General features: G+C 40.2%; 2 protein-coding genes and 1 long non-coding RNA gene across 12 annotated transcripts; 1 reads left to right on the plus strand and 2 right to left on the minus strand.

Moving 5' to 3' along the window:
• Positions 1-63,375: 63,375 nt before the first annotated feature.
• On the minus strand, positions 63,376-71,490 carry PTGS2 (prostaglandin-endoperoxide synthase 2). The gene is made up of 10 exons (XM_080603576.1): positions 71,346-71,490; positions 70,481-70,597; positions 70,229-70,372; positions 69,600-69,743; positions 69,113-69,294; positions 68,238-68,321; positions 67,816-68,062; positions 66,516-66,802; positions 66,234-66,381; positions 63,376-66,080 (listed from the first exon to the last, which is right to left on the minus strand). The coding sequence occupies exons 1-10, from the start codon at positions 71,395-71,397 to the stop codon at positions 65,674-65,676; spliced, it is 1,812 nt and encodes a 603-aa protein (XP_080459702.1). The 5' UTR covers positions 71,398-71,490; the 3' UTR covers positions 63,376-65,673.
• A 365-nt stretch (positions 71,491-71,855) lies between these two features.
• PLA2G4A (phospholipase A2 group IVA) lies at positions 71,856-188,372 on the plus strand. Of its 10 annotated transcripts, none has more exons than XM_080603563.1 (21): positions 71,856-71,997; positions 89,729-89,853; positions 120,740-120,838; positions 121,000-121,135; positions 127,829-127,910; positions 129,760-129,879; positions 142,116-142,264; positions 145,331-145,444; positions 148,306-148,343; positions 150,734-150,875; positions 158,370-158,506; positions 162,860-163,082; positions 164,517-164,631; positions 169,667-169,804; positions 170,140-170,232; positions 173,424-173,495; positions 175,700-175,942; positions 180,964-181,148; positions 183,575-183,770; positions 183,961-184,118; positions 185,702-188,372. In XM_080603563.1, exons 4-21 carry the CDS (start codon positions 121,103-121,105, stop codon positions 185,831-185,833), a joined length of 2,370 nt encoding a protein of 789 aa, XP_080459689.1. In that variant the 5' UTR covers positions 71,856-71,997; positions 89,729-89,853; positions 120,740-120,838; positions 121,000-121,102; the 3' UTR covers positions 185,834-188,372. The 10 variants fall into 10 exon arrangements, with proteins under 10 accessions (XP_080459689.1, XP_080459690.1, XP_080459692.1 ...); XM_080603565.1 differs by lacking the exons at positions 71,856-71,997; positions 89,729-89,853 and adding exons at positions 106,107-106,213; positions 111,010-111,151; XM_080603564.1 differs by lacking the exon at positions 89,729-89,853 and having other exon boundaries at positions 71,858-71,997.
• LOC308199438 lies at positions 185,999-194,588 on the minus strand. Its single transcript, XR_013954651.1, has 2 exons — positions 194,185-194,588; positions 185,999-192,662 (listed from the first exon to the last, which is right to left on the minus strand). It is a non-coding gene; the product is annotated as an uncharacterized lncRNA (long non-coding RNA).
• Between the last annotated feature and the right edge of the window lie 93,770 nt (positions 194,589-288,358).

Genomic DNA, 288,358 nt, shown 5'->3' on the forward strand with positions numbered 1-288,358 from the left:
GTCACGTTTCCAGGAATAATGGGAAGAATGAAGTCTGTCCACCAAAAGAACCTCAAATGTGTATTGTAGGGATACGGTAAGAGGGGAAACTTTGGAAAAATGCTTCACCTGTATCTATAAATTTTGGGATGTAGTGTTTGTGCCTCATGTGTAGAAACACAGAAGTAATTATACACAGAAGTAATTATAGTTGCTGAGTACATGTATTCTTTTCTATACCTTTCCTGTGTGAATTTTGTGTTATGAATGGACTTTAAATTTTTCTATTTTATTATGCTTAGTTTGAAGGTAATTCTGTAGCATCTTTCACACAAAATTGTTGTTTTATAATACCAACCCTAACTCCATTTTAACCTAATTTTTCATCCGAGGTTAAAAATTTTATATTTTATGACTTACTTCATTTGTGTAGTTCCATTTCTGTGATGTCTTTCTAAGTAGTAACTGCAGCTGGAAACAGATTATTTGTAACTATGTATTGGTATATTGTAAGGCCAGTAATAGTAAAATAATTCCTTAATAAAAAGGAAAAGAAAAAACAAATCTTTATGGGAAAAGGCTGTGATTTTTAGAAGATTTCCAAGAAAAATAAAAGATAATCAACTGAAAAAGCAATTGTTTAATTGCCACTTAAAGTAAATGGATTAGGAAAAAAAAGAAACTCTTCAGAAGTATGAAAAAATTAGATACTTTATTATTTGTGTGGGCACCTTAATTCTCCACTCATGAAACAATCCTCAGCGTATAATTTTGGAAATGGTAGGAAGAGCTAAATGCGCATAGAAGAATTAAAAGACACGGTGATAAAACTTGAACAGTGGTATCTTTGTGCTAACTCAACATCTAGAAAATTATATTAGCAAATGGCTTGGCTACATGGATTCCAAGGACTGTAATTACAAATCTATTTTCTGTTGGCTCCTTGAATATAAGGAGAGGGGATTTAGAACAGAGAAATTTTGTGTTCTGAATAAAAATCTTAAGCTGTTTATACTTCAGAGGCAATACTTGCCCCAAAGGTATAATAGTGTTTCACTTAACTGTTTTTAGTTGATTGCAGCTTGTTTCAGTGGATAGATGCTACATTAAAAAAACAGTGTAAATGGAAGTATTCCTTTATTCCTTCATTTCTTAATTTATGTGTGGTTTGAGCTAACACCAATTACAACAATTTGATGAGTTTTTCTCATGAAACACAAGTAATTGAAATAGAGAAAGATTAAATCTTTGGCAGGTCATTTTGCAAATGAGAAGTTATTTTCAGGAGCTTCCCCTGAAGAACTTTCAAGTTCCACGGGAATAAACTTGTATTTAAAAAAAATACAACTCAGAAATTGCTTTATGACGACGAAATGAAGTCAGTAAGTCAGTCCTGTTTTGTAACAGAAATCTTATCATAACTACGTAAACAGAGTGGGAGTGGAGGGTCAGTTGAGTGCTCAACATTCCTCTCATTCTCCCACTCAAATTAAATATACATATACATAAATAGTGGGAAAAAAAAGTTTTTAGTCTTTGCTAGTACCTTTCTAGCCTATAAGTTCAAGGGTCAGTACAGAGGATTGACTGGGTTCATGATTTTTTTTTCTTTTTTCTGAATTTAGCTGGAAATCAAAACCTAGAAGCATATGTCCAATTTTCTAACCTCATAGCCAAATAAAACATGGTTTCCCTAGGGCTGCCTCGAGGAGGATATTTGGAGTGTAAATAAAATTTAAGACCTTACAAAGGCCAAATTGATTTTAAGGGGAATAGAATCATAGAGTCAGAATCATAGTATCATAGAATTGCTTGGGTCAGAAGGGACCTCAAGGATCATCGAGTTCCAACCCCCCTGCCATAGGCAGGGACACCACCCACTAGATCAGTTTGGCCAGGGCCTCATCTAACCTGGTCTTGAACACCTCCAGGGATGGGGCAACCACAACTTCTATGGGCAGCCCCTGCCAGTGCCTCACCACCCTCTGAGTGACGAATTTCCTCCTAACACTTCACCTAAATCTCTCCTCTTCCACTTTAAAATCATTCCCCCTTGTCCTGTCATCATCTGCCTGAGCAAAGAGTTACTCTCCATCTTTTTTATAAGCCCACTTCAAGTAGTGAAAAGCTGCAATGAGGTCACCCCAGAGTCTTCTCTTCTCCAGGCCGAACATCCCCAGCTCTCTCAGCCTTTCTTTGTAGGAGAGCTGCTCCGTCCTCTGAGCATCCTTGTGGCCTCCTTCGGACCCACTTTAACAGCCCCACATCCTTCTTGTGCTGGGGGCCCCAGACCTGGATGCAGGACTCCAGGTGGGGCCTCACAAAGGCAGAGAAGAGGGGAACAGTCACCTCCCTTGACCTGCTGGTCACACCTCTGTTGGTGCAGCCCAGGATGCAGTTGCCCTTGCAGGCTCATGTTGAGCTTTTCACCCACCAGAACCCCCAAGTCCTTCTCTGCAGGGCTGCTCTCAGTGAGTTCTTTTCACAGCCTGTGCTCGTGTCTGGGATTGCCCATATGATGCAAGGGGCAAGATACAAGTGTCATGTATGTAACTGGGTATTCTAGAAAAAGATTAAGAAATGCTGTATGAAGCCTGGATGCAATTTTCATTTCCATGCACTCTTACCAGTCTCTAGGCAGGGCTTCCTTTTTATTTCAAGTCATTTAGTTTATCTGGTATAACAGCAAAACAGTCTCTAGACTATCATTTTGTAAGGTAGCCAATTTTATTATTAGAACTGGAAACCATATTGAAAATTAATGTGGTCAGCACCATCACTAGCCATTGGATTTCATAACTGAGATGCAACTGGTAGATATCCTGACTTTACTTGACTATTTTTTTTTGTAATAATAAACAATAATGCAGCTTTAATCCATAAAATACAACCTTAGTGATTTTTTTTCTTTTAAAACAGCCTGTAATAAATAGTCTATGACTGCATCAGTCTGAATGTTTCCTGGTGCCCCGAGACCAATCCTGCTGTTTTCTTAGAAAGGACAGGGAAGTTACCACTGGTTACTCTGTGAAGCTGTCTTGTGTTCACATCTGCTGTTCCATTCCAAGGACATGGCAATTTTTTCATTTTGAAAAATGTCTTAGGGATAAAGACATTTATTTCTCAGAATTTTTCCAAAGCTTAATGTGAGTTGATTGTGGTCACTGGACAGAATGGTCTGCTGAAGTGCTCAGATTATCAAATAGTTTAGTATGGTGGCACCGGACTTGACTTTTTCTACCTTGTGGTATTGGCTTTTTTGTTTTGTCACTTTGGGGTGAACAAATCTTAAAATACCTTTTATGCCTCTGATCCCAACCTTAAAAAAAATAGAAGCAAAATATTGGCCAGGGAGAGACTTTTGGAATTTCCAGTTGTCAAAAGTGTAGGGGCACCTTTCCAGAAAGTTTATTTATTTATTTATTTATTTTTAGTAAAGATCCATTAAAGTTTGTTTCATCTGGAAAAAAAAATAAATCCAAGTTAACAAGCAGAACTTGAAGCTAACTTAGTTTTTCTTGTAGTTTCTTTAAAATACTTCAAATAAACCTGATGTCACCATATGAAGAAGAACCAGAAAGAAAGGCTATATTTTCCCCTAATTATTTTTGGGGGGCACTTCTGCTCAGCACAGTGCCTACCTTCTCCTTTTTCTACACTGTGAATGTCTTTGGTTCTATTCATGTAATTCTGTGATCCCTTTGTGTATGAAGTACAGAGATGCACAAATATTTACTTGTTGGGACCAAATCACCAAAACCTTCCTATAAATGTTTGCTTGGAAGCATCATTGTTGGCCTTAAATCCTCAATCAAAAGCCACCCTTTCCTCTCTCTTCTCCTCAGACCAAGCCACTATTCTCATAATTTTGTATGACAGTAAAAGTTTGGATCGATTTGAAGAATCAGAGGCAGTCACTGAGATTATCACATATTTTTGACTGTAAGTTCTTCCATTCTTGGCATTTATGATGGCTCTTAAATTTTGTTTAAATATTCTCTCTTACACCAATAGATGGGGCAGCTCATTGTGCTTTGCTAAAACAAATATTTGCGTGCATGTTAAATACAGCCTGATTCATATTTCATACCATATGCTCTGTGCCAATACATGATTAAAGGTAAAAGTTTACGGTAAAAGAAAGATCATAAGGAAACTATTGATCATATATGATAATGAATCATATGGGAAAGGCTATAATGGGGGAGCAAGTCCCTGGGTCCAAACATATATTTTCTTAGCAAAATGAGCTATGATCCTAGAGTGGAGATGCCATGCTTTTGTTCTCTCAAGTTTGTCCTGTTTGTGTGTGTTGCTTTTCAGGTGCAGGCTATGACTGTTTCTATGTAGTTGTCTGTCTGGTTATAAGCAACGGACAGGTAGCCATTTTCCCATCTCTTCAAAATATGTGTATTTGAAATTTTTCATCTTCTACATAGGGATGCAACCAAACTTTTGGGGATTTTACTGTGTTATGTTTCAGCTGTTAAAAAATTTCCATATCCTAAACATGTGCTCTAATTTTTGGGTCTTTTCTATGCTTGTATGGCTCTGGTTTCTGTGAAATGGTTGTATTAGAGAAAAGCTGAATGTACAGTGTATCAGTTATGGTCCTTAGGAGGAATACAGAAACTATAAAATCAGGGTATTAAAGGTATATATTCTTGCTTCACCAAATGCTTATTTAAACATTTTGGAACAGCTCCAGTAGAAAGCTTGGGGTAGACTGACAGCAGAATTCCTAAGAGCTGGATACAACCAGGAGCAATAACCCTGGCAAGGGAAGAAGATATTTTGGCCATAAATGCTAACTTAGAACTGATTTATTTATTTATTTATCCTGAAGATTGGTACATTTTGGTGAGAAGACTGCTTTTGGTAAGTTGTTTTTCTATTGGAGGTGCTGGGAAATTTTTGACTTGTTCTTATTACTTGTATATTCACATTTATCAATTTTTGTAGAACATTTTGTCTTGCAAAAGCTTATGGTTGAAGATGAAGTTGTACATGTTAGCAAGAGTGTCAGAAGTTGTAATCAGTCCTCTTTCAGATTTTGAACGAAATCTGAAAAGTTTAAAATGTTGTGGTACAGACAAACTAATTATAGACTAAACAGGGAGAAGAAGAGAGCAAAACCTGTCATTATTTGGTGATTCTGAAATGGAAATTAATGCCTGCCTAGTCAGTGGGTTGTCAGCAAGTTGTAGTGGCAAGATGTTCAAAGAGAGAACAATTATAGTAATGAAAAACAAAGTTTTGTTGAAGAAGACATGGAATAAATTCTCTTAGCTAATAGATGGAGTCACTCTCCAAGGTGACCAGCTCTGGGGGACATGTTCTGCAGCACCGCAAGGGTCCACAGCCTACAGGGGGGTTTCCTGAGCTGGGGCTGCCCCAGGGCAGCGCAGAGACTGCCCAGGGTTACAGCAGCTCGCTCAAAAGCGGGGTGCTGCCATCACTTCTGGACGGGGCCAGAAGTTATGGCAGCCACCCCTCAGTGCCCCACAAGCAGCCCCTGGGGAGTGTGAGTGACCAGGAGCATGGCCGTTTGCATGGCAGTGCGAGCAGGGAGGACGCCCTGTGAAGAGGCCACCCCTTGAGGGAAGGCTCCCTGTGAAGAGGGCACCCCATGAGGGAGGGCACCCTGTGATGAGGGTACCCCACGAGGGAGGGCACCCTGTGAGGAGGACCATCCCACAGGCCAAATGGGAGGCACCAGGTATACCTTAACCCCACACCCAGATCTGTACAGGCCAATGGCACACACCTTTCCTGATCCTTAAGGCAGAACGGTGGGCACTCGTCTCAGGGCAGAGGCTGCAGCTCTGGCTGGCCAGTCTGCACCATCTGCCCCAGTGGTGGCCGATGCCTCTACCCAGACAGAACTGCTGAGGGGTGAGGCTGCCATGCAGACTGCAGGCTGCTGAAAGTGCCCAGCGAGCTGCAGGAGGCAAGACAGTCAGAAGGCCACATAGCATTAGGGAGGCTGAGGAGGAATTGGGCATCTGGATCCTACGCAGTCTGCAGGGGACCAACAGCCCATGGCCAAACACCCCAGAACTCCCTCACCACCACCCACAGAAGGGTGAGGGGCTGATAACGCTGGAGTATGGAAGCTGGCAACAACAGGGACCAGCAGGAGGAAGAGATTTCCCCAAAGCCTGAGGTGCCCTTGCATAACCGCCTCACCCCCCTGCAGACTGAAAAGGAAAGACCCATGGCAGGGATGTGGAGCTGGGTAAGACAGCCCGGTCTGCTCCCTGCATAACAACCAGTCCCACTAAGAAAAGGCGATGGTCGGTAGTAGGAGAAGACTCCCTTCTGAGAGACACAGGTGCACCCATCTGCCGACCCAATCTGCTCTTGAGGGAAGTCTGCTGCTTGCTGGGGGCTCGTATCAGGGCTGTCACCAAGAGACTGCCAAGCCTCGTACAGCCTAAGGGTGGTGGGGGATTGGCACAGGCTGCCCAGAGAAGCTGTGGATGCCCCATCCCTAGAGGTGTTCAAGACCAGGTTGGATGAGGTTTTGAGCAACCTGGTCTGGTGGGTGGCATCCCTGCCCACTGCATGGGGGGTGGAACCAGGTGATCTTTAATGTTCCTTCCAATCCAAACCATTCTATGATTCTGTGGTTAACAGAGAGGTTTACTGGGTGCTTCAGGCAAAATAAGCACAGCCGAGTATGAACGACTTGCCAGGGTTGAAGCAAAAATAAGTATTTAGTTCTGAGTGGGGAGATGGTGGGATGCTATGCCAATATCCAGCCTCCTTGCCTCACTTCCTGCTTAGTGGTCAATATATTGAAATACAAAGGGAACTTGGATTGAACTTGAACTTTCAGACTGAGGGAAGGAACTTCCAAAGGCAGAAGAGAAGCCAGAGAGGAGAGGTGTGTTTTGAAGATCTGTTCACAAATTTCACAAGAAATCTTGTTGAGGTGGTGGCTGTGGCCTGGCTCATTGCACTGCTCTGTCAGGTCCTGCCTGCCCTTGAAGTGGCACCAAATATCTCTTCCGAATTTTGGGGGCCCATTCCCTGCTGCAGGTAAAAAGCTCTGGAAATGCCTCTGAACAGAAAACATTTTTATATAACCACCAAAAGAAAAGGTGGGCAACTTCTCCCCCAGCCACTTTATCTAGCATGATTGTCCACAGCATGATAAGTCAGCCAGCAAAGAGGAAGCGAGTTAGGATTATATTTTCCGTGTTACCACATCTAATACTTATTTAATCTCAAATAATATCTGTTTAATAGCTATTTAATCTCCTGGGATATTTTCTGTCCTGAAAATTTTGTTGACACAGGTTGCATGCTGGAGGAGAACTGGTAAAAATGACTCCACATTTGCACAGCTGCATTTTGAAAGTCTGGAGTCTAACATTATGTATGTATGTATGTATGTATTTATTTATTTATTTCCCTAAAAACCTTTTCTTGTCTTTAAGTGAAATAGAAAGCTTGGAAATTTCCAAAACTTTTTATGTTGTGACTTTGGTGCATTGTCAAAAAATGCGAGTTTGGTGAAGATCCCTGCCTCTTGTATAAGGAAACCTTCTCTCATCAAACTCTCATCACATAATTAAAGTGATTTTCCAGAGGAGTTAAAGAGACAACAAAGCAGCTGACTTCATTAGAAACGGTGAGTTGGGATCCCTTCTCCTCTCCTGACCTTGTTGTTCAAGTGAAAATGCCAGGGGCTGGAAAACCTCTGTACTGAATACAAAAGAGGCTCTCTAAACAAGATGCAATAGGAGATGACCATTCTTCCAAGGGTGGTTTCAAGGCCCAGCGCAGAGGGCTTCGGTGGGCAGGATTCTGAAGGAGTTAGGGGATATTTGGGAAACTTGCTTAGACAGACGGTGTCACTTCTGCCCCCAGAAAAGCTCAGGAATGGGAAGCAGAGCTGAATCACCATCCCAAGAAGCCATGGATTTTGTCAGAAGTGTGATGGGGTCTCACTACTGTTTCCACTACCTAGTCCAAAGCTGGTTTTCATTCGATCTATGGGCAGTAAAACATGGTCTGTGGTAGATCTTCACTTCCATGCATTTCAGTGGCTTGGACCAAAGATTTTAGTGGGTTAGTTGGCCTGGGGGACTCTATGTCTTAACTTGCTACAGTCTTTAGAGAAACATTTAATATGATGATGATGATGCACATTTTGTGCATATTTGTGCAATATCCAAATAATATCTCTATTCACAGTGAAAGGGAAATTAGACTTTCTGAATTGCAGTTTTGAATTGGTCTAGCAAATTACTGTTGGAAGTTTCAGCACTTTAAATTCAAGATTTTGAATATTTAAATATCAAATGTCAGACGTGTTCAGCCAGCTTTTGAGGCCATGCACACAACCTGCAGTCCATGAGTTTGTAGCTGTGGTGGTATAGGTCTTAAGGTATCAAGGAAGGCTATTTTCCTCTTCAGTCATGCTAGAAGTTTTGCTATTCATGTACCTATTTTTAGTAAATTCATTGCAAAGGCTTTATTTGACTCTTGTTATGAGTTGCAGGCTTCAGTAGGTGGTTGGGTTGTAGAGGGAGATCTAGAGGATTTCTCCAATGATTGTTTAATGTGAGAAGAAGAAAATTCATAGCTTTAGGGAAGGCTGTGTGCATTACAGAAATCCAGTTCTTTCACCTTTGCAAGAAGCAAAAAGCAGAGCACTTTTTCAGGGCTTTCTGCATAAAAAGTTCTTTTTTTTTAGTGATTTTCTCACATCCTATTTGGATACACAGGCCCACACTGTGTAGCACATATTACAGTGCTGCAGAGTAGCCAGTGACCTTTTTTGAGGGAAACTATAAATACTACCTTTGGCATAATAGATGGGTGGGCTGTGTTTCAAGGGTGGTGTGCCAGACTGTGTTTTTCCTTTCTCAATTTAGAAGCTAAGCATGCTGCTGGAAGCTCGTCCAAGACAGGGAGATGCTCCATCTCAGGCAGGTAAGATGCTTCCAGGCACTTCCCAGGTGGCGCCTTGCACCACAGCCCTGCTTCTCATGGATCCCATATCAGGAGAAAAAATGCAACACTTCTGCTTTTCACCCAGCGCTGCCAAACGGTACTCAAAAGTGCATGCAGTCTATTTTTTGGGGTGTGCATTGGGGGTGTTGCCTCTGCTGCAGTGCTCAATGAGCAGTGCCTGCAGGCGTGTGAAAAACCCAGTGCATGGACATGGGCTGAGTGGCTTTAAATGAGAGTTTAGTTCCTCATGCTTGATGCAGTGATTCTATCTTTGGAAGTTTATTTGCTCAAATGGCTTGCTGAGATGTGTGCAAGCAATATATCCCACTTATAAAAAAAAAAAAAAGAAAAAAAAAGAAAAAAAGAAAAAAATAGTTTTTCAGGGAGGAAAAAGAGAAGGGTGTTAAGATGTTGACACATTCAAATCGATGTTGACACGGCTGTATGTGATCGAGGACTGTGTGTGCAGCAAGTGTCTCCTTTCATGCAGAGAACTGGTCTGAGAGCTGCTTTGCAAGTCAAAGTGGTCTGTGTCAGTGATCAGCTGTACCCGGCGCTTGTGTAGCTGGGGAGTAAATGTTCAACAGTAAATAAGATCATTCTGCATCAGTTGTTTTAGCTTTAATTCTTGAGGTTTTCTTGAAAACATTAGGCAAGATGAATTGCATAACAAGGAAGTTTACTTTCTACTCATGCTAGCTTTCCCTCTGGACTTTCTTATTTTATGTAAGAAGTTGTTTATTTTGCCTCAACTCCAACATGATTCAGGAGTGACATTCTTGTTTTTAACATTTAAAGTCTTGGAAGGCTTTATAAAAAAGGCTTCCTGCCTGCCTAGGAAAGGATACCGGATTCTGCAACTGTAATACTCAAATGCACGTTATTTTACATGTTTCTGTTCATATTGGGAGAACTAATATTCACAGTTGTTCAGAAACAGTGAAATCGAGAAAGTCCTCACCCTCTTCAGTGTACAAAGCATATAGAAAGGTGGGCATGAAGCCAAGAGACATTTTGGAGCAAGGAGGGAAAGTGGAGAAACAATGCACCTTACTGTGTCTCCAAATAGGCAGCATTCATATCTGCCTTCCCGTTTGGAAAAGAGAACATTGGTGTAGGGAGGGGTGAGCTGTTGGCTGAGGCACGTGTGCCTTCTGCATACGCCTATGGTGCACACAGGCCTTCTTTCAGCTGCAGCCGTTGCCCAGGTGGACCTCTACACCTGCCTGGAACTGGTCCCAGAAATCTGTTCATACCCTATGCATAGGAGGAGCAAATGCAGAGTTAAGTGGTGTTAGCGGCAAGTTCACTCTTTTGCTACAGATTCTTGACTAGTCATCTAGAAATAGGGATGTCTGAAGCCTCCTAGTCTGCTCCAGGACTGATTTTCTTGAATCAACGGATGCATTTGCAGGCTGCCCTGGGGGGAAGCATCAGGAGATGAGTTGGTTCAAGAGCTGATGTGCTCCAAGTGAGAGAAGGAAAGAGAATGAGGTGAAGATGATAGTTGCTGAAGAATGAAAGAAAAATGAGAAGAGGGTCAGAATGAGACATGGCAGCCAGAAATGCTGGTGTCTGGGGAAAAAGTCCACCTTGCTGAGGAGTGTGGTGGTTCCTCTACAGCACAGTCTCCGTCCTAAAACTTGTGAGCCTTGCATTTTCTGAGCCATTTCTTTCCTTAAAACGCTGTCCAAATGAATTATCTTCTGAGGCACAGGTGATACCACTGTAGAGAAAGGGAGCTGCTCTTTCACTTAATTTCTAGGAAACTGGCTTTTTGGCATCCTGAAGTTTCTGTTCTCTCTGACCAGTTTGTGCTACTTGGTAGAGAGTGTGATCCTCCAGATAAGTCAAACAAACAAACAAAAAATTGAAATGTTCTCAATTCATTAGCAGCCTTTACAGGTCTCTGAACTGCATGGCTACTGCTCGTTTGTGTACTTGCCTTGGTCTCCCAGGATGGCTGTGTCCTGCAGGCAGCCTGGTGGGTGGGATGAGACAAGCTGTCGTGGGTGTTGTTCACTCTGAGCCCCGACTGCTAGGGGAAGCGGGCTGTCTTGAAAACAGAGCCCCACTGCTAACAATGAAAAAATGTTATTGGTGATTTTTTTCAGCACCCGCTTTAAATTCTGTAATGCAGGCTATTCCCAGCCTTGGGCAAAGCTGGAGATGACAAAACGTTTTCACAATCGTCCCCTTGGACTTGAGTCTGTGGTTTGAGGGAAGTGCTGCTGCCCCATGCAGAGAAGACCAACCAAGAAGAGCAGAGACACCACTGTGCATCTGGCCGTCACACCAGTGCCATTCTTTCTAAATAGTGCGGTGTGGCTGCAGGGATAGAGGAGAAAGTACCAAAATGGTGAGGTGATGAAGTGCTGCATGCATGGTGTGCGTCAAAGTTGTTGCAGATCACATGGTGCAGAGAGGCACAGCATTTGTGGCCAAGCCTTCAAAAGTTATGTTGAGTTGTCCAGTTGCCTTTACCCTCTGAGGCCACCAGGTACTTAGACTGTTACTTTGACTGTCTCAGTCTAGAAAAAAAAAAATTGATATGGAAGTGTTTTTTTTTTGTGTGTGTGCACATCTTCTTGATGCACGTTTCTGTCTGTGTTGTTTAATCACAGAATCACAGAATGTTTGAGGTTGGAAGGGACCTCTGGAGGCCATCGGGTCCAACACTCCCCAGCAGAACCACCTAGAGTAGTTTGTCCAGGACCATATTCAGATGGCAAATCATTGTATTATTACAATATTTAAAAATTACAATATGTAAATTAGTAATTTACCTTACTGAAAAGCACATTCTTTGCCTGGTATTTCATCTCCTTTACAAATGATAGCACGTTATATCTTTCCACATTTCAGTGGGCTAACACCTTCAAGAGGAATAAATTAGACATAAGCTTCACCCAAAACATGATTGGCAGATAAAATGTCTTTCCTGATGTTCACATAGCCTGACTTTTGTTTTTCTTAAACAAAGTGATTTGCATGTTCATGGGCTTCTCATTGCTTGGACTGGGAAGGGAGATAGTGTGAGAAGTACTGGGGCAGGCTGATGTTTGTCCAGCATAAAATGGGAAATTCTGAGACCTTTCAGGCAATGGGTATTTTTTGACAAGACTTCCTGGTTGATTGTTATTCCAGAAAGAACTGCATAGGCTTGAAGAAGCAGTAGAAATGGATCAAAGTAGAGCAGTGAATAAAATGTGTTTAAAATGTGGAAGAAAGTGAAGTAACTGACACACATGTACTTGTTTTCATGAACCTGTTTCCCCTCTCTGTCATCCCTCTCTAGAAAAGAGCCATTTAGGAGTGAAAAATGATGACAAATGCCTTTTCTTTTCCTCTTCTAGTCCTTGTGGCAAGCATCAGAAACGCCAAGACCCAGCTCTGACATTTATTTATATCCCCCAAAGTTTGGCATTTTCCTTGTGCATGCAACAAGCTGCACCCACCTGCCCACCTAGGCTCTGCCACAAAGCCATCCAACACACCAAAAAAAACAACCAACCAAACAAACAAAAAAACAAATAGCCATGGGGAATGCAAATGTAAATACAAGTATGAGGGGCCTTGCACATCTCTATAAACCATTCTGAGACATATCCTGAGGTAAATTAGGTTGGCCGTCCTCCCTCACTCCATGCTCGCAAACCCAACCCCGTATTTCCGTCAAGACTCATGCTCTCCATTTAGAAATGAATTAAAAAGATAAATAACTGAAGCAACCCCCCTGCAGCACTGCTGCCCCTGACCTTCCAGCCTCAGCACGTAATCGCAGGGGTTTGCTGGCAGCCGCGCACGTCAGCGGGGCTCCCCACGCGCTGGGGGAGGGAGGCACCGTGAGGCCTCGTCCCATCCAGAGGCTCCGTCGGAAATACCCGGCCTCATAAAAAATGACTTCAGCCTCTCCAAATCACAGGGCCCGTGGTGGCGTTCCTGTTGCACATGCTTGGAAAGTGGTGTCATGGGGCTCTGAAGTCTAATTAGAGCCACTGATGCTAATCCTGCCCTCCTGCAGATTTCTGGCAGAGCTTCCATCGCGGGCAGGGATGTGGTCAGCGGAGGGGGGTGGCTGAGATCAGGGTGGTCTGAAGCTGAAAATCCAACTTGGAACCTAGCGAAGAAGTTTGTTACTGCACTGATTGGTTTGTTAAAAGCTCTCTTGGTTAGTTTATTCTTGGGGGTGTGGGGGGGCGAGGGGCGGCATGAAATTACATTTTTTTTGCATTTGTCTTCTGCAGAAAATTTTGGAAAAATAATTACTAATATATAAGATGAAAAATGTGGAGTTCAATGTTATTCATTCTTCATGTTTATATTTTTTATGATGTGTTGGTGGCAGCAGTGAATCTTTTTTAATCACTTTGAACACATGCTCATGTTCATGTCTTACCCCAAACACTTTCCCTTTTCATCTAATCTGGTTTTACAAATGAAGTCAGCCAGCAGCACAAACTGGAACAGCTCCACTATTCAAAGACTTTCTGTTTGTTTCTTTGGCTGATCCAGTGCCTCATGTACTACTCTGGATGCAGCACTGAGATATAAATAATAAAACACTAAAACACAACGAAGATCATAACGTCTGTACTTGTTCCATCTCTTTGTTATTCTGAATTGGAAAGGAGAACACCCAGATGTGTTTCCTCTGAGAGAGGAACGCTGAGGAGCTTCAGTTAGTCCAGATGCCGTCTGTCGGAGCCTGAGTGCCTGCAGCCAGGGCTGTGGTGGGCAGAGCCCGGTGGAGGACAGCTGGGCTGGAGGCGAGGAGGTGAGGAGGGAGCTGCGCTGGCACCATGTGAAGTGGCTGAGCAAGTGGAAGAAGCCTGGTTCCTGGGGTCTTATAACGTCTCCTGTGTCTGCTGGGGTCAGTACGAGGGGCACATATGTCAAAGTCTCCTGCTGTGCTCTTGGTGTATTTAATCTGGATGAGAAAGTTCTCTGTTTGCAAACAAGACGATTATGGGCACGTGTAGCAGAGCAAGGAAGGCAGCAAAACAGCCATGGCCTGCCTGCACTGTGGGACCTAGTAAAGCAAAAGCAGTGTTTTAACTGCTAAAGCTATGATCTTCTTCCAGGATTCATACCTGTCTTTCATGGAAAAGACTTTCACAAGTTAATGTAACATAAATGTTCATTTTAATGCACTTCAGTACACAGTGAAGTGTTAGGGAGGAGCTGAATGCTGGTCCTCGCTCCAAGGCAAGTGCAGCCCCCAGCCATTGAGACAGCCAGCTTCTGCAGCAGTTGGTGACTCCTGAAGACCTTCTTTCTGTAAGTGTTGGCTGTGGGACTAATAATAATAATAAAAAATAAAGTTACAGTATTATAAAGGAAAGAAATTTATAAACATTTATGCATTTAATTAGCAGTAGTACAAGTTAATATTCCATCCACCGTATCACCAAGCATGCAATAAAATGAACAAAGTAGTGGAGCCAGCTGTCAAGATGTTTTTGATAAACTCTTTTTTCCTTTGGACCCTTAACTATAGAATTGGGTAGTGAGTCTGGGAGGGAATTTTTAATTGGCAGTTCCCTGCAAGAGCTTTTCTGCTCCTGTGAGCTCTGGTAGCCCAGTAAGTGCATGGTTGCCACCACTCGTGAGCAGCTTTGTGCAAAGCCACCAGCACTGATGGACCTGTCAACCTCACCTGGGCCTCCATGGAGCTTTCTTGGGGCGTTTGGTTACAAAAGCAATTTCCCACTGCCCAGGTGGCTGCTTTCTGCTTTGTTGCAGCTTTGGCTCAGCTGTGGTGTTACATGGGCGTATTTCTTGGCCAACAGTTGGCAATGACAAGGGGCTCTGGTGCAGAATGAACTGAACATGACGCAACTGGGGCAGGAGAAGAAGAAGCTATCGGTGACAGCATCGTTGTAACAGGATGAGCAATATTTCTGCCATTAAGTAGAAAAAATCCTTGGCTTTGTGTAAAAGGTGTGTTCCTGTGGATGATGTGAGTGGTGTAAGTCATAGTCCTGCAGGTTGATGGAGAGCTAGGGCAGTGCTGGAGCCTACAGCTTGGAGCTCTGATAATTCACTTCTCCCCAGTGCTGGTCCAAGTACCTGCCAGCAAGGAGGGCAAGAGGAGGGTTACCAAATTTTTATTCTTTGTGCTATGTAAATTATACACCAGCCTTTGGCCTCTGGACCATTTTTGCCAAAATTCTCAGATCAAGAGGGTGTCTGGCTGCAAAGTTGTGATTTCACAGTGGCTTGCTAGGTTAGGTAAAATCAGGTAGAGCCTGTTTAAAAGCAGAATTAAGTTAAATAAATCTGTTAAATAGCTAGCTAGAAGGCTGAAAGTGTAACTTTTAGTTATAACCCTTAGTGTCTAACTATGGGTTAATCATGGATTTAATCAGCAACAGCCTGCTCTGTCCTTCTGGGAGAAGAGGCTGACAAAGCATAAAGCTGGTGCAGATCTACTGTTGTGTAGATGGAAGATTTTGAGGTAATAAAACACACACACACACACACACACACACAAATATGATGATCTTCCCAAACAGCTCTGATTTTGGAGTTTGCTTTGGGTTCTCCTGCAGTTGATTCTGCCTGTGGCATTTTGAACGGTCTGTGATACAAAATCAACAACTCTGAAGGAGGTTTTGGGTGCGATGCTGATTAGTTGAGTTTTATCTCTCACCAAAAGTCTTCTGAATTCTGTAAGTCATCATGGTCTACAGAAAATAAGTGCTTTGGAGAATGAATGCAATAGGTGTTTCCATCCACCTTGGGGTACCACCAGTGCATAGGTTCTCTGGGTTTACCAGGAAGTCCAGTGTCCTTCCATGTTATAATTTGGAAGCTGAGGAATGAACGGGGAGTGATTCTGGGGGGTTTGCATTGCAGAGCAGCACTATGGCCAGGAAGGCAATCCCGGTGGATTCTCTCCTTTGTGTCAGTGCAATGCTTTACCCAGTAAACTGTATTGTATTTATGAAAAAAAGCAGATTAAGGATATCTCTTTAGAAATTCAATTGGGAGTGAGAAGTCTCATTGAGGGGCGGTATTTTGGAAGCCAAGGCAGATGATCTCCCATGCATTAGCAGCATAATTAATGTACTTGAGTCTGAAGTGGAACTCAAGCATATAGCCGAAGACAGTGAACTCAGCTTCATAGGTGGACACAATGTTAATCAAATGGAAGCTTAAGGAAGTTTTTGGAGCATCCCAAAGCCGTCACATACCCCTGAAATCCACCCTAGTTTTTCCAGAATGCAATACTGCTCTGGAAATCTTTTTCAGAAAGCTTTTCTTCATAATCACTTTTCAGAATTTGGGAATAGGAAGCTTTTTCATTATTCAATAAATTCATATTTTTCATAATAATCACTGTGCTAAATTTGAGCAAGCTGGAAAAATTCCTCTTTCTCTCTCCTCAGCGTTTTCTGTCCACATGTTGGCAAGCAGATGTTTATGGAGTGGAGCTACTCAGGCATATCACTTCTGCAGAAAGCTTTGGGAATTTTTCAGTGATGCTCGTTTCCTGTAAATGTCCTCTTTGTAGCCCCCTCAGGAATTTTCTCAAAAAGGGGACAAAGTCTGTAGCTATGCTGCAGGGAGACCGTAACTCTGCCTGCTCCCTGGGGACAGGTGCACTTCAGCCTTGCTCTGCAGATGTGCACGGTGGTGGGCTGGGATTTTGGGAAACGCGTGGTATTTCTCTGTGAGCAGCCTGAGGGGAACAGAAAACCCTTCAAGAGGAAACGTGTGTACAGGCATGGGTTTCCTGGAAGGCCCTCCAGGCTGGAGGGTAAGGCAAGGTCATAGAGGAATAGAAAAAAAATTGAACATGGGGTGGTTTATTTTGAACATATCAGTGAAACATAATGCTTTCTCAGAGAAGATTTATTTTAATTGGCAGAGATTTTGAAAAAGATCCCTAGGCTTACAGCCTTGGAGTTTGAACTGCAATACTTTGTCTTTACCTAAAGAAAGCATTTTCAAGAGAGGTATCTTCCAAAATTCTTCAATGAGTACAAGTTTTTGAAAAATAATACCTAAGGTCAGCTCAAAACAAAATCATTTTTCAAAACAAACAAAAAAAGATTGCCAGCAACCGGTAGGTACTGGGCACATAAAAGAGATGAGATAGTGCTTTTTACCTCCCATGTGAGGTCCGTACCCTACCGTGAGCAGCCTCATACCCGCTGCCTCTGGGGGCTGCTGCTCTCGCTGTGTGCCCTGACACCTGCTGTACGTTGGGGAAGAACCCCAAGATCTTGCATTGCTTTCACAAAACAAGATTTCTTTGGCCAGTTCTTTGGCCAGCTTTGCTTCTAATCAAGCAGCTATTTCACTGGGGGCTATTCAGAGTCTCTGCCTGGTCTCCAAGCCTGCTTTCTTTTGCATGCCTTTCAGCATGCAGTGCTATATTACGTTTATGACTGACATGGACTAATTTATATGTAGATTTCATTGTAGGTAATATTTTCCCTTTACTTTCTGAAGCCTACCTAGTCCAAGTGTTGGATCATGGTGGTTTCAAAAGACTTTTTTTTTTGGCCATTGTCTTCTGCACACATCTAGCTTCCCATATTTCAGTATCACGTTTATTTTCCTGACTGATTTTCAGGGTCATTGTGATGTTTGTCTCAAATTCAGCTGAATCTCACACTCAAGTAAAGAATAAGTAAAACATTTAGAGAATAAGTAAAACATGCATTAAATCACTAAAGAATTATTTGATATTCCAGTTTGCCCATTCTGGGTTCTCCTTGTGAAGCATAAGTTTAATCCATTTTTGAAGTAAATCAAGTTTTTATATGACAAAGTATTTAAACATTTAAAGATGAATATTCTGCCCATCCCTGCCTTGCAGATTTAATAATGATTTTTTTTTGTTTTGTTAGCTGTTTAATCAAGCTAACCAAACCCAGAGTCTCAGGGGATTTATTGCATTTGGTTTTAAAAGTAAAGGGAAAAAGCTGCTGAAATAATGACAGGATAAGAAAAAATATATATTTCTTTGCTTTATGCGCTTAAGAGAGCAAAAGAGATTTAATTTTTCTGCTGTTGTCATCTTCATGACCTTGAAGGAGCCTGATATGGGCTCAAGCCCATGCACTGTCTGGCTGGCCTTGCACTGAACAATGTATCTGTTTGAGCAGAGTCTTGTAATTGCCATTTTGTTTTGTGCCTGTTCGAACTTCGTTAGTAGAAGATGAAAAGTTGTCTCTGAGTTGCATTTCCATTCATGTGTGGACATTCATCTGTTCACTCTAGCTGAATCACCAGTTTCCAGAAAAATCTCTCTCTGTGTGGCACAGTTTAGCTCATGTGAAGCTGCCTCTATAAATGCAGTATTAAACAAATGATTCAGTCTGTCTCATATACACAGCTCTGAAAAAGACATACACATCAAATGGAGAAAGTCAAAAGCTAAAAGTAGATGCAGGGAGATTGTGGTGTATGAAGGGAGCCCTGATGCCCATGGGAAGCATTAGCTGATCCATTGCTTGTTTCCAGATGTAGGATGCAGCCACTTTTGTTTTGTTAAATATAACTTCATTTCATATTTCAGTAAAACTTCTTATAAAGCAGGGTTTAAACATGCCTTTAAGACACCAGGTGGTATGTAATGGAACTACAGGGGCATGTAGCCTCCCAGGCTATGTCTGGACTCTGCACCTATGCTATGCCTGCCGCTAGAGTCCAGTTAATGCAGGTAATTGGGCTGCTCTCTCCTTTGTTACCAGTTCAGTCTCCCCAGATCTGTTCAGTCTCCTGAGTACATAAAATAAGATAGATTAGAAATGTACTGTCAGCAATGTAAGCCCAAACCTGGATTCAGACGGGCGACGGACTTCTTGAATAAGTCTGGAGCCTTCCTTGTGTGGTTGTGTCTTACAGCAAAGCCACACGAGTGGACCTGCACGTTTTTGCAGGCTTCTTTATGCTTCAGAGAGATTTCCTGGGTGAAGGCCAGAGAAAGTCCAGGAAAGCAAAAAAAAAAAAAATAAAAAAAATGTGAAGACCTGAGAAGGATGTAGCCAGAGTAAGCCATGTGGTAAAGTGAAACCAGAGACATCAAGCTAGTAGGTGGTGCAGAAGAGTAGGAAAATGTGTTTGCTGTCTGAGAGAGAAAGACGACACACAGAGAAGCATTTTGGAAATATTTTGGAAATTACTGCTTCATTGTCTTGGCATCGTAGTAGCAGCTGCTGGTGTCTCTTCCAGTGCAGCTCAGCACATTCCTTGTCCCATTCATTTTATTCCCAGACATTCACTGTGGCTGGAGCCCTTGGCCAAGAGAAAGCTGAAGGCATCTCAGGTACGGGCGCCAGCCATGAGGTCTGCACCACTCGCAGAGGCCTGTGTGCAAGGGGACTTGTGGAGAAATGTCACGCTCTTTGGCAGGGTTTTTCAGCATGATGGCAAAAGGCAATGGCTACACGTTGCGCTAGAGGAAAGCTGGACATAAGGGAAAAGTTTTTCATAAAGAAAATAGCTTAGCATGGAACAGACGCACAGAGTGGCTGTGCAATCTCCATGTGTGCAAAAGTTAAAAGCTTGACAGGGAAGGCTCCAAGGAACCTGATCTAACTGATGGTTGTGTTCAGAAAAGTCTAAGTGGGGCCCACCAAGGTCTCCTTCTCATTAAGGGTCTCCCCCAGCCTTGATGTTTCCCCCCGTGTCACTTCTGTGCACTACATGCCCAAACATTTGTGGAGAATGGCCATGATTACTGCTTTGGATTATTTCCTCCAAGGAAAACCACTACCTGCATGTGATTTATTGTTGTTCGTGCTAAAGCTGCAGATCTCCATTTATCACACAGAGTTTTTAACTACCTGTTCAAACAGGATGCTCAGGATGGATGCTGCCAGCTTGGGACACAAGCAGGTGAAGGATAAAGACATGCTCCTACCGTGCTTCAAAGACACTTTGATTTTTATGGAATATGAACCTGCTGGCTTGAAGTTTTATGAGCCCATTAGAAGCACAGGGTGAGTTCAGACTAGCTCAGACTGAAAACAAGTCGGCCAGTAAAACTGCCTGTGAGACTAAATCACAGTAAATAATAATGCAGCACAGCATATTATTAAGTTTTCTGTTCCTGGTGCACTATTTTTTTTTTTTTGGAACATTTCTTAAATGGAAGCACTTTGTTTCCTGAAAGCTTCACTTCAACTTAAGTGCAGCTCTTCATCTGTGACTGTTATTTTATAATGTAAATATTAACATTGATGCATGCTAATAGACAGGCCAAATAAAATGTTAACCATGTTTGTGGGTGCTACAAATGCTTTAAGGAAAGGAAAGATTTTATAGGGTGCTATAACAAGTAATACAGCTGAGATATTCAAGTCAATAAAACCCAGACACTGAGAAGGATGGAAATACCTGTAGCAGCTGAACTTCACAGCCAGTAATAAACATGTTCGCAAGCGACACGTGTTGAGGCCTACTGGGGCCTCCCCCTCCCCGGCCCTGCCCATGGCCTTGGGGCTCCTCTTGAGCTCAGCCCTGAAGCCTCCATCCTGGCTTGAGTTCGGTGTGCCAGCCAGTGGAGACCTGAAAGTCAGGTGTATTGGGGTCAAGAATGGGGAAGGAAAAAGGAAGGTGACGCCCTGTTGTAGGGGGACAAGTCCTTCACTCCGGTGGTCCTGTCAGACCGTGTCCCTGTCCCCAGTGGCAGATCTCCTTAGTTGTGTCCGAGATTGGCTTCTTGGCCACTCCTCATGCTGTGCAAGGTGTTAGATCGCGCATGGGACACTTTGAGTTTCGGGTGCTTTGAATATTTTAGCTGAGCGATCCTAAGAAGGTCTGGTTCAGTTAAAGCAGAAAGGATGTTGGCAAGAATGAGTGATGTCTGGAAAGCGTTGATCACCAAAGAAAATTGGAGCATTTAGATTAGTTTAAACCCTCATTTTATATTATTATTATTATTATTGAATGAAAGAGATTTTCAACGTATATTGGGGATCCTGAATCCTGTAGCTGTAGTCCTGCTTTTCTAAGCTTTATTTTATGTGCTCTGTTCTGTAGATTTATTTTCTAGTTGTGTTTTATGGTAGACAGACTTCTGGAGTCCAGTGGAAAGAAGGACGTCCCCTGGTCTCAAAAAGGCTCTTTCAGGGATTAAGGGAATGAGCTGTTTCTTCCTGGCCACAGGCAATAGAGCAAGAAGCTGTGGGTTTAATTTTTGGTAGGAAACTCCATTTCTCTGATGAAGGCAAAGCACTAGTCTGAGGGTGTGGTATCACCACCGCTGAGATTTTTAAGAATAGGTTGGACCCACATCTGTCAAATTATTTGGGTCAAATTGATCATGGCTTGGGGCAGCAGGAGGGACTGTGTCTAGCCTTCTTGGAGCTTCACTTTGCTTGAGGCATGAGCACCATTCCCTTTCCTTCTGCATCTGGTTCCTCACTTACAACAAGGGCAGCTCCTGCCAGATCCTTGCTCTCCTCCATGCATAAAACTCTGGCAGAACTCTGGCAGTGTCAATCTGTTTTGGGTGTCATGCTATATTTCATTTAGGTTGGCCCCTCATCAGAAATAGGTTTATAAGCATCCATGGGACTCTACAATATGAAATTTCCCTATGAGTACGGCTGTAAAACAATAGAAACTCTGGCTTCTATATGCTGTTTTTTTTTTTTTTTGTTTGTTTGTTTGTTTGTTTTTTAATCAAAGTATACAATGGCTTTTTAAGCATTTGAAGCAATTCATGGGCGTTCATGACTTCAGTTTTATCCAGAAGGATGGATACACTTCTCTGCCTGTAGCACTCTTTGTCCATGTTTGAAGCCTGTAAGAGACTGCAGTGTGCAGTTATCGCCAGCTGGTGGACCATAACCAATGCAGGTACGGATGCTGTTACAGAAATGGTGCAAGTGATTTGTACTTGAGAATGATGATTCCAAATCCAGGTACCTGTGGCAGCCTGGGGGACACATCCTGAAAAAGTAGTATGTAGCCTGCCATTCACTGTTTCTTCCTAAATTTCTCATGGGACATGACATAGGCTTCTCATATCTTTCAGTCTTCACTTGGTCAGGCAAACTGTGCTGTGCCTGCTGGCATGGGACCCCAAAAGTAAGCATTTAATGATGCACAGTGTGTTTTTTGTTCACAGTGAAATGAACTGTCTCTCCTGTTGCTTGTATTTCTGTATTATTTGAAAACAGGTGCTTGCTTTCCTACTCACTGTAAGAGACCAAGATGAATACTCTTACTGGTAGTCACCCATGACTGTGGGAACCTGCTCAGTTCAACACTTCTTTAAGAAGCCTTGCATTGCCACAAAATGTGGAATATAAATAAATCCATGTGAAGGAAATCAAAAAGTGTGGTGTTTTGATATGGGAAACCTACCTTCCCTGCCCCTTAGATCTGCTGTAATGAGTCTTTTTGAGAACAAAAGGCACAGTGAACCCAGAGCCTCCAGCCTGGGTTGAGCATCTGTGTGGGGAACAAGCAAATATTTGGATGCTTGTGTGAGCTTTACAGACATGAGAGCCTTTGTCTTAGCAAAAAACTGTTTCCTCAAGGGGATATTTACACAAGAGAAACTTGTCATTCCTTTGCCCTTTTTTCCTTGTCTTTCCTTGCTGTGGTAACCAGAGTGTAAATTTTTATGAATTAAAACGTGAGATGCCTGGAGACCCTTGAGAAGCTCTGGTGTGGTGTGTGAGTTCAGGGAGGGGATATGTTTATTTGACTGTACCACTGGGGAGGGTACTCCAGAAAAATCACTCCTTGGCACACAGAAATGTGTGCTGCAGGAGAAACTTGGGGTTTCCTTAATTCATTGCTCACACTGGACAGGCGAGAGCCTGCACGCCCAGGGAGGGGGGATGATGTGGCTGTGGGAAGGCAGAGCAGGCAGGCATAACATACGTGCGCTGCTGTCTGCACAGAAACCCGATGACTGCAACAGCACTGGTCCCATGGGGGAAGCAAGCTGGGGCTGGCCAGTTTTAACCTACAACTCAGTGATGTGTGTGTGTGTGTTTGTTTGTTTTAATGAAGGAGATGATAAAAGAGGGGTTCTCCCCTTGACTCTTTCATCTGCGGGTGTTTAGGTCATCGGGTTACTCGCGGTCCAGCTGGTGGGAAACTGAGCAAAGTCCTCTGAAGCTGGCAACATCCAGTCCCTGGCAGGGAGGCTGAGTTCCGTAAAACTTATCTGAGAGAGTAGATTCCTCAGCCTGCCTATGTTCTTTTAAGGGGGAAGGGAAATAAAAAGGGAAGGGAGCAAAATGAAGCTGAAATAAAAAAGATGAAATAAAAAATGCTGAAATAAACAGACTGTCCTTTGGAGCTTGAGGTCAATGGTCAGAAAGGAAAAATGATGGTCAGACAGGGCGAAAAAATACTTCGAAGGAGAACAGTTGGAAACTGACACGAGCATGCTCTGGTTTTGAGAGGGTTGTAATTTGAGCAACCAACAAAGCTGGGAAAGTTAGAGTAACTTGGCAGTACAGCAGTGCAGCGCTTTCCTTTTATTGTTTATTCTTATTGTCAAAGTTAACCCCGGATAAGTTTTCCTCAGATTATTTCCCTCAAAACCAGTTCCAGAACCCAGAACCAAGTTTTTTTTTGGCAGTAGGTGTTTTTTTTTTTTTTTGTATCATATTTAATTGTTTGTATTTTAGTCTCCAGAAGGCAGAGAGGGAAGCAATGAAATGATGTGAAGTACAATATATCTTGTAGCTGGCATTCCCAGTGTGGATTTTAATGATTCAAGCTCTGGTAATCAATCTCATGCAAGTAATCAATTTCCATAATTGCTCTGAACAAAATTTGAATAAGGTTCTGTTGTTAGCTGAAGCAGTTTCCCAGCTACCAGCCAGACACTTGTACATGCCCACACTGGAGACGACGGTCATTGCCACTGGCTGGGGTTTCACTGAGGCATACTCCGTGTCTGAGTCAGCAGGCCCTCTGAGCATTGGTGTGCTAAGTAGATGTGATAACCTATCAACAAGGATTTGATCTTTGTGTGATATTGTGCATTCTTCCCAGACGTGCCCCAGAGATGGGTGTGAGCAGCCATGCGCCGTTCGCTTTGCAGCAGAATCCATTGCAGATTCAATGCATGCCTCTGGTTCTCACTGTGTTTGACATTGTAGCCAGGACTTGGCTTTCAACTTCAAGGGGAAAAGTTTCTTTCTAGTGGCACAGGAGCCCCCACCTCCAAAAACACTGCCAGACAGCGTGGGGGTCGGGGTCGGGGGGGGAGAAGGGTGGGCTTAAGCAAAATCAGGAAGAGCAGAGAAGGCTGCTTTAATTCTGGTTTTCTGCGTATGGCACAGGATGTGACACCACTGCACTTCCCCACACCGCTTGAGAATCGGCTTTTATCGGGGGGGGGGTTGCTTTGTGTCAGTGTGCTGAGCCTCCCCGCTTCCCAGCTGCGTTTCTTACCACTTCACTTCTTACCGTGCACCACGGTGGAGGCTCCCAAAGGAGCAGGAAGAAGAAACGATCTGTTGCTTCTTCACTCAAGACTTGCTTTCATCTCACAGGAGGCCTCCTATAAAGTAGTCATTAGCTAAAGTAAATGCTTACGTTTCTTAGTGTTATATTAAGGCAATTGCACTAAAGCAACCTCATTTTTAATGAAACTAAGTTTTGTTATAAAACCTTAGGCCCTTTGAAAAATGTTATTCTGAATCAGTTTTACCGACTGGAAAATGACAACTTCTCTTGCAAGGCTGTTCCTCCCCTTTTCTCTTTCAAAGAGGATAAGGTCTGTGATGGGTCATGGGGATTCAAAGCTCTGAAGGTGCCTTTGCAGAGCTTCTGTTTTGGGAGCAGTTCACTAAAATCAGTCATTTTCATGAAATAGTTGAGATCAATAAAATATTATATATATGTATTTAAATTTTTTTTCAGAAAACCAGTTCATGCTAGTTTTTGTTGGTGGTGGTGGTGGTGTTTTCTTTTTTTTCTTTAACTGAGATGAGAAGATTATTGTACCCTTGTCACTGACTGGGCCAGAAATCGAGATGAAAACACTGACAAAGCCTTTGACTTGGAAATGGCCTGTTCCTCCAGCAACTGGTTTTGTCAGAAGGCAGCAATGGTGGGTCCCAGGTGATTTCAGCTGGTAGTTATTAGCATGAGTGCTGATTGCAGAATTCAACAAATTATATGCTTTCTAAAGATTTTAATCTGGAGTCATTAAGATGGTTCAGCTGGTGTGTGTTGGTATAGAAAAGGGGAATTTGGTAATTTCCTCATAAATCTGTAGGAGAACTAGTTCACAGAACGTAGACGGTGTGTGGCATGACTGGAATTAAGATGTGATACAACAGTGAATTTTGAACAGATCACTGAGTGATGATGAAATCACAGAATGTTAGAAATTAGAAGAGACCTTGAAAGATCATCTAGTCCAATCCCCCTGCCAGAGCAGGAGTACCTAGATCAGGTCACACAGGAATGCATCCAGGCGGGTTTTGAATGTCTCCAGAGAAGGAGACTCCACAACCCCCCTGGGCAGCCTGAGCAGATCTCCTGCAATATTAATGTAAGTAGGGCAAGACTTCACAGGTCTGAGGTAAGATAATGGTTGGTTTAGAATTAATTGATTCTAAATTTAGCCATCTTTAAGAAAGTCTTGTCTAAACGAGGTTCATACCACACATCTTGAACATACGACTTTGAGTGGGATGACTTACCCTCTGAACAGTTTAATCTCTTATCTATTGGCCATAGATGGAACCTAGATGACCAAGTTGCTCAACTTTTACATTGATAAAGTGAAGAGAACTGAATCCCACCAAAATGTTTACTAACAATGTATTTCTTCTAATCGTTTGGGTATTTTCCAGCACCAAACAATGCAGCCACTTCTGCTTACCAGAGATCTGCTTTCAGCTCTTTGCAAAGTGACCGTCTTTAAACTGTGTTTACAGAACTGTGCTTTTCTTACAGTTAAGGGCAGCCTGTAATAACCAAATGCAGATCACTGGAAAAAAAATACCTGTTTTACATCAGGGCCTCAACTGCACATCTTTGCATGGAAGTCCATCTTGCTGTCCAGGCCCCTTCTGGCGAGAAGCTCAGTGCTTTTAGTCCAAGACTGGTGAGAAACCTGTGTTCCTGTGACTTCTTTCCCTCTCCTCTCTGGCCAGAAGACTTTTAGGAAAGTAGCAGGCTTGATATGTTTGTTTGAAACCATGTGGCAAATGGGGGAAGAGAGGAGCGATAAATAGGTGGAGTGCCTGACGAATGTCTGTCCTCTGGGGCGATGCTAGCCCTGTGGCTGGGAACTGGGGACATGAGCTTTTCTCACCATTTTAGTTGGGGGCTGAAACACTGGAGTCAGACATGGTGAAGTTTAACCTCTCATTGTCTGGGCTCTTCCTCTTTTGTGGGTTGAAAGCTGATTTTGTGGTGAATTAAACTAGCTGTCCCCATTCCCATCACTTAAATTGCTTTCTAATTAACTTACTTTCTCTCAGAAAAAGGTAGTGTTGAGGCAAAGAGGAAACTGAAGTCTCTGTGTGTGAAATAGTTTTTAGTATAGATAAAATATCAGAGGTGCCTCCAACCTTAAAAAAGCTTGCTTTTTTACCATATATGTTAAATGTGATGTACCATAAGCACCTGAATGTAATAAGGCAGTGCATATAGCTTAATTAAATCTCAATAGAACTAAGACACATGGTCCTTGATCAGCCACCTTCCTCGCCCTGCCCCAAAGCCAAAACCTTCCCATGCATCTGAGTGGAGAGTAGCCCTTCGTCAGTTTGGGATGACACCACTGTAGGGCTCCACAGGGAGCTGGGGAAGGCCCAGTGGCCTCCCCATGCCTCCAGCTCCATCCCATCCCCTGCTGCTGCCCCAGCCTGTCCTCTGCCTCGTGCACCTTGACGGGCTCCTGCCCTGGGTACAGCCTGCAGCCACAGGCAGAAAAAATGCGATGGATCTTGGTGGGGGGGGAGATGATATCTGAGCTCTGTTTTCGGAGGGTCTGTGGGTGTAGGGGAAGGTCCACCTGTAACCTGACAGCAATGCATGGTGCATCCCATCTGCCTGCAAGTTGTGTGTTGCCCAGATAGCTGAGAAATAGTGACCTGGTTAGTGTTCTTAGTTAAGTTTGAGCACTGTAAGGTTCTTAGTTGTATCTGTTTGGTGACTGGATCTGTTGCATTCAGATGGACTCTCCAGCAATATCAACCTTGCAAGCCCATCTGGATATGTAGGATCCCCCAAGTACTTCTGTACATGTTGCCCATCTACAAGAAGGGCCGGAAAGCAGACCTGGGAAACTATAGGCCTGTTAGTTTGACCTCAGTGCCAGGGAAGCTCATGGAACAGATTATCTTGAGTGTCATCAGGCGGCACTTGCAGGGCAACCAGGTGATCAGGCCCAGCCAGCATGGGTTTATGAAAGGCAGGTCCTGCTTGACAAACCTGATCTCCTTCTATGACAAATTGATATGTTTAGTGGATGAGGGAAAGGCTGTGGATGTGATCTACCTTGACTTCAGTAAGGCTTTTGACACCGTTTCCCACAGCATTCTCCTCAAGAAACTGGCTGCTCTTGGCTTGGACTGGCGTACGCTTCACTGGGTTAGAAACTGGCTGGGTAGCCGGGCCCAAAGAGTCGTGGTGAATGGAGTGAAATCCAGCTGGAGGCCGGTCACTAGTGGAGTCCCCCAGGGCTCAGTACTAGGGCCAGTTCTCTTCAATATCTTTATCGATGATCTGGATGAGGAGATCGAGTGCACCCTCAGTAAGTTTGCAGATGACACCAAGTTAGGTGTGTGAGTCGATCTGCTTGAGGGTAGGAAGGCTCTGCAGGAGGATCTGGATAGGCTGGACCCATGGGCTGAGGCCAACTGTATGAACTTCAACAAAGTTAAGTGCCGGGTCCTGCACCTGGGGCACAACAACCCCAAGCAGCGCTACAGGCTGGGAGATGAGTGGTTGGAAAGCTGCCTGGCAGAGAAGGACCTGGGATTATTGGTTGATGGCTGAATATAAGCCAGCAGTGTGCTCAGGTGGCCAAGAAGGCCAACAGCATCCTGGCTTGTATAAGAAACAGTGTGGCCAGCAGGGCTAGGGAAGCGATTGTCCCCCTTTACTCGGCTCTGGTGAGGCCGCACCTCGAGTACTGTGCTCAGTTTTGGGCCCCTCGCTACAAGCAGGACATCGAGGTGCTCGAGCGAGTCCAGAGAAGGGCAACAAAGCTGGTGAGGGGTCTAGAGAACGTCTTACGGGGAGAGGCTGAGGGATCTGGGATTGTTCAGCCTGGAGAAGAGAAGGCTCAGGGGTGACCTTATTGCACTCTACAGGTACCTTAAAGGAGGCTGTAGCGAGGTGGGGGTTGGTCTGTTCTCCCATGTGCCTGGTGACAGGACGAGGGGGAATGGGCTAAAGTTGCGCCAGGGGAGGTTTAGGTTGGATATTAGGAAGAACTTTTTTACTGAAAGGGTTGTTAGGCATTGGAATGGGCTGCCCAGGGAAGTAGTTGGTTCACCATCCCCGGAGGTCTTAATAGACGTTTAGATTTAGAGCTTAGTGGTATGGTTTAGCAGAGGACTTGTTAGTGTTAGGTCAGAGGTTGGACTAGGTGATCTTGGAGGTCTCTTCCAACCTAGATGATACTGTGATTCTGTGTCAAAGGGAAACTGCCCAGTTCTACAGCTGCAGTCTAGGTTGCAGCTTGTTGAAGCTTTGCTATTAGTGAGTTTTGTAAAGTAGGGTTGCTTTTTTTGTATGTATTTCAGTGTCCTAGCAGCCACACAAAATTCATCTGCTTCTGGATCTACCAAAATCCATTTGATTTGTGACAAGATGTTTTGCTCCATAAATGTATTTAAATATTCACTTTAGAAGAAACCCGAGCCCACAAAAGAAGCAAACTCCATAGCTTCTACCTTTACTTTTTGGGGGGGAGGCTGGGAGGTTGGCAATATCCCAGTCTGAAATAAAGTGCAATTTCAGCTCTGAAATTTCCTTCCTCTGTGTATTTTAAGACTAATACTTGATTTGATGAACATTCAGAAACAGTTCCCTCTTTCTGTATGCTTCATATTTTGTTGAATTTCCCCCTTTTCTCCTTGAACTCTTATATAAGGAGGTTAATGTTGTCAGGATACAGTGAAGTGACAAATGATAGCTTGACTTCAGATTTTGAAAGGAGAGGAAACAGTTATTTATTTGAAGTTATTATCAGACAAACTGGACTTGTTTAAGGTGGAACTGTGGAAGCAGATGATTTAAAAAAACAAACAAACAAACAAACAAACAAAACCAAAAACTTTTCCAAGTATGTTAAATAATTGAAAACTTTTTGTTCCTTATGTGTTTTAGTTTCTTTTCCACCTCTTTCCTGTATCATTTCATTCCTTAGTTTAATTGGAAAAATCAATTTCAGGAAGCAGAAAACATCAGAAAAATGGTAGAAAAGGCGGATTTCTTTTAGAATAAAATAAAATAAATCTTTTCAAAGGTGCCTTTCCTTTTGTAGCTTGTAATCCTAAAATGATTAAGTGTTATGGAAGCTTTCTAGAAAGCTTTGACCTTTTATTTGTTTTTCTGATAGAGGCCAACAGTGCTGTTCCTAGAAGACCTGAAAGTAAAACTAGTATAACATGCATTTTTATTAGCACTCTGAATTTAAATAAGACATCTGAAATTGTTTTTTTCCTAATTTTGTAATTACCTGTTTCCAGAGCACCCCAAAATCCCATGAGGAGAATAAAATTTCCTCCATCCAGATACAGCACTGACCAGGCTGTGAATTTTGGTTTTGAAGTTGGCTTCTTGTCCTGATGCATGGTTTGGTTCTACTGGATTGAAGTCTTGCTTGTAGATGCGAAATGTAAATTCATCCATCACTACACAATTTTTATTTTACCTCAGTTAAATCAGATTATTAGTCATGTTCATATTCACGCTGTATATTAAGTATGTACAGATGGGATGCTTAACTCTGCACTGAATCGAATAAAGAAAAGTAACAGGTAGTAAATGAGATCATGGTTCATACCGGTTTGCTCCTTTCCCATGGGAAATTTAAGCTAATGCTAGTCAGAAAACATTTTAACATCTGCACTGTTGTTTCACTGTTGCTATGATTTTAATCAGTCGTGAACACTGAACTAGAATTCTCTGTTTCACTTTCTCAGGACAGGCATATCTTAATCTTGAGAAAGCTAAGTGCCTCTGAGTCAGATGTAGTCAGGGAGAGATACGGCGGAAGCATTGCATACAAGTTGCTAATCAAATATCTCATTAAGAAAAATTTCTTTTTCATGTTTCCTTGGGGTTTTCCTTAGGTTTTAGGGGATTTTTTGATGTTTTCCTTAGCATAAGAGTTCTGGGTTTTGTTATACAAAGTTTATATCTTCTGAAAGGAGGCGGAGAAAGAAACCACATCCTGCCCAATTTTATCTTGTTTCTTGTCAGTCAGAAATACATGCTGGGCTGTCACAAGCTGCTTTTCAGGCTTCACAAAGCTATACAATGCAGTTTTCCCACTGCAGGTCATGCTTTTTACTCTTCTCTGATTTTGGTTCTTATTCTGCACAAGCCAGTACTGGAAATGATCCCTTTTAGTAGGGATATCTTCAGAAATGGTATGTCAATTTTCAGGGAAATTTTTGGAGGAAAAACCTTTTGAAGAGTTCTGTTGAAGACAAAAAGAAGGCATCCACAGTGCATCCTGAGAAGTCCCCAGTGGAGAAGGGAGACATGATGCTAAGCTCTTGACAACAGAAATAATTGAGGGAAAGACGTAATTTCTGAGGGACTCATAGCCAAAGCAGCCAGGGTTTCAGTATAAACCTGCCTGGTTACCTGCCCTTGGGCTGAGAGTTACTGGGAATCCCAGTGACCAGAGCTTGTGGCTTTAGGAAAGCTGTCATGGAGATGACTAGGAGCCTGGGAACCATTCTGCTTTCCAGTCTGACCAGTTAGGGTTTCCAATTCTCGGAAGGGCTAATGTTGGTGGTTGAAAATGACTGAGTCTTCTTGTAAAGGAAGTCCATGGCACTGCTGGTGAAATTCCAGAGCCCCAGGACCTGGGAGTTTGGAGCCCCTGTAAAGGTTGGTGCAAGAGCCTTTGGATCAGTTCGGACAGTGAGGGCTTGTGACAAGTCAATGGGTGATTTGTTTTTACATGCTCTGTCTGCCCAAACTACTCTCCCAAACTACCCTCCTGTTTTGAAGCTCTGCCAGGTTTAGCCACCCCCAGCCTGATAAGAGCACACGGTGTAGGATTGCTTGACTTCTCCACCCATTTGCAGGTTTTCAGCATCTAAGAAGTCACCATCCATATCTTGAGTCGCTGTTTAAATCTGGCACAAGTTGAGCAATTTAGGACCAAGGAAGCACAGTAGGCATAGCTTGACAGTCCTGTTTGGATTAAGAGGCAGATGATGGATCGATGTCTCAGAAGTGCTGAAGTTTTTCCCTCTGCACACACTGCCCATGTAGGATATGAATCAAATCACATAATTAAAGACGTCTTCGGATTTTCATTACTCTTCCACTTGCCTATGCCAGCTGTTAGGAAATTGGGTCATGACATTTATTGTATTCTCTTTTAGCATGGCTGGAAACTGTGTCTGCAAGAAGGCCAACTGCCTGCAGGATGGAGACTGCAGGATAAATACAGAGCTGTGTATGTGTGTGCGACCACTATGTCTGAGTATTTTACCCCCAAACCAACACTCAAGTTCAAGACTTCAGGCCTTCAGTCTCGTTCCAAAAAAATGACTGGCCATAAATTCTACACTGTTTGGCTTTGGTCTGCAAAATGTTCGTTTTTGTTTTCGTTTTTTTTTTTGTTTTTGTTTTTGTTTTTGTTTTTGTTTTTTTTTGTTTTTGTTTCTATATCTGGTTATCTCATTTCTTTTTTCTTTTTTCTTTTTTTCTTCTTTTTTCTTTTTCTTTCCTGTTGCTTCAGAGTCACTACATATATCCATGCCTCTCAAGTCTGAGATTTAGGATGAAAGACTGAAAGATTCAAAACAAAAAACAAAGCAAAATGTGAAATAATCAGCAAGGCCTGCAGCTCCACAGACACAGGGTAGGATAAGCTCATTTGCAGCTGGCACACAAAGGAGCAGAGATGTAAGGAGACTTTGCCTCTTGTCTGAGAGAGCAAAAATGAGTAGAAATGAGTTTGACCTGTCAGAGCTGAGGTCATTTCAGGTGTATGATGTTAGACGAAGACAATCAAGATTGCTGGTAGTACTGGAAGGTAAAAGTCATTAAAAATGATTTTTCTTCCTCTCCTGCTTCTAATCCTGGAAGAGGAAGATATTATGAATCTAAATGGAATCATTGTGCTTGCCATTTTTTTCCTCTGATCTAGTCTGGGGACAGGTGAAACTGCAGCACTCGTCATAGGTAATTGGCAATGCAGTGGTCTTATTCTACAGTTATGATGTTATGTGGTAACGTATTTCTTAATGTATAGTGCTCCATGTATATATAAAATAAAACATAAACTTTTTTGATTTGGTTGGTTCAGAATCCATAACTCTGAAAAAAACTGCAATAAGGAGCCTGAAAGGAAACTGATAAGGAAACCCCAAATGCTTTTTTTTTTTTTTTTTATTTTAATAACTTCCTTCCCGAGCTGACGTAGTTGTCATCAGCAACAGGGGGCTCTTGTTGGTTGAAATCCACATTTGGCTGCAAACTTTTGAGTCAAACTCTTTCCTAATGTGCTTAATGTGTTGTCACTTGTTGATAAGCATGTCTATTTGTGTGTGGTCTAAACTCAGATTCAAGCAAAAGTGCTATTAATTAGAAAACACAGTGAGCCTCTTCTCTTCAACAAAAACATGCATTGACGCATCACATCTTTATTTGTTTTAAACATGTTGAGAATTTTTCTAAAGTAACTATTTTTACTCTGATTTTTACTCACCCCTCTCTTAACCGGAAAGCCAGCAGCCTGGATAAATGGTCATCGTTGTGTATTTTAATGCTCACTAATCATTATTTTTACACACATCATTTTTACTTAAAGTTGACAGTGGGATGGCTTGCTTTTTGCATATGAAAAACAGCTTTTATGCCAGAGGGAGCTCCAGGGAGAATGGGCTGATGGGAGGATCCAGATGTACAGGAACTGCGGGGTGTCCTGCCTGTGCCAGAGCAAGACCGATGGATGTGGAAAGCTGTTGTGTACTTGCCAACCTTGAAGCCTGTCCCCGTTTGAAGGCGACTAAGGAAAAAAAGCTCTTCTTGGGACTGAAATATTGGATGATATTGGATGTTTTCTGCTGGGACCACGAGGAATAACTTCTACTTCAGAATTAGGTCTTGATGGATGTATTATAAAACTTTTCCTTCAAAGGGGAATTTTCTCTATTGGAAGCATTTCCATGAATGTCAGGAGTTCCTGACAATTAGCTTCTGATTGCTAACAGTGTTTGTCCCGTTCTTCTTGGCAACGTGTCAGTTAAGGTGTATCCGCTTGCCCCACTCCCCTGTATTTGCAGTAAACTTCAAGGAGCTTTGGGTTAAGCTCATCATCATCTTATACAAAGTTTTGTGGTGACAGTCACATTGCAAAATTTTTCTCCCATTAAAAATATTTGCCAATTGGAAGAAAAAAAATGGTGACACTTCTAGCCCTCGATGAGGGCTGTTCCTGCAGTGAACAGAGGCTGTTTGGACTCTCCCATTCCCCGTGGGAGAGAAGGGGACTCGGCACGTCCCTTCTGATGGCTTTTCTACTGAACTGATGTGAAAGGCTTCTTGCTGATTGACTAACAAAAAACACCAGCATCATCTGCCTTCAGGACAAAATTCTCCAGCACGGAAAATTTCTGAAGAGCGCATGTGGGACCTCAGCACAGCAGTTTCTGGTTGCAGCTGAAGGCCTTTATGGTGAGTGAGTTGGAGAAAAGATCAGTAGTGCTGGAGGTGTCCAATTTGCTGGCTAGCTCTTCCCCCTCCTGGTTCCCAGCCATGCTTTATCTTGGTGGCCTCTAAAAAAGCCTTGAATAAAAGGCATTTACTAGTGTCTTTTGGGAAAGGATCAAGCACTAAATAACCTTTGCAGCATGGCTTAGGGTTCACTTTCCAAGGAAACATGCAGTGATTTCAACATTGTGTCCTGTAAGAGGCACTGGCTCAGAGGGGCTGTGCCCAAAACGGCCTCTCCCCTTGAGTCTCCTAATGCATGAAGTTAGTCTGAGGGTTTTTTTTAGCCAAGATTGGTCCACATTATGCCTTTTTAGAGATCTTTTTGTCTTTCAGGCAGGGATATGTGCATGTGATAGTTGTGGTAAGGCCAGCCCTGCAAAGCCCAACAGTTCCTACTTGCTTCACCCGCTGCTGCCCCATATCACTACATGTGAGCAGGTTAATGGGTGAATGAAAGTAGCTATTTCCTGCTTGCCGGGAATAAGGAGGGTTTACAAAAAAATCCTCCAGAAGTGCATGGGCATGTAGCAATGCTTTACAGAGCAGAGAAATAGTGCACTGGCAATATGTGTATGATTCAGGCATCTTGCATCAGCACCTCAACTGGTTAAAAAAAAAACCTTCCGCCTTGTAGGTCAAAGAAATTCAGGGGTTCCCCTTTTTCTAGTCATTGTTCACATGCTCTCAAAAGGGCAGGGCCAGGGGGTGTTTACATTTCCTTGAGACTGTAAAATATTGCCTCCAACTCCTGCTTGATGAAAGTGGAGATAGTAAAGATTCAGCTCACCTAAAGTCTGCATTAGCCAATTGATTTCAGCAAGCTTTTACCCCTCTTTTGATCATAATCCAGCAGTCACAGAGAGTGAAAACGGTCAGGTATTTGCCTTTACTTCCCATAACCTGCTGAATACAGAGAATAAATTTATGCTATATATTATCAAGCTACAACAAGTAATGTATGGAGAGGGCTGGGGGGTGTTCAGACCCAGTTAAATTATTCAGTGGTTCCATAATGGTTGGCTCCTTTATATCCAGATTCACAATGGAGTGTATTTAATAGCTGACCCTAACTAGTTTAAGAGACAGGGAAGCTTTTTATAATACAATCAGCTTTTTGTGAGTCTTTCTATGTATTACATTAGGAAGATAGAAGTGGCAAAGCCTTGGTCATACAGTAATCTGCCTGACTGTTGAGCACCAGCAAACACATGGGTACAAAGTGGCCCAAATAACTTGCAATGTTCTATACTGTCTGCTTTGGTTAAAACAGAGATACAGGAAATAGTTTACTGCACTTCTACTAATGTGCAGAACTTGCTGTGCAAGTTTAATATTTAATGATATGAATAATTTGATAAAAATACAGATACTATGGAAGGAGAGCCTTTAATGTCTCATGTCTTGCCTTTAGGAACAAACTTATCCACTAACTGTACTGAATAACATGAAGGACTTACTGAAAGATTTGAGTTTTATGAAATGCTTCTGTACCTTATCAGAAACTCTACAAGCAAAGTGCAACGGTAACATTTAGAACAGTGTGTCCATCAACAACGCCTCTACAATTTTATTAAAAACAATCTGAGAGGAAGAGCAGAATGAGAGTTATGCAAACCCGAACAGTTAAATAGCTTGATTTCTTGAGTAACTTTGGCCTGATAACAACACTGTGTGAGCTTGATACGACTGCTGGTGGGTGATGGGAAGCCTTGGTGGGGCTGGAATCCCGTTCTGCTGAGTTCTGCAGATCCAGTTGGTCTGTTTTAAGCCTATACCCTATAACTACGGGATCTTTTCATAGCAAAGAGAAGGGATGCAAGCATTTCTTGGCCTCAGAGTGATGGGATGAATTGGTGGGGGAAATGCAACTGCAGCTGGTGGCAGAGGTCAGTGGAGCAAGCACTTAAATCAGCTCAGGCTGTGAATAGCTGTGCACCAATTTGCATGTTGGCGCTATTCCTCTGTTTCCCACAGACTACAGTACACCTGACCTGACCCACACCTGTGGGTTTTCATAGGTGTTAGCCAAAAATACCTCTGGTGTTGGCTGCTGAGGTGGATTGCATGAACACACATGATTTCTACATGGACGTTGGCTGCAGGAACACGGAGACTGCAATTCCTCTCCTCTTTGGTGCAATGCTGCTGTTGGGGATCTACATATACTGCAACAAGTCTTGGTTTCCCAAGTATTGAACCAAAGCTTTTTTTTTAATTTTTTTTTATTTTTTTTTTCTATCCACGGATTTAGCTATTACAAAGCCAATTTCTTCTATCAGATCCTGAGAGCTACAGGACTAGAACATCCTTGTGGTTATAACAGGATTTAGTGAGAGGAGGAAACCCCTAAGCTGTAAAATGTAGCAGATCATAAAACCAGAGCAATTAAATGGAGAAACCCTCAGCCAAAGCAGAGGTGCTATTGTAATACTGACATATCTAATCTTTCTGCAGGGTGTATGCATAAATTCAACAAGTGCACATGGGAGGCAGTAGCTGCTGTCCCCCTGTTTCGGTGCTATTCCCCTTAAGACATGCCATTATTCTTTCTTCTCTGCTCATCTCTATCATGGAGAATGAGTTTGCTATTTGCAGTGAAACAGTGATCCTCAGAGAGACAGAATTTAATAATTTTGCAAAAATACCCACTGGTGCTAACAAAAATATTGAACACTGAGCATTTCTGCCATGGGTTTAGGGCTGAGTGCTCACTGTGCTGGACTGCGGTGGGTGAAGGACCACTTACAGGAGTCGCAGCAGGGCTGCACACAGCATGGTCGTGTCTCTGTCAAGACAGACTGCCAAGTTCTGTTTCACCATGGTCAACATGGGATGCTCCTTCTGCTCTCAGAGACCAGGATTCTTTGGGTTGCATTTTCAGGATTTCTTTTTCTCTGTGCTTTTTGAAGGCTTCCCCAGATCACACTTCTGCATCAAGCTAGTTAAATCAATGGAAACAAGCATCTCTACTTGGATCACAGCTGTGGCCTGCTGCAAAACAGGATTTGACCTTTATACAGCTATTTGTTTTCCCCAGTTGCAATGAAAATGGACACACAACTAACACAATACTAATGGCTGCATGACCAACAGCAGTGCACATGGCATTACAGCATAGGTTAACAAATTTAAACAGTGACTGTTTTGTCATGGGAAAAATAGAGGAATACTGGTATTTCATTCATGGAGATGAATTTATGGTGCGCAAGTCTTTGCTAAGTCACCAGTTGTGTAAGTATGAGGAAACCATTCATGTGGTCAGTGTGATGATAGTAATAGATTTCACGGATCGTATCTCCGGCAGTGAAATATATTTGCATAGGTTCAGTAAGTCTTTGAACCGTTTCAAAGATTGATGACATACCATGCTTGCTTCCTGATGTCTGCAGAGAGTACTGTTTCTACAACATAGGATCACAGAACATCTCAGGTTGGAGGGGACCTCAGGAGGAGTCTGGTCCAGCCTTCTGCTCAAAGCAGGCCCCCCTCTGGGGGAACACCAGGATGTCAAGGGCACCGGCCAGCTGGGGATTGAAAACTCCTCTGGAAGGAGGTGGCACAGCCTCCCTGGGCAATGTGAGCGCACCTGGTGTGCTGTACCCTCCTCCCGCCCAGTATGAACAGTGGTGCTGTGTCACTTCTATCCAAATTGCTATTGTAATATCTGTTTCTAAAATCAATCCCTTTCCTGATAAAGGTTGCTCTGGTTGGGGCTATAACATATTTTGGCCTCAAATCCATTGTCATTGTTCTGCTGATCTCTTAAGTAAGCTAAGTAGATTTTTAGGGAACTAAAATTATGTGCTGAAATGTTCTGCCATGTCTTTTGTACAGGAATATTAAGAAAAAATAAATACATAAAAATCAATTAGATAAGCCCCCAGCCAGCTCTGGTGAGTACAGAGGTGGTAGCATAAGAGGTGACTGGAATCTGCTTTGTGGTGTGGACATTCCTCTGTGTCAGGAAATAGGATGCACAGGCTGAACTCCATTCAAGACAATAAAGACAATATTATTTATTTATTTATTTATTTATTTTTTCCAGAGCTGCTTTTCAAGTTCAAGTTCTGCAGTCTATGAGTAAAAAATGAAGATACTCCTTCTGCTTCATGCTGACACGTATTTCCAGGTTTTCTTGGACATGCCTGTCAAAACTCCTGCCTTGATGTTTTTGCCTCGCAAAACAGAGCAAAAATATCCTTTTCCTACCCAGGCTTTGCCTTGTGTACGTATGCGGCAAGCTATTCATAGCAAGGATTTCTCATTACTTGCAAAACAAACCCTCCTTGCTGAGAATGGCTGTGGTGAAGAGCAGTTCCCTGAGAGCCAGCAAGCTGTCTGCTGCTGCATCAGGACCCAAGTAAAAACTGTCCCAGTTTGAAGCTGGTGAGAACAAGAAGGTTATGGTGCTCCATAAGATTTAGATGTTTTTTTCTCATCTCTAAAAAATAATAAAAAAAATATTTAAGGAGTCCTGGTCACAGCATCTTTAGAAACCACTTCTCTGTACAGATCTTAATTTAAGGAGGCTGCAGATGTAGCAGCCGCCACTGGACTCAGTTATGCCTGTTGTTCCTACTAAAGTCTTCAAGAATAACTGCTTGAATTAAATATTTTTTCCCTAGGCATGATGTAAAAGAAATGACTTCCTAAGACCATGGAGATGACCAAGCTATTCTTATTTTGTCTTTTTTATGAGTCAGTTTTATTGCCTTTAGTTCAAGAAATAAACTGAAATCCACCTGTTTTCAATCCCATTTGTAGAATTGTTTTGTATGAAGAATGTTGATTGTGCACAGTATAAACAAAATGAGGGTGATTTATACTAGCTACTCTAACAGGAAGTATTACTGAATTAAACATTACAACATATTGCTCAAGGAAATGAAATTCAAGTCAAAATCATTCTTCTGATTGCAGCTTTTCTATGATGCTGACATATTGCTTAAAAAATTGTGAAAGAGTTGAACTTTCTGGTTCTGTTTTAAACTTTCTGGTTCTGTTTTAAGCCATTATTTTTAAATCATCTAATACACTTGAACTATGTATTTAAAATTGCACAGCCAGGAATGGGATTGTATTTCCTTTCAATTAGCTAGTCTAAGCTGTAATTTAGCTTGGATTGGCACAGCATTTAGGAAAGGACTGCCGTGCAGCCATGCTAACGCAGGTGTTCCAAACACAATCCACAAGATGTTGCCACTGAAAGCATGCTTATTAGTATCGCTGAAAGAATAATGGATTTCTTACAAATTGGAAGAAGTTTCAGGTCAACCTGAAAAACATTTTTCAGGTTCATGTCAGCATGACTGAATTTGGTTAAACACTTGAAATGTTAGGATTTCCTAACTTCCATGCTTGGACTTTTTTTGCGCTTCAGACAGGAGAGTGTTTCGCAGGGACACGCTTCAAATGAAGTGCAGGCACATGGCCCTGGACCAGACTGCTGTGATGTGTTCAAGGAAAGCTGCTTGTATGGGGGTTCCTCCACCTCTGCTCGGGAGCTTGACTTCCGCTCAGGCCCTCACCCTTGGTCCTTCACCTGTGCTGGACCATGCGCTGCCCTGCTCCCCACTACAGGCTCGTCCCAGACTTCCCTATCTCTATGGGCTCATCTGGGAAGCTCCAGGCTGTGGGTGACCCTGGCTGCTCTGCTCAGCCCACTCAGGCCTGGTGGGATGGTGCCCCAGTTGGTGGGGATGCCCCATCACCCTTGAATGGATTTTATTGTTTGTCTAGGTCTCCTGAGGTTGTCCCCAGATCTGGCTAGATCTTATATGTCAGACAATTTTAGATAGCTGAGGTAGTCAGGCTTACTCCTTGGTTTTAAACTTTTTAAAATAAACTCAAGTAAAGAAGATATCTTAGCTGATACCATTCATTCACCCAAAATAATTTCATTTCGGGACTGCAACTCAGCTAAAATAGAACACTTTTACAAAAGCAGCATAATAAACAACTTGGTCTCAAGTCAAGCTCTCAATGATGCATCAATGCCATTTTAAGCTTTTTTCAATGTCCCTCTAGCAAATGGTTCTTCTGCAAAGATTTCTGTGGGTGCCATATGACTGTTAGAAAGATGGATATACTGGCAATGACGTACTAAATCTTTTGTGCCTGATCAGAGCATGTGTAAGCAAACAACAAATCTGTTGAACAAGTGGAACTTCTGCTGGTCCAAGGCTTGGTAGGGCAGATCCACAGAGCTGAAATACTTTTTTGCATTGTGTTTAACTGTACATATTTCTTCAGCTTTGTATCATCAGAGTTTTGGCCAGGGCTAATTTGTTCAATGGCTGCTGTGCACTGTGTAATGTTTGCATTTTTTCTTTTTCTCCTTTTATTCCTCTTCATTTTTAGTGCCAGTTGGCAGAACAGTCAAACCTTCTGCACTTTTTTGAAAATAAAATTTCACTAAAAAGAAATGGTTAATTTGGTATGTCTAACATATTTCCTTTTGCTAACTTTCCAAAGCCTAGGGATGTTTCTCTTCTACCTGAACGCATGAATACATTCACACACTCTGAACTGATAACAAAAAATATATATATTTTTTTGCTTTTGCAGCTGGAACTTTATGAAAAATACATTTTCCTTAAGTATATTTAACTGAAATTTTCTGGAACCAGAATTAAAATTGACTTTCAAAGAGTTGAGTAGTTTCTCTGTGAAAATAAAGTCTGGAATTTCTTCTTTGGTAGTCACAGTAGATTTTCTGCCACAATAGTAGTTTAAGAACTGGAAAATTTTTCAGGTAAAATCCATTACTTTTGCCTGCTTTGGTCATAAATTATGTTGAATGCCAGTAAATCATAGAACTGCTCCAGGTGTAAGGGACTTGGGAGATCTCTCTGGCTCACAGCAGGGTCAGCACTAAATTCAGACCAGGTTTCATGGGGGTTTATCTTTTTGGGTCTTCAAAACCTGCAAGGGCGAAGACGAGGCAACCACTCTATACAACTCGCTCCCCTGCTTGACTGATCTTGTGATCAAAAAATTTCTCCTTAAATATAGTCTGGATATCTCTTGTTTCGATTTATGCTGGTTGTCTTTATTCTCCCTGCCATGCACCACTGAGAAGGGCCTGGTTCCGTCTTCTCACCCACATATTCAGACAGCTGAGTACTTTGCCTGCTCTCCCAGGTCACTGATACAGATATTAAAGACTATGACAGACCCTGTGGTACCGCACCACAGAAACCTTTGAGACAGGAATGGATCCTTTAAGACAGGAGAACATCCCTGCCCTCCTTCCATTCACAAATGTAAGCATTTTAGCACAGGAGGCAATCAGTTTGGTCAGGGCATGCTGTTCCCGGTCTCCTTGGTTTCCCTCCTTTCCATTCCCAGAAATGTGCTACAAGAGGGCCCACTCCATGGCTTTCCAGGGACTGAAGTGAGGATGATTGACCTGTACTTTTCCCATTCTACTCGTCCTTTTTGCAGGTGGATAAACCATTTACTGGGAGTAACATTTGCCTTTTCAGTTGTCTGGGTCCTCCTCTGACCTCCATGACCTGTTAAAGATGATAGACTGGCCTTGCAGGGACACCAGCCAGCGCTCTCAGCACCAGTGGATGCAACCTATCGTGTCCCATGGATTTGTATAGACCAAGCTTTCTCAAGAAACCTTGACTTGATCCTCTTGCACCATTGGTAGATTTGAGCCCTGTTTCTAAGCCCGGAGGCCTGTGAGACCTTCCTGGTGAGTTGTGAGACAAGACATTGAGTACCTCATTCCCATCTACATCAACTACCCTTACATTTTCCTTGTTCAGCCTTTTACTGCTCATGTAGTTGTTGAAATTCTGGTTGCGGCCCTTGACATCCCTTACAAGTATCAGCCCAAAGTGAGCTGCAGCCTTCCTGGCACCATCCCTGCAGCAGGGGTCATGGTTCCAAGTCTCCCTCCCTTGTAGCCTGTCCCTGCTCCCAGCTCTTTTTTGGTGTGGAGCTCAGTATAGCTGAGGCTGAAGCGGTCATATATCTCCAAAGGGGTGCTTCTTTTTTTTTTTTTTTTTTTTTTTGTGTGTGTGTGTGTGTGTGTGTGTGAGGATTTACTTTCAGTTTGAAGAAGAAATTCAAAGGCAGATATTTCCTTCTGTGTTTAGATCTAAGAGCAAATCCTGACTCTTTAATTTCTGTTTTCTTGTACTGGGGAAGCACAGTATCTTCAGGCTCTTACCTGACTGTTAACCCTGGTCAAATATTCAAGATAATGTTTGGATAAGTAGTGCTTCTGAATCATGAGTTGCCAGGAGTATTTATAGCTGCCATTAATGTTTATAGAAAAGAAGAAACATAGGAAACTTTGCTTACATTTGAAAAAAAGTTTTTAAAAGTGTTTATTCTAGAAGGCAGAGTTTAACTCTGATATGATTACATGATGCTCATGATATTCCACAGGCCTGGGCAGATCTCTGGATGTTTTTTCTAGGGCCATAGTGACCTTTACATGCTGTGTTTAATAGCAACTTAGAGAAAAAGAAACACTATTTGCATACACTCTGATATAATAGATTAATACATGTTTACATGTATAATCAGTGAGTCACCAGGTAAGTGCCAAAACACTGAGGAGAACAGAAGATAATAGTTCACAGCTTTGCAAAGTTCTCTTTCAAGGTAAACAGTCCTGTGTTGCTACTGGTGTGTGATAATTTTATCTCCATTATATTTAAAGTAGGTGTATTCAAGCAGGATATGCTCAAGCATTGAACAAATTAAAGAATTAAAGGATTTTCCCTGCTCTGGTTACCTTCCACATGTTGGTGGAATGAGTCCCTATAAGCATTTTATTTAGTTCCTAGCGTTTTATAAATATGTATGTGGTGCTCAGAAGGTTAATTCATTTTTTTCATATACTTCGAGGTGCTTATTTCTGTTAGCTTCACAGACAAGGGAATTAATTTCCGTGTGCAAGTTAACCATGCAACTACTGAAAAGTGGATAATTTTGTCAGCCCATTTATATCTGTTAAGACTGGGGGAATGTTGTTAGAAGGTGGTTCAGTATCTTTGTAAAGGGGTATATGAAATGTATTTTAATCAGGAAACCTGTGATATATAGATACTGTGTAACATTAAATTGTATGTGAAAACATACAATTTCTCGATCTATATTACAAAAGATCTAACTTTGTGAGATGTAGATGGACACATGAATGTGAACAGGAAAGTTAATTTACTACTTTTTCTGTAGCAAGTCTTGTTATGAGAGAGTGTAGAGTTGCATCATTACTGCATGGCCATAGCAACAAAATGATGAAACCAATATTTCAAGAGCTGCTGATCCCGGTCACTATTTTTTTTTTTTATTTATTCCTGATGTTGATATTTCTGAATCTTTTTCAACAGAACTTGTAGTCTATGGGAAATTGAAAGTCTATTTTTACTTGAATCACAACAAAACCAAACTGAATGCAAATTGAAAGCATCAAAATTCTCTGAAAATCAGAAATGCCAAGTTTTGACATGCTGTATATAGCGGTCTTTTCTCTCATCAATACAGCCAGCCTGAGTCAATAATCAATGTGGTTCTGTGACAATGACAGGAAAACAATAGCGAGTGATGGGAAAGACTTTGGTTGTTGGGGTGTGTGTTTGTGTTTGTGTGTGTGTGTGGCGGGTGTTGGTTACTTCTGCCGTCCCAGAAACTGGTAATTCATTTCAAAGGCTTTCTCCATTTCATGACCTCGATGCAGATGACTCAGAATATTTCTGAAATTTCCCTTGGCAGGTTATTGCACAGTTTTATAAGCAGACATCATAAATAATACTTTTGCAAACACACTAAGCCCTTAAAAATATATATTTGTTAAAGCTTTGTATGAGCTAATGTGTGAGCTAATGCAAGTTCTGTAATAACTTGGAGAGATAAAATGGACTTTCCCTCGGGTATGGTCCTGGGGTCTGTTCTCATCCAAGCAGGGTTTGTCTGCTAACAAGCAGAGAAGTATCCTTGCAACCAAACCCCTTCAAAACACAAGTATTGTGATGGTGTTAGCTATTGCATTTCTGCCTTGAAAGCGGCTTTTAGTTCAGAACAGAAGATGTTGCAGGTACTTGAATTTGTAGCTTCTTTCTGCCAGCAATTCTTATCAGGATTTTTCTTTTGTTCACATCGCAGGGTTCATGTTTTATTGTCACTTGGGCTGATTTTGCTGGCACATTAGGAGATACACTACCAGATAATATGGTACTGTAGAATAATGACGACCGTATTGACTTGCCTTTATTTATAGTTTGTAATCAGTGAATAACCTTTCTTCCATTAATATGACTAATCAATAAATATTTCATATTTTACAATTCCCCAGTATATTGTTGCAAATTATTCTGTATTTTATAGGTTCTATGAAAAACTCGTCCTTTTGCTTTAAAATTGCATCAGATGATTTGAATAGCTCTCAAGCTGTGTGAAACAGTGACTACTCCAGAACTAGTCACCTTCCAAATGCCATCTGGTCATACCTGCGTCATATGGGACTGGATCAAGCCCTTTGCAACCTGGTCTGACTCCACAGCTGACCTGCTTTTCACTGGAGCTTGGAAAGGGACCTCCTGAGGTCCCCTCTAGCCCAAGTTTTCTTATGAGTCTGTCCCACCAGCCCAGTTTCCTCCAAATTAACTAACTGCTCTTACATTGCATCATCTCTCAGCTTCTGTAGAAACTATTCTGTGTTTTTATCATCCTCATGTTTTTGTCTTTATTTTTTTTCCAAGCAGATCTTCTTCCTTCTGCTGCAGACTGGATAGTAGGCTATGCTGAGATTGGATCAATTTAGGTGATATGCTGAGTTTTGCTGTCACATCAAAAGCAATGCAAAACTGTGCCTATGGAAAGAAATTCAACAGTCAAATCTTTGCTCTAAAGAAAGAACAGTCCAGTCAATAGCACCTGTTCACATAGCTAACCTGGAGAACCAAACCAAGAGAAAATATAATGGAATTAAATTACTTTAGGTCTCTAATGACTTCTCCTGCTTTTAAACCAGTGAGCTACCAAAGGATTTCTTATTACTCTATCATCAGTTTTAAAATGTAGCCAGTCTTTGGTATTTCATTTGGGGATTTAAGTTTATGAAACAGCAAATAGGGATTACATTTTTATTTTTTTTTTGGTGTGTGTGTGTGTGGAATGACTGCATACATACCAAAAAATAGGGTTTCCCATTAGGAGTGAGACTAGGAATTTCTGATGAATAGGTTTCAGGCTTTAGATTCAGACTGTGCTGCTAAACTTACTTATGCACACCTAAGCTGTCTATTGGACAGAACCCAATGTCTATTTCTGGTAAAAGAAAGAAATTCAGGATTCATGTTTCACAGAAGACAGACGAATCAACTGTGAAAGTTAAAGTTTCTTTAAATTCAGACTATTAATGTATGCAGTGCATAGAAATGAAGTGAGTCAGGAGTACTGAATTATATAACATATGTAATCTACTACGCTATAGTCTTCAAAACCATTTCAAGTTTCATCATTAGAAACCCTTTGGTGCTTATTTGGATTTTAGTTTACAATGCATACATACTCTTTACAATACATATTGTGTTATAGTACTTCTCATTTAGGAAATGCAGGGGATGGTGGTGTGAAAATTTATGATAGACAAATAACATGAAGCCAGACAGCTAGAATTAGTGCAGGCTACTAAAGGGTTTTGTTTTAATGTACTCGAAGGAAAAAAAACTCATTTGTCCTATGCTAGTGCTTGCAGTCTCTGCCACGTCTAGGTGCTATTGTGCTAGCATTGTGTCTCAACCAGAAGAGAAGCAAATGGAAAAACAGTTAGTCTGCACAGCTGCAGTTTTTTGGAAGTCATTTTTTTTCCCTTAGTAACTGTGAGGCAATGTCAGAGTCCAGGAATTCAAAAAGAAATGAGATTGTTGCTGCTGTTCCAAAAATGCTGAAACAAGTGTGGCAAGCAACTATTCAAGAGCTAGATGAACGAAGACATGGCTATGAAAAGCTTTTCAAGCATCATAATGTAGCTTCTTGCTGTCTAAGCTTGCATACCTTTCATAAAGTTCTCCTAGTCTCCCCTTTGCATGTTTTTGGCTGCAAACCAAAGGCATTTTGTTTTATTAGCATTCTCACAATTCTGGCCTATTATGATGTGATTACACTCTTCATTATAAAATGCTTTACTCTGGACAGTTTCTTTCTGATTGAATGACAGCATTGATATCTGAGAGGACAGAAATAGTTTCTGCTTTTACAAATTGGTTAACCAAATTTTTGGTTAACCAAATTTTCAGGTTTTCTGTACATTCAAAACCCTCTAAAAGCCAGACAAATTGCTATTTTAGGTTATTTAAGGTGTAGTCCTGAAATTTTCATCTTATTCCAATGCTACCAAGTGACTCAGTCCTTATTTCTCCCCACTGTCCTCTAGTTAAAGCCATAGATAGTTTAGGCAGCTACAGCAAGCTTTACTATTACAGGCAACTTGGGAAGATTTTCCAAAAATCGAAGTGCTTTAGACATCTGAGATTCTCTGAATCATCCTCTGTAGGTGCACAGCTCTGTCTGCTGAGTATGTTGGGGAAAAATGGTTCCTTTTTGGGTCTTCTGAGTCACAGCTAGGTTGGATTCCTAAAGTAGTAGTAGTTGGATCAGACAGGAGGTAGACCACAGGCTTGCCTCCTTCCCTTAGGAAGAAAATTTCTGGGGGTTGTCAAAGTGAGTGCTGCTGGCCCTTACATGATGTAGGAACTCAGTGGCCAGCAGCGCAAAGCAGCCCTTAACCAGGCTCATAACAGAAAACCTTTCTCTTAGTGCAAGTGGTCTGCAACAATCACAGAGTTGTGCCCTCTTGTACCTGACCTGTATGGTTCAAGGCTGGCCACGCTCTTTCAGACCAAGGGTCCTTCTAGCCCTGTTCCCGTCTTCTGCGGGGCTGCCTGGGGAAGAAGCCATTTCTCCCCAGCCTGATGTGGTTTCCCGCCAGTAACACATAATGATTTTTTTCCACCTACTTATGGAGCCCCCCATGTAATTCTTCCAGCTTCTTCTAGAGCCCAGAAGGTGACAATTACCTTCTAACAATGCACCACACTCACCACAAATCTCATTTAAACCTCAGTGTCCCCTTATGCCCTAGGTTAGAGCACAGGGACTCCAAAAACATGGGATTTCTTACAGCACTCTTTAGCAAGTCTCTTTCAGCTGGTTTGCAAATGAGCTGAAAAGAGGTCAGACTTGTGGATTCCAGTGGTTTTGCTGCCCACGTGCCTCAGTAACATAGGAGATGACAAAAGCATGGGGCTCACTTACAGATGTCACCTGCTGACGCAGTGCTCCTGAAGACTCTGAGCAGTGCCTCAGCCTGGAAGCTCCACGTAGGGACTTGCATGGTTATCTTGGCTGGTGGTGCTGAAAGGTCTGCTCTGCGAGATGGGGAGCTCTTCCAGATGTTCCCAGCAGCTGGAACATCTGTTGTTCTCATAGGAAAATGTCTACAATGCTCAGGGCCCCTCATGTGGATTTTATCAAAAACACATTTAGTTAATCTCTGACAGAAATGCATCTGTAAAAAGCTAAACAGGCCTTTTCCTTCAAACCCCTTGGCAACTTTGGTCATGAGCTTGGAGCAGAGCGAGTCGCCTAAGCTCAGCATTGCAGGAACTGAACACCTAACTACAGGCACCCTCAGGTGGAGAGAAGTCACCCACAATTTAAAACACATCATCTGCTTTTTTTCCCTGTTGCTGGGAGTGACACTTCTAAATTGTTTCCTTGAGGTTGTTGAGGTCTAACTTTCCTGGTCAGAACTGAGCTGGCACCATTCTGGGGGGAAAACTCTTTGATAAAGTGATCAAAACTCAGTTGGGCTCTTCTGCTGCCAGGGGGAAGGGAAAGGGCAGGGAAAAAAGGCTGAAAAATAAAAGACAAGAAAAGTGGGGGATTAGAAACAGGGCTGGAAGGAAATAGGGAATGGTAGTGAAAAACAAAGAAAATGAAAAGTAGGGGAAAGAGATGGAAAGCAGAGAAGGGGGAGGGTGGGCGGGAAGCGGAGACATGAGGTGTCCCTGCCAACCTGTCCCGGGGCCCAGCCGGGGCAGCCAGGGTTGCATCCCCCCTCTGTGCTCCCTGCCTGGCTGCCCTCAGCCTTGGCCGAGCACAGCCAGGAGTCTGGGCACCGTCTGCTGTCCTCTGATGGCTGCTCACGCTCAGGGGTTGTTTGCCCAAATGTGCCTTCTCTGTTTCTCCCTGTTCCTGGACAGTCTTTTTGTTGCCATCCTTCCTTTACTCTGTTTCCTTTTTTCTCCTTTTCCTACGCTGCCTCCTTACTTCCTCACTCTGTTACTTCTCTTCCTCATATTTCTCCTTTTGCTCCATCCTCGACTCTGCCTGCTTGTCATTTTTTTCCCTCTGCACAATGCCGTGCCACTGATGCTTTGCTTCTCTTCTGTGTTTTACCTTTTATCTAACAGGAAACCCTTCACGTGAAGGTCTGTGTTTTTCTTAGCTTCTAGGCCACAAAACTTGCTCCCCGCAGAAGCCTCCGGTCACCATGACAATATAAATAGCAATAATTAATGAAGCACTGCATGAACAGAAGAGGTGGGAGAGCTGACGACATGGAGCTGCCATTTGGGAGTGTGTTCAGCCATTAGCACAAGGCTGACGAGATATTTCTCCTGCAATTGCGGAAGCACTTACAGCTTCAGACTACTCTTGACTTCAGGCAGTTACCCATTAACACACAAGCAAGGGACAGAGCTGTGGGTATTTAAATATGGAAGAAATCTATGCATAAGTGCGTTTAATGAACAATAGCCCCAGGTGGAAGTAAACACATTGGCCTGGTCCTTGCGAGGCCTGCCCGGCTGCCACTGGCCAGTCAACACCTTACAGACTCAAGATACGGCTTTTCCATATGGCAATGTCTAACAACATATATCCACTGGCAGTACAGGACAAACAAACTCGCAATGCAATACCCTTTCCTGTAACTTCCTCCCAAAACATCCCCACCTGAAAAGAGGGATTTCTGGGTTTCCTCTGCCACTTGCAGTGATGTGCATCGATGCCACTGCCAAGAGTGGTTGTGGCACTCTTTGAAAGGCGGTGAGCTGAGGCGTGAAAGCTGGCTGTGAAGATTGTGTCTGCTCTGCACAGCATTTCTAGGAAACGTTTTGGGTTTTTGTGCCTGCTGAAAGCTCCGGGGGAGGAGAGGGGAGTGAGGAGAAGCAGGGGAAGAGGAGCAGGCAGCAGAGAATTCGGCTCTTCTGCCCACGTCTGGGAGCTGCCTGCCGTCTCCAGGCACCTGGAATAGCTGTCAGAAACCAATGTATGTGATTCAAATTTAATTTAAATCCACACATGTTCTGTGGTTAGGCTGTCAGGTGCACTGTGAGCTGCTAATGGCTGCTGAGATCAGCTGCACTGCTATGAGGTGGCATGCTGCAGGTCTCTTTTCTGGTTCTCACTGTGTTCCCTGGACCACACGTGCCTGTTGCCTGACCCTTGGGCAGGTAGGCTCAACTTGCTGTCCGGTACTGGATGTCCTATGAGATGTGTATAGAAGGTGGTGCAGATCCCCTTATACCGTGGGTTTGCTGGGGCGATCGTCATGCGCATTGTGATGCTGCTGTGACCTCTGACTGTGGCCTCCCACCATGACACTGTGGCATCACTGTCACTCCATGGTGGCAGTGCCAAGGACCACGGCCTCATGTAGAAGGGCTTTTTTGGTTTGTATTCCCAAGTTTCTCATACCTCTGAAATCATTTCCTCCTGAGGCAGCCTCCACTTGCTGTTGAACAAATATTATCAGGTCCCCTTCGTTGCTGCTGCACGGCAGGGGAGCTTTGCTCTGTGTTTGGACAGTGTCGGCACAGGACGGGTCTGACCTCGTGGCACTTCAGTTCTTTGTTTTCCACCAGGATCCTGGGGACAAGGGGAGGAGGAGGACGTGGTGACCTGCGTAAGCTTGTGCTGCTCGGATCCTGATCTTGTGCCCTAAACTGTGTCAGATGTGCTGCATATGGCTAAACTGGGTTTGGTATAAACAGCTGACAGGTCACTTAACTGTATCTTTCATAACTCTGTGTAAGAAAGGCTACCATAATTGTCTAGAAAAAACAAATGCCTTTTCTTTTCTTTTTTTTTTTCTTTTTTTAACCTAGTTAATTTAAATATATTTGTTTTTCTTCCCAGAAGCACTTTTACTCTGCTTTCAGCATAGCTTTTTGTGCTTGGCCATGACTATTTTGCCTGTATAATGAATTTTAAGAGCTTTCCCCTTATACCAGTTCACCTGAAGGCAGTATAAAATGTCTCTAGCCTTTGCTTAGGCTTCCATACCCCTAATAACTTACACATACTGTTTTAAACATCTTTTTTCTATGATAATTTAAGAAACGTTATTCAAGTGGTGCAGTCTGATTTTGGCCAGAGCGCTTCTTTTTAGAGCATAATGGGTCTGGGAGTACGCTGTCCTGTCCAGACAATGCTGTCTCAGCCAATTGGCCCTAATAACTGTATTACAGGCTTTCCTTCTATGACATTCATAGCCTTTTTTTTTTTTTTTTTCCAAAAATTTCCCTGACCTCTTACAAAACTGACGTGAGTGTCACTTAGCTCCAGACATGGCTCTCGGCTCTTCTGTTCAAGGGCACGTCTCCCCTCGGGAGGTGGGTGAGCCGGGCTTGGCAGCCTGCCGTGTTTCCCTGCCCCCCAACACTCCTAGAGCCATTTGTAGCTGGTCACAAAGGGTAGGGAAGGGGGGGGGGGGGGAAAGCTGAGATGAACCAGGTGGGTCTTGAAGACCTCCACAGTGCGGTGGTTTGCTCTCAGAAAGAAAGGCTCCAGGTGCTCTTAGTATTTATTGATGTTAAATAGCAGCATGAGAAGGTAAGTCTGTTCATCGGAAGAATAAAAGCAATGTTTGTCCACTTGCCTGCTATCTTCCTGAGCCAGTTAGCAACTAAATGAAAAACAAGGAAGGAATTAGTGATCCTGTGACAGCGATCATACTGGTAGTTAATGCCTTCACCAGGAAGATGAAGGCATTACAAAAACATATCCTGAACACTTGTCTGAGAGCACCCATAAAAGAGGAAATGTCTACATTATCCAAAAGATAGGGCAAAGAGGGGAGGTCTCAGCTGTGTTTTGACCAGAAATTTCTTGCTAGACCTGAGAAATATTTCCCAAGGACAGTTTAGTTGAAATTGGCTTGATTCCATGAAAATATAAAGTTCTAACAAAAGACAGATTTGTCCAAAAATTTCCATCCGGAAACATTTCCTCTCTTCCCAGAATACGAAGAAATGAGATGAAAACAACCTCATATTTTCTAGGGAAGGGGAGGAGTGTCTCCCATTTCTGAATGAATGTGGCTTCACAAGTCCAATTCTTACTCAGGAGTCCACTCAACACACTTAATATTATTAAGCAAAATAAACTTCCAGTTAAAGGTGGTTTTGTATGAGATCAAGAAAAGGCCAGGAAAAGTTTGAAAAAAAATGTAAGTGAATTTCTGTAGCATTGGCTGCGGCCTACCATGTCTGAAAAGAATGGCTTGATTATTTTTTCTGCAAATAGTTCTTCTTCATTTAAGGGCTATGTTAATGGTGTGGCAGGGAATTAAAACTTGGCTAATGATTTAAGTGTTTTATATAGATTGAAAATATTTTTTAAAAAGTGATTGAGAGTTAAATGCTGTGTTGCTTATCTAAGTGTTAAGTTCAACTGAGGAAACCTTAGCTCTACCCTTTCACAGACTTTTTCTCATTATGGATCTCAGTTAATATTAATATATATTTTAAAAATAGATTTCATTTTACCTGTTTTGACTTCTGATATCATAGTGGAGCAGAGTCAAAGCCATATATTTCCATAATATTAATTTCTTTATCTTAACAGGTTTATATTTCTTTTAAACATAAACTTTACTTTATTCCTTACAACATTCCCTAGTCATACCCTATTCCAAATTACCAAGACTAAAACTTGAAGATGTTTATTATAGCTTCTACAATTAGATTCAATGATGCACACCAGTTTTTACCTCACAATGCAATAAATAGAAGATAATTAAACTGGTTTTGCAACTGATATTGTTTTACCAGGGCAGTAAAGAACACTATATAGCTTAAGAATCAGACATCAGTTTTGCCCCACCACTTGTGCCACCTCCGATCCTTTGTGTGTTGCTGCATTTGCCACACATGAATGCACACTCCTGCTTGTGGGATAACGTCTATACCATGCAGGTATGTATGCAAAAATGCACATATACATGAGATCTTGCATAATGTCTGCTGAGGATCTCTGGTTCAATGGCCAGATTTCACTGAAGTCATTTCTGATTGTAATCTTTGTTTAAACCTAAATTTCTCACCTGTGGTTCATTTGCCTTCTCCCCTTCTATTAGGAGTGGTCATCATATCCCATGTTAAAAATAGATTTGAAGACTGGAACAACCTTTACGGCAGGGTAATATTTTTTATGGTAGAAATAAAGGCACACACAGTCCTGAGAAATAGGTGCACCTTAGTCAAACCTGACATGGACTGAGACTCTCGGTCTGACCCCAGAGCTGCCCTTGCTTTGAGTTGGAGGTGGGACCAGCAGGCTCTGGAGGTCCCTTCCAACCCAAGTAATCCTGTGATCCCACAACTGCTAATTGAGTTCATTGTTTTTTGCATCTCAATTTATGCACAAAGCATTTGCCCAAGTCACTGCTAGTTGCAATACCAACATACCTCAAAAATAATCTGACAACATCTGCTGGTCTATTAAATTTAAGCAGTTATTCTGTTAAGTGAGCATTAACATAAGGGTTTTAATTCCAGCCAAGCACATACAAAATGCCTATCCTCTAAATAATAATATGACATATGTAAAGGAGGTGCTCCGTGGCTATAAGTACTTCAAACAAAAGCTGAGTTCCTAGATAACTTTCTATTACTCATGAAGGATGTCTTTCCATTTCACTAAAAAGAAAAGAGTCTTCATTATTCTAATGTACAAAGTGTGTCATGGTCACTCTGTGCAGCTGACACCAAAGTCTTCTGCAGTGTGCTGTGAGACTTGCAGGTAAGAGTGCCAGCAGTCAAGATAGCAAGCCTGACCCCTGAACCCCTGTAGAAGACTCCAGGTGGTCATCTTCACCACCTGATAACAAACATGACTTTGACATGGTTAGACCAGTCTGGATTATATCAGCTTTCTCTGGAAAATAGAAAACAAAAGTGGAAAAAACACAAATTTCCACACTGCTTACATCAAGGACTGGTTTACCAGCAGGCCAGTGCTGAACAAAAAACTACATTCACCTTTGGCTTCAATCCTTACTGGGTTGTTAAATTTATGTGAATTTTCTCCTCTCTGTAAAGGAGAACAAAAGCTGGGACAGTTACTCACTGCAGGTAAAAGAAGAAACTGCAGGATTTTAGCTAAATTTAAACTGTTAAAAATGGCTGAATAAAGTAAGCTAGAAAGCAAAATGTTCAGAAAAGATTACTTATGCAACTCATTTTTCAAGTAGGTGCACTTTACTATTTCTTATCACGTTAGAATCTGTGCCCTAAGGCTTACAAGAAACAGGGATTGTGGTCGGGAAATGAGAAGGGGATATTGTGAAGGAACCAAAAGCTTTCATTTAATAATTAAGTTCTTTTCGATTTGACAGCAACAGTGGAGTAAGGAGAAGTTGACCTGATTTGAGAAGAATTGAGAATGGTTGTGAACTTGAAGGTGGGGCTGGCTTTATGCAAGTCATGCAAATCTAGACTAGTCTAAAATCTGATGACGGATTGCTCTTTCAAAGCCTTATTCAAGTGGGTGCATTTATGACCATTTAATAATATGGAATCTTATTCATAATCTCCCATGCTGCCTACCCATTCATGCACTGAATCATAAAGTAATGTAACTTATTTTCTGAAGGAAGGGACTTCCTGTGGAAATGGAGCTAGAGGCAAATAAATAAAAATTATTAGACACTTAAGAAAATTTACATCTTTTTTTCTGGCTTCCAGTTGTCCCAGTAAATTTTGTAGTTATTGAGAATGAGCAAACATTTTTTATGTGCTTGGGGATAGTATATCTTTTCTCTCAAAATCTAATCTTTTCTCAAACCAACACTTATGAAGGTGCTGAAGCAAATACTTCCTCAGTCTATCCTCCAGTGCCTGGTCTGTAAGGGGGAGAGGAGTAAAAAATCTGTGTTATGGGCTGCTCTTTAGTATCTTACTATGACTGAAAGCAGAAGTGATAGAAATGTCATGGGAACTTTTTCTAGTAAGCTTCCCTGTCCATTTTTGTAAAGTCAGGAGATGCAGATAAGACTTTCTGTTTTTCAAAATTAATTTCTAAATCTGATATTGAGTTATAGAAAAGTGTTTCAAATTGTTTCATTGTACTGAGAGTCCCAAGGTGCTGTTTTACATTTAATAACTTGTGTTGACTTTTCAGTTGCCTAACAAATTAAGGATAGCAATGGCTTTGTATCTATCTTTCCATTGCACCATACTGAAGATGGAGACTGGAAGTACTGCTAAAATAGCTGTCCCTTCTTCTAGTAAAGGACATAAACTTTGCATATGATATTTGCAGCAGAAATTTATGCAAAGCATGTGCAATTTCACCAATGTCAAATCTGATGCAATAGCTGGTGTTGTGGAGCCAGCTGTTGAATAAGGAAATTTTTAAGAGGATCGTGGTAAATGCTTGCTGTTTGCATAAAAGGTTTAAAGAGAGTTCTAAGAAATATTTGCAACTGAGTATGACTGAGGGAGTCACTTTCAAGATGAAATCATCTTCCCCAAAGAGGAATCTGGGGGATTTTAATTCTCTATTCACAAAACTTTCTTTTAAGAAATGGAAGGTTTGATTATTTTTGTTCTGTTGTTGCTTTTAAAATTTAGTCTGAGAGATCATTTATCTTGGCTGATGAGCCATTATCTGCTCTTACTTCTTCTGTATCTTGTTTGAAGTGATATTTTGATCTGAAAAGCCTTATGTGTTTGGTACCTACTTACTATGTGATACAAAGCTCTTGCTGGCTCTGTGGGGGAGCCCTGAATGATTGCTGTCAACATCACTATCAAAATATCTCCAGAGATGCTTTCAGAAGTACCAAAATATTGTAGATACAGAAATCCCTGGCTCTGCTAAGCCATAGTTGCTTTTTGAAGTCCCATTTTTAGTTAAATGCTTTGACATTAGTTTTGTAGTTATGGGAGATATTAACTTGGCACTCGTGGTGGGGTGCTCACATGCTCCATAGATTTTCCTCTAAACAAGGAAAAATTCCATTTTCTTTCTTCAGATTGTGGAAGAACTAGTTGAAACTTCAGTACAGTATTTTACCCATTCCCTCATTTGTCTTTCATTTGTGTGAAAAGCAAATGGAGCACGTGCCTCGCAGAGGGATGATAATGTGAACGTCCTGGATCCTCCTGGCCTGAGAACATGAGCTGGAGACCAGGCCAGCAGGAAAGCTTCTGATCCCCAGCTAGCTTGGGATGAAGCTGGTGTTTCCCCTGCATCTCATGGAAAATAGTGATGGATAAGAACAACCATATATGACTGAAGGAGGAAATGCAGATTAAAGCACAAGTATATATAAAATTGAGGTTGTCACTTATCTTCAGTGTTTTACTGGGGTCATTGCAGGAGATGTGCTTATGGCCAGGGCTTGCCAAGCCTGTTCTGGAAGTTACTTCTGCTGGGGGGAAAGAGTTTTTCTGTGGGATTTTTGCATGGTATTTAACTAGGCCTAGGTAAGCATAGGGTCTTCAGTGGTATAAATGATCACAGTACTGATGTGGAAAAAAAGACCTGTTTTTTCCTCTACTGACAACATTATATAAATCAGATGGCCATCCATAAATGCAGCCTCACAGATTCTCACTTCCTAAGGTTGCTGATTGCAAATTCAGTTAGTGGATTTCCAGCATTTTTTTTCCAGTGAGGTGAGCGTAGAGAAGTCTTGAGAGATCTTGTAATCACTACAGAATTTCTGCACACCTTTCATGCTTCTTCTGCTCCTTAAAGGACCTACCCTAAGTAAATAGGTTTTGTTTTCTATTTTGTCTCTGATGGTTTCCAGGATAACATCTTTTTGTGCTAAAAGGCTCAAAGCATCAGTCAACAGTGTATTCTAAAAGAATATGCTGGAAATAGATGTTTCCCTCCTCCACGCCTGTCCCGTCCCCCAGGAGAAAACAAAAATCTGCCCCCCGGGGAGGCAGCAGACTAGTCAGACCAGATGGAGGGTAGGGCATGGCAAGGAAATATTGAGGAGGAATGGTAATTGGAGTACTTCAACGTGTTTCAAAATAATCACTATTAATAAATAAATAAATAAATAAAGTTAGTGTGTCAGAGTGCGATGCTGCATGTCCGAACCAGCTGCTTTAGGAAGGAGTGCAGGTCTGGTGATACAGGCGACGAACTGCTGCAGAAGGCTGCAGTCCCGGGGTGTGCTCCAAAAGGAGAGGGGCTTATGAACTTCAGTCCAGAAGGAAATTTGGAAAGTAAATAAAGCAGCAGCACCTTGAAGTGTTGTGCCATTTGAACAGTTGAGCCATGCTGGGCTTTGTACTGGCATTGGTGGTTCCTGTCTCCGTTCCCAAGGACCAATGCCTACGGACTGAAGCCCTTGCAACTTGTTCAAGTGCAATCAGAATCTGTTACAACAATGCAACTTAAAAGAAAAAAAAAAAAAAAAAAAAAAAAAAGGAAAGCACTAAACTCCTCCCACAGGACCCTCAAAAAAGCATAATGGTGAGATCTGCCATACTATGTAGCAACCTCATTAACAGGCACTGAGGAAGTCCTGACTCTTGATTACTCTGCAAATCCAAAAATAACTGTATTGAAGACACCAAGCCTGTTGGAGTTTAAGAAGCATTTGGACTGTGCTCTCAGTCACATGGTCTGAATTTTTGGGTAGACCTGTGTGGTGCCAGGAGTTGGACTCGATGATCCTTATGGGTTCCTGCCAGCTTGGGATATTCTGTGATTCTATGATTCTGTGAAGAAGAGGTGGCCTAGGTGGCCTAGGAACTCTTCACTTGTGATCTCAGTTTCAAATATTGTGGCAGTCTGAAAAGGTATCAAACTAAGGTGACTGTAGCTATAACATGTAGAAAGGGATGACCACTGTGTGTAGAGGCATTTAGTAGAAAGCAGGGTTACAGAGTTTTGTTTCTCAGAGGTTAAACAGTACAAACAGCAGATATTAGGGGAAAAATCTTCATGCTCTGTTTCCTGATTTTGAAAGCAAACTCAGATAGCTCTTCCGCTTCTGAATTACATAAAGACTGAAATTATCTGCATATTTCAAAATCCTCCCAAAACAACCCAACAGCTGTGTTGGAAATAAAGACAAAAAGTTCACACTAAACAACTGTTGGTTATGGGATAATTTTAAAATAGTATTTAATTCAGATTTATTTTCTGCTAGAGAATTAAGTGCTCATATAAATAATTTGAGCAAACTCTTATAAATCCAAATTTAAGCAGCTGACCCATGGGCCCACTTTCCAAAAATAGCTACTGCTGTTCCTTTGCAGGTTCCTGCCCTTAGTTTCGTGCTGGCAGCTCCCTGGTTGCCCGATGCTGCTGGTTGCCCTCAAGTCTCTGATTTGACGTAGCAGGGCTGGGTAGGTACACTTGCAAGGGCTGAGGTGGCCCAGTGCGGTGACTCTTCAGTTTCCCTATGGGCCTGTAGAAGCCTGGAATTCTCCTACTGAGTGTCAGAGACCCTTTATAGTTTAATGAAAAATTAAAATCTGATATAGACTGAAGATTATTGAGAATATCCAAGATCATTTACTGTACAGTAATGTCAGGTTACATTTTGGATTATTTTATATCTTTTGTCTGATCTGTAAAAGAACCTACTAATTTGTTGTCACATTAGGAAATCTGTTGCATTTATTGTCACAATTTATTGTCACGTTAGGAAATCTGTTGCTTACCAGTTAAAATGGGTCAGTTATAATGACGAACACTGAAAAGTTTCAACAAAAAAACAGTGAAAAGAAGCTGGTTTTATTGTTCCGTGGCAAAAAAAAAAAAAAAAAAGTGCTGAATTTGTCAGAAATTCTACTGAATTTTTGTCTGAAATTCTATCCATTTATTTGACACTGAGAAAATTAAGTCCATTTCCAATTTGGAAATGCATTTTTTCTGCTTCCACTGAAATTCTCTGCATTATAAGATCTGAGCCTGATTTACATGGAATGGACTCTATTTCCCTGCCTCAGAGGAAATAATACCTTTTTAACTGCTCCTCTAAGATATGATCAGATCATCAAAGTTACATCATAATCTTATGTAAGAAATAGTATTTCACAGCTGAACAAGCTCAACACATTTTTATTTTAGCTATTACCTGTGACTGCCACTTAGCAACTCTGCCATTATTTGTTAAGCAGGATTAATTAATATTGTCTAGGCAACAGGCTTCATAGCCACAACTGAAAGGGTATCAAGTTGTGTCAATTCTCAGGGTAAGGTTTTGATGCTGCTCGAGAACATACCTGGAATTGAAGTTGCTGCTTTTAGCCATGTTTTTTTTCCTCTGTCACAGCTCACTGAAGCTTTTCAAGGCTTAAAATCATTCAGAACAAATGCTTGGCTGGGTTTTTACACAAGCCGTTTGACTTCTTGGGGTCTTGGTCTCACCTATTTTTGAAGACCTGCCAGCATAAATTCAGAAATATCCTCATTAGTAGTCATGCATTACAGTGTTACACTAGGCAAAATGTATACAATGTCTCCTTGATGAATGCTTATGAAAATATTTTCTTTGGGTAGACCTTCATGCTATAGTGGAAAGCAAGACAAGGCAATGTGCTGATTGGGGAACATGCCTTCTCCCACTGACAACCATCTGCCCACGATGCTCAGTGTGATGGACACTGCTTTCAGTTGGTTCTGTCCCTTTGCCCACTTTTAGGGCAAGAAAAGGGTAAAAAGTTTCACGTGCTCTCATAGAAAGGTCTACTACAAATGCAGTCATTTTGCAGAAAATGAATGGGTGTTAAAATTGCTTGTCAGCAGGGCAGGTTTGAACAAGGATGCTTGCACACACCTATATCCACTACTGTGTAAGCCTAAAGTAATGAGCTACACCTGGTTACCATGAAAAAATAGAGTGCAAAGCAAGAATGCATTTTCCACAGGATCCTCCTTTACTTTTTGAGTACATTGTTTTTATCCTTAGACAGAAGCATGAACTAATACTTTGCTAGTGTATTAAGTAAAGAACAGAGGCTCTTGAAAGCAGCATGCTCATAGTTATGTGACACATTTTCAGTGTTTTTCTTGAAACAGCTATTAATTAATATAAAAAAGATACTAGGATTACAGTTGGTTAGAAGATGTGATATATTTCCAATTTTGAAAAAATTGTTAAGTCCCCTTATTTTTCATTAACAAGTGGATTTTTTTTCTTCTTTAAAAATCTTTCAAACTCTATTTTCTTTTTTTGTGACCAAAACTAAAAAGTAAAGGAAAACAGATACTTTCCTTATATTTTAATCTTTCTGAGATCTCTGTTTCCTATTTTTTTTGAAGTGAAAACATTTAATCACCCCCAGTTTTGATAGATGGCATAAAAATCTACAGGCACCCCAGTGCAATTCTGATTGAAGCCCTTATGTAAAAAAAAATTGCCCAGTATTTTCATTATGTGCTTGAATAGCATACAGACAATGGCGACAGAGTGAGGTGGCCTGAAAAATTAGATATGAAAGTCAGAGCGAGTTTCTGTAGATGTACCCTGCTACAGACCAGATACTGAAGTGGTATGCAACAGATTGGTTTCAAAGTATATGTTTTGGACATTATTTGCCTCCTTCCCACAAATTAGGAGTTTTATGTTTTGTTTTTTTGTCTGATGACTAATACGTACTGGATAAAGTGTCTTAGCTTGCCCAGCACTGAGGAACCAGCATGGGGCAAGCCCAATGATAAACCAGTGAGATCTCATGATCTGTAGTAATTGTCCCTGTTCTGATGGTGGTCAGCTCTTGACTTGCCCAGGCCACATCCAACTGTTTGGTTTCTCAAGACAGGTAAAGATCTTAATAGTGGCTATAAGGGAATGCTGAGACTTTCACTGTAGTCTCGTGTTTTACAGCCAGAAAAAAATCCCAGGAAGGTAAATTTGAAAACTCCTTGTGCTACCCCTTCCCTTCTTCTCTTTCTTGACATCTAGTTTCTTGTTAGTCTCATTCCTGAACTGCAGATGTGGAATGTAGTGACTTTTTTTGATTGTCAATATTAATTTAAATGTCTGGACCAATCATGCTACATCAAAGTATAACATTATTTCCAAACTGGAGCTCCAATGAAAGGAAGATGAGCACTCAGCTCTTGCCAAGGAGTGTTTTTTTCTCAGTGCAATGTTTCCTGTGATGCTACTGCATTTCTGCCTTGCATGCTTTTAGGCTCTTTGTGTGTCTTTTAGCAAAAAAGTTAGGATTTTTCTACTCACCTCTGTTTCCATATTTATTGCACAGAGCTATGGCTTTTCTGCCCAGTATATATCCTTGCATCATGCAGATTATTATTTTTTTTTCTGGTCTTCCAAATAAAACAGCATGTCTTTGCAAAATGCTTTTCCAGCGCTGCTCACCAAAGTCAGTAGAACATGCAAAGAAAAAGAAAGGATATCAGTCCCCCTATCAGAACTGGCTCCTCTGCCTGCGTCTACTCTCTCGTTCACATCCTTCCTACGGGTTGGACAAACTACCTGATGATTTTTTTAATGGATTGTGCTGAAACCAAAAGGTTATTTTTTAGTAAAGCAGAAGTCACTTGTGCTACAAATGTCTCTTGAAATGCAGGTAATGTGTGGCAGGGTGTAAAGCAGCTGCCTTGGGAGAATTCATGCTCCAGCGTGAAGGTCAGTGCACCTCCAGCGAGTGTATCAGAAGTAATAAACCTGGTCAGATGCCCAAGGGGCTCAGACTCAGCGCCCATAAAGAGCTCTTACGCAGCTGGCAAGCGAGCAAATGACGTATGGCCAAAGCCCTCAGTGAAGGCGATCACATATGGTGACCTGCTCACAAAAGCATTCCTCTCTAGTGCTCCTTGAGGGAGCCGTACCTCCAAGGGTACAGTTCAGATATTGACCCTTTCGCTTCCTCTCTCCTCTTCAGCGTTGCCTTGGGTGAAACAGTTACCTTAAGCCAGTCTGGAGAGCAAGTATTTCTGAGGGCAGGTTTCCTTTGGGGAACATTCTTGTCTCTTGTATCATTGGGACATGCCTCTGCTCAGAGGAAAGGAGGAGCTCCTCCATGATTGAGCTGTCTCATCCATCATGTACCGAATCCATCTGGACAGGCCCTTCCCTAACTAGGACAGCAGTCACAGAAACACCTTATCTGTGGAAAACTTTGCTGGCATGCTCTTGCTGCTGCACCTCCCCACAGAGTGTCCCACCGCCCCAACTGTAGTTGTGGCCTGTCGTTGCCCTCCGAAGGGACAGGCATCGTCCATGCTCACTTGGTCCCATGAGGTGCCATGTCATGCCACTCCCTTCAGAGCATGCTTGTTGCATTGTGGGTGACAGCGTTAGCAGGGCTGGTGGGCAATTTTCTCACCTCTGGGTCTCAGGAATCACTCTTTTGAGTATTTTGCTTGGGGAGACACACAATAATTTAATTATTTTTCCTCACCAACACAATTGAACTAACACCCCAGAAATGTTTAGGATTGACTAAATGCATTTTTTGAGCCCCAAACAAATGCCATTTCTGTATTTTTTTACCCAAGATGCCAATAGTTTTGCCTTTGCTTCCCTTCTATCACATGCTTTATTTTTTGGAGTGCTCAACTGAAGCCATGGGACTGGCTTGAAACCCTGCCTTGCGCTGAGTCAGAGCAGCCGCCTTCCAGGAGCCTGCCCGCGAGACATGGCCGCGGGCCCTTCTGGGACGGGGTGTGCTCACTCTCACCAGCTGCACCAAAGCGCTTCAGTGTTTAATTGAGCTAGAGCAAACACTTGCGTGAGAGGGACCATGGGTTACCCGCAGGAGCAGTCAGAGCTGGCCTCTCCCTGAGGTGACTGGCAGCAACCACATCCCCCTTGGGCAGGGGGGTAAAGTATTTTCTCCCCTCACATCAGAAAGCCCAAATAAATGTGCCGGAAATGAATAAAATCACAGAGTTAACTGGCTATTAAAGAAAAATAAACCACATTCCTCATACAAGGTCTGTATATGTCTACATTCACACAGCCTCCATGTGTGGCCAGGAGAGAGACTGGAGTGATGTTTTTGGAGGGGCCCTCAAGACATTGTGGTTTTGGGGCTGAAGTGATTAGGACTGAGTTTTAAGTTGGAGAGGGTTAACAGAGGTTTTTAGATGCCTGGGTACGGTAGGAGTATAAGGGAACTACACACCAGTGGAGATGAAAAACTACAGAGTAAAGGCAGGAGGACTGTCATATGGGCATATGGACCTGTGGGTCTTTGGGCTAAACCTTGAACCAAAAAGATTTTGAGTGACTGGAAGGAAGGTGACTGGATGAAGGACATTTGGTCCCTAGAAAGTGGCCATGAGAGGACACTGACACTATTGGGATGGGAGAGATGGTCAACAGCGGGATGATAGTTGGTGCTGGAGGTAGCATTTGGTCAGTGGCTGGGCAGAGGTGGTAGGAGTTAACTGAGGCAGTACAAGGTACTCAGTCTCCTTAGTTATCTCTTTCACAGCTTTCCCCTTTCCTTTCTGGAGATGAAAATCCAAGGGAGAGGTTGGGTGGCACCTGGATATTCTTTGAAGGGTAGAAACACGTTACACCAACTCATGGGAATCCCGTCTCTGGGTTTTTATTAATGGAAACACTCCTTTTGTCCCAGCCCCACAGCCCACCTTTTCACCTTGCATCATTCTTTGCAAAGTTAGTCAAGATAGTCAAAGATAACTTTGCTAGGAAAAAAAAAAAAAGAGCGAATCTGGGCCCTTGTAGAGAGGGAAGACAAATGGTCAATACTGTCCATGAAGTGGCTGTCACAGTTGATTTAGCCTCATCTGTTTGCAGACAGAAATTGCTGTCTCACAACAGTGGCAAAATACCATAGATGAAAATATGCACAACTGCAAAGAGCCTGTCTAATTGCTGCTAGTATTCCAAAGTAGTTTCCACTTTCAAGCTAAGCTTGAAGGGAAACACATATGAACTATTCTTGCTTCGAACATTTTAGTACTCAATAGCAGTAAAGGGAGGTTGGTTAAACCAGCACGGTGTTATTTGACGTCAACAATGTACCTTCCCTCCAAAATGCTCAGGCACTCAAGAGAGCATTGCTGGCATGCAGCATGGTGAGTTCTCCATGGATTTCATAATGAAGTCCCTTTTCAGCAGTGGCAGAAGAGAAAAATAACTATATTTGGATGATTTGAGTTATAGGCACCTTGATTTGGGGATAAGAGAGAGAATTCAGGATTTAGAATTTAAAAGCTATCTTTGCCCATTTTTGGTAAATCCCTAAGATTACTCATTTAATCATGAATGGAAAATAAAACGAGAAAATTGTTTAATACAAAGTTGCAATCACAGGAGCCTACTGAGGTAACGTTTTCAATTTATTTATATAAGCAACTGCATTTTAAAAACATTCTTGTCCTACAAAAATAAAGTGAAAAATAATTCACAGAATTTTAAATAAATAATTTCAAACACATATTTATCATGTGCAACTTGAACCCAGCCAAACCCAGCAGGCTGGGTCACAGACAAGTGAAATGTGGCTTCAGAGTACAAAATGCACAGTGAACATGATTCCTTTCCAAAGCAGCTTAGAGCAACTCAGCTGACATAAACTTTTTCTCACAAATTCCATTTTACCTACCCCAAAATAACTAAATCTGTCCAGACTTGTCCCTCTTTGACTTTAAGCCAAGCAGTTTTCTTTGTTAATGGTAGAAAGGTGCTCTGACGTGTTCCAAAGATAATCTGAATGACTGCATGTTTAGCCGATGACCAAATAGTTCTCTCGTATTAGAATATACGGTCCTGACAACATTTTTGTACAAGGTTATTGAAGTTTCTCCCTTCTTTGTGCCTCAAATGGAGAAACAAAACAAAATGCCCTTCCTTCTCCGAAGCGTTTATACCAAAGACCATCTCAAATCAGTCATTGGTTGATTGTTATAGGAGATCTGGAGTCAGCTAATTGCACTAATGGTTACAAATTTACTCTGCAGAAGGTAATCAGTGTTTTCAAACAAATCCATAGAAACAAAGAAGTCACAAGTCAAGCTATTCTACTACCATAGCCATTACAACACAAGCCTCTACAAATGTTTGAGAGATTCAGATGTAACATAAACTCAAGTCCTTTTCCACAAGTAGTCAAGGAATTTTGTGTGGGGGCACAGAATACCAGGTTGCTGCTCTACTCCAGTCTGAAGTGACATTCTTTTTACCTATAGTTCCCCAGCTGTTTTTATGGGAAGATCATCTTCTATATTTCCTCTCTAGAAATTAAAAAAAGATACCCTTACATGCAAAGGTTTAAGTGCTGGTACAAGATCCTGTGTAACTTTTTATGTGCCCATATGAGGCTAGAAATTTTAGTGCTGGATCAGGAGACATGTTTAGGACATTTTGTGCTAACTAGCCAGTTTTTGTTAAGCTTAAGCTACTCATTTAAAATGCCTCTGTTTATAATCTATAAATAAAACATTAGCATCCCCCCCAATCAAACAAATAGAGCTCTAATTCATGACTATGGATTGTGTATATATGACCTAAGCTAACAAAGTCTTGTTTCCTTGAGGTTTTGCTCAATCAGTGCTGCATATGTTTACATAGCTTCCCAGTTTTTATTATTCCCCAATAATCTCAATTTGGGTAACAAACCTATACTATAGTCATGTTCTTAACTAAAACTGTACTGTCCATTTGTCCTTAAAGTGACAGATTAAAATTTATATTATCAAGTAGACCAGAGAACAACAGCTATGAAAAAAAAAAAATCAAACAACAACAACAACAAAAAAACACTAATACTTTGGACTAAGTTTAAGACCTCCCCAAACTTGCAAAATAAGATGCATTGGCTGCTGCCAAGCAGCCTTGTATTTCAGCCTGATAGTCATTTCTAAGCTCAGTACGATTACTGTCATCTTCTTACATAAATAATACTTCTGTTATATATGCTTCAAAAACAAGAAGCATCTCAGACTAGTTCTATTTTCTTTAAATAATTAAATTAAAAAAAAAACACGAAAAAAACAAAAAACAGTATAATGCCCTAATGCCCTAAGCAAGGACAGATTTACAAAAAAAACAATGAAAAAACCAAACACCCACAAACATGCAAGTTACTGTGCAAAGTGCCTTATTTGCAATGAGGGAGAGGTAGTATCATTGATCAATGCAACGCATTTTCTGACTTTACAAAAATAAGAAAGTCTTATAAACATGTATTTGTTAATTTTGGAGTGCTCATATGGAATTCAGAATCTTTTCTGGCAGTTTTCATTAAGTCAAATTTTCTTGTATTTTTAGTTTGATGACCTGTTTTCAAGCTTAAGCAACAACTTGCTTTTGTAGTGTTCTGTGACCTACACAAGACAAAACACAACACCTGTTGTCACATATTAAAACAAATACAAAACACAAAATAAAAATTGGAACCTTCATCCACTTTGGAATACGTAGTTCTGTTACAGAAGATTTTAAACAAGGGATTCACTGCTGTAGAGCTGAAACACAGAAAATCCCTTTTGTAAGTGGAAGCCTTACCTGAGTAAGGAATCTAGGGTAACCCCCAAAGTGAAGATGCAAAAGTTTTTTTTTTTTTTAACTTTAAGCTATAAATAAAATAATTTATATAAATAAATAAATAGATGAATATTTTATAACTCAGCAGATCGCTCTTTCAGTAGTAGTGTGGGGTTGATATCTTCCATTGCTGTGTTTGAGGTACTAACATTAATAGTTGCCTCCGTGGGTTCAGGATTTAAGACGTGGAAAGCAGTGAAAGGACAGCCTTTCACATTGTTGCAGATGAGCTTCTGTAAGGAGGCAGTATTGATTATTTCAAATCCCACTTTTCCACCAAAGGTGCTCGGCTTCCAGTACTCTGGGGAACAGATAGCATTTCCCATCAGTCCTTTCAGAGAGAATGGTGCGCCAATTTCTACCATTGTTTCGCCAAAGATGGCACCTGGTCGTGGCTTTTCTACAAGGAGGCCTGGATACAGCTCCATAGCATCTATGTCTCCATAAAGTTCTTCCAGTTCAGCAGCCATTTCTTTTTCTCCTGTAATTATTGATGAATAAACACAGTAAGTGGAAAAATCCTGTTTTCATGGCAACACCATCCTGCTGAAGTTCAGAAACAGGATTGAAGGCTTCTGTTAGCCACTTTAAAGACAAGGGCACTCGTTTATGAAGAAGGATTAAAAACTGTTACCTGTAAGTTCTTCAAACGATTTAAATGGTTTCAACATGAAGCGTTTCCTGTACTCATTCAAGGACTGGTATCTCATTTGTCTGCTTTGGTCAATTGAAGCCTTTGCTACTTTCTGTACTGCAGCAGGAACATTTTTTCCACCAGCAACCTATTCAGTAAAGATGAAAAGTAATAAGATCTCCAGATAAAAGTTATGAGGAAGTTGTGCCTTTATATAGTTTTGGATAGATTTACTGCACCCCTGGTGCAACCCCCAAATTGTTAACTTGAGAAAGTACCTACCCTGCCAGCACTTTGCTTGGAGAAAGATTTCACCATATGGGAAAGGCCATGTTCCAGCATTATAGAGTTGTTGTAGAGGAACTGCTGGAAAGTGTACTCCTGGTCATGTATTTGAAAAGTGTCAGGCAGAAGTGGGTGCCAATGGTACAGGGTATTGAATTCAGCTGCAATTCGGTTCTGGTATTGGAATCGCTGGTTGAACAGAAGCTCAGGATCGAACTTGAGTTTGAAGTGGTAGCCACTCAAGTGTTGCACGTAATCTTCAATAACAATCTTGATTGTCTCTCCTGTTGGAGAAGGAAAAAGGACACAATATTGGTACTGATTCCCTGAGAAACACTGGGGAACCCTATCTCTGAGATAACATGCCATTTCTAAACTTTTCTGGAAAAAATACTATAGGGATCAGGATAGCAAACACTCCTCAGCATTCTCTAATAGTACAGAGAAAGATTCATGTATTTTATGTGACCAAAAGTAGGGGGTAGAACAGTACTTAAGAGCCCAAGTTTTTGGCTGCGGCAGACAAACTTTTTTTCACCTTATAGCTTCCTTCACTCTGGTCCCCTCAAGCTACACTTACATTTATTTTCCACAGAATTTGCAGAAAAGCATACATTAGCATCAACATGGTGCTTGGTTATAATATACTATCTAGGACAGAGGTAGGGGATAATAAAGAAAGCTAGTATCTGAAAGCAACCTCTCAGCTTCTGAGCTGCTTAAAACAATATTCTTTTCTTGGTTTACTGTTTCATCCACGATTTGGGCACAGTCTTTCTAAACTTGGTATGTGTCAACATTAACAGATGAAATACCACTTAGCAGACAATTAGACAGGAGAAGTATGTAGAATAACATTTTATGTAGCTTTCTGAACTTTAGACTTAACCACAGCCCATCTTAAAGCATACCTGAACTGACCCAACCCCAGAAGAGGAAAAAAAGAAAAAAATCTCTGGGAGCAACTGAGGTCATCTAGCCTCACAGGCCTCCTCTCTGAGAAACAAATCTTGGCTTCCCATCTTTTCACTGCTTTCAGTTCTGTTTCCCTTAAATAACGGAATTAAGTATCTCTTGACTCAATTTTCTTCAGTTTTGGTATTTAACATAGCAGGAGGCAGCTGTATTTTAATGTAATTCCAGTGACAGGTCATGAAGGCTCAGACTTACGCCCTCATACACCAATTAAGTAACAGTTTTTCCTCTTACTAGATCTACTGCAGCTGCAGTACATCACAGGTAGAAGCATCAAGCTCAACGGAACATTTGAATTGCACGTAGTAGAAGTGACACTCACCTATCAATATGAGTCTAGTAGTTTGGAATAACTGCTCATCATCCCACTCTGGATGCTCCTGTTTCAGGATGTCACAGACCCGATTGTGTTCTCTCAGCCATATTGTAGCATACATCATTAAACCTGGGACCAAACCAAACACCTCCTGCCCGACAGAAAACTGCAAGTGTTCAGGAACATGAGGAGGGTAGATCATCTCTGCCTGAGTGTCCTTCACTGTGGGTGGATACATTTCCCCATCGATCATCTGCCAAGGAGGGACACAGGAGGAAGGGAGAAAGAAGAGAGTCATAAGCTATGATGCTTATGAGTTACGATGTATTGACTCTGTTAGCGCTAACTTAAAGCAAGCAACACTGCAAGCAGAGCACTAATTTTAAGAAATATGTCACCTAATAAAAAGGCGGGAAGATAAGACATACCTGGTATTTTAGCTTTCCATCCTTGAGAAGTCTCAGTTTAAGCTGTCTCTCCAGAGTCTCTCCATAAATGTGATTCAAGTCAACCTGTAAAATAAAAGCATTTGGAACATGAAGACAAGCTACATTTTTTGCTATTTTAGGATAGGTCCTACTTCTGTGGATGCCAATACGAGTTCATCCCTTAAATGTTTACCTTTTAATTATGATATTGTTACCATATAAGTATCACACAATGATATTTAAGATGAAGCCAAATTATTTCCTGGCAACTGGAGCAATCACTGTGTAAGTTTTTAAATTGGACTGGCAATTTAAGAGGACTCTGTTTAGAGTGTCAGCAGCTTTTTATTATGCAGGCAGCTCTTTATATACACAAACATTTTACAGCTTTCTGTTTTAGACATACACACAACATTCATATTGAAAAATTCTTTATCCAAAGGCTGTCTGCTTTGTAGATAAAGATCTTAAAATTCAAATTTGCTTTTGAAGTTCTTTTTAATTAAGTCTCTTCAATTAGCAGCACACATGAGATACCGTAAAGTATCTCTGCAACTGATGGAAAGAGTCCAACAGGGTAGTTCTAGATACTCATTAGACCTAACATATTTAGCAAAAGCAGATTCCTGGGGGGGGGGGAAAAAAAGTCATAGCCCTCACTGTACAGAGCTTTTAAAGAGAATTATGTGAGATGCTATTCAGTCACCAGAGTTTTGCCTTCCCCCTTCCATGACTTCCTGATTTGTTGCAGGGCATGTTGAATGGTATATGTACTAGTCTTTGTGCACTCTGACTACCTGTAAGGTATCATTCTAGCTGGTTAGTAGCTCCTAAGAGCTAAATGCTGTGTTCGAGTTACAGAGCTATGATCTTACCCCATGGCCAAGAGCTTTAGTGAAACCAGGTCCTTTCTTGTGGTCTGTCTTAAAGAATTGATGAGTGAAGTGTTGGGCAAAGAATGTGAACATCACATTTGTGCCTTGTGGGTCAGGAATAAATTTTTTCCGCAGCAAAAACTTCTCCACAATCAGCTTTGAATCTGGGAGCTCTTTCTTACCTACGAGGAAAAGAAAATCTGCTTATAGTAAAGTGAGATGTTCAAGACTGCTATGGTTAATACTTAATTTTGTTCCTAACAACAAAACAGACTTACTATTTTCAACTTATTAATGCAAGATTCAACAACGAACACCAGAATGGTTATCTTTAAGGTCATTACACAATATGCTATACATGGTTATTCTCAAAGTCAATTACACTGTTAAAAGGTTGTAGACAAGCTTGCCTGTTGGTGTTTTCTAAGACAAAAAGATAAATAGGAATTCCTAGAAAAGAAAGTTATGCATCTGTTTTATTCCTTACCTTTAACACCCATTGGTGTCGGACAGTCACGTCCTACTGGGGGAAGGCTTCTTGTGTAATAGGAAAGATTGGAATAAGCTTCCCAGTTTTTGTAATTATAGTCACTATTGTAAGTTGGTGGGCTGTCAATCAAATGTGATCTTGCTGGAAGAGACAAAAAAGAAAAATATATGTATTTGTTTTTATTTTAAAACTATACCTCTTAGTCTCATGAAGTAAGTCACATGGCCAGATTGTTTCCATATATTTTGCCAGCAGTTGCATCGACAAATTCCATACATATAATCCCATTTAACTTCAGTAACTGGCGGTTGCTGAATAACAGGAATAGGTTCTGAATTAGCAATTGGATCCAACTATTGAAATTCGCACAAAATGGCTCAATTTATGCTATATGCTAGCAAAAACCTAGATTTTATCAGTGATGAGAGCAAAATGCATTTCTGTCTGAAAGCACATTTCACATCAAGTGTGCAATACGCTGAAATCTTAAGTTTTGTTTAGAGTGTTTTTATCTTAGTACATTTTAGCTTGCTACTTCATGAATAAACTGATCAAGTAGAGTATTCTGGAGTCCTACAAGTAGCTCCTGCCAGTTAAGGGTATGAGAAGGGTGAACTTATACTTACACGTCAATACATATCTCATAATAGTATCTCGTAAGAAGGGGATGTTGTTGATGATGTTCCAGACTCCTTTGAAGTGGGTGAGAATGTAGTGGACAGTATTTGGCGTAGGTTTCAATGTCAGTTTCAGCCATGTGAAGAATTCCGCTGTGAGCACAGATGGAAAGATCGTAAGTTAGCTATTAAGAATAGCCTACAATTCTGCAATTGAATTCTCAAAGTTCATTTCCATGAGAATGGATCCAAGATACTTACGTGTTGTACAATTTTCCCCATAATATCCTGTCCTTGTGCAGTCACATTCATACTGGTCAAATCCTGTTGTCATGCATACTCCTCTGTTCTGACATGGGTTTGAGCAGCAAGGATTGGCTAGAACAAAATCAAATACTCCGATTAAAATAGTGTCTTTTATACCTAGATCACTGTTCTCACCACACTGAGTGAAGTTTCTGGATGTAGGTTGAGAGTGCCCTGAAGTTTAATATTCACTGGGATGTCAACAGAATGAGTACGCACTCACACTAGACTTTAGACAGCTATGGGTAACAGCTAACGACAAAAACTAGGAATTCGACAGTGTGGACTGCGACGAGCTTCTCAAGAGCATTTGTGCTACCTCACACAGGTCAGTGGAGGCCTGACATCCTTCCTACCATACTAAAGTATTCTAGAAACCAACAAAAAGTACAAGATAAAAAAAAATAATAATGAAAACCGTTCCGGATTTCCACCTGGAAACCTACACCCCGTGACCACCCCTAGGCCTCAAGCGCAGCGGAGCCCCTCGGAAGCTCCTTAGACGCCCAGGACAGCGGGGCCAGGATGCGGGCCCCTGCCGGCCGCCCGCCGCCCGCCGCCGGCCCCTCACGGCCGCCCCCTGCCCGGCCCCGCTGCCGCCGCCGCGCCCCTCGGGGCCCGCTGCGCGCCGCTTTCACCCGCGCCACCGCAGCCGCCTCCCCGGCTGCTGCCGGCCCGGCGGGGACGGGTCGGGACGGGACGGGACGGGTCGGGTCGGGTCGGGTTGGGTCGGTACGGGACGGGACGGGACGGGACGGGTCAGTACGGGACGGGTCGGGTTGGGTCGGGACGGGTCGGGACGGCACGGGTCGGGTCTCACCTGCGTGGCCGGCAGCCAGGAGAGCGAGGACCAGTGCGCAGGGCAGGATCATATCCCGGCGGGGCTCCGTGGTGCTGGTGCTGGTGCTGGTCGGGCTCTGCGGATGCTCAGCGCCGAGGACCCAGTGCTGCTCCCAGGTGAGCACCCGCCTATTTATCCCGGGCGCCGTGAGTCACCCCTCCTTCACTCCCCGCGGGCTGCCGCAAAGTCACGAAATTGGGAATTTTTCGGCCCCGCCCCGCCGCCTGCCGCTGGGCCGACCCCGGGCTGAGGGCCGGCAGGGGAGGGGACGGCCGGGTCGGGCCGGGCCCGGCTGGGAGGAGCCGTCCTGCTGCCCGGCAGGGACCGTCCTGCTGCCCGACGGGAGCCTCCAGCTGCCCGGCAGGGGCCTCTTGCCCGACGGGAGCCTGCTCCTGGCCGTCAGGGGCCTCCCGCTGCCCGTGGGCCCCGCCTCCCTCCTGCGGCCCGCGGTCCCGAGGCCCCCAGCGCACCCATTTCCAAGCCCGGTTTCCAAAACGCCTCCTGCACCTGGCCGGGCCCAGGCGTGTCGCGGTTAGTGAAAAATTTGTGTGCACAGTAATAGGCCATCCTGGATGTTCTGGAGAGGGGCACGAAAATCCATAATTGCATGATTCTTCTGGCATAGCAAAAGGTGTGTATTTTGATTTTAACTTTAATTTCTGTGCTCACAGACACACATACATGCGTGTATATATATATGCAGATAGCACACTACTGGTCTTGGTCACACTCCTGGCTGCCAGCAGCACGTATGTGCATCTGTGGTAGCTGGGTGCAAGTCACGACTTCGTACAGGTTGTGCAAGGGCGGTTCAGCTTCTCAGGTGTGAGACGGGGATCTTCTGCTCCCGCATCAGGAGCCAGACTGACCAGCTGCAAAGCACGGGTGATGTTCAGGGTGTACAAAGGGGCAACTCCGTAGATCGAGGGTCTGGCTTTGTAGATTTTGTTTCCGTTTTACACTGTTCCTATTGTGTCTTACAAGGCTTTGTAAGAAAATGTCAGATGAGAGAGGTGTTACTTTTTAATAAATGTGTAGGAAGCTGTAAATGCAGAAAGTATGTCTAAGGTGTAGAACCAGCAATGTTTAGGGGAAAACTGAATGAGTTGTGTGCTAGAGAATTCTCTCTGAAATGATAAAACATTACTCCAGGGATCTGGAGAACCCTGGGGATAAGGGCAACTTATGTTGAGTAAAGTTTTGATTTATTAGAAGTAAACGACGTGCAAACGGAGTAGAACTTCAGTTTCAGGAGAGGACACTTGTCCTTGGCAAGGGGCGTTTGTCGCAGCTGCCAAACCGATGAGCACTTCTTCGCCTTCCACCCTACCCCCTGCAGATGTAGGCTGGAGGGAGGAGGGCAGCCTGGGCTGCAGGCATGGTGTTGATGCTTCTTGGACAGGGCACGTGGTGAAGCATGGGCTGTCGTTAGGTCTGATTTCCGCTGGGAAAGGTCATTTGTGCAGCTGGTGGCTGTGGTGCAATTGAAAGGATCCTTCAGCTCCTCTCACGCATTGAAGCAAGATGATGGAAAATCAGGGGGATTGGATATTGCTGTTTTTCCGAAGGCTGCCCTTCACCCTCACGTATTGTTTTAGGATTGCCTGTAATCAAGGTCATGTGCTGGAATGGGATTTATCCTTAAAAATAGGTTATGTTGCTGTGTCAAGACTCACCACCAGGTGGAGATTTTCTGCCCCAACTAACAAATTCTCTATTTTTTTTTAACATTCAAACTCTCATTGAAAAAAAAAACACAAAAAACACCATTATTTTTACTTTAACGATAGTTGTTTTAAATATCCTCTGCTCCAGATGAAAGCAATCACTGGAACGTACTAGCTTCCTCAACCTCAACATTTTCTTCCTCAACATTTTTACTTCAGCCGAAACATCTGGAGGCTGTGATTCCCTTGTTTCTGTTTCCATTCCAAGTTGCATATGAAAGGTTGAGGAATGCATATAGAATATGTATTGAATTCACTCCTCTTTGCTGAGGTCAGTTTATTGGTTCTTTTAGGCCAGGTCTCAGGAAAACACTGGAAGAGACACAGCCATCTGTAGTAACCTTAGTAATGCCACCAGAAGGGTGGCAAAGGGGAAAACGTATCCCTGCCTTGGTGCTGTTCCATTTTTTGCCCTGGCTCCTGAAAATCTAGAGCAAGTTCCATTGATCCGGGAAGAATGATTTTCCCAGCATGGCGTTTCTGTGTCAGGGAGGCGGATCGGGAGATTTTGCCCATTGTGTGTCTTCCTTGCAAGTTTTCAAAGCATCATTTCCCCCTCCAGTTATTTTCATTCATTTTATCTGTAGCTATGGTTCAGTGGGAAAAATTAGGAAAGGCTTTGTTTCTCATTGGGGATATTTGCACCCATGAAGTGAATTTCAGCTTTGCCATTCTGAGGTGTTTCTTAACAACTACCCATGGAAATTACGTCATAATTATATACATAGTGGAGTATAAGATAATGTAGATTTTTGCCCCATATTGGTAGGTAGAACCCCACCTGACCTATTTTTGACAGCTCTATTTAAAGAAGAAGGTGTCTGAATGCAGTAGGATTCACTGAATAGTACTGCCCCCTTCTGCTGGATGTTTGTTTCCTATTGCATGACATGATAAATGATGACCCACAGCTAGTTCTTGTTCTTTCTGCCATTTAGATGGTACCTTATTTTCAGATTAAGCTCTAGCAAGTCAATCATTTACAATCCAAGCCATATACAGTGCTGTTTTGTAACCAAACTTCATAAGGTGAAGCTGTCATTAGAAAATTAAATAAAAGACAGAAAAAAATAAGTAACTTCACTATAAAAATAGAGATGCATAATTTGAATTTTTGTTCTTCCAAAATTTCAAACTGTAGCTATTCAAAATGGCTACAAATACAAATACCTGCACTAGCAGATTATATTGTGCTGTCAAAAGAGATGTTAGAAGATGACTTTGCCATAAGATGCATGGGAATGACAAGGCCCTGTGGGCTTCCACGGTGAGGAACTAACTACACGGCCGTGTGTGTCACAGAAATGAGCTCAACCAATTTGCTGGAAAAAAAAATAGAAGTAGTAAACATTGGGTGTTTATAATATTGCCACATACGATCATAAATCACCTCCCTAAATTGGGTTAGGAATCAAATATTAAGAATAGTTTTTTAATGCCTTTTTGCTTGTCTGTTTTCTATCTGCCCTCTCATTCCATACGGTCTAAGAACTTAAGCTTTTTAAGGAGGGGGCGATAGTTTATTCTTATTTTGCATTGTATTTAGTGAAAATAATGAAAAGCAATCTGCCTCTGAGTTACAGACCTATTAACATTGTAGTGACTGAAAGGATTTTGGTGCATATCCTATAGAATCCTTGGGAAAACTGCATTTTACAGGCAAAACGCACACTCCCATTTCATTGATCGGAACGCCGTCAAGTGGAGGTGAACTAGAGCACGAGTAGCTGTCTGGATGCCAGGATGATTTTGACTTCTGCCATTTTTACCTGCGTGGTGGGTTTGGTGGATTTTCTGGTCACTTCCAAGATGTGATGGGTAGCAGAAAGGCTCTGCCCAGTTGGGAATGTTCTGGAGAGAGAGCATTAAACTCCAAAGACTGCGCATGTTCCCTAGTGAGGTGCTGATAAAGTGAGCTGGTCATCTCCACTTCAATGAACATGCATTATTTTTACAAAAGAATAAGTAGACAGTCAAGTAAAGCTACGTTTCTGTCCATAATTACAAAGATCCATGTCAGAACATTAACAGCTTTGTGTTCATCATGAGCTCAAAGTGTAGCTTAAATGTATCTGCTGCTCCAAATGAAACACAGTGTTTATGACACATGCACAGAAACGTGAATCAAATATTTATAGGCACTTGGCAAACTGTAATGAAACAAAATGTATTTTTTTCCTAACCATTGTTTGCTGTTACAGGTTTCTATTAAAGTAGGAAAGCAGGCCAACCAATAGGTCATGTGGATCCATGCAATACATGGTAAGAACATAGCTTAAAACAAAGACCTGTTGTATCAGCTGGTTCCAAGGAGTAATCTGTATTAAAGTCAGAGGGGCTGTTTGCACTTAAGCCGGCAGTGAATTTATCCTCAAGCCTTTTTAATATGTTTCAAATGTTTTCCCTTCCCTTGTGATTGTGGGAATCTCATCATCATGTTTAATAGCACAGTAATTTCCTGGCAAGCGGGCCAATTTTATTTCTTCAGTCTGTACTTTTCTGCTCTTCTATTGCAAAACGTGCCCAATCTGAAGCTCGCTATCACCAACAGTTTGAATATGTTGTAGCCGAAGCAAAGACACACTCTGGAGATGGTGGGTACAAAGATACGATAACAAATCTGAATGTTCTGAAAATGTTCTTGAAAATAGAAGGACACGAGAAGGAAGTCTATGTCTTTAAGCTTCTTTTGCTGCCTCCTGCTAATCGAGAACGTGTTCACAGAAATCTTTAGTTATGTATTTGCTTGAAACTTTCATGTAATCACCCTTGGGTTTGCCTGACCAGCGTTGCTAGTTCTTTGTCTCATCTTCTGTGTTCTCCTGGAGTGCCCTGGTCATTTGGGTCCCGGTTTCATTAGGACCCTTAGGCTCTGCTGGAAAACAGAAATACTCAGTTACCTGGATTTAAAACAAGGGAGGTTTATTTATTTTTCCAGGAAAATCATGGTAAAAGCACACTTAATTTGTGGGGCTTCTAGACTACAAATTTTGCTGTTGTCATCTGGAACTCCAAAACAATTTGTGCCAGTGAAAACAATGCGTGAATGGAAGGTATGTGTGGTCTGGGATCTGGGTGGCTGTGCTCCAAAGCAAAATACCATGGACAGTGATTGGGAAGAGCGGCTCACGCGGGCTCTGCCTGCTGACAGACCTGTGCTGGGGAGAGAAGGAACACGAGGTTGAGGTGGGAGGCCATTAGATGGGGTGAGCATGGGCATTGGGATTGCTTGGGAAAGTGGGAGTATGCCTTAAATCCAAATCAGTTGTTTTCTTCTGGAATTATCCACAAAAATGTGGTAGAAATGATGGGTAGGTGGCACAAAAAGCTACTGCAGATTTAGGCAAGATCTGAGCAAGTTTGGGCCCTAATCTACTTTTGTTTTGTCTTCACGGAAGCTTACTTCTGCACTTCAGCTACCGAAGAAGAAACATAAATCCACTGCTTGTGTTTTATTTGGAAGCCAAGAGGAGTTTGAGGGGATGCTTTCCAATATGGGAAAGTTGCAGTTTCTTTCATCAACATCTTCTCATATAACTCTTTCCTTGCTTCTTTTTTATCAATTGTTCTTGTTTTAGTCCTCTGATATTCTGGACAGAATAGTTAGTTTTACTTAGTAAAACTTAGTAAAACTAAGGTGAAATGACTTAATGTCAAATTTAACTAGTGAGATGAGGAGTGGAATGAGACACCTGTGCTCTTCAGCTTCATCATGCTGCATCCTGGCCATTTTTTTCCCAGTGCTGTCTGCTTGCTTTGTAATTTATTTGCCATTTATCCATAGTATAACACATCTATAGGGCATCTGCATGCTTCTTGGTGCTTGATAAACAGCAATTTGTCCCAAAACTAGACAGAAAATAAACAAGAATTGGTCATTAATAACTGCTAAAATTTGAATCTCAGCCTTATCCAAAGCAAGGGTGAGCTCTCTACTTCAGGAGGTTACTAGACATTAAATTCATGTTGCTTTAAATGAAAGTCAATCCACAAAGCCTCAGCAAAAATGGCTTCCAGAATCACGTGTTTTGTTTTTGAGCTGAAATGTATTAGACAATATTGCTCTTTTCCTCATTTGCAAACTCAGTAGTCACAAATTCAGTCCTGCCTGACTAGTTCCTGAAAAACAAGCCCTAAATGACTTAAACTCAGCTCGAAGCACTCTCAGACGAACTTTTTCCAGGGAGTGTAGGTGAATGGCATACGGAACAGAACATTTTTATCCTATGGGATAGTTTGAGTTTGCGGCAGAGGTTGACCCTGGATATTTCACCCTCACTGCTATCTGTCCTATTTTCTTTAGGTGGCAAGACTTTTAATTTCTTTTATAGTTGATTTTAAAGGAAAAGGCCATAAGCATAAGCCATCAGTTTTTGGCAGCCACAATACATCAGATCTATGGATATTTTTTAAATTCCAAATAACTTTTCAGAAGCCTTGTTTGGATGCACTTGAATGTGGGATTTTCTTCCTATTTGAACTGCATCTATTAAACAGACAATATTTTTCATTGTTCCTTGAATGAAGGAAAACAAGTTTTCCTTATTGACAATCAGCTACCAAAGCACTGAACTTCTCTGCTATTGTGATTTGGTTCTCTGGTGCTTTTTTAGCAGTCTCCGTTTTTTCTCCATCTAGCCTCAATATGTTTTGTATTTCCTATGTAGACATTTGATCACAGTTAGCTGCAACAAATATGTCATGAGATTTTGTAACTCTCTTACATAAAGAAGCATCAGCTGACATTTTGTCTGCTTTTTGTCATCTCACAAGAAGGCTGTAACTCATATTAGGGTAATTGCTTGTGTTATGCCATTTATAATAAGCATTTTAGATCAAAACAATCAGAAGGTTATCTTTCCGTGGAAAATCCATCCATAAAGAGTAGATTTGCAAATACTACCTTCCTCATTGCAGATGCTGAAATTTGCTTTTAGCTACTTCCTGCTTAACTTTTAGTAAATCCTTTCATTCAGTCTCACGCTCTTTTGTTGTCCATCTGAAAGCTGATCTGCTGTCACACAGCGAATACCATACTTTGTAATTTTCCACTGCTTTCCAGCACACTGACATTAAACTGGATAAAGGAAGCTGTAGTAGGCTTTATTGAGTAGAAAATCGTTTCAGCATAATGCTTTTATACATAAAACCTCTTTAGGTAATAAAGGTTGTTTAGGTTTATTCACAAATGCCTTTTCTCATTCACTTTTGAGAAAGTAAACATTATTTCTGCAAAGAAACATTTTTTTTTCTACCAGAGCATTTAGTAGATCTGTTTATAACAGTGCATAAACTCTTGTTCTGTCTAGTAACTATTATTCTGCGGGGTTTTGTAAGGTTTCCAGAGACTTAATGGCTTCATAAGGTGAGCTGCCTTTAGTCACTAAAAGAAGCCCACAGATCTTGTAGATACAATGTTCTCAGGTGTGTTCATCAAATGCTTACATATAAGAGCTAAACGCAGAATATGATACAAATGCTCTTTTTGTCCTGTTGCTGAAAGCTATGCGTTTGTTACAGAGCTGAGTATTAGATCTGGGAATTTTGCATCGTTTACCAAAGGGAAAAAAAAGGGGAATAAAGCAGCACTTCAGCATAGGCTACGTAAAATGAACCCTGGTAGGGTTTCCTGAATAGAAGATTGAATCTAACTCCACGTAAAACATTTATCCACATATGTAGCTATATATGCTACACACACCATATATATAACTGTATGTAACTATAAATCATCTGTAATTCGCAGACTAATATGGCCAGTCTCTCAAAACCCTAAGTTCGCAGTGCCTTAGTGCAGCACATGTACCTCTGAGTGGGGCACGTGCCTGGGGATGCGGGGCTGCCTCACTCGCAGGCTGGGGGCTGCACAGTGCTGCACTTTTGTGGGCACCAGGAGCCTCTACAGATGGATGGGCTCATTAGCCCCACTGCTTCGTTGTGAAGCTCTTTCCCTAAGGCCGTGCTTATTGGAAGCACTGGGATGTTTTTTATAGTATTAAAGGCTGAAGTGTAATGTCTCATCGCGGCTTGCCTTTCTGTTAGCCATGGAGCAGTTTTCATCATGGTCTGATATATCATAGAATCACAGAATCATTAAGGTTGGAAAAGACCTTCAAGATCATCTGGTCCAACCATCACCCAGCTACCAATATCACTCGCTAAACCATGTCCCTTAGCACCACGTCCAACCTTTCCTTGAATGCCCCCAGGGATGGTGACTCCACCACCTCCCTGGGCAACCCATCCCAATGCCTGACCGCTCTTTCTGAGAAGAAATGTCTCCTCATTTCCAACCTAAACCTCCCCTGGTGCAACTTGAGGCCATTCCCTCTAGTCCTATCACTGGTTACCTGTGAGAAGAGGCCACCCCCAGCTCCCCACACCTTCCTTTCAGGGAGTTACAGAGAGCAGTAATGTCTCCCCCGAGCCTCCTCTTCCCCAGACCAAACAACCCCAGTTCCCTCAGCCGCTCCTCACAGGACTTGTGTTCCAGGCCCCTCACCAGCTTCGTAGCCCTCTGTGTGAAGCTCACAGGTGAACAGCCATTGTGACAACTTACACATACAGTGCAGTAAGGCAGACTTCTCATTAGGGTTCTTGCATTTTTAATACAGGATGGGACTTTGTTGATCAGCAGCAGAATCCCTCGAGATGGATACAGCTACAGTCTGTCTAATAGTTTTCTACAGAGATTTACTCGCAACTTCATGGAAGTGCGAGCTATCCTCAGCTTGTCCTCCACTTTTCAAATACCACTTTGCAAATATTGCAGATGCTTGCCTTGACACTGCTGTACTTACTGTGACCTGCAAATTGATTTTAATGTAACTCCGTTGGGGGATGCATTATGCTCTGAGAGCCTTGCTAAGTAAGCACACGCCGTGCTGTGAGGAGGCAGCTCAGCTCTGCAGGCTCTTGTTGTCAGCCTTCACTCAGTGCCCGCACAGGAAGGAGCCATCAGGGTGTACATCTCATTAAGGACTGAACGTGGATTAAGCTGCCGATGTTAAGATGTTGAGTTGATTAAAACTGACTAGCTTCTCACAATGAAGTGGCTGGAGGAGTCACTTGGTGTCAGCCAAAAAAAATGTTCCATGACATGGACCTTGTGGCAGCGCGCTGTGATGGGCAGCGGGCCGTGCGGTCACAAATTACAGTAGTAGCTGTCAGCGGGCAGGTTCCTGGAGCAAGCTGGGTGCCCAGTGCCGGCTCCCCAGACTCCCAAGTCTCCCTTCTGGTTACCTCCACCTCCAGACTTAAATTGGGAGTGTTTTCCAATATCCTTGCTGCCTTGCCTCCCTCTGACATGTTCTTAGGGTTGAAAAAAGGAAAGAGAAATTAAGGAAGTAAAGGTCTGTAAAAGAACTCAGAGACCAGAGAAAACTGTTCCCCATGATCCTTTTCCTTAAAAGGCCTTTGGAAACGCCAGCTGGGTGGGTAGATTGCTGTAATTATTCGTACTTACCAGTGGGAACTGAAGGCACGCAGGAGAATATCGCAAGTTGAACTGCGCAGATCAGAACAAGAATTATAACGCAGGTCAATTCTGCCAGCAAAATGTAGGGCTCAGGAGAGAAAATCTGGAGAAACTACTGCTTTTTTCAAAGTGAAATTAGATGATCATGAAGGAGACATCACATCATGTTATATCTTGCCAGACATATGACTCTAAGCAAAGGCAAATAATTTAGAAATTGTTCAAATGCTTTTATGCTTTTTAAGACGGCCAATTATGTAATGGCACCAACAACTGCCTGGCTCAGTAGGCTCAAAAGCAAGCCTCCAAGGGAAATAATGCCACGGCGATATTCATCAGGAAATAAAAACTCAATGCTTACTCTCTGAAGGTTTTTAATTTCTTTTCCCTAGAATTTTCAATTAAGGAAAATGTGTAACAATCAAAATTATATAAAAATAGAAAATAATTAAGGAGGTGTAAACACTACAGTGGCTGTACTAGATGAGACCCATAGTCTATCTAGTCTAGTATCTGCAAGGGAAAATATCTGACATTGTTGGAATTGCATTATAGGTTTCAGCCTGTATAGTGCGAAAGGAATGTCATCCACTTATAATTTCTATTTATGTTTATTAGTGAACCTGAACACAGCAAATTCCACAGCTGAGATGCACCTTTTGCCTGTAGGACAGCACCTTTACAAAGAACAAAAGACGAAGGTCTATCTCCTGAAAGGATATTTTCTCAGAAAAGAGAAATATGTTCGGATAGAGCCAGCTTCCAGATGCTGAACTGACAGCATACAGTTTAAAGGACTAGCTCAGGTCTAGCTGAAAATGTCATTACTGTTAGTAAGAGGAATGCATATGATCCTGTGATCAGTTCTGATTATTGCACTCCACACATTATATCCTATATCATGAATTTTAATGGCATTTCTTTGTGGACCTGAAGCAACCATTAATTTGGTATAATGTCGATGTGACTCTGTTCCGCTATTTTTCTATTTATCCAGTGGCTGTCACTAAAATATTTTTGGATTTATTTCTCTTCCCAAGCCTCGAGGAAGAGAAGGTAAATCACATAAAGCCAGCTGAAAGCTTTTCGTCTTGTCTTCTTCAGTTGTTTCTACCAGCTGTGGAAATGCTGTGCTGGTAGCGCTCTGTGCCTTGCTGTGGGCCAGGTGCTATCACTTACTGCTTCTCCTTATAGGTAGTTAATTAAGCAGATGAGGGCTTTACAACATGTTATGGCAATGCATGTTATTTTGGGTCTCTGCTTTGCATGGCATTTTTCCTGGGGCTGTTTTGGAGAGAGTTGCCAGAGACCTCAGGCCAGGCAGCATTGGCTTGAGGCCAGGTTTGGAAGGAGCAGCCAAGTGCTGCTTTGATGCCACCAGAGAGCTGCTTCCTGGGGCTGCCACCAGCTCCCTGAAGTGACTGGCTCTGACTGCTGCCTTGTGGTGCGGGCTCTGGGTCAGCGGGTGGTGCCAGGGCTGCCGTCCTGCTGACTGCCTGCGAGGCTTTCTTCTTCGCCTGCAGCTCCTTGGAGTCGGGAGAGGAACTGTGTTTTGCAACAGTCTGCAATTAAAGAGTTTTAGCTCTTGCTAGGAGAAGAATGCCTGGCAGCGTGCAGTGTGTGTCTTTCCTCTTGACTTGATTTTTGCAGGGAAAGGCTGTAGCTCCCATGCAAATAGCTTGCCATTGCCCTTGCTAACCACTGAGCACCTCCCGACGGGCTCCTCCACCCTCTCTCCTGCACTCGGTGAACTCGGGCGATTCTGGGTTAGGCCCGTGGGCACCTCAGGGAGCTGTTAATAGATGCATGGATTCGGTGAGCAAGACCTTGTGAACTTCCTCTTGGTGAACTCATTTGAGACAGCACTCCTGTCTGTACCAGTTATTACACAGTTTCACACAAAGTGGTTCTTAGGTGCTGTAACTTATCTCCTGGGGATTTGAAATGTTTATAGACTTTCCAGAGGGAATGAAAGAGGAGAAATATTTATGTGTAGAACAATTTCTCATTTCACTTGGCCAGCAAGAGTGATCACCCTCTTACCCAAGGCTCCTTGTCCTCTGCTCTTTAACACTGATGAATGTAAATGACATATTGGCAGTACTGTGAAAAGTCAAATATTGTCACACTATGAGCAATACTGAATGGGGAAAAAATCCCCTTCAAGTGCAAAGCACTTTGCACAGCAGGAGTTTCTAAGTAATCTGGTAACATTCTTTTTCTCCTGCGCTGTGTATACCGTACTGTGGTATCAGTTGATGGTTACCCACTCCCAAACAAGTCCGTGCAGCTTCACGGGGATTTACATGGGAATGCTCTGGATACTCTGCCAGCACTGTCCTGGGATGGAATATTTCAGCATTTGCCAGTTACCTGGAAGTCCTCCTCAACGCTAGCCCACATGAGATTAATTTGTGATAAAGAACTTATGCCCAACATTGACATTTGGACAGTTGAACTGCTGGGCCGACCAGGAATGAAGGTCCTGCCCATATGCAGAGCTCCGTCTCCAGATTGAGGCTGAAGGGTTTCTTATGCTGCAACTGGCTTGTCAGCTTGTCACCTTTACCTGGGGAACCAGTTCCTCTGTAAAAGCTGTGCCTTTGGGTGTGCAGTCATCAAAAATAATGTTGATTGAAATAGAGGTGTTTCATTTTATACCCTAAACCTGCTTGGATTTCATCCAGGTGAAATCTCAAAATCTGCCCTTTGTGAGCTGTTCTGATGCCAGTTGAATTAGGAGGTTAATTTTAGTCTTCCTTTTGCTAAGCTATTCCTTGTTGCTCAGAAGCTTTACTGAAATATTAATGAATTGTTAAGTACTGTGGATTAAAAAAAGCCTATTTCACTCAGTATAGCCATGTCCTTATCTTAAGGTAAATCTTCTTCTCTGACCCTGACCTTCCCATTTCATATAGCCACTTTTTAACCGTCTTTTTAACTACAGGACCTGGGATCGATCAGTTGTGATGAGGAGGTGCTCGGTCCTGGGCTCTGATGCCCAAGGTCAGGCATTCTTGAACAGGAGCACTGCTAGGACAGGTACAGAATATGTCTTTGAATATATTGATCCCCACCACATTCGTATTCATATCCAGGTCTGAAAGGCAACCTTCAAGCTTGCCGCAAACAATGTGTTCCACATTTGCATGTTTTTTGTTTAAAATGCATCGCAATGGTCTTTCCTGAGTATATGCTAAGGGCTTCCTTTTGACAGGAGCTGACCTTTGTAGTCCGGCCTGGCAGACAGACATGCCCCTCCGCTCATTCAGCACATCTGTTGTAGATCAGAATTACGGCCCCTGGAGAGGTTTTTATGAGTATGGCTTATGTTTTTTTTAGTTGTTTGAATCGATGATGGAAGACAATGGGCTATTACAAAAATATGAAAAGCAGAAGCTGGACAGACAGTTTTGGAAGAAAACTTGTTTTATTTCCAAAAGCACATACAGAGCAGGAGAACTACCATGGTATGGTCACATCACTCAGTTTCTCAGATACAACATGAACTGTGGCTGCAGAGCTTCCCAGCTGTTTGCATCAATTTCCATAAGGACCCCCCGAAAACATTTCATTATGTCTTGTAGGGAGGGTTTGAAGCTCCTCTTAGGCTGACAAAAGTCATGGAATAAGAACTGCCAATGTGTTTGATGTTATTTTGTGCCCAATTCAGTTGATGGATTTCATTGGCCAAGGGCTGATTTATTTGCTGAATTAAATGTGTAAAATAACTGAAATATCTAAAACAATTTCTAAAATAACTCTCTGTCCCTGCTAATTTGGGAACATGAGGCATCATTTTGTTGACTTCTGTACAAAACCAAAATCTCCTTTTCTTCCTTGTTCTAGTTTTTGCTCTCATCTTTTTCCAGTTCTTCTTCAGTGAGAAGAAAAACTGAAAATGCCTGTTTTGAGAGTTAGTGTGCGTGCTTGGTGCAGCGGGCAAAGGGAAAACCTCTTAAAAAAAAACAACAAAACCACAGAATTTTGCTAACCTCAAAAATAAAAGATAATAATTAACAAGGTAAATGATACTAAACAGCAATAAATGTTCTGTTCAGTTACTGAACAAAGTATCATTATGCAAATTAGATTGCAAATTTGACTGGATGCGCAAATCACACAGGGAATGCATCCCAAAGTAATCCACACAAATTTTGCGGTAGTGATAGCCACCTTTCTTGTTCTCTGAATTCACACCTCCTTTTGTCTCTATGACGTGACATGGTATGGGAGTTGGGTGAGACGGTTGTTTGCCTTCTCCAGTTACAAGAACTTCCCAGCTCGTAGAGGTTGTCAAAAACCTCACCTCTTGAAAAGCTTGGGGATTATGGTGAGCTGCAAGCTCTGAAGCACCAGGTTATTCCCGTGTGGCTGGGATAATGCCTTCAGTTCAGAAACTGGACTTAATAAATAAAGGGTATGGCCAATTCATTGGTGTTTCACCCAGAGAATGTGGGTGAAAGCTTAGCAAGACTGAACGAGATCATCATTTCCCAGGTTCTTCTTCTGTTTTCTTCCCACTTCCTTTTCGAAAAGGAAAAATGTTGGTTTTGAAAACATTTCCCAACTGAAAATGCACAGCAAGTTGCTCTTGGTTGGGTGTGTACACATATATGATTCAGATCCCCTTTTGCTGAAATTCATGAGAGCGTACAGGTAGTACAATAAGTCATGAATGGCAATGTACACATATGCCTGCTTTTGTCTCTTCCCTCGGGTTCTGAACCCAATATTTTCCTTGCTGGGTTTCTAGGTGTTTTTTTTTAATATATATTTTCCTAACTCAACTAGGTAAATATACAGAAAGCTGAATACGGTATATCTAAGCATAGAAAATTAAAATAAATTGTAAAAAAAAAAAGAAGTAACAGAAAAATAATATCAAATAAATTATCATTTCTAGGAGGGGACCCAAAGATTAGCTGATAGCCCCCACAGAGATTGCTGATCTGCTTGCTAGGGAATATAGTTACAGAGGGCTGATTAGAGTAGGATCAAACTACGTGCAGGTCAACACAGGCCACCCTGGTTTCACTCTAGGAACCAGTGCAGTGAAATTTTAAATAAGATAGCTTTTTACATTTTTCATACTCATTTTAGATGTAATAAATAATAAATTCATTGGTAAATAAAAATAATAAATAAGGCTTTCCTTTGGCATATTTACTTTTTCAGGTGATGATGATACTTGACAAAGGATGAGGTTTGGGTATCTGGGGATCCACCATACAGGCATGGTATGTGCTGTTGGGTCTAGCCAAGCATATTTCTGCATGTGCTTCTGTCCATATCTGCTCGAGTTTAAGAATGGTGACACCTAGACTAACAGGTCAAGAGCCCAACACATCTGTGTAGCTTTTCAGGCAGCCAGATGGAGAGAGAAGTGTTTGAGCAAATCATACAGACTCACAGATGTTTGGCAGGACAGGGGCTAACCGTTGTCAGCTCCCGAAGGTACAGAAGGCACAGCCAGAAACCCCTGTCTGCAGCAGATGAACAGAGGACCTACAGTGAAGAGCCAGTAGCCAGTGTCTCTTGTGCTCTGTGTCATTCAAGGAAATCCAGCCACACGACCTAGACACACGTTTCTTGGTGCATGAAAGCTGGTCACATACATCCTAGTGCTTGTGATGCTGTGGGCATAAGGGTGTGAATGTGAGCAAATGACATCGGCTTTACTTTAGAACAAAATGACCTTCCCTGTCTGTAAGATCTTACATCGAGCTTTGATCTATTGTTACTGTGATGCTATTTCTTACACACTTCGTTTTCCAAGGACAGCAGCAGTTTTTCACACGTTATTTTGGTGACTGGTGCTTTATAAGACTTCAAATTTGAACGAAATAAATGTTTTATGTACTAATTATTCAGTGACATTTATTATTTTCTTTACTTCACCAAATCTTTAAATGCCTTTCAAAAAGCTTCTGTGAAATAGTAGTTCTCATTGTAGTGTCTCATGACAGCTTAAAAATGAGAAAGCTGGGCACAAAATGAGATTGATCTTGTGAAGTACTTTGATTTAAAAATACCTTGTGAATATCTGCATTGAGAGTGGTATGACCTTGTTGCCAGGCTTTATGCACAGGATTGTGATAAGGAAAAGTGGACAGTGATTAATTTACCATTGTGATGGTGTGTACAATTTATAAAGTCCATGCATTTAACACGGCTTTGCTGATTGATTAATTAATACTGACTTTGACTGGTGTTGCTCTAAGGAGCCACAAATCCCTGTAAGGATAACATAGGAGTTAATGCAAGTGAGATCCTGCTGGAAAAGCTTTGAAATAGAGAAAAAAATAAGTGGGAGATTGTTAAGTGGGAGCTACTAACATAAAACCTAGAAAAAACATTATGCAGGTGTATGTGTTATGGTACAGGTTTTTGTGATGCTTGTGCTGCTGTTCCAAGTTGTGACCATTCAGTTTAGAGGAAGGTGAAGATCCATCTATCCATTTCCGTAAATCAACTGTAGACATTTATGTTCTGCATTTAGGATTAGAGAGAGTTACTTACAGAGATGTGTGTTCTTAGGAGCAAAATCATTGCTACCGGCTATACAGATAGCATAAGAACATATGGGTCCTATGAATGTCCTCAGATCTTGATCTTATCACAGTCTCAATGCTTCTGTTGTTTGTGACCAAGCATCTCACTTATTCTAACAAACCATGGAAAAAGTAAGGGGGGTTATTTAAAAAAGCATAATAATGGGAAGTGAAGATTTTTTTTTAAGCTTATTTCTTCTTTATCTCAAATTTTCATGCTTGCCTTCTTTTGGCAAGGCACTGGGTTATTGTGTTAAACTTTATCAAAGATATCCTTGAAGAAATGTAACAACTTGGTTAAATGAACTAGTTCTTACAGGGCTGGAAGAAGAAGAGTGACTTCGAAATTGAAATTAAGTCTTTGCCATAAGCTGCATGTGTAACCTGGGGAGAATTGTTCAGACTTCTGTGCCAAATTTCTGAATGGAACAGTAGAAGAACAGGACTTGTCATCTTTGTCCTGTCCGCTGGGCAGGGGCATCCATCTGAGTTCCTGCAACAGGTAACACATCTGCACTGCAGTGCCAGAGGGAGTCTCTGGTGGCATAAATTGCAAATCTCTGTAACAAGAAGGACTGAAGGTTTAGGATTGCAAAGGCTGAACATCAACATGATTTATGCTCTTTATACATTTTCAATTAAGATACATTTTCAAATCCTTCTCATGCGTACCGAGAAGGGATCTGCAAACATAGTCGTGTTTGGACAAAAATATATGGGAAGTACTCAAGTAGCTTAAACTAAAATGTAGATGAATACTATGCCTGATATACAGCTTTATACAGGCATATCTACCTTTGACAAGTATGGGGGTGATTTCATGACTCAGCCTGCTGCCCAATATGGGGTATTTGTTTTCTAAGAGCAGCACTAGGTGGCACACAAGGTCAGGGCAGAGCACCTCATGTCAGGAGTAGGTGCTGAGCTGCTCCCTTGGGTCAACAATGGGGATAGCTGCCCTGAGCCTGTAGCTCACGCCCAATGCCCCTTGCCATCTATTTCTGCACGCTTGAAATCCAAGAGGAGGCTGAAACTCTTCATAATGACAGCTGAGCTTAGGAGCAACAGACATTTGCCACACTTGGATGTGTTAGGCCTGCAAGCACAGTTAACCTTGCTCCAGCTTTGAGAAGGAAAATCACCTGAGAGTAAAGTGCAAACAACCAACAAGGACAGCCTCAGTGTGAGTTAATCCAGTCTTATCTCTCACAGCTTAGAAGGACGATGGAGGTTTGTTGGTCTATGAGGTTGTTTGGATACTAGATGGCTCTTGCTAAGAAGAAGAGGGCTCTTCACAAAGTCTGGGTGGTGAATCCCTGCTCTGCACTACCTAGGTGAGATCCTGATGGGGAAGAGCATCAGCAAGGAACCGTAGCTTACCACCACCACTGTAATGGGAGCTGTTTTCCAATTCTCTTTATGGGCTGTTATCTTTATCTACATGTACTTAAGTTTAGTAGTACCAGTTTTGTAGTGTACTTGAAAGGAAGCAGATTTCAACATTCCTCTCAAGTACCAAGCTTAAGTATAGAGACTTCTTTGACCTGGTTAGCTTTGAGCAAATGTATATATTTTTGTCTTATACTGGTTGGTGCTGAGGAACTCGCAAACAAACTCCCTAAAAATGTCAGTGTGAAAGGGCAGTGGGCATGCATGCAACAACTGTCAGCCGAATTTACCGAGAGCTCCATGCTTAAGTACTCATGAACAACAGAATGGGCCTAAAGTGGTGAAGAGCCAAAGGCTGCAGGTATCTCGAATACTCTGGATTGAAAGCTGAATGTAAAGTTGCAAAAGGATTTCGCATTATTTGGTAAAACCTGGTGTATGAAATTGAAAGTAATTCATCTAAGGAGAAACATTCTGTACATAGTCGAGGGTGGATACTAAAGCAGGTCCCCCATGCAAGACACTGCGGAGCTCCCACATTATGTTTGAATATTTGAAGCCGTAGGAAGAATTTGAAAATGTTTTCCAGAATAAAGTGAGTTCTCAACATATGAATGTATGCTGGTGTTCGTTTAGGTATATCTGTGCTTAGCCCAGCTTGATGGTTTTCCAGACACCAATGCGCATGACCTCCCTTCTTCCAGGATGACTCCGTTTGCTTGCCCGTGTGCTCCCCGCCGCCTGATATGTTGCTGACTGAATATGATCTCTGTTTTTCCAGTTCTGGCTCATAGCCAGCATATTTCCTTCCAAAGTTTTATGCTCCTGACAATGGTACCTATCCATCTGTCCTTGGATCTGTCTCACTTCCAGCAGGTGTTTTAGCAGTACCTTTTGTCCCTTGTATAATTGCAGCGCAGTGACATTTATGTCTCATGTACATGCCTGTCACTCACTGTCTGAAAGATTGGATTTCAGCAATCCTTCAGGCAGACCCAGAGGAGTGGCTGAGCAGCTCCATGGCTAGGAAGCTATGAGATGCTAAGTCATACGCCAGCAAATAGATCATCTGGGGGAAGAGCGAATGAATAAACCCAGTTTTGCACCAGATTTGCAGTATTTGGTGAACATTAGCAAGGTGAAAATTAAATCCAGAATCAACGAAGACTCACAGAATGATGAATCAGCTGAACATAGGCACCTCTTATTACACAGCAAGCGTCTCGCTGCCAGAGAGTGATGAACGTCTGATGGAGAGCGGTGATCTGAATCCTCCAGCTTCATTAGCACCAGTCTGCTAAATCTGAGTGGATGCAGTTGTATGGAGAAAGCCTCAGCTGGTAAGGATTTCTCTTTTGGTTTCTTTTTATCTTTCTTGGTGTTGATATTACATGCAATGATGGAGATTGTTTGCATTGCTTTTTGTGGGTGTTACTGGATTCTACCATACTGGGCAGATGTACTTACATCAATACAGAGTATCTGTGTGCACATGTATGTGGCACAGCCAGCCACATCAACACGTCCTCAGAGGATTTTCTGAGAGCCCAGTGTGAAACACAACTTGGTGTGTTTGAAACTAGACCTTTCAATCTGGGTCAGAAATCTAGAGTATGTGATTTATGAAAGGTCTGGCTGTGGATAAAATGTCTTTAAATTAATGATTTTTGGAACTTGGAGCCATCTCAGTGTAGATGTAAATTATTTCAAGCTAATACAAGTGATTCACATGGATGAAGAGGCTTTGTGTGGTGCTGGTGGTTTCGGAGTGTCACCATGGATGCCTGCTGCAGTCTCTTTTGTACCAGAGGCTTGTTGCACTCAAAAAAGGTAAAATTAACGATGGCAGATTGGTTCTCTGGCCTTACTTCACATCCTTTCCTCCTGCATTTCTATCCAATTACTTGAATCTACATCTGAGAAAACGGCACAGATATTTATTTAATTTGGGAAGGAAGTTCAATACTATATGCATGTGCACTGGGTAGCATAATCAAAGGCATTGCATAACTCCAGTAAAAAACATACAGAGCTGTTCTGGCATCAAAGGTTGGCATCGAAGAGAAGCAGTGTGCTTGGCTGGAACAAACAGTTCCGTATTAAGACACATTGCAAATGCAGGGGTGTCCTCCTTGAGATTCCTCTAATTCTGTAGCCCTTTTACCACTGTGCTAAATTTAAACTGGAAATGTCATTTCCATGTAATAATTAGCAAAGGAACACTTTGTTTTTTCTACCTAATCTTTCCTTACTAATGACCCCCCATGTCTGCTGGGCAACTAAGCACTTTGACTCATTATACCCATCTAGCAGATGATTAAAGGTTCATTAAGATGATTACTTTGTATATGTAAATCTTATAAATCTACTGATAACAGTTATTCCCAGTGGGAAATAAGAATGCTGTGTGGAGAGTAGGAGTTGGTTATTTCTACTCAAGATTTTCCTAAATTTCAGTAAGCATGTCAGCAAGGATGGGTTCACTTTGGCAACTGGTGTTTTCAGAGAAGAAAAGCAAGGACTGTTAGTTAACCTGGATTTATAAACTGTGCTGTTTTACCTGTAACAACCTGGAGCTTCAGAGATCTTTGAGTTATTACTCAGTTCTTAGAAGTGGTTAAACATCTGGATGTTGAATGCTGAAGGATAAAAATTGAAAAAAAAAAGTTTAGGGCAAAAGTATCTGGATCCAAGATGTGCATAAAACTTTAAAAACTTTAGATGTTGTGGTTCAAGCTCCAGTTGAAAAATGCCACTTTAGACCCAGGAAGAGTAATCTGCATGTTATTGCAGAGCACCCCCTTCCCTCTCTGCCTCTCCAAAATTCTAACATTCCTTCTTAAGGGAGCTTTGTAAAGCTACTGGCTGAAGAGATGGTGGCACATCATAAAACAAAGCTTAAGTAAAACATTGTCAAGAAGAATACAAATGAAATCCTGCAATTTCAAGTACAAAATTACTTGAAATTTCCTGTGGACTGATAATGGGCTAATGTACAGTAAATCCAAGATAAGAAATGATAATGATTTACTTACAAAAGTAAGTATCCAGTTAGTTATTAATGAGTAAGTTGATTATCGGAAGTGAATGCTAACCAAATTTCAGATATTTGCAAAAAAAAAATTGTAATGTTTTGATGAAGATTTTGATTATTTTTAAACTAAGAAACTAATTACTAGTGGTCACATCAACAAGGTGATACTGTACTCTTTTAAATTTGTGGCAATACAAAAGATGTCATAAACTTAAAAGATACAGTAATAACTTCATTGTGTGTTACTTCTACTGCTGGTTTTAAGCTTGCAATGGATGAAGTGTTACAAACATGTCTGTGTATGGAGAAACCTGAAATTACACTAAATGGCAGGGAGTTGTGAGGACAGGAAGGCACAGAAGTAAACATAGGGTAACCAGTAGCATAAGAAATTGGGACAAAAATACAGGAACTGCAAAAATGTGTAGCCAAAAGGAAATTGTCTGAAAAAGATAGAAAGTGAAAGATAGAAATAGTGAAAGAATTATACCGTTCTGGTATAACCATTCACAACATGTTAGTCTCAAATGCCCAGATCAACCCCAGTATGTTTTTGAGATTGATCCCATCACATAACCAGAGTGGGACATAGTTAGTGCAATCACACCCAGATCGTGGCATTCCCTTCTGAGCAGAAGGCAGCTGGAAGAAGTTCAGAGGGGACCAAGAAATAAAAAAAGATAAGTGGCTGGAACGTTTGGGTTATGAGAGGATATTAAAATAGGTAAATACGCTGCATAACTTGGCAAAGTGACAACTCTCTGCGCAGCTAACTATCTACAGACATTGGAAGAGTATATACAGGAGGATGAGAGAAGAGTTTCAGGTGTCTTTAAAAATAGCAGGCAAAGTAATGGAGGAAACATCTCATCTGGATAAAGGAAGGGGATCCTTTGACAATGACATCTTGCAGGCCATCACGTTCTCTCAGGGAGGTGGTGGAAACAATCATGAGAGTGCTGAATGAAGTACGAGGAATGGGGAGGAGGTGGCCTAGTAGCAAGAAGCAAAGCAGGCACAAACAAGAGTCAGGAGAGGGAGAAGAGAAATGTCTTGTTCTCTCCTCTTCCTAACCATGCTTGGCCAATCTTCCTGTTACTGCGCTGGAACTAAATTCTGGGGACAACCTCCAGCAGCGGTGGCTTGATCCATGAGAGCCTTTCCAGATCCAGCATATTTGAATGTTTGATCTCAGCGACTGAGTATTCATTCAGTCCAGCTTAGAACATACATTCCATAGGAATGACAGTGGTTTTTTAGTTAGCAGCACACACGTTAATTGACTTTTTTTCAAGTGATTGGTAGCAAGGATCCAGTGGGGAGCTCTGGTGTTGAGAGACCAGAGGGGGATGCATACCAGTCCAAAGTAGTCAGAGCAAGAAATGGTTGTTGTCTGCAGTGACACCAACTACCCAGGTAGTCAATTCCAAAGTGATAATCTTCTGCGTATGTTCTTTAGCAATGTGTTATATTCCTAATGGGCCAACAGAAAAGAAATCAAAAGTTTGAGAACAAAACTGGAAAGATGGAGAATTAGAGGAAAAGCTTATGGCAGACAGATTTGTTTGGTGACCTTTACCTGTTGGTACTATTAAAATAAATTCTAAGGAAATATACCTAGGAAATAGGTTATTTGAAACAATTAATGGCCTGAAAGAGCAGTTTGCAGCCTTAGGCAAAGCTTAACACCAAAGACATAGCAAATTAATAATTAACCATAGTAATGTTTATTATAAGAAAAGTAGTATTTTAATGTCATGTCTGAGAATTATTATTCAAGCTTTAGAAATTTCTCCTGGTTAGGCTCAGGATGGTTTACACATACAGAGTGATAAAAGTTTTTTCTTGAAAAAGCTAATGTGTGAACACAAGAATTAATTCGCCTGAGGGAAATGCAAGACCCCATAGGATTTTTAATGAATGTAGTGGCCATCTATGACCCGTTTCAGACCAGCCTTCAAGTGTGCAATTAAAGTAAAGCATATGCTTAAATTTCTTTGACGTCAATGGGACTTCAACAGGGCTTAAGTGATGTCCTGATTAGAGAAGCTTCCATCACCTCATACTTCCGCTTGTTTAAAACTGGACCCAAACAGAAGTCCTTAAAGCCTATGTGCCCTTTCATGTGGTATTAAAGTTCCACTCTTCCAAATATGTGCACAATGGAATAAAAATGCATCAACGAGTCATAGTCAGAACCAGAGCTAGCTGGAGTATTTATTGCACGTTTTTATGTAGCTTTTGCACAATTTTATATGCAGGAAGCTTGGTTGGGACACACAGAAGGATATTTCTGTACGGGTAATGGCAGCAGGAAAGATTTTTCCATTCATTGAATTAGATGTAGTCCTGCCACATGAGAAGGGAGAGAAGAGATAGCCGGCCAGGAAACAGAGTTTTATTCTGATAAGGATAATGCTGGAACAAGCTCTTTGTTCTTGGCATCAAATTAGAGGGAATACTGATGTAAACTGTGCTGAAGTTGCTGTTGAGTGCAGTCTGCTGTTTAGCAAAAAGAGTTCTGCTTGCTAAGATTTGTGTATTGACTGCTTGCTGAAGGCTGGTGATGAATTATGTTACTTATGTAGTTAAAAAAAAAAAAGAAAAAAAAGAAAAAAAAAAGAGCAGAACAAAAGAAGAAAGGTCAGGGTCTGTAAGCACCAAAGTGAAGAGCACAGCCATAGCTGAGGTACCCGGTTTCTATACAGTGTTTTCCCTTGTGCTATCCTCAAAAGTGCTGCTGTGCAGTGCTACACCAAATGAAAAGTAGAACAATAAAAAGACAAATTCTGCAAACATCTCATGCAAAAGTACTGGTTTGGTCTATTTTAGTTTATGCTTCTATTTCTAATAACTTGCATGCTTGATTTCCGTGTTGCCCAAATCATTCTTCAATGAGTCTTCATGACAGTAGAAATTGTCTGTCTACTGTTCATCTCATGTGTCTCACTCACTTGACTCCCTCTCCAAGTACCCTGACACAAGACTGTGTCCTCCTGTCAGTAACGGGCTGGCTTGTCTCGAAGAAACATCTCAGTGTCCCATATCAACAAAAACATTTTTTATACATCAACCTGTAATTATTTGTTCTTTAGCTGCTTTACTTGGCAGCTTTTCAGGAGTAAGCCCTGTTGTGCTGATGGTAAGTATAGGGCTATCTCCCTTAAGATAATTTAATTTGGGAATATCCAGGACTGTAAAGAAGCACATTCACTGAGGACTAAGCTGTTTCACCCGCTTAGACATTAGTGAAAGGGGATATTCTCCGTGAAGTAATATTAACATCCTTTACTAATTCCAGTATAAAGTTTGTTTTATTTGGCAGATTAGTGTCAATTATTTCCCAATAGATAGCAAGACTATAAGGGGCAAGTAGCTGAAACATGAAGCTAAGGGGTGTTTCAAAAATTGCAACACTATTCTCCACTGCATCACTGCATTGTGGCTGTATTTACTGAAATGGGAGGGGGGTGGGGTGGGGGGTAGGCTGCAGCCTGTTCTTTTCCAGGCAAGAAAGCTGTGTTTCTGATCTTCTGGAGTCTGATTTTTGGTTCTCTGCTGTGGCGATGAGGGAGTCTGATTTCCAGTGTGACAGAAGGGAAATGGCAAGTGAGGGGCCTAGTCTGATGAAGGGCAGACAGTCACTGTATGCGATGAGATGGTCACACCTGTGGTCTCTGCTGCCTCTCTGGTGCACGCCTCAGGAAAGAATATAAGGAGAGTCAAATGCTTGTTCCAGCATTCACGAAGCAGTGTCTGACAACATGCTGAGGCCACTGAGATGGTGGCTGTGGCACTGCATATAATGGCCGCATGTGGATGTATCCTTCATGCATTGCTCTAACTTCTGATTTCACTTGGTATTCGGACCTTTACAGCATCTTCTGGTGGAGACCTCCACAATTTCCTTATGTGACAAAAACTACCTGGTTCTTGGAGGGTACAGTTCAATACACCGAGAGATCAGAATGCAAAGCATAGGGCACAAGCAATGTTTATTTAGGAATCACCCAGCGCCAAGACATTAATCCTTCATTAGTTTTGGCTGCGCCGGATGCTCCTGGGCCAAGTGCAGCTCTTTCCAGCTGCAGGACAGGGTGCGGAGGGCAGAAGGGCTCGCTGCACCTCGTGCGGCCTGCAGCCCGTGCAGGGGGAGCCGGAGCAGGGCGCACGGAGGAGAGGCGAGCGTCTCCATGCCCATACTGATGGCTATGGGTGGTCGGCCCGGCACTGGCACCCCTCGGCGCTCCCCCGCGCCTCCTCGGTCCCAGCTCTGCCATCTGGAGCCTATGGCTGGCTGCGCTTTCTGAGGTCGGTCACACCGGGCCGGAGGCTTGGCGGAAGGCTAACAGTTCAAGTAGCGAGAAGACAGGCAATAATTAAAAGAACAGAAATGACAGCACTTGGATGAACCAAGCACAAATCTGATCCCAGGCAACTTCAGTCTGTGTAGGGCTGAACCGGTGGCACAAAGCACATTGTGGGGCAGACTGCCTGCAGGCTGACATAGCCTCCACCATCAAGGTTCTGGCTTTTGAGAGTCTCTCTACGATGAAAGGTAACTGATAGTGTAAGAGAATGAGGGCAGGCGTAGGAAAATTACCTGGAATGTGTTTGTAACTCAAAGTTGTGCAAGGAAAGCAAACCAAGAGGTATTCCTAAGCCCCAGGTTCTGAGACATGAAATGCATTTTTTTCTTGCTGTATTGTGTTGCCCAGGTTTGTCTGCAGAAAAGTAAAAAAATATTTCTGATTGCGTCGTGTGTTTGTCAGCATTTCCATGTCGATCTCTGTGTTGGTCACGTCAGCTGTTTCTGGGTTTTATTTTAATTTCTTGGCTTCTACTTGCAAAGCTGACTGTCAGTTTGTTATTTGGAGGAAAGTTACAGATTGCTGCTCTGTGGGGCGGTGGTGGTAAAGTTTGTTTGGTCTTAAAGCTTTCCAGCTATTTCTGGGAGCAGATGTCTTTCATCATTAGAATACTTTACTTTAGAAATAAATAACGGAAGTATTTGTAACAATAGAGATACTCAAACTCATGGAGCAATTTCATAAGTAGCAATCCACTAAGGATCATTTTAATAAGTAACAGCAACTCAAGAACTCAGCTTTCAGATAGTAGGAAGTCTTCAGGTTTACTGTTATTCTTGAATGCCTGTATCCATTTGTAACATAAACGATTTCATGGTTCATCTGTGAGAGATGTGTACATCTATAATCTCTGAGGAACAGCTATTTTTTTTTTAATTTTATTTTTATATTGCAGCAAACATTTGAGACCGCAGGGTGACAACTTTAACTTCTAGATGATCTATTCCTTATGCTGCAAAACAAAAAAGCAAGAACAAAAATGTAGTTTTCTCATTCCACAAATGTAGAAATTGTTCATTGTTAAGTGTGGGAAATTTCATCTTAATTCTTTCCAAACTTTCGAAACTGCTGGTTGAGAGACTATTCAATAGGAGACTGATATTTGATTATTAGATACTTGGAACCTGATAGCATTTGTACATTGAAGTTCAGCTATTGTAGAAATATTTTGCAAATTCAAGTTCAGCCTCAGTACACTAAACTGTCTTCGTTTCCTCATAATGGCTAAAGGACAATGAGTCCATAACTTTTGCTGGTACAACAAATTCCTAGTTGAGTTTAACTTGTTTTACAAAGTGTTTCTTGTGGTTAGAGAGTATTTCATGTGTGTTGCTTTTGTCATAATAATATAGTAGATTTAGGACATCGTGGAATAATGTTTTCTGATAGTCTCAAAGACTCTGTAAAGATATCCAGGAACTTTACTGAATCTGAGAACATGTACAAACGAAGCTGTTTCTCTGCCTAGTGTAGTTTCTTATATGGTCTTTGATGCAGGTTTAGGTCTAACTGTGTTTATGGACATGAGAACAAAGAAGCAATATTCAGGAGAAGGAAGCCAAAATAACCCGAAGAGATTAAAACAGAATTTATTGTCAGAATAACCTTCAATAACCTGCAAAGAAAAGTCTCAAAGGGTTCCTCACATTGGTCTGTCACACCTAAATTCCTGGTTGGTGAGCATTCCCTGGAAAACTCTCTGCTCTCTAGAAGCAGAAGAGTAATGGACGTTGTGAAAAAGAAAACAAAATATTCTTCAGGCATACAAGACAAACTGGAAGTCTGGTTTTCAAATTTTTTGGATTTTTTTTCTCAATTTTTTTGAAATTTCCAAAGTCTCATTTAAGTAACAGAGGCAGCAGAGAAAGCTGAAGGTCAAATGTTCATTAAAGGGATGCAGCTGAAAAAATGTTTATGCTTCTTATCGCCATGCATTGTCATTTGCTTAACTGCCTGAGCAGTTATTTTAGAGCAACAGCACTACAGACAGAATTGTGTTAATCTGAATGAGAAAGACATTTCTGGTGTGTTTTAAATGTTTAATTGAAACAGACATTTTAACCACAAGAGGACAGACTTAAAAAACAACAAACAAACAAACTTCAAAAGGAAAATTTATGCAAAATTGAAATGTTGGAGATTTGCTTACAGTGCTGTTTTACAGTAGTGGATATTTTGTTGTAAACAATACAATGAAAATCTTTGCGATCACAAAAACAATAAAAAAAACCAAAACATTATAACAGAAAGGCACTCATTTAGAAGAGGAAATGTGCAGGTTACCCTTTAACTGGAGTGTTACTTTTGAAGAAACTGAATGAAGTGTGCAGAAAACCAGTGACCCATGATGTAAATAAGAGTGTGTTAAAAGAATGGTTGTTATGCAGTACTTTCCAAAAGGGCAAACAAGGTTGTCCAAACAGTACAATGAGCTTTTTAACAGAAATATTTTATCTCCTGAAAAGTGTCTCTCAAACAGAGACTATGTTATGGGTACCTTTTAATTTTCCGGTGATACTCATGTGAGTTTTTTGCTGAAACTTTGTTTGCTTGACTGAAGCCCTAGCCCTCTCCAGGACTACACAATCCAGAACAGAGTTTGAGCTTCTCCATAATGTCAATGTCAAAAACTTATTTCTAAAAAATCTGTTTGGTTTTTTTTTTTTTGGTGTTGTGCAAGGGTTTTCCATAAGTCCCTATGCATGTAAAACATTTGCAAAAACAGAATAAGCAGTGAGTCCTTCAAATACTTATTCCTGTGAATAGCACCATTTACTTTATTTGGACAACTTCCATGAAGAAAGGTTTGCTGGAGAGAACACGCCTGTAAAGGGCAGACACGATGAAGTCCCTGAATGCACTATATTTACGTTCTTGTTAGTGCTGTGATGATCAGAGTACAGCCCCAGTGTGTGTTCCTGTACTTTTCACTGATGTTGCCTTCCAAGTTCTGGGTATTCTGCTTTGAATATTTTGAACCACTCTAATGTTTACTAGTGGAGTTAACTTAAGTTCTTGTGATTTCTGTTTTAATACAGTTTTTTTTTTCAGATCAAAGTCTTCCTGAGTTACTTATATTTTAGTTTAAATTTCAAACAGAAAGGTATTTTATGTAGTTTTCTACTTACACTTTCTATTCCTTTCAATGAGTGTAAGGTGTGATAGGAGCACTCAAGGATAACGGCAAATTGTAGGAAACCTAAATAAATTCAGTGCATCTGTCCTTCATACAGCAGAAGTCAATGAGATTCCTACAGTGGAGCTATTCTTCAAGGGATGGGGTTAGAGGGAAGATCTTAGCAAAAGAATTTGGGGACAGGCTGCTAGCACAAATTTAGGAGTAGCTCAAGTAGAAAAATTTTGTTGTGTGCAGCCTATCATTTGATTCAATGTCACTGTGAGGCCAGTAGCTGGTATACTACTGATTTTTTTTCGAAGACGGTTGCAGCACAGAGCTAAGACTTCCAGATCAGTGTGTTCTTACTCCTTACGAGGCAATATTAAATTATGGCTATAAAATGCAGTAACAACATTTTTCTTCCGGAGGAAGTCACGCCTCAGAAATCTGCTTTGAAGATGTCAACCATTCTTTAGATGAAGGTGATCCAAACTAGTAAACTAGGATTTTTGAAAATGAAGTTAAAATATCCAGAGCCCTCTCAAGAATTAATAAAAGGTTAAAATGGTTAAAGGCGGGGGGGCGGGGGGGGGGGGAAGGTAGGAACAAGTGTTCAGTTTTCATAACTGAGAGCAATAATAAGTTCAGTTTTTATAACAGAGCAATAACCTGTGGAATCTCTCGCTGGAAGCTGTGCTATTTGATATATTCATAAATGATCAGGAAAATAAAAGGTTGAATAATGGAAGAGCCAGCTTTGCAGCTAGCAGAATTATTCCATGTAGTTGCAACTACAGCGCATACACACAGCCATAGATCCAAAGCTGGCATTCCTGTTTAGGAAGGAGAGCTAGTCATTCCTGTGGCTAGCTCAGCAGTAAGCAAAAGGAATGTAAGAAGTTAAAAATAGTTAGGAAAGAATTAGAAAACAAGCAAAACCATTGTTACCGTACGAACTCAGCGCTAGCCCATGTTTTGGATGACACATATCACGCTAGACACCCATCTTACGAAGAATATACAAGACAGAAAACGTAAATGAAAGAGTGGTGAATTGCATGCCCCCCCCCCCCCCCCCCCCAAACAACTAAATAAACAAGGACTCTCCAGCCTGGAAAAGAGTTGAGTGACAGAAGTCTGTAAGTGATCAGCGATTTGGAAAAGGTCCACAGGAAATTACTCGCTATTACTTGCAACACGAAAAGTCATCTGCATCCAGTAAAATGACCAACCTGTAGACAAACAAAAGGAAGTAAATTTTTATTGACTAAAATTGTGGAACTTCTAGCCACAGGGAGGTACAGAAATTGTGGGTATTCCTTCAATAAGATACAGCAGAGATGACAAAAGTTATGTCCAAAGACAGCTAGTTAAAAATCGTGGTCCTGGTGCTACCCCCAGGGGAGGAAGTCCCCAGTCTGTGCGTTGCTGCCAGAGAGAGGAGCACATTGTGGCCTTTCTATTCCTCCCTCTTCTCTTTGGGCATCTGCTGGTGGTCACGGATAGAGACAAGATGCAGACAGGCAGGAAGGTGTGGAATTATGGTCAGAACAGCAGTTCTTCAGAATAATGAACTCTGTACCACTCAGATGTCAAATGTTGACCAAATGATTTTTTTTTGCCTACTGCTTTTTATTTGTTTGTTTGTTTATTTTTTTTTAATGACTGATTTTTGTTCATACTGAGGCAGCTTTGCTAACTTCTGTAATATAAATAGTACTCCAGGGTATACTTTAATTCCATATTCAGTTCTGTATTCATCTCTTTTAAAAGTGAATGCTCTTATGTGGCCCTATTATAAATAAGACCAGCCTTAGTGTATAATTATTCTTCGTTGGGAAGTCACGCGATTTTTCTGTCAAGCATGTGGCAAAGAAGCTGTTAATACCATATAGGAGTTCTAAATACTGTAAAACTTCCTTGAAATGCTGACTGCTGTGACATTACTTAAATTGATGTAGTTGTTCACAAAGTGGCTGTCGGGGGCGCTCAGCCAGCCCTTCAGTTTGTACTAATTTGCGGGAAATCCATGGGGGCGCTCAGCCAGCCCTTCAGTTTGTACTAATTTGCGGGAAATCCAAGTGATTTGTACTGTTGTGACAGACCTGGGTGCTTGCCAGCTCAGGACTGCACGTGAAGTAGTTGTGCGTGCCGGGAGGGGATCGAGAAGATGGAGGCAGCTCCTGCCCAGTGGTGGTGCAGGGCAGGAGGACCTGAGATGATGGGTATGAGTTGAAGCAGGAGAGTCATAGGATCATTTAGGTTGGACAAGACTTCTAAGATCATCAAGTCCAACTGTTAACCTAGCAAGAAGTACACAGAGGTATGGAGTGGATTTACAGAGGAAAATTTCCCCTATGAGGACAGTCCGGCAGCAGCACAGCTTGCCCAGAGAGCTTGTGCTGTCTCCATCCTTGGAGGTTTTCAAGTCCTGACTGGCCCAAGCCCTGGGAAAGCTGGCCTGCACCCAGAGCTACCCTGGCTTTGAGCAGGAGGCTGGACCAGAAACCTCCTGAGATCCCTGTCCAGCCTGAGTTACCCTACGATCCTATCATTTTATGAGGTCAGACGTTACAGATATAATAGCAGACAATTATGGAGACTAACTTCTTCCTTAATATGAAGGTTTCACACAACATGCTGCACTTCAAGCTCTCAGAAGATATTTCAGGATCACAGCATTGTGTCTCAGGCCTGCTGTTATTTTAGCCCTTCATGTTTGTTTCCATAACTGCCATGGGTGACTTGGCCACAACCCGAGACAACCACCATGTAGGTGGGAGGAAGGACAGAAAGAAGGGGTCTGCCAAAGAACTGGACACCTGAGCAGAATTCACTGCGAGTACAATTTTTCCTCATTCACAGTGGAAAGTCCTCCAGAGCAATTAGTTATTTTTTAATTGATGGGGGGAAGCGGTTGTGTGCGGATGTGAGAGAGTGAGTGCAGAGAGAAATGCGCATAGAAGAAATTTCAGTTTTCCCCTGTGCTGATGAGTCTGGTAAATTGCCTCAGAGGAGCAAACTGGAAAATCGGAGTGCGTTTATTCTGCCAAATATCAACGATAAGAGGCACTTGCATGGCTGCTGAAAGCTGAGAGTCCAGCATTAGCCAGGGACCCACTTCAGATTATGCAGCTGATAAGCACATGGTTATTTTTCACTAGAGACCATCTTAAAAGCAAAAGCTACTTTTTTTTTTTTTTTCCTATGGTGTTATATACAATGGATGAAATTATTTTTACCACAGAAAGAGAGATACTTTATCTTGGCAAGAGCAAATGTCTCAGGTTATGCTCTTCATGGAGGCCTCAGGGAGGTGGAACAGGAGGTGATCCTCTGTTGAATAACTGGAGTTTGTGAACCTGATCAGAGTGATTTTTTTATTTTTTTCCCCGATGCACTGTGAGCTGTTTGTGACTAAAAGAAAATTCCGTGTTTGTGTTAAGCATCTGACAAAATATCCCTTTTTGTTTCCTTCGTTGATTGTTTGTCCTGATATGTCCAGTCTTGCTCTCAGTGGTTTTGCCTAAAGTTTTGTCTGAGCCTTGACGCTCGAGAGCAGCACACTAAAACGGCCTCTGTAATTTGTCATAGCTTCCCTTACAAGTCTGCTTCAGAAAAGCCCTTTGTCTGCTTCGTACTTCACAATGCCATTTTCCACAGCCTCTAATTGCCTCACCGCAGGTCATGGCTTGTTTCCATTGCGGACCATGCCAAGGACTGATCTGCCACCGTCGCGGAAAGGAGCTAAGGGGGTGGCTCTCGGTCTGAGGGCTTTGGCCGAAACACCTCCTGCCCGAGACAGGAACGCGGTGACATCCTCACCCTGCGGGGTATCGTGGAACCAACGGCAACACAGGTAGTTGTTAGTGGGTTGATGGTCTGAAATGAAACATAATCAAAAAGCCTTTCACATAAAAGAGAGTGGAAGGAGGTTTCCTAACTCAGGTCATTCAGACATTGGTTGACGAGGCACCCACCAACAGATTACATGGACACAGTGGGGTGAGTAATGGGCTGCAATGTGGGGGGTAGAGCAAGGGATCGGGGAAGGCATCTGTTCAGTTGGTTTGGTCACAGGAAGAAAAAATCATGAAATCCTACCCGTAATTTTCTTGAAGAAATAGGATGAAGACCAAAAATAACTTTCATAATATCATAAGAAATAACAGGAACGTCATCATGTAAATGAAAGCTTTTCATTTTTTCTGTGTGCGTCAAAAAGAGCAAAGATGAATTTTTTCTCCCCTCATTAGTCAGCTCCTTATCAAGAGTCTGCGTTGCTTTTGTGGGCAGTGAAAAATCAGTTTTGCTACTCAGAACTAAAGCAGGGATTTTTGATGGAAATACTGCAGTTCCCCTATTTGTTGTTTTTGTGTGCATGTGCGTGTGTGTTTGCATTTGATATGTGTAGAAAAAAAAAAGGAGGAAAAAAAAAAAAAAGAATATATCCAGAGACATACCCTGGCAGTAGTGTTTTACAGTAATTTAAAATGCCAGGAAGGAGAGTTGGAGATTGAGTCTGTTTGCAGACAACTCTTCCTTGGCACAGCTCAGGGACGGGTAATCAAGCCTGCGAGCAACATGTGGCTTTACTGCAGTTTGTGTGTGAGCGGAGCAGGACACGTATCTGAGGTGATGGGTGCTTATGATCACCTCTGAGACATGCACACCTTCTGGAAACCCTGCATTTCTGTCGCTCTGCAGCGTGTGGTACGTGTCTTCAGCAATTCAGAATCAGAAAATTTGGGCATTTAGATAACAGGAAAGCTGCTCATACCGTCAGCCTTGCCAACCAGGCAAAGGGAAGAAAGTAAATGCCTTGCTAAGAGGAATCACATGCACGCTGTCCTAATTTCCACACATGTTAAGACCGTTACTGAGCTCTACTGACAGATTTTGAAGTGTCCTTTCATACCAAAGGATGAGTTGACAGTGATCTTCAGAGAGTAGTTGACGTGAAAGTCAAAAGGACTCGAATAATGACACCATAGTGGTTTTGCTGCCTTTTTCTAGCTAGTGTTCCCTCAAATAGGCACGATGAGGAAATGGGTGAAGAGGCTGTCCACATCAAATAAGTGCTTTCTGAGCTGGCAGCCCTAGGTTTGCTTTCTAAACATAAACTTACCCTTCTTTGTGACAGCACTTACAGGACAGCACTTTCCTACCGTAATGCCTTTTTTCCCTACAAGGTGAGACAGAAAACAAGGTTAAAAGGAATGGCCAGAGTTGCTCAGCTCTTGCAGTGCATCATAGCAGGAGACCAGTAAGATTATGGAGAAAATGAGGTTTCTGGCTTGCGTTGCTTTGTACCAAGGAGTGGCTCGCTTTCCTCTAATTGTGGCTACCAACTTACTACACATTTAGGAGCCTTGTTAACAGAATGTGAATGTGAATATTTACCTCTCACTTGTGGGAGCCTACCCTTTGGTTTTCTGTGCTTTGAATAATCTAAGGCATTTTTCTTTGCCTTTTTTTTTTTCTTTATGGCCATGTGAGTGACCATGTGGCTATTTAGTTAAGTATGTGCAAAGCCCCAGCAAATTCCAGTAAATTCCATCATAAAGCTTAAAACTGGAAAGAGCTTGACATCAACATCAAAGAAAAATTCAAACTTATTTTTTGGTGCCTAAAGAAGGACTAGCTTGTTTGACATCTGTTATGTTGAGAGAGCTAGTTAAGGGAGAGCAGCAGCTGAGGCTGATGCCTGTCAGGTTTTCCCATTGACTTACTATGGAATCCACGTCCCAAGCGGGATTTTTTTTTTTGGATGGCAATAATGCAGCAAATAATATAACACTTCAGTTTACAAATATACCCTAGTATGCTTCAAAATACATCAATTTAAAAACCTTTAAAGAAAAAGAGAACAAATGTGGAAGGGAAATTTAAAGTCATCTTATCTTCACAAAAGTGATAGAATTAATAAAAACAAGTGTGTTGCCATTAAAAGTAACCAAAACCAGCCACTTGCTTCCCTGAATCTCCTGCTTCCTGCTTGCCCTTCCTCCAGAAAGGACCATTGTGCATACCCAAAATGTACAAATTTTAACTTCATGTGCACCAGATGAGGAGCTAGTTTGAATAAGGCACGATGGGGGTGTGTTTCAGACTAAAAATTTTAATAATGCTGAAGCGTGCGGAGGAGCAGTAGTCTGATGATGAGAGACAGCAATAGGAATGACTTCCGTGTGTGTGTGAGCTCAGAGGCTTTGTCTTCGTAAGCTTTAGACTGGTAAAGCAGTAACTTGAAACTCCAACTCTCCACTCCAGAGACTTCCTTCTCTCAGAGCTGGAGGATTTCGGTGAGGGCCAAGACACAGAGACCTTGCAGACAGACAGCAAGCCCAGGTAGATGGCCACACAGGTTCGACAGGCAGGGGGGCCTGCTGGTGCAGCCATAAGCGTGTGTCCCCGACTGCTACTGCAGGCTGGTAGCAGAGAGCTTTGGGATCCTAGCTGCCTGTTCCCCGCGCTACCCAGCTCAGTATCTGCACTGAAAATGTGGGCATGCTCCCATTCTGGCAGCCTCCCACTGTGATGTCTTTTAATCTGATTCGGGCAGATGGAAGGGAGAGGAAGCATAGCTTGGCCGCTGGTTGATCTGAGAGGAGATTGTGGTGGACGTCATGTGGAACGAAGAGCGGCCATGTGGTTACCTGTGGGTCCGAGCGGCCCCTGGGTGTCCCACTGTGCTGGGCACCACGACCAGGGACGTGAGGGGAGCACAGTGCCCGCGTGTGCCACCATGAGCACCCACAGGCCGCGAGTTTCCATTTAGCCGCTGTTAGTAACTGAAATCTATTTTGCTTTTAAATTTGCTTTTAGTTATGGACGTTGTCACCGTCGCAGCCCTCTCCCCACGGCCTCAGCCCGGCGCCCCCTCACGGCTGCCCGCGGCCCCGGCCCAGCCGCGCTCCCCTCCGGGCAGCCTCCCCGCCGCCTCCCCGCCCGCCTTTCCAGCGGTCGCAGCGGGACGGCGGTGCCAAAAGGGCGCTTTTTCCCCCCAAAACTACCGCGGCCGGCGCCGGACGCCTCCTTTTGGAGGCGGCGGTCAGCTGACGGCTGGCGCCTCCCCCGTCGCCCGGCTGAAAAGTGCCGCATGCCCGCCGCGGGCAACCGGGCCGGGCCGAGCCGAGCCGAGCCGGGCAGCCGAGACCGCGGGACCGCGCGCAGCTGTAAGCCCCCGGCCGCCCGCCGCGGGGCCGGGCCGGGCCGGGCCGGGCGGGGGGTGCGCGGCGGCAGCGCCGGGCCGCGGGCGGCCGGGGGCTGCTGAGGGGAGCGGCCGCGGGCGCCGGTCGGGGACGAAGGGGCGGCCCGCGCGGGAGGAGCGGGGCCGGGCGGGAGGGGAGGGGGATGGCGTGAGGCGGGGATGGCGTGAGGTGCCGGCGGCGTGAGGTGCTGGGCGGCGCCGGGCGCGGCAGGGGCTCGGGCTGGGGCTCGGGCCGGAGCAGGGGCTCGGGCCGAGGTGGGGCGCGGGCACCCACTTCGGCAAAGATCGCGGCGGACGCCCTGGCTTGTGCCAGTGCATGAAGCAATCCGTTTTGAAACGTATAGGGAAGTAAAACAATATGTCTGTTAGGGAGAAATGTCACAAAATGTCTGCGACAGCAGCTCTGGTCTTGTGTCAGGTACGGGACGAAGCGCACCGAGGCGTCCTGCTGGCGGCTGGGGCGCGCACCGGGAGGCCGCCGTCGCCGCTCTGACGGGACCGCGCTGTGCCCGTCGGGGCCAGGCTCGTGCCCGGGGCGGTGCCGGCGGAGGGACGTGCGGGCGGGACGGGGCCTCCTGCGCCTCGGTGCGAGCCGGTTCGTGCTGCGCGGGTTGGTCGCTGGGTCAGCTCCGCTCTGGTTGCGGAGCGTCACTCAGCCTCAGGCCTTCGGAGAGAAAACGTGAACCTGAAACTGGTGTGCTTGCTTTTTCCTCCTGTTAGGGGGACAGTTTTGAACGTACGATGGGAAGTGCTCGTAGGCCGTTGTTGTCTTCCAAAATCTACTTCTTGTCCCTTTACGACCACCTTTGGGCATTCTCTTGCCCTCCTATAGCAGGGATATGTAAAAAAAGAGACATCAAAATACCTGGGCCACATAATTTAATCTCCTATTGCACGGCCAGTTAATCTGCACTGGAAAAATACCATTTTTGGCTCTCGGCAGTAGGTGCTATTCATGGTCTACTTTTTGCTTAAGTAGACAAAAAGGAAAAATTTCCAATCCCGTTGCTTCACTAAAGTCATGTACTTAATTTCACCTTGACGTGAATTAATTTTATTTAGCAGAGTTACCATAAGGTGCCCCTCTTGTATTTGCATGATATTTTGAGTAGACTTTGCCCACTGTCCTAAAATAGCCAGCGTAGGAAGTGCTGCAACCAATCTGGGCTTCAGTGTACTTTAGTTTATAACACTTAGTGATCGAGGGGAAAAATGATGTCTATGGAGCGAGCCCTGACCATTGCCTTCAGAGAGATCCCTGATGAGCTGCCGAGTGCACTTCGCAGGCCTTCCACGTGAGCTCCGCTTGCTTCCTTGACGCATCTTCCTGACAGTACCCAGGGCTGGATCCAGTGTGGCACAGCACTGGCTCTCCAGGCGCACGTCACTTCAGGAGTAGTTGGAAGTGGCTCTGTTTGAAGACACTTGAATGGTACGCAGGTGTGTGGCAACCTGTGTGACTCTGTGCAGATTGGACATGGACAGCCATGGCAGTAGAGCTGGAGCTGTTCTGGATGTTTAGGATCTATGGGTTAACTGAATGAAGCCCATTGACTGGCTTGGGCTGGAAGACATGAGGATAGACTTGTGTAGCAGCCAGAGAAGGAGGTATCTCCCGCTTGTATCTAGAAGTTCAAGCAGATGAAAGCTGGCTACAAAATATGAGAAAATACTTAGTTTCCCTCTTAGGCAGTAAGGAGCTGGAATCCACTTCCAGAGCAGGTGTCGTGCCACCATGTCTCTGGCCATGCCGTAGTGTGCACTGCTGATGCTTCCCAGCGCAGCAGGTTGGAGACATCTCAGAGCATGGCGCAGCTGAGGGTTAGTGCACGGAGTTGAGAGATGGGAGATCATGCTCAGATGTATTCCTTCCATGATACAAAGCACCGATACGGATCAGAATCTTTGTATCCTTCAGGACAGTATCCAAACTTAAGGAGTGACCTTGAGGGAGCAAAACGTAATATTTGATTAAGTGTTCACTTCACATTGATGGGAAAGCCCACAGTTTAGTGGTTATGCCAAACACAGATGTCAAAAATATCTCTAGCTTATAGTCCAGAGATGGTTTAAACAACACAGTCAAGCATTTTCCTACAGTTCTGGTTCAGCTGGTGTTTAAGCTCCCAGTTAAAGCCTGGGGGACCAGTCATGAGACATATATTTAAAGTGAGTTTACAGACTGGCCAGTTGTTATTGCATTCTCCTCTTTCTGACTGGGAACTTGTTGTAATCTTTGGAAGGGTTTCTTTTTGATTTCCGGGGCAGTGGCAGCAGAATGGGCTATCATCGTGCTGAGAGGTGATGAACTCTGCCTCATGTGTGTTTCCCATTCCTCAGTGATATAACTGTGTCTTTCTCACTAGTCTGAAAAACAAATTCCAGAACCTGGCTTAGTAATGGAAATTATCTCATCGTGCCCTAGGTTATAATAATGTGATGTAATAAGAGAATGCTTTCAAAAGAACTCTTTTTATTTTTTTTTCCTTAAAACTGGTATTCAGACTTTCCTGAGGGCTTTCGTTTGCTGTTTTACCTCAGAGAAATGATATGAATTTCCTGACCGTACCAATTTCCAGTAGCCTGTGTGTCAACGTCTGGAGCAGCATTACTCAGCCCATGGTGCACGGACAGGAGGTGGTCCTGAGGACATGAGACATTGGTCCATGAAACAGGAGCAAACAAAGCACCAAGAAGCAATAAACCTTTCTTTTTTTTCTTTCCTGTAAACAAATCGTGGGGAAAGTAAAAGTTATTAATGACCATTTAAACTTGATCCTAATTTTTATGACTGGAAAGATGAAGACATCTGTTAGCTAAGTGGGGTGAATGCTGCCTCTAGTCTCTGAGCACAGTAGTCTCCTGTGCAGACTGCGCAGCTCGCACACAAGCAATTGTCTCTTAGTTTGAGGAACAAGCTCCTTTCGAGTGAGCGGTGGCATTGGCAGTGGTGCATGCTGGGGCTGAGGAAAAGGAATGCAGCGCTTCTTTCGCTCTTCTGAGAACAAAACTAGTTTGGCAGACATTTGTATGCTTAGCTACTAAATTAAACGTTGCTCATTGTTAATTTTCACCCCTTGTGTGCTGAGAGCACATTTTCCAAAATATATGGTAGTCTGTTTGCAAACAAGAATCCTTGTTTCTCCACTGCCCCAGCTTCCACGCCTAAATAAACAGATTTGTGAAGGAGAAGCATAACTCCCATATACACAAGTTCGGAGCTACACATGATTTGACTCTGTCATATTAGTGTTTTTTTGTGGTTATCTGATAATAAAGCCATCTAATTTAATCTTCTTTGATAATTATCTTGCTTTCCTTAAATGATCTCAGCAAAAAACAGTGAAACTTGTATTTCTTTTCCTATTAGTAATATCTAACAGTGCTTAGTCTTAGCTGAGATCTGTAGAAGTACGAACCCATTGCAGAAAAAACAAAACCACTATCCTTGTATATAAAACTCTGTAGTCATTGTAAATTATATGCATGCACACAGGCACAGATTATGAGAAGATCTGCATGAACGTGCACTTATTGCAGTAAGTAACAGTGACAGCCTCCAGAAGATTGCATTTCAGAAGCCATGGGTGATGAACAAGGCTGATAAGCGGGATGGCGGGTGAGGTGGAGATGGAGGCGAGGAATGGTGAATGCATTTGTAGGGGCTGTCCCGTCCCGTACGGTTTGCTGCATTGGCCAAACTGCTGAAGAGAAAGATCTGGCTTTGGGAAAGCCTCGTCAGTAGGTGTGTGTTTGGTGGGGGTGTTTCTTCTTCTTTTTTTTACCTGTGACCATGTCTGTCTCCAGGATATAGAATGTAAACGGTGATTAATTACTAGAACTGTATTTCTAATGCATTTAGCTTACTGCTCTGTCAGTTGGACAGTAAAAGTAAATGCCTCCAGGTAGAATATTTGTTTTGTCCTGTTCCAAAACCCATTAACGTCAGCGGGAAGCGAAAGCAAATAACACTCACGGGCAAATGTACCAGACACAGAGACACTCTTGCTGCAGCCCAAGCCATTGCTTTGCATGCTCTGTCAGAGACTGCTGTTGTATTCAGCATGCAAAAGTTTATCTGTATGCAAAATCAGCAGCTGCTACATCACATTGCAGTCCTGTTAGAAAAAAACACACAGTACATAAAATAGTTGTGGGGAGAAGGTGACTGTGTAGACCCTTGGAACTAATTAGAAATTTCCTGGATGTTACTCCTGGGTGCCATCTCTTAAAAATAGTCTGTAACAGAATTGTAAAGGAAAATGGCTTTTGAGGCACTTCTGCTCTTCAGTTTCATAAATAGGGATGCCTGCGTAAACGAACATCTGGAATAACGATGCAATCTGGACCTAGACAATTTCAATAAAGTATGAAGCAAGTTATTCTTATGTTGCTGTTTTCTTTGGATCATTTTTCCCTCCTAATCCAGAGAGAATTGATAATGAGTTTCTAACCATTAGACTAAGCACAGCACCTCTTTATCTTCTGATAAAGGCATGAATCTGCTGAGGTTTCGCAAGCAGAGTGTGTTTCCATCGTCTTGTTATGTGAAGGAAATGCATTTCTTCTCATAAGCAAACACCTGCAATGGTCAGTGAAGGACAGTGCTAGTAGAAGGACTTGTAGACAAATGGGAGCAGTAGCTGGTTCAGCATTTAAGGGGAAGATTAAAGGAAGCAAATCCTCACTTTACTTCCCGTTTATTTTTATGGGTTTGCGCCAGTTCAGAGATAACACTTGCAGACGTGTTTTTTTTACCAGGTGGTGTGAGGTTCCTGTACGAAGCTGGCAGTGCCAGCAGCACTGAAAAGCAGTTCTCTTCTAACTGCAAGCACCTCCTTACACCTTGCATTTCTCTGGCATTTTCCACTTTGAAAAGTGCGTGCTCACACAGACCTGCCTGGTAAGTTACTGATTACATTTGACTATGACATACTTCCAAGAATTATTTTGGCTTTTCTACTTGAATTCCTTTTTTGTCCAAGGATCCCAAACTTACGAACTTAGTGAGCTCTTCAGCTCTTGTGTGGGCTAATAAATACAGGTTTAATTTTGATAAGGCTATTTTTGATATAGGAAAAATAAAATAGCTTCATAATGATCATTAAGTCAAATCTGAATAAGAATTATATATTAAAAAAAAAAAAACACGAAAGCCACGACTCAGTTTTACCTTGTTAGATATTCCTCTCTCACTAATCTGCAGTGCTGTGGAAAAAAAAATTCCCATTGTAACTATGGTGAATTTTACTACGTGGTGTCTCAAAATGTGGTGTGTTTTTTTTTTTTATTTTGTTTTTGTTCCTTTTTGCTTATCTTCTGTGTGTTCCTGAGATTGTCTTGTAATTTACGAACTGAAATAGTACAAGCATGAAAAATGTTTGATATGGCTAAAGGGAAAGGAAAACAGGTCTTGCTGCTTGTAAAGCTTGCTTCACGTTTGCTGGTGGAAGAAAGGAGGCTCATGTGAAGCAAGCTTGGCTTCTCCCTCCAGTTCCTTCTTCTCTTTAAAATTTCTGTTTTGCATAGGTCTGTCTGTGATCAGTGCTGACACTGGAAAGATCCTGCTGAAAGAGCAGGATAGGGCTAGCTAACATGGTGGTGTGCGGAGCGGAGCAGTGCCCAGCCCGTGTTCCTCGCAGTGCAGATGGAAAGCTTGCCCCGAATGTCTCCTGTGCTAGAGCAGAGCAGAGTTCACTAGTGTTGGGGCCATCCCTCTTGTTGGCACTATTCGGTGCGTTAACTGATGGCCGGCGGAGGACTGACATATGATAATCCCTTTCCAAAAGGAGTGTTACCAGAACTGGTCTGGTTTGCCAGTGAAAGCTTCTTGCTTTGGCAAATTGACATTTCCTGACCAAAAACTATTGCTGAAAAGTACTTGAACATCTCTGTTGTGTGAATTCCCCTGTCATGTAGTATGTATAAGTCATTTCCCTTTCAGCACAGCATGAGCCCATCAGGCAGTGTCTTAATGTGCTGAGCAAGAGTTTGAGCTGCTGAGGGAGGTACCAAGTCCTTGCTGGCTTAAGGAAAAGTTAAATTAAAAACTTAGGCAAGTTTGTAAGAGAGTAGTCATAGTTCATTCAAATTCTGCTGAACTTTCTCCTACTGACCAATTCTTGATGCATCAAGGAGAAACTTGAAAGTCCCTCTTGTGTCCCTGACTTTGCAAAGCTGTTTTAACAAGAGAATATGTAAATTTGGGGTTTCTTCGTGAATTTGATTGCTCTCCATTTACTTTTTGAGTCATCCTTTGTGGCTTCTTAGTGAATTAGGCTGTATCACATTCCTGAAGGCCACATTTAAAGTCTGGTTAGCTAGTAGTTAGTGCTTTTTTGTTGGCTTTGTGTTTCTTGTTTGTTTTGTGAAACCATTGCAGTAGCTAACCACTTAGTACTGCTAGAATCAAGACACAGTACAGATCGACATATCTTATGGTGGCTTATGATAGAAAAATGTCCAATAGCTGTGTTAAATCAAAATATTATTATTTTTTTTTGTTTTTACTTGTCTGCAGAGCCTTAGTTGATAATGTTGTGCATCCATTAAGGGTACCTTATAACCTTACATCACAGAATGGTTTGGGTTGGGAGGGACCTTAAGGATGATCTGGGTACAAGCCTCCTGCCATGGGCAGGGACACCTCCCACTACATCAGGTTGCCCAAAGCCCCATCCAGCCTGGCCTTGTACACTCCCAGGGATGGGGCATCCATGGCTTCTCTGGGCAACCTGTGCCGGTGCCTCAGCACCCTCCTAGCAAAGAATGTCTTCTGAATAGCTAATCTAAACCTACGTGCTTTTAGTTTAAAGCCATTACTCCTTGTCCTATCACTCCACTCCCTGAGAAAGAGTCCCTCCTCAGCTTTGCTGCAGCCCCTTTAGGTGCTGGCAGGCCACTCTAAGGTCTCTCTGGAGCCTTCTCTTCTCCAGGCTGAACAACCCCAGCTCCCTCAGCCTGACTTCATAGGAGAGGTGAACTTTCTCCTCATCCTCTCAGGGTTTGGCTGTGTTGTTAATGGTAGCACTTGAGACAGGTGTCTAAAAGTGAAGCAAGCAAGGCCCTGTTGAAAGTGTTCTTCGTAAATCAGCAGCAGGTTTGCACTGAGCGCTGGTGGCAGTGGGGTGTCCTTGCTGTTCCTCCGAATGCGGTGGAAGTGGTGGAGCAGAAAAGCCAAGCCATTCTGAGCAGACGAGTGGCAGAGATGGTAAGTGTCCAGGGAACGGGTGCAACTTCAGAGACTATGGGAGGCACCGTAGAGGAAGAGGAAGCTCGAGAAGGGGCAGAAGAAGCTGCCGTTCCCTCTCGCAGTCAGCTGCGAGGAAGACACGCAGCTCCTCCAGCCGGCTGGGGGAGCAGGGCTGCAGAGGAGTCTCCTTTCAATTCGCACAGAAATTCAGAAGCCTGGAGTAAACACTTTCTTTGCACTCCTGGTATAACTTTGGCTTCAAACAAGTTGGTAACTCAGGAGATTTTTTGGCAACTGCTCAGATTTTGGTCTGAAGGTCTCTGCAGCTGTAGGCTTGACTGCATGGGGTTGGGCAGGCTTTGCCCCATGCTGTTTGGCTTCAGGTTACAGCCGTGCACCACATGCAGATAAATAAAGAGGCGTTGGTACATTTCTGTTTCAATCGTTTCCTTATAAAATTACTAATGTCTGAAAAAAGTGGAGAAATTTTTCATAGTATAAATTCACAACCTTGTCTCTTCCCTTTAGAGAGCATCATACGCAGTAGGGATGACTGTATCTGCCTTTTGTCTGTGCTCATGTATGAGACCTACATTTTATTACGTACTCAAACTCAAGCTTGGCAACAATCATAAAGTATTTCCGTATAAATTTTACTCGCATTGTTTAAAAGATGCTGAAAAATCTCAGCGTCAGAAGTTTTATTTATGACTACTTTTACTAGAAAGTCCTGATGAATTTCCACAAGGGCACACTCATCAGGCACTCTAACTACTTTGTCATGCTTTTAATATTATCACCAGCAAGACCAGAGGAAGTGCAGCACTATTGTCCCCTTTATTGTGGACAGTGGCCAGAGCTCATATTTTGAATAAATAGTCCAAAACCAGAGCATGGAAGTTGTAACACTGAGTCACGTTGCAGAGACGTGCTGAGCATCGGGTGGGGAAAGGCACCTTTGTAAGCAATTCTGTCTCCGTCCCCATGGTGCAAGCGGGGCAGCGGCTTAAAAGATATGTAAAGGAAATGTTCACCCAACTTTCAGCTAAATTTGTTTTATTGCTGACATGTCTTACCTGAACAGAAGCCAGCTGTTAATTTCCCCATCTTTTTGCATTTTTTAGCTATTATTGTGGTTGTCCTGTTGTGTGAAACCACTGCATAACTGTAACACAGAGGCATTTTCCTTTGCAGTTGAAGCCTGAGAGCATTGGACAGCTGTGCATGCATTGCAGTAGCTTGCCTCATCCCCCCGAAAGCAAAACATAAATACTTAGCGAAAACATGAGGATAACTTCTTTTAGTTCTTTTTTTTTTTTTTTTTGCTTCCCTGCTGGTAAACAGGGATGGTTGAAAACAAAGAGGGAACAAAGGTGCAAAGATATGTAAGAACCAATCTGTCATTATTAATTTTTTTTTAAGACATTGGCCTGAAACATTTAGAAGTTGGATGACATCCCTGTTGTCACCAAGGCAGAGTGAAGGTTGAAGTATTTGGAGCCTAAATCTACTGCCCTAACTCTAAAATATTCAGTAATAGTTAATGCCACAGTTCTAGAAAGACTTCCTTAAAGGGGGTCATGGAGACTTTTGCAAACAGTTCTCAGCCAACCCACTGAAAGCAGAAAGGTAGGGTAGTTTAGTGGTGTTTTTTCTTTTTTACTTCTACCTAAGTTTTAAAAAAATACAGTCTACAAACACTGTCCTTTTTTTTTTTTTAAGTGTTGCACTTCATATACATCAATTAATTTTAGAACTTTTATATAAATGTTTGCATTTTTGGCAACACTTTCAAAACTGACCGGTATTGAATTTTCCCATTTCAGACAGCTGAAACATGCTAGGTAGTTGGAGCACCCACTATCTTGAAGCTGAAGAGAGAATGAATGTTTTCTGTTGCCTTAAGTTGGGCTTCCAAAAGTGAGAACACCCCTAAGTGAACAGCTGTTGTATATTTAAAAATAAATAAATAAATTGTAGAGTAACTAAATCTCCAAATACTAATGTACAGAAATGTTGTGCATTTTAAATCCTACTTGCTTAAACTGAAATGTGCATATAACAAATGGTCTGCATAGACAATCTTCTTAAAATGATTTAAGCAATAGGTGGATTTGACTAGTGTATTGTAATTGTTTTTACTGGGAATATACCCAAATAATTCCTCTTTTTTGGAACTTGTGATTTCTCACATTCTTCTCTGTTTTTTGGCCTTCTTGCAGGAAAAACAAGCTAGCTGGTTCTGGCATAAGGTTGTAGGGAGTCTAACCTGTGCAGCGGTGGTTACTGATTTTCTGTTTGCTTGAGGGTTTTTGATGAATTTTGAAACCCTACCATCTACATTATCTGTTTTGTGGCTTGGATTTCTGTAGAAAAAGACAGTCAGTGATCTCTGCCGTTTTTAAAGAATATTCTTGGCATCCTTTAGCTGAACTTTTTAAATATTCACGGCTGATTTTTGTTGTTGTTATTACTAGCACAATTTCAAGTAAAATATGAAGCAGTGGTGAAAAGTTACATAAAGATAGTAAGGCAATCTTTCAGAATCTGAATTCATTCCTTAAGTATTTTTAGGAAGATAGAGTTCTGTACCATCTTCTAACTTCTCTAAGATGGATATGCAGTGAAATTATGTATGATGACATGGGTTTTTTTGTAACCTCTTGTGAACCGTTGCAGTGAGTGTTTCTTGTTAACCCTTCCTTGCGTAAGCAATATAATTGTAGGATAAACCATTATGCACTGAATCAGTCGCCTCTTCCTTCAGGCCTGTAGTTAGTGTCCACGGTGAAAATGCAATACTTGGATAGAAAGCAAATGTACTGGGGCCTCCCATGGTCAACGTGTAATAGGTGCCAGGTATGCAGGCAGAAATGCTTCCTGAATATTTGTTGGTAAGGTATTTGCCTGCAGAATGTAACAGAGTTCTTCTGTTGGACTAAGCCCAGCTTAATTAAACTTATTACGGCAGCATGTCTGAATTCCCCCTGACTCACCAAGCCTCGTCTCCTATGGCAGGAGGCTGCTGTAACATGGAGATTCCCAGGAGATGCTGGGCAGCTTGTACACAGAGTACTGGCCTGGTAGCAGTGCAGTCTTCCTCACTTTTGTCCTCTGAAGTCCTCCAGCACTTGAAAAGGTGTAAATTTACCTCACTAATGTCTTCTGAAATGTTTTTGGAGTTTCAGTCCTGCTGGTGTGCTTTGAATCTTTCTTCTTCCATTGAGAGGAAACCTCACTGCTCTCAGCTCCACCTATAGCTTCAGCAATTGCTCACCGGCCAGCAGGTCATCTTTGCAAAAGAGATTCGTGATCCTTTCATATGTTATGCTCTCTTTAGCAGGAAGTCAGATATGGTTTCCCAATATTAAAATCTCCTCTCCAGTAATTTATACAGTGACAACTTACTTACCAGACTTCGCCCTACAGCATCCTCTAAAAATGTGGCACAAAGGTCAAGCTTCTTGCTTTTCTGCTCAGAATCCTTCCCTCTACCCATGCTGTCTTAACAAGGCATGGGAAGAACAGTCATTATACATCAAAGCATATGATTTTTCACTTGTGGTGAAAAATGAGTGATGGAGGCCCTACACAGAGGAAGAGGTAATCCTTGTTTCTTGTGTGGGAAGACCTAAATTAAGAAATAACATTACAGTGATTTTCCAGGATGCTTGGCAAAATCATGTAGAAACAGTATTTGTTATTTCTATTGTACAATCATAGGATTGATCTGTAACCAAATAAAATTCTGTAATCTGATTTGATAAAAGTGGACGGTGACATTCATACCAAAACCTTGAGGCAGTACTTAGGTTATTTTGTACCCTCTACTTTTATCGTATCAACTTGAGCATTAATGACTACGAGTGAGTCACACTTACTATCTTTTAATTGTCGTTGATTTTTAAAAGGAATTGGTGAACTTGATATAAACAGTCTCCCTTTTATGATTTTCTTAACATCTCGAGGATTTAGTCTGGTGGTGATATTTATAGTGTCTTGCGCTTTACTCATTTTTGGAGTTTTTCCTGCTCAGTGACACTAACTATGGAGTAACCTCATACTTGGCATGGAACAAGAAAGCCTCATTATTCTTCATGTCTTTCATCCTTAACATATCCTGTGAAACCGTAAGGTATCTGTAAGCAATGTTACTGGATCGACACAGAGAATTAAAACTTTTCCAGTAATAATCCATGTGTGCATCAACTTCTTTTTGGGAATTGCTCTGTTTATTGTTTGTCTCTATAGTGGTTTCCCTTATGCTTTTCAGTTTGTCACCTCATGTGAGCGTGGGCTAAGATCAAAAAGTCTTGATTTAAACAGACAAATGCCTGTCCACTAACAGCTTGTTACTTTTGATGTCTGAAATTGTACCTAACAATTAGATGCTTTGGGCTGACAAAGATAGTTAATTTCTGGGTGCAAGTGAGATTAGGAGCTTAGTAAAAAGCTCTCTCTGTGTTACATGACCAAACTAAACTGTGCTCTGTTCAAGATGCTATGTTTTATGTGATGTTTTATAAATGTAATAATTTGGAAATGGGCAGTTGTTGGTAAAACATCAAGAAATACGTGTTTAATCAGTCAGACTAGCTTGTTTAATTTTGGTGCTACTGTATGAACTGACAGCTTTTAGGCGTGTGCTCTTGTAGAGCTGCAGCGTGGCGGCTGTTGGGCAGCCCTTTAGGAAGGAATTCTGTTGGCCCTGGGGATGACACTTTTCAGGGGCAATGCGGCACCCACCCTTCAGGTCTGGTTAGAGGCACGGCTTTTTCTCAGTCCACCAAGGGCTGGCCTGCCACCAGCGTTACCTCGTGCTCTGCTCTTTGTATTTGCTTATGATAAAGTCTTCAATTAGCTGATGATTTTTCCATTAGGCTTCTGTAGGATGGATGGTGCATAGGGGCAGTGTAATGTGAGATCATAGTGGGATCACAGCTTTATTTACTACAGATGTCTGAAGTAAACATTCTTTGGGACTTTCCTTGAGGTTTTTGATGAGCTTAATAGGTAGCTTCTGTTAGTGCTGCATTTTGGCTCTTCTGTCACAGGAAGATTTTAAATAGAGAAATACATGAGTGTGATTAGCCCAGATGCATCCTGACAGACCTTCGGGCCAAGAGCAGCATCATGACCAGGGCTGGGATCCATTGTGCCATGAGCTTGGGGTGTGTGGAGAACCAGAATGTTCGCGCTGTGGATCACATCAGGCTCTGCTTGCTCCATGGCTGCTTTTTTTCCTCTTATTTAAAGCTTCTGCCTGTTTATCCCGAAATGTTGCATGTGTGTTTTTGATAGTCGCTAATTATGCCGTTGCGTATTTGTCTGCCAGCACGCCACTTGCTTCATGCAGCATGGAGGACAGATGTTGCTCGGGGATTCATTACAGATCAGTAGTCAAAGAGGCTGTTGTTTGCAGGATCACAAATGTATTTCCTGCAGATGTTGAAATAAATGAGGCAGGGGGTTATAGGAAGAGCATGGATGATCTCAGTCGACCAGGGGAGTGACCGGCTGGAGACCTCGACGCCTGCCTCCAGGCTGCTGGGCACGTAACTTGGCCCAGCCTTCTGCCTGGGCCCGGCCCGCTCTCTGCTTCCCTCAGGCAGTTAGCGCCGCACTCGGGGCGGCGGGCTGGTAGCGTGGCCGTGTGCTTACAGCGGCACACACCTGTTCTCGTTCCGCTCCCGGGTTGTTTCCTCCGCGCTGCAGTGACTGGATAGGCCTCACTGTTCCCTTTGCTTGGTGGCCTTCGAAGTTTGCAACATGTCCTAACTACCGGTATGGCCGGGCTTGTTTACCAACACTTCCCAGTGTCCTTCTTTAAACAGGATGAAAGGCAAAATAAAGGTGTATGTAGCAAATCAACTATACAACACCTATGCAAACACAGCACTGCTTCCCTCCCACCTGCCTGTTAATAGCACTGCTGAATTTGGTTGATGAGATTTTAATAAAAATAAGTCTTTGCAATTGTTATTAGAATAGGGTTAATAAAGGCATGTTGTGTGTTAGCATCCTTTAGGTCTGAAAAGCTGCTTGCTTTCTGTAACAAAGCTGACCTGTTCCTGGTACCCTGACACTGAGCTGCTTTAGATGAAAACTATGAACTGAATGTGTGTTGCAGTGTTTCTTATTCAGACTTCCTTAGATTAAATAAGTAAATAAAATCAGGGTAGTTTCTAGCCTCAAGCTATTGTTAGGGCTGACAGGATCAAAGAAAGGATGCAGTGTGTTCTAGTGAGCATGGTGATAAGAATCTTTTATGGGAAGGTGTGCATGTAGTTGCTTGAGTGAGTTTTTTGGAAATAACATAAATCACCATTCAGGGCTTATTCTGTCCTTCAAAAATGGGTGATGAGGCAACATTTGCCTCACATAGTGCTTTTTGCTTTTCCGCCTGAGGCTTGTGCTGATGGTGCAGGTGTGACCGTGGTCTACTTGAATCTGAGAACCAGTCCTGGCCAGCAGTTATTATCATTATTATTATTATTTTTAAGAGATGCAGAAAGGAAAAACATAATGTATTTTACTTTGACGGTTGAAAAAAATTCTGAAGCTTAAGGCCTTGGGTAGCCCAATTTCAATAGAAATCCTCACAAAATCTTCAGAAAATTGTGGCCTATGGAGAACCTGTTTAAATCCTGCAAGATGGTGAGCAGTTTGCCCAGCAAAACCTCCTGTGGATCTCTGTAGGCAGCTGGGATGCCCTGGGGGGTTGTCTACAGCTCCAGCTGGAGTTTCCTCTCCAGGTTTACAGAGGGCACTGTTGCTGCTAGTTTATCGATTAATGGAAAGCTGGCTAATAACTCCCCTGTGCTGGTGCTGCTGAGATAGTAGAGTTTGTTTTCCATTACTTTTTTCGGTGCAGTTAGGTGCAACTTTGTGAATTCGTCATTTGAGGAAAAAGCTTGAAAAGCAAAGGTGGTGTTAAAAGCTGCATTAAGAAAGCTTAACAGACCCTTGCCATAGAGGGCTGCAGTTGTCCAATGCAAGTTGCCGACTCTCATGCTTGAGCCTTTCAGTTCTAAATTTCACAGCTCCTGGTGTGAATGTAGGATGTATCCTAGTGTAGTGAGGAAGACGCAAAAAGAGGAGCTTCATCTCTGGTCAGTCTTGACCATGTGAGCACCTTCATGTAGAGGCAAGCTCCAGGAATCAAGAATTTGTCACTACAGTAAAAAGTCTATTACCTAAGCAGTGATTTTAGTTAGTTCCATGCATTACAATGAACATGTACATATGAATGCACCTACTGTATACATAAAATTGCTTTATTCTTTTCTTTATCTGTAGAGGTGCTGGAAGCACTTGGATGATTGGAATTGAAGATATTTTGTTTGTTCTGTTACACTGAGTCAGAAGAAATAAGCACAAGAAATTTCTGTAGTTCAGGCAAGTAAATATCTGTACCTCAGTAGCTTATATGAAATAAAATTTTTGCTTAACAAATGCATAGTGTGAACATTTTAAATGGATGAACTTGTTTGTTCTGTTACAAAATACAGTTTAAAAGGAACACGGGGGTTTTACATTTTTTTTTCATTATTTAATAGTTAAAGGATCTGTCATACTGAACTCTGAATAACTGAGAAGCCTCTTCAGTGTGGAATTGAACTAGACATTTGACAGTTGTCTTGAATAAAAATTGAGACAAAAATGTCCTTCATAGATCCTTATCAACACATCGTGGTAAGTAGCTATATGTCTTCTACTTATAGTTTCTCATGTATTGTCTTGTATCATGTGTTCTTTTATAAGTTATTCTAATAAGCACACAGCACTAGAGTTATTGTGAATTCCTTTAAGTAAAGTGTGGTTAGAGCAAATTTATGAAGAAATTTATTCGAATGAGATTTGAAAGAAACTCAACTTTTCAAAAACAGGTAATGACTATGAGTTGTTCATGTATAAGTCACAGCAGAATACAGGCTTCTAACTTAACATGATGAGGGTATTGTTTTAAGGGAATTGCCTGTTTGAAGTATTTTATTAAAGTGTCTGTATTTGACAAGTTTTTCATACAAGTTTATTGCACACTGATTATTAGTCAGTAGCCTACAAAAGTAACATCATGCTACTAACTTTCTCCCTTCCAATACAGTGTTTCTATACAATTTTATGAACTTACACTTTTCCCTTCTCGTTAGTATGGGTGGAGGGATGAATTGGCAAATTTGGATACACTGATCTTAAACCAGTGTCTATCAATGATGTTGATTCAAAGAGAATCTTCAACATACAGCCTGTGAACTCATGTAAGGGTCAGTGAGAGGATCTGTGCCACTCAACAACACATTGGTGCCACAGTGCTCCCTCCTTCCCACTGCCTTGCGGTGGTCCTCCTGCATCCTCTCTACCAGCTCTGAAGTGCAGCTGCTCTGAGTGAGCACGCTGACTTTGCTGAACTGGGAGAAAACCAGTTTGAGGCAGAAGATGAGATAGGTGCTGTCATAGCTGGCCCAAGGGAAGGGCAGAAGCATGTGAGCACAAGCTGTATGAGTGGAGAAGTAGGGGGCAAGGGAAGGAGATGGGAAATGGGAACACAACTGCCTGTTGTGTGGTGGCAAGTCAGCAGAATGGGTCAGCAGCTTGCTGAACACAGTGGCTGCAGTGTGCTCTCACATATCTCTGCTTGAATGACTTTCTGAAGTAAACACTGAAATCACCATTTCTATCAAAACTGAAATCTCAAAACAAGCTGAGTGTGTTCATATCAGCTACTTTTCGTAACTGTCCCAGAATCTCATGGCAGGAAAAGCGATACATACTCAAAGATAGTTACCATATACTTGTCATAATGTTGAACATTGCTAAAAATATAGTGCGTGCTTCCTTGAAATGACCTCTTATCAATGATGTGGTTTCCACCCAACGCAGTCACATCCTTTATGTGAGTTTGCAGCCAACAGATGTCAAACTTGTGTTTTACTCTGTATGCAGTTCTGTGAATGCTGCTGTAAAGACAAGTTTTAGGTTGACGTCTCTATTTACAAGTGTTTAAAACAATATGCTAACATATTCCTTTCGCTATCAGTGCCCTCTCCTGGATGGAATATTTGGTTTGCTGTGTACCTTTATGAAAGCAGTCTCAGATGCATTCACTCATTTCATTGACTCATTCACACGAAATACCTCTTTTGACACCAGTATGTGCACCATAGTGAACAAGATACAGTTTCAGAAGAATAAGTGATTGCAGTCCTCTGGCAGTGCTGAATTCTGATGCAGCAATGTTGTAATTGCAGGCAGGAATATTGTTAATGCAAGAGCTGACTCTGTAATTGCTTGAAAAAATGCATAGAAGTCTGAGTTTTTTTCATTCAAATTTAAATTGCAAGGAAAGTTTTACTGAAATTTGAACACTTGGGGCAGCAGGCTTATATCAGTGCAAAACCAGTGCATTTTTACAACACTTGGCATTAAAAGTCTCAAAAGAATTCTGCATTTTCCAAAAGTCCTTCTGCTAACCACTGTGCATTTTCTGATCTCTTTTATTTTTCTTCTTTCCTCTTTTTATGAAAGACTAGAAGGAATAAAAGAAGGCATTCACAAAGTTGCTGCAGAGTTGCTTCACAAAATGCTTTTGGGTTCAGAGACTAGAGTTGAGACATAATATACCTTGTTACATTGGTATTAGGGTTAAATATTACAATAACAAATGAAATAACTTCAAAATGTATGTGTATACACAAATATTTCCATTTATTTGTAATATCCATGTAGAAGAATGGACTTCATGAAAATCTGTTATTTAACAAAATGAGCAAACATTTTCATTTGTCCAGCTCAATCGTCAGCTTGAGTGTCCTGCTTAAAGTTAAGGAAGTAGAAGTAGTAAGTCCTTATTACGCAAGGTATAGCAGACCTTCCTGATTTGTATTTGGTTTATATCTCCTGATCTCCTGATTATATTTTGTGACTCAGCGTTCTGGGGGATGAAAAATACTGTATTCAACACATGCAAATTCCTTGCTTTCCTGGTAAGTGTGGAAAGTTCACAGGCAAAACCTGATAGTGTTACAGCAGATTTTTAGAGCATTGTTTTGTTTCCCAGACTTGTAGTGCAGCAGTATGTATAAAAGTATAAATGAAGGGAATTAGATAATAAGGGAAATTTTAGTGGGAGAAAAAAAGAGTTCAAGGTGGAAAAGACAGGAAGGAGGCAGGAGGAGGAGTTAAAGATGGAGATGTATGAAGGAAGGAGACAGGAGGAGGAGTTAAAGATGAAGATGTGTGAGGGCAGGAGACACTGAACAGTTACTGTTCTGCATACTTGGAAAACCTAGTGCTTATGCCTAAAAGGGGTGGACTGAACGAGGAGAGCAAATGCTGTCATAACTCAGAAAGCCCATCTTTGGAGAAGGCATATTGAAGGTGGTGTTTCTGTGTTTTTCCCCCTCTTCTGCCTCTCTCCTTCCTTCTCTAAACTTATGGAGAAAGAAGAAGTAAAGCGAAAGAAATATGTAAAACCAGGTAACCTTTGAAGAGAGGATTTAGGCTTTTCAGTTTTGTGAGCTTCTGCAATTTTTAACCTGTCTTAGATTTAAAGATATGCAGATGTTGCTCCACTCAGTGTTGCAACGTTTAAATGATTTATACTGTCTTGTTTTCCTCTGAAGTAATTGAGGAGTTGGCAATGTACAGATTTTTATCAAGACATAAGGTGAACCTAAGTCACATCAGAAAACACAGCTTTGTCATCTAAATTAGTAAGGATTTATATAGGTGTTTAGAGTCAATATACTGTATTCTCAGGGGGCTTTTAACTTCTGTAGAAGTTAGTCTTTCCAAAAACTAACATCTAGCATGTCTTTTGGGATCATTTCTTTGGTAAAGTGGATATTTAGGTCTCTTAGTACCCTTAGAAACTGGATTCTAAGAGGAAAATTGCCTTAATTTCCGTTTGCGCTTCAGTTGCATGAAAAACGTTTATTTTAGGATAAGAAAAGATCTAGGCTTTCAAGCTTCCTGTGTATCTGTGTACATTTTTACTAAGAGGGAGATCATTTATTTTAGTACTGTGCAAATTTCTTCTAAGCATGTGATTATGTCCAGATATTAATAACTCTATAATTATGAGCCTCAGTTTGTTATTTTGGGTGAGGCATGGGGAAAGAAGATAATGGTTTTCTGTTGTTTTACCAGGCCTCTGCATATTCACATTCCTTTTGGAGGATACCAAATCTTGCGCCACAGTTAACTTTCTTGGCACAGCAGCAGCTGGAATTAAGATGTTTGCTGCTTACATCAATAAAAAGCAGTTCTCATGGTAGCATTAGGAAACTTGCAATAGAAAGTAATGACAATCTCCATACTGCTGTAATGAGAAAATTCCAGTGAGTGGTGTTTTATCCTTGTTTTGACAGTGGGCATTTTATTTAGGCACATGAGTTGTATGGATAGGACTGAGATGCAGGCAAACTACTTTCCAGAAGTGCTTTCTGTAGGTGAACATCTTGCAGTATCACCGTTTTACAGCCAGGACTCTGGGGACCAAAATTGTACTTGAGCTTCACATAGCAGCTGAGAACTAAATCCAGCACGCCCTTGTCCTGTACTCGTAACTTAATTATAACTTCAGCCTCCTCCTTGTTGCTAAATATTCAGTGATCTCTGATTTGTGGTCTCAAGCGAGGACAGGAGCTTTCCTAACAGCTAAGAATAAGGGGAAGGGTGGTGTCTTTGTACTTCAGGCTGTTTCTTTTTAATTATAAGGTTGTATATGACAAAGCAATGATATAACAACATCAGTCTGGGTGAACAAATGCTGGGGCCAGCACTGCATTGTGAAACCAGCACTTCAGTGATCTGACATGTATGAATGTGGCACACACTGATAAAACAGCTTTGAGCACGTTCAAAAAGCAAGCTGGAAACAAGGGATGGAGAGAGAGCCTGTTTTCTGGAGATTGACACCTTGTAAAAAGTTTTGAAACCATGTAAATGCAGAGCTGGGGTAGCTTTATGTAGCTGTGTGAGAAGTCCTGACCTCCTTCCTGTTCTTCCATCCTCTCCTGGAAGCTGCAGCGCAAAAGATGGATACCATGAAATTATTGGGATGTCTTCCTGTCAGGACATGGCAGGCTGTTAAATAGGTGATTTAAATTAAATAGGCAATAGATGTGAAGTCACACGTCTAACACCTTCCTGTTCAGCTTGATACTTCTGACTGGGTTAACAGTCCTGGCTGGAAGACTTGGCCAGAGGCTGGATCCCATTTTTGCTGTGGTTGGTGAGCCGCTTGCTGCGAAATGACAGCTTCAGTATACCGCTTGTAAGCTAATAGTTTGCATTGCCACAGTTTTCCCACTGCTTGCTTACTTGTTCTCTGAACCAGACAACTCCTACAGCTTTACAAAGGAAAAATTACAGAGTTGGTATTTCCTGCTGGGCAGACTGTCATGAAACGAGCCTCCAGACGTCCCCCTACCTGCGAGTGAGTACAGCTTGAATGAAGATGCAGCAAGTCATTGTCTGGGTCAGCCAGTGTCTGCAGTGAAGTCATACCCTTAGCATCACTGGGGGCATTTTCCCCTAGGTATTTGCCACTGTGATGTGGCTGTGCCTTTGCAAACTTCTAGACTGCAGACTTGTGGAGGAGTTTGTGTTTCTGCTGTTCGTGTTGTTTTTTCAATGAGCCTTGACTCAGCTCTTACTTAAGAATTCACAAACCACTTTTGCTATCTATAGATGATGATTGACTTTTTGTTTTTTTATTTTTGAGCAGATGATATGTAACTTACAAGAGATTGTTGTTTCTTATCTTATTTGTATTGAAGAGGGATCCAGTTTGGTTGTGGTGTAAGGATGTCATGTATGTGAAATAGTGAGGCTTGTCTGAAACAACCAGTTCCGCAATAGCTGTGAGAACCTCTTGAAGGCCCTTATAAGTCTAGCAGCTGAAGCAAGCTGTAGCTTAAATGGAGGTACAAGCCACTGTTAAAACTAAACCATGAATAATGCATTGTAGTTTTTTTTTTGGCTTGTCTGTTTGTTCCTTTAAAAAAGGTGTTTTGAAACAAAACATACACACACACACAAAAAAGCACCGGGTGCAGCCTGAATAAACATGTCCCACTCCAAAGGTACTGTTTGTTATTTTAAGTAAACTTCAAGGAATTTCCTGATTCTGGTAGTTCCGTTTCTCTTCTGATTGGGATACATTGCAAGATCTTCAGTATGTAGTTAGCTGTCCTAATGATTCTAATGGGTGAGTAAGAAAAGACAGCAAGAATGTCAAGATGGAGACCTGAGGCGCAGGTGTGTGTGTGAGCTGTAGGTGACTGCCTGAGCTGCCCTGGGAGCTGGAGAGCAGCTTGGACCTGGTGCCCAGCGCAGGGGCAGAGCTCAGGGGCGAGGGGGTGCCCGAATTTCCATCCCTGGAGGGCTTGTGGGCTGGTGCCAGGAGTGAACCAGCATCCAGGCAGTGTGGGCAGCCAAAGGGCTAGGGTCAGGCCGGGCGTTAAGGTAGCAGCATAGGCGTGAGCACAGAGAGACAGTTGTGTGGGGTCTGTGCCTGGCCGTAATACTGAGTGCTTACAGCTTACCCACGCTCTGCTCTTTCCCTGTGGAAGGCCGATGGTGTCTGCACACAGTGATGCTTCTCCTGATGGCTTTCAGTAGGCTGGTCAAACTTGTGACTATGTAGGCAAAATAGAAGTAGATGTGAACCACTGGCCTCTTTCCATTGAGGTTTTTGCTTTCATTTCTTAATCTCACTGCTTCCATTCAGGCCATATATTCTGGCTGCTTTTAAAAGGCAGCTCTTGCATAGTGCTTGGTCTTTGCAGGAAACATGAAGCTCCAAAAAGTGTGTGAAATTTGCTTGTGGATGTTTTAACAGCTTGCTTTTTACCCTCACTACATTGTCTTAGGGACACTTACACTTTGAATAATGATGTGTACTAAAAAGTATACTCTGTGCTTTACTAATTTTATCCTTTGCATGTGCAGTATGCATATATCTGTTCCAGAACTTGTACTCAGAAATAATTGCACCTGTTCTTTTTACTGGGGGAAGGTAATTACAAAGATGAGCACATGGTAAAATAGCCCCCTTCGTATTTTTTTTTTCTTACCATACCAAGTTGTCCTTGACTGACTAAATGCCTTAAAGCAGGTTCTGTAGAGAGGAGGAGAGTTATTTATTGAGATTAGTAGGTGTGGCTGCAAGAAAATCAAGCAACCCTAGTGTAAGGCTTGACCTTTCAGTAAAGCTGCAGGGTGCAGTTCAGCTTTAAGATGCTTTATCCAGTATGCATTTCATTTGCACTTTGGCTCGGGGATTTCTCTCTCAGTTCTTGGATGAAATGAAACCTGTTTTAATAGAATAGCTGCTTTTTGATTCTGGAACTTAATCACCTCTAACTCTCTGACTTCCAGGTGGAACACCAGTATTCACATATATTCACTGTGACAGTAAGGAAAGCCACAAATGTCACAAAAGGAGCCATTGGTGACATGCGTGAGTATTTCTCTTTCTGTTTTGCTTCTTTTTCTAGGAGGCTGTTTCTGTAGGCAGGGGAAGGGGACACAACAAGCTTGTCATGCATTAAAAGATTGGTTGTGTAGTGGTTTTTGTTTTTTTTGTCTTGCTTTTTAAAGCTAGAATGGTGTAACCATTTCAGTGCTTGTTCACTTCGACTCAGAAAGCTGATTTACCACTCCTTCTTTCCATCGATCCAGAACAGATGAGTGAGTTGTAAACAATTTGCCTACAAGCAGACACCACCTACGTTTAGTTTTTTGGCGTAGTCGGAAGTGCAGTTCTGAGTATAGTGAAACTGGCAACTGCTGTGTGTTCAAAAGGCTGTGGTTTGGTGGCGCGAACGCTTGGAAAGAAAGAAGCCCAGAGCTCTGCTGAGTCAGTACAACAAAAAATGAGGGGAGGGGGGAGGGGGGAAATAAGCAGATCTTACGATGGGGAGCTATGTAAGACTCCAGCACTTCTTCCCCTTTCAGTTGCTCTTCTGAGTCTCCAGACTTAGCAGCTGAACAGGAAACAACTAGGAAGAGACACCCATGAAAACTCTTGTCTGTTCTTAAGGAGGGAAGAGAGAGAGAATAATATATTGGCTCAATCTATAAAAAGAATACTCTTGCTTCCTTCCTGATGAGTGTTTTGCTGTCAGGTCATGTCTCACTTTCCCTGGCACTTGATCCATAGCGTTACATAGCTTGAGACTGCAGGCTGTGTGGTACCTTGCTCCTGTTCTTTGATCAGGCTGGTTTGAGATGCAGTTGTTTCCCTCCCAGCACATTCCTGGGGTTTTGAACTGCTTTCAGGTCAAACTACAGCAGCTGCTCTAACACACAGCTTTGCTTCAGCAGGTGAATGTTTCTTTTATGTTTAGTATCCAGCATTGATATTAAACAAGGTGGGTAGCTAGGGAGAAATAGCAGGGAGTGTTGGCAGGTGAAGAAATGGAAATCTATTTAGCGTCTACTGTCGGGTGAAGAGAAGAGCACAAGCAGAAGGTGCTGTGGGACATTGTTCTGGCAGCCTCTGAAAGGGTGTTCACGTAAGAAAACCTTGGGAGAAGTGTTCTGGCCCAGGGACCCCACAGGTTTGTGTGAAGAAGACAGGTGAAATGGAAGGACACAGGATCCTGGCATGAGAGTGTGGGGAGCACGGGAAGGGAAGAAGGGGGGTTGAATTATTATGATATTAAATGGAGTATGGAATGGGTTAAAAAGAAAGCCAGAAGACCATCAGGGCAGGTATGGTCCTATAGCATGAATTCCAAATATTATGCATCAATAATACTGAATATTCTTCCAGTAAAAGAAGAAAACTTTTTGTAAAACTGACTGAATCATCGAAACTGAATAGTTACTCAGGAAGAACTCTGATAAAACCTGGCAGAACTGTGCTCAAGGGCTACTGAAACCTGCTTGGTTTCCTGTCTGAGGCAGCTTCTAGCGCTCTGTAGCCTGAGGCACCTCGGGCATCTCACAGTGAGCTTCCAAGTTCCCAGGGCTTGTTCTTGGAGTCCTGGCAAATCCCTGAAGTGTGTGTGTGGGGGGGGAGGAACAACAGAAAAACCCAACTCAGATGACTTTTCATTTTTCCAAAACAGAAACAGAAGCAATGTTTTTATTTCCCATGTACACACAAATCTCAGTGTATTGGAGCCTGGAAGCTATTTGATCAAATCAGTAATCTTGTTAACACTGAAGAAAGATGCGTGAAGCTGTGAGCAGCACAGGGCCTTTACTGGTCATGCCAGCCAGTATTTTTTTCGTTTGATTTGTGAAAACTGCAACTTGTTAAAGGAATTTCTGAAATCTTACACTTGGTTTCTGTTCTCAAGCACAGGACTTGCTAACAGGGGGAGTGGCTGTGATACATAACATCAGATTCCCTGGTCAGGGTGGAGGCCTGATTGTTGCTGTCCTGTGTGAGAGGCACTACGAAGTTCTTGACTCTTCTGGTGGGTTTATCTCAGCCTCTTCTGTTAGGGTTGCTCCACTTTCTATAGATAGTGAACAGCTCTGTGGGCAAGAGAGGTAACTTTTCAACGTGGTGGTGATGGAGGTCCTGGGGAACGTGAGAGATTAATGGTTTGTTTTTTCCATGTCACAAGTGAATGCCTCAGGTGCTAAAAAGTCTACTAGAAAATTTTCAATTCGTTTACATTTATTTATGTATTTTTTTTGCCCAGGGTGTGAACAGGAACTCTCTCCTCTTTGGAAAATCCTTCTTAGGTGCAGGAAAGTTTTGTATCTCTACAGGTTGCCAAATGTTGCCTTCTGAGGAGATTCTTGTCCTCTGGCTTATGGGGCATGGGTGGCCAACAGCTTTTGATCACTTTATATTTTGAAGTACCACTGTACTTTGCAGCCACATTTTACAGCTTTGCCATTTTTTCTGAGACTGATAGCTTTCAGGAATAGCTTTGAAGGGTCAAAGTAGACCCAAGTTATTAAATGTATGGAAGTGCTTATAATTTTGCTGTATTTCCAATGTAAGGATCTGCAGTTAACCTCTGTTCAAGGGATCTTGGGTCTGGTGTACATGGTGCTCTGACTTGGCTGGGCATGGAGGCCTGGCCGCTGTGGCAGAGTTATCCACACCTCTTTCTCCCCAGGCCTAGGCTGTGGAATTCCAGGCAAATTTTTAAAGATGTTCTGCACTCTTTGTTAATGAAGAGCATACCTGGTTGTATCAGCCTTAAAACTCAGTTATAGGCAAACATACTGCCACTTCCACAGGCTATGAGTTTCCTTGTGTGAACAGTTCGTGAACAGCACTGCTGATTCAAGAAGTTTTCTTCATTTCCTAGCCAATCTGGGTGACTGGAACAACAAAGAAAATTGGAGGTAGGATAGCTTCCAGCTGTTTTTCCAGCTTCTATTTTTATTTTTGGCTGAGGTTTCCTATTGTCTCTGTGAGCTTTAAAATCTTTATTAGAGTGATCTGATGGAGATTAGCAATCAAATCTGAATCTGGGTCATACCAGTGTCTGAGTAGCTAAGCTGCGGTAGCTTGGATTTGGTTTTTCAGTGGTAAAGAACATCAATATACAAAGAAAAGAATACTTGCATCATAAATTTTTCCATGCAAATAATTTTCATTTATCTTAGATTTCGATCAGTTCTTCAGAAGACATACTTCACTAGGAGGGTGCTGAGGCACCGGCACAGGTTGCCCAGAGAAGCTGTGGATGCCCCATCCCTGGGAGTGTACAAGGCCAGGCTGGATGGGGCTTTGGGCAACCTGATGTAGTGGGAGGTGTCCCTGCCCATGGCAGGAGGCTTGTACCCAGATCATCCTTAAGGTCCCTTCCAACCCAAACCATTCTGTGATCCATATATAAAATTACGTCTTTCTCTGCAGTTCAGCCTAGTACCTTCTGATTTCAAATATCTACCCGTTTTCTGTTGTCTTCATAGAAGAGTACTTCTAAGGATTTCACTTATTTTAATTTCATGGTCCCTCTTTCATGGTGTCTCTCACACTCTGGATGTTGTCCTAATAATATCCAATCAGCGCAGCTCTACCTTTGAAGAAGGTTTGAATTCTGTAGAAGTGATTGCTGCTCTAATAGCTGTAGTGAACTTTTCTGGGTAAGTCTTTAAACAAGCTGCATGATTTATGAGAAGAACAACTGCAGCATATGGAATATCTCAATGTCTGTGTGTTTTTGGAGAGGACATCATCATTCCTCAGCTTTGTGTTGGTCACAGGGTCAGTAGACCTTGTAAAATCTTTTCTTTTGTGTTCAGTTTAGTGGATTCTTATATAGTTGATGTTTGTTTTTGAATCTGTTAGGAAGATACCACTCCATACTGCAAAGCCTTTCCTTACTTACATGACAATACAAGAACTTGCAGAAAAAGATCAGAATCCAAAACTACAGCATGCTGGAAGAGAAATGCTTGAAAACAGCGATGGTTCTTACCCTAGGACTCTGATTCCAAAACTTGCTAATGTGAAGATGGATCCTCTATAGGATCAAGATGGATCTTCTAGAGGTAGCTCTTGGCTTGGCTAGCTCATGCTGCAGCAAGGAGCAATATATGTCCCCTGCAAGTCAAGGAGATGTTCTTCCAGTGTGGTTGGCGTCCTTCCAGGCTGCCTCCCGCTTCTTCAAAGGAGACAAGGAGCTGTGGCATTTTGCAAGACGAATGTGTGTCTGTCCCTGCCTGCAGCACCTGCCTGGCTCTGGCACAGGGATCTACTTGAGCAGCATGGATAGGAAGAGGAGCTGGTTCATTTAAAGCTGCAGTCGCATACTTGAGTGCAGTTCAGGCACACATATGCAGTATTTTAAACCAAACAGTTAGCCAAAAGGGAAGGAATTGGAGATTTGCTTGCTCATAATAGAACAGGGATGCAACATTTTCCATTACAACAGCTTATTTAGGACTAATCCAGCTGCTCTCTGTATAACTGCTGGCAGGTTTCGCACCCTAACTTAGCTACAATACTTGATTTTAACTGTTGACATGTCATCAGATAACGCTCTTCCTACAAGGCCATGAAGCAGGACCTGAATTTTGCAAGGGAGCTCCAACAGGAAAACAAGCCAAACCCTTCCCCTTTACCAGCCCAACAACCTGGAAAAAGTAGGTCAGAGTTGGCCAGTTTTCCAAGTCCTACAAGCTGCACATGCAGATCTTCACATGGCCAGAAGCCCTAAGATGTGCTGCATACCTAGCAGGGCAAAGCAGTGCTGGAAGTGAGGAGATACAAGAATTTCTGTTTGGACCCATGCTGCATTGGTCTGTGCTTGGGTGGCCTGGATGGGCAGCAGAGTCCCAGGACGACCACGCTTTGTGGGCTTCAGCATTCCCTCTCGATCTGACTCTTTCCAACGGCCTTGTACCGTCTCTTCCATCGGTCATGTTTTGTGGTGGTCAGCGCTCTACTGCCAACCATAGGAGCTGTCTGACTCCAGAGCCATGGGTAGGTGTCTTCAGAAGACACGGGTGTGCCCATCTTCAAAAAGGAGCACTAATAACAGCTGCTCATGAAATGTCTACTGCATATCTCAGCCAAACATCGATGCAACTGTAGGCTTGATTACGGTTTCATGGATACATGCTGTGGTTTTGCCCTGTTGTAGGCTGCTGCATCCAGAAGCAGTGCTGGGAGGTACAAGCCTTATTGGAAACAGGCTCGTGAGTTCCACAGTGAAACTGATGAAAAAAATGCTGCTCTTCCCACTCATAAAAATGTCTTTTTGATGAAAAACAAATTCTGTCTCTGAACGCTTGCCATGTAGCTATTGAGGCAGGGACTGGATTTTGTAAAATAGTAGTGAAAACTTGTTTTCATCCTAGAGAAAGGCTTTTCTGGTGCTCTGTTACGCTGCAGCGATAACATCAAAGCAGGCATGCCAGCTTAGACCAAGGACCCATCTTGCCTGATACTCTGGCTGTAGGACCTCCCTCTCCAAGCTGTGGCCATGTGCAGCCCCAGGAGAAGGGAGCTTGATGGTGACTGGAAGTGGTTGTGTTTCATGTGCTGTCACGTCTGCAGGCAGAACTTCGTGGTAGGGCTCTCTGGATCCCTTCTGGGAGCTGTGGACACTGTGACACTGCTGTTTCTGCAGTTTGAACCTTTCACCCATTTTTTGTAAGGGGTCTCCCTCCTTTCTGTCTGTCTGTGCTCTGTAATAGTTTGATTTCTTCCTGCTTTCTTTTCTTTTCCCTCTCATCCCCTTTCTCAGGGAGGACTTTGAAGTTTTGTTAGGGTTGGGCTAATGCCTGATCCCAAGGGAGAACCAAGAAGAACATCAGTCATAGTTGGATACTGAGCAAAAATAAGAACAGGATAAGTATGTGATGTTTTCTTCAGATCCTCTCCAAGCACTCATCTGTTTTCAGTAAGGGACTCCCTGAACCGGATGTGAGGGATCCTAATTACATCAAAAGCAGAGTTTCTCTTGCATAAACTTCACTGGTTTTCCTTGCATCCACACAAGTCTTCTCATCCACAGCTCCTTTGATCAGGAGTTCTGCAGTTTACTATGTACTGTGTGGAAAAATCACTTGTTAAATTTGTGTTGAAACTGGGTTTTGTAAGTGTGACTTGGAGCTTCCCCTGGTTACTGTCTTGCATTTGTTGGATGTTAACTTGCCCACATATCTGTAGCAAAGGAAATTCTCACAAATAACAAAAAGTGCTAATCTGTTGAAACACGAGGAATGTCTGCTGACTCAGTGCAAGGTTGTGCCATGCTTAGTGGGGCAGACTAGCTCACATGCACAATCATCCTTTTCCTTTTTGGGCCTGTTAACGTTGGTGTACATATGCTGTTCTGACCAAGCGCACAACCATCCGTTCCTCAGTGCTGCAAATGAAATGCCCGTGATAACCAGCCTAAACAGCAGCGTTAGTGCAGAAACACTTTGCAGGTGTCACTTGGTTTTAAAACCTCCCGTGAGTGCTCACAGCAGCAATGGTGATGGTTCTCCGGGGACGTGGTGTTTAGGTAACCGCCCTGAACCTGTGCTCACCCACGGTTTTGGCTCATTCGCGCAGCTCCACGTTTGTGGAGCCTTCTGACAGGCCCAGGGAAAAGAGCCTCTTCTCCCTGCAAGGCATTGAGGCCAGGCCTCAGCAGCTTAGTGCATCAAGCTCTAGGGCTGCTGGTAGAGGACCAAAACCTCTAAAGCCTCATGATACCGAATACAGATCTAGTATAAACTTGTTCTGCGGATTCAGGGATGTTCAGAAAATGTTGACAGTTTAAATTTACTTTAGCAGACTTTATGCCAGGCTAGGAGTAATCTATACTCCATCAGCGAACAAAAATTTGGAGTCAGAGTCACATTGTGGGTTTTGAGTAATTTACCAGGAATGTGACGATCTGCCTAAACCTACTCTAGACCAAATTATCGCTGCCTGGATCTGGCATTAGCACGGACCCGCAGTCACAGGGGAGCTGGGCAGCGATGCTGCCTCCTCCCGCCTCTCCTGCTGCTGTCTGTATTGGCAGAGTGAGAGGATTCACAAATTTAACAGTAAAAAAACTCTTAGGAGATAAGAATTTCAACTGAAGAAGACAAAAAAAACAACATTTAGATTCTGACAAACCACCAGAAAAATGGATTTTTCTCTGGATTATTGCAAGCTAATGTTTTAGTTGCTTTTCACTGCTGTCTCTCCACAAAGGGAGTTATGAACCTGTTAAAGGGTTCAGCTGACTTTCATTTCACTTTGTTTTGTTCAGGGCTTCATCAGAAAAACTGCCAGTGGCATCCCACCTGCCAGTAAACTAGGTAGTAGTGCACTCCCAGAGCTGGGAGCTCAGTCCTTTCCTTCTTCTAAATTATGCTGGAGATGAAAAGCACTGTAATGCAAGGCACTAATGATCTCTAATAAATGCATTACTCAATGACAGGATTTCTCACAGCAAAGCTGCTGTCTCAGGATCAGTCTTGCCTCACTTGTAGTCACCTTCTGCTCATGAAATCCAGACCTGCATCATCCCCCTTGCCAAATCCCTCTGCAAGATGAGGGGCAGAAATCCTGGCAGTCCTTATCATACCTTGAACATGACAGCAAATAACCTCTGGCCTCCTGCTTGTGACTCCTTACTGATAGACTATGGCTGTGTTTGAAAGCTCCCAAAATATCTGCTCCAAATTAATGGGAAGCCTGAATGTAAATGTAGCAGTTAAACCGCATCAGTATCTATTGTGAACACTCTTTCAGAATTAAAATAATTGAAGTAAAATTCAGTGATGAGACGGACCACATATGGGTTTAAATAAATTTAGCCAATGTGCTTCACAAGTTAATTGTGTATTTCATTAGTTGCCTATGTATCAAGAGCTACAAAATCAGCCAATTTGAAAAACCAAAATAGCCGAAACAGTCTTGTCTGATATCTGTGTTACGGACAGGGCTGGAGGCCACTGCCACTAGCTTGGGTGGTGTGGGCTAAGCCACAGTCCTCTTGGAAAGCGGAAACTGAGAACAGACCAAGATCAGAAGTCAGGCCTTGCTGCTTTTTGAGTCCTGCTGTTGGCTGCAGGAGGTGTTAACGTGAAGGTTACCCAAGAGAGCCACGAGGTGCTTGGCTGCCTTGCAGCCTGACACAGCCAGTTCTGCTGCGTTGCATTCCCAGGCTCCACCTCTCCAAGTAGGAGAAGAGCTTTTCGGTTTCCAAAATCACACCTCCAGCCTCCATCAAAGACAGTACCCGCTTACGTGTTGCCTGCAAGTTGGCAGGGAAGGTACGTTGAGCAGTCCTTGCCCTGAGCACCCGGTGGCTTGGTCAGACATTTTGCTGCCTCCCCCCACGTCAGTAGCACTGCTGGCTGCTGTGTAGGGCACCTTGTGGCTCTGGCTCCTTTTTCCATTCCTGCCTTCCTGAGAGTGAGGTATGTAATTAATTAATGGTGCCTCTGTTCTCTTGAACACGGGAGCCACCTTGTCAGACCTTGCCTTAGCCTGTCCTTTCAGCTACTGTCAGCAAAGCAAGGGGAAGCCAAATGTAGTGATACAGATGTTTACTAATACATTGTTCGAGGAACACCATTTGGGACTTACTGATGTTGGACAGTTATTAACGAACACTACTTGTAGTTCCCATTTTACCCTCTTTACACATAAAATTCACTATTTAAATAAAAAATTGGGTCATCATTTATAAGCACGCATTGAAACCTATGAAAAGATTTATGTAGCATGTGTCGTGCTGGTTTACGGTGATCGATGCTAATACATTTTCAGCCTGTTGAAAATGCCTTCGAGCACCTTGCTTAGGGTTTCTCTTGGGACACAGCAGGTCTGATAGGTTCCATAAGGCAGTGGGAATGTGGCACGCATTCCTCCTCGAGTCTCTTCCCCGAGCAGAACTGCTTATGCCTGGGGCAGAGCTCTCGTTGGACTAGATGATCTTCAGAGGTCCCTTCCAACCTCGGCCATTCTGTGACTCTGTGAGAAGGAGGGCAGTCCAGCAGTTCCCAGTAGGGGCCTCAGCTGGGCAGCACCGAAATTCGTGTTGTTAGTGCTGAAATCAAAATAATGAAGCAGCGTGTGGCATGGGGGAGAGTTATCCGTGGGGGTCTCAGTGTCACAAGAGGAAAGAATATCAGGCATTGGGGACGTAGATTGAATGGTACGCTGATGGGGGAAGGCTCAAGGAGTTTGTGGTCATTCACGTCTAGTTTCATACCTCAAACCTCACTGTTTGTGTTTAAAAGAGAATGAGATAGAAGGAGGTTAGAGATCCCATGTTAATAAAGTTGTACTGCAGTATTGTAATCCAAAAAGCTGATGGAAAGTAGACAAAGGTGGTCTTCTGGGACCTAGTAATGATTTATGAACTAGGTAGCACTTACTCTTAGAGGATGTTGGTTAACCAGAAGGCAAAAAACTCCAATAAACCAAACTAACATGCTTCTTTGAGGAAGTTCTGCAGTATGCTTGCTGGAATATTCCTGTAGGTGCATAGCTGTGGTAGCTGGAGGTCATGGGTTCAAAAAACCTGGATCCAGATTTACTTTCTATAGTAGTGATGCATATATTAACTGAAATTAATGTTAATTTAGTTTTATTTAATAATCCGTTATGGTCACTGGTATTCACAACATGCTCATGGGAGAAAAAAGAGATTCTTTTGTGACAAATCAGATTTTGGAATACTTCAAGAGCTTTGCATTTCTTTCAAGGCTTGATGGACATTAGATAAATTTTAATGTATGGTCGAGGTGGGTTTATCCTTTGTGGTTGAGATTTGAACAACCTTAATATTGTTTCTCTGTTATGCTATTGAAATAATTGCAATTGGAATGACTGAAATATGTACAGTTAATTATATTATTATGGAGGCCTGATGACAGTCATCCTACCAAATCGGTAACATAAGGTAAAATGGTTTCCACTCATAGAAAATTTTACAGGTTTCTTTAATAAATTGCTTTGAGCATTACTCATTTTTAATGTGAGAATGATTGATCCTAATTAGTGTCCATTGTGCGTTTCACTTATGATTCACAGTATAATTTAGAGATAGGATTCTATAGAAATTATATATGTGGAGATAGAGGAAAAGTCATTAAATCGTTACTTCCTACCTCTCGGCCATTTGTTAAGCCAGCGTGTTTAAAAATTACTTCATGCTGAGTCTGCTTTTGATCTTGGATGTCTGTCTTCAACCCCTGGGAATTTGGCAGATGCTGTAAAGGTTTATTATGATCAGTTTGTTAACTTCCTTTATAATTAGTCCAGCTCGAAGCTAATAATTGGAGGACCCTGTGTTAGTCTCATTGAAATCAATGCTGAAACTAGTTCTAATATTTTGTGTAAAGGTAGCTTTTTAGATACATGTATATGTCAGCTCATATTCTTCACATCTGTGCCATTACATAGGCAGCGCTTAGGCACTGTAGAAGAATGATGTTTTAGTTGCATACACACACTGAGACACTTACCATAAAGCGTCGAAGAGTGCTAGGAAGGGAGGAATATGAAATCACACTCTACAGTCACTGTCTGACAATAGTGCTTGAGTCCATAGCTCTGTCATTTGCAAACCTTCCAAGTACTTTACCTGCATTACACAATTCAGATGCAGGGCAGATTGCTGGCCCACAAATTATGAAGGAGTCATGCAGGAATCTGTGTGCAAAGCATAGCCCTGCGGAGCTGTGTGGAAGTGCCATTTTCTGCAGAAGTAGCTCGAGGGAGAAGTACGATTGCTTACACGTTGCCTCTCTTGAGAAGTCTGTGGTTGGTCTTTCACGTAGGTTGCTTTTCTTCCAAGTTTTGCTTTATATTAATAAAGGAGCAATTCTGTGACAGTGCTGCCCCTACATATACGATCTTAATTCTCTTGTAGTGATTATACTTTTAAAACATCAGCTTTTGACTCATAAGCTGTTTCATAAGGATGCTTCCTTTTCCCATCAAAATACAGATAATAGCAGTGATCAAGCTACTTTTCACTGATACTTTCAAACTCATTTTCTGAAAAACATACCTGGCAAATCAGCTAGCAAAACCACATACAGGAATAAATAGATCTGTGTAAGAGGACATACACTTCGTCCATTTTATCTGCATATAATAAAATGTTTTAAAACACGTTAAGTGAATAATTTTGTATGACTTGCCAGGTTGCCAGTAGCTAGTTTTTGAGTGTCATCCCCAACTGATAACAAGGAGTAAAATTTTGATTTATATAGCATAGCTTATAGCAATATGTTAATCAGAGCACACAGTTTTCCAGTATTTTTCCTCTTCAGCTGAAGAAGGAAGTTTGGAAAGAATAGATTTTCATTTTCTTAATTGAAAATAGCACAAAATAAACTTTCAAACATGAAAGGGCAGATGATTAAGTCTTCGCCTTGGGTTAAAAAACATAATAAACGCAGGGAGTGAGGGGGAGGCTTGGCAAGACTGAGTTACCAAGATATTTCTTTTATTTATTTTAGTGACTGATTTTCTAAGTTTAGTTGTTCTGTGCCTTGGGTTTAGTTTCTGTTTCAACACTCACTTGGAGTCTGTCTGATAGGAAGTTAGGAACAGCAGCTGTGTGCCAGCTGTGCCGTGGTTTGGCGTTTCCACGTGCTTCAGGATTTGTAATGCAGGTAGGAAGCCATTTGCTCTTTGTGTTTAAAAGAAAAATCTGAGTTTTGTAACTTAGACTTGATCCCCTAACCACATAAAAATTGAACGGAAAGAGAAGCATTGATGTTTTGCTCAGAACACTGCTTAGCGCCAGTATTTTTGTTAAAAATCAAGTTTTTGGGGGCAAGTTCAGCCTCTTGGCACTGCGAGTCTGTAGTGTTTGTTGCCAAAATATTGCTCGATGCTTGGACTTAGCAGATGAGATCTTGTCACTGCTCATTTCAGTAAGTGTTTTGCTGTTTAGTTTCACAGGGCTTCGATTCCCTGCCTTCTGGCACAGTTTTGTGTAGTAATTCAAGGGAGCTAATGTATTCAGTAGGAGCTGGCAATTAAAAAATAAATTAAAAAAATCTGTCAGTGGGAAAACAAAATGATGTGAAAAGCACCTGGGGGTTGATCCCCCTCTTCCTCTGATTTGAGGTAAGAGGCAAGCTAAGATCAAGTCTTAGGAGCTAATGAAGATTGCCATTTAAAGGCTTTTCCCGCTGTTCCCCAACTTTCAGTAGCTGCGTGTTAATTAACGGGTAGTGGTGTGACCTGCCAAGTGGTGGCAATTAGCTGAGACCCACAGGTATGGAGCACGGTGTAAAACTCCCTCGGAGTCTGTTTACATACAGATTTTTAGGTTCGTGAGCCTCCATTTTTGAGAAGGTTTGCTTACTGTCCTTGAAGTTTCCCTAGCCAGAAGAACGCCTAATTCACAGCATGGCACTCGGATGTCACTCTGACTCTGCCACGCTATTTGACATACTTTTTGTGCAGGTTCAACGCTTCCGTTGGGTGGTGGCACCAGAAAGCATGTTGTTCCCCAGCTGGTGTTCCCCATTGGAAGTTTCGATTCCATTCTGCCGTGGTACACAAACAAAACCTCCTGAGGGTTTCCAAAAAGCATGCTTTTGGTTTTGTGTTTTCTGAAATGAGATTGATACCCATTCGAAAGTATTCAGCTGTTTTTGTTTTGCTCTTCTCTTTCTCCTAACTGAATGACCTGGTGGTTCTGGGCTTCAGCACTTGCTGATAATGTTTTATTGAAATTCTGGAGTCCCTAAACACGTTTGGCTTTGTTGAAAAAAGTCTTCAGACTTAAAGTATGTACAAGGAGGGATGTTCAGGCCTGTTTGACCTAGAGATGGGTTTCAATCTCTTTCACAAAGACATATTTAAAAGAAAAGGATTCTTATTTGTAGTGAGTATTGCATTTTCTAGAAAGTGTTTCCCAAGAGCAGAGGGCAACCTTTGCAGAGAGGATACTGAAAAGATAATAGAATCATAGAATCGCTTAAGTTGGAAGAGACCATTAAGGTCATCAAGTCCACCTATTGATGTGTTTTGCCATGTTACAGCAAATGGCTTTTAATGATCACAAAAATATTGGAGATAACTTTCCATGCTCTCCTGTGCAGCAGTGTTGTAGAGTCTGGACAGGGCTTCATCAGCCTGGCTTTTGGATTTGTAGGATAAGAAACTCTTGAAAAATCTACTTTCTGTAAATACTTGATTGACAATGGTGAAATGGAGAAAAAAAGAAATTCCTTACTGTTACTGGATATGTGTTTGAAGTGAAATAAACTAATATGGACTTAGGAAAAATAAGTCAGAGAAATGTTGGTGCAGTTTCAAACTGAACCTATTCTGTACTTCAGACCTCGCGTTCAAAACTGATAGGATGAAGTTCCTATTTACACAGTGCTCTCTGTCTTTTAGAATTTTAACTCAAATGTGAAAACATGATAGAATCTCTTCTGGAAATACAATGCAGCGCTATACAAGGATTGCAACAACTGGAATTTCTCATTTAGGAATGAACTGTCATTCACAATAGAGATGTTGACACTGGTGATGGTTAAATCTCAGACATAAAAGAATGTCATTTGACGTAAAAATCTCATTTGACAGAAGAAAATTACTAGTTTTAACTGGTTGGATTTGTCAGGCTGCCAACAATGCATGCTTTGCTTTCAGAAAGGAATAGCCATCACTGAACATGTCAGGTGAATTTTTTCAAGGTGTTTTTTTTCTCCTGCTAGTAATTCTGATTGGGTACTGTTGGCGTATGTTACTATATTTTCAATCAGTGTTCTGCACAGTTATTTTTCAAATACAGCATGTTAGTAAAGTGTTGGTACTGTGGTGACCTCCACGAAACTGCAGGTGTAAGAGGATCCAAAACTGTACTTCCAGTTGCTTGCTTTCATTTTTAATTAAAGACTGTTTTTGTGGAATACTTATTGGTGTGGCACAAGCCAAAGTAATTAAAGGCTAGGAAGAGAGGAAAGGGTAAGAGCTTTTAAAAATAATTACCACTGCTTGATAGAGGTATACATGTTTCCAATAAACTTGGATTTCTCTCAGTGTCCTGTTTGTTCAAGGCGCTCCCCTCTCTTAAATGCATAATTTCTGTTTCTTTTGGGATATTGGTAATGCCACTGTATCACTTATGCCATTATATTCATAGAATTTATATAGTTCCATTTAAATATATTCCTGTCTTAGACCAAGAGGTGATTTGTGGTTTAACATAACTGTTACAACCCAAACTTGAATTTTATCTAATGTTTGCATTGTTTTGCTGTGTAGTTGACACTCCAGACCCCTATGTGGAGCTCTTCATCCCCTCTGCTCCTGACTGCAGGAAGAGAACTAAACATTTCAATAACGACGTCAATCCCGTGTGGAACGAGACCTTTGAGTTCATTCTGGACCCCAACCAAGAGAATGTTCTTGAGGTAAATCAAGTGACTGATCTGCATCTGTGAAAATGGAAGTCGAACAATGTCTGGATGGTTAAAATAACAGTACCTTGTATGTGTATGGCATCTGTTGTGTGAAGATTTCAGGGTTTGTTTTTTAATATTAAAAGCTGGATTTTGTCTTTAGGCATGGTGCTCAGCAGGAAGTATTGTATGAATTCTGTTATTCAGGGAATAGCCTTGAGAGTCATTGTAAGATAGTTCTCTGAGTCATCCTTCGGAGTGTTCCTGAGGGCTAGTGGCTTACTGTTCCTTGCATCAGCCATGAATTATTTTGCCTCTGCTTCCTTCACTGATTCAACTATTATGGACGGTGAATAGGTGGGGGTAAAGTCAAGTCTCTGCCCATTCCCTGCTTCTCCCTCAGAAGGTAGAAAGCAGAATCATGGTTCTGCTTTCTCCTCATGCCCATCCAGTGGTGTTTTGGGAACTCATACACCATGTGCAGGCTCGTTCAGCAAGCCACTGTCTAATATCAATATGTTAAGCCTTTCTGAGTTGTGTACAAAAAGTGAGTGGTAAGTATAGTTATTTTATCAGTGCGCATGGTAAGCATGTAAGCTTTACAGTGCTGTGTTAGCTTGGTTCTTCATAGGGTATGGCCCTAACATGCAAAGTCCTCTGACCCAAGCTTACAGGTTTTCTATCTAAATTAGTTGGATAGACAGGACAGAAGCTAGAGCCTGTGAAGCTAATAGCCATAATCTCTTGAGGCTAAACTGTTCAAGATCCTAAAACTGTGTTGTGTCTGCAGTAGTGCTCCCTGTCTTCCTGGGGTGAGGATCAGGATTTACTGTTTAGGGAGGAAGAATTGCATGCTCATCGCACTGGAGCATGAAGAACCATCACGCACATGTAACAACACCAGTTTTGCAGAAAGGAGGTTATGCAAAATAGCTTCCAGTTTATCAGGTGCAACAATCACCTGAGTTGATTTGGTCTATGTTTTGGTTGTAGACGTGCAACCTGGCTACGTGAAACTTGAGAAAAGGTTGAAATCTCTAACTTAGTTACTGCTTTCTTATAATAACATAGGCAAACAGTTATCAGGACTTAGAAAGAGAAATGGAGCGATTCTCTTTTCTACAGGAGAAAGCATTTGTGAAAATAGGGAGAAGAAGAACTTGGGTTCATCAACCTGAATTGGAAAGGGAAATAAAATTGTTATAATTTTGCTTGATAAAATCTGTGTGGCTTATAACAGAAATCCTGTGGCAGAGAGTTTTCCCTGTCTCTTTGTAGATCTGGTATTTTCTGGGAAGATCTGCAGGAGCTACAGCTGGCTAAACATTCAATATCATCTGTAGTTGATCACAGGATCATGATCATCCCATGATCTGCATTTTCTAACATTGTTTTATGCTGTCATTAGAAAGTGTAGGGTTTTATGAGCTGGCAGGTGGTTGATTTCCAGCATAGTGTGGCTGTAGTTTACTGCTAGGATTATGCAAGTCCCTATTTCCAGTAACAGAACACAGTAAACTTCATTAGCATTAGAATTTGGAAATGTATCTTTACAGTACGTAAAGGCTGGTTTCTGAGACACATGCTAAAAAATCATGAAAATTGCCTGCAAAGCTCCAGTGTTACCATGTAATAATGGTTAATTTTGGACCTGTTTGATATATATCTGCATACATGCATATATGCTGTTCATGGTAAACGTTCTCTTCACCATGAAAAGTATATTCTCTAGGTTAAAGCTGGTGTTTTGTGTTCTGTCAGTGTTGTACACGCTTACAGTTCCTAGCAGAGCCTTTGGGTCCTGTGTGGAGGACAGTGTCAGAATTCAAATCTGTGAAACCACCTAAAACCTATCTTTTGAGTGCAGACTTCGCGATCCTCTCTACTTCTCGGGTTATTTTAATCTAAATCTTTAACTATGTCCCAAGTGCAGTTTTTACTCTGTGAAGTGTAAGAAGCTCTCCAAAATCCTGTTAAGAAGTTCTTGCTATTGCTATTTGTTTTATAAGTCAGCCCTCAGAGATTACAGCAAAGGGCATACAGTTCTGTGAGAAAACAGAAAAATGTAGATGCCATTAAAATAATGAGTTGTATACTAAAACACAGTTCCTCATTTCAATGGGTTGCTTGTGGCACAGGATGAAAAAGATTCTTCTTAGCCAAGAAGAGGTCGAACCCAGATGTCACAACTAGTCATTCAAGTGGTTGTGTCTTGATTCCATTTATTTTATGCAAAAGAAACATTCCAAGCTGAAAACACGATATTTTAGAAGAAACTATTTCACAAAGCAGAAAAACTCATAAACCAAACGAGTTTGGAGAACTTGTTTTCTAGAAACCATGGAAATGGTAATTTGAAATCCTTTCTGAACATCTTGAGAACTTGAAAGGCTACCACTGAGATAAAAGACTGCTAGATGTAGACCAATGTGGGTTAGAGCAAATGCATTGAACAACGTTCTGCTGTGTCTGCATGAGTGTTTGGATAGTACCACATTTTGAAAAGGCATGTGCTCTGACATGGAGGATGAGAAGAGACTTGAAGGTCTGGTTGCATACAGAGAAAAGCTTTGTGTAATTTGGAATGCTGTGTATTTTGCCAAATCATTGCTGTGAAATTCTTGGTCTGTGGATAGAAGGTTAGGACATATGGATTCCATCTTTGTTGAAAAGCTGCTGTATGTTTTTTGGCATATTGCGTTTAAAATACTTAAAGTTTCTCCATGGAGAAGTTTTGCTAACTGGAAATTTGAAATAATTATATATATACTATATGTAATTTGAAGTAATTACATCTGCTTAGTCAGGTGGTGAGTTTTACTGACAGAAAGGTGCTCAGATGAAAAATGCTTTATAAATGATGCTGTCCTACTCTTGCCATTGAATGCCTTGAAAATGCCACCTACGCTATGCATTAACTTATCCTGTTTTAAAATGATATCACTGGGTGTTGACTGGGTTGGGTTAGTCATATTCGTTTCCCTATCCCTTTTATAAATTTTAATTTTAGGCATAGACTGTATGGAATTAATAAGGGATTTATCAGTGTAGAATTGAATGTCCTTGTATCTTTTCTAGGTTACTTTGATGGATGCCAACTATGTGATGGATGAGACTCTTGGCACATCCACATTTCCTATATCCTCTCTGAAACTGGGAGAGAAGAAGGAGGTCCAGTTAACTTTCAACAATGTGAGTGGCAACATTTGAAGCTTTACCTGTGTTGATGCAGCTTCAAAAATGATGGGAAGTTTTTAAACCTGAACTGAGACCACCTAAACTGCTGTGTAGATCTGGATAGTTTCAGTCCAGTATCCGGTGTCTGAATTTCAACTGTGCTGTGTTGTGGTTAGATAGAGCTTCTTCACAAATCACAGGAAACTTGCTGCTTACAAAGGCGGTGATGTTTCCTAAGGAATCTCACTGAGTCTGATATTACTCAGAGTTTTCCCTTAGTCACTTTGTTGAAGCATAAGAAAAACATTTAGCCTGCTCGTGATATTGGTTGGAAGTACACGTTCCTAGATAAAAGGAAATCCAAGACTATTTCCAATCCCATCAGTCTGCCTCATTAGTCTTTATGGCCGTGCTTTCTCAATATAGAACCAAATTTTGAATTAGAGAAAGGATTAGAATATATCATAGATGGGGTGATGGCAGCAGCCTGCCGGTCAGGAAATAGCTAAATATGTGGAGGCTGGGGAGGGATATCTCAGGCGAGGATGATTCTCTGCAGGCCCTGTTCATTCACTGCTGGCCATGGTTAAGCACAGGGCTGGCCCACTGGCACTATTTATCTCCGTACGGTCCTACTGAGAGGAGAATTAAGAAAATCGGCAGCACTGAATGCTTTTGTTTCTGAGAGGATCCTCTTTAAAAGTCTAGTTTCAAACTTTTGCTCTCTAGAAAAGTTTCTGCACCACTTGGTTCAATTTAGTTTAATGGTCTTTGTTAGTGAGAGAGGTTACGTGGGTTTTGCTGTTCAGTATGTTATCTCTACTACATATGCCTGTGGCTTCCAGAAAGCTAACAGGAATTCATTTATTAGCATACATTGCACTTACAATAAATGGCTGGTTGTAACACAGCTCTAGTTAGCATGTAATAATGCATTAGTGTGAATGCTGTTGTATTAGAGTAACATATTGGAGGCCATTCTGAACATAATTCAGCAGCTGTAATTATATTCCTCACATCTGCTCATCTTTATATATACCATACTATACATATAAAAACCATATGCATTTCTCTTTGAGGCTGTGGTTTATTATATGATCAGAGGTCGTGATTTGTGACTGCTCTGCTGTTTTGTATCACTGCGATACAACTTTAAAAGTATGTTTAGTTACAGCAAATACCTGCTTAAAGCCCATTTACTGGAAAAGGAGAGTTTTGTACATAAAATATAGCATTTAACTAGGTATAGCCTTAGGAAATTTATAGGCAAATGGTAAAGAAACATCAAGTCAAGTTGAGCCCAGTGTAGACTATTTGCATGCACAACATGTACTCCAGAGATCTCCGTGGCAGTCTGTATAAGGAAAAAAAAAAAAAAAAAGACATGCACTTTTCCTATTGGAACATTTCACTGCAAGGGCTTATTTAATAATGTGCGCATACATTTTTTCAGTGATTGGATCACTGAAGTGCTTTCTAAATTAGTAATATCAGGTGCTGGAATAATGTAATTGCTGATCTGCCTTTGAAGTGTTTCCGTAAATGACTCTTTGCTCTGTTTCTTCATGTTCATCCTTTATTTCTTTGCCTTTTCTTCCCCCCCCACACCTTGTTAATGAGCCACCTCATTACAGCTCCCGCTGCGGAAGGCACCAGGTGAGCGCCAGGTTTTACCTGGGCAGGTATGCAGGAGTGGGGAGGCCACAGGGAGCTTTGCATTTTCCTCTCCGTAACTACTCTGTGCAAGGGTGAAGCAAACGTGCAGAGCGAGGAGCTGGCCCAGTTCTAACCCTGTTCCTGGTGAGCACACAACACAGAGGAGGAGAATGATGCCTTCGTAGCTTGAGGTGGAGCAAAAGAAGACGCCGTGTGAGTGTTACACACCTCCAAGGCTGGACCGATGTGTCAGTGGCTGTTCCCTGTGAGAGAGCTGGGGACATGAAGATGCTTGTCTGTTCTTAGTTCCAGCAGCCCTGGGCTTTTGGGTTTTGCCTAACAAGTGTAATTGGTGCTTTAACCACTGTTTTTTAGCCTTTTGTGTGCTGGGAACCCCTTTAAGCACTCTATGAACGAGGCAGAGACCATTCTGTAGCTTATGGGCCAGATAGATGCATTTAGCCTGCAAGAGTGCTCTGAAATTCCCACCCCTTGCCATGCAAATATCTTCTGTGCATGCAGCTATTCAGCTAGTTATCACCAGAGCTGTAAGATGTGCTAAGAAACAGTCAAATTGTTCCTTTTAGTATTGGCAATGAACTAGCATTTTGTTGGACTTCCTTTTCTGAAGAGGCAGGAGAATTCTTACTTTGTTTTGTTCTTAGCATATTGCCTAGCAGATGCTTAATGGAAGTGAAAGCATTCCGTAGTGACATTCATTAATTTACTTGCATCTATCAGAAATTGTAAGCAATCACTCTTCTTGATTGATAATTTAGACTTATTTGACTATGGAAATACATTGGGTAGCTCACATGGAGTGCAGAGCAGTCATTCCCTTGCAGGTTTCAGATGCCATTTGAGCATGAAATTTGCCCAGGGAACTGGGAAGCAAGGACCAGATGAACTGGAGCTGGCAGTAGAAACAAAGGATCCTAAGTATGTGAAGACAACATTATCCCTTCAGACTGAAGATGAGTAATTGTCATAAAGTGGTATATTTTGAAATCATAGCGTGTGATTTTAAAAAGAAAAAAAAAAGTTATATTTGAAAGAAACTCACTAATGCATTCTAGAAAATTCTTACTTTTTTTTTCTTTTTTTTTTAAAGTAATTTTAAAAACACTTTGACAGTAGTATTTTTATATTCCAGGTATGTTAATGTTGTTTTGTTTTTCCTCCGTAAGTGATGTGACCAGATTTGAATCTCTTTTGTGTAGGTCACAGAAATGACTTTGGAGTTGTCTCTTGAAGTGTGGTAAGTATCTCATATCAAAAAAAAAAGATAACTGGAAAACATATTAGCAGCAAAGACATTTTTTATTTTCTTCTGTTCTAATTTTCTTGAAAACATCATGTAGAGTGCAAAAATTCCTAGTTTTAACACTGAAATACCAAGCAGTTCAGAAAGCAATTGTATCATTGACTTGACAACATTACTTGTATGAATAGTTTTCCCCTTTCCAAATGTTTGTAGGATCAAGGCTATTGTATATGAATTTCTCATCATGGCTTATGTTAAGTACTTTCCTTTTTAAGGGCTCTTAGACATCAGCTTCAGCTATTACCCTCATTATTTTACCTTCTTTAGTAACTTTGCATCTCACGTTAGCTTTCAGCATATATGGATACTCATTACAAAGCCTCCCTGAAATGTGTTGATACCATGCAGCGTTAATACCAGGTTAATTAAAAAAAAAAGTGTTAATACCATGCAGTACTGAAGTCAAAGGTGAAGATCTCAGTGGGGCCAGGATTTCCTTTAAAGCTATGCGGATGCCTACATTTTTTAAAAATATTTTTAATTTTGTTTCTTTCTCTAGATATCTTTCTCCTATCTCAGCCTATCTAGGTAAAAGACCAAAAATTGCCTTGAGGCGTAATCAGAAAAATACCTTTTAAGTCTAAAAATGAATTACTGAGCACAAGGCATTTAAAGAGTCTTTTTATTTTGGCTGGAACTATAAATAGCAGTGCTAAGCACTGTAACTATAAATGTAATGAGTCTGGAGGCTGACAGACATCCCCCAGGGATAATTTTTGCTCATCATTTTATTCTATTAGAGGTGGATATGTGTGTGGTCCTCAAAGACCACCCCTAAAACTTCGAGGGCTTGTACATTATGGATATTTCGTGTCTCAGACAAGAGGTGAATGTAAGGTGTTCGGCTATGTGTGCCTGCTATATAGGCAGTGGGCTTTGAAACGGTAAAACAAAAGGATCTGATCAAGTTCAGCTCTGCTGTTCTCTGACGCGCATGTGGATTTTGGATTCTTGTGTGGATTTCTAGTTCATGGTGTCGTATATACTTTCATGGAACATTGCCTCTAGGCAGTCTTTTTTCCTCCTTTTTCTTAATACCAGTATTTTATTACATAATAGTTTTTAAAATAAATCTAAGGAGTCATTGTGTGTGACTAGATAGATCCAATTCACTATTATATGTTTTTCATAAAGGATTTGTGAAAGTGCTATCAAAAGTATAATGAATGTGTCAAAGTATCCACAACATTTTTCAGCACATTTTTGCAAAGATTGGAGTTTCAGTGAGGCAGATACCAGGAAGAATCGGTGTGCTCCTCACTGCTATCTCAGCAAATCGCTGAGTGCAAGTGTGTTGCTCACGCACATGCAGTTATGTGGGAGGGATCCTGCTGAATTCAGTGGTGCACATCCACAAAGTGGGTGTTCAGCATGCGATAGCTTCTGGGCTGGCAATATTGAGGCTTTTTCTGAAGACCTTTTGCTAAAGACAAAGGTCTGTCAAACTCTGAACCTGGAAGTATTGTAGTTCAAACCCTTGGAATGAGACTGGGTGAGTTAACTGGTCCGAAGGAGGAGACTGCTTGAATTGTTTATCCTGCCTTATCTGAAATGAGAAGTGGGAGCCGAAGTTGTAGCTATTATTTAAGTACAGGATTGAGGTCGTTACACAGCCCTATTTGCAATTTTGATGGCACAAGGTAGGGAAAAAGCTAAAGAAAAGAGGCTTCGTTTCTCCAGTTGCCAGTCAGGACAGTTCCTGCTGAAAGCCAAACACTTATTGATTGTAAGGCTGAATGGATAAGGCATCAAAATTGGCCTTTCCTCCCTTAACATGAACCTTTAACTTAAGAGTAAATGTTAGTAGGTGTGTATGAACATTGTTCATTGCAGTTCTTTTTACAACGGATAAGCAGAGAATGCAAATTTCTAGGCCAAAAATTTAACATTGAAATAACAAGCAGTTCACAAAACAATTGTATCATTGACTTAACAACATTACTTGTATGAATAGCTTTTCCCCTTTCCAAATGTTTGTGGGATCAAGGCAATTGTATATGAATTTCTCCACTCACATACATTTTGTTTATGTATTTATTTTTAAGACTGCACAATACACCACCAGAAGCTGCATATTTAATGTCTGGTTTTCACTAGTATGTGAACAGTGAAGTTCCTGTATAAAATCCACATCTTAACCACACAATGTGTCATTGTTCTTTGCTTCCTTCATTCCACAGACCCACGTGATGCAGTTGTCGCATGAGTAATCTTTTATTTTGTTTTATTCAATTTTGTTATTTTCTTTGATTTATTAGGTGTGGTTTTTTAAGTTCTTTTTTGAATTATGCCTTTTCCTAAAGCCTGTCTGTTTTGCAAAATAGCTCTTCAACAGATCTCCGGTTCAGTATGGCTTTGTGTGATGAGGAGAAGAAATTCCGGCAGCAACGAAAAGATAATATCATGCATAGCATGAAGTCATTTCTAGGAGAAGAAAACAGCAAGAGCTTGACCACTTCCCGTGATGTAAGTTTGGAGAGTTCACATCAAGATTAGTATCCCCTGTGGATAGTATCCCAATTTGTATCTCATTACTTTGAGCGACATAATGTGGTAGAAGGGGTCAATGTAAAGAGAGAGAAGAAAAGCAGAACAATTTCTTTTCCCTCTGTGCACATACTACGTTTAGGATGGGGAATGATTTTTCTCCTGCCCTAAATGTTTAGATAAAAGTTTAAGGAGACAAAATCATGTGCCAAATTGAAGCTGCACTTAAATAAGGTATGTCCATTATATGCAAGAGGACAGGGCTGCATAAATGCCATCATCGGATAGAAATCACAGCTCTTTGTCTGCACTGGCACCTTAAGCAAACTGATGTAACTTTTAATCTTGTTTGTTTTAATTCTTTGAAGGCTATGCTGGGGTTAGAATTCTCCACGGAAGGAGATGTATCCATGTGTTTTAGTCTACTCTGATGCTGAATTCTATGCTTTGTTAAGGTCTTGGTTCTGAGCTGAGATCGTCATCTGAAAAAACGCCTGAAGGGCATGTGCAATATCTGCTGCACAAGGAGCGTGCGGTGGCTCTGGGCATGCACACAATGGTGGAATCTGCCCTTGCATGCTTGATCTTCAGCTTGTGCTCTTAACGTTGCCTTGGCTGTATGGCCTTCATGTCTAAAGGATCAGGCAGGAAAAGAGCTGTTTTGATGTCAGAGTCAGTTGAGAATTGATTTTCTTTCCTTCTCTCTTATTCCTTAGCCTGTTTTATAGGACTAAGATTATGGAGCTTAATTCTTAGAGGGTGTCGGAAGCTGCAGCTTTCATCAACTCACAAGTGCTCTGTACTTTAGAATGTCAACCCAGTAGAGCTAGAAAGACTGATGAGGGTTTGGGTCACATTAAAGTGAGGAAGTGTGCTGAACCCTACTTACCCTTTCAGTGATTTTGTACAACAATGCTTTATTTCAAGTTAATGAAGGATACACTTAGTACAGGTCCAGTTACTTTTATTGTTCTAGCTTTTCCATCCTCCTCTTTCTTCCCTGTTTGTTCCCTGCCTAGCGTTTTGCTTCCAGAATTGGGACAGGATGACTGTTTGGGGTGGGTCAAGCAGTTAACAGAATCAGTGAATTAATCTGGCTTTAAGACACTGGTTCTTTCTGTGCGTTTTAGTATGAACAGAATGTGACAGTCTTTTGCAGCAACTGGAACCAACATGGAAGAATTGCCCTCTAAATTTCTATTAAGTTTTCAGTAGGTAATAAAGGTGTTATTGACAAGCACTTTTGAACTTTTTCTTGCTTAATAAAATGTGCTTGAATGGTTTTTCTGAGGAAGATGAAAGAATTTGAGAATATTGTGGATATTTTATTTGTAGAGACATATAACACGCACATTATGTACAAACATTTTGAAGGTTGTTTTTGTAAATAAAAAAAATCAGTGCAGTTATTTTATTGTTGATGCATGCAAATCTTATCTGAGCAGATATTTCTGGATGACATTGGTCTGATCTTCTTCAGCAGACATATCTTTCTCAGAAAAGATGCAAAGATGTTCTGCCAAGATCCAGGTAGGATTGGAGTGATGTTTAGCACCTGAAGTGTCAGTTCTATGCAGGTGGTATATACGCATCAATAAATCTCATTATTGCAAAAGCTAGGTAAGCTTTCATATTTTTTTTATCATCATCTTCCCTTGGTATCCCTTGCTGTCTCAAAGTTCATCGGTTTAGTTGCATCTTCCAAGACCAGGCAGTAATCTCTTTTTGTAGGCTTATCAGCCCTAGAAGGACTGAGGTAATGTGATCCTCCCCTTTTTCATATGCCAAGTGTGTATTTCTAAGCTGACTTGTCAAATTTTTTAGGTGCTTCTAGTGATGAAAAATCCTTTTTGTTCAAATTAAAATACAGTTTTGTCCTTATAGCCTGTCATTTTTATTTTTATTGCTAGAGATGTGAGATAGCAGGAGGATTTATAGGTTGTTTGAAGTCTTAACATGGCATCAGGAGACATAAGTATTCTTACCTGCCTATGAGTCATTGTTTGATCTTAAACAAGTCACTTACTCAGAGTTCATGTAAGTTTCTTCATCTGTGAATAGCAGCATGTGTGCCTTGCAGGGATGCTGTGAGATTTTAATACCTGTGAAATAATTATACATCCCTGGATGGTAGATAAGTGTGTACTTCCAAATCTCCTTGCTTAATGTTAAAGCACATTCTGAAAACACAAAGGATGAGATTTCTCGTACCTGTGTTATTACTTCATTTGATAATTTTTGTTGCTTTAAACAATTTTCTAAAAATACAAAAATCAATTAGAGAAGGCATATAATTCTCTCAGACTGGGTTTGCAGAACAATTTTTAATAATATATGTGTCCCCCAGCAAATATTTTCACACCACAGGCATTTTTGTCCAGATTTTGTGCGCTGTGTTTCCAGGGCAGTTGGACGAAAACATCTGCACCATTAATTCCCAAAACAGGATTTAATGTATTTCAGCTTTTTTTGCCAGGTTACTGAAAAGTATGACTGAGATGGTCTTTTTCAGAGCTCGCTTTTCTGAGATCTTGTTTCCCACATGCTTTTCATTTTCACATCCAGTTAAAGAGATTAAACAGTCAGCACTTGGTGAAATGAGGTGCCCAAGGGTTGAAGTGGAAATGTTTTGCACTGAGCCTTTCCCCGTGTTACGATGCTGCTTGGTTCTTAGAAGCAATACAAATGCATTAATGAAATGCTTCATCAAGGTTGTTAAGTCCTGTTCAGCGGAGCTTGTTTGGATGATATCTAAACTGGTTTGTTCAAAACTAGCTTAGGTGCTGTGCAGACCAACAGTAGGAGAAAGAAAGCCATGCTGGCCTGGCCCTTTGGTTGTTTAGGAAAGGATGCCACCATATAGAAATAAGCGTGGCTGTATGGCCAGGGATTAGAGCAATAGGCTTTTGTCACCAGGACTCTTGAACTGAACTCACAATTTTGCTGTTGGCTTCCTGCATGACTTCTCTTGTGTATCACTTGTGAATCTATGTTTACTAATCTGCTCGAATGGAATTAGTACCTCTACACAGCTTTCTCAAAGGATTTCAGCTTCAGAGTCCCTCAGATGAGCGGAGTGCATTAGCCACAGCCTATATATATGGAGGCATATGCATGCCTCAATCTGCTTTCTCCATTCTTTCTCAATGGTGAGATGGCTTCTTGCTTCTTTTCCCTTTGTTCTCTGCCTGCAGCTACTTCCACCCTGCCTCTCCCTTACTTATCCTAGAGCAAAATGTGTAAGATGGGTGTATGTAATTTCAGAGTTCACCATTTCTTGCACTTAAACTTGCTGGAAACTGAATTGCAGCTGAAAAGCTGCTTTAATAAAGGTACCTATTTGGTAGTAGCAAAGATGCTCTTTGCTTTCCTCTTCATAGCAGGAAAGGACTCTTACCTTCATCACCCTGCTTATGTTCTACATGTCAACTAGGATTAGATTGGCCAAAATAAATGAATGCAAATGTGCAGTAGAAGCTTCTCTCCATTTTTTTTTTTTCAGTTTTTAAGAAGTTTATTTATTGTGGGAAGCTTGCTTCAGCTACTGCCCTCTACTCTAGAGCTCTTTCATTGAACTGCATTTCTGGAAATAAAGTAGTGATTTCAACTCTTCATCCTTTGCTTTGATACCAAGTGGAAATTGAGAGATTCCTATATATACACATACCTCTCTGTATATCCATCCTCCCCCAGTGTAGGAATCTCTGATTCTGTGTGTTAAGTATACAGGAAGCGTTTGCAGCCAGGATGCTAGTGACTCTTCTTGATATTCTTTGTTGATCCTCCTTACAGACTTCTCTGTATTCTGAAGGAAACTCACATTTTCCCTTGTGCTCATGCCACATTACTGATGAATAGATTAGTTGAATAGTGGTGCTTTGGAAGTGTTCATGCATACTTTTTCCAGGCTTGCACCTGCAAACCACCCTCTTCATCCTGTTAGGATTTGTCTGTGTAGATTAATTAGGTAGTGTTTGTAAAGAGCTTTCAAAGCCTAACGTACATTATTAAATTTCTGATTAGTAATATGGCTCTTCTGTTCAAAGCAACTGCTCCGTTATTGGGGTGTTGGCTTAACAAAACAGGCATGTCCTAAATCTTTACCTTTGTTTTGTCATTTTTGGATAGATAGCTATCTCTGGATATGCATGATGAATGCTGATGCCAATAAATACCTGTGGTTTCTATTACTAAACCTTAACACTTACAAAGAAGATAATCAAACAATCTTACTGCATCAAGAGTAAGTAATTTTTGCAGAACAGAAGCCTCAGGAAATGTTTCACCTTATTTGGTCATATCCAAGGGGATATACATTTTTGGTCCACAGGGGAATTTCGCTGCTTAAAGTATGGAGTATATAGAAAAAATATCGGTAGTCACGTGGTTCCTTTTCTTATAACTAATCCCATCCATTGGCAGCTTAAGTTGAGTTTCAGTGAAATTTTTGACCGATTACCGGTTTGATCAGATACAGGCTTTCTGCACAAGTGTGTGATTTTTTTACGCTTAGTAACAACTAAGAGGTTGTTGTCTTATCACCATTGAACAGTGGAAAATTCTTCTTGGTTTCTGAAAGGCAGGTGGGACTCTTGTTTAGTCTAAAACTCTTCATGCTGGTAGCAAGCGGGCTTTTCTTTTTTTCTGTCTTATTTGCAGAAGAAGGAAAGAAGTATAACATAAAACTCCTGTAGATATGTTTTCAATATGGTATCACTTGTAACTGAATCTGCTCTTGCTCAGTTTGCTCTTAGCAGTTAAATAGATGTAAGGATGCACATAAATTCTCCTTATCTCACCGATAGTTTTTGCAAGATTGTTTTAAATTTGAGACTGTCTTCATACTAGTAATATCCTTTTTTTTTTGTTATCAAATGTGGGTTTAAACTCCTAACTAAAATACTATTAGTCTCTCTTCTGTTTCTTATTAGTAACTCTTACTGTCTTTGGCTCTGTCACTTAGATGTCAATTGGATTAAAGCTGGTGTTTAGATTGCTTTAAAAATTTCTGTGGTTTTGTGACTAAGAAGTTATTAAATAACTGCATTTAATAACTTCTCTACTTTGTTTATTTCCTGGATTAGGGATAATCAGGACAAACATTCAAAAAAAAAATCAAGAGTATATTTTTATTAAGAAGTCTTGCTACAAGTGGAGATGTCTTCAAATAAATTCTACTTCTAAAGATATTCAGCAATTGGTGTTCTAAGTACCAGAACATTGTGGGGGCAACAGCTTACTGTTGCCGAGACCTGACTTGGTTTACAGCTAATTTGTAGACTTATTGGTTGTATTTTGAAGTCTGAAGCAATGCTGCAAATCTGTGCTTGTAAATTGAACTGGAAATTCTGTACATTTTTTCAGTAGACAGGATGCAAAGGAGAGTCAGTATTTGACTTTCACCCTCTCTATATGTTTTACTACTTGACCTGAAGAATTGAAAAATTGAAGCACTACCCTTCTGTGCCTGTAAGGAACCTAAAATGAAGGATTCTGCACAGTGATAAGATTGTCCCCTGTCAGCATGTAGTAAATGAAAAATATGATTCAACAGAATTATAGAAATAGTGTTTGGAAGGAAGCTCTGGAGGTCAGCTAGTCTCAGTTGTCTCTGAAAGGACTGCATTATCAGCACTCAATTTACAGTCAACAGAGAAAATCGGGAGGATTCCGTCTAGCAAGTCCCAGGATAATGCAGAGTTTAGAATATTGCAGAGTCCCAACTCTGATGTTGATCGTCCCAGCGTTGGTCTGATACTGAATTCCATCACCTCATGAGGACTGGCAGCCCAGGCAGCTCCCAGTGGCCACATTTGTCCCCGGTTCTTTACTGTCTGTGAGCAGCAGTGAGGTGCAGCACTACCACTAGTCAGCCCCTCCAGCATGTGCTTTAAGTCATTGTCACAGACTTCTTTGACGGCTTGCACACTGCTGCCCTTTGAGCAGGGGATTAAACCGCCCTATGAGGACGACAGCCAGATCAGGAGACTTCTGCTGTTCTTTTAGGGAAAGCCTTACCTACCTCATTTACCTACCTCATTACCTAACCTCATTGGTTAGGCAATGTGAATCAGACTGCCACAACTTTCTTTCATCTTGACACACAAACTCCCAAAAGATGTGTGTCTGATTTCATCCCAATGTTCTGTGCAGTCAAGGAGCTGCCTTCTTGTAGAGCACAGCCCCCTGCACCATCTTCCCTGCCTATCCCTCAGCAGTCTCCACACGTCTATGGCAGTGCATCAGGTGTGCCTGTTGTCCCACCAGGTCTTTGTCACTGGCTGTGTCATCCTGTGACTGTGAATGCACATGAGCTTCCAGCTTTTCTTGTTTCATGTCCAGTCTCTATACGTTATTACAGAGACTTTGTGAGGTGAGCCTCTGAGCTTTGTCCCCTGAGAGGGAATATGCAATTCTCCCCACTAGCTTTCTCCCATGCATACCTCCTGCATTTGCAGTATTTGCACCCTTTGCTTGTGTAGTTCTCTGTTGATGACTAGCTAGTCTGAAGTCTTCCTCATTTAATTAGAGAGTCTGTTCAGGAGGATATTCCTCACTCTTTTGGTTAAGTTGATAGTTATTTTCTGAATGGACCATCCTCATCATCAAGCAAGGCTTCATGAGCAAGACTACAAGAGTCTCCTGCTGATGTTGCCTAGTCATGATAACATCTGCCTGAACCATTCCTCTTCCAAATGGGAAAGATCAACTCCACAGGCCACAGCTGTGGCTCCCTGTGCCCCACATTTCTGCTACAAGAGGGGGCAAAGCACCTCTCATCTGCTCAGGGTCTTCCCTGTATCACTTGTGCCCACATGGATGAGCACTGAGGTGCTGTTACATGCCTTTTGTTGGCACCTTCTGGTTACTGGTGGCCAGCCTCTGGGTGCGACATAAATAGGAAGCTGGAAGGAAGTCTGCTCAGCCCCTCCATGATATATCCACCTTGGCAGAGCCTCTAGTGCTGCTGCTCAAATGCTCAAATCCTGGTTATGCTTGCCTGTAGTCGGCAGCGCTCTCCTCCTATGCTGCAGCCTGCACGTCCTGCTGCTGTCGGCTCTTTGTGAAGCAAAAGGGACTGAGTTAATGATATACAGGTACTGAATGTTACTCCGTGGGTCCCAATGCCAAAGGAGAACAGTAAACCTCATGGGTGCATGTATGGAACTGTTCCATTCTATGTAGGCTATTTAAATGTTGTATCTGAAAGTGCTTGATTAATGTTGTTTGGCATTCTCTTACACACGTGACACTAAGGCAGTGCAGAATACTTTCTGTTTGGCTAACCTGTGTCTGTGCACAGGTTAGGAAAATTGTAGGTTTCATCTCTGCTGTGAGGATCACTCAGTTGTGACCTTATTAGTTGCACAAGGGTGGTATGCTTGGCCAGTGACTGATGAGTAACATTTATTTGCTACTTTAAGTCTTTATCAGAAGTGAAGTGTTGATACTGTGTTCTTCTCATCTATGCAGGTACCAGTGATAGCAGTATTGGGTTCAGGAGGTGGATTTCGTGCCATGGTAGGGTTTGCTGGAGTTATGAAAGCACTTTATGAATCAGGAGTTTTAGACTGTGCAACTTACATTGCTGGCCTCTCTGGATCCACGTGGTAAGGATTTTTTCTTTTGTTTTTCTTTCACTATTTCTTCAGGAAGTTCAAGAACAAATTTTCATGAGAATTAACTTATTTCTAAGGATGTGATTCACAGCAAATTTTATGTACACACTATCAACAGGTAAATTACTTAGGGAGCCAGCTGTCTTACTGCATAGCACGGCAGTGGAGCAGATCTGCTAGTGGACGTGTTCTAGAATGCCTGGAAGGATGGAAGAGGACAGCTCAGTCTCCAGGTGGTCTTCCTAGGAGCTTTGGCAGCAGGAATAGATGGAAAGAGATGCTACAGATATACAGCCACGTTTCTGTATCAGTGGTCAATGCTGTGCATAGTAGAACCGTGTAACTGAGTTTGTCATCTTGATAGGTGAACCAAAAAAATCAAGCTATTGATATAAACCCAAAATATTTTTTGTTTGGTTTTCTTTTTCTTATTAAATGAAAGAAAAAAAATCAATTAGACTGAATGATGACTCATTCAATTCCAAGTGGATTATATCCTTTTGCGGTACTTCTCAAAGATTCTCAAAATCATTGAATGATCTTTTGTTCCATTTTAGACTCAGTAGTAGATAAACTTCATAGTAGGTTTACTGGGAATGTCCAAGACGTGCTCAGGGATCATTTCTTAGCATAAGGAAATTTGAGCAGATGTATTCCAGTTGAAGGGAAGAATGCTGATGGCCATGCCGATATGTGATGTGATTTGCCTTGTATCACTCCTATTGTCACTGTTTCATTTACAAAGTACCGTGGCTTTTTAAAACAATTTGTCAATCAGATGGAAGAGAAGATCTTCCAAGATGTCTCAACTTGAGAATGCCCTAATCAGGTAGTTATAATGTCCTTCTGTCTGACTCAATGAATACTTCATCCTGTCATTAACAGGAACAACATCAACAGGAGAAAATCAGAGTGATGTCACTGTGAAAGGCACTCTCTGGGTGTTACAGGCTCAGGGCTTTGTAGGCAGCAGACTAATTTGAACCTGTGTTACGTCTGCCTTCTGAATAAGAGGGTTGCTCTTCTCCCTGCCCAGTGTTATGAATCCACAGCCTTTTGTCTTGTTGGCTTTTATAAAAATTGTTGCAAATTACCCTTATTACAAATGCTGAAACTATTTGTTTTCACATTTCTTAAATGACATGATGTAACATTTTTAAAAGCTGAACATTTTTCATCAGCCAAAGGCATTTGGCAAAATCAAGCCAAATTTCTTAACTGTTTGGCCTCCTTAGCACTACATTTTTTCATTAAGTGAAAATTACAGACTTTTTTGTCTAACTTTAAAACTTGTTTTTATTGTCAATTGATCAGATTGCAGTAGGGGATTTTGCATATTAAGAAAATTTTGAACTTTGCAAGGAATTACCCAAATGTCACAAAAAAGAATTTTATCATAACTAGTTCTTTCTGTATGTACCAATTGAAATACTGGAGCTGGACCTGAATCCGGTCTAGTACACCTAGTACAAGAAAGGTTCTGACAAACTGAATTAACTCCATCAAAGGACCACCCAGTGAATTAGGAGACTGAACCACATGCAAAACTGAGGTGCATGGATTTGTTTAGCCTTGAGAAGAGAAGGCAAAGGTATTGGTGGGGGCATATCTTACTGCTGTCTTCAGCTACCTAATGAGTAGCTGTAAGGAAAACTCTTGGAGGTATACAGATAAAGGACACAAGGGGTAATGGCCATAAGTTATGTTAAGAGAGATTTGATTATTTATTAGGAAAAATGTTTTGCAGTGAGAGTGGTCAAGCACTGGAATGGGTTGCTCCATCCTTACTTGACTGGGCTGGGTAAGATGTCATCCTCTCTGTCTGACTCAGCAGATACTGGATGTGAAAGCAGAACTTGACTGAACAAAGCCCTGAGCAACCCAGTCTGATTTTTTGGTTGGTTCTGCATTGAGCAGGAGGTTGGACTACAGACTTCAAGGTTCCTTCCTTCCAGTCTAAATCAATAATAGGACTTATATGAATGTCTCATGTCTTTGAGATTTTTATTGGAATAGCAAAATATCAATGAGTGGGGGATCTGCCTGGCATGAGCTTTGTCCCTTGGTGTAACTTCAAGCAAGTACATGAATTTTGGTTACATGTTCTAAGGAAATACTCTTAAACTTGTTACTTGAAATAGATAATGATCCGTTCTATTCTTTGTTATTTTAATTACTTTCCACTTTGGGGTGAAGCTTGCTCCCTGCTCCCATACTAGATAGGAAGTTTTCAGAGTGCTGGAAGCTTTAGAAATGACAGAACAACCTATGGACTAAAATAACAGCTTGTGATTCAGATTTAACTACAAGAGGTTGGCATCCCAAACTTGCCTTTGTTGCGTTTTCTGTCACTAATGGTTGGGGAGGCACATTTATCACTGGCTATTCAGCCATCTGGATGTACTGTTTCAAATTTTCCTCAAAAGTTGAAGGTTTCATTTGACTGGATGAGGAACAATTGAGTTGTGCGATGCTACGTGAAGACTTTTCATTGTCTTTCTAGGGTTGGATATATAGTCCATGTCCTGGAAAGGTCTCAGCTGGGCATCTGGTCCTTTTTCTAGAAAACTCAGGTGTAAATACAAAGTTGACCCAATGTAAACCTGTAGAATATTTATTAAAATAGCAAGATTATCTGAACTGATTCAGTCAGAAACATATGCTGGAAACAGTTGTATTTAAACAAATTCACTTCTACTGTCTTAGGGATGTCACCTATTCAGACTTTCCTTGCTTGATGAATAAATAAATTGACACTTTGGCATCCTTTCCTTTCCCTTTCCCTTTCCCTTTCCCTTTCCCTTTCCCTTTCCCTTTCCCTTTCCCTTTCCCTTTCCCTTTCCCTTTCCCTTTCCCTTTCCCTTTCCCTTTCCCTTTCCCTTTCCCTTTCCCTTTCCCTTTCCCTTTCCCTTTCCCTTTCCCTTTCCCTTTCCCTTTCCCTTTCCCTTTCCCTTTCCCTTTCCCTTTCCCTTTCCCTTTCCCTTTCCCTTTCCCTTCTCCCTTCTCCCTTCTCCCTTCTCCCTTCCCCTTCCCCTTCCCCTTCCCCTTCCCCTTCCCCTTCCCCTTCCCCTTTTTACTTTCCCTTCCCCTTTTTACTTTCCCTTTCCACCCTTCCCCTTCTTCCTTTTCTTTTTCTTTTATTTTCTTCCATGCAGTCTGTTAGCTGGGAATAATACTCTCTTCTTCTCTTACTATTTTCTGAAGGGTGGAGTATCCCTTTCCTGGAGGGAGAGGCAGGTTTTTGCTTGTTCACTCAGATGCATGCCGAACCTCGGAGCAATGCATTTACCACCCTGATTGTTTCTGTCATCTTGCTTCAACCTTGTACTGAATTCTTCATCCTGCATTTTCCTTTCTCTGCTTAGATGGAAGCTTGCTGCTGTGTTTGTTCCACCCACGAGCTGACGTGCATGCTAAGCTTTAGCAACTGTGCAAAGGCTTAATGAATCAAGTCCTTACATCATGCATGTGACAGGGTTCATCATGCTGTCAAGTAAATTGCGGGGCAGTGATCTCAGAGCCAAACTTACACAGTGTGTGTGAAACTGCTACGCAGAATTATGCCTGCAGTATGGCATGTATACCTGAGCCAGCTAATGGAATAAATAATAGTGAAAGGAGCCTCTAGTAGATTAGGAAAGCCTGTCTAGAGTCTTCAACCGTCCTGTTACCTAAACCAATAAAGTGAAAACCACAGTTGTCTACATGTGTGTCTAAACTTTGTTTTGAGTAAACAAAACTTTAGTTTCCAGAGTTACTCGATGACAAAATTGAGATTTGCCTGATAGACCTCTTCCAAATCCTCAGACTCAAATCCCTGCACGTGTTGTTGTCATAATGCTTCATCCTATTATGAAAACACCTAGATCCTGGAAAATATGCTAATACACTAATGTATTTTAGTAATTTTTGAATAATGATTATGCACTGAAGAGCAACAAAAAGGGGTACATCTTGGAGTGAATGAACTATCTATGTATGCTTATAGAATCTCCAGTCCTCCAAACTTAGATACACTGTGACAACTTGAAAGTCTGATTTTTCAGCCTTCAACAATTCTGTCCATTATCCCTTGAATAGGTAAATGATTAACACTTTCATCTTTTACATCATAAATGTTATCTAAGTGTCTGAAGAATATGTGTTTGTATGTTTCCATTTAGAACAAATTATTTAGCTTTCTGTGTCTTGAAAAAAAAAAAAAGACAATTTATTGTGTAAACAGTGAGTAAAAAATCTGATTTAATCAGTAATTGTATCAAATTATTTATGGGCTTGTTGTATGGTTCGGGCACCTAAAAAAAAAACAGGGTTTGGCACTCACAGAGCCTATTTCCATTGCAGGTACATGTCAACTTTGTATTCACATCCGGATTTTCCAGAAAAAGGACCAAAGGAGATTAATCAAGAATTGATGAACTCTGTGAGTCACAACCCACTTCTGCTGCTCACTCCTCAGAAAGTCAAACGCTACATTGAAGCACTATGGAATAAAAAAAGCTCAGGACAGCCTGTCACATTCACAGATATCTTCGGAATGCTAATAGGTGAAACACTTATCCATAATGTGAGTGCATTTTTATGATTATTAGAGTTGTGAAACTATTGTGTAATAAGTCTGTTGCTGTTTTTTTGTTTGTTTGTTTTTGGTTTTTTGAATATTTAAAGTTATAGTTGAGTGGATACTAGATAATAAACTCATAAAATGCCTTCTTGCTCTGGAATGTGTTTCTGAATGGTACTAATTTCTGTAAGAGCTAGGAAAACATCATGCATTCATGTGCAGTGGAAATGAACTCAACTGCTGGAGATTTGCAGCATCCTTTTAGCATTATATATCATCCATGAAAATTACAGCTCAAGCATTTTCAATAAAAGTTTACAAAATATTGCAACCTCTTTATGCACATTTTGCTATAAGAAAAGCAGCATTTGCTTAATGAAGTATTACTTACAAGGGGAAAGCCCAGATCCACATCTTAGTATTATTTTTTCTGAGAAATAAGACAATAGCAGCAGCACTTCATACTGTTGTATTTTATTATTGACAAATCATATTTGACTGAATCAAGCACATAGTCTTCAAGTTCAAGTGAGTCAGGTAAGCAGAATTTAGATTTGATCTTATGGTAAGATTGCAATATGTTAACAGATTCGCAGACTTGTTTTATATATACACTTGCATATTTCATAAGTATACATTACAGTTAGTTTTTAAACACTAAAATACTGAAAAACAGGCAACACAGCTTTTAGTAACTGTGATATATAAGGTGAGTTTCTGACAATGAAGGGGTGTTGATGATCCTGTGAGGTTGGTTAGAAGTCCCTGTTTATTAAGGAGTTAAACAAATGCACAGATATTTAGCTTAAATCTGAACCTGACACACTTGGTGAAAAATGGATATAAAGCTCTTGGTTATTCACAGATAACGTTTCCTAGTACTATTATGCTGTAATTATTTTCAGTCTGTTTTTGGTTGCGGACACCAGAATATTTTTTGAGGAAGATGCAGGCCTTTGCTTGGCAAATGTAAGCCTCTTAATGGTCTGTTTGCTTTTCCTAGTGACAGTCTTTCCTGACTTCTCAGAAACAGCACAGATTGGAAAACATTATATGATCATTAATGACAGTTCTGAATAAGAGAAGGTTTTTCCTATTTTTTTTTTCTTTACAGTAACGAAGGGGAAGAACTTGCATTGTCCAACAATACAGTTTTGTTTGTGGTCATGTTATCTTGGATTCTATAATGCATTATATAATGATGCAATGGACCTTCCTATCAACTCTTTGCCTACTCCTTTCCTCCTGAATTGTGCAGATAAAAGACATTCTAGCAAATTGCTTCCTTTTACAAATTCTTCTGGTCTGTTTTTCTTGGAAGTAAACGAATTTGTCCATTTCCCTGTATTTGAGAACTCAGGGAAAAAAAGTAGTCTCTGAAATATCAGCAGGCTGTTATAGGATCCTTTTGGACGTAACTTCTTTCTTTTCGTGCAGAGAATGGACGCCACTCTGAGTAACATGAAGGAGAAAATCAATAAAGCACAGTGTGCTCTCCCACTCTTTACATGTCTTCATGTCAAACCAGATGTCTCAGAGCTTATGTTTGCAGGTATGTTTTCAATCTGTGTGGAGTCATTTGAGAAAAGGAGAGAGATGTGCGTGTCTGTTTTTGAAAAACTTCCGAGAATAATTCCATCATGCAACTTGGGTACACTTTGAAATTATTATTGTCATGGCAAGGATTAGGAAAGAATTTGACATGATTTTAAACATTCCTTGGGGCTTAAGAAAATTCACACTGTTGTGAACCAACTACAGGGAGATTTAATTTAAAACAAGAATAGGAAGTTGTGATGCCAAAGTATATACCAAAGCAACACATCATAAGGACAGTTCTGATGGTTTTAGAATATGATGGGGAAATGGTCATGTGGGAAACGGACATGTGCTCAGTGGCTTTTGGGAATCTGACAGCAGAATCTGATAACAAGGAGTTACTCAGGAGTAAGCAAACACATCCTTATGTGGATACTTATTTGGTTGGTGCAGTATGTGGGCACCTGTCTGTTAGAGTTACAGGCTTTAGAGAACAGGTATTGAATAGGCATATTCCTCATGGCATATCCTGGAACCGAGTTTTTTCTTGGCTCTTAAGATGCATCTTTACCTGTCTGTATTACCAAGTAAAATGGAAACAAAAAATGAGTGTATTTTAGGTCTTTTTTTTTTTTTTTTTTTTTTTTTTTGTCCCTGGAAATGAATCCTACCACTGTTTTAGGTTTCTGTGGAATGATAAGTGGTGGCCAGGTTTTGTTCTCTATCTTCTACAAGAAAAGAAAAAAGATTTCCTACCAACTGAAAAGAATGTTGCTTATACACAAAGTAGCAAAGCGAATAACAGGAGTCAAGATAAAAAGCTGGTGTTTCTCCAACAGCAGAAAGCTGCTTAACATTAATATATCAAACAGTAAAAGGGAAACGTTTTCAGACAGGCAGGATTATTCCTCTTTAAAAGAAGAGTGAAATTAGAAATGAACTCCTTTTTACTTCTTGCACAGCGTAAAGTACTGTTGGTAACATAAAAGAGGCTTTTGCTTTCATTTATGTCACAGTTTTTAGTGCCATCCAGTAGCCTCACTTGAGAAAGGGTCCAGTTTTGCTAGGTGCTGTACAAACACAGGAATATATATGCCTATGTAGTTATACATGACTGAGAAGGGAAGCACCAAGTGGCTTGCCCAAGGTTTAGAAATCATGTAATATCCAGATTTCTGAAAAAGAGTATGTGGAAAAGTTGCTGTCAAAAATTTGTTCATAATAGAAAATGAAGTTGTAAATTAATTTGCAGTTTTCATAGGAGAATGTCTGCTTTTCTTCTTAGAAATCGGAAAGCTTTTCATTTGAACATATGTGTAACTGTTTTGGTTTTTGATGATGTGGTGGTTTTACTCGGGTGGGCGGCCGAGTTCCACCACAGCCACTGTCTCACTACCCCTCCTCAAAGGGGAAGGGGGAGAAAATATGACACTAAGAGCTCAAGAGTTGAGATAAGGATGGGGAGATCGCTCAACAATTATCGTCACGGGCAAAACAGACTCAGAGTAGGGAGACAGTAAGATTTATTGCCTATTACTAACAAGCTAGAGAAGTGAGAAACAAAGGAAAGAAACCAAAAATGCTTTCCTCTCATCCACCCTCTTCCACCTCTTCCCCCCAAGCGGTGCAGGGGAATGGGGAATGGGGGCTGTGGTCAGTCCCTGATGCTTTGTCTCCGCTGCACCTTCCCAGTCACTCTCTGGCCCTGCTCCATGTGGGGTCCCCCCCATGGGATGTCGTCCTTCCCAAACTGATCCAGTGTGGGCTGCCCACAGCAGCTCTTCAAGAACTGCTCCAAATATGGGTCTGTACCATGGGGTCCATCCCTCAGGAGCAAACTGCTCCTCTCCACAGGCTACAGGTCTGGCCCGGAATCTGCTCCAGCAGCAGTCCTCCACAGGCCGCAAACTCCATCAGTGCAGGTCCACCTGCTCCACCGTGGTCTCCTCCATGGCCTGCAGCATGGAACCCTGCTCCACCGTGGTACTCCATGGGCTGCAGGGGGACAGCCTGCTTCACCATGGTCCTCGCCACAGACCACAGGGAACTTCTGCTCCGGTGCTTGGAGCACCTCTCCTCCTCCTTCTTCACTGACCTTGGCGCCTGCAAGGCTGTTTCTCACTCCTCTCTCTCTCCCAGCTGCTGTGTCCAACACTTTTTTTTAACCTGTCTTAAATATGCTCTCACAGTGGTGCAAAGAACCTTGCTTATTGGCCTGGCTCTGGCCAGCAGTGGGGCCCTTACCTAACATGGGGAAGGTTCTGGATTCTTCTCGCAGAAGCCACCCCTGTGGTCCCCCTGCTACCAAAACCCCGCCACGTAAACCCACTACAGATGACCTTCTGTTTTCTGAGGAATTTTATTTGGGTTCCTTATTTGCTCTTTCTGAAAAACAAAATGATATTTAGGTAATAATCATAGGATCATAGAATCAGTAAGGTTGGAAATGGCCTCTAAACAAGTCCAGAACTACCTGAAGGCTGGTCAAGTTTCTCAAGCCTTATCATTCTCAAGCTTACAAAAAAGGCATTGCCTCTGTCAATGGATCTTGTTTTCCCTTTTTGAGACCATCACATTTATTATCATATAGAATGCTAGATCTTGATTGTTTCTGTTTAAGCTTTTCTCCTTTTAGAACTGAACAGCTACTTCTGGTATGATGTAGTAGGTTTTGAATAAAAATATTTACACTTTCTTATTTACTAGATTATAGTCATAGGTGAGATCTTTCATGTAGTTTCAAGTTGAAATGCATTAATTATATCAGGTAACATTCCTTTGAGGAGTGATGGTGCAAGATTTCATGCAGCTACTAACAGTTTTCATGCCCCAGGCTCTGCATGTTTTCCCAACCCATAGTATTCCTGACCCTGGTGGCGCCGGCCATACCCAGAACTGCAGTAATCATAACTGAACATAATTACAGTGATTTAGTTAAGAGGCAGCTTTTTATTTTATTTTTTTAAATATATTATTATTATTAAGATAGCTTCTTTAATGATAAGGAGATACTGATATCCAGTGTTAAAGAGGGGAGTGTAATTTAATGTTTGGCTTTGGTATTGCATGCTTCCATCCCTCTAACAGCCTCATTTGCCACTTCTCCTGCTGCTGTAATGCCAGACCAGTTGAAATTTGGATTTTAGGGTTTTGCTCTTGAAACTACTTGTAGTAAACTTACGGTAGCTACCAGCATTTCTGTGAGTGTGTGAGTGTGAGTGTGTGTGTGTATGTGTGAGTGCTGTCTGTGCATTTATGTGCCCTATCCTGAAGCTGCTAGGTGTGTATTGTTGGGAAATTACCTTTGTCTTCCCTTCTGAGAGCCAGCTGAAGGCTGGTATGTAGGAATGTAGTTATGCTCTTACATGAGGACCACATTCAAAGTGCAATCAGCGAGCACGACTGAGACTTTTTGACTTCAGTACATTTTGGCTCAAGCCACTGGCAAGGAATTAACCTGATTAACTGAGACAGAAATTCTCTGAAACACCAAGTATTTCTCTTTGTATAGGGTTCCACTCTCACTTTCTGACCTTCGGGGAGAGGCTTGTCTCTTGGGACATTCAAGTCCTGCTCGTTTAAATGGCCGCTATCTCAAAGAGCTTCAGGAATGGCAGAAGCTAAAGTCCTTGAATTTTAAGACAGACATCTTATTTCCTGAGTGGGCTATATGATTTGAGAAATAATTATCTTTAGTGAAAAAAAAAGGTGGACCATCACAGATAAAATTAATTCTAATTCTAAATAGTTTCATTATCAACATGGTTCTGAAATATATATCTTCCAACTGCTGTTGATGGTACTCAAAGGGAAATAGCTTTAAATTCCTGGACTGGGTCTTCAAAGGAATTTCCCTCTGTTCCAATAACAGTGAAAATTTATTTGTGGGTGGTTGATATGGATAATAGGATGTTGTATCTGACAATGTAGATAAGTGTTGCCCCACCAGTGAAACTCAGAACAGTCATAATTAAATCTTTCCTTTTCAGTACAAGTGGTTAACGTTCTGGTTAACGTTTCAATGGAAACACTGAATACCTGGATGAGTGGATGGCATCCTATGACCTGGGGGGATTTTTAAAGCTCTTTCTTTTGACTTTCTGCTTCAGAATTTTTTTTCTAATTTAGTTATAGAAGAAGTCAAATTGATGACTATTAAAAATGTGGAAGTTAAGATAGACGATTGAATGAAACAATGAAAATGTAGAATACTTTTTGTTCCTTTTTGCTCTCTTTTTGAAGTGAGTTCTCAGATATTAGCAACTCCACTGGTACCAAAGAAAATATTTCAAAGTCAGCTAAAAATCCATTTTCAAAAAAGACATACACTGTAGAATCGAAATTGCTTCTGAAGTTTTTTTGATTAAATCAGAAACGACATTAGAACATTTTGTTTCATATTTGTACTGAATTCTCTATTCCATAAGCTGGCATGTACATATGTTGGCATAATTTGGTACTAATAATTTCTTCGACTGTCTCTTAGCTTTGCATTTTCTTGTTGGAAGCTATTTTTGGTGGAATCCAAATGTCTCCTCTTCTGTAATCCTTCACAACATAACAATCTTTCTTGTGATTTCAAATAATTTTTCTGCTGCCTTTGTTGTTTTCATCTGCATATTTGGATGATATATTTGGTAGGATCCCAGTGAAAAGAAAACTTTGAGCTTAGACCCATGTTGGCAGTTCATGTGAAGGGGAATCGCATGGAAGCATGAGATGAAAAACACATGTCATTTTGTTTTGTCTCATTCTTGATGGCTACTTTTTTACATCTGTTTTTCCAACCTCCTATTTTTCCACCAAATTTTATTGTGATAAAAGAGAATGAGAATTCCTTCTTCACTGTGGCGTGAGACTGTTCTTCATTTGAAATAAAAGTTTTGACTTGCACGTTGTAAAAGTCATTACTGTTGGTTGTTTAGTATTTAATTTACTGTCAGTTACGTTCCTTGGACAGGGTCTTATTCATTCAGGTATACACATCCTCTATGTCTATTCAGATTGAAATTGCTAACTAAACAAACTTTTTATTTCTTATTTTGCAGACTGGGTGGAATTCAGTCCATATGAGATTGGTATGGCAAAGTATGGCACTTTTATGTCTCCTGATTTGTTTGGAAGCAAATTTTTTATGGGGACAGTGGTGAAGAAGTACAATGAAAATCCTTTGCATTTCTTAATGGGTGAGTATGAGACAGAAGGAAACTTAAAACTAATTTCAGTAGCATTGTGTAGTAGTGGTTTTAAATGCATTCACAGAAAGTGTAAAACCAGAAGTACAGTTATTAATTTGCTGGAAGATAGACATTTGAAAGATTTCAGAGACATGGGTTGGAATTTTGAGGTTTTGGTTTCTGGTAAACCTGAGTTTGTACTAAAATCAGAGGTCTGTTCAGAATGAAAGCAACTACTTAAATAGTGCGGAACATGGTGGTTTCTTTTTTTTTCCCCCCCCTTTTTTTTTTCTTTTGTTTTTCCTTCTACCAGCCTCCATTCATTGTTTACTTTTCCTTTTCAGGTGTCTGGGGCAGTGCATTTTCTATATTATTTAACAGAGTGCTCGGTGTCTCCAATTCTCAAAATAAAGGTCCCACAATGGAAGAAGAATTAGGTAATTTTAGTAAATATTTGTACTGCTAAGCAAAACAATTGCTAACAAGATTCAGTGAATTCTCTGTGGAAGGATGGCACTGTGCAGGTAGTCATTTTGAGAATGTGTAATGCAAAGAAGTTTAACTACTGGCATTGCTAGGTGCTAGTGAGGTCAGGGAAAGAGGATTAGTAATTTTCTTTCTTTCTTTCACTTTTGCTTCTGATCAGTTGGTCATTCCAACACCCTTTCTTATGTTGTTTTGCTAGTTTTTGGAGATTAAAAGATGACAAATAGTTACTTTTAAATTGCTAAACGCTGTACTGTGCTATTCTAGGAGTTAATTGAGTAAAAAGAAATTTTATAGTCTCTGGATTGTTAGATTATTCCTTTCTAGCCACAAGTAAGCTGTTGGTATGTGATCCTTTGCTTACTAATTCAGTGATTTCGGTTCCACTGCTAACGCTCAAATGGCAAAATAACTGTAAGAAAAGAGTTGCAATTTGCTTGGGATATACTTTATTATGCTTTATTTGAGAATGTTGTTGATAATGAAACAGATTTTTTTTATATGTTTTTCCTATTCAGAGGGCATTACAGGGAAATGTCTTTAAAACAAAAAATAAATTGTACTAGACAGCCAGATTTTTCTAAAAGTGTGGAGAGAGAGTGCAGATTGAGGTGATTAAAAAACAAATCCCTAAGCCCCTCAGCTATATCTCTCTCCTAATAGATGTTTTTCAGTTGTTTGATACTGTATTATTTATGGATGAAAATGAAACCTGTTCCTCCAGGTTCATGTTTCTAGTACACCTCATGAATGTTAACACCTACTAATGGAGGATCTTTGTCAATGAATTTGATAGTGGAAGGGTCTATGTTAGCTTTTTAAGATTCTGAGAGACAGAATTTTATCTCCCATCCCTGGCTGAAGTCTGTATTCATTTCACATAAAATTAAAAAAGTATGCACTAAAATGGGATAAGATGTGCAAATACTGATTTGAGCAGAACCACAATCTATTGCCAGAGCTGCAAATGTCCCAGTAAAATCTTGGTACCACCAAAGTGAATGGCAAAATGCCAGTGGACATAGAAGAGACACAGTTGCACACATCAGGTATTATTCATACTTATAAGCAACAAATAATCAATTTTTCATGGGGTTTGCTTTAAAGAGATTATTTGATGTCCAAAAACTGCATTTCTTCTTGTTACCTTCCTTTTGGGGTCACCAGTGTTTATTTTTACCTGTTTTTCATGTTATTGCTTAAGAATTTGTACATGGTAGGCATTTGTGTGTACTTGTCTACTGTTGATATTTTTGGGTAGTGTTTGAGAAGACCTACCAAGTATTAAAAAGAAAAAGTATTTAAGGAAAAATACATGATGACAGGAGCTCTTTTCTTTCTGTAGGTATTCTTATAGTCTTGTATGTAAGTCTAAGAGGGCATAATCCTCCTCAGAAAAAAACAGTAATGGTGGTCATTTGTATTTGCTGTTCATTACAGAAGTTAACAAAGCTGTATTTTTTTACACTCGATATTACAGTGAATCTGTCTTCAATCTTCTCTTTCAACCTAGTATGCTTGTAAGAAATTAGATTTTATCCTTGAGCAAAAACTACAGTTGAACTTGCCATTGCTTTGATACTGCATATGATAGAAATTACAGACTAAATGATGTGTGTGCCATCATAGAATAGAATCATAAAATATCCTGAGTTGGAGGGGACGCACAAGGATCACCGATTCCAACTCCTGACTCCACAAAGGAACACCCAAAAATCAGACCATGTGTGTGAGAGCATTGTCCAAATGGTCTTCGAACTCCAGCAGGCTCGGTGCCATGACCGCTGCCCTGGGGAGCCTGTTCCAGTGCCCGACCACCTCTGGGTGCAGAACCTTTTCCTAACACCCAGCCTGACCCTCCCCTGTCCCAGCTCTGTGCCGTTCCCTTGGGTCCTGTTGCTGTCCCCAGAGAGCAGAGCTCAGTGCCTGCCCCTCCGTTCTCCTCGTGAGCCCGGCAGAGACCAACATCTACATTAGCCTTCTATGAGAAAAAGTAGATGATTATTTACTTTCACTTTTCCTTGGGAAAAATAATTACTTGATCATACGATCAAGTTCATTCCAATTCAGTTTATTTCAACTGGTTCCAAATTCGGATTATAGAGATGATTCCCAGCATACGTTATACTAGGGAACAAAAGTGTTTTATTTTCCAGGGGTCTCTCTGATACAATTTCAGCACTGGACCTCAGCTTACATCTCCAGTTTCTGTAGAATATGAGCTTCCAAGATGAGGCTGCTCATAAAACATAGAAAATTGACTGTATTTCAAGAAAGACTTCCTTCCATAATTTTAAACTTGGTTAATTAGTTTATATGTGGTATAAACGAGACTTTAGCAAAAATAATGTTGTCAGTCCATAATCCATTTTCACATGAATTAACCTCCAGTACAGGTCTGACTTGGGAGTGGAATGCGTTTCTTTTTCTGTACTCATTTTTGACATTGAAATAATTCTCAAGATAGTAGTGAACAGTTAGTAATGACTTTGTGGTTATTTTAGAAACAAAGCTTTAATTCTAACAAAATACATATTTTTGCCAGAGGAGCTCCTTCATTTCTGTTTTTATTTCTCCCCCTTCATGTTATGAAGTAAAAACAGTTGTCTCTTCTGCCTTTGTAACTGCACTGGCCTTTATTTTTCAGACATACTTGAGTAACACTTTAATAGCCATCTTGGCTTTTGTTTTTTCCCCACTATTTTAATTGGTTCATATATGTATGAATGAGGCTGTGTTCTTTCTCAAAAATTAGTATTGAATTAACAAAACTCCTGTTGTCTTTCAACTTTGCTAGGAGTTATTGATACAATAAAAACTATAAATTTTATTTAAGGTGAATGAAATGCATCAGATACGTGATGAAGTAGCGGGTGATGTGTACTGCTTTACATGTTCCTTTTGCTTTCTCAGCCTTTTGGCTAATCTTCTTAGTGCAGGAGCTTTGCAAAAATTGCAAACTAAAGCCAATATATTGTGATCAGATTCTGACTATAGAGATGTCCACAACAGATGAAATCTCTTAGCTGTATTTCGTGTTAGGAAAAGTACCAGTTTTATGCCTTAATTTTTTTTTAACTTCTTAGCTATTTTGACAATTAAGTCGTAGCAGTTTCAAGTAATTTTTTGTTTCTTTCAACAGAAAATATTAGGCTAAAGCACCTTGTAAGTAATGACAGTTCAGACAGTGAAGATGAATCACAGCATCCAAAAGGTAAGGAAATCACCACATTTTATTTCATAGTTTACTTTCTTCATCAGCTTTCTTGTAGCATATTCAAGTTTGTGGATTGTCAAATCCCATTCTTAGTCGTATCAAGAGTCCCTTAGAAAAGAGGGTGGTCATTTATACCAGTAGTATAAAACTTGCCTGCTTAGTACAAGGGTCTTAAAGAAGCCAGTGGCTCAGCAAAATAGAGAAATCTTGAACAAGAGACCTCAGAAGGCCTTTGGCTTGGCCGCGTGTCTGCTGCTCAAGTCAATGACAAATTCTCTTGCATGTCTTCAGTCTTGGCATCAGCACAACAAGGCTTCACAGGGCTCTTAGATTTCATGTACATCCCAAAACTAGCCTTTCTGAGTCAGGGATCTCCTGAAGTCCAGCAAGATACTGAGCTCAGAGGCATGTTTGAATTGTTATCAGCACAGCAAACTAGCACTACCCATTGTTTTAAGGGTTACTTGTCAAATACTTACTTGAGAATGGTTTACTTTGTGTTTACAGCATTCATAGATGTCTTTTAGCTCCTGTACAAATGACATCTGATACAGGAAATTCCAAGTTGGCACGGTGTTTTAAACAGTGCCCAAATCCAGTTTCCCAAAAGAGGCACAAGCACATGTGTAATACTGGTCAGTGGGAAAAAAAAGACCCTATTTAAAAATTTAGGCACCTGAACCACCTACAGAGGTCTGTGATTTTAGTCAGGTTCTCTATCTCATCCTAATAATGCTTTCTGTATTTGATGATACTTTTGGAGAATAGTGATTTTCACCTGAAAATTTCAATTATTTTTTAAAAACTAAAGCAAGGGCAGGAATGAAGCTCTATGTTCTCCTGTGTAATTTTAGGGTCTGCAGGAAGAAAACAAAATTCTGTGAAATGAGACTGTGATTGAGTCATTAGCTCAGCTGAATGATTACTACTTCACTTCCCCTTATGTGTAAAATAATAGAGAATGGGTGATACCACATCTTATGTTTATTTGCAGATTTCCTGTTTAAGTACTAGAAGCACTGTTTAAGCCAGCAGCAAGAAACACTACATTTCTTTCAGTTTGTAGCCATAGTGGACAACCTACAAATCTGATTTGTATGCATTTAGTAATCTTTCTTAATTCTATAGGATACTTTTGTACAGATGTTGGACCTCAAAACCATGTGGTGTTTGATGTTTGTTTTCTCTCTGTTTATATAAAAAGCCTGTGCCTGAGTTATCTTCTTACACAAAACAATCAAAAAAGTCAAGTTATGACAGGTTATGAATGTAAGGTCACACCAGTCCATGTCATTTTAATGTCTATAGCATCTAGCTATAGACATTAGAGTACATTTTATTGTATTCTTTAATTAGAACTTAATATTGATTGTAGTCTATAGTTTACTGAAATGATATTTTCAGATATTGTAGAATTCCTGTGTTTACAAGCATTCAACAAGCGTTCTTGTTTATACAGATATTACAGAATTTATATTTAATATCTGCAACTTTATACATACCCTGTATCTACTGTGGCTGCGAAGAATGCATCCAAGTCTGTGACTGCTTGCAGTAAAGTGAAATAGAAATGACCTCTTTTTGAGCAGAGGCCACCCAAAGGTCTCTTTCTAAACCTAAAAGAGTGGTATTTTCCAAGGACAGAGTAGAGGGATGTTTTAAGGAGAATGACTGAATCTGCTTCTGTAAAGATTCAGAGGACTAACTTTGGCTCATTAAGGAGAGCTGAGTTTCTAGCAGTTAGCAAAGGATGGAGGAGGGTGTAATGCACATCAGGATGAATTTAGGTATGCATAGCATGGACATTCCTGATTCAAGTTTGTCACCTGAGCACCGGAGAGTTTACATTTTGGCTGTCAGCACAGCTAAAGTTAAATCCTCATTGCCCTTGCCAGACTAGCTAGAAACAGTTCAGGTCATCTAACACAGTCCCAGCATATTTTCCTGATGGACACATCTACACTACTGTAGCACAATGAGAAATTTCACTGGCCTGTGAAGGTAAGAGGATGATTTCTCTCTATTTTCTTAGTAAAATTCTTGCACCAAAGCTCCTTCATTTAATCCATAGCTTCTTGAAAGAAGGATATAGTTTTGTGTAATAGGTCCTTTATTTTACTAGACCCTGGTTTTACTAGATCTTGGTTTATACTCCACACATTAACAGTCTCACCATTGGTTATTTTCTTTTGCCTCTACAGGCACTGAGAATTCTGAGGCAAACCAAGAATATCAGAACAGCAGCCAAGAAAGCTGGGTACAGCGAATGCTGATGGCTTTGGTGGGTGATAGTGCCCTTTTCAACACCAGGGAAGGGCGTGCTGGAAAAGTGCACAACTTCATGCTGGGATTGAACCTCAACAGCTGCTACCCACTCTCTCCTCTGGCAGACCTTCTAACTCAGGAATCTGTGGAGGAAGATGAACTAGATGCAGCCGTTGCAGGTTAGTTCGCAGAAAGCCCGTGTTGATGCATATTTATTGTGAAGCTGTGAGTTCCTCAGTGTGGTAACATTTACTCAAACTGTGAAGTGTATGGTGGCTCGGACAGTAGCTGCACGGAATTAGGAATCATATTTGAACGGTATTTTGAAGATTTCCTATAGACAGTGTTACTTATACTCTGCTTATTGGAAGCCTATGAATTTCTGAGTATTCTTCTGGCACTGGTGCCTTTCTTTTTTCTTCCTTGGTAGGCAACAGAGCACTGAGTTAAGGATGTGACTTTCCCCATACAAAAGTTATATGGGAAGATACATACTTTGTGGAGCCTCCACACACAGTTCCTGTGATTCAAATTGCAATGCTTGGGGTTTATTGTTGACATCCTTCAAGTTGAGGAACTGCAAATCTCCATTCCTTCTATGCTCTCACATGGCAGCACAGCACTGCCAACCATACCTCATAATAATAACAGTCACTCCAGCCCCTATTTTCTGTTCAGAGGAAATAGATTGTCCTAGTTGGTCATTATGCAATAGTAAATACCAGATGTCGTTTAAAAGCTTAAGTAGCAGACGGTCTCTAATGTATATTTGTTAATGTAACAAATCCCTTTGAGTGGTTGTATAGTAATTTCCATCTGTGTTCCACTTTCTAAATATTTTTACCATCTCAGAGGTGTTTACAGCTGGGTAATCTTAATATTTATAGTGCTTGTAAAAGAGGCAGGAAAGCGGGTAATAGATTCATGGTTGGAAAAAATGACAGTTGATGAGAATTTTGCCTAATTAAGATGTGGATAATCTTCAGTATCAACTATCAACTTCCTGGGTCTTAATTTCAGTTGAAATAAAATGCAGGTTTGACGGAATGAGCCTGCTCCTCTGATACAATTACTTTTGAGTGCCTATCACCTGAAAATTCTCTGGCTAAAATGTCTGGCAGAAGTTTGATTTAGCTGCAATTTTTAGTGTTTGTTGAAGCCCACACTCATAAACCTGAACTAACAACTCAGATCTAACAGCTGTGAATAGTTGCATTGTAGCCAAGGGTAGTAGAAAGACAAAACAAAAGATGAAATTTCAGTAGTTGATATAAAATTTAATCATTCAGTAGTGTGATAAGTGTATCCACATTTTAATGGTGTTAGTGAATTTTGCTAGTGAATATGTAAGAACCTAGGAGTCCAGAGGAGTAAATAGAAAGGAAACTTTGGAATAAATTTGAAATATTGTGTATTAGCAAGGCACTGGCTGCATTTAAGCATTGCATATTTATTCCTATCAGTGAGAATTTAGCTAGCAGTTTGAGTACAGAGAGAAGTCTCAATTGCTGTAGAACTTACTTTTTTTTTATTAACAGGCCCCAAAGGGAGAAGTAAGTGAATCAGAAAGGATATAAATAATGCTTTACATCTCCAGTTGTCTCAAGCCTTTCACAGACACACTGAGTCGCACTGTGGAGAATGAACTGTGGTAGGCATAAGCCGATGCTACAGGCATTACGGAGGGCAGAATTTAGTCTCTGGAGTACCCTGAAGAGATCCCAGCTGCTTGATCTGAAAGTAAAAGTCCTTTAGGAAGTGAAACAGGTACGACAAGGCAGTAGTTTAGAAAAAGGATCACATGCTCAGTGTTCCCAGCATGCACATACCTGGTGGTATTGTTCTCCACCAAACCCATGGCATTTAAATAATTCCCTTTTCCCAGGAGTACAAATCATGCCTGAGTTTTAAGACTTCAGCATGGGTGTGCTGTCTGCTTAGAAGGAAACATTCTTACAGCCCCAGATTCTGTTTGTAGGGCAATCAGTGGGATTACTGCTGCTTACTTCAGTGGACCAGCATCTAACTCCTTCCAGTGCCGGAGCAGAGAGTATATATACAAAAACTGCTTTTGCAGTAGAAGTGTGAGATCATTAAGGGCTTTAACTCAGTGAAAATGCCAACTTAGTTCCTATATTTGAACTATACTGTGATTTTATCGTCTTTTTATCGTGTACCGTAGTTTGGTAATTCTAGATTTTTAGTGCTTACATTCCTGGTTTATATGCTCAAAATAGTTGGCATCGTTCTGCTGTGGATTCAGTTTTTGCTGAGCATTTTCTTAATTGATCTCAAATATGCTTTAAAACTTTACACCTCATGAGTAGTTTCACTGTGAACTCAGAGTTGTTTTGTTTCTGTTCTTTGGTATTACAACACACCAAAATTGCTTGAGAAAATGCCAACTGAGTAACAATAAGGAAAAAAAATAACTCAGTCTCTGCTTCCTTACTTCAGTATTTATGGAAACTGTTATAGTAGATGCACGTCAATAGCAAATGCCCTCTTCGTCTCTCTTACTTTCATTGAAGCTGCCGTCTGTGACAAAGTTTGGCCTCTGGAACATTCTCTTTCTTTTATTTCTAAACCATTCTTAATACCCGTTTGTGTATCCGATTACTGCAAATGAGATAGGCATGCTGTGCTGGTTTCACACAGAGCTATACTCCCAAACATGTTGCGCTTCTCTCAGCTGGTAGGTTGGACTGAAAGCTTCTCATAATATGGATGCATCTTTTATAAAAGCAGTCTGCATGAACTGAAAATTAATCTCCCAGGCTCTCAAAGCGTAAATACTCCTTTCAGTCTTCACACTGCTTGATGAATAATGATGGGTTGGTTGAGCAGGGCTACTAGAGTATGTAGAGTGATTGTCCTGGATTCGTGTGTTCTAAAATGTAAAAAGAAGAAAGGTTTCTTATCCAGCCCTTCAGAATAACTACAGCACAGGGTATAAAGTAGACAAGGTTTCTTTTAGCACCAGGGACTCACATTGTACATTACACATCTCCCACGAGCAATTGCAGCCTCACCTGCAGTGCCCTGACCTGTGGCTCAGTCTGGCTGCTTGCCTTATCTCACTGGGTTGGTGTGTGTTGCTTCTGGCCTCCATCTCCATTGTGTAAATCAAATCAAACTCCATGCCGAGTCTGCCTTTAAATTCGTGTCATTAAGATAAATAAATAGGCACTGGATAATGTTCATCGCTTTTGGAATTTTGGCCCAGTAACAGAGACTTAAGTTACATTTAATTTTATTCTCAGTTCAGAGATTACAAGTATACTTCTGAAAGGAATTATATAAAAAAAAAGCAAAAATCGTAAGTTGAATTTCTCTTGTAATTACAGGAGTCCATGACTAATAAAAAAAATTATGTGGTAATTATAAATTTATTGATGATATTACAGTGCTTTAGCATTTAAAATATCTTATTCTGGGTGGTACAAGTTTTGTTTAAAAGATAATTGTTAACTTGATTTTGGCTTCAAATTCAAATTTTATGAAGTAAACTAAGAGTAAACTAAAATGATGTTTTTGCAATTTTTAGGAATTCTATTGAGAATAAGGTTTTAAAATTAATTATAAATTGTGTTTGAAATATTGCCTTTAAAGAAGGAGGGGGGAAACGAAACTGTTTTAGTTATCTTAAAAGTATCTGTAGTAGGTGTATGTTTTTAACAGTGGGTTTTGAATTATAGTGAATTTGGTAAAGACTAATATATTTTCACTGATTTATGCTAATTCATGGCTGTGAAATATATCTAATTCTAAAATAAGAAGAAAATAAGGTAACAATGCCAAGTATTTTGAGCATATAAACCAGGAATTCTAAAATAAGCTCTCACTCAGCTCTTTAACACTAGGCAGTCATTTGAAAGTGTTTTCTCTCATGGAAATCAGTGCAAATATTAGGAAATAGGTGGATCATTTCTCATCAAAGTGACTTTCAGTAAATAATAATAACAGAAATAAAAATTAAAAAATACGTGATCTGAGAATTTTTTCAGCTCATAACAGTACATTTTTCTCATGGATCCTGAAATGAAGAAGGAAAGCTGTTCTAATGAAATAGAGTTTGAATCAATTTTGATGGATTTTATTCACATTGCTCATACTTTCAGATGACTTTTATTGCCGATAGGTTGGTGTTAGGAAATTTAATTATACAAGAAATAGTTACAGGGTTCTGTTCATCACTGCTTAGATTACAGTGCCCTCTACAGATATGATCATTAGTTTTTAATCGAACGGCCAAAACATGCATCAGAAATAGTTTTAAAATCTAGAGCAAGAAAAGACTGTCAGGAGCAAAGTGTTAACTACTGCAGGGGTAGTTTAGCAGTATCCAGGGACTTGGATAAGTGCAAAGATTGCTTATTCTTTCCTGAGTTGCTCCCAGGGAGTGTTGGAGTTGAAGAGAAAACATCATCTTCACCCTCAGTTTGGTCATTAGGGATAGAAGACTATTTTATACAATACCATGGCAGTAAGTAGGTAATTCTGTTCAGTGCTTAAATTTTGGATACTAATATGAGTTCTCACTTCTTTTTGTTCCTTTTTGTTCCTAGTATAGTAATGAGTATGAGGTCATGAGGTTTGGAGTAGGTTGAAAAGCAAGTTGTTTGACTTGTTAGTCTTAATTTTAATAGTCAGAAACAGACAAAGGTGAGCAGCGCTCAGGAGCAGAGCCACTTCAAAGCTTTGTGGGCAAATTCTAGTTACTTGGGTGAAGAAGATCTGGGAAGGACAGAAGGTTTGGGAGGAAACCTGGAGGAGAAGGTTGGGCAGGGAGTGTAGGACCAGGGATGTATCTTAGTAATCTGTCTCAACGTCCTGTAAAGACTTTCCTTTGTGTCTTGGGTTGTTAGGGTTGAAGGGATAAAGCTGGGAATGCAAGGGTCAAACCTGGGCATCTGTCCCCATCTGTTATGCTTTAAGCCACCTCTGCTTCTGCCTTGGGACAGGCTGTTGGTGTGCATGGCCTTCTGAGGTCCCTGCCAGCCCTGTTTTGTTTCTCCTTCTCCAGTTGTTAAGATGAGAATTAACGTTATACATATGTTCATGGTATGTGTAGCTGGAATACCGAAGATTAGATTCTGTGGAATGTTCAGTACTTGGGGAAACACTAGAAACCCCATCAAAATTGCAGTTCTTAATTGCTGTTTTCCTGTATTGTTTTGTTTTTATTTGTTCTGCGTAGATCCTGATGAGTTTGAGAGGATATATGAACCACTAGATGTGAAGAGCAAAAAGATTCATATCGTGGACAGCGGGCTTACATTTAATCTGCCGTATCCACTTATCTTAAGACCTCAAAGAGGGGTTGATCTCATCATCTCTTTTGATTTTTCTGCAAGGCCAAGTGATTCCAGCCCTCCCTTCAAAGTAAGTAAGAAGACAGGCCATTCCTTTCCTTGCGTTAATAAATTTATGTTGACTCAGTTTCTTTCTTCCAGTTGGGTTGGCCACACATTTCATGGTTCCAAAAGGCCATAGTGCCTATCTACAGCACTGGAGCAACTTGTTTCCACATCAAGGCAGAGTATTCCACTCTGCCTTAGTTTCTGTATGTGTTACTCACATGATGCAACTGACACAAAGTAGAAAAATACAGTTTTGGTCTCTGTAAACCATTGTTTGAAGTAGTAGCTATGTTGCTTTTTATGAAAGTCTTGCCTTCACGTTGAACTGCAGAATGTTATGTCAATGGGAAATAATTAAATTTACTGTTGTGCTAGCACTCTAGCTCTGTACAACCATTCTCAGTGATGCAAATGAATGGTTTTCTATCATCATCTTGTAGAAATGTGTTTTCAGTCACTCCGGTATTGCTAAATATTTAACATTTTGAAAGTGGGACTAACTGTTCATTTTCATGTCTCTAGGATAATCCCAGTACTGGTTTAAGTAGGATTCCTAACACCAGTCATGCCAGAGCAAAACAACCACAGAAAAATACAGATTAAATTACCTACTTACTTTCTGTAGCAAGTGTGGAAAGCATAGCTGTCTGTCTGTGCAACGTGTACAAGTTGTGCACCCATGCAGCTCTATTTGGTCAGAAAAGGTTAATATTGGATGATTTGGTAGCTGACAGAGAAACAGTAACACTTAAAATGTCTGTTGAGAAGGTCTTAAAGAGGCAATACTTACTGGAAACCCAAGTGAATTTTTAAAAAGAACTTAAATACCTGTTTGAGAAACACCTGGCATTCTTTGTAAAAGTGCTTTATAGACAATTTTCAATTAGAACAAGGAAAAAACATTTTTTTCCTTCTTACTACCAAAGGACAAGACCTCACAGCAACAGTGAAAATAACACCATGCCAAAATGAACTCTAGATCACTGTTGTCAAATGCAGAGAAAAACAAGCATCAGATGACTAGAAAGGAGTAACCTCTGTAATCTCTGGGTCTCGTGGGGGCCACCTGGAGCACTGAGAGGAACTGGAGCAGTGCCTTTCATCTTTCTTTAATTGATTCAATCCCACAGTCTTCTTTCTTCAAGTTTCTATTCATTTAAGAATTTCTCTCCTTTTTTGTCAGGACTGTTTCCCCTGTCTGCTAGATTTACTGATGCAGTGCCATCATCTTCCCTGAAACGCTTCTTCCCACCCGTTTTTTATGTTCAGCACATGGAGTCTGTGTAAAAGGCTGTTTATAGTTGTCTCTATTAGTCTGCCTAGGCATTCAACTTTCTGTTTCCAGCAATTGCAATTTTCTGTGCCATTTTGGTGAACATACCATAACATGGAGAGATTGGTTGGGGAACCAGTATGTCATCCTGAAAGTTTTTCTATAAACCATAATTTTTAAAATGCAAAGTCATTTCACGCAAGAAAAGACAATGGGAAAATTAAATGATGCCTTAGGTTTCCGTAAAGCCACCGGTGAAGGGAATGGTTCATTTGTTTCTGAAGCACAAGTATGTGTATAATTAAAAGAGTGATGTACCTCCAGCTAATACACAGCAATAGTCCAGAGGCAGAGGTTGTATGGTGATGGCCTAAAGGACAGAAACCAGTTTTGTTTACTGACTCTGCAATCTCATTGGCTCTGCTTGCATTACAAAGAGTAAATGTCAGTTCAAGAGTTGGGCCTGTTGTATCTATGGTTGCACTCTAATATACTTTTATTACTCCAACACGTAGGAAAATCAGCCAGCTGAAGTTGATAACTCTGCTCTTGTTTTATCATTTTACACCCACTATCTTTTAATCTCTTGTGTATCCACAACAGTTGCCCCAATTTCATTCAAAACAAAGATTAAATATGTTGACCTTCCCTCCCCTTCCTCTCACACACCCTCATTACATCCTTTTGAGTCATTATTTACAAATTATTTTGTTTACTCAATTGTCACGAGGAAAAAGAAGACTGTTTTCCTAACTTACTTCTTTGCTTAGCATGCTTTCAAATGTTCTTCTGTGCTGTGATGTGACTACGAACATAACAACGCGTGGATCGGTGTTTATTAACCCTCACTGGTTTCCATAGCAGTGATACTCAGTTTGCAAGTAAAATTACAGATGGTTTTTTCTAGCTGTCAGCTCTGTAAATTCACCCAAAGATTTATATGACAGACCAACTCTTTCCTTCCTGTGAATCATCACAGGTGATGAAGATTGGGCAGGCTGAATGAGTTGCTCAGTTGCTAGACTGGGTCTCCTGTCCAAAGATGGACTTGATCAGTCCTTCTGTGGTAAAGAAGTGTGAGATAATAAAACTGCTTCTAGTGCGGATACCTGTATCCATCTAGATAAAATCCCTTTTTGCATTGAGCGCTTGTATATATTGTGTTATCTTTTCAGGAAATTTTGCTTGCTGAAAAATGGGCCAAAATGAACAAGCTTCCTTTTCCGAAAATAGATCCAAATGTATTTGATCGAGAGGGCTTGAAGGAGTGCTATGTTTTTAAACCAAAGGATACCTCTTCAGAGAAAGACTGCCCAACTATAATCCATTTTGTTTTGGCAAACATCAACTTCCGGAAGTATAAAGCTCCAGGTGAGCAAGTAGTTTTGGATGCTGAATCTAGGTATTCCTTTGAAGTTTTATAATGATGTAGTGTTTATAGACTAGAAATGCTTTGTCCCTGAAATGACTCTTAAGTCTATCTGTAGTAGTTAGGGATTTCAAAAAAAAAATTTAAAAAATAAGTTGGTAAGTTTTAGTTGTGTTTTTGTTTCATATGCAGGTGTTCCAAGAGAGACACAAGAAGAGAAAGATTTTGCAGACTTTGACATTTTCGATGATCCAAATACACCATTCTCTACCTTCAACTTCCAGTATCCCAACGTTGCTTTCAAGAGGCTTCATGATCTAATGGAGTTCAACACCCTCAATAATATAGATGTATGTACACCAGTGTGGAAGGGGCTTAAAGGGTCTAGACTGTTAAAGGGGAAAGTAGGTAAACCCCTGGGTCTGCCATCCTAAAGGTACAGAAGTTTACTTCAGTGTTTGCCTGATTACTTTGGCATATAAAGTGCTTCCTGCGTTTAGTTGTGCCCATTGTTATTTTGAAAATTGAGCTGGATCAAAGCCCATTATAGTCAATGGAAAAAATCTGCTTTATTTTAATGAGAGATGGAGTAAACTCAAGGTAGGTTCTTTATGAGCTTGTGTATAAGCATGCTGATTATGGGTGCGCACACAAACTGTGTGATGGTTGGACCAGATGATCTTGAAGGTCTTTTCCAGCCTTAATGATTCTATGATTCTATGGCCAACTTGCGTCCTTCCAGCCTGGGAAGGGAAGTAGAGAATGCAGTTACTGGAAGTAACCCAGTGATTGGACTTACCTGAAGAAAGTTGGATGAGATGCTCAGTAAGAATTGGGTGAAGAGAATTTGGTCTTTCACTTGACCTCCATTTATGTAATACCTAAATATCAGTTTTATAGTAAGCATAACTATATATGATCCTCTGTCAATAATAATCTGTGAGGCTGCTGAAAGGGCTAGAGGGTACTTTCCAGCAGATAAAAATTCTAAATATTTTCATGACCATGAAGATTGACTTAATATGGTGGCCGTCTTCCAAATAGAACTGTTGGAGCATGGTCTGTGTGCTTTCTATAATATTTGACCCTGTGCTTGTTAGGATCCACTCCCATTCCTGCTCTGTTCTACTGCCATTTCTGTGTTGTTTTTTTCATTTTAGCATCAAAAGCCCTGCAGGGTAACTGAGCAAATGTGACTGCAGAGGATGTAGGATTCTTTGTTCAGGTTTTTATACTCAGGCCTTTATGTATGATGATTTTCTAAGTAAAAAAAAAAAAGAAAATTGAACTTATTTTGCAAAGATCTGTGGAAATTTCCTTCTCAGCTCTCTCCATGGTATTTAATTATACTTTTTAATTGATACTAGCAGTAACACAGGGCTGTGATTGGTAACCCTTTTCTCACAGGATCTGTAGAGTGGCTTTCCATATTCACAGGTGTAAATCATCATCCCAGATAAAGAAAAATGTGGTTTTTTTTCAATGTAGTGAGTAAATCTTGTTGCTTTGGGACCAAGGAAGCGAAAGTGGGGATTTAATGTTTCAATATAGTTATGATTTCATACACCCTTTAAGTATGGATTTTTACATTGTTCATTTACCCTTCAGTGTTGTGTAGGGACTCAGTTGAGATGGTTCATTTAGTATGTTCCTGTGTGACTTGTTTGATGTTGGAGATATTCTGTCATACCTATTAACTACATCTAAATAATTGTTTTATACAATAAAACAAATGGAATTCATAGTGATACTCAGCAACCACTTTGTTCAGAGGATGGAGCAGAGATGAAATTAGGAGCAACAGGTGTTAAGATCTGAAGGGGTCTTTTCATTCAGTTAATAAATCATTAAAATTTTGTTATCTTTCATTATCATTAAATCATTAAAACTTAGTTAACTTTCCCAGAGTGACACATTGTTAATTGTTTTCCAGGTGATCAAGCAGGCTATGATGGAAAGCATTGAATACAGAAAGGAGAATCCATCTCGCTGCTCTGTGTCGCTTAGCAGTGTCGAAGCAAGGAGATTCTTTAATAAGAACAATCTTAACAACAACCATACGTAGAAGATGTGTCACAGGTCCCATTCCTTGGGACTGGTTCTATCTTTGGAGCTGGTTCTATCTTTATAACTGGAGTTGTAAAGACATTTAAGAGCATCACTACTCTTGAAAAGGGCTGTGCAAAGGTCCCGAAAACCTTTTCTTGTGAATTTTCAATATTATTTTGTATTATTTTTTTAAACATTGAAAACATTTCAGTATATTGATATCCTTACTTTAAGAACTATGTAATTAGGTTATTTTAACTATAAAGTCACTGAGTTCAGTGTCTTTTTTTTTTTCTTTTTTCTTACAAAATTGTAAACATTGGTGGTTTCTTTTAGCGGGACAATTGTCTTATATTTAATTGATGTAAACTGGGCATATCTTGAAGTGGAACACAGAATTAGAAACACAATAGAATAAATCTTTAATAGCAGAGATGATACAGATATATACCTGGCCTCAGGCCCAGATTCCTCTCTGCTTTACACGCGTGAGAAGATTGCCTTCGACTTTAGTTTGAAAAGTCAATAAAAGCTGACTATTACTGCTAGTCAGTAGCAGCTTCCTCGTATATTAAGTTGCTTGTCTGCTTACTAGCACTGTTGCTTGCTACACTGTTGATTTCTTATACTGGAAGGGGTTTTGCTTGCCGGTAACTGTTGGCTATATTGGCCTAACCAAAACTCCATCATCAAGCTTGTGTTTCACCTTTTAATTTTATTCTGTGAGTGGTGGCTCTTAAACAACAAACGCTTTGTAACAAATGGCTGTCAAAGAAATGGGATCTGTACATCTTTGATATGATCAGTAGGATCCTCAGCTGGTTGTTAATGTTAGGAAAGCTGTTGTAGCTGATACTAAGAAGGATCTGCTCTTGAATCTTTGAATCACAAATATTTTCACAAAAATTGAAGTCCACTTTACTGTTGTTTAAGAATATATACATCCACTCAGCAAAAAATCCAGCCTCTTGCATCATTTTCTATTTCTCTTTTGTTCCACGAAATTACATTGCTTGAGTTTTAGCTGGTAGCACCTGTGTGTTAAGTGGTTATTAGTTCACATATTTCTGCCCCAAATGTTTCCAGGTAAATTAAAAATGATTTTGCATTTATGATTAAAAGCAATACATTTCTGCAAAGGGACAGTGGCAATGTTTACAGTGGATAAACAAATTTTTCCTGTGTAAGAATGTGAAGTAGTTCATCTGTTAAGGGCTAGATTTAAAGTCTATTTTTAGTACTTTGAACAGCAAAAGACTACAAATAAACATAGATTATTTTAGTACCATCTGAAAAAGTGATTAAAATCTTCATATTAGATAACTGTGCAAATACATAGGAAAGGGTAGTCACACCTCCAAACACTTCCAGCCTCCTTTGGAATAATGTAATCAGCAAGTGTGAAACGAGCAAAAGGAACTGACAGGGCCACAGGGTGACACACATCAGTGCTGCCTGTGTACCAGATCTGAAAGCTGCAAATTTTAGGAATGCTTGGCTGATGGGTTTCATTTAAAACAGCTACAACCAACCAAACAAAAACCTCTATGGAATTAACTCTTAGCGGGTGCACCTGGTAGTCCCAGAAATTTTTTGTTACCTGCTTTGTTGTGGGGTTTGGAGAAGGTGGCAGGGGCTGAACAGTTTGGTTGAAAGTGAACTTAACTGTCTGGGAGAGTTAATGAAGAAGGACATGCAAAGGTACTTCTAGAGGTGAGAAGGTGGAAACCATCTCCAGCTGCCCTGTGTCCTGCTTGGCCAGCAGCAGGTTGAGAACAGCACTCCTTTCTCTAGGAATTGCATTGTGGTGAAAACAGAAGGTGTTGTAAGTGGGATTGTTCATAGTAGCACGGTTAGACGGTATGGGTGTTTCTTTGTAAGAACTGTAAATGAGATTTTGCTCTCTGGATTTCTGTTGACATTAATAGGGTTCAGATTTCACTCTCTTACCTTTCTGATAGGGCTTTCAGGATTCTGTCAGACACAGAGATAATTGTCACAAGGGCATCACTTTGTGTAAAGAAGCATATCTAATCTTATTTGATTATTTTGTGACAAAACAACTTTTACTATAACTGCTCCTTTATCCAAGTTTATTGCTAATTCAGTGACTGTTCATCTTATTGTGAATAATTGAGCTATTTTTAATTGCTAAAATCTGTAAGCCCGGGGGAAGGGAAGTAATTATAATGCATAATAGATGCTGCATCATCCCTTCTTAAATCTACTTGCAATGCTAGGTAATTAATAACATTTTCTGTGTTGATTAATAGGTTTTATTTCTGTTTGACGTAATGCATGTTTAAAATCAAGAGAGAAAATAAAAGTAACTTATCTTAGTGCTGCATATTTTAAACATTTTTCAGTAAATTTTGGAATACAGGAAGAAACCGGTACTGTTATTGTAATATTTTCTTTATATTTTCCCCTTTTTGTTAATGAGATAATGTTTGTATTTTGTGAGATGTACCTTCTTTGTTTTATAGAAGTTTTATCATACTTTACACAGTTTATATTATTACAGTGTTATCAAACAATAAAAAATATATTTGGCACCTACTGTTTTCAGTTTATTTTGATCATTTACATGATATTTTCACTTTTTTTTGTGAACGGATGTGGAACAATTTTGTGGCGTACGTGGAACCTGGTGGAGCAGCTCACATGCAGGGAATTCAGGGCTTTCCTTGTTAGTCTTTCTTTCTAGTTTAACTGTAAAGAATGCAACTTTGAGCAGCCCAATGTGTGGTGATGGTGCATCAATCCACTTCAATCCCCACTATTGTATTTTGCTGCCACCACTCTGCCAGCTGCTTTGTGCTTTCTCTTAAAAGCTTGACAGCATGGGCTTGGATGCTAGGTTTTTACTATCTTTAACCTCAGAGTTCTTCAAAAGCAGGCCAAAGTTCCTCCAAACCTGTTTGGGTCAAATAGCTTTTGGCTTGTTGCTTCTGTTTGCTGAAAACCGAGTACAGTCTGTTATCTGCAGGTACTTCAGAAATGCAAGGGCATCATTGCAATGAGAGACGCATAAATACTCCTCATTGCTCTTTGGAGTCAGCTATGACCAGTAGATCAATGAATAAAATAGTAGAGGCATCAAAAGCTTTAGGTCTAACATGCATATGGGGGGTATAACAAATGTTTTAATATGCAATAAATTCTTGAGCCCACACCACAGGCACCTAGCACTGCTGTATGACTTTTCTAATCTATCTGCAAAGGCAGGAGTCTCTTCCTCTGCTAAAACCAAATCTATCAGAACAAAACCTTGTTCTAACTTTTTCAAGCATTTGAAATGTCTTGGACTCTCCAGAATAATTTCACTAGTCTCAAACAAAAAAAAGCTCACCTAATTTTATTTTAACTTCAAGTAGAAAAATTCATCATGGTATGATCAGAAACAGAATTTGAAACCTATTTCAGTTCAGCTGTAGGGTCTTACCCAGTATACTAAAAATAGTCTGTAGTCTTAACATACTTAGTATATTAAAAAAGTCTGCAGCCTTACCTAGTATATTAAGAATTATGTCAAAGGGCAATAAAAATGAAAAAAATAAACCATAAAAACCCTTCCACTTCTGACAAGTGATGGGAAACTAAGAACCTTTTTTTTTTTTTTTTTTTTTTTGCTTAGCTTAAAGATTTAGTCTTCTCTTTCCTGTTTCCCCATCTGTCTCCTAACCCTGCTTGATCTCTTTTATCCCTGTGATATTTTTTTCCAACCAAGCATATGTATGTTTGGAGGAGATTCTTCTCAAATGCAAGTACAAACACGCGTACGCTTGGGTGTGGATTTTCTCAAAAACTACCTATATGATAGTAGAAGGTGGATTTTGAGGGGGAAAAAAAAAATACAATTTTGACGATTTGTGCAGCCGTGGAGGTACCCCCACGCTGGCCAAACGCCTGCAGAGCGCTCAGCCCTGCCGTTGGCTGGGTGTCTGGGGAAGGCAGGCACGCATCCTCGCAGAGCTTCAGGCCGAGCCCCCCACTGCCAGGGGAGGAATCGGAAATTCTTTTTTTTTAGAGGAAACGAATGCTCAGAACGAAATCCTACTAAGCCAGAAAGCATGAGAGCACAAGGACGTTGGCCTTGAGATTGTTTGCATCAGCATGTAGAAAACATTCTGGCAGGGAGCTGGGGTTGTGGCGAATGTGCTTTCCGTTTTGACCCAGCATATTTTGTCTCTGGGATGCAACCTGAGAAGTGTAAACAGGCTCTGGTATTCTCTTTGCAGGCTGGATCGCCCACAGATCTCAGCTTTTAGAGCACTAGCAGGCTTGATTTTGAGGTTCAGCTGCTCTGGATGAACAAATGGATGGGATTTTAGCAGTGCGGCACAGGAGGTTGTGCAACCAAAGACATTTACATACCACATGTTTGCTCTGATGCTCACTCAAAGCAAAAGCATGTAGACATTTCCTGAAGCTGTAAATTCACCCATCACTCTTACTGCTTTTTCATTTCACATACGGGTTAGATTTGTGTATCAGTCTGACTCACCCAATTAAGTTGTTACACACTGACCCTTCTCACGCTAGGTAAGCAGATCGTCATAGCAAAGAATTCCCCATGACAACAAAACCATGAGACTATTTTGCATGCAGAGAAAAGGCAGCACAATGATAAAGTTCGCAGAGTGACCTGTTCACCTTTGGGCTAACCAAAAAGTTACAATTTTCAGTACAATAGGAACAACAATTTATTGTGTGACTGTTTAATCCCCGAGTGCCATGCTGCAGGTATTTGGCTCAAGCAGAAATCAGGGACCGAAGCCCAAGCCAGCAGACTTCTGCTCCCTTTAGGTCTTGTCAGAAGAGGTGCTGGAACAGAAGGGCAGAAGGGAAGAGCTGTGCTGGGCCTCCATGCCTTGGTTGTATTAAAGCTCTCCCACTGCCTTGGAGAACTGAGCGCTGACCCGACTTTCTGCTTAAAGAATATTTTGTCTTTGATCAGAGCAGTGCTTCTCACGTGCTTTCTCCTGGAAGCCTGTGGCCGAGCTAGAAACAGAATCTTGAGCACTTTAGGGTGACTTTTGACCTTCTTGTTCAACTGAGCAGAGAAAACTAGGCAGCTGTGTTTTTATTCAGTATCAGGCAAGAACTACTGCTGTAGATGAAATCACACAATTTCTGTCTTACCATTTTTTATTTAGCCTCACCTCTGTTGCCAGCCCAGCTTTCTGGAAGGGGTCCCTGGGACGGGTCCCTGGGGCCAGCGCCTGCCCTGCGAGGGACGCGGCCACTTGCCCCTGCTGCCAGGCACCCGTAGAGCTTCAGACGAGGAGGTAACGGCGCAGGCATGTTCCCCACCACACATTATAGCCATTCTTTTGCCAACACATTGTTTAGGGTGTGTTATGGAAAACTATGAGAAGGAATTAATGTGATGACATGAAAAGAAATTGAGACAAGTATTTTGCCAGTGTGGTTGGGAACAAGAAACGCTGATGCTTTGCAGCTGTAGATTTAATACAAATGCTTCCTTCTGGTCCAGTTTTGCTAAATCCCGGGGATTTGCTACAGGACATTTTTGTCTTATGGCTGAATGCTGTTTATGAGGCTAACTAATCTGTGCTAGCAGTCAGCAGAAACAGACAGCCTGAACGGCTGATACCTGCGTATTGGCAGACCCGGCCCCGAATGTCCATCTGTCTGGCTGCCACTCCCATCCGGTCAGAGCCATGGCCCCGGGAAGGGCTGGGCCCCATTGAAGCCCATGGGGAAAAAACAATCCAGGGCCCGTGTGCGCAGCGGGCAGTGAGGGCGGTTTTACCATCCTGGGGCCATTCACGTGGTGATGAACTGGCGGCCCACAGCATTCAGTGTTTTTCCATTTGCCTAGGAAATCCAGTGGAGAACACTGATGAGGTGGTTTTGCCTCCAGTAACCTCTTCCCGTTTTCAGCAGGACCTCACTCGACCTTGGAGAGGTCCAAAAAGTTTATAATGCTGACAAGCTTGTCAGCCGTTTCTCCCCCATTATCTTCCCTTCCATCTGTAGGTGGAGATGCCTCTTCTGAGCATGTTTTGAGCAGGTTTCAATAACCAATGCTCCACAGACCTGTTTCTCTTGTTGCGTGCCCAGGTGTCATTTTTCTCTTTCTCTTTCTCTTTCTCTTTCTCTCTTTTTCTCTCTCTTCCTCTTCCTCTTTCTTCCTCTTCCTCTTCCTTTTCCTCCTCCTCTTCCTATTCCTATTCCTCTTTCTCTTCTTTGCAGGTGACAAGGGGGTGTTGGAAACAACAGGGACAATCATTTCACATCCCATGTCTTCAGTGTGTCTGTATTGGCTGCTTCCTTCCCTTCATTTTGGCATCAGAGCTTGGTGCTCTTTCCCTGGGTGCATTACTCTGCATTATCACTCTTTTCAAGCCTGAACCATGTCTTCCTCATTTCCTGCACTGTGCCCAGCAAATGCTGTTCAGCAACAAGGGGGCAGTGGCCTCAGGGTGCCGCTGTGACAGCGAGATGCAGCAGCTGTGCATTGCGTTGTGTATTCTCGATTCCCCAAGGGAACAATCTGTGCTCTCTTTTCCTCATCATCCCTCTGGGCGCTTTTGGAACAAGATACGGAAGCACAGCAGCACCGCAGTGCACGGAAAGGCTGCCATCCCTCCCGCTGCCTGCCGGAGGAAAAGACTGCCGCTTGCAGGTCACCCATGTTCTGCAAAAAATGTAGGGGGCTGTAATGCACCACCGCTCACCTTAGGCTTCATATTTGCCAACTGTAAGCGTGGAGGGAAAACAAGACAATTGTATTTTTCACAAATCCTACCTCCTCCTGACCTGCTCCTTGCTTTCAAGCCATGTTGGAATAATAGAAGTCTTCCCTTAATATTCAGCTGCAATGAAGCAAGAAGGCATGCAGGTGTCTGAAACTATTTTAAATGCTCCCCACTACCTGGTTAAGAACTATGATCTAGATGAAGAATGCAGATACATGTTTATACAGATAAATATATGTATTTAAAATTTATGCTCAACCTACTGAACTGTAAGTTTTCTTCTTGTCCCTGGGGACCAGAGCATGTTTTCAGCTAAAGGTAATATTAAAAGTAAAAATGATCACTGCCGTGATGCTGAGTTCATACAGGCAGCAGAGTGATGGGGTCAGGGTCTGTCTTTTGGCTTGTAACTGATTTGATACCGGTAGTGAAAAGAGCAGTGGTGAGTTATGTGTGCAGCAACACATGATGAAAACTATGTTTTAGGTTTAATAAAATGCCTAAAACTGGACGGACATGAAAAGCAGGTAAACTCAGAGAAATACCAATTTGCCTTGTATCAGGTTTACACATGAACAGAGGCAGAAAGCACCCCTGTACCTTGAAGACTGCAACCTCAGCTGTTTCATGCAGCATACACTTTAACACACTGTTTTCCTTACAGTGACGGTAACTGGCTGTCCTCAGTACTAGCCAAATTTCAATCAATTTGAATGACAATTCAAAGGCACAGACTTTAGTATACAGTTCTTCATTCTTCAGCATGTGCATGGGAGTGTGGTGGTTTTACGCAGCTGGGCAGCTGAACTCTACCACAACCGTGCTCTCACTCCCACTCCTCAAAGGAAAAGGGGAGGAAATAGAATGGGAAGGGCTCAAGGGCTGAGATACAGACAGGGAGATCACTCCCTAATTATTGTCACAGGCAAAACAAGGCAAAACAGACTCGGTGTAGGGAGATTAGTATAATGGATTTTCTATCACTAGTCGACTAGAAAAGTGAGAAAATAAAAGCAAACTGAAAACAACAACAACAACAAAAGCAAACACCTCCTCCCTATCCACACTCTTCTACCCCTTCCCCCCCCCTCCCCCCGTGTGGTGCAGGGGAATGAGGAATGGGGGCTGCAGTTAGTCCCTGACGCTTCGTGTCTGCTCTGCTGCTCCTTCATGGTCCCTCTCTGCCCCTGCTCCACATGGGGTCCCTCCCACGGGATGCCGTCCTTCCCGAACCGAGCCCGCAGGGGCTGCCCACAGGCAGCAGCTCTTCAAGAACTGCTCCCACACGGCTCCGTACCACGGGGTCCATCCCCCAGGAGCAAACTGCTCCAGCACGGGTCCCCCACGGGCGGCAGCTCCCCCCTCAGACCCCCTGCTCCTGCGTGGGCTCCTCTCCACGGGCTGCAGCTCCGGCCCGGGGCCTGCTCCTGCGGGGGCTCTCCATGGGCCGCAGCCTCCTCCAGGCCACATCCACCTGCTCCACCGGGGGCTCCTCCACGGGCTGCAGCGTGGAGATCTGCTCCGTGTGGGACCCATGGGCTGCAGGGGGACAGCCTGCTCCACCAGGGGCCTCTCCACGGGCCTCAGGGGAACTTATGCTGCGTGCCTGGAGCACCTCCTGCCCTCCTGCTGCACTCACCTTGGGGGCTGCAGGGTTGTTTTTCTCTACATTTTCTCACTCCTCTCTCCCAGCTGCTGTTGTGTAGCAGGTTTTTGTTTGTTTGTTTGTTTTCCTCCCTTTCTTACCTCTGCTCTCTCAGAGGCCCAGCCTCACTGTCTCAGCTCTGGCCAGCAGCGGGTCCCTTTGGAGCTGGCTCTGGTCTGACGTGGGGCAGGTGCTGGGCTCCGCTCACAGAGGCCGCCACTGCTTCCCCCCCACCAAAACCTTGCCACATAAAACCAATACAGGGAGTACGTGAAGGCTACCAGAAAGCTTAGGTTACAAGTGGATTGTACCCTTCCAATGTCGTCTAAACAACATCTGCCAGACATCGTTTTATTTCCTCAGTGCTTGTGTTTAAAGAAGAACTGGCATGTTAGTAGAAAGGTAAGGTGAAATCTGTTCTTGCAAAAATATATGGTGGCTGTTAAATAAGAAAAATATGAGAACTGTGTACGAAAGGCTGCTAACTTGATCCTTGTATCAAACCCTAAGGAGAATTTGCTGTTTTAGATTTGGTTTTCTCTCAGATCAGAATGAGTAGTCTAGGAGCTGAACTACTTACATCATTTGTTTTGGTAAAGTTTTAGTATTTCACTTAAATGTGAAATTTCAACATTCACGTTACAGTATGATGAAAGCCAACTTTTCCACTATATTGTGTAATGTAATAGATGTCAGCCTGAAAAATTCAACTTAATCAAAATGTCTTTTTATAACTGCCTGTGATGTTGTAAGATGAACTTAGCAAAATGTGTTGACTTAATGGATGCAACTGAATCACCACTTTCTGATGGCAAACCACAGTGAAAAATATCCTTTACTAACAATTTCCATATTCTCCGTGTGCCAGCACACTGAGGAAAGCTGTTGTGAAACACAAAACTTTGTCCTATGAGTCCACAGGTAATACCCAAGTGATGTGCTTTTGCCTGCTGAATAAACAAAGGTTATTTAGGGAAAAGAAAATAGCAGCAAAGTGACCTTCAGCTCCCACAGAAGGAGGACATGTTGCTCAAGTACCTTCGTAACCCCAGCTTTGGCTCCTGTGTGTTTGCCTTGCCACGCTGTCCCCTGCTCTCCACCGCAGGCTGAGGGCTTTGCAGCGCGTGCAGCCTGGTAGATGGGGCTTTAATGATTCATGAGATTTCTTCCCGAGGCACAAACACACTGGTAGCAGGGCACTAGCACTAAGTGCCTCCGAGCAGCCTGATGGATTTGATCGCCCGTCAGGTGTGGAGCATGTCACTTGCTGCACCCAAGTGACTTCCCGTGACTCCAGGACGGGCCACCATGAATCAATCTATCAAGCTGGAAAAAAAGGTGACTACCCTTGGAATAGAAATGAATTCAGAGTAAAACCGAATAGTTTTCCTTCTTCCTTTAAGGCAGGGGATGTCTGCCATTTGCCACAAGGTTCTTTTCAGGAATCTTATACCCCAGATTTTCATACTTCTGAGTGTTATCACAATAAAAATGGTTGTAAGTCTACTTATTTGTGCTGATGAATTATGTATATGGTTATGAGACATTCATGAATGAATTATTGAACATATTTGCTTTTTCAGAGTCTGTTTAAGTTTAAGGAGATACTCTCAATGCCTCTGATGAGCTGAGCCTCTGAGGCTATCCATGTTCACTCCACCTGTGGAAGCTGTTTGAGATTGCTCGTTAGTTAGTTAAAATACAGTTATTTGCCAAGCAATTTATGTTTCAATCCACTAGCTTCATTAATAGTCTGTAGCTATAAAAAAAACTCTTACCATCCTGTAACTCACATTATGAACAAGGACAACAGCATGTTAAAGCAACGAACCCTTGCTACCAAAGTTAGGAAATTTCAGATTTCCAATGGTTTTATGGTGCTGACGAACTGAAGAAGAGATGTCAGCTGTTTTTCTTATCTAGTAGGAATTGGAATGAGCTGGTGTCCACACAGAGAGTGGCCTCAGCTGTGTTGTTGGTAATCACAGCCTGTGGTGCTCCCCTGTCTCCTCCAGTGGGGCTATCAGCGTACACGTCTTAGGTTTCTGCCCTATCCGCATGTAGGCTACTGAAGGGTAGTTGTACCTTGGGGGCGTTGTGCTTCTGTTTTGGATCTAATAAACTCTTATGCCACTGTCAAGCTACAGATGGGCTGATAGTAGTTTAGGGTGAATTTCAACCACAGGCAACAGAAGTTAAGAAAATGTAGGACATCTACACATCAAGTGAGGCAACTGCTGCAATCAGTCCCTGCTGAGGATTTGGTCTTAAAAGTTAGGAACTGGGGACAAATCCCTGCGTTGTAGCAGGGTTTCCTTCCCAGACTTCCTAAAATTTTGCTCTTTGCCCTTTTGTTTTTCTTGCCTTTAGGTATTTTTATATGTAAAGAACTAATAACTACATTGCAAATATATTATGATGTATCATTCTTTCCTGATCAGGCAGAAAAGAAAATAAGACTGTAGCCAGACTCATTAATTTTTACACATTACAGTTTTATACATAGATACACATATATAGATATATATGCAAACACGTGAATTTATAGTAGTTGTTCTTTAGAAGAGACAGATCCAACACAGTATTCAAAATGTGTTGGATTTAATACCAGCTGGTGGAGAAATCCCCAGCTTTTTGCAGGTTTGGGTTGTGTCTTGGGCATCACCTTTTGTGTGTGCTTTTACCACAGCTTGTGGCAGCTTTAAGTGCTGTCATTGACATAGCATATTTTCATACATGCAGTTGGTTAGCTGTTAAAAAATAAATTAATAAAATAAGGGTTTGATTCAGTTAGAGTGTAGAATACATGCATGTGCTGATACTATGATGGAAGGTTTGATCTTAACCCCCCCCCCTTTTTTTTTTTTTTACCAGCAGTAAAAATTCCTGCCACTGTTTCCCAGACTTGCCTGCTTTTCTCCCACCTCTTCATTTTCTTCTGTTTCTGTTACTATGAAAGCTATAAGAATTGGATATACCACCTACTGGTATATCCATATCCTCATGGTATATACTGGCCTCTGGAACTTTTCATGTTTCATAAGCAATAGGTGAGAATCTCTGGTTAAATGTATATTTTTTCAGAATTTCACAGTGATGGGAGTCACACAGCTGCTAGGAGGAAGAGCTGGAACAAAGGATGTCAACCAGGAAAAAAAGAATACGTTTCAGGAAAAATTCAGTAGATTTGAGAAACAAAAGGATTCAGATCCAACCTCATGGTTACTTTAAGGATTCTTCAATTCTTTAAGGATTATCCACTATTACAGACTTTGTTGCAGATCACTTATTCATAAAGACTATCTATCAGTGTTGCATTTCCATGTCGCAGTGCATGTCTAGAATAGCTTCTGTAGAACTGGCTGTTGTGATGTGACTTTGTGAGCAGTCAGCTTTGCGGCCGTGGATTTCATTGCTGCTTTGCAGCCCACATGGCTGGGGAACTATGCGATGGCCAAATGACTGGGGCTTTGCCATAAGCCTGATGGCACGTCAATATGGGACGCAAAACAATTAGGTGCTTTCATGGTTGGCGTAAACTAGGATAAAACACTTTAGAAAACACTGCCTTAAAACAAAGCTGATTTCTTCTCAGTTTCTGGCTGGATTTGGCTGCTCTGGTTCTGTCTTAAATCCCTCTTCAAGAAACGGATACCTTCAGCTGCAAAGCTGAACTCAGCACTGCTTTTGCTGTTCGCACAGCAAGCACCATATGCTCGCTTCACAGGCTGTTTATATGTATATAGGTATAAAGTACTGTGCTTGGGTATCCTCCAGTCTGCAAGCCTGCCCCATACATTGCCATAGGTATCTACCGTATCTGGACATCCATCGGAAGACTAGTGAAAGTCATCCTGCTGTGTTTTTCTCTGGTTGCTAGCTAGTAACGCTTTCAAACTCCCCTATTCTTCAGCCAAGCAGGAATACTAATTTGCTATCATGTTTTTTTTCCATGTGTGTATAGCATTGTTTTAAGTCTCCAGCCCAGAACAGAACAAACTTTTAGTTCCTTCTTAGTTAATATTTAACCGTGCAAGTAAGTTTGTGGTTATTTCTCAGGATGTCTTGCAATACCTTCTTGTTTCTATTTTTTCTTCCTGATGATGAATTACAAAATCCTGAGGATGGAAGACAATAAAATATGTATCAAACTGTAGCTCATATTCATCTTGATTGCTGTTTAAGAACAATCATGCTAGGATCTGTATTTGTACACAAAACAATCTCTCTCATTAATAACTAAATTTGTCTTGGAATTCACTAAGTCCATAATGAAACTTATTTCAGTATTTAAGAAAAATTTCAGAATTGCTTAAAAACTACTAGAAATATCTATAAAGGTCCTGAATTTTATAAGGGTGAGATTTTAATGCCTGTTACAGTTCTGGTGTTTAGAATTAATACTGAATATTTTTATTTGATGTAAACAGAAGAAAGATTTAGTGAACTTTTTATCAGTGTAAATAATTTAATTTTACACCTGAATTTTGAATTCAAATTTTGGAAACTCTTAATTGCATGTTCCATGTTCCTCAGTAAGAATTTGAACTGATGAAGGAGCTGAAGGTAAGACTCGGTACTGAAATCTCAAGTCCTTTTTAACATTCTGAAAACACCTACACACCGTGGTGAACTTGGTAGGAATAATGACATATTAAGCTCATTTTTCTGAGTTACTTTTATAGACCCTTGTATCAAAAAAAGGAGGCTAGTTCACCCACATATGGCTACCATCATTATAGCAGTGAAAGGGTAAGTTAAAGTCTGTTTTAGCTCTAAAATACATGTCAAAGTGAGTTTGCAATTAAGTCCGGTGAATTCCTGCCCGTGCTGCCTGTAACCTGACTTGATACCTCATCCATTCATCCACTTGGGAACAAGAGCTATCTGCTGGTTCAGAAGTCCAACATTTTTCATGTTTGCAGCAATGTTTAAATTTTGTTCCTTTTCCTCTTAAAAAAAATGAATCGACCATACTACTTCTGTAACTCAAAAGTCCATCCAGTTGAGCCTTCCAAAAATGTTCTGCTCTCCTCTGCGTGTTGCCATCTAAATCCCTGTGATAGAAAAGATAAGACAGGCCCAGTAGTGTGGGCGGGGGTGCATAGGGTGAAACACCATAATTCAAGCCACTGTAAAGACTTTTTATCCCGGTAGGTGAAGTGCTTAAATTCAGATGTCGTTTTTGCAAGTACTTTGAAGAAATTTGTTTACCTATTTCGCTGCTTGGCACTCACAATAAATGGTGTAAATAAATACAGAACACGCACTATGTTGGATAAGAGGTTAATTTCCCTGTGCTTGAAAAATCTCATAGAGAAGATGGAGAGTGCTCTTCTACAGTAATTTTTGCTTAAGGGAAAAAATGTAGAAGGCAAAAAAAGCAGCAGAGTTTTCCACTGATTGCTTACTACTAGGAAGATCAAGCAAATTACAAAGGCAGCTTGAGGTGACTTTAGGCATAAGCCAAAAAAAAGTATGCTATAAGGAATGGAAGAATGTAATAAGCTTTTGCTGTATTAATATATGCATGGAAGACTCTCTTTTTAAGCTAAATAATTCAACTGTATGTTAAGCTTCATGGGGTGAATAAAAATATTCTTCAGTTTGCAAAATTTCTAGTTAAATCAGCACCTTGCTGGCAAAGCAGCTACTTATGTCTGTGTTGGTTTTTGCCAGTCACACGAAGATTGCCTGTTGTGCTAATGGCTTTTGAGTCTGTTGCTGTCCTGCTGTTAGGCAGAGAGCAATAGAAGGGGAAAAAGAAAAAAAAAAAAGTATGCTATGCAGGGAGAGAAAAAGCCTATGCTGCGGGATGCAAAGCAGCCTATAGACTTCCCAGGAATTATATGCAAAGGCAAGAAGACATTGAGGCTGTATTTGACTTCAGTGCTCTGTTGTCTTGCTATTATACCATGAAAATAGCTTAATTAAAGCTCTTAGACCATTCCAGATGGAACACGGCTTTAAAGCAGGTGTATATAGCATGAAACCTCCAGGGCTCTTTTTCCTTCTTCAGGAGACAGAAAATGGTCCATTGGGTTCTGTACAGGATGAAAATTTTGGGATTTTCTCAAAAGCACATTTAAATATGGGCAGCCTTCCCACTTATTATTTATTTCAGCAAGAGGCAGCTATCGAAAAGCTGCTATGAACGTGGAAAAATACAGTTTAATAAAGTTATTAAAAGATTTCTTCAGCTTAAGCTCCTTTCCCTTGATAAAATCATGCAGTGGGTTTACAGGATATTTTCCATGATGCTAATTGGGGTTAATCTTGCTGCATCCTTCATCTGTGTTCAGAAAAGCTTTAATACATGCAGCTGTAGAAGAAGCAGCCCATAGTAGTTAGGGCCCTTCGTCAGTGTCTGGGTATGCTGAAATACTGGTTTATCAATCTCTCATAACTCTGCAAAGATTTTATTTATCTGTATCAAAATCTATTTTTTTTATCCTTTTAATGTCTTAGCCTCAGTGAATTTCATAGGGAAATTTTAAGCAGACACTTCCATACCCCCCCCCCCATTTCTTTCATTTCTCTCTCTGTATGTATTGCTGATCATCAGCTTGTGTCTGCAACCTGAAAAAGCAAGGAGTGATAGACCTTATTTGTTTAGCATTATGATTTTCCTTTCTACAGTAAAAGGTTTATTTTTCCCTATGTGAGAGTACACTGAAGCTGCAAGTCAAGCCAGTTGTCTGTCCAGCTTTTCCAACAGAATGGCTCTTACATGGTACCCATCATCAGTAGGTTACCGAAGCATTTAACATGTGTAACCCTGTTACGTCTTCCCCACCCAGGAAAGCTGAGACACGTGGTGATGGATATTTCTGACAGTATCTTGAAAGGTCTTTTTTTTTTTTTTTTCCCAGTACATTTTGTGCATCTACTTTTATTTATTGTTTTATCCTTGAATGCTTGTAAGCTTTGTGATTAAGGTGTCAAAAATATCTGAAACTTCAAGATACAGTAAAAGTCTTCGAACCTCCATTAGCATGTGCTTAAAATATGAACATTGGATATTAATTTCTAACTTCAAATCTAAGAAATCTCAGTTTAATGAAGGCTAGCCAAACTGGAAAAGGAGCAAAGCCTATAGGAGCTTATACCATGGAATTAAGCATATGCTCTGTTCAAGTGTTCTTCTAAGGGGATGCATAAAGCTGAAACTGGGGCCAATAGAAGAAGCCAAGAGCCAGTCTGGCATAAAGCGATCAGCAAAGAAGTGGGAAAGGAGCAAATTACTTATTTGCTCTGTTCAGGGCTGCAGTAACGTGAGATATAGGTGCTTGGAGGCTCGAATCGAGGCTGGAAGGTGATTCTCCCCTTTTAATAAACTTCACCCGAAATTTGCCAGGTTCCGATCCTTACTTTTTGGCTTGCCTGAAGTCCGGTGCGAGCAGCGCTCTGCTGGGGAGGAGCCCACCCAAAACCAGTCCCACGAGCCATGTCCGCTGGTTTTTGGGCGCCACCTCTTGGGCGCTGCAGGTGGACCATGGCTTCTGCGGGGCTTGGGAAGCTCTTTCTCTCAACATGCTCTGTTTATTTCACATCAGACATTCCGGAAGATAATATTAAAACAAACAAAATGTAAATGAGAACTTTGCACAATTTGGTCAAATTAATCACGATTTGAATAAAAGAAGAGCAGTGTTACACCAGTGCTCTGCAAAGTGGTCTTCAAGTAGGTAGGTCTTCTGCAAAAACCGGCAGCAAAACTCGTAGTGGTGTTAGCAGGAGCTGGACTGGGACTGCACGGCTGTATTGTCTCTGCATTTTCTGTCATGCTCCTGAGCTTTTCTGTACGTTGCTGAGGCCTGGGACATGTGGTCAGGTTGTCTCCATTCGGTGTTGTACGTGGGGCTGATGGATGGGATCTGCCCTGGAGCTCTGCTTGTCGATGAGGAGAGCAGTGAATATGAGTGGCAGCAGGTCATTTGAAACATCCCTCCAGCATCAGCTGGAAATTCAGTGACAGCACACCAAGGAAATAAGAAAAGTCTTCCTCTCTAAAATCAGTTCCAAGCCTGCCTCTGTATACCACACATTTGTGAGCAGAAACAGAATGCAGTGTTTTGAATCAGATCAGGTTTGTCTGGTTGTTTGTTTATGTTTGGATTTTTTGTTTGAGTGTATATTTTAATCCCTAAGGCTAGTTAGTGTCAGATCTTTCAAAGAAAGCTGATGTACTTTACAGGGTGAAAGTAGGCTGATATGAAAGCAGCAAAGGATGAGAATCATCCTCCTTTCAATTAACTCATGGAAATGCAGGTACTTCTCGGTTCAGCTTTCCATTGATTTTCTTTTCATTTGTCCAGACTCTTATGTAATTGGTTAGCTTCTCAATAACCAAGACAATGCATTTCAGTTTCTCTTCTATTGTTCTTGTGAAAGCAGACTTTCCCTGCACAATATGTGTGAGGCTGTTTGTATGATGGCCTGTGAGCCCGTGGTGGCATGTGGAGAGAACACTGAGCAGATGGAGATGTCTTTTTCTTGGGATTCCCTGCTAACATTTGGATGAAAATTACATTTGTTAGTTCCTTAATGTTGAGTGTTTAAGTGATTCTTGCAGCATTATATGAGGAACTGCAGATGAAGGAGGTCTGCGCAACTATGGACGGGGTGGAAGGCGTGCCGTGAAGTCATTTATTTTAAAGCAAACCTTTCTGCCCTGTGTCTGCAGTGTCCAAGCTGTCACAGTATCTGAGCCATCAAAGGTCACCATGTTTTGAGCCTTCTCATCAAACAGGTTCACATCCATGCCCTAAAGAGAAATTTACTTACTAATTAAGGGACTTGTGCCTTTTGACCACTTTCTACCTTTAAAGGGCACAGAAGCAGGAATCGCACCACTGATTGTGTTGTGAATTAGATAAACAGCGGTTTTGTAGCCTTGCTTAAAGTCCTTGAAAGAGGAGCAGAAATTGAAAGAGTTAACTGCTGCTGCTTTTTACAACAGGGATTTGTGCTGCAAAGCTCCAGAAATGACTTGTTGACTTACGGTCTGCCTCTGTTTGCGAGTTTTATGATGCCACCCAGGATTAACTGATTTTGCCATTAAAGGAAGATAAAATGATAAAACTAAAAAGCAGTCCATAAATTCCAGTAACAAGGGGTGCCAACCTTTGCATTTTGTTATGGATGGGACTTTGACATTTTAATGCTCCTCTTTATTTGCAGTTTGGCTCTAGCTGGGGGAGACAACATTAATTGCCAGGAGGTAGAGAGAGAGCAATGCAACTAATAACTACGTGAGTTTATAGGACTGTGGGTTGGTTTGGAAAAGCATGAGGATATACCTTCACATCAGTCTTTCTTAACCAGTTATTAAAGAAACCTTAAATGAAGCAATAGAAACCTTTAAAGTCCTGGAGGAAGGCCTACAAATCTTTGACGGGTAGGCTGAGAAGTATAGGTAGTGAAGGCAAAGCAGAGTAATGGGATTAAGCTGCAGCAGTGAAAATCTGATTTAAATGTTCCCCTCCCCAAGCAGTCTTCATGCTTCTCAAAGGTATGGCTTGAGCACCCATCCCACCTGAGAAAAGGACAGGATTTTACAACCACTGTTATTCAGGAGCAGGAGACCACCATTTGTGTAATCTGAAGAAAACTCGGTAAACCGATGCTTTCCTCTTGGCAGAGTTTGCAGTGACAGCAATCCTTTTTGGGTTGTCTCTCTTTTGGAACACATTTAGCAGAACTCAGCTCAATGTATGTCCAGAGTCTGTGCAGTCATTAAGAAGGAAAGAAATTGGAAATCAGTACATCTCTGACTGGTTGATAATTTATTCTCATTACAACTTGAATTAACTAGGACAGCAATACCAGCATGGTAAGAGCAAAACACCAGGGAAAAAAGTGACAGGAGTTGATTTTTTCTTCCTTTTTTTTTCTTTTTCTTTAGAAGATGAAAAGGGCGTGATCTGTGTCCCTGTTCCCTCCACAAACATATAAAGGGATTTATTACAAGTGCACAATGATAACAGCTCTATGAAGTACCAACCTATTCAAAAAATTTATTTTATAAAAATTTTTATTCAATATCCAGTCATAATTTAAGGGACCAGATTTGTTCTAGGTCCTGATGTAAAAGGTAAAATTGTTGTGAATGGATTATATTTGGGTCTGAACTTTGAGGAATTGATTACAGACTGGTTTTCATCAACAGAAAGGTGTTGAAGGAAACACTGCCCACCTAGGATAATTTCATTTCTTACACTTGAATATTATTGAATATATTGATGAATATATATTGCTGTATTCCTGAACACAGCAGGGCGTTTATATAATTATAAACCATTTGTGAGGAACCAGTATCAGGGCATGTTCAGCCATGTTGTCCTAGAGGACCGTTCCTGTTTCCACCCCTCTTAGAGGATATATCATTGCCCATTTTCCATGCGGTATCTTAAAGACCTATATTCTCATTGTCTGGATGATACATGCAAAAGTTGGTAGGCTTGGTAATGTCTTTCTGCCCATCCACCTGCCTACTCACAAGGCTTCTGCCACTGCCACCTTGTTTCTCAGTATTTGATTTATTCTCCTTCAGCTCCATGTGGTAAGCACCAAAACTGGAATTATTCCATCAAATCTCCTTGCCCTTTTTTTTTTTTTTTTTTTTCCGCTTACTATGAAAATGTCTAGACTTTCCCAGGGTCAAGAAAAAGACAAGGAAAATAAAAGAAAGGAAGGTAGAAATTGAGTCTGCTAAAAATATGAACCTTCATGTTTTCTGTTTTCTCTCCTATTTGGCATGGAAGCAAGATGGAATAAAACTGCCAATTTTAATTGTTTAATCTGGAGTTTAAAAAGCTATATGAATGCAAATATTTCATTTGAAATAGAAATTTCAGGTAAATTTTGCACATATATAATGTCCACGTTGAGTCAAGGCACAGACCAAGGAAATTAGTTAGTTAATACGAGGTTTTGAAAATTTGGGTGCACATCCTGGGCCTAATACAGACTGAGATTTTATTCCACTGATGTATTCAATTATATTTCAGGGAAAAATGAAAGAATCTCAAAGGAGGGTTTAGCTGATGCATGCGCTGATCTGTTCTCATGAAGTGGAGATTTGAGGAATGCTATTATAAATTTCCCGAGGTGTCAATATGGAAGTATTTTCTCTTGCAGCATTTGTGCTCGGTTACGGCCAAGCACCAGCTTGGTGAGGCTGCCGTCCTGCGCAGGTGTCGCGTGGCTCCTTGTCCAAACACAGCCTCTGCTCTCAGACACTTCAGACTGGTGGTAGGCCACGTCCTTGGTCCTTCAACAGCTCTGCAAATGCACTCAATGCAGTGAAAATGCCATGGATTTCCCTTCTTAATTTTAACCTCAGATTTGGCCATTGGTCAGTATTTTAATAGAAAAAATAGATGGAAAAGGATAGATTAGCACTGAAACAGGCAATTTATTGGCCAAGTAAGCAGTAAGCAACAAATTGATTTTTTATTTTTTTTTTAGGAACTTCTTTTATCAATAATGTCAGCTCATGACATCTTGTTCAAAATTACATTTTTATTTCCTTGAAGGGAGGAAGACAGAGGGATCGAGATGGGAATGATGCTAATATGTCACTTTGGGGCCCATCAAACCTGCCCTGAATACTGGGATATCGATGCCATTGGAGTTCTCATTTGCACAGAGCCATTTAGGTTGCTAAATTGGTCTAGCACTACATGAGAATTGAGCCTCTTCTCTAGCTAGTGCACCTGTCTTTAAAGCTAAAGGAGTGTAACGTGACAGATTGTTATCCTTCAGGGCTTTAAAACATTTTAGTTGAGGAACCTTGAATATTAAGTCAGATGGTCCTAAAATGGAGTGTTTGGGAATTTGCTTTCAAGGCTGTGCTATTAGTCAGGCCCAGGTTTGCATGAAGTACCTGAGGCTGCCTCCAAGGTGATATAAAGCTTTATTGCTTTCCCAGTGGATGGAGCTGTGGAGAAATTCTCTGTAGGAACATATTTACTCGCAATTTGCTTGGGCGACATACTGTAGCATGCAATATTTTCTGTGGAAACTAAAAGACCGTGCAGACTCTTCTGGGTGCTTCTCTCTCCAGATGTTCTTTAACTTCTGTGCTGTTTTTGACCTCTTTCTTTTGGTAGCTCGGTCCTCAGGAGTTCCCTGGCCCAGCACGCCTGTGTCCCCAGATGACCACAGTGAACCAGGACATTACATCGGCATGACAGCAGGACTGTCTCGCAGGGCCTGCCTGCTGGCAGAGCTGGTTTCTATTTCTGAATGCCACTTCCAGTTTATTCCCGATGGTGAAATCCTTGCGGCCAACTTAATGAGGTTTTGGTTACCTTTGGGAAATTTAAAAAAGTAGTAATCGCTTATTCAGAGCTAGTTTAATATACTGTAATTGGTGATAGGGAGAGAGTAGAGGGAAGGGGATGATACCTAATTTGTTATTTATGTGGAAATCATCTGTCTAGACTAGAGATATTTCAGTGAACAGAGAGCTAACTGCAATGTTTATAATGTGTTCATTGTGTCACAGATAGGAAAGGTAAAGGTAAAAAAGAGAAATTCGATTATGGAGTTGTTAAGCTAAACGTCAGGCAAATTTGTGAGAGTGTCTTTGGGAGATCCTCATTGCCTTCAGTTCAAGGAAAAAGGAGGAAAAGTACCCTTTGATTAAAGACAGCCAAAATAGCTGCCATCCTCCATCAAACCTCAGACTGCTGTTGTAAGGAGAGAACTAGTCAAGGACTTGGTAGCGTGCTCTTTTGCAGCTTTCTCAACAGCCAACTTATCTAGGAAGGAGCTGTGGTCTTGTGGGGGAGAGCAGACTGCAGGGGCCTGACTTGTCCAGTGACCAACTACCAATAAGCAAAAAATCCCACCATCAAACTGACTCCTGACATTATCGGCTGACAATTCCAGATGTATTTAGGAGAACACTACAACCATAGGTGGAATCTGATTTTCAAGAAAACGAGTTACAAGCTGGTAACCGTGTTAAAACTCATATGGAGCAAATGTAAATCCTTATTTTAGCACAGCCATAAACTTCATACAAGGAGCTAGAGCAAAAACTAAAGTGAACAATAATGAATATTTAGGAAGATGAATAAATGAACCTAAGTCTGATGGTCCTGCATTATTATTTTTTTGCCTCAGAGAAGGTAAATTGAGTTATTCAGATTTATTTCTTTAGAACTTTAAATAAAATTTCAAGTAACCATTGATTAAGTTGGTCGAAGGGTTCAGGGAAGGGTCTGCATTGAGTAGAAAGGAGGTGTTAATTTGACAAAATGTTGAAGAAAACTAAATAGTAGGATCTGTTGGTGGTAGAGTAATTCAGATATGCTTGGCTTCATGTGTAAATGAGAGAAATGTAATATTTCCTCTACAGCTTGTGACTTTCTGTATACATGTGTATAGCTACTTTCTAATCACTGTTCTTATGGGGCGAACAATTCAGTGGCCCTGGAAAAAGGATGCATGTGTGCATAGCTTGTGCTGATAAAACTTTAGCTAGATGGGGGAAAAAATAAGAGATTATAGTAGAGGGCCCCAAAAGTGCAAGCACAAGATGCTACAGAGGCCTTGAGAGTGTGGAGCACAGAATGGCAACTGCTTGTCAGCTACAAACGTATCATAAGTGGTCATTACTGTTCCTTGAAGGGTGTAACCATGGACACTGGGTAACGGTGATTGTAGGTGTAGCAAAGAGAGCAAAAAACAAGTATCCAATGTACGCTATCTCTGCCATGTACAGTAAAACTTGGGATAACATGGCATTTATGTCCCAATGTACTTTAAGTGCATCCTCTGGAGCAAAGAAGCAAACTGTTCTCGGAAAGCCATAAAGATAACCCATGCAGACCCAGGAATGAAGAGGAAGAAATTCCATTATCAGCTTTATAGCTGTTCTGGTGCAGAGCATGGGATGCTGATGCTGATATAACAATATTTGGTGAAGGGTAGGCATAGCACCAAAGAAGGGGGTAGCTGTGAGAAAGTTTTGCATATATCAGTTTTAATCATGTCATTTTTTTCAATAGAGATGTTATAATTGGATGCTTTGAAGTATAGAGGTTCATATCATCATAGTTGGACTAATAATGAATCTTGGATTAGACTGTCAAGACTTTAATTAGACTATCAATAAATTCTCAGCCCTACATACCAGGTGTGTGTGTGCTCACACAGATAGAGCAAGGTGTTCATCTGGTTGCCTGCCCTTGAAAACTGCTGTAAATTCTGGGTGAAGCGATATGTACGACAGATTAAGGGGCTTTTTGTGATCTTTCAGAATGAACAAAATGTGGTACAAGGGGTTTGTCAAAACTAGATTTGTCACTACTAATATAATAGTTGAAAAGTTATTCTTGAAAATGTTAATATTTCTGACCCATTCCTCTAAAATGGGGAGATTATAAGGCTAGCCAGGGCAAAACATCTAAAAGAACTTAGTGAAGCCTATTATCCAGGCCAGCAAACAGGGTACTACTTTGGCAACATCTTTGCTGTAAAGAACAGAATTGGAAGACAGAAGAAAATACTGACAAGCTTTGTGAAAGTTTGGGGTGTCAGCCAGCTGCAATGAGTGGTTGTCTCTTGAGAGTGTAATACAACCATTGAAGGGCTTAGAGGGAATTGATCCTAAAGCCTTCAAATCTTACTTGATTTGGGGCAGCTTCAACCTGCGTGCTTATAGCCTTTTTTAGGAGGCCATCTTTGTTTCACACTGGAAGGCCAAGGCAGCTCAGAGAAGTGCTGGGTAATTCTGCTCACATAGCTGGGCATTGTGTCAGGTACGATCTTATTTTTAATGAATAATATAGCAGTAAATGGAGTGATTTTAGCATCTCCTCCAAGTTCTCCTGTCCTGCAGCACACAGTACTCTTCCCAGATGCTGTGGGATTTGTGTTTTGTTTTCGGATAAGAGTAATACCTCTTTTGTCAGCAGAAATGCCAAATCTTCCTATTTAACTTCGGCAAATTTACAGTGAGACTAGATTAGTGCTGCTAGGTAGGCAGCATGTGTGCATATATTAAAAAAAAAAAAAGGCAAAAAAAAAAGTGGAAAAGTAGGAAAAGGCATAGCCTTACTTTCTTAAATATGCTTCCATTCCTAATGGTGGATGTGGAACCACAATATCCTGCTGCAGAAGTTTCCCCCACATCCACTAGATGCTACTGTTGCTCTGTAGAAATATATAATATACTAAATTCCTTAGCAACCTCTGTAACTGAGTGTGAGGAGCAATTTCTGTGCCAAACCTTTCCCCATCACCAACAACCTCTCCCCCATCCATAATTTACTTTTTCAATTGTTACTGTCACATCTAGAATTTACAAAATTGTCACTTAAGAGTAGAAAGTGACAATTTTCTTCTAAATCTCCTAGTTGTGGAGACCTTTTTTTTTGCCCTTTTCCTAAGCACATTAAATGCATCCAATACATGGCAACACTTTAAGGAGCAGAACAGCAAGAAGTAAGGCTATCTTTTTTAACTCTTCTGTGCCTTCAATCCTGCAAAGAATTACTAATGATCACTGCATTCCGTGCAATTAGTACAGGGTCCGTACTGACTTGCTTCATCCGGTCACACACAGTCATGGCTCCCACTGCACCAGCTTCAACGCTTTACTCATGCTTTCATTAATACAGCAGATAATGAATCCAGAAAAAAAAAATGCAAAAAACTGAAACTCTTTCTTCTGAAGAAGTGAGCTTTGTGGCAGACAAACACTGAGTGGTTGGGGACAGGATCATATCTTCCATCTTCTTTGGGATTTTGTCCCCCAGAAAGGCGATGTTGCACTATCTATACTGAAATCTCAAGTCAGTGGCTATCTCTGCAACCAGAGCTTTAAGGAACAGCAGCAGCTTCTCTGGTTGTTCCAGAGCTCAATGTGCAGAGAGGTACTGGCCTCAGCAGGGTTAGGCTGTTTACAAGCTGGATCACATTCCTGTATCAGTCAGTGACTTAATGGGAGACCTCAGGCTTTCTGTGCCTCTCCAGTCATAGTTCTTAAAATGCACTGGTCTGTCCATCACCATGTACAGAGACCAGGGGTATGGCCTTGTAGGCTGAGTATGGTACAAATGTTAACTAATGATAGACGACTTGTGCTGTAGAAGAAAGAGCTGGTTCTGCACAATTTTGAATGCGCTTTTCAAAACCCAGAAAAGGTATGTACACCAAACGCTTCATCCAAGTCCTCGGAGGATGGTAGTTGTTTCAAACCTGTTAAGCAACTGGGAACAAAAGCCACAAAGTCTCTCTGAGTATCTGTGACATACATGTAGTGTACTCTGTGGTCATACATACATGCTTTCAGAGGAAAATTGCACATCTCTCAAAGCAAGTCCGGGTGGCTTTAGTTCATGTTCCTAGTTATTTCTTTGTGCCTTATTTTAAAACATTTATGTACAAAATAATTAATCCAAAGCTGTTCATACATTTTCAGTATTTATGGTAACAGTTCAATAAGCTGCCTTGATCAAGCCAACCATATCTTTATCAGGAACTATGTAATGTCTCAGCATCAGGAAAGAGGTAACAGGCAGGTGTGATATGGAGATTGATCTTGGCTGCAGAGGCCACAAGAGAGGTGGGAAAGCAAGCAGCCTGGTAGCACTCATGCTGCATGGGCCCAGGCAGGGCTGGCTCTGCCTCTGTCTGTCCGTGGCTGGCAGAGAAGGATCACTGCAGGATCAGACCTTGAACCATCTTTTGGTATTAGGAGCTTGTGGGATCTCTTTCCTAGAAAGCTCGTCCAGGGTAAAGATATTGTAGGGCTCACAGTCATCTGGCATGCAGAAGAAAGCTTGGTACAGCTTTCTCTTCCATCTGAAAGTTTTTTAGCTCATGCCTCCGAGAAGAGTGCCTTCACCAGCAGATTGGTTCTCTCTTTATCTTCCTCCAAGCTGAACATTAATATTAGTTAATAATCATCACCACAGTGGTTTCAAAGGCATTCAAGTTCTCAAATTCTTTTTCAAAGGAGAGAAAAAGTGTGAATGGCAAATAGTTCTACTGTATAACCAGTCCAAAATAATTAATATTTACTGGGATGAGGGAAGTACTGAGCGTGACCCTGCTGGTTAGAGCGCTTCCCGGTTCCACTTCCAGTGAAGTGTTGCACAATAGCCCTGGCAGGAGCTCAGTTGCGTGTCACAACCTCCTTACTTCCTCGCTACCACAGCTCAAGAAGCATGAACCAAGAATGTGAACAAGTTTCTCTGCATGTATTCTATATTTAGGCACCACCCTGCATTGTGCCTCATCCCAGCTTAAAATATGTGAAGTGTTGAAAGCCCTTCAGTTTCTTCCCTTGTAAGACAGTCATGCCTATTTTATCACCTGGCTGAGAATCCAAGTTACTTTTGAGTGTTCCTGGGAAAAATCTATGCAAAGCTTCTGGATCTCTTCCCATCACCAGTCATTTACTTTAGAAGATCATGAAAGATAAAAAAGAAAACGAAGTGGAAAAATTCAGAGATGCTCTTTTTATATCAGCAATATTCCCATCTTATCCTCCTGACTGCTTGTCTTCGTGTGTCCAGTTGCACAGCGCACATGCATGTCTGTATGCACCGAGACCAGCACACCTGCTGTGGCTGAAGGGACACACACAGTCACATCTGCCCCCAAAGCTAAAAATGGAGTGGTTTTGGATACGGTGTCTTGGGAATGCAGACCAGCGAGACTGCAGTTCTTTTGATTTTATTGAGGCTTTTACTGCAAGTGGCTGTTCCAAATCACCCCAGAGGCCATTTTATTCAGAAGATAAACATGATCTGATGAATAATGTTTTTGTTTATGTGAAAGGTGTTTGATATTTTGAAGTTGTGTACATTCTTCTAGCTGTTTTACAGGTATAATTTTCATTTGGTTTGGTTGGTTTGTGCCAGGAATTCGAACTGGATGAGAATTTCATTGCTACAGATGGTGCCTTGACAGAAAACTTTGGTCTAGAATAAATGGAACTGAAATTTCAAATTATTCCCACAGGCTTAAAAGAGAAGAATCCAAATCAGTAATGCAGCAGGTGTTGGCCATTTGTAATTTCTGTTTCCTCATTCAGGCAATATCAAGCAACCTATCGGTTCTGGGATTTGAGCAGGTTTGGCTCTGATGTATCAATGTCAGCAATGCCTTTTAAATCCTCTAAAAGATAATATCTCTGTGTATGAATTAACTAGGGTTCAATCTGAATGTCAGTTAAGGTTTTATTAAATTTTCTTTTGCCATCCTTTTATAACAACTCACTTTCTACCTGAAATGAACAGACTAGGCTTTACTGGCATGTCTACTTGAGATCATCCTAATTTAAAACCCTTGACTGCAAACTTCAGCAACTCTTGGCTCTGTATTTAGAATCCGTTTAAAATATCTTGATGGTCTTGGCTAGCTTGCTATTCCTCCTCATATTTTAAAGGCAAAGTTTGAGAATAGCTAATTTCCCTTGAATTCTCTTAGGAAACGTATCTCTGTATTGTCAGGGCAATGAAGAACAACCCAAAGCCATCAAGTTATTGACTTATGATTAAATCGGTTCAGGTAAATACATAACTCTTTTACGTTTTCTAGATGAAAGAGCAGTGATTGGTCTTACAGATTTCAAGCATTGCACCAGACTAGAATTTGCAGTGCTTTCTGATGAGAGGGTGATGATGGTCTTGGTGCCTCACTAGAATTTATTTCAGATGGTGACACTAGTAGATTTTTAGACTTCAGGTTAGACATGCTACATATTTGGTATGAAGGAATGGCATTTCTTACAAGTTTCACCCTGTGTTAGATGATGTTTGTTCACAGTTGACCTCAGTGATAATAACAGAAAGTTTCTGAATCCTGTGTTTGTTTAGAAGTCCCCTTAGAAGTGCCAACAATTCTTTCTTATTCTGGTATGAAATAAAATGTTTCATCTCATAAATGAAGAGACAAATCTTATCTGGAAGTGTTCTGACTATTTAATTTAACTTTTAGTGAAAAGAGAAGATGGAACATATTTGTTGTTATTATTTTTTAAATACAAAACAAAACAAAACTTCTGTGATCATTCAAAACTGCTACAATCATCACTGTTAAAATATATTAATCTAAGCTTCTGCCTTAATTTGTTTGGTGGTTGTTCTTGTATCTTTAATCCTTCAGGAGATTTATTGGCTAAAATTGAAGAGTCCAATGCAGTAGATAAATTCCTTTTATTGGGGTTTGTATATCATGATTAATTTTTTTTTTTTTTTTTACTTTTTTTTTACTTTTCTTTTGGTTAAACTAAGATGGTTGATTTCCATGTGGAGTAAACCCCCCAGAATCTCTGATTTATCGGCAGGATTTTTGAACTGTGTGCATCAAGACAAGGTAGGGTTTGATGTTAGCTTTGGAAGATCCTTACAGATGTACTATTTATTTTACTCCATTTAGAAGAATGCTGCTTGCTTTACCTGGTCTTCAAAAGATAAATGCAAGTTTTATTCTTTACTGATGTCTGTTCCTCTTTAGTGGTTTCCCCCCACCTCCGTTCTTTATTTCCTCTGAAAATGTTAGTGATGGTATGATGCAAGGCTTTCTTCTCATAATGAATCTAATCACTATCACAGTTAAAAACATGAAAAGCAAGAATTCATCCTTGTGGGACCCTGCTGAAAACAATCCTGTTCAATTCTGTGCCTTTCTATGATTTTCCCCTTTACAGAGGTATTTCAAGAGCTGCTAGGTAGTGATGCAGCAGCTGCCATGATGATTTTTGTGTAGTACTAGTTACTTTATCAAACCATATATGATACTTAATCAAAACTTTCTGATAAGGAAAATGCCTGGATACTTCAGGCACAAATGCATTTTTCAGTACTCCTGTGGAGTGCATAAATATTGCTAGCTGAGTCACAGATAAGAGGAAGCTGAGGATAAGCCATCTGAAATCTGAAGTGCATGGAAAGTCTGTGCCCATGAGGGAACAGAAACTCCCTCCTCTTGTGTTCAGTCTCATCTCCTAGTCAAAAAAAAAAAAAAAAAGTCTTCCTCCTTAATAACCCTGCAATTTAGTATTTCCATTCTTTGATTCCCTTTTATTTCCGTTTAATATGTTCAGCTCCTATTTCTGTGCTCTTATGCTCTATGATAAGTAATTAGAGGAATGAAAGCTGTTGAGCTTGCATTAGAGGCCACATGTTCTGTGGATCCGTGTGCTGTCTTTAAAAGTCCCTCACCCCACAAAACCTACAGAGCAGCAACACAGTCTTGCAAAACAATATGTCCTCTGACAAAGCACTGTGAGGAACTACTTCCTCGCGCCCTGCAGAAATCAGCCAGGCTCCTCACGTGTGCAAGGATGGATGCAGGTACATTGTGCAGGGTTGGAGTCTGGCACCAACAGAAACTCCACCTAAAATCAAATGCTGTGTAAATTGCTTTTCTTGCATTCTTATTCTGTATTACCTCAAATGTGGTTAGTTTGAAAGAGGCAGACAGCTATAACATTTTCATCATCCTAAAGGTGGTTCTTTTACCCTCAAACCCCTAGAAAATGAAGTTAGATTTTCTCTCTCCATCTTGGCTTCATATTGCATTTTCTGGTTAGAAAGTTTCTCTGACATTAAAATTAGAGCCAGAGGGAAACTTACTTTTCTGTGAAGATTTGTTTTTGCATAATTGAAATGAAGAATTGAATACATTACTTACATGATATACTAGCCATCCTTTATAGAAACAAGGTCCAAAAAGCCAGCTGGCAAAGGCACAGGTTGGTTAAATAGCTATTGTGTCCAAATATGGATTGGTTTGCCACAATGTTCCCATTTGTCACCTATAGATGCATGCATTCCTGTAAGACGGAGGACGTTTCATCCCAGTGCCTTCCGGTGACCACTGGCTACTATGACAGAATTTCTTCTTTGAACAGACATCACTACTTGGAATCAGGAATTTTATTGCAGCTATGTAAAAGAGCAGTCAAAACCAGTGTGAAAACCAAGACATGGAGAGTGGAAAGAGATTTTATGAGGCAAGGGATGGGGAAGCCCATGCAGTGGGGATCACTTCAGCAAAGAATAAATCATGATGAATATAAACATTGAAATAAAAGCAAAATATCACTCAATGTTTCTGAAGGAAAAGAGAAAACAAAATGTCATGAAACCGGTAAAGGAGACTCTAAGGTCAGTGGTGTGTCTGTGCACACAAGGAATTTACTCTGTGATTCTTATTCAGTGAGTCTCCACTATTTATTATTCAGAGGATACTATGCAAATGGTAGGCATTAGCATTTTAACACATAGCCATGTTGAACTACTTGAAAAGAATACACTGAAGCCTATGAATGCAAAAAAGAGTTTTTCTCGTCATCCACCTCTACCTTGTTGTGCCTGGTATTTGCAAATTATTTCAGACAAATGTGGACATGAGAGAATGTCTAATATTAGAAGTTGTCATGTTGGAGCTGTTTTTCCCAAGCTATGATACTGAAGGCATTTGTTTACTGTGAGGATGTTTGTCCTGAAATGCTTAATATGCAATTGAAAGATGAACCAAAAGTCTCAGTGGGTTTCCTGGTGGACAGATCATCACCTCATACATGTGAAGAAACACTGCAATGTATGTCATGAATTGGCCACCTTGCCCACAGCCTTGGCTGAGAGCTCAAAGCTTCACCTGCAGAGAAAAATATTTTCCAATGGCTATTCATTATCTCTCCAAATTTTAGTAGGCTATACAAATTCTAGTCCTATAGCGAAAAGGAGAATAACCATCTTGTAAAACCAATTTGGAATAATTCCTTACCTCTTACATTAGTTTAATGGAAAGCCTATCTTAGGTACAGATGTTGCACTCAGTTTGAGAAAGCACAAAAATGCCAGCATTGCTTTAACTGCTGCAAAGATACTGCAGTATGCATGCAGGGATGCTGGTTAAAAACAAACAAACAAACAAGCAATTTTCACCAGTACAATCTAGCCTAGTTTTTGGAAAGAGAGTAAATTGCATATTGGCAGATATACAGCATATATACATGTGTGTAGTTTTTATATGTGTCTAGTTGGAATTTAACTACCATGTAGATCTAATAGTGTCTTTAAACATGTTATAAAACAGATGCAGGGGTAATGCAGAGAGTGGACCACTAATGAAATGAAGCTACATAGCTCTTACTTGTGGGCATTCAAGTCAGGGTGAACTTGCTTTCTGCAGTCTGAAAAAATTCTTTATACATATCCATTTCTCTGTGTTGATTAACTCAAAACATAGATTTTTGAGCTGGGATTCTCTGCATAGTGAGTAAGCATTTTTTGAAAGCTTTCAGGTATGCTGCCTGGTCCTTGACACGCTGCTGTCATAAGAAAGAAATGCACTTTTTAAAACAAAAGCAGGGCCCTCCTGAAAAATCCCTAAATGTCTTGGATGATAAGAGTTATAATTCCTGAGATGAGGGGCAGGATTGGCAAGCAGATGCTAAGAAGATGCTGTTCAAAGTGATTGCCCTAACTTGGTTTAAGATAAGACTCAGGACAGAAAAGCAAACTGACCTACATCACTTTGAGTTTAAGTACTCTGACAAGTAGTCTAGATAAATGATGATAAAAATCCTTTAATCTATTAGAATATTATTTGATTTCTTGATGTTTTAAGAAGAATTCTTTCTGTTTTCCTCTGTCTGTTAAAACTAAGTTGCCTAGGTAACACAGAAGAGGAAAACTGTTACGATGCCTTTGCAGTGTTCAGTGTAACTCAGTGATCTGACAAACAAATATGGTCCAAGGAAAAGCAGCCTTTCATTGTGTGGTTAGATTCATTTTGCTGGGTGCTAAAGTCTATGAAGCGGCAAGATAAAACGAGGATGTGGAAATCAACCTTCTTCATTCCAGACTGGCTTTTATCTCACTCTAAGCATGATGGTCTTAACAGCCCCATTTTTGGGGCTTTGTAATATTAGTTCCTTTCTATGGGTAATCTCTTTCCAATTTCTTAGCAGTTGATTAACCTTTTTTTTTTTTTTCTTTTTCTTTCATGCAGCAGAGAAAAATCAATAGAAAAAAACTTGATAGCTCAAATTCAATCTTAGTTTTGGAAAAATCTTAAAAAAAAAAAGGATAAATGAGGCTATAGGTTGAGGCTAAAATCCACCCATCCTTGTCATGCTTTATTTTTAGAAACTCCTGTTCTGGGCTTTGTGTTCATAGCTAAGATCTGATCTAATTGTTCAAGACAAAGAATTGTTCTGGCTGTCTCTCGGAGGGATAATCCCTTATGCTGAGGAAATCTTTAGACTTAATTAAGAGAGTTTTATCATTCCTGTTAACTTCCAGAGTGGCACAAAAAGGCCATATTAATGCTCAGAAACTCTCACTATTCTAATCCAGTGATATTAAGCAGAGGTTTATTTCAATGGAGGCAACAACCCTCTCCATGCGTGCCTTGTTTTACACAGAGTGGCGGATTATTTCTTTATCTCGTCTAGAGATATAACACCAAAATTTACTGTACAAATAATTATTTTCACATACTTAAAGTGGTACTGAACTCTGGAGCCTGATTGAGTTGTCATTTTGGAAGTATAAATATACTCTGAGTTTACCTCTTATAAGACTTTTTTTAAATTTTTATAACTGTTTAACATGAAATGTAAAGATATGCATCTGATCAAAGAAAGCCCCCTGATGTTTTATGCGACGTGTCTTTCTTTGACTAGGACAAAAAATAGATCTGAAAGTCTTTTAAAGTCTAATCTGTTGAAAGCAGAACTGTACTTGCAGTATGCATCAGATCTCAATTGTTTGAAGTGACTTAGGATTTTCTTATCTGACTTGACATTGTTTTACTTCATTGTTCGTGTATTTAAGATAAAAGAAAATCATTACTATTTTAAAGTTAACACAAAGAAAGTAGTCATGATCAACACCAGAGGTTTCCATTACCTTGTCTTTAAGTTTTCTGGATGCTTTTTTGAGTGTCTCTGTGTATATTTTTTATGTACAGTTACATATTCATGTTAAATTACTAATATGCTACATTGTGGTACTAAAGAGCTGGAGGACAATCTTTTGTAAACATCCAAAACTCCTTTAGGTCTTCATTTTGGTTTGCAAATTTGGGCTCAGATTCCTAGAGAAAGAAACTCTCTGAAGATTACCAGTGTCTTCTGCTTTTGCCTGGAGTTTATATTTCACTTGGGCAATAAGCCTTAGGTAGCAGTGAGAAACTACGGACTTCAGAAGCTTACTTTTGGCTTGAGGTTGCTCTGAATGATCCCAACTCAGCAATGCTTGTCTAGTAATCAGTGTCTGTTTTGCTGCTTGTCAAACAGAGGAATTCGGATGCCTTCATGTTTTGGTATGGAGCATCCAAACACTGATGCAAAAGTTGAGAGATTTTCTGTGTGTTATGAATGTTTCTACAAATTCCTAGGAGGCCTTCTTTCTGAAAATCTGGATTTAACCCATGGACGTTTTATTTTCAGTCTTTGATCTAATACCTGTCTCTAATACTTTAGCCATCTGGCTAAGTTTGCCTGGAAGTTGGCTACATCCCCTTTAATGTCATCTTGCCCTGGACCCTAGAGGAGCAGCTGTATGTTGCCTATAAGACAGAGCTGCTGTATCTCCTGCTTTTCATGTTTTCATGCCTTATGTTTTTGGGTCATGATAAGATCTAGATATACTGTTCATAATGTTGGGAAGGTCAGCTACTGCTGCTTGAGGCTCTGTCCTTCCTCTTCCCTCATTTTCTATATCAATCCTTCCTTTGAACCAGTCATTTTATCCTGGAAAGAGATTCCTAGACAAATACTTATTTGAAACTTACACTTTCCAATGAAAAGCTCTGTTCTTAAAAGATCTGCAATGAAAGAATAAATTTTGTCAAAAAGTTCCTGATTTTCTTTACTCTTTACTCATAAATAATATAGATAGGAGAGGGAGAACAGAGACTTTTCAGTGGATGAAAATCTCTTCAGTTGCACAGTTATAATAAACATTTGCTGTCTGGACGTGGCTGTGGGCAACCTGCTCTAGGTGGTGCCTAGTTGAGCAGGGGGGTTGTACCAGATGGCTTTCAGATGTCTCCTCCAACCTCATCCATTCTCTACTTCTGTGAAAAAAGAGCACGTGAAGAGCAGTTAAGTTTCCTTCCGTGCACCTTGTCTAGGGAAGCAACCCCTGGCTGATCTAATGAGATCTACCATTTCTGTTTTGATCTACCTTAGCTGTTTTACACAGGGTTTTTAACATGGGAATTCTTCCCAATCAGGAAGTAATTATAATCACAGTCTGAAACATTTAATGGAAAAACAACCACATTTTTATTTATTTTTTTATTGTAAGCATATGTTTCTCTCCTGAGTTTTTAAAGATGTTGCTACATCATCTTCAATCACAGAAAGGAATGAGCCATGACTTTTTTTTAATGAAAATGCTGATCTCCTGTTTATCATCATACAGCTAAATGAAAAGTTTCAAAGACTGACTTGGTTGAATAAATTTATTGTTTAGCCTGTGAAATGCAGCACTTGTGAGCAGTTTGATATCTGTCTTCATGTTTAGTTTGATTTTTAAAAGCAGAGGAGATCTCATCCTGCTTAGTATTTCATCTCTTCCTGGGTCTTTTCTGACTTGTGATAGATGGTTTTATATGGTAAGTAAACCAGTGCTGAGCAGTGAAGCATTTCTGTTAGGGATGTTTAAAGTAATGCTTTCCTGCCAAAAGGGAAGCAGTGTTTAGGTTCCTAGAAATGGATGGATTGTCCACAATGACAACTCCTAACTCCTGTGTGTTTCTTTTCAGCTCCTGTGAAAAGGAGCTTCCTTCCTTCTTTTATGCTTTTCTTTTTCTTTTCTTTTCTTCTTTCTTTCTTTCTTTCTTTCTTTCTTTCTTTCTTTCTTTCTTTCTTTCTTTCTTTCTTTCTTTCTTCCCTTCTTTCTTCCCTTCTTCCCTTCTTCCCTTCCTTCCTTCCTTCCTTCCTTCTTTCTTTCTTTCTTTTTCCTTCTTTCCTTCTTTCCTTCTTTCATTTTCCTTCTTTCCTTCTTTCCTTCTTTCATTTTTCTTTCGAACTTCCAGTACTTTATTTTTAATGCATGACAATGTATTAGATAGACAAACCAATTTTCTTCCTTTTCTCTCCTACTGCACAAGAAAAGTGTGGTTATTCTCTCTGTCTTACCCAGAAAGATCATGTCCCTGACAGCTGCCTCTTCCATCTTTCTCTCTTGCTGTTGTATCTTGGGAGGATAATGGCAATCAGAAGGATGAAGTCAGTTCCCTGCCCAAATGCTCCTCTCAGCTGACCCAGCTGTGTGCCCTTTGAGAACTGGGGCACCCCAAAGTCACAGTAATTCCTTTGTGTCTCCCTATGCCATACCGCTTCATGCACAAGGAGGCAATGGTAATTTCATGTCATCTCAGCTATAATAGTGATATAAAATCTTTCAAACAGACCAGTTTCTACAAGGCACTCATAGCTGGTTTAAAAAAGAGTACTTAACTGCTTGGCAGTAGCTAATATTCTGCTGCTTGCAATAATCTAGGTGAATACATTAGTGCAATAGCATTTGCTCAGGGACGAATGTGAAGAGTGCTATTTAATACCTAATGTTAGTTGGCTTACTTGTTCATAGAGAGTGGGTTTTCAATAAACAAAACATTTACCATGATAATGATACAGCAGACACACACTGTGCCAAATGACTGTTAAAAATAATTTGCTGTTGGCATGGGAAAATTGTCATTTGTAAGTTGCATAACAATACTGCTTTTAACGGCAGGTACCCAAAGTACTTGAGATTGTCTGGATTCTGTTCAAATATATGCTTTCATAACCAATTATAAAATATTAACTGGGAAGGTGAAAAAAGGGTATGTTTTGTACCCTTCTGGCTTAAATTTCACAGCTTCCACACTTAAAAAAATTAACAAGGATGAACTGTAGATTTAGAAACCTTACAGAAGTTTTCAAAAATAACCAGCAAAGTCAGTGCAACAGGGAGAAAAATCCCTCTTGCAAGTTCACAACCCCTTCCACCCTCTTATTTCACTGTATTTCCATTTAGAAACTTTTTGATGTAGCTAAAACTCTTTCTGAATCAATATAGCTAATTGCAACAACCTGGGATATCTTTAAACATGTAGGCTTAAGAATCTCTTTTTATCTGTCCAAAATCTCTCCTTAAACTTTCCCATGTGAATAAACCTTTACTTTACGCACAGTTGGTTTACCTCTCAGCTGTTGCATGCCAGTCCTTCCAAATTTCAGGAAACCTTTCAATAAAGTGGTTTCACCAGTGTACCATGAAAGACTTTTTAGACTTGCAAAACTCACAGAAAAACTTATTTTTTCATTCAGGCAGTTTTAACTTGCTTTAGGTGATTTCAGCTTTTGCCTCTATGTTGTCCACATAATGATAAATGTTTTCCTTTGGTTTTGTTCTTCTCTCTTCTCTTTTCTTATATTAAATTTTGCTGTAATAGATTTTACTATTTGTGTATGTTTTCAGGGTAGCTTTTCTGCGAGATGTGGTTGGAAGAAACTAGAATGAGCTTCAGCTAGGCTGGGTCCCTTGATAACCATTTTATGAACACTGTATTTTGAGTCAATGATGCACAGTTACAATATGCTGGCTATTTAGAAGGCAAGCAAAGAGCTACTTGTCCCTTGAAGCTTTTTCCTTTGCTGGAAAATATAAGAAATATAAGCATATATACAATGTAGCTCTGTAACCACTTTTTGCCCTTATTTACTGAATAATGAGAGCAGAAAGCTCCTCCACCTTTGGGATTTCATGTTATGTTCTTTTTTTTATCCTATTAATCTCCAGTTATGATACTGTACAATTCCTGGTTAATTTAATTGCTGCCAGATAGAACGAGACAAGCTATTGTGCTTTCTTGCTGATTTGTCTGCCTTCTGGTTCACTCCTGTATCATGTCTGCCAACACAAAATTTCACATAAATTCTCAAATACCAGCAAACCAATACCAGAGTTAGGCTTGGGAAGACTGAGCAGTTTCTTGTAGCAGTCAGATTTAGTGGCTACACCTAACAGGCAGTCAATCAGACCAATCAAGGAGTCCATACATATAAAGACCAAATACTAAGATACATTTTGCTTTAATGGAAACAAGACAGTATTAATGTGTACTAGTGTGGGATATCAGCGTGATCCCTTCTGCCTCTCCAATTCTGAAGAAACAACTAAGCACAGTTTGTTAAAGTTTTAGATACCCAGTCTAGAGGTGGCTCCACCTTTGCTATTTTGTAGTCAACATTTATGATAGCCTGCATGGCTGAATTATGTGATTCTCTACGCAGCTGGCAGGTTTGCAACTCCATTTGCCTTGATAGCATATCCATTCAAGTTACTATCCATCAATGTATCTTTTCTTAAATAGCCTGTTTCTCTTTGGACTATCCATTTTGTTATATTTTTCTTCAGATACAGATCAATGTTCTTTTAAGGCATGGTTATCTTAGTCCTTTTTTCCAGACATGGTTCCACATGACCTTAAAACTTTCTTCTCCACGCATACGTTCTTACTTCAGGATTCCCAGATTTCTATGCCCTGGAAAATCAAATTACATAACAGAGGTAAAAGAGCATCTTTTGGTATGTTGTATTTTATAGATATATACTATATAGACATATGTTGTATTACACAAATAATACCTTTCTAAGTACTTGTTATTCACATCTTAAGAGACATCTGTTTGTGGCAATGTTATCAGTAGTTATCAGGCCTCTTTACTGAAATTCATTTGACATCCTTAAGACTACAAAACCCTTTTCTAGGCTTCCTGCCTGTTCTGTTGTGCACGGTTACAAGAGCACCTCTGTCTCCAAGTGTATGAATAAGCCTACCAAAGGGGTAAAGGAGATTGAATTGCATGGCTTTACACATGGCTTATAATTTCACTAATCATTAACAATTTTGCTTCTAATATTGTGTCTAAATAACTCCAAAGGAAGAACTTGAAGAAAATAAAAGTGCCTTTAGATCAGACAGCTTTCAATGGACAGTTTTAGGTAAGATCACTATGAACACAGTCCCACTGAAGACTGTGGCAGAGCTGCCAGACGACCAGCCTACGTTCTGACTTGAAATTAGAAATATACAAAGAACAACTTCATTGCAATAATTCATCATAAAAAGTCTAGTTTTGTCTACCTTAGTTGTGGGGCAAGGCACTAATCCAAAGCAGTACTGCTGCCAGAATCTGACCTTGCACCAGTGATTGCTACTAGCAAATATATATGCCTAATATGTCCTTATTAAATATACAAGTAGCATGTATTTCTCTCAAAGTGCCATTGCTTCTAAGTTTTGCACTGATATTGCTGCTACAATACAATAAATTATCTTTCTGCTATAAATTAACAAAGCTGCAATACTCAATGCCAAAGGTAAATCATGATGTATCTACACTCATAGATCAGGGTGGCAATGAATGATGACTGCTCTGCAAAGCAGAATGCCAAATTGATTACATATTGCAGTAGTTGGAATATAAAGCATCATACTAAAAAGACGTAATGCTTAACACTGTTTTGCCCTGGGAGAATATATATATATATATATTTTGCAAGTGAGGTAGAGGGGATTCTGGTGGCGTGAACAGCTCTGCAGATGACACGAACTCAGCAGCACAGTAAATCAAATTCTGTCCTTGTCTATTCAGTAATCACATATGTTTGCAGTTTACTGGTTTTGCCTTGCTCTGAAATTGTACTTCCCTCCATACAAAGGTGGTGCATCCAGCTGAGTATATGTGGTGATATGCTGTGATGGAAAAGGGACTCCTCTCTTCTACATGGAGAGACCAGACGGAACTCTAAATGTCTAAGCAATTAGATAAGGACCTTAGTCATCCTAGCATGCTTTGCAGGTTTAGGTTAACCTACTTGTTTTCATGTTGGGTAAATTCCAAGGGCCTTATCAGAAGCAGAATGTGACACCTCACTTTGATGAACCTAGGAGGGGACCAGGAAAGCCCTCTGCCTTCGTGACAGCAAGGAGATTCTGTGCTTTCTGAGGTCCTTTGTGCTTTGCAGCCTTCGCTACACTACTCCTAATTTTTGGAGTTAGGAAAATTTTGTTAGTTCTCCAGGATCACTCCAAATCTGGAAGAGGAAAAATTGTTTTTAAAATCGTTATTTCTTTTCTCTCTTCTGGAATATTCTCAAAGTTCTAGCACATGCCAGCAGTTCAGCTTGAACCACATTCTGAAATCTTGAACTTACACCTTATTTGGCATATATTCCCTCTATACTTGCCACTGCATAAGTATATGCTGTTATATGATCCTGCTGAGAGGTCCATCAGTGAGATATAACATATGACAAATTTTTTTCATGTAATGTTAATACAGGTATGGAGTTTTTTGTATAAATAGGAAATGTTTTCATTCCTCTTTTTAACTGATTTCAATAAACAATTTTTAAAAAAGCAACACAAAATATAGAGGGAAAAATAGTTTTTACAAGTCATCTTCAGTCTGAATTTAGAGGTATTTATACTAGTTAATGTAAAATATAAAGTACAAGTGAATGGCAAAGTAACAGAAAACCACCAAAGTAGGCCCACATTACATGTTTTTGGAAAATTATATGATGCAAGCAAGCATCCATAGATGATTAAGTGATTAAGTGACCTGATTTTCATTTATACAAAAAGTCATCTTTACACAATTCTAGGAAAATAAATTAATTAGAAAACAAAACAAAACAAAGCACATTTTAGTGCTACAACAATGTAAGAATACCTCAGCATAAATATAAATCAAGACCAATAGATTTCTCTCTGGGTTATCATCCAGGGCCCAACCTCCAATACCCATGCTATAGTCACCATGGGATTAGGTGGGTAATTAAAGGGATGCATTCTGGTTATCTAAAGAGTAGAATGAACTTCTGGCCAGCAGTTTGTGTGGGAACAGGAAAAGATATTAAAAACTCTGACATTTCTGGCTAAGGCTTTGAGCACCTTGGTCTAGTGGGAGGTGTCCCTGCCCTTGGCAGGGGGTTGGAATCAGAAGATCCTAAAGGTCCCCTCCAACCCAAACCATTCTATGATTCTATGATAACCACTACTGGTTTTGGAGATCCTCCTCATCAGAGATTGCTTCCCACTGAATTTCATTTCTTCATGGTGGTGTGCTTTGAAATGGTCAGTTCCACAAAGAGCAGATCCACCTATCCATTTTGGCTCTTGTCCGTGTTCAGAGGATGTTCTCCAGGGAAATATCAGAGGTAGTGGCAGGGTAGATCTCCATATCAGTCCCCATTTCATGGCCCAGTTTATATCTTCCATTTAGAGAGAGCAGGTAACCAACTGCATGGACCTTTACTTCCAAAGCTTACCACAACTTTCACCAAATGCTAATGGCATCAATATGAATTTATATGCATCCTCCCACTCCTGCTCCCTTACCATAACCCCATTTGTAAGACCTTTTGTAATAAAAAGATATAAATATAGGTCAAGATACAGTTTAACCAAAAGATGGTGCTAACGTATCTGCAGAGTTGGTTAGCCAAAACTGAGTAGAGAAAACATAAAATTTGTCATGATATAAATGTGCTGTGAAGAGACATACATTTTAAATAATGAATGAGCATTTATATTTGCCGTATGACAATGTGAATGTAAACAATTTAATTTTTACAGATAACGTTCAGCTTCTGTAAATGGATTATCAGATATTAGCAGCTTTGTGGTATCCTTCAGAGTTAAATAGGATAAATGAAAATACACGTGCATGGTAACCTTTACATTTTGCAATTATATTACAATTCCCATGACCAACCTCTTTTCACAGAAAACAATAATTGAAACAGCACAAAAAAATACCAGAAACGCATAAGCAGGATAAAGAGATAAACTGTACCTTTTTCCTAACCGTATTTGCATGTTTACTTCAATTATATTATGTTAGATTTAGCCTCTAAAATCTTGACACTTTTCCAGAATCATCATCAAATGGCTGTGATTAAATGTTGGGAGATGCATTTTGCTGGCAATAGCACTGAAAATATGATTAGGCAGTGACAACAACAGAAAAGCAAGTAATAAAAACATGAGTATTGCCCAGTTTTGTTAGTACAGAAATCCACAAGATTTCTTCCTGCATTTACGTAAGCAAAACCTCTCCAGGTCATTCGGTGGTGGACAGACAATTTCCTTGTCTGTCCCCAGCATATTTATGCCATGATCTTTCAGTGGGCAAGAATTGTGAGGTGGGTATATGTGTGTTGATTTCCACATCCAAAGGAAAGAGGGAGGAAGTACTACAAATCATCATCTTTTCTAACAGAAGAGGATTTTCACGAGAATGCTATAACCCATGAGTATCTCACTTCATTCTTGAGTTTAAATGCAACATAGTTTTTGAAATCATACTAAGCTACAGATTTCCAACAGGCAAAAAATACCCATAATATTAAGGAATGTAACTGTTGCTTGTTGGCAGAGGCTTTCAGACTCTCAAAATTACTGTGGATTTGAGTTTTTCCTATGTTCTTTAAGAATTCTGCTGTCAAAAACTAGTGAAGAGAGTGTTGGAATAACTTCTTCACTTCAGTGCTTTTTCATCTCCCCTCTCTACATTGCTAAGTTATGCCTGTCAAACAGCAGATCCTTCAAGCTCATAAAATACTTCTCCAAGCGTGCATTTTACATTTTAATTTTACCCCAGTGCACTAAATTTAAATCAATTTAAAGAATATTCTTGGGGAAATACTCCTCCTCTCTCATGCAGTGCACTGAAGTTTCTTATTTCTCTCCCCAGTTCTTATTTATGATGATCAGAACCTAGTGTAGTCTCAGTGCTGACAGAAAACAAACAATGACATCTTTTATGATTTTTTTTTCCCAGATACTTTTATCTACTTGCAATCTGGGGGGCAGTCCTCTTTCCAGACTGCATGGGCTGTACCTTCCTTACCAGTAGACTATTCATAAATCGGACCACACATCATTTGATTTTGATGTTGATTTTCAAGCTAATGGTTTAAACTGGAGGATGTGACCTTTTCGGCCTTGTTCTCCATGTGGGATCATCTTTGTGCAATCCTCTGTAGTGTGAAGTCTGTGGGTGGGAGACATTTCTTCTCCATCTGCAAAAGGCTGAGATGGGGGGAGCCAAGGGCAGTAACCTCACCCGCTAAGGCAGCACAGCTGGGCCTGGCCAGGGCTGCGTGTTTCAGGATGTGCTGAGATATATATGTCTGCCTTATTTCAGTCTTTCCTGCAATGTTGAGTTGTGAGATGAGAGTGCTCCTTGCAGTTGGGGTGGGTTTTTGAGCATCCTTTTTTTTTGTGAGGCTGATTTTTAATTTTGATAGCGTGTCTGGTTATTCCAACAGACAAATGAAAAAGTCCAGCTGTGTTTTTTTTTTTTTTTTCATATAACACGTTGTTAAATGGTGTCAGAAAAACTTCTTGGATGTGGTTGCTGTATTTGGTTTATTTAAAAAGAGGGAAAATACACTAATAGTTCCAAGAACTCCTGGTCTTTTATTCTCAGCAGGTATATAGCCCCCAGACTTGGTCATAAGCTAAATGGAATGAAAAATTAGGAGCCATTTTTGAACATTTTGGCAGCATGACTCTGTTTTATTGGTGGTCAGAACAGACATTTTTCGTTTCTCATAGTTTTAGTTAATTGTTTTAATTCTGAAATGAAAGATGAAAGGGAAGCAAAATAATTTTGAATTCTCTTAACTTTTAAATATGAAAATGGTCAAATGCAGACTCAACAATTTTTTGATACTGGCTCACAACGTTTCCAGACTCCTGACCTACACTAACAGCAGGCATGTTATGTATTTAGTAAAACAGCTAACTGCTGAATTTGACCTAAATTCAAATGCATATCATATGCTTGTAGTTTCCTGCAAATCGGCATGTTAAGCCATGCTGGCAAAATGTTTTCCCTTTCAGATCAGTAGGTGAGCATTCTACACCATCCTTTTCCCTTTCATTTTTGCAGATGTGGCCACGATTGTTATTTCTGTTTTGCCTACTTTGCACACATGTCAATCTTTAAATGTAACATTTGGTGATAAATATAACTAAGAATGTTTCTACGATTTCATCTCTGCTTTTTGTTGAATGCACAGAAACTGTTTAATACTGCCCGTGCCATCTGTAAGTCAGTTCCTTTAACATGGAAGCGGTACCTCAAGCTTTAAAAGCTGTGTATCACATGGTCTAAAAATACTCAAGAAGATATTTTCCTGCCCATAAAGGGTAGAAACTTTTCCATCTGGCTTTTCATAGACCCAGTCAAATGCTTATAATAGAAAATAGACATAAATCCTTAAGCAGATTTGAAATTGAAATTACTGCTTTTCTTTACGTATGTGACAACTCCTGGGATAAAGAAACTATAAGCTATAAACATGTACTACCAGAAATAGTGTATAGTATTTTCTTATGATGGCATTTCCAGCAACTGTAAAGTGAAAGCAGAATGATGTATAGGATTTGAATCATGAGGTGTTATGTTATACTTTTCATTCAAATTATGGCTGCAATTCCACCTTAAGACTTTTACCCACTTCGTTTAAATATTCTTATGGAAGTTTTTTAATAGTCTAATTGTCTGCATTAGTTTACTTTTTTTTTTTTTATTATTACTGTGGGTCTCTGGCAAGTTTACGCTTGCTGCCCTTAGGCTTCTTTCATCAGAAATGTTGGGATTGTCTGAGTTTGTTGCAGTATACCTACCTCATTTCAACACAATTTATGAGGGAGGATTGAATTGCTTTAATTTTTTGGAGTTCTTCTTTCTTCATCCTGCTCCTCTGCAGGCTGATATGGAACAAGAACATGTGCTTGGTCAGCTCTGCACAAATGCCATGCAGTACCAGAAAATCCATGCAGGGAATGAACGATGTATATGCACAGAGAACCATTTGCACAGGCTTACAGGCATTGAGTCCTATATTTTAGCTTATATTTAAACTGATTTAGAAACTAAAAATGGTGACAATTTGCATCGGGAGACTTTCGTCGTTGTTCAGAAACAAATGTCCCTTTAGAGTTGATTTTGACCAATACCCGTGAAGACACAGAGAGATCACTTTTGTCTCCTTCACATTTTCATGATCTAATTTCAGGTGAAGGTGTCTGTACTGGCAGAGAGGGGCATGAAATAGTGTTCTAAAGCTGTAAAAATTACATTCTGACATTTTTTATTAGATCCAGATATGTCAATTTCTCCTGAGAATTAGTGTGTTGTATATAATACCACTTTATTCACAGTTCATTGCCGTTCTGTTTTCTGATGTCTTCTAATAGAGAAAATCAGCTGCTATCTGCACCAGACTGCAGACACGTGGTCTTTTTGAAGAGAATCAACAACTTCCAACTGGTTGCAGCTGCAAAATAGCAGTGTTTATGTTTCTGATTGTTTTAGTTAATCCTTAAAAGTTAAGGGAGGTGCACTTCTCCTGTTATAGCACAAGAACTAGAGAATAAGGAAGCAGCAGGGGATGTAATAGCAGCAAGTCTCAGAGAAGTCTGGGGAAGAAACATGTCCTGAGCCGAGCTCATGTTTTTGGCACAGCAGTGTGAACAGAGGGCCGCGTTGCATGCTGCTGGAACACGACACGCAAGGCATGCGGAGAAGAGCTTGTTTTCTAGCTGCAGTCAATTAAGGAATTAAGCAAAATAAAAAAATTATGCAGTTCCCATCACTGAAAGTGGCCACAGTTTAATAGAACTACAGGGCAGATACAAAAGAGTTGCTTTGAATGGAAATAATTTCAGGTTCTGTCTTTTGTGCTAAATTTAATAGTATCAGAAGCTAAAAAGTGATACAACAACGGTGTTGCCATTCAGATGAGTACTGGGTAGTGTGATGGGGCTGGAGCTGGAGCTGCAGCAGCTGGGGACCAAGGGTGAGAGCCTTGGGTTAAAGCAGCTCCTGGGGGACAGGTGGGCAGCCAGGGATGAAACTTGAAGTTGTTTAAGGAAGGTTTCAACTGATTCCTCACCCTGTCTGGGTGGTCCCAGCACTGTGTCACCCCGTTGGCCTCTCCTCTGCCTCTGACCCACAGCTCTCACCCACCATCCTCCATCCCTTGGCAGTGCTGCAACATCCTCCTTCACACGGAGGGCAAGCACCTTCCTCTTCATCCCTGCCTGACTTTTGTGGCGAGCTTGTCCCTCTGTCTACCACACTATCCCACCCTGTCTCTGCTATTCCAGCGATGCTGCAGCTCTGTGACTGCACATGGAGCTTGCTCCTGCTTCCCCCTGCTTGCATCCCAGGCAGTGCGTTCACGCTTGAGGCAGCTGGACCTTTGCCCTGTTGTGTAATTCCTTGAGTCTCTCTTGCTGCTATTTCTCTGCAACCTTTGCTTTTGATAGGTAATGAATTCAGCTGGATGCCAGTGCTGTAGTGTGATACATGCTTGTGAGAGATGGGTAATCTGTAACATGGCATAGTTATGAGCCCTTGAATCCAGTCAAAACATGAAAAAACAAATAACATTTATGAAATTATTAACTTTAACAAAAGTGTATTGGAAAGGAGAAACAACAGTAAAAAAATCTGAAAGAAAAATAATTGCTTGGTGCTGTGACAATTGAGAACGTAACTGTTGGTAATTATAGTTGGAGGGCTAAAAATCTAAAATTTTAATGCTTGCTCTGCTTTCGCTAAGTGCCACAAATGATTTTTTTTTTCTGCATGCCTGACCTTCTTTAAAATCAGATGGTGTTGTTTTGTTACTTGCATGTAGCTTCATTTGCAAATGCAAAAAACACGTTTGATGCACCACTGTTGATAAAACACAACAGAGGGATGCTTCGTTGCCCTACTCAAGCTTAGGTATTTGAGTGAAATACTGACTAAGATGATCTGAGCAGCTTCATTGCTAGATGAGTCCATGCACAACTGAGCTACTTTCAATTATAGAATACTGAAAGCTTTGAATTCTTAAATCTTTGCTCTGGACTAGTTATTAACATCAGTATCACACTGTGATAAAACCACATTTTTAATCTTACAGTACTTAAGGTACATAAAGTGTCACTGCTGTTACAGATTTACTGGCTTCCCACTGTTTGAGTTCACTTTGTCAGCAACAGAGGCAAGTCAGCATTGAGTTCATAGGCAAAATGGAGAGAATTGGAAGAAGAAATTGCTATTTGAAGGTCTTCTGTTGGTGGGGGGAAAAGTACCGAGTAAGTGCAGAGTGTCTGCTTGTTAATAAATAAATAAAAAAAAAAAAAAAAAGGCCAACAAAAACAAACCAAGCCCTGCCCCTCAAAGCTCAATAGCATTTGGGAATTATAGAAACATTGATAATAGCCAAGAAATAATAAGGCTTATGTCTTCACTAGTTAAGGTTATCCCAGCTTCCTTTGGAGGATATTTAGATCTTAATGATCATTATTATTTTTCTTCAAGAAATATGGGAAGAGAAACAGTGATCAAGAATATTAGAGTCTGGACATGGGAGATGAGAGCTGAGGTAGGGCTTCCTCGACTCAGCAGTCTGTGTAATCTTGTGTTTTGGGTTATCCTAACTTGTGTGCAGCAGTTCTTTCCTTGCTCCAAAATCTTTCTGTCAATAGTTGTTTGTTTTTTTCTTTTTTTTTTTTCCTGCAGACACCTTTGGTTAACATTTCGGTAGTGTGGAGGAGTGGGGTTTAGGCAGCAGAACACATGACCTGAACCTTCTCAACAAATTAAAATGTTATCTCCTGGAAGCAGCTGATAACATTACATGTCAATAGGGGCTCAGGAAACATTTCACTGCACTGGATGTGCTGCTCCTGTTTCACACTCTGACATCTGTGAGCAAGGAGGTTACTATACCAATGGATAATTAGATATTTCAGCCCCAGCACCTTACTGTTAATTAACTGCTTTTTATGAAATTACATCATTTCACCTCCTCTGCGTCCTCCCCCCCCCCCCCCCCCTTGTTTTTTTTTGACAGCTAGTACTAGAGTCAGATTCTTTGCTGATATAAATAGGCATGATATCTGTTTTAATTACTCTGGCTTACCCCAGTGGAGGGTGCTGTGGCTTTTGCAGCTTTTCTTTAGTACAACATAATTTCATTTACACAGGTGACAATTTTCACTTCACAAATCACCTGATCTTATCAAGCTGGTTCATCTTTAACCAGAAAGTGCTTCCCAGACTTCCAGCTCCTTAACAAAAAAAAAGTTGTGATGATAAATATAACTTTATATATGGTAGTTGATTTGATCTTTCTGTGACTTGCACAGGAAGGATATTTCCTACCAGACCATGCAGACAGAATTCAAGAGTGCATATTGCAGCCAAAATAAATGTACTTGCAAAGCGGGCAGGATTTCAGAATTTTGGTATGAGACATTTGGCGGCTTTCGAACGTGGTGTCTCAGCTGTTTTCTCTGCGATGGTGGTAATATGCTGTTCTATGCGAAATGCCATCCATGCCACGGGTAGATTTCTGGATCATGAGTGCTTCTAGATCTGCATTCCTACAGCGAGCTGGTGCTGTGCCGCTACAGATTTTCAGACTGTTCTGGCAAATATAGACACATCTTTTTCATTGAAAGAAACAGATGGCATGGGTCTACATGCTTCAGCTGATTTTGGAAAGCTGAGTACCATGTTTTATTTGGTCTTGAGGTAAAGAATATCCATTTTATTGCATTTGTTTTAATCAAAAGTTCCCTTAATAAGCTGTCAGCACTGGCATTTAGAAGGAGGCTTTGCTTCTCTTCAGAAGAGGTGCCACTGTTTGTTTGTGCAGGTGGGTTACCAGCTCCTCTCTCATTGCTAAACACTGCTTTAGATGTACCTCCAGCATGTCACTGTATGATACATGTGCAAATTACTCACGAAAATTTGCTTGGATTTTCAGCAGCCTCAGAAAGCACATTTATGTGTTCATTTATCTGGCGGCACATATCCAGAAAGATTGCTAGTCAGCTAGAAATGTCATTCATACCCCCTCTGTGATAAAATTTAGATAAATAAAACTTGGAGAGGAATCTGAAGAAGAGATTCACTGAGAGATGACAAACTGCTTGAAACTTTCTTTTAGAGATATGTGGAATAACATCAGAAACCAAAAGAGAAAGATTTTTTGATGACCACAGCAGGACTCCAACTTTTATCTTTACCAAGAGATAATATATTCACAATATCCCATTGTTATTTCTTAGAGGCAGTTTCAAAGATGCCTCAGGAAGTCTCCTAGTGTCTGTTAACTTTAATTTCAGTGGTATACTGAAATTATACTAGGCTGCTACTTTAGCTTGGGGTTTTGAAATATTCAACTCAAAAGTATCGTGGACGTACAGTAGCAACGTATTTGGAGATGGGGCAGGAGCTGTGCAACTCCATCTCGTTATGCTCTTAGAAAAATACTTGCTGCTCTAAATCATGCTGAGAGAGAGGTGGAACCCACCTGTACTCACGTTGGATTCATTTGCAAGTAGTTTGTGTAGTTTATTTGCAAGTTTTGGTGCACAAAGAATGAACTGAACACTTTGTAAGAGACTGTTTAAATCAAAATGGATGAGATGTACAAGTAGTGGGAAAATGGAGCTTCTTTACTCTCTGTACTGCAGAGGAGGAAGGAGGGATAGAGGGAGGGACTGGGTGACATGGCAAATCTCTAGAGAGATCAGCTTCAAAACAAGTCAAGTTTCTTGAGTACATTTTAATAAAAGATCAACAGCTTTTGTTGCAAATAAATACATATGCATATACATTTTAATTAGGCAATTAGAGATCACTGTGACAGGGTGCTTCAAAGGCTGACAAAGCAGGACATTACTAAATTTGTTCATTAACAACACACTCCTGGCTAGCAGTCGCTTCTTGCACAACATTAACTATTAGCGCTGTGCACACAAAACCGTTAGTCTTTAACACTAATCTTCTAAATTAGCTGTGATTACAAAGGACCAGGGAGGCAAGGCCACCTTGTGTTGGTGGCCCTGATTTCTTCCTGGTCCTAGAGGCTGAGGTCCAGGTGAACAAGCCTGAGAGCTCATCCACAAGAAAAGCCAAACTGAAGTGGGCTGTCGTCTTTGTTCTCCCATTTTCCTTGCTTACACCTCATGTTTTTATGCTACATTCTTCTTCCCACAAAGGAGAATGTGTTGCTGATGTGGTTTATCTTGTTTTCTTTTGCCTTGCCAGTTATCCTTCCTGTGTATTCAGCAGTCTGAAGCCCCCCTCTGCTTTTCTTGTCCTTTTTCTGACAAGCTCTGTTACTTGGGTGTCTCTGACATGCAGCTACACATATCTGTCGTTACCCTTTTTGTGGTCACATTGCCCACATGCTTACACATTGTACCTGGCTACGTCATCACGGTGTTACAAAACAGATATATACCATGGACAGTTACACTATGTCAGTATGCTTATGTCTGGATTCCAGGCAAGCTAATCTTAATTATATATGGACTAATATTAATTACATTATGAGTGGTAAATTTATAATTTAGAGGTATCAGAGGCCTCTAATTTAGCTACAGTTTCCTAGCATAAATTTGGGAAGCGCTGTCAGAAAAATTATTTCTTACAGAAATTAAGCAGTTTGTTAACTATTTGTCTCGTATATAACATAGATAATGCTTACTCTATGTACAGGTTGATGAGTAGAGTGTTAATTGATTTACATACATTAAGTTGGTATTCACGTATTTGCAGTCATAAGATCAAACTATTGTTTGAGCATTTGAAATACTAAGAGGTAATATGTGCTTTCAAGCAGACACACACGTGTATACTTGGCTTTTCAAATGGAATGTACTCAGTGAGTGGATCCAGAGCTCCTTGACAGCCCAGTCTTGTAAAAGAGTGCAAGGCTTTATCTGGAGCTGTGTGGGATTTTGTGGTGGTGTTTTTCTTTTAAAGGCACTAGTACATTATGTTGCTATGGCTACTCCATCACAAAACCCTGTTACCAATGCATTAAATGTACTTTAAACTCAGTCTTTTCCCCTCTTATTTGAAACCTTATTGTATTTTTCTCTTCTGCAGGATATTTTTGGAAAAGATTTGCATTATGTGTTCAAGATTAACAGATTATGATTTTACTGTTCAGTTGTGCACTTTGCCCCTTTAATGGATTTTATTAATTCTGCTATTGAGTGGCAGGAGGGATTGAGCATTTGTGCAATAGCTGTTTCGATTCACACTCTGCGTTACCGATAAATTAAGCTAGCATACTAGCTTAACATACTATGATTGGTAGTGTCGAGGTGCCAGGTACATTTTCTTCTGCAATCAGAACAGATTAGTAGACTTGCAAGTTGCCAAAGAACAAAAGTAACACCATACCATAGACAAGGCATTAGCTCCAAAGCCTTTTTTTGTTCCCCCAGACATCTGATGCTCCTGCAAGCATCAGAGGTGTGTTAGTGTCGTAGATAGCAGCCCCAGCAGCAGCAGGTGATGCTCGGCCTTCACGCAGTCCTGCCACTGGAGGTTTCCTGGGCAGTCAGCGGTGGGTCTCCTGTGCCACAACTGCACTGAGAGCTGCTACCAGAGGCCAAGCCTTTTCCCCGTCTGACAAGAAAGCTATGGTGATAAAGCCAAAGTGTCCATGAGTGCTACCATTTCCTTATACCCTTTGCTTTCTTTATGCTCCCATAGTGGTGGTGATTTCGATGTGATATCAGTAGGTCTTTAAGAAAACCAGTGTTTCATGGGAGAGCCCTCTCCTGACTTCTGAAATAAGTGCAGTGATTATGATAAAAATAGTCATAATATTTTATTTCTCTTATGTTTCATTTACTGTTACTTTGTCCAGGCCAGCTTTTTATCAGTGATCAGAGCAAAAGCAATAATGCCAGCCAATCCCACGACACTCTTCTTCTAGGAGAGCATTACAGGAGACAGCGGGCTGCTGTTGCTGACCCTGTCAGTCCTCAGTGGGAATCTCAGCATACATCTGTCTGACTCTGCAAAACATCCCCACAGTTGATTCAAAGGATGATTTTCCACAGCCCTCTCTGTGTGACGGTGGGATCTCCTCTCCCATCTTGGCAGACATCTGTTGAGCTAGACAACCATACTGAAGTACACCTCAGGCTTTGTTTGTCCTCCTCCTCCTCTCCTGACAAGGAGAGGGTTAATGACAACCTGTTCTAACCTCAGAAATACTCTCAAAAATGGCAGAAGCTCTCCCAAAGCTGTCAGAGATGCTCATTGGGGTGTCAGTTCAGAGCCAGACATCCTCAATAAAGTAAATGCTTTCAAAGCACTTGAGAGAGGAAAGGTGGAGGTAGGCAGGCTGGTTTTAGAAGCTCAGACTTTCTTCTTGGCTCCCGAAAGTCTACTTGAGCCCCAGGTACAGCAGAGCTGGTCTGGCAGGTTCGCGGATACTGTCAGCAGCAAGTGCTTATTTTAAATTCCTTCTTTCAACTCTGACTCCAGACAGGAGTGGTTTGGGCTTATTTATTCCTTTTGGTAGTTTTTGTTAAATCCCTGGCTCCTGGTCCTGACTCAGTGCAGCCACTTGTTTTCTTTTCACATACCTGCTTCAAAGAAACTGCTAACACCTAGAGAGAGTTTTAAACCTGGCCATTGTAGAGTGCTGAGTTCCTTAGTTTTCTTTTTATAGGCAGTGAAAGCTACTGTTGTTGTGTTAAAATCGAGAGGGATGTGAATCTCTCAGGTTCAGTAAATTATTCTTGTCACTTAGTAGCTTCTTTCCACAGTTTTATTTCTCTGAAACACATAAAACATGCCGGAAAGAGGAAAGATGGAAGGGAAAGTAGCACGTCTCAGGTCATAGTAAATGCTGTTGTTTATACTTAGTTTACACCAGGCAAGGTGGTAAATGAGTTCTAGCTCCTCACGTCAGGGAGACTTTAGATGGTGTTGTGTATCACTGAGTACCTCCTGGGGGACATTTTGTGCAGCCTAATTGTCTAACTTCTATTTAATTTTGAACAAAGGAATGTGAAAAAGGATCTCTGCCTACAAATTAGGACATGGACAGGCAAATAACCTTGATGTGGGGAAGTAAAATAAGAGACGGAAGAATGGCCCTGTGTTTGTGATGGGGAAGAAATGGTTTGTATTTTTGTCTGGCAGAAACCTTATGTGACCTTTCATGAGACACTAAACTATCATATTGTTTGTTTCACATTTTACAGCAGCTCCAAAGATCTCATGAAATACATTTTTGGCAGTTTAGTTTTAGTTGAATTGTTTGTGGTTTTCCAAAGCTGTTCAGATCTGTGGTACTGCCTTTTGACTATTCTCATTCAACCCAAAATGTCATTTTCATAAACCTTAGTGCACTCCATAGGACTAGCATGTGGTGGGATGGTATGGGTGAGGTGATTTGAATGTGTTCCAGGTTCAAGAGTCCAAAGGCTCCTGCTAGAATCCTGTAAATGTGAAAAATTATTATTATTTTTTTAACCTTGTTTTTATAAACCAGATGTAGAAAAGGCAATGAAAACATAGAAAGAAGACATGGAAAAAACTGTGTCTTATCTCAATCAGTCTGTCATTTTGGAGTCAGCGATTGTTCCCAGAATTCTTTGCCTAATGGACAACTTTTCTTATTACACATTTGTTTTCTGAAGACGTGTAAACGAAGGACTCCATATATTTTTTTCTGTAGTGTGCAGACAGAGCACTCTTCCTGCTTGTTCTTCTCCTGGCTTTGAGAGCTGTGAATGATCAGTCCACCTAGTTCATTTAATCTTCAGTCTGGGAGTCTGGGAACTTTCCTGAGAAAATAAATTGTGAGACTGTTCATCTCTTGTAGCCTTTAATATTCCTTGGAAGAGAGTCTCAAGTTGTTCTTTAGCTAAGAAAAGAAAGATTCACATATGCCCTTGTTTTGGCTGCTGCACTTAGAGTAATACATGCTCTTTCTGGGAAAGGGAAAAGGACAGATTACTTTTTATCTGCAGCCAAGGTGAGCTTGCTCAACGTTAAAGGGTACTCTGGAGAGCACAGATTCCTAAAGATAGCTGAATGATGCTGTTTACCTATGCTCAACAATGGGCAAAAATTTGCCCAGGTGTGTTTGGGGGAAGCTGTATCCCCCAAAGAAGTTATGAAGAAAGAAAAGAATTTTATGCTTCAACCCCCTGAAAATTACTGGGTTAGTGAGGACAACTCTCAGTTTATTTTATTTGTAGAGGATATGTACTTGTAGAGTGCTGATGCATATATTGGACTCATCAAAGTATCATTTGGATATGTCACTTTAAAGAAGAGAGAGACTGAGAACAAAAAGGCTCCTTCCTCGAGGCTCTCCCTGAGTCAAAGTCCTACTACTCACATTAAATCCTAACTCTTTAACATTTATCTTGCAAAATGTCTCATATTTTTCTAAAATGATTAGATTGACCAAAGAAATAGAGATCTACTTTATATGATGGTACCTTGTGAAATTAAGGTTGACAGGTGATATACTTTCTCTTTAGCAGTACTTGAGAGAGAAATGTAATAAATGGAGAAAGTTATAGGAAAATGTTAGCATAAGAATGAGTGGTTTCTGATAGTCTGCCCATAAATTCAAGCTGGACTTTAGAAGTTTGCTCACAGATAGAGGAAATGAGGTTCTGGAATGACTTTCTAATAATAATGGGGAAAAGCAATCAAGTCAGCTCTAAAAGACAAAATAACTTTTCTGCAGGCAGCTATACTATATAACTTACAACCCCATTCACTGGGAAGGTTCCCAAAGGCCCAAGTCTCTGTCCTAGCTGCAGTCCCTGAATGGACAGGACTGGGGCTCTGTTGGCAACGTAAGCTCTTTTATCAGTAGTTCTCAGAAAGGAGGGAAAGAACCTTCTCCCCAGCATTTAGAGATCAACGTAGGTAAGCAGTATGTGGTGTGCTGAACCCACACAGCCACCTCCTCACTCCCCACGCACGCGGAGCTGGGAGCCGGCCCCTGCCCCGGTCCCGGCCCATGGCGTTGGTTACGTGCGGCTGCGGGAGGCTGGGGTCATTTGCTGATTCTTCTGCCACAGAGCTGTGTAGCGTGGAGAAATCCTTTCTCTTTGACCTTTCCAAACTTTCTCTGTAGCCACTATCACTAAATGCCTCCGAGAGATCCGAGTGGCAACATTTCCATTTTACACATAAAAATAAACCTTGCTAGCTTGGTTGGAACTAATTTTCTAATTAGAGCCCCCAGTTTTCATACTTTCCTTATTTATTTATTTTTTAGCAGTTGTGTTATTCCTGTGGTAATAGTATTTTATCTGTGTTATTGTCAGGCTCATTTTTGTTTGTTTTTGTTTTCTTTTTCTTCTCTTAGTAATCCTCTCTTTTGATTTAACTGCAGGCAGTTTGGGAGAACAACAAATAGGGGACAAGTGAAAACATCCTCAAAATATTCATTAAAAATATAGGTCTTTGCCTTACCACTGAAACACAGTAAGATTGCTTTTCTTTAGATTATTTTCTCACAGTCTGTTAACATTCCCTTCTCTCTCTCTCTCTCTCTCTTTTTTTTTTTTTTTTCTCCCCACTTTGTTTCTTTCCAAAAAGTCAGCAATGTGTTTAATGAGTGGAAACATTCTCCTTTAAAGGTCAGACTGTTCTTAGATTGACTTGGCTGTTGATTGCACTTGCACTAGTAGCTTTAATTCATGTTAACTCCATTTATTTTTAATTAAACAATGTGTTTTAAGCAAAGATAGTTCATCACTACTGTCAACAGATAAGTTTTACTCTTTAATATTGTCTTATATTTTAGTTTAACTGAGATAAAGCTTTGAGGGTGATTTACTCAAACTATAGATCTTTTAAATAGGAATGCAAATTGTCTCACAGTTTGTAGTGGTTCAATTTAGCCTAATAGCTTCAGAAGTGAATTGTAAAAGAAACAACTAAGCTTACCGTATACCTGTGGGCATATTAACATATTTTGCCTCAGCATCAAGTGGGAACCGTAACACTTACACGGTCAAATAATTACCTTTGGCTATCAGAATCTGTGGGCTCCCTTTTTCTTTCTTCCCATCAGAAAGGTCCTTTGATAACTATATTCACGAAATATGGGTTTTGATAATCAAATAAAAATGTTGATATATGGGTTATAACTCTTAAAAACCAGAAAACAAATAAAACCAGAAAAAGCCTTCACACCTTTTGTGGTAACCTCTGGGACTGCGTTTTTCATCCACTTGCTTATTTTTTCTTTGCCAAAGTGTATCAAAGAAGTGAGCATGGAGAAGGTTTGCTGAGATCAATAGCAGCATCTGTAGTGAAGTAAATGTATATTTAGATGATCTTGGTCCAGGACCTGTTCATGATGAAAGCATTAGTATCTCTTCTATTAAAGGCAAGAAATTTTCTGATTGAAGTTTTCTAGGAGGCCTGTCAATCATGTCATTTGAATATATGAGATGGAGCCATTCACTTAATAATACCAGGAATATAGTATTTCTTTCCTATCATATGTAGGACATGCTTGCTGCTTTTGCAGTACTAACATTACCATTCATTTCTTATCTGTGTTAATCATTTAATGTTGTTTGCTTGCAGAGTACAGTTTTTGTGAAAAAAAAAAAACTACAAGAAAATGTAATCTTCTTTATAAAATTTGCAAGTCAAAGGACAGTAAGGGTCTTAAAACATATTAAAACTTTGCAGAAGATATTTGGCAGTACAAGGCATATGAATTCTTAAACCTTTCTGAATTTTTGGTGATTAGGAAGTATTATATAGGCATTACTAAGATTTTGCTTTTTTTTTTTAATGCCTTCCCTCCCTTCTGACAGTGTGAGTGGAAATTGTAGCAGTTGTGACTGGAATGTTAATAGCTGAACTAGGCATTTGTAGTCAGTGGGATTCATTAGCTGTTTTTGCTTGACTTGTATAACGTTATGATTATTTTATATACACTTACACAATTGATTGGGTTTGCTTTTAACTACACAAAACAGAATATCTTACATATATGTATATTTACCCTTTTGCTTGTTATTTCTTGGCAATTAAGTACCATTTGCCTGTGCAGCAAAATCCTCTTCTTTTAAGCAGGAGATTCTGTTCGATCCCTTCCACCCCCCCACCCCCCCTTTTTTTTTTGGTTATTTCATGTATTCAGTCTTTCTTCCTCCTTTGCTGTACTTTTGGGTAATCGGTTCTTAGCTTTTGCTACTGCTTCTAAATAGAAGCTGTCTCTTTTGGAAAAAGTAATGAAAAAGAAATCAACAACAGTAATCAAACTGAATTATAGTAAAGCCTTGGCTTTCAGCTAGCAATTGCTTCAGAAATTGGGCTCAACTCATTATATACTGTAGGCACACGTAATTGAAATTTCCTTTCTTTTTGCATAAATGTGTTCCCAAAATACGTGTATCTCTTATCCTTAATTAAGGGAAAAGCTCAAGTTGACAATCAGGTAATTATCAGAATTTCTGCTGGGCTGCAGAAGATTGCAGAACTAGATGAGGCAGTGAGAACACCAACAGACAGAATAGGTGTGTGCATCTTGCTGTTCTTCCTTAGATTATATTTTTGGTACTAACAGGAAGCACATATAATAAACAATATACTGAACTTGTTAGAGCAGTTAGAAAAATAAAATTTAAAAATACAATAGATATTACTTTTAACTGTGAGGCCTTTTTTTTTTTTTTTTCTTTTTTTGATTTGATCAGTTGCTTGATGTTTTCTTTCTTGCAGGTTCTCTTTTGCAGGAGAAATTTATAGCCAAGTCCTGTCTTCTTACACAGGAAGCCCCATTGCCCTGAACTTTGCAGAAAACAGATAGGGAGTGTTTTCTTCACTTACACTCCTAAGTATTATTTTAATTTTTTTTTTATATTGCTAGCACTTGCTCAGAAAGGTGTCTTTTTACTATCTCTCATGGCCACATTTCCAGTGCTGCTGCTGCTGCAGTCTATCTGCTCCTTTGTCCATGCATTTGCAAAAATGGCTGAAAAATTGCTGGAAAGTTCTTCTAGCATTTCTGTTGCACCCTTGCTTTTCTTATCTGCGCACCTCTGCTTCTGGTTGATCTTGTTCACGTGTAGGTTTTGTGTTATAGGTCCAACAGGTTATTTGTTTAGTTTTTCTTTTTTGTAGCCAACTACCTCTGATTACTTATGCAGATGGTGAATTGAAGAGAAGATTTTTGGCTTCAGCAAGGCTTTACTCAAATTTCATCAGTGCCCATCTCTATTAATCCTGTTTGTGGCATCTGAAATGGCAGCAAGTTTCTTGTGTGTGTGTTCACACCAAAGGAAAAGACATAAAATTACAGCTTGAATAGACCTAGTCATTTACATACTTCATGCTGTTTTTTCTGTCCAAAAATTTTTGCTCCAGTGAACTCAGTTACATTTTACTGCCATTCAGGTATGCTTTGGGGATTCTTTTTTCCTCCTTGTCTGATTTCTTTCCTACTATGTACAGGATCTGTGTTGAGGGCTTTCAGAAAAAAAAAAAAAAAGAAAAGGGTTAATTTGGGCAATACTGCTTGCAGGAGCACCTTTACTCATGTTATCTGAATGGAGATTTTTGCCATCAAATGCTCTCTTTTTGAGTTTCTGCACTTACAATCTGTGTCCCGAGGGGTGTCACAGTGACATTTTGATTATCTCCTGGAGGGTAGTTACAGTTAAATTTAATGTAGCTTTGGAGCCTACTGTATAGCAAATACCATTTTATAGGATGAGGGCAGTGGAAGATCTCTGTCAAGGTCTATGCTATTTAAACCAGTTACCATTTAACCGATGAGGTTAACATGCATATAATTTTAGGTTGTTAAAACTTCTAAAACTTCCATATTTTGCATCTGCCTCCCTACTCCTCTCAGAAGAGAAGCAATGATTTGTTACAAGCTTTGCTTTCTCCTTAGCATTTACCACACAGTGTAAAAAGAGTAAATATATAAAAGGAGTAAATAGATAACATTGCTAAAGGCAGTACCTCTAGGGTATCTGAAGAATTTCTCTATAAAATAAGATTTCTAGCAGGCTATCTGAAATCTCAGCCTCTTCTCAATTTTCTAGAAATACTGTCCACTCTGAAGTGCATGATAAACTTTTGTAAGGACCTAAAATCTGTGTAACAACAGTCTATCTGGCTATTATTATTATAGACTAAATAAAGAAGACAGTGCAAGTTAACAGGGTATGTTATTGTTTTCCACAGATTGCATGTCATCAGGAGCGTTTAAATTAAAAGCAAAGGTGGTGCATACTACAGAGCCATAACTAGACTGAGCTGAAAGGATGGAGCTGGGATTTTGGGGAACAAGCTGGAGTTGAGAGCCTCACCACTTACATTGGGGTCATGAATTTTGGAATATTTTACTCTGTTAGGGCAGTGTGTCCATCTGGGGCAGAAAAAAGCTGCAACTTGGTGTCACGCAGTTTCTGAAAGGTGGTAATCTGCAAAATTTGTATTTTAGAGGGAATGCAGGTTCCTGCTGGTAAGAAAGGCTCTGTTTGATGCTAATCTTTTTCACCTGTTGAACAATTATTGATGACTTTCATTAATAGTGCTTTGTTGTTGCGCTATGTAAAAGAGAATAATCAGTCCTGTATTAAGCTACAAGTAAAAAGTCTGTCTTTATTTGCATGGTAATGAAGTACTACCTTAGGTGTTAGAAGTAGAATCAATAGGCTAATGAGATTTTATGCAAACGATCTCAAGTAACAACCTGGGCTCACCCTTAGATAAAAGGATTTGTTTGAAGTAAGAAAATACTTTAAAGTTTTTTTAAAAAAGATGTATCCTTATATCAGTGCAAATTGAAACATGAAAAAGAACTTTTTTTTCTAGTGTAATGTATTACAGAAAATAACTCCAATCTGTCTGCATATAGTAGTAAATAATAACCTAATCAGGTTGATTCTTCAAGAAGGTATATAGTCTTGTGGATTGGTTCCATTCTTTTTTCTTGGTGCTAATATTTAGCCTTGAGGATGAAGTATCTAGAAGTCCACAGCTGAATACAAACCATCCTCTCTGCATTTAAAAATTTTTTGTTTGTTTGTTTTTGCCTTTTTGCCTATGGCTTATCAGGTAACACTCATGCTGGGGAAGAGACAACTTTGCAGGTTAAGAACCAACCGTAATGGTAGAATCTTTTGACTGAGATAAACATGCCACAATATTTTGGAGAAGAACATGTGTTTACCTTCACAGCCTTTTTTATTCTATTATACTCACTATTAAATCTCTGTGTCTTTAAAATGAAACAGTATGGCAGACCGTACTTTTTTTTTTCTTTTTTTTCTCAGTTAATCATTGTAAATTATAATTTCCTGCATCTGTTTGTATGGGGAAGGAACCAAGCTCTGTAGATGCTTGGAGAGAGACAGAGAAAACTGCAGAGAACTATTTTGGGCAAACCCGATTTGGCCTGCTCAGCTCAGCTGTGCCATGGAGGAGACAGGACACAGGTGCAGGAGAACAACCTTATTTTAAGTCACCAAGGCAGTTAGCTATGCGCTGCACTGAGGTGCTGCACAGTAAAGGAAAGAAAGATGGACTCTGTTGTGTGGGGTACAATGAAATCTCATAAATTGTGAGTTTATTGAATCTACATAAAAATATAGATGATGTAAACTATGCAGGTTATTAGACAGACATGCAAAGAAACAGTTTCAGCAAAGCACGATCGAGAACCTGAGGCAAAAACAACAAAAAAAAAATCAGGAAAGATAGAGCTAAATGATTCTCTTTTTCCATTTTCCTCACTAGCTCAAGCATGAGAGAGGAAAACACATTTTTAATCCAGAAATCTACCCTCCCACCAAAATTCATCATTTTCTTTCCCTGGCAAATAAAACGCTTTTATATATTTTCTCAGGCACTCCAGTGCTTCTAAATGGCTTTGTTTTCATCAGATGGTACCATGGGTGCAGTAGGTGTCTCTCTCACAGTCAGAGACAAAATCATGTGGACTGTGATGAAAAGGACAGGTGTAACAGGGAGCCTTAATACCTCCTAGTGCTCAAGGAAATATTTTTCCTTTCTGCTGCTCCCACTGTGAGACTGATAGGTCCCACTGGTCATAATGGGATCAGAGACATGCAGCTTTGAAATGGCAGAAGTGCTGTTAAACCTACTTTATAACCTGCTGTAAAAGAGGGACTTACTATCTACAAATATATATATATATATTATTTTTTCTGTCATGGGTTTTCAGGACAGTATGGAGGTAAAGAGTTGTATCGTCTTCAATGAAATTTTGGGTTCCACAGCTGAAACATTTTATGTAGGCTCTTAACTGAAAGTTTGGCTTCATTAGAACGAGAAGTACCTGGGTGCTGGTCTCACTCAACTTGACATTTAATGCTCCAGGTAAGAGACCCTATTCCTTCCCGAGAGCAGTCTCTCTGCTCCAAGGCTGATAGTGCCCTACAATGAAAGATGTTCTCCCTTCATTTCATGCACCTCTTTAGTGGAGGAGGAGAGAAATGTCCCAGGCAGGTCATGGTCAGGAGACTTTTGAGCATGCTCGTCTCCTCTTATTCGTGGCTTTGCTTAGACCTTTCAGGTTGATCAGCTTCCATGTTTTCCTCCGGGGTGAAAATGTACCTAATTAATGTATTTTGCTAATGAATAATGAAATTGAATGAATTTTCACTAAAATGTTTTTGTTTTTTTTTCCTAAAAATGTTGATGAATTATGTTCCTTGTGAGAACAAAACAAAACTGCCTTCTGATGAAACCAGACCCCCTAGGAAGTGGGCAAAGCAGCATTTCATGGCAGAGCACCCGTGAGATGTGGCCTGTAGTGAGACATGCCTACTTTGAACATCCTTGGGATACCGCCAAGATGCTTTGAAAGACAGCCCTCTTGCCTGCAAGTAAAAAGAGTGCTCCTTGAGGTGAATGATGCTTCATTTCGCCTGAAAATTGCAGTCGATGTTTGGGAAATGGACTTCAACAACCATGACAGCTTTTGCCTAAATTGTGTTTTTTTTTTAACTTGGGTAGGGAAGAGGATAAAAAACTGAGGCTGAAACACAGTGTTACTTTAGACTCTTAGGAATTTAAAGCTGTTGTCTCACTGACTTTTCACCCCCTTCCCTTCATCCACCTCCACTGACCGCAGACCAAGTGGGACCTATGTAAGCGTGAGCACAAAAATTCTGCCCTAATAGCAAGCGTCTGGTTTGAAAATCTTTCCAGCTCTCTGGTCTCTGTTGTCATCATTATGAACTACATTTCTGGAAAGAAAAAGCAGAATGTATAATCTTTCTGTGCTGTCACTGCTGGGCATTGACAGGGCAATGTTCCTGTTACGTGCAGGCAGGGAGCCAGACTTCACATGACGTGCTGTGCTTTCTAGGCTAATGGTGAGCTGGTCATGCTTTCTGTTTCCTTGTTTTAGCTAAAGACCGGGTCAAAACTATGTAAAATGGAAGAGTAAACCTGACAGGAGGGAAGAGGAGTTTTGGTTGGTGTGTTCTTTTCCATTAGCTCTTTTCACAAATTTGTTTACTAGAAGCAACATTTTCAATTACATATTTATTGATTTTTTTAATTGAAAGGACCGTTATTAAGAATCTCTGACAAGCTAGTTAAGACTTTCTGCTTTGGTTTTAACAGGTCTGCTGAAGAACTTATGATATATTCTGTAACTATTTATGAGTTAATTTCTTTCACTGATATAAATTTTTTTAAAAATCCTTCTGCAAGGTCCTTTAGTTTCTCCTATTGTAGAGCCCAGGGGAACCAGAAAGTTATGATCTAAAGGCAGTGATCACAATGAATTATAATTTTACTGTTTCCCAGATGAAGAATTAGTTGCTTCCATTTCTTGTTCTTGTTACAACCTTTGTCTTGAGCATAAATTATCCAAATTTTCTGTTGTTTAATATTCCATGCAAATTCTAGTGGAAGAAACAGTTTGACCTTTGTGCTGTACTGCTTTCTAGTTAGGATTTCTTTTCATGTGTGTTTAATGAGAGAATAATCTAAACAGCCAGTTTCTTGCAGTTCTTAATAGCATAGCCATTAAAAAAGAAGTTTTTGTGCTTTGTAGGTGTGGGAATACTCAGTGCAGAAAGACAGTGGCAAGTGGTTAACCTGCATGGGATTTCCACTTCCTATGACTTGCTCTGATTTCTTGTAGAACCTCTAAATTTGACTTGAACTCTCAGTCTGCTTTGGGATGGGGACAGATTAGACGTCTGGTGAACATCTAAATAACTACCTACTTTCTAGTATTTTTTATCGTGAGTTTGGTAAAGAATGTAAAATCATTCTTGGAGGACTTGGCCAGGAAATTTCAGTAGCTCAGTTCAGCTTTTCATAGATGTACTGTAAACTCCCTGGTAAACCTGAATTGAGTGTTGAGCTGAAAACAAATTTTTCAGTCTCAAGCCAATTACAGGTTTTGTTGTAACAAGTCTAGCTGGCCTTGGAGTAGGTTTCTGTGGAATGTTAGAGTGATAAATAATTGTTACCTAGATTTTTGTTTGGTTGGTTTGTTTTGTTTTCCTATGAAGGAAGACCCAGTAGCTTTTTACTCTGGATGCAATCTGCTTGCAGCATTTCTCATCCATTATTTCATTGACTTTAAAATCAGCTCTGTCTGCCTGAAGGCTTGTCTACACGAGGAAATATGTATTAAGCTAGTATGGGAATCTATCCCATTCTACCCGTGTTGTCTCTCTTTAAAAGTGGAATAAATTATGTGGACTGCTAAATGATCAATAGCTTGTATGAATCTGGGACTTCATGCCCTCAAAGGATGTTTGTATGTGATTGAAATGAAGAGCTCTCACTATGCCATAAATTGATTTTACAACACACCATTTTTTCTGCAGAAAATCTGTCGGTATCAAAAGGCCCAGTGTATAGAGTTACACCAGTGTAATTCTGGCATAATGCCATCAACAAATGCATGAAATACTCTAATAATGTCAGTAAATTATTTAAAGAGGCAAAAATGCCTCAGCTTTGGAAAGCTGAAATACATGGCTCTTCCATGCAGCATTAACCTGGATTTCATGCACAACAGATGTCCTGCTGAGTGAAGATTTTCAGCAAGGAAGAAGTGGAATATTGTGGTCACAGGTCGTGCAGTAGTGATGAACTCAGGCCCCATAAATGGTAATGCTCAGTTCTGTTTGGCCATGTTTCTTCTTGTATTTCATAGCTTCAAGTCAATGTGGTGTATTGTTTTCTTTAGAATAACAAAGAATCATATAAATTAATTTTGTACATTCTCTTTAGCACCAGCATTATTTTCCTCTCTATTTAACATTCCCATTTCTTAACTACTCTATTTTACTCTCCTTCCTCAGAGTTGGATTTTATATTTAATCTAGAAAATTAGAATTAAAGCTACAAGTGCTGTTCACCTCAGTGGATACTTGCTGACCTGACTACAACTGCCGTTTCCCAACCTCGCTCACATGAGTTATGTGTGGTAGGAAGGTGATATTAATGAAAAAATATTTCAATGACTGTCTTCTTTCAGCTCATGAGGTTGGAAAAGAAAATTTGTAAGTGGCAGAGACAGAAAGAAGAAAGCAGTTTGAACAACAGGGAGGTTTCATACATATCAATGAAGGCATCCAGATAAAGGATCAAAGTAATTGGCTAAATCAAATTGTCCTTATGTAGTCCCTTCGTTAAATCATATATGAGGACTAAGGGTAAACCCAGCACATCAGAGGCCACAGTTCACAGCACCAGCAAAAGCTGTTCTCTCCTCTGTGCTGCCCGTTCAGCCCTTGGGGCAGCCTTGAACTCGTGTGAAACAAAGGCGACAAATGGCGCCGTTATCAGACACCCTCTGAAGCTGAATTGTTCCTGTGGTCCCTCCATATGCCAGCTCCTGTCCTCGCTTGTTGTCTTCAGGCAAGCTGAGAGAGAGCAGAGGATGAAATATGTACTGCAATAAAGGGCAGCTCCTGACTTCTTCATCGTGGGCGAGGGACAAGTAAATAATCCCTACTGCAGACCTATCAGTACTGTCCTATTAAAATCTGACGTGTCATTTATAGTTGGGTGCTGGAAATGCTGAGTGTAGTGTAACACTGCCTTCCAAGCCAGTTTGCCTTCTTCGGGTGTAAATGCTTTGTGTAAAAACTCTCATTACTTATTTCTTTTATTGCCTTTCCTATTAAGGTGGTTATGTTAGGTGTTGATGATAAAACAACCTCAAGAAATCTGTGCAGTGACTTTGCAGATCATTTACGGGAGACATTTTAGAAAGTCTAAAGTGCTATTTCCAAAGTTCTTTTAAGTGCGGAAATGCAGTTAGTTTTTATAGGAAGCAGGGCTGTTAGTCAATACAGCAGGAACTGCAGGATAATGAAGAAAAATTGTGGAGTGAGGAAACTAGTTCATAAAGCACTGTAAACCTCCTAATTTCTAAGATACCAGTTCAAATGTGATCCTCTTACTGAGTGTAATCCATTTCAGACATGGAGCTTTTTTGTCATGTAAAAATCTTGAAGAATATAAGAATTCCTCTGAGGTTTTACTGAGGCTACTGAGATGCTTTTAATACTGCCAAAGTGTATTTTTCCAGACTGTGCAACATGGGCTGGACAATTTTTCACTTAACTGGGAACTCCTATGACCGTGCCATAGCTGCTTTTAACACATGCTTTGCTTTGGTATATGCTCAGGAGTTTCCCTGAAAAGCCTTTTTTTCTGCAATCACAGTGTGCAGGATTTGCCCACGTTGGTAAAGTGATCAGCATTTAATTCAAAGTAGTTGTATGTAAGTGTGGATTTCATACATTAAATAAATCTTTCCACTTCACAGAGACGGTAGTTATTGGTATCAATGTATTATTCAGGGTGAGAACATTGATAGTAATGCTTGTCTCTCTTATTCTTGGGATTTAACTTTGGAGTAGTACCAAAGGAAAATCAATGTAAAAGTTCATATTGTGCCTCAGGATTCTCATTTCTTATTTATTATATGAAGTTTAGTAATACCATGACAGAAAGACATTTAACATAAATGCCTCTAACAAAGTACAGAAATATGAAGTCAAAGGGAAAAAGTAATGAACAAGTCTTATCCAGAGTACGGTGCCACATTTATGCTTTGTGCTCAGTTCAAATGGCCTCTTTTTTAGTGTTATGTCTTGTTATCATCTGTGCAATTAGAGCAAAGCAGTGATATTGGTTTTGTGTTTGTGAAACTGGTTAGAGGTGTCACTGAATCTTTTAAGACTTGATGTGCCTGATAAAGTGGCTTAATTGCAAAACAGTCAGTTTCTTTTTACACCCTGTGGAATTAGGATCATAGTCCTACTGCTGTGTCCCTGTGGAAGAAAAAATAGTCCCTGCTCCAATTTAGAGAAACATCTAAGCATGTGCTTAACTCTAAGCAATCCACTGGAGTCAACAGATGTTAAATATGCATAAATGGTTTGCTGACTTGAGCCTGTGGGCAGTGGAGCTCATCAATAACAAAACTAGGCGGATTAAATAGAGGCTCTGATTCAACCCCCCTTCCCCCCCCCCCTTCCATCCCCAAAACCCTTGTGGTAAAAGCAAACATGCTCCAGCGCTTTCCTGAATATGAAAGCTTTCCTAATGTGGTGCCAGAATGGAGAGAGTAATGTGGGTTCCAGAATAGGACTTGAAAAGCAGAGGTATGTAGTAGGTGGCTAGAGAGAAACACAGCGAGGTGGGTTTAAAGAGAAAACTGGAATGTGGAATGATGGAGCAACAGCTGAGTCAAATAAAGTGGGAAGCAGCCCCTGGTGTTTGAACCACCCTGCACCAGCATTTTACAAAACAAACAAACAAACAAAAAACAGCAACAACAAACACACCACAAACCAAAAAAAGAAAACAGTAACAAAGGATGGATACAGAGCCAAATGAAACTACTTGCTATCCAAATGTGCAAAATTTTCCTGGAATATACTTACCATCTTCTTTTTAAAAAATGAAACGGAGCATTTGGCTTTCCGCCGTGGGTGGAAATGCAGGGGAAGATGTATTTTTTGCGATACAAGAGGCTATGAAGAGAGAATAGAATGCCAAATCAGAGATGAGGTCAAGCCTAGCAGACACTTTTTCAGTAACGTATGAAAGCAACACACATGGAGAGCCATCACTCCTGGCAGGGAGCCTGGCTTCCTGGTCGTGATACTCTTATTAGTCCCTAATATGACACAACCCACTGACATGAAGGAGAGCCCATCTAACAAGTGCGGAGAAGACACAGAGCACTGAAGGGCATCAATTGCTGTAGCTTCTCTAATCACTGTGTGATACACTAAGGAAAAGAAATGAAAAACTTGCAGGGAAGGGAGAGGAAAATGTTTGAAGAACTGCTCTTTTGGTTTAAGGGAGACTTTTAGTGGTTGGAATAGATAGTTAGCAAGGTTCCCCCCAACCCCCATCTCCCCATCTCTGTTTTTACATATATATGTATATATATGTATGTATGTATATATATATATATGTATATGAAGATTGCTAGATATTGAGGAATGTGGTTCAAAAACTTTGGAATTCATATGAAACCTTTTGCTTCGAATGTATGACCTGAATTTTAAGCAAAGCTCCATTTATTGTAGAGAGCGAATAAGGAAACATGTTTTGAAGAGTACGAAGGAGAAAAATCAATTCCAAAGAAGTAAAGAGCAAGGGATTTCTTTGCTTTGGAAAGGGGGAGAGTTACAAACAAGTGCAGAATCTTGGATCTGCAGAATCCCATTTTCAAATGGAGAAAGAAATATGGTGCAATTTACCTTGCCTTTGTCTTGGATAAAAACCCCAATTCTGACAAGAACAGATGTTTAGCTGTATTCTTGTAATATCTGTAATAGATTTTTTTTGTTTGTTTTTAGTTTTTGGGCCAGTCTGAGAGTGGTAATAAGAAATAAAAAAAAAAAAGAAAAGAAAAAATAAATTAATTCTAAGCTTAATAACCCCAACAAATCCTCTATTTGCTGTATTTTATTCCATGTAAGTTGTACCAGAAAATTGGACTCTTTGAATAATAATAAGACCACAAAACTTTCAGAGAGATAGAAATATGGCAAATATAATACTTATAGATTCTTAACTCCCTGTTCTCACTGCAAGCTTTTTTACTGTCTCTCTCTCTCTTTTTTTTTTTTTTTCCTCTCCTTCCCTAGACATCTTCAATTCAGCTACAGAAAATAAGGTATCTTCAAGTCTAAGCAAATTCCTGAAGAAATCACCAAATGTTTGAGCACAGCTTGGTATGAAGAGCAGGCAAAACCTCCTCTTGGGCTCAACATCCTTCCTGCACTGAGGTTATGGATTGCAAAAATTTGGAATCAGTGGTTTCAAAATCCTGGCCAGGATGTGATCTCCCCTGAAAGCAAATCTTGGAGCCCATATCCAGCATCATTATTCACCTGCAAATTGCACAGGCAGAGACAGAGCTTTTCTTCAGGCAATGTGCTGCTAAGAATAAACCTGAATTAGTGAACTAAAAAACCCCCAAGAGTAGAGTAATTTTCACCTATAGTACTACTATAAGGCATATTTATTGTTCTTGTTTTCCTTTGATTTCATTTCACAGGCATATCCTAAATCCCAATAAAAACGCTCACCTCTGAGCCTCACAAAATGTTGATCAAAAGGTATGGAATAATGTGTTTTTCAACCCCCTGATTATGACCTGTGAATTCTCTTTTGCAGATTCTCTTTAACTTTGTACTAGGTGAAACTGAGTCTTAGGTTGGGACCTGTCTTGATTCTACAGATTGGAATTGGGTCTAAGTGGAAATCTACAGTCTGTCTGGGGGCAACCACTTTAGATGGTCTTACCTAGACTGAAAAAAAAAAAGAAAAAAGAAAAAAAAAGTACCTACTCCTTATTGAAGCCACAAATCCCCGAGTTATTTGAAAGCTAAAACCTGTTATTTCTTGTTCTTTCTTCCAGCCTCTGCCTCATATCTGATTTCAGCATATTACAGAGCAGTTTCCTAAGGTATTCAGTCTTCCCAGCCTGTCCTATTGCAGTATATGCAGACACATTTCTGAACATTAGCCCTGTGGTAATATTAGGATTAGCTCATTTTTCCTACCACATGTGTTTCCTACCAAATTTATCTCAAAAGTACCTCAAAAGCTATGGCTTTTTTTACATTAAAACTATGCATAGATAAGTGTTTCACTCCTAAGGCGATAATTCCTTTCCATCTATGAAAAAGAATGTGGCACTCATTGTAATCCATTCAGGATTCCATCTTGCTCTGCTTGGTAATGAACACTTTCAGTTTACAGAAAGCTAAGGAAGAACTCCAGGTCCCAAGAAAGTTGATAGGGGATTTGTAACTGGCTGAAAACCAGACTTTCAGCGAAATTTGTAAGTTTTGTAACAAAAAGATGAGATTACTGTTTGTGAGTAAATTAAATCCCTAACAGATGGTTAAATATATTCATGTCATCTGTGAAAACAGTGCAAAGGGCGATAATACTTTTTAATTTTCTTTGTCATCTTCATGAAGTTCCTGGCTACAGTTCATGAAGAGGTTAGAAAGGCCCCACTGTGCTCTCAGCAGGAACAGGGTGAGTTAGAGCTATGGAGATGCCTTGTCCCAGCTCCACAACTGTGAAAAATTGATCTCCATTTTGAAGGCTTGAAGATTTAATAAAATGTAGCTGAAATGCAGATTTTCTTGTCTAGGGGAGGAAGTAGCAGTAGTCTCCCTGCATACAAATGCATCTGAGACTATGCTAAAGGGTTCATGCTTTTAGAGGAGTCAAGAACCAAACCTGTGCAGAGGAAGAAATCCAAACTATGTTTTACTTCCATGGAATGGAATCGTGTCCTCTTCCTTCTCCTTCAGTTCTGTGAATGAACCCCAAAAGTTGAGTATAAACTTACTGGGTATGTTTAACTTGTAATTTTCTGCCTATGGGCTATTACAGTTCAGAAGAGAAGACAACAATACATTAAATTTGGTGTTATCCACACTTTAAGTATTTTCATGATCCCTTTTGCTTGTTTCTTGAATGGAAAATTCAAGCTGTGCAACTCTTTGTGTCAGCTCTATAAGGTTGCTTCCATGGGGACTCTGGAGAAGAACAGGTTAACTCCTATGCCAACAAAATCCTGGCATTTCCATAAGCTGACCCAAGAAGGGAACTCTTGACTTGTGGAGTCAGTTGATCAAACTGTTCTTTGGAGCTGTTGGAGGTAAGGGTAAGAGTTTGAAGGGGAAATGAGCAAAGCTGTGGCAATGCAGGGCACCAAACTGCTGAGATGCAGCAGTGGAGGGGAAAAGGAGAGGGAAAAGGAGAGTAACCAATGACAATAAAAAAATAAAAAAAAACTAAGTATTTTTGTTTGTGGTGCCCTTCTAGTCAGTGTCTGGTATAATTATTGTAAATGATGTGATTCATTCATATTGTGTCTGAACATTTCTGGTGTTCTTCACCTTGGTTCATGTATTATGCACATAGGGTTGTGCTTTTTTTTTTTTTTTCCTTTTCTTTTTTTGGGGGTAACTTAATGAAGCAGTGCTCATGTGTTTTTAACTTTATATTTTTTCTTTATTCTATTTTTTTCAAGTTTGATAGGATTTGTTCTCTTTCTCTGTACATTTGATGTTTCTATCTGTTTTTAAAAGAAAAATGCTCATGGACTAATGGGTGACTGAGATCAAGTTTAACAAGTAACCAAACTCTCCTGGTGTAACTCCCCTGAAATTTCACTGAAATAGTTGGGCAGCTTTTTATTGATTTCATTGAAAACAGACAGAGGTCAAAGAACAACATGTCCCAGCATGAAAGTTAAGGAGTGCATTCAACTCTCATGGACTGTGAAGCGTATATGCAAAGAATGGGATTATTCAAACTAACAGGGTAACAAGTGGAAAAATTAACTTGATAATGAAATACCCCCTGTGCTTGGGCTACCTCAGCTGGGCGCCTGAGGCCTTTCTGCTGGAGCGAGACCTGACATTTCCAGACTTGGTGACCAAGGCAAGTCTCACAGCCTGTGGCCTCTGAGGAGGTGTTTGCTCTCTGCTCACTTCAGCTGATGAAAAAAGCAAGAAGAGATTTTAAAAGAAATTTGTGGAGAGGAAGAGGCAGCTCAAGCTGACCCTGAGTTTTATGGTGACATTTGACTTTTCTCATCTCCTTGTGGTAAAGAGTGCTGTGCTGCATTGCTGTAATTGGAGGTGCTGTCCAGACTCCTTTCAGCACTCAGACCATGTAGGAAAAAAGGCAACAGCAACACGGTAGATTCATTTATCAGGCTTGGTAGAAATTTTCAGCCCCAGATGGTGAAATATTGGATCATCAAAAAGGTAAAAACTTTGTTTTAGACTCAGGGGAGCTTTGGTTAGTGGGAGGAAAAATTAAAGGAGAATAAATATGAACTCTTAACTTCCACCCATAAAATGAACTCATTTCCTGATCCCAGAAGACTCGGAAAATAATGATTAATAATTTTTAAACCTGCTCTCTATTCAGTAGGTTGTGGGTTTATGTGGCAATACTGGATTTTATAAGAGGTTTAGCTCCAATTCAGTTTACAGCCTTCTGACAGTGGAATGTGGCGGAGGGACTGTGACAGCAAAGAGCGATTCACAGTAGATTATGACCAAGAGTGAATGGAAATCCTGTGTTCAGCTACAACTTCAGGGATGTGGAGAGGGAGAATAGGCATATCTAAGCTAGTATTTACACTAGGGTACTGAATCTAATACCATGAAACCTCATAAGGGTTTTGAAATTGAAATTGCATTTCAGATACCTAGAGCTAATATTACAACATTGTAGCTTTTAAAAGCATTCAAGTTTCAAAGAGGGGTGATACTGACTTCGTGTGCTCCAAGCTTTCCATGCAGCTTCCCTGCTATTGATCTAGAAGAAAGTATTTAATTTTTACTTACAGGTTTGAGACTGAGATAGTTGGTATCTGAACCAACCAGTGCTCTGAACTTGTATCTCCATGAACTCCTATGGAACCACAGGATGTGTTAATGCCTTTGAAAACAAAACAACTCTTCTTTGATGCCATAAACATTAACTGAACTTAAAGCATCTTCAGCTGAGAAGATATAGGGATAATTTCTGATGATTCTTCGCTTAGCTTAGAGTCATGGGTCTATGGAAGGACTGAAATGTAGCAGGAATGGTGGCTGTTAGAAATGTACCTCCTGAAGGTGTAAACTGTGGTGCAGCACATGCTTGAATATACATGAGGCCTTTTTATATGCAATGGGTCAGAATATTTTTTTTCCCTGGAGACTATGTCTTTGACTTATCCTGATGAAAAGAGAATGTCCCTTTCAAATCCATTGACTTTTACGTTAGCCATAATTTGAGATTGCCTCTGCAGGGTTGAGTTGCCTTGGGGAGCAGAGAATTTTTGAAAGAGACAATTTAATGTGGAGGAGGATTGCCACAGCTGCAGTCCTTTCTTCTGCAAGAGGTGTTTTAAAGTTGATTTCAATGTAGGGTAAAGATAAAAGCTTTTCACTGTTCATCAACCTTTGTTTTCGGGGCTATTCTGTTAATAAGCTATTTTCCTTGCTTTTGTTTTGCATTATTTTGCACTGTTCTTTTTATTTTGCTTGCTGCCAAATGTATGTATTGCCTTGTCCTCTGCTGTTTGTCCTTAGTTTTGGTTACATTCATTTCAGTGATATTTTTCAGATGTATTTTTCAGTGGAAGAGCAAATTGTTCCAGCTTGTTTAGAATGAAGTTATTTAACAAACATGATGGTAAAGATGTTTGAAGGCTCCTTTGTACCACTGAGTGTATTCCCATTGAATTAAATTGCCTTTCAGGGAAGCCTATGGCTAATCAGTTTATAGCACATATATTTGGCATTTATATGCCTAGTGCTGATATTAAGTTCTGTTTCTAGGTATCTGTAGATTATTTTAAATTCTTTTGTAATTGCAGACCTTGATGCAAAGATGTAATCTACTCGCCTTTATTAGCAGCAGAAGAAGGGATATCACTCTAGTCACTTCCCCAAGCAGAGCCAGTTTAAGTCAATTGGTTTTATTATTACTGTGCTCTTCACACTTATATGCCTCAAATTGGACGGAAGCCATTTGAATTTATCTGCTGTACTGAGGCAATCAAATGACAAGGAATGGTAGTCATTGAAGATGGATTACTTCAGATCTCAGTATCATTATTTGCCTTTAGAAATATAGTGAGCTATTCAACCCAAAGAGGGATGCTTCTGCTTTTAATTAATAGTTTCAGAATGGTATTATTAACTTTTCTTTTAACTTCTATCATTAATTAAAGATCATAACTGTATGGTTGAATAGATAGAGGGAAGAATGCAAAGAGTATTTGATGAAGTCTGACAGAGAAAAAGATGTTCTTTTTCAGTATAAGAAAAATGTGCTGCTCTCCATTAGATTTCTTGATTTTGATGTTGAGACTCTAACATGATCCAAAGATGACAGTTCTTTCTTTTAATTGGTAAAGCATTATCACCTAGAGGGCACATAACTGCAAAATTGTTAAATGATACTGAGGTACTAGACTATATAAATTGTTTTGTACTTGTGAATGTATAATATTAAATAAATTTTGGTGATATTTACAAATGTGAATTATTATTTTTGTGTAAATGCTTGAAATGTATACTTCAAAAGGAAAATGGAATTAAAAATGTGAAAATTTGATGTTACATGATATTTGGATTTACTGCGTAGATATGGTTCAAAAATCTTCTCTGTATCTAGTCATGAAGTTAGATTATGGCAGAACATGCTTTATTGACAAGCTGCATAGCATTTTATAGGAATGGTATCTTGAAGGATAATGAGCATTTCTCCTTAGTCTAAATCTCATGCATCGAGATAACTTTGACTCTCAAAGTCATGCCGTAGGAGTCAAAACTTGGCCAATTTTAAAATTAAATGCTTCAGTTCCTCAAGTAGCAGAACACTGATTTGTGAAAAATGATTATTTTCTGCTGGGATCATGGACACCATAATGGTAATACCTGTTCGGTTCAATCATTATACCTAAAATCTTAGTTTTAGTTCTTTAGGTAGTAAAGAGAAACACCCTTTGCTTTGCTGTGTTAGTGTGTACCATGTCTTCTGGCTAAGTCTAAATGGTGGTAGCACAACGTGCAAACTGCTGTTATACTCCAACAGCATTTTGCAGATTATAAGATTATTTTTGTAACCCTAGTCTGCAAGTGAGTTTAATACTGGTATCACTGGTAATTCTTTCACATTGTGGTTATTAATTGTTAGACACATCACTACCTAAGGGTGTTCTGTGTGGGCAGATCTGGCTCTTGACTGACAAGCTGCAAATGTAATTCTCTCCCCAAGACCAAGAGAGAAGATCATTAATTGCATTTTGAATATTATTCAAATAGTTTTCCTGTATCACTGGGGTAATAAAGTACGATTTAAGGCAACAGATCCTGAGCTGGCAGAAGTCAGCGGAGGCTTTCAGCTGGGGAGTCAGTATATAAAAGATCCTATAGTTGTGGCATCATGGAACTTTCTATGCATATATCACTTCTTTTGGGATGGGTCTTTAAGCTATGAACTAATTTAGACAGTTAGTAGCCAAGGTAGGAAGGTTATTGCTGACTGGGTTATTGCTGTTTTAGGGTATTCCACTTGCCTTGGTTCACTGCATGTGCCCATTTGCAGTAAGCCTCACAAAAGCAAATCAGGCATGTACTGCACATACAGCAGTATGCTGGGCTCCTTACGGGTGGCTCAGGGGCAGACCATGTGCCTTAAGCTGATGGAAGAAATTCCACTGACCTGATGGGCACAAACTATCACTTCATGCCTTTAACACATCTTTTGCAGCTATGCCTTCTTTTAACAATTTTCTTCTTGGACTTGCACACTCTTCCACTCTCTTCCGCACTGATTTTTCCCCATTTAGATTTTATTTTATTCTGCTTCTTTCTACTGATTTTAGCAGAAAGTTCAGCTGATGATAACCATTTTTTTCTGTAATTCTGGTTATATTATGTCAGTAAGTGCAAATAGCATAGCACCTCTGTTTTCGCTCAATGGGAAGTGACATACTCTTGATTAAAATTTATTGCTAATATGCTTTGATGAATGTTTCAGAGTATGTTATTGTTTTACTTTTTCATTTTTGGACACTTTCTATTTCTGTTTTATCAATTCTATTTCCTCCAATTGTCTTAGACATAATGTATGATGTTAATAACATGTCAGCTTCAAAAATGAGGAGGATAAAATGATACTTTTGCTGAAAGCTGCAGTTAGAGGAGAGAGTGATATATACTGTTCTAAAATATGCAGTTACATCTGTTTATTGAAATGCCATTTACATTCAGAAAAAAATAGAGACGATGTTTGAATTTCCAATTTCCAATTATTTAATATGATGTCATAATTTATAGATGGAAGACAGGTCCATTATATAAGCTAGCCCAACTCTGATCAAAAGGACCATCCATTTTCTAATGCCTCTTTAATACTCCTTTAAGCTTCCAATGTTCCTTGAGAAGACTTTCATGCAGATTTTATAGGTGTTCAGCCCATTAATTGTTTCTAATTTTTTTCCTCTTTACCCAGTATAACTGCGGTTCATCTGACCATGTTGAATCAATCGTTTTCCTTTCAGAGATCCAGCTCGTGTATTTTTAATGGTAACTTCAGTCTATTTTTATAGTATTTTATAATGGTACACACCTTGCACCAAAATAAAGGACTATGGGAGTTCTTTGGGAGCTATTGAGTCATTTGAAAAAAATATATGTAGGCTGGTGCAAACTAATTCTTACTTCTTTTTAAACTGGTTGAGTAGATTTTGGTCCTTGAAGCCCCTTAAGATTTCATTTAGGCTTGTGATTAGCTTTACACATGCAGACATTTCACCTGGCCTATGTGCTCCCATTTTTCCTTTGGTTATCATTCCTCCAGACTGCTCCTGGTTGTCAACTCCAGCTAGTTTAATGGAGAACAGGTATTCCTGTACTGAGCAGATGTGGTTCTTGTGTGGACTTGCTATTCTATGCATACGTATGCCCAGCTTTGTCTTTCCAGCTATCTCTGTGTTGCCATCACTGCCAGTTGATTATTTTCCTTATTGGTTCTTCCATAGTTTCTCATTTATTCAGGGTATACTTCAGATCATTTTTCACCATCTCTGTTAGCTAAGATGTCACCCCTCCCCTTCCCCCACCCTCTCCTCCCCATTTTTATACTCTGTCAGCCTTTCTGGTGTTAATGATGCCTCCCAATATAGAAGCGTTCACCAGCTTTCTTAATATGTTTATTTCTCGCTCTTCCAGATCATTTAGGAAAATATTAAAGAATAGAAATGATAACCACGATTCCCTTGTTATTGCAAAAGATGTCAACTTGGCATACTGCTAGTCCTCATTGTCTTTTGTTTACATTCAATTAGCCTGATTTTGGATCTGTCCAATCCAATTTAAATTAACATTTCAATTACTCTTTCATGAAAGAGAGTAAATGTTTCATTAAATTACACTCTTTATTAAAATATCCATCAACATCTGTAAAGAAACTTTCTGACACGATGTTATACAATGGTAAGTGATTTTGCAGAAAATACTGCAAGCAGGCTTAAAATACCTACCATTTTAAGAAGGCTTGAATTTAGAATGTTTAGAATGTTAGGTTTTTAATGCTGTATGTGTGAGGGGATAATAAACTGTTCTATGAGCTGGATGGTCTCAAATTTCCTGAGACAATTTCTGATTTTTTTTTTTATTTTTTTTTTAGGGAAATTGAGCACTTAGGTCCCTCTGAAATCACAAGGGATAGAGCACTGTGCTTCTTGCTAGACAAAGACAGAACAAAAAGATCATCTCCACGCCCCAAGATATTAATATGAAAACTTCTCAGTGATGGAGGGCAGCCCAGGGTTCAGGCAGGTATCTGCCTGAAATTGTTTGCAATTGCCCACAGGGCAACTTCTGCTGTCATATGCAATGATACCGTGCCCTTGAAGTCAGTGAGATAACATGAGCATTTCTGACAGCTATGTACTGAAGAGTATGGAAGTGCACCATAACTTGTAACAGGTCGTTTATGATAGATGGATTCACTGCAATTTTGATCCTTTTACTGGATACTTATGCTTTTTGCAGTCCTCCCTTCTGTAGGCCACACTCTAGTCAATCACTTAAATGTGTGCATTACTTTTAAGGATGTACTTAAGTATGTCTGCATTCAGAAAAGTGCTTAAATTTGTCTGTAAGTCTAAGATGAGCTACCACTGTGGGCAGCTGCCTATCAAGTTATGTTTTATCTCATGGCAATCAGGAAGGAGCTTAAACATCATATAGGGCTTGTCAGCCTTCTTGTCTCTGAGTAATCACTCAGCAAAGAAAACCAAATATTTTCCTCTTTCTATTCCCTCAGCAAGTATTTTAAGTTATGCATACTTTTCTTTCTGGCTTATTTGCCAGTAAAAAAGAACCTGGTGAAGCAACAGTCAGTAGCTCTATTCAGGACAAAGCAATGCCTCTGCTTCTACAGCTGCAGAGCAGACTCCCAGTTATGACATAAAGATGTTTTAGAACAATGATATAAAAAAATCCTGTTTTTTATTGGCAGTTCACAAGTCTGCTATACTTTAATATTACACTGGAAATTTTGCTTTCAGTCATTTTTTTTTAGTTGTGCACATCTACTTTTGACCTTGATGACAGAATAGATTTTCCAAAGCTTAGTCATGAATTAATGTTGAAGAGATGTATGTGACTTTTTCTTTTGTCTTTTAAACCTTACAGCCACCTACACTAGGAATATATTAACTGGGAAGCTATTTCAGCAGTGCTGCAACATGTAAGTACTTGCAGGTTTGAGACAGCAGTAAGATGTCAGAAACGGCCATGGAAATTGTGAAATATTTATTAATACAATAATACCGTTTTATCTTGTATCCAATTTCTAATTTAAATTGTGTGTCACAAGGGTTTCTTTGTTCTTGAAGATAGTTTAGAAAATGTCAGTTTAGACACATGTTGTATATTCCTAAATAGCTATCTTTGCTTTGTATATATGCAACATAATTTGATTTTAAATTTAAACAACGATTTCTTTATTATATTCCTGAATAATGCATTTGGGTATTTTTGCTTCTGCTACTGGAATACTGTTTACAGACAGCTGAAATTCAAGCTTTTTTTTTTTGCCTTTTTTTTTTTTTTTATAAAGCTAGTCTTAGTTATTGGATTTGGAAATAATAGAATATATCTGTCTTCCCATATTTAAAGCTTTGGAGTGCCTGATCCAATTTCCATGTGCTAGAAAAAAGACAATCCCAAATTAAATACATGTTAGAGCCACTTCAGTAGTCAGAAATTTGCAGTTCTTGTTCTGTGTCTACCACAGACTCACTGTGTGGTTTTGTGCAGGTAATTTGGGGCTAGTTTCTTCTAGCTGTACTTGTGAAATGCCTTATGGGGTGCTTAATATTTTTCACTTTCCATTCCTTAAAATGGGGGTTATAATTCCTAACTTGGATTTGTATGTGGCCTCGGTGAGAAGGATGGTAGAAACCATGCTGCAAATTAGCTTCCTCTGCATTTGGTCTGTTCTTTATCCTCTAATAATGTGATGCTAATGGGCACAGGGGGAGGGGGTGTGGGGGGAGGGGAAGGAACACACTCCACTTTCACAAGATCTTCACAAAACTTCACAAAATCTTCACTTCAAACTATCATACACTATTTGCCTGTTCTGAAACTTCATTTTATGTGTGTAAAGACCTTGGAAAGCATTATCTGTAAAGGACTAGGTATGCTTTGACTACTTCGATTACTATGGACATGCTTTGGAGTAGTATGGAGTAGGTTCTCCCCTGGAACACAGCTAAGGCACATCTGTATAACGTGGAGATGTGAATTATCTGGCACGTAACAAGTCTGTAGAACCTCAGTCCCTCGTACCTGTGGTACGATCAAGTACTCGAGCTCTCTTAAGCAGTGGAAATTGCCTTCAAGAGTTTGATGCCAATTTCACTGAGTATCTGTTGACAGAAAAAGGTAATGGAAGACATTCATAAACTGCCTGTAGGAATAGCTGCCCTAAGTTTATTGGTGGCATGGATGAGCCTACCGGAGAAGGTCAAGTACAGCTGGATTTGTTCTTCCTACATTCTTTGTTAATCATGATTTTCTTATGACTAAATTTCATTTTTTTATTATCTATTTGAACCTCAGATGGGTTTCAGCTTGAATGAAAGATGGGAGGTCATAGCAGCAGAATAAACACAATGGTTTATATATCTTTTTTTGTCATTTTCTTTTTCACTTTGGTGTTTTTCTTTTTAAATGACCTGCTATTTATTATACAAGGACATTACAGTGTATCATGGCATGAGTAGGACAGTTATGAAAAACAGCTAAATTAAATTGCCAATTTGGAGACCAGAATGCAATCAGAATTTGATTTTGTGTGTCACCTTTATTTTAAAGAACAGACCGGTGTTAACCTTCAGAAATTTTAAGAGCAGCATGGGCTTGGATGAAAAAAGAGACTTGAGCTCTGTTCTTAAATAACAGGCAAGTTCAGCCCTTGTTTACATGCCCAAAACTTTTACTGACAACGACGAGCTTTATATGCTACTTACACAGAATACATAATCAAGAGTGGAAAATGACTCTGAGACAACAGGTTTTAAGAAGACTGGATTTAGATATGTTTTTATGATTAAAGCAGTGGTTTAAATACTCTCATACTAAACTGCTCTGTATGTGTGAATATTGCTTACTACCAGACTGAATGGTAGAGCATGAATGTCTACATGGGATATGAACCTGGCAGAAAACTTTTTTGTTGTCTCATATATGCAGTCTTGTTCAGACATGCTTCATTATGGAATCATAGAATTATAGAATGGTTCAGATTGGAAGGGTCTTTAAGGATGATCTGGTTCCAACCCCCCTGCCATGGGCAGAGACACCTCCCACTACATCAGGTTGCCCAAAGCCCCATCCAGCTTGTCTTTGTACACTTCCAGGGACAGAACATCCATGGCTTCTCTGGGCAAATTGATGTTAGTTCGAACCGTGCAGGGATGAAGCAAGGGAAGAGTCTTGTGACCGGTCTGGGTCTTGGGCTAAGGTCTGCATTGATCTGTCAGGACTGCTACAACTCTCTTTCTCTTGTAGCCGATGAAATTTCAGAATAAAAGCAACAATCAAGGAAGGAAAATCTTACTAGGATTTTTAAGTTTTCCTTTTAACCCTAAATGTGCTTGGTTCTCATTGCTAGGAACAGATTTAGGCCAACTTTTTGAAAGTCTTGGGGGGCCAGAATAGTTGTTTAACCTGGTAAATAGTTTCCAGTAATGGGAAATTTATACAAAATGGGAGTGTTTGGGTCAGCAAATCTCCTCAACTTGGACTTATTTATTTATTTATTTATTTTTAAAGGAGGAACATCCTGCACATTTCTTCTTATAAACTTCTAAAGTAAGTTTCATGTGAAACTCTTATTTTGCCATAGTCCTTTCTTTTTTCTTTTAAAGTGTTAAAGTGTTTAAACTAGTGAACTATGGATAATTTGTATGAAATCAAGGAATTGCTTTATATCTTTATGTCCAAGAGAAGCACACAATCTGAGTTCCTGAAGCACTTAGATTTTCCACCTATACCATAGTTGCAGTGTCCTCTATAGTCCATGGAACAGTATACAAAAATCTTCCCACTGTGATTGTCTGAAGGCAAGTAATCACAATAAACAAGATTTAATATGCATAATGACACTAGAAATTGGAATAAGCTTGAAATGAGCTTTCAAAGAACTAACATGAGCTTTACTAATGTTTAGTGATATATATACAGTAAAGCTCGTGTTAGTGATATATATATATATATCACTTCTGGGAACAATGTTTCATTTTGACATGTAATCTGGAATATTCCATCTCTGTAATCTTTTAAGGCAGACAAATACATTTCATATATACATTTTTCACCTTAAAAACTTTTAATGAAATATTCCTATCTGTGCTCTGTAAAAATACATATACTTAGTTATCATTTCTTATGTATCTCTTAACTCTACAAAGAGCAATTCCTTAATTTTATATATTTGCCGACTGATACAATTCGTTTCTTAATTGTTCTTTATACTCATGGTCTCGATTTCAGCATTACCTTCCACCATCCTGGGCTTACAGAATTTCATTTTAATATTCTGATATTTTCTAGGTATTGTTGTATTAGAGAAGATACAGAATATATTCAAATGAACTTTCATGTTTGTCTTTCTGACAGGTACTTACCTCTTTCACATTTTATCCTTAAAGTATCTATGAAGAATATTTGAACTGTACTGTTGCTTGTGACTTAGTAATATTGGGAAGATTTTTTTTCCTGGATACTGAATAGGGATAAAGTTTCTTTACACTGTGGTTAAACAGAATTCCAATGGAAAATAAGTCAGACTTCTGCTGTTTCTACACTGTAAAATGTTTATTGAGCCCAGATGTTTTGTGGAAGAAATGAAAAAAGAAAAAAGGACATCTCACTTTGTGAAATCTCTCTCACTTCTGTGAGATACATGAGGTACATCTTTAACCATCTGAAGTTAAAGACAACACCTCTGAAAAATGTATTCCCACACTTAAGTGTGAAGTCAAGAATACATAAAGTAACGAAAGTAAATGTTAGCACTCATAGGATAAGTATAAAATATGGAAAAAGAAGCTGCTTTGCCCTTTTGAGTCTTCAAATAGTCCAGTTCTGTGTCCTTCTTTATGTCAGTGCCTGGATAAAGACACGATTGATTGCCAGTTTTGTCCATAAGTTTATTTTATGGACCAAATATTGTTGGCAATTCTGGGGTACAAATGGGAAAGTTGATCTGAAGGTGTTATCAAAACTAGACCTAAGCCCCATACTTAAAAAAACTCTATGCTTAGTAAGCAGTTGAACAAGTCACTAATGAAATATATTCAAAAATCCAAATTATACAATAGTTACTTTGAAATAAGGAAAATCTAAAAACATCTTTTAACCTGAAGATACCCATCTTCTAAGAAATCACCCTTCACATGGTTTCCTCTTAATTAGAGATGGTTCAAATTGAAAATCTGCTGGCACAAGCTTAGACTGTTCACCTTCAGATATCTTTGTAGCCAGGCAAATAAATGACCGCTGAGTCTGTCCCAGAGAAACTTGCAAACCGATATTTTAACAGGTAACCATTGATTTTAACCTTGAGATGTAGTAAAACAGTGACAGTTCTTTTTATCAGAAAAAGGAGGGAGTCATCCATCATCTCTGGATTTATGATGCTTGCAAGTGAACTGATGACAATGATGGTGTTCAAGACTTTCTACTATAACTAGCCATTCTCTCCAAGTAAACATCTTGTGACATACTACAAATAATCTTGATTAATTTAGCCGGGCCATTAAGCTCATTAGCTCCTACAGTAGTTGTGGGTTGACATTCTTTCAGGTCTGTAGAGGTAGCAAGCAGTTAGGAAAGAGGATTTTTATAATCCCTTGAAAAAGTACTTTTCCCCTTTCAGGAGATTCTGCTTTTAAAAGGCTGATTTGAGACATGCCCTTGAAATGAATTAAGAAGTAACTTTATCCCTCTGTAACTGTCTGGTCTGGTTTACAGCACCTTTCTCCTCCACATTTCATTCCATGAAAAATATACTTTAGATTTCTAAATCTCGAAATAACTATGTGCCATGTAAAATCCATCCTGGTCTTGGCTTTCTTTCCAGAGATGGATTACGTGCTTGGGAGGCCATCCCATTATAAAATGTGGTAAATCCACCTTCTCCTCGTAATGCTATAAACCAGGACAGAACTGTGACTTCAATAGGAAAATAGCACTGTGCTGCACACTTTATAAGTATAGGTACATCCTTGGAGTTCTTACACCTCTGAGTAGATGAATATTTTCAAAGCTTTGGGCGTTGAGTTGTAGGGAGGTTGTACATCACTTCCTTCCTCTATCAGAGTTCACTCAGTCTTAAAACTTTCATCAGTAATGCCCATATTGTCAGTAGAAATAAGATAACAGTGGAGAGGATTTCAAATCCTATATAGAGATTGTGTATTTTTTGTTATTTTTTGTTTGTTTTTAATTAATGTTTAATTAAGTGTGTGGACAACTGGTTGTATCATCAATTGTTATAAACAGGCTTAGTTCTGTAAAAGGCAATGCTAATGTATTCATTTATATAACTGAATAGGATAACTTGGAGTTGAAGGGAAGGGCAAAAATTTTCATATCAAGAAGAAAAAGGAAACTAAAAAAGGAGATGTCGCACAATTGTAATAGCAGTTTGGTGACTGCAAGAGAAAGGTGACGTGCAAAAGGACTGGAAAATCATTGGAAGATTCCTCGCCTCTCCTCTTTCTCTTCTCTCCCTCTCCTCTTTCTCTTCTCTCTCTCCCCTCTCCCTCCTTTCTTACTATCATCATGGAAAGTTTATTGCCAACTAACTTTATGGGAAGGAATTAGTGTGGTAGTAAGCAATTAAAGAATACATTGTGTATTTATGCAAAGGTTTGAGCAGAATTAATACAACTTCTTCACTTGTATTTTAAGCTTTGCCCTCACCTTGTCCCTAGATATGTATGAGCCAATATAAACCACTGCTATAGGAAACTGTATTTTGTTAAAAAACAGAACATATTTTCTCTTATTTATTAGTGTTAGTCATAAAATCATATTGTAAATAGAACACAAATGAGCTTCTTATCCATAAAATCATTGAAACATGATATGACATTTACTACCTATGGTACATAATTAGACTTCCATTCACTTCTACAACCATTTATTTCAGTCATTGAATGTGATGATTTTTGAGACAAATTTGCTTTCTACTAAAAGAATGAAAATTTTAAATTGAATTCTTTCTCTCTGTACTCTATTCCTCAGGTGTTATTTCAGATCAAGTATTCAAAAGTGCAATAAAAACCTCTTATTCTGTTTATGAACTACACAGCTATCTATTATTTTTTTGTTATTTTCTCATTACTTTTGATGAAATTATTTATGATACTTCACTATTGCTCCCCAGCAGAAATTTTAATTGACATAATTACTCAATTAATCCATCTATAATTAATGTACAGTATTAAAGATGATCAAAATTGGGCTCTTAAAATTATTCATCCACATTTCAGCTTGCAAAATAAAATCCAGTTTCAAAAATGAGGCTCCAGATTTGCTTTCAAGTTCTGTTATTGGATATAAGGATTAAGAATTTATTTAAATTCAAGATTTTGTTATCTTGTTTTGTTACAATGTTTGCCTAAGATCAGCTGCATATTTGAGATATAGACATAGTCATTCTCCAAGACTTGATAAGTTACCCTTGAATTTATTTTCTCATTTGTTAAGAATTAAGAGGGTAAAAATAGAACATACAATATTTTTTCTCCCACTGGCTTCAATTACCTGCAAATTCTTGCTCTGTTGCTTTGTCTCCTATCTAATGCACATATTTTTTGTAGTTTTTGTAGGTGCAGTTACTTTGTCTTGTATATGTGTCTACACAAAGCTATCTTATTTCCATTGACATAATTTCTCTTGACCTTTATGAAGTAAGTGTGATGATGTCTATAACTACCATGCGGCAGGCTGGTGAGATGATGATGATTGCACCACTCCTGTTCATCTAAGGCTGGTCATGCAGTTCTCGGCTAGTATAATTTCAGTTTCCAAAGCCTGTGATGAGATTGGAGGTGAAGTTGGATGCATGGGAAGATGGCTCTCCTGTGAGAGAGAGACAGAGAGAGAAGGTGAAACTCTTGTTTGACTTTTAATAGAAGAAGGGGAACAGAGATTATTTTATTTCATGAGGTGAATTGATTGCTTAAGTGACATTTTAGCTAATTTGGGAAGAGTACAGCAATAGGAAGGTGCTATAAGCATCTATTAATGGGCAAGAACAGTTCTAAACACTTTTTTTTTTTTTTTTTGAGGAGAGGGTCTTGTAGTTCCTCTAAACTAAAAAAGAAACCCAAACCAAGGATTCCTTCAATTTATCAACAAAACCTCTCTTTTCTTTACTTCTGGGTAATGAAGAATGTAGTCTCTTCTAAGCATTTTTTTTAATCCTCAAGCCTGATGCCTTCAGCAGTACAAGGATCAAACTTTGTTGTATTTCAGAAAAAAATGTTTTTAGCCTGTCCTTTTCATCTAGTTCATGTGCATCGTAACTCGGCCTAGAAACTCTGCCTAGAATGTGTTTTAAACGGCATTTAGGATAAACCCTGCTAAGCTGAGCAGAAGACTTTAAATGTAGTGTTAGAAACAAGGAATCATCTGCAAAGGTTGTGATCTTGGAGTAAAAATCATGACACGCTGAGAAATGAGAGGCAGAGATTTGCTTGTAGTGCTCCACATTTGTCCACAGTTACTTCTAGTGTATAAATGTTAGCAAGTGAATTGAATATAATCTGTGTGAAGAATGATGAAAATGGGCAGTGTCAATGGGTAAGTCCAGGTCCATGCACTCCTTCATATGTTATGTGTTTTAACGTGTGTCCCTCTCCATCCCCCAACTCCCTACCTCTTTTGTCTTTCCTGCTGCTCACCGGAGAAAATAATTTGTCTTTGGAGTAGATAGAGTAATTTGTAAGATTCTTCACATACTTTTTTTGCTTTCTCTGCTACTGGAATGCGTTAGTGGATTTCAGATATACGAGAGAGAGTGTTGTATGCTGAAACAAGTGCAAAGTGGTCATTAGTTTCACCAAAATGTATTAATCACTATGCTTTACACATTGATCAAAGACTATCACTTATAATGATGAAAAAAAATGTTGCAACTCTGCCCCTAAAAAACAGACCAGCTTCCTTAGTGACCCTGGGATGCTGTTTATGAAGTACACCACTATCTATAGCAACCCTTGAATATCATGATCTGTGACCCTTGGATATCAAAGTTGTGTCTTGTTGCCAGTCATGTTTTCTCTGGATTTTTTTTTTTTCTTTTTACTCTGCTGGCATGTGTTTGGTAGTTTCCAGTGAAACATACCTTCAGCACTTAGCCTATAGTGATCCATGATATTGTGGCTCAGTTCTTGGTAACAGTTGACATGGTTCGCTCGAGAGTGATTTCATGTTGATCCTCTTCTCCAGCTTCATTTAAAGTTGAGATGTTTTTGAGATTTAGGGTGTGAGTGCAAAGAAGTTTCAAAAGAAAAAAAAATAAGGCATGTTTTTCTTGTAAAGACAGAAGCTTTTGAGCATTTTGGGGAAATCTCAAAGTTAAAGATGAAACAGATCTTAATAAGGCAGCCTCCATCTTAGCAATGCCAACAGTGATTTCAGCTTAAATAACAATCTCAGTGTACTTCAGTGTACTTCCTGTAGTAGCGTGCATTTTATTTTGTGTAACTACCTCTTAAACTGCTTTACAAGCATTCTTCACAGCAGGTACCTCTTTTGGAAAGACTGAGCAAATGAGGAGCTGAAATTACATTCTCAATCATGATAAAGGAAAAAGTTCTGCAAGTGGTTACATGAATAAATATGCAAATTTAGATACTCTGGAAAATCTAGGTTCCTGTTCTAAAATTTGTCTGCATCTTTTGTTGGGTAAATGACACTAAAATTGTGACCTTTAGCCACCTGTCCTCCGAGTGACTGTTTTCTGGAAACAAAATTTATTTATTTGATTTTTTTTTTTCTTTTAAGAGTTTCCCTGGACTTTAGGCTACTTATAAGTTTTTACATATTTTATCTGACATGTATATTCTATACTGAGCATAGCATTTGTTTCCATCATCAACTGTGAAGGACAGCTCCTTAATGTAATCAACAACATTAAATTACATCCCTAGATGGGAAATGAAGGTTAATTTTGTACACAGCAGAAATGCAGAGGAGACTTTCTGAACAGGCTGTAACTAACATACTGAAATCTGATATATTGCTGGCCTGCATGACACCAGCTGTGCTGGAAATGCCACTGCACTTTCAGCATCAAATATGGGTATGGGAAGAACCGCTGGGGGGGTTGCATCTCAAGTAAATCTCCAGAATTGCTGCATTTGCTAGCAACATACTAGAGCAAGAGTTAAATGGGACTGATGGGAATCACAATGTTGGCTGTCTTGGTAGCAAGATTGCACAATGATTTCTATTTTTATTTATTTTTTTTCCTGAATCTTTCATTCACATTCACATTTCATCTTTTTTATTGTATTTATTTTTTTTTAATGGGATTTGAAAGAACTGTGGCCTTTCTCCATATTGCTGGATCATATGCATGTGCTCGAAATGTGGTATCTCCATGCTCAAACACAGATTTACATGCCTTGTTCATCACCACATTCATCTGAGGCTGCGATAAAAGTGATGTAGAAATAAAACTAATCTGCACTTTGCAGATTCTTGTTTTAGCTACAGTGTAAATGCTGAATTGGCCATCCAACCTCCTTTATTGTAAGATTGTGAAGAAAAAAATATCATAGAATTTCAGCTATGGTTAACTTTGGGTTTTAGACAGAAAATTTAAACCCAAGCATTACAGAAACCCTTAAAGCATGTTGTTCCTGGTATTGAACCCCTTTGTGACTTTCCAGGTAAACAATTCTATATGCACAGTGTTGCAGCTAACCTGAGAAAAACCATTTATATGGCTTTACTCTAAAACTCACTGAAGACTTCAACAAGCTTGGATCAAGTTCTCTTAATTAATGAAGCTGTAAATATTTAGGAGAAAACCCATTCTCTGTGATTTATTATACCAATTTTGTGTTCAGCTGTGTGGGCTGTGTTTAGTGAAGTCATCGGAGATTTTGACAAGGTGCTTCATTTGGACTAAATACTAACTGGAGATATTTGTGGAGAACTTTTGATTAAAGTAAATGAAGCAGATCTTGTGATGCTACCAGGTAATAAGAAAAAGGCAATAAAGGATGGACACAGTCAAAATATAATGGTAATCAGTGATGGTGCTATGCTATTTTAACTCACAGAGTGAGATCTGTATGAAGTCATTAGAAACCTCAAGGATTTGCTAATGTACCAATCCTTCCCTCTAAAATGAAAAAAAAAATCTAGTTTCAACTGGCTATGATTTTTATTTGTTTGTTTTAGATAGCAAAAAAGAAATATCCCTGTATTGCATTGCATGGTACTTGAGTTTGTGTCTGCACTGCAGTGCACTCTTTCATTGACTAACGCCTTGTTTACAGCTACTTTCTACAGTAAATCTTTCCTATTGTTTTGTCTTTATTGGCTGTGCCAGAAGGCTACTGAGCTAAAGCACATAACAACTATCCTCCAATACTTATGAACACTTTTGCTTCCTCATCCATCATTTTAACTGGCAGTTATCTTGATGTAAAATATCTGGAAGACTCGAATCACCTAGCATACTCAGTATCTGGAAATGGTATGAATTTTTGAAGCAACTATTCATTTAATACAAGTGGTATAAAGTTAGAATGGGGGAAAAAATGAACTACTTTACTTACATTTATTTCTGAAAAGTTTACCAGCAGAAGACCAAGTCAAACCGCTCTCCAAATCCTTAACTGCTGGCTACTTAATTTTATATCAGCCTGTGTCCTTCCTGTCACCTTTTTCTCACAATATATGGAGACTTAGAAAGCCATATACTTATTGTGACTCTTTTAGGTTGTTTCCTAACAGAGTGGTTATACATTGCAGTAGGTTTCTTTCCTCTTCTGTATGTTTATATAAGGTATAAAACAGATTTCCAAGCATCATGCTTCCAGTTTCAGCTGGAAGTCAATGGCCCCAGATAGGTTTTCCTCTAGATGAGGAGGAACAGAACAGTCCTGGATGCTTCCTTTCCACTCTCAAACAGATGTATCACCCAGCAGATTGTTTTGGAATAGTACAAAATTTGCCATGCTCAGCATCTGGGCAACCAAACTAAGGACTTCCAAAACTGCTTTATCCTCAGAAGTTTCAGCTGTTGGCAGTACAACTTGGAAGAACAAGTGTTTCCAAAACACATGATTTTTATGCTAAGCTTGCAGAAAGAAAAAAGAGAAAAAAGCTAAATTCTTAATTTTGCTGTGTTATCTTGAGAACTTGGAGGAAGCACTCAACAAGAGCTCTAAGCGAAGAAAAAAAAAAAAAAAGAGAGATTTGTCCATATTTTGACATTTGAATAGTTAGACTTTTCACCACTCTGATGTAAAACAAAATGCTAGGTCTTATTACACCTTAACAAAGTTGTGTTTTTTTCTTTCTTTCTTTCTTTTTTTTTTTTTTCCGCCATTGAGGTCCCTACATTGTTACAATGATCTTTCACTATTTTCATAGCCAGACTGTGCCTGTTGTCTGCCAATATTGTTCAAAGAATTAGCTGATTGTTCCTAATTAATAGGCTGTGCTCCATTTGAGAACCAGTTGATGTTGTTGCTTTTAGTTGTTTTTAGCTTTTCCTTGTAGAGGGAAGTCATGAAAGTCAAATATCACATAATCTATTGTCCACCGTTAATGGGAGAGGCAACTCTAGCAGAAACTGGGGAGGAAAGTGGGAAACCCAGGTTTGCCAGTGCTTGATGGCTCTTGAGCTTCAGATAATGTATTGCAGCAATTTATTTTATTTTAATGGTGTAGAAGGGGAAACATGTAATTTTTCAGTCGTTTCACACATGCCATTAGCAACATAATTTGAAAAGATAATGATTTACAAACCACCTGCTATCTGGCAGATGCTTAAATATTGGCACGTGAATGGAATATGGTATGAAACATATCTGAGGTTTTTAATTGCCCACTAATGTAATAGCTTCTGTTCTTCCAGAGAATGCTTTTTGTACAGGTTAATGATGTAGAGTTGCTTTTTATTTTGAAGTAGGCCTGCTGGGGCTCTTCCTTAATAGCCAACAATATAAGAAGGATCTTCAGAGGTTTAGTCAGCCCTTTTCATTTATTTTTATACTACCTTAACTATCAGATGGCAAAAAAATGAAGAAAACCCTCAGGTTTTGTAATAAAGTGAGACCTTTGGAAAACATCCTGAGAAAGAAGTTAATGGCATGTCTTAATATAACAAAAAGAACAGTGATTGATGCTTTATGTAAAGTGTACTGAGGACCTCTGATCTCCTCAGGAGTCCTTGGAAGTCGATAGAAAAAGTGATGTTCACTAGAAGCCTACTTCTAGTGAAAGCAGGTTTAGGCATACATCGCTTACTCTGTGCTAAACTCAAGGTTATGATCATGATTACATCATTGATAACACTTTCAGCAGCTCAGGGTCCAGAACTTGCAAGGAGTGTTTGTTACTTTTTATGGATGCATGTGTGCCTTTTTTGCATTTGATAAGAAGGAGCTGAAACTTGTGTTGTCACCCTTCTATACATACATTTGAAAAATGAGACATCAAAGCAGAATTGTTTGCTGGGAAAGAAAGCACTCAGGAGAAATTTGTATCCTGATCCAAATTCAGCTCTGCAACTGCATTTGCTTACTCCTAATCATTGAAAACAACAACAAAAAACAACAATCTTCCCTCTCCCCTTCACCCCTCCCCCCCAAACTCCTTAGATAAATAAGAAAAAATCGTAGCCACTTTGGGAGCATAAGCTTCTGAAATTGCTTAGAGTTAAGAGTACTCGGATAAGCACCCTAATGCAGAAACAGGATCTAGACTATTAATTTTACATGTGGTCTACCTCTGAAGGAATATAGGCAAGGGGAGATAGCGAGCTCAATAAGGTGTATTTATAATGGATATTTGCTATGATTATAAAATGTAACATTCAGAAAACAGGATTATAAAATCAACACCAATGTGAGATATGTGCTGGAAATACCAAACAGACGGAATTTATTTTACCCTCTGTAGGGAATGTATTCTTGGTTGCTAATGTAAGCAGATGGAAAGAGCTGGATATTTCAGTTAATTGGGAAAATTATAACCTATGGTGACTTATCCTGTATATTCAGGGATAAGTAGGTAGCAGAGCCATAGGTAGTACTTAAACCAGCTTGGGTATCTTTGTACTGAAGACTCTAGCATAGGCTAGAGATACTCAAGCTGACAGGAGAAAATAACCCCTTTGGTACAGAACTATCTTTTCTGTCTTTCAAGGCTCTGTACTAGATGAACTAGTTAACTATTGTTTATGCAAACTTGTAGTAATATAATGGAAGAAATGTTAATGGCTCTGGGTTTTTCAAGGTGGCTGAAAATGTTGCATAATTTGAAAAATTGGATTTTAAACATGAAATGTTCATGTATTTATCCATCTTACATAAGGATTAGAAAACTTGCTAAATTTGTCTTTGTTTAAATTTAAAACGATGTCTTAGAAAAACGTGTAAAAATTGTCACATGAGCAATCCCCCAAATGTTCCCCTTGAAACATGAGAGTTTTACTTGAGCATCAACTTCAGCTATAGTTTGATCCTTCCAAATTCAACCCTCAACTTTTTTATCTATAATTTTGAGTGATTAATGATTGAAATGTTATTTAAATCACTGAGCCTTCCTCTGTGAGAATTTATAACTCAGCAATGGAGAATAAAACTGAACAATCTGTTCTCTTTTATTTTGTTCAAAAAGTGCTAAAATTTCAGATATTTCTGTTCCCTGCTATAAGGGCAAGGTCCCCCCTCCATGCAAAAGAACTGGGATGTCTCAGCGGAAGAGATAGTGTAAAGATTTGTCCCTGGCAGATAAGCAGTATTGAAGAAAGGGGATATGACAGTATTAACAAATTTACTGTGTTGGATTTGAATGCATTAACTGTGCTGAACTGTGGAAAGGTTTGATAATGTGATGGCTTTCAAATTATGGCCTTACCAAAGTGCTTAACAGATTCGTCTACTGTTTCATGTCTGTAAATGACTACATAATTTACACATTTAATGGATGTTAGATTACCTGTCTTCCATTAGACTACAGTGAATGATAAACAGAAAACAGTACTTTCCTAGGACATAAATGCTTACTTAACATCAATGGCATCAATGTATCACCCTGCATGTCACAATACTTTGGCTTTGTAAAATCTGGATAAAACAGATGGTTGTACACAGCCATTAACTGTATTTTAGAATTTCTATCTATTACTGACAGAAAGGTAACTTGGAAAATTTTGTTTTATTGTCATTGACTGTTAGAATGATGTTTAATCAAAACAGTGATGTTGAACATTGATAACCTGGTGAGATAATCTCTGTTATTAATAAAGGTGACCTTTAAAAAGATTTTTTCACTGAAGCCTCTTCATTTTTCTCTCTTGACTAGTAATAAAGGAGGTAACAGAAAATAATGTAACATTTATTATGCAATTATTAACACTTAAAATCCTAAAATGAACATTGGAGAAGGTTGAACATACACAAATAAGAATGCTTCAGAAAATATTTTAAGCTGTGAAGTTTAGTAGACAGGTAGGAGTTGACAAGTCTTAGTTACGCAGATGGTTATCTTTTTCATAAGATCACTTGGAACAGCCCTAAAAAATGAGTGAATATACAACTAGCAAATTCTACAGAAGGTATGCTAAAATCCTTGAGTAGGGTTCCATGGAAATATACTCTATATTTATGAGTTTAATAGAGATTTTTGAAAATGTAGTTTTCAAATTAATGTGTAAAATTCAAAAGAATGTTATTCCTCATAAAAAAATGTATAGGCAGACTTTCTTCCATTGTTGTTATGCAATTAGGAAGACTCCATCTGTATGTCACATTGATGTTTCATCTTAAATTATGTGCCTTGATGCATTTCTGATGCATTTCAAATCAATACTTTACTCAGGTCCCAGATGTCTTGTGGCAGTTTTGCATAGTCCATGGTCAAAGTGTTTTCAGTGTTTCTGCAAACTGTTGCACAAACTTTTCAATTTGTGGGTGAAACTTGTGCTAGACTTCCCATTTCTATCAATTCTGGATATTTTCTTAAAAAAAAAAAAAAAAAAAGCTTTGCTTCAAACTCAAATTCTGAACATTCAGTTGTTTTAATGCAGAGAATTGGTCTCAATATTCAGAAGAAAAATATCTGCTTTTGTACTCATTATCCTAATCTTTCCTAGCATTTGGTGTTTCATTTGCTTAAACAAGGCTGATAAAGATCTTTCCTTAATTGCACCCTGTCAGCTGAAGTTTTTGTCATATATCCATATCCTTAACACAGCAAATGATAATTTCACTGATTATATACCACTGTCTGGTCCTCTGTTATCTGAACTAAATCTGAAATAAGATTTTCAGCTTGTGTAATCTATTATAATTTTAAAACGTGGTTTACCCCTATACTAACCAGGTTTGTAGTTTGTGTAAGCATAATTTATACCAGTATTTCAAGTTCTGTTACAGTACTTATTATATCTATTGTCAGTATAAAATGAATAGACTGCAGCGTAAACAAGAATCAGGCCATATAACTTAGCCTACAGAAAACCCTTATTTAATCAAGTTTATATTTATAAAGGTACCCTATTTCCCATCATGTATAATTAAACTTTAAAAAAGAAGACCAGTAACTATAATGCATAACAAGAAAGGCAAGTTGCAGTCTTGAATTTATTTATAATCTACTATTATGGTAATCTATTATTTGTAATAATGATCTACTATTTATCTGTAAACAATAAAATTAAATAGTTTGTCAAAATATATTTTACTATAGTGACTCCAGTTACAGTTTTTAGGAGATCACGACATAAACCTGATCATTGATAAGTAGATACGTCTAAGATACTGTATACAAAATTCATAAGCAGGTTGAAAAATAATTATAACAAATATTAGCACATGTTGAAGCTGGCAGTGTCAATGAAAACATCTGCTTGTTTCCTTTTCAATGTTTGTTACACATTGCTAGCATTTTTTTTTTTTACCTTGAACAATATTTTCCGCTAATAATTTTAGATAATCTTGCTGTCCAAGTTTTTATGGGTGTCATTTTGTGGAGGAAAAGAAGAAATACAACAGAGCTGTGAAAATTCAGCACTACAAAAAATGGCCTGTCTGCCTTACTACCAATTACTGCCGGGATGAATGTACCTCCAAACTTTCCTTTATTTCCTCAGTGTTAGCCTGAGACTAGGAAATGTACAAATATTTTCAAAACAGTGCAGAAGTGCCAATTTTGAGTTGGAATTATCATCTTTAGGGTTTTATCTGAACCATCTTGAACTTATTGCAGAGCTTTTGGTTGTCATTTGAGAGAGGTTCTGAGTTTAAATGATGTTTCTAGTATAAATCACAAATCAGAGGCATTTTATTTTGATTTGCAGTCTGTTTTTTTTTTTTTTTTAACCACAGCAAAAAATACTAGATTTTGACTAGTACAACACAGATTTCCTGTAACTTAGTAACTCGTTTCTTTGCCACTATAGGACCTTGTAGCTGGCATAGTCAGTAATCATCTATCCTGCTTTAGCTCTAAGTGAATGAATAACTGGTGAGTTTGTACAATGCCTTTATTGATATTCTTTGGGTTTTCTATTGATCTAATTGTAGCAAACTGTTCTGAGTATCAAAAACCTCACTCTCTGGTTTCCCCAAAAGAGAAGTAGTCCAGAGATGCTATGGTGTGTTAGCTATCAGTTATGACATTGCTCAGAGAAAAACAATACTCCTTTTTTTTTTTTTTTTAACAATAAACTATTGTTTTGAAAAACAGGTTGGAGTGGTGCATGTTCATCCAAATTTCCACCAGGAAAGTAAAACAGCCTTGCTCAAGTCATTGGACAGAAATCTGTTTTATTACCTCTGTGTTGATGTTACTCTCATACCTGCCCTCTGAATTAATCGAGGTATGTATGACAAGTCTGACATAGTCACAACTCTAAAATTTTGCATTATAGCCAACTAAAGTAGGGTTTTTAAAATAATTTATCATGTAAACATTTTTTTTTGATGGCCTACTTTTCCATCCAATGGTATTGACTATTAAATCAGTGTTAAAATGAATAGTGGATGCTCAGGTTTGACTGCAGATGTTGAAATTTTGTGCATCTTAACAGCCTGTTTGTGCTCCGCTGCACCCACAGAGTCAGTGATGGAAATTGCAGGGGAATAAACTGAAATGATTCTTATGATTCTTTAAAATTTTCTCGATATAACAAAAAATGCAGAGGATAGTTGAATCTCAACAGCCAGTCCTAGCTGCAGGCTGCTAGAAAGGGGATCTCACTGGAGATGCTGTTTGCCAAATAGTTAAGTGTTTTGCTCTCAGCACCTCTCTGTAATTGTTTATGAGCTTGTTGTTCCCACTACCAAGCTTGCCTTTTTACAAAACTGGTTCACCATTCACATCAGCTGCTTATTGCTCATCTTTCCTACTATTTCTGTTCTCCATTAGCCGCCCCTGCTGCATGCACTTGGTTGCTCTGCCCTGCCAGCTGCTCTGCTACCTGCATCTCAGAGCATCCCTGCTCTCAGCTGCAGGGATGCCTCTTAAAAGCAACCTTCCCTCATATTTTATCTTTTTAGAAATAGCTCAGAACTGTTGCCTCCTCAAAGCTATTATTGCAGTAGGGAGACTGTCTGAAAGAAATTTTCTGTTTTCCTCATAAAACAAAACAAAACAAAAAAACCAAACGCACAAAACAACAACAACAAACACCTCCAAACCCTATTCTCCTGACCCCTATCAAATCAACTCTTTTTAGACTTAGCCTGAACTTCATCTAGGCTCTAAGCAGAAGGGAGCATCAGAGCAGGATGAATCACTCATGCAGGCTGGCAGGACCCAGCTGGATTACTACGTCTTTCTGCAATACTATTATTCATCACAAGTCCCTCAGCTTTACAAAAGTAGGTATCGTTACTGGATGTGTCCCAGTTATGTATAGCATGCAATGTAAATGAAATCTTTAGAGCATGCCCAAGAGGGTGTTTTTTTGCTGAGGTCCTGGCTCTCTCTGTACCAGGTGCTGACAAAGCATCCCTACCCATCTGGCTCCCTTCAAAATCCTTGGCAAGAGCTGCTTTTTCTTTAAATCTCACACTTATCTTTACTCAGCAAAACCTAACCAAAACAGTGAAGTGTTGGCTTAAGGTTATGATCAAACGTTAAAACATGTTGAAGCAGGATCAGAATAACCAAACCTGGATGAAGAAAATGGCCACTGTGGGGACTGGGTGAACAGTGAGTTATGCGTCTGATGTCAGGCAGGCCAGACAGCTGTGACTCTTCCTAAAAACTCAGGAGCCAGAGACCAGGAATTTGGGCTGCCTGTGAAGGCAATATGAAGGTGAAGCATTTGGGCTGAGAGTGCACAGGGCCTGGTGCTATTTCTGAGTTTTCCAAAACAGTGCAGTAAGCATCAAAGTCAGCATCACACATTCGAAAGATATCTTTTCCCACAGACTGATAAATCATCCTGTGGGATATGCTGTACACCCCAAATATGTACAACTGCAAACAAGGATAAAAACATTGAATGGGAAGTAGCTGTCGTCAGTACGCTTCACATTGTACTTTTCCAAAAAACAAAGTTGCAAATAAAATGCAGTGCCAACCTTTACGGGTGAAATGAAATGAATCAGTCATAGATATTGAAGCTTTGTGTGTATCCATAACTATACAGTAATAGACTTGGATTCTCGTATTTTCCTTCTTTTTCTATTAACCATGAATTTGAGAGCTTATTTCATGAACTTCCCAAAAATAAATCATGGGAGCTGACGGGGCATTTCTGAGACAGTTTTTATTTTAAAAGAGAGATATTTTGTCTAAAGCAGGAGCCTACGGAATTGATGACCCTCTTAAAAGCTTCTTAAAGGAAGCCTTCTGTAGTACTCAAGGCTTTGGTTACCTTCTGGGACAAAAAAAAAAAAAAAAATAGACTCGAATTTAAAATATAACTTTGCTTTAGTTTCACACTGAAATTAAAAAACAAAAAAGCAAACAACCCCCCTCTAGGATACTTTCATGGTAAGGGTTTATGTCAACTCAAATTTCACTATTTCCAAAGTTGTCATGATAGTCATTTTTTTCCCCACTGCCATCTGTTTCTAGGTAATACCCCTTTATGTGAGAAAACTCTCCAAAAAGAAAACAGAGACATAAACTCCCAAGTTAAACATATCAGACAATATATTAATTCTAGTTTTTCTTAATTTTTAAGGCCAGTAATAAATGTATCCAGAAAATCTGCAGAAATGTTTATGATAAAGGAAGTTAAGTAATTATCTTCATAATTCTCTCATGACACTTTCTACTTTTAAGACTTCAATGGCTTTTTACATAGGTCTCTCAAATTACGCAAAGCCAAACAACCTTCAGATAACAAAATAATATAAAAAGGGTGGGAAAAGAAAGTGTGATCGTCCAATATTAGCAAGCAAGGGAGGGTGCAAAAAGGCATAAGTAGCACACAGTTCCTACTTAGTCAGATGGTTATTTTACCATTGTAGCGGCTTTTCTCAGCTTCTGGAATAATAACTTCCTTGCCCTGCTTGTCTGAAGTACCACTGTATAGATGACTATACCTTCCTTGTGAGTCATGTTGGAAGGTGTTCCTCACTGGTTGGGAATGCCAGTACTGATCTACCTGCCTGGGTGATCCCAAGCAAGGCAGAAACCTGAGCAGAGGGAACAAATTGCTGTCCGTCCCATAGAACTGCTCAAGTCCTCTGTTCTTGGTGAGGCTTTCCTCCTACCACTAGTAGGTGCTGAAGGCAATAAGGAACCTGGACAAAATGCAGCCAGCAGGAGCCTCTGTGCTCCACAGGTCTTGGATCAGATGCTTACCCACAGGAAAGTACAATGATTGCTCTAATATGTGAAACAGTTGGAAACTGCAAGTGGCCTCAGTATGAAATGGTACATGCAAGTCTCTTGTCTGCAAAAATCAGATGTCTGATATGCACTTACTAACTCTTAAGTGCAGATGAAGTGTTTATGCATGTTTTTTTTACACTGCATTCTGTATTAAGCTGCTCGTGACAGCAGTAAAATGACAAGTTTTCAAGGACAATATCAGGGATCATCATCTTGATCAAATTACAGTTCTAATTCAAGTAAAACTTTTTTATTACTAAGAATATTATGTGTTCATATTTTCATTTTATTAGTTTATGTCTATAGCTACTAAGTTATTTGCACGTTATAGAATTTGTATATTCAGCAAATGAATGGCATCCAAGCAATTTTAGATTTAATTTGATCAATATTTAATGAATTATAATTACCATTACAACTCAGGGTTTTGCATTGCCATATATTGCTGCATAATGTGTAATTAAGGAGAGAAGGAGACTAAAATATAACTGGAAAATAGCTATCAAACATTACTAAAGAAAAGTAGTGGGATTATTAACTAAATTACAGAGGTCTAATTTAATCTTTTTTTTAGTTACCACTTTAAAATTTAATTCCAAGAACATTTCCCTAATTTATATCTTTAAATATCTGCAATATTTGTATTAAAAAATATACTAGGACCATTGTGACTTCTTGGTATCAATATTTGAAATCTCTGCGTCACTAACAGGAAAAAATCCAAGGTGCTCTATCTGGGAAAATGAGAATATTTCTGAAATTTAAAAAGGACATCTGCCTATATGGACAGAATAACAGAGTCAATGGACTTTGTTTATAAATTACCAAGACAATTATGTAAATACTGTGGGAATTCGTCAAACCATTAAAGGTTAATGTATCTGAAGAAAGTGAAATGGGTCATGAAGGTCCATGAAAAATGTATGTTTAACATTAGGCCTCATGTTTCACAAACTAAAGATATATTTTCCTCAGAAATTCCAGTGAATGCTAAATAGAAACACATGTATAAATGAATGCGGTACAGAAATTCTAACAGGAAGCCTGTAAAAGAAAAAGTCTAAAAAGACTGACCAATTTCTGTTGCTCTTTAAAATAAGACATTTGTAATTTGCAGCTATGGCTTTAAAAAAAAAAGAAAAAGTTAATGTATAACTATTTGGTGTAAATTATATACTTTTTCTTTCTAGGTGTTTCTGAAGAAGGTAATTCAATAATCTACTTGTTCTACTCAATGTCCAAAAAACCTGAAGGCATAAAAGCTCTTCAGGGGTCTTATAAAAACAATGGAGAGGGACTCTTTACTCGCGTAGATAATGATAGGACAAGGGGGAATGGTCTTAAACTAAAAGAGAATAGATTTAGATTAGACATTAGGAAGAAATTCTTCACTGTAAAGGTAGTGAGGCACTGGAACAGGTTTCCCAGAGAGGTTGTGGATGCCCCACCCCTGGAGGTGTTCAAGACTACATGGGATGGGGCCTTGGCCAACCTGATGTAGTGGGTGGCATCCCTGCTTATGGCAGGGGAATGGAATTGTATGATATTTAAGGTCCTTTCCAACCCGAGTCATTCTATGATTCTATGATTCAGATCTGTTCCATGCTGTGGGATCTGTTACACCCCTATGTTAATCAATCATCATATTGATGGAAACTCTCAATGTCATTTCTTAGAATCACACGGTTTCCACTCCAGCTTCCAACCTTTCTGTCCTCACTTTATATGGCATGTATCACAGGGCATATTTAAGGTGGGAGCAAGTAACATCACAGAAAAGTGGATTTAGAGTGCTTGGATGCATTTTTTTTCCTTTTTTTTTTCCTTTTTTTTTTTTTTTTTTTCCTTTAAGGCTGTGTAGATTGTCTTCTGCTGTGACTATCCAAAGGTATATGCAGAAAATTCTTCACTAAGTGTCAACATGAGACAGAGAACGAATATCTGCTCACTGGGAATTTTCTTCTGGAGAAGAGAATCTGAAACTTTCCCTGTGGAATTGTTGTATCACTCTGTCTCTAAAGAAATTGGGTGCAGTGTGCAGCTCACATCAGTGGTATTCTCATTTTATGCACCCACTCCTGGGTTCTGCTTGGGTTCTTGCCGTCACCTTCAAACAGGATGAAGAGGTTCTTTACCTACATGGTTATGACTCTTTTGTTATTTTCTGATGGAAGCTGGTATCTCTGAATACTACTACTACTTGCAGGTTGCTTTCAGAAAGCATTCCATCATTTTTCCTAGAAAACCTGAAATGGGGGAGCCAAAGGTAAAGGGTGGGGAGAGGAGAAGAGGTCTGTAGGTTTCTATGTCAAACTTACAGGACACCAAAGATGACAGATTGGGCTTCTATGGGAATGGTGGGGAAAACTAAGAAAGAAAAACTAGTTTAAATTCAGCCCCCCCCCCCTTTGTTTTTGGTATACGTTATTTATTGAAAGTGACATCAGTCATACTTTGTTTTCCTTATGAAAGCTTGATCTAGCTCTATTCCCAGTGCATAAAATGGCACAGACATTAAAATGCCCAGTTTATTATCTTCCTCTAGTCAATTCCTTGTTTACTTCAAGTGCTGAACCTAGACAATTTCAGACTAAGAAAGAATAAGATCCAAGATTTTACCAAGGAGGACAGTTTACCATGGGAACAACTTATCTTGGGATCTGGTAAAATTTCTCCAACTTGAAATCTTTAAGACAGAATCGAATATCTGGCTAATAAATAAATATATATGACAGTCGAATGAGAAGTTGTGATTACAGAAAGGAAATTACTGAATGATCTGTGGTCTTCAGCATGTATGAAGTGCCATTTAGGTTATAAAAATGAATTCAGCCTGGTCTTAAAGACAATAAGTCATAATCATAACACTAATAGAGACAGGCATGAGCTATTGATTGATTCTTGCTTTTCATTGACATGCAGTGTATATTAAGTGTATATTAAGTATATTAACTAGAACAAGAGAATGAGGTGGGGGAACTTCTGCAGAAAACATAAAGAGTAAAGTTCTTTGAGTATATTGTTCTTTCTTATTTTTTTTCTTTTTTTTTAATTTAAAAAAAATGCATTTTGTATTTAATTATAAATTTCTTTGTGTTTAGGTACTGAATATGTTGTAAAAATGTGTGTTAAACATTGTCAGTTACAGCTAAATGAAGATGAAGACCTATTAAGTAGAAGGTATTCTTTAGCATAACAATAATATTCCTTATCTGAAGAATTTTGTTCTTTTAGTTAGCATTTAAAAGTATGTGGCTCTAGTCACATAATTTGCTATATTGTAGCATCCAATTTTATTTGGAGTGATGACTGGTGGTGTTAATAACAAATGAAGAGTATAAAAATCTCAAAATAAAAGTTAATCAACATCCAAGATCAAAATATTTATCTATGTAAAGGTTTTAGTGCAGAAGTATTCTAGGGCAGAGCCTTGTTTAGCAGTTACAGGACTAGACTGTTAATTTGCTTATTTTTGTCATAAATCATGTTTTTAAATAATACACTTGTGTTTCTTCGTGTTTCCTAGTTGTCATAACATTTTTTTTTTTTGAAATGGGAAAAAATACCAAACTTCTGATATTATTAATATATGCAAAGTACAACTTCCACATCTGATGCTATTCATCATGTCCTAAATTAATCATCAGGGACAGAACCCAATATCCCATTTCAAGCAAAGACCAATAGCTCTTGGGGGAATTAAATCATCTTTCAGAAATATTTCATTCTTAAAAGATAATAATTCAATGGAAATGGATATTTAGAAGAAAAACCTGAGTGTATTATATAATCTTTCTGTGGGGTTCTCCATCTCATATATTAAAATTTTGTAATACGTTTAAAATCACAATTTGTTGAAAAATAGTTTACACTGTTGTTAGGAGTGTCATAGTCCTGTAACATTTCTGAAGTGATGATAATATGATTTGGAAACTCAAGAGAACATCACTTTAATCTGATTGAGACAAATACAAAGGAAGCGACAAATAGAGAGCAGGAAATTCTCGTGTTTGCAAAGGCATTTTTATCTTGTCTTTTCCCTCCCCTACTCTACTTGATGGTAGAGCAACCAACCACTTCTCTAAAATAATTTGCAATTTGCTGTTCTGTTATCCTTCCCACTTGGTATGAAGATTTAATAGAGAATGGAAAATGCATTAAAAGCATATTTATTTTTAACTTTTCTGCTATAAGTACTAGATAGCTCATTGCCATGCAGTGAGGGAGAAAAAGACTAACAGCTTGTACTGAAGATGAAATCAAGGGAGTTGTACTTAAAAGTGGAAAGGCTGGGTTTGGACTTTTTTTTTTTTTATTCCAGTAAGTGTTTATAATACTTGCTACTTTGAAGGTATGTTCACCATGTAAAACGGGTATAGAATCATTATTTTGTTTCTGAATTATAAAATAGGCTTTCAGATGGGTGCTTCTAAAAGGAATCAGAGCTTAACTCAGCTGTATCATAATGTGTTAAGGTTATTTCATGGAACTTGCAGGCTGTGTGGTACAGATCTTTCTAGTTTAATCTTCGGCTTGCCTTAGCACTAGCAGAGTCATAATTTGCTCCAATAACCAAAAGAGAGGTTGTTTAATATTTTTTCAGTATACGTTTTTCCTTTTATACAGATGCTCTTGTTCTAAATACAGTCCTGGAGGTGCAAGAGGTGTGACCATAATCTGGACTTGCATGTAGCGGGGCCTGGTGTTTGCCACTGCCTCCATGTTTTCCCGTGTGCTGTTCTACCCTCCTGTGTCTGCCCTACAAAACCCCTGATCACCCAACTACTTCTGAAGGACCTGCAAAAGATAGGTGAGAAAAGAAGGATATCAACAGTAGGCTTGAATTTGCTGTTGAGGGATTTCTCCACAGAGAAGTTCTTGGCATCATAAGTTGAAAAAAAGATGAGAACTAGATACCAGTTAATACCAGGATGTCTACTTTAAGATTATATTTATACAATAAACTATGGACTGAATACTTATGAATCTTTACGGAATAGCCCAAGCCAAGACATAATTTAACCCATATGTTTCATTGAAGTGACATATTAATTATTGATTATGCTTAATGAATATGCTAATATGCAGAATTCAGGAAGTTTCTGCTGCCCTGCTGTGCTCTCTAGGTCCTCATGCATTTTTTAAGAGGTGTCTGTAGAAGACAGCATCTGGGTTTATTCCAAGACACCATAATGAAGACCACATACAGAGTTCAAGGGCTGATGCTTGTCCTTCAGGAATAAAACCAGAAACTTGTTTTGTCTAACAGTTTTTCTTGAAATTTTAATTTAGATTATTCACTTTCTCCCTGAGTATATGGTGTACATTACTATTGTTTTTCCCTTCAACAGTGGACATAAAATAAGGTTTGAGCTGATTTTCCATTTCAAATGGAGGGCAGAAAAAGAAGTTGAAACAAGTTCAGGTCAATGGTCTAGTCAACAATATATTAAAACTTAAGCACTCCTTCTGTACGCATTTGCAATGAGATTACAAAAGCCATTAAGCCTTTCTATCTTCTCGCTGTTTTTAATACACAGGTGAAATAACCAATATGCACAGTGGAAGCAAAATGTTTCTGCTTACGAGGCCTTGACTGTGGTTTTGAATACAGCCTTGAGCAAAGGACGACGTTTAAATTGCTTCATTCTAAAGAGCCCTGGTGTGCTTTGTAGCATGTATGGGGACCTAAGCAGATGCGTTCATAAACCTTTATGGTTTGTACAATAACACATATTAATGTAGTGACAGTTAATGTAATAACATAGTGATGAAAGTGGGAACAGATACTGTGGTATGCCAGGCTTGAAAAAATGGGCTATTATAAACCTTAACAATTGTGAGACAGAAGTGTATCTTAAGATCATGTTATCATGGGCACTCCATGAACAGATGGCATATCAACCTTGAAAATATTAGATTGCAAATAAAGAAAACCCCCCTTTTTTATTTTTGAACACTAAATTATTTAATTTCAGATATTTTTTCCTGTTGTTTTTTCAAGTGTTAGTAGACTTTCTCCAGTAAATTACAAACTAAATGATGCTGAGGCACTGTGAGAAGACAAATAGTACATAAAGAGGAGTGCCACTAAAGACTTGACCCCCTAACTGTATATTATCATAGTCTGTGTATTAATGTGTGAATAAACAAATATTATCAAAAGACAATGACACTGAATTCCTTTGATATTTTATTACTATTTTATTTTTATTTTATTTTTTATGATTATATTTCAAAAAATTTTAGTGAGTTTGGGAAACTTTTTTTTTTTTTAGTGGGAATTAATTTAGGGTAGTATAAAGCCCACTTGTGAGTAATAAAGATGGGGCCATCCCTTTCTAGAATGAATGAATTAATACATGTGGTTTCAGGGGCAGTGAAATCCTGATGTGTTGATATATGAAATTTCCAGCAGCAGTAAGAGCTGGAAGCTGGAGCCCTGAAACCAAAGAGCAATAGCTGCATCCTTCCTCTTTATGCCTTTGGAGAGAAATTGCTGATTGCAGGACAATGTATTATTGATGTGCACCAGGCTTAATGTTTGTGGAGGTCCAGAAATCAGGTGTTGTCCTATACTCCTGCTATGTCCATCTCATTTCAGTTATCTATGAGGAAAAGG

This window comes from Anser brachyrhynchus (assembly GCF_964034855.1).
Source record: "Anser brachyrhynchus genome assembly, chromosome: 8".
Taxonomy (NCBI): domain Eukaryota; kingdom Metazoa; phylum Chordata; class Aves; order Anseriformes; family Anatidae; genus Anser; species Anser brachyrhynchus.

Bases quoted from the DNA above. Each gene is read 5' to 3' on its own strand.
- PTGS2 (XM_080603576.1), bottom strand. From the start codon at position 71,397: ATGATCCTGCCCTGCGCACTGGTCCTCGCTCTCCTGGCTGCCGGCCAC. The intron at 70,373-70,480 runs GTAAGTATCTTG...CTGTGCTCACAG, and splicing joins TGGGGAAAATTGTACAACAC to CGGAATTCTTCACATGGCTG. The intron at 66,081-66,233 runs GTAACAGTTTTT...CAATAATTACAG, and splicing joins ATCGTTTGAAGAACTTACAG to GAGAAAAAGAAATGGCTGCT.
- PLA2G4A (XM_080603559.1), top strand. From the start codon at position 105,866: ATGGACGTTGTCACCGTCGCAGCCCTCTCCCCACGGCCTCAGCCCGGC. The intron at 148,344-150,733 runs GTAAGTATCTCA...TTTGCAAAATAG, and splicing joins GAGTTGTCTCTTGAAGTGTG to CTCTTCAACAGATCTCCGGT. The intron at 181,149-183,574 runs GTAAGTAAGAAG...TTATCTTTTCAG, and splicing joins ATTCCAGCCCTCCCTTCAAA to GAAATTTTGCTTGCTGAAAA.